Consider the following 246,189-nt stretch of genomic DNA (forward strand, 5'->3'; position numbering starts at 1 on the left):
CCTCATCCACGGCAGCAGAGCCCACCGTGCCCTGCTGCGCTTCCCCAGCCCACAGCCGCTCCGCGCGGCCCCGCACACACACCAACAGCCTGCAAAGGAGGACGGAGCCCACCCAGCGTCTCTAGCGAGGACGTTTCAGAGCCAGTTTCTGAGGTAAATCTACGTTTTTAAAAAAGTCACCAAGTTCTGTACACCTTTTAACAGATACTCCTACATAGAACGTGTATCCTCCAGTGACACCGCACGGCCGCGGTGCGGCGGGACAGGGCCGTGTCACCGCACACACGGCACCATCGCTGCCCGCAGGACCCCCAGCATGGAGCCTGCACGGAGCCTACATGGTGCCCGACTTGTCCGCCGCGCCGCTGGGGAACAGCTTCTCGGTGGGGGTGATGGCGGGGCTGCCCACCCCCGAGCTGCTGCTGCTGCTGGAGCGGTGCTGCACGGCGGGGCGTGCTGGCCGCATGGGCGGGGGCCGCAGCTGAGCCCCGGCCAGCCGGGCCGACAGCGCCGGTTTGAAGGTGGTCATCATCTCGGCCGTGGAGCTGCTGCTGCGCCGCATGGCGGCGTCGGGGTCCCGGATGAGGATGGTGTGCAGGGGGCTGGCGGGCTCCGAGTTGGCGGCGCCCAGAGGGGGGTTCTTCAGGAGCTCCAGCGTGTCCAGCACCACGTCGGGAGCCTGCTTGGCCGTGTTCTGCCGCTCCAGCTCCCGCAGCTCGTTCAGGGCCGTGCTCATGGTCTTCTCGATGTCCTGCCAACAGCACCGGCACGAGGTCAGCGCCGCGGCGTCGCGCCCACCCCCGGGTGCCCCGAGTGCTCGGGGGGTCCTCCCACCCAGGAGCCCCTCAGTGCCAAGTGAGAGCTTGGGGAGGAGACGAAGCCCACGGTCCGGCAGCACAGAGGCGGCTGCTGGCTCAGATGTCAGTGGGAGTCTGCTCACCAACTCTGAAAGGGGCAAAACCCACGGGACACTGTGACAGCAGCCCCGGTACCGGCACCCTGCCTTCTCCTCTCATGGACAGGCCAACAGGACACCTCTCCCCCACCCTCAAACCTCATCCCTGCAGCCTCCAGCAGGCACGTGGGCCCTGCACTGCCCTCGTGCTGGTCACGATGTGGCAGAAAGGCACAGTGATGTGCACGGTGTGAGCAGCACGAGGTGCTCAGGGCACTCCCTGCGGGGCGGGGTCCCACTGCCCCTATCTGCCCACCATCCCTGAAGGAACCTGGGGCTCACAGCAACCCTGGGTTCCCCCACAGAGCTCTGCCAGACAGGCAGAGTCCATGGAAAACGTAAATTTAAAGCAAATACAGAATACTTCTACAACTGGGCTGCTGAGCTTCATGCTCAGAAATAAAGAGGCCCTAATTTGGCTTCACTTCAATCAGCCTTAAATGAATTAAGGCCACTTTAACTCAGAGACCATCTGAGAAGTGATTCACAGCAATTGGATCAGCCGTTCCAGATGGAACTCCAGTTAACTCTCCTCGCTGCCCTCATGTAGACAAGCCCTTCTGTTTTCTCATGTATACAGAACACTCAGTAAGCCTCAGATCACGTTCAGCAGAAGGGAATTATCAAGTTAGCTCCAATTAATGATATTAAACTGTGCAGAAAATGAATGGAAATAATTCTCCCACAGCTCAGCCTTAGGACCTCCAAGTTCAGTGTGACTGACTTCACAGTGAACGCTTATTAACATCAGCTGAGTGAGAACCCTTTCCAGAGGTTTAAAAAAGAAAAAGTGAAGGAAAGGAAAGGGGGCAATTTGTGCTCCACCCCCAGCACTCCTCTGGAGGCATCCCCTGCACCCAAGATTGGTTCACAGCACACAGAAGCTGCTGATGGACAGAGAAGCTGGGCAGCGTGCTGCAGAGCAAGCGCACGAGGAGCGTGACCGCTGGAAAAGCAGACAGGACAGGAACAGTTCTCCCTTTGTGCCACTGTTGTTACCTATCCCCCCAAAGCAGGCAGTCCTGCACACGACCTCCCAAGCCCATACACGGTGCCTCCGTGTGTCAGCAGCTGCTGCTCTCCCACCGCTGTCACTCCTGCTCAGAAGTGGCACAAAGCACACAGCCTGCAAGTGCTGGCACAGCACACTGCCACACGGAGGCACAGGAACACTGCAGCCTGCTCCAGGGAAGTCCCACACTGCACCTTGTGAACGGGGTCGGGAGAGCTGGCCCACAGGCAGTGCTCACATTTATAACTAGCACCTGAAGCTGCGGCGATGCGGAGGCGATGTGTGGTGGGGGGGTCCTACTGTGCTCAGACTGACGTTCTGAGGCCCTGCACATAGCCACAAATAACACCTGAAATGCACTAAGCACCGACTGAATTCTGACTTACGGGTGCAGTGCCCAGTGAAGGTGATGCGCATCCTTCCCTGCGCCACATCAGTGGTGCACTGAACGCTTCTGCCCACTGCTGTGGAGCAGCAAGGTGTGTGGGGAGCAGCAGTACGTCCTGCTCCACCAACCAGCACGGCTCGGGGAGCTGGCAGCTGGCTGCTCGCCTCCATCTAAAGCACCACTCTGAAGTGCTGAGAGGAAAGGAGCTGCGCAGTGCTCAGCCCTGAGTTGTTTCACCTCTCGATCCGTGGGCGCCGGGAGCCGCTCCCCACCCTCTTACCTCAGCAAGTGCTTCTGCTTCTAGAGATTTCTGATCTCCAAGACTACTGTGCCTGGTGGATCCGCAGGTCGATCGCAGCGGGTGGCCGTCACACAAGGCCTTCCTGTCTGGGAAATTGATGCTCCCTGCACTGCCGAATGTCGCCATCCTGCGCTTTTCAGGGCTCTCAATCCTGCCTCTGCTTAGAGGAATTTTGTGGGGGCTGCTAGGGCAGGCGGCCGCTCGAGGAGGAGTGTCTATGCCAGGACCCAGCCCCCGGGGCGGGCTGTGGGTGTCCCCCCCGCTGCGACGGCGAGGGATAGCTGCGCCGTCAGACCTCAATCTCACTCTGCAAAGAACGCATCACAAGAGCGAGTCACCGCGCGTCTCATGCTGCAAAGCAATCCCTCAACTCTGAGAAGCCAGACCAAACCAGGCTCAACCCTTTCAGCTCCGGGAGAATAAAGCAAGAGGGCAGACAGACATTTTAGCCAGCGCCAAGAAAGGGACAGCATCGTATCATTTTAGCTGTTAAGATCCACACTGGCGATCCACGTGAACACCTTTTCCATGCTCACATTATTCCCTAGCACACAGCAGAGCATTCCCTTCTGCCCTGCACACTGACTCCCTGCACGTGACAGTGACCACCTCTGTGTCTGCAGGAAAAGGACAGCTCCCTACCGGCCCATGACTCCGCCGAAGCCGTAGTCCACAAGGTGATCCGTCGGGGACTGGATGTCATTCTTGGAGGAGGCCTTGTCATCCAGCAGCGGCCCGCTGCTCGCCTCGCTGTCCGCCTTCTGGCTCAGGCTGTCAGAGAAAGCGTCGTCCCTGGGAAATGAGACCCCATTCAGGCTGCCACTGTAATGGATCTGAGTGTGGTACTTCTAACAGGAGGACAGGCAGAGCGAGCAGTGTGCAACAGCAGCTACATGCACAGGGAAAGACCAACGCCACATCTGCATCAGGCCACCTTGAGTAGTCAGTGTCAGACGTGGTGTAAGCACACCAAGGACAGTATTTAGTGCTTGGCTATGTCTGCCTGAACAAGAGACAGCTTAAGCCAATACAGGGAGAGGCATACCAGAACAGATCCAGACTTAAAGTCGTTAAATCCGGGAAAACCTGATCTATTTAGGTTGCTAACAATGGGCCTCATGTAAGGTAGGTGATTCTGACATCCCAGGCCAACACACAGTGCCTTTACTCACATGTCTTGCACCACAATGTACTGGTGAGGTATGAGGCCATCCACTCCGTTGTGTCTCCCTTCCCACCAATCTTCTGATGCCCGATGGTACAGGAGGAGTGAGGCCCCTTTCTTGAAGGACAGCTCTCGTGGAGACCGCCCAACGTAGTCAAACTTTGCTATGGCTTCAATCTGCTCCACTTCTGCAAAGGAAGAGAAACAGAGACAGAGAAGCTCAGTATGACAAGTGTGAAGGCACAATAAACCCTAGGAAGAGGAAACCTCACCCGAGCAGCTCCCAGCCTGCTGCCCCAGCTTCCCAAGAGCATCTTACCCTGAGCACAAACCATCTTATTTTTAGACAGACCCATTCTTTCAGTTCTTTCAGCCTTCCTGGAACTTCTCACAGACTCAAACTACAGAAAGCTGCAGACCAGATGGGGAGCAGCTGAAATTTCCCTGTGTGCATATGGCATCTTCTCCTGCACTCGTATTTTCTTGCAGTAAAGTGAATTCCTCAGTCACAGAACGCCATTATCTTCCAGACCAGGATCTCACCAAGCTGTACTGGATACAACACCCACAGCCTCCCATTACCTTCTCTTCAATTCCTTCCCTCACCCTGCAGACAGCTTGCCCTGAATTTCTGATGAATAACAAATGTCCCTTCAGGGATCCCCACAGAAACAATTCTACCAGCTCTGAACTTATCTGCCTGCCCAAACTGAGGTGTAAGATCAGCAGTCATTGCTCTACCAGCTCTGGCCACTACTAGAGCAGCAAAGAGACAGCTAACGCAGCTCTACAGAGATACTGAATGTTCTAAACCCCAGGAGGACTGACAGGACTGGAAGACATGCAAAGCTGGACAAGGCAGATCAGCCCAGTTCCTTCAGACCTGCCATGTTCTCATTAGAGCACAGAAACCTCCTCTGCCCCACGTGCCCTGTCGCTAACCGTGGGCTCAGCACTGGGGTGTGACCTGCTGCTCTGCTCAGCAGCAACCTCTGCTCACAGCAGGAACCACTGAAGGACGTGGGAGATGCTGAACCCGAACCCTGCCCTCCCTCAGTGTGATGGCAGGCAGGCCACTCCCACGGACAGAAGGTCCCTAGCTGAAAATACAGCTGCACCAGTGTGAGCACCACAGTGCCTGGGCCTGCCACTGTGGGATCGATGGGGAGCTCTCTCTGGAGGAAACGTGGGGAGCAGGCATCAGAAGGGCTTTCTGAGCCTGATAAAATATTGAATTTCCCAGCAGGAGGGGGGCATGGGGAAGAAGGAACACGTAAATTCACAAAATAAAGCTGCTCTTCTCTACGCTTGCACCACAGTTAATCACCCAGAAACTCCAATCACAGATATTAATGTGACCACCCAGGCAAAAAATTGGCTGAAAGGCAGCTTGCTGTCCTTCATCTTCTCACATGGGCGACCACGGAGGCGCTTTGTGCTGCGTGTCCCAGCTGCGTGCTCCCCACTGCAGGCAACGCCAGCTTTGTCAGAGCAGGAGGCACAGGGGCAAGACTCCAGGACAGGAGCACCCTGCAGCACCCTGCCACGCAGCACAGTCTCTGTGGCAGTGCTGCCATGCGGTGACATTTGCTGCCTCTCGTCCAGCTCTGCCTGCACCCTGCTCCTGCATGGCCTTTGTGATCAATGTGAGCACTCTAAGAACAACCCTGTGTCCTTCCACGGAGTCACCCTGCAGTCCATGCACACCCTACAATGAAAACCTATTAGCAGAGTTAACACGCACTGCCAAGCACACAGAAACACCCCTGTGCCAAGCATCAGTCCAACCTGATTCAATCTGGGGCAAAGCCCACCATGCTTTCCTATACACACAGCCCTCCTAACACAGATCCAAGCTTCTGCAGCTCGCTGTGTGTGCTCACCATCATCACTGGTGTGTGGCTCCGTGCCGTTGTCATGGTCAACTTCATCAATGGTGCCTGGCTCACTGTGAGGGCTGTCACTGAAATAAATGCACGGTGCTTTAAGAGAACAAGATTCTGTATCCCAGTCACTGCAAAAATAAGTTGTTGGGGAGCCCCGGTGATATTCAGAGTTCTGATTTTCATTTTAAAATGAGTATCTCAGTCCCACGAAATCACAGCAACCCTCTGAACTGCTCTGAGTGCAGCAGACACTTGCACCACAAACGTTCAAGTGCAGAACCTCATGTCCCATTGCTCAAGCATGTTACTCACGTTTGACAAAACAAGAACAAGTGATAGCAAGTAGAATTTTCGATTTGTTCACAATGAGTTTTAGTGTTTTCTCCCCAGCTCTTGCATACCTTATTTATAATGTTTACCAGAAAAAAACAAACAGGCATGCTGCTTCTGCAGGGAGGCAATGCCATCCCAGCATGGTGCTCAGCTGCCCTGAATATTAATCTGAACTTCCTCTAAGCTCTCTTCACAACTTATCCTCTCAGGGGTCTGGATCCTCAGAGCCCCTATCTTACCCTCACACAAGCTAGAGTCAATTCTGCGTATTAGGAATCCAGCCAAAGCTCTGCATTTTGTCACAGCTTCACTCCTAATTTGTAGCACAAGACCAACCCAATGAGGGGATCTGTTTTTGCTGCACTGTGCAAGCAATGAAGTTCTGCCCCTGCTCCTTACCAGTACTCCTCCCCTCCAGTCATGCACTTCTCATAGACAGGTCCTTCCAGCTCTCTGTGGCTGGGGAAGATGCCCTCGTGGTTGATAATGATGGTTTTGATGACTTCATTGACATGGGCTTGGCAGGACACCGGATCCTGCCCATCTGGAATGTGCATCAGAGTGGGCCCAAAGCAGATGGCCAGGTTGTAGGGATCCATCATGTTCTCATCGCTGTACTGCGACAAGCTGCAAGCACACACGTTAGGGAGGTGTGGTACCCTCTGTCCCTGTTAGCTCAGAAAGAGATCCCACCAAAGCCCCCCAGCACCCAAAACCACGATCATCACTGAGCTGTGCATCTTCCCCGAACACACAGCCACGGCCAGGCTGAGGAAGAGGCAAAATAAAACTGTGACAATACCAAAAGAAACTCACACAAAAAAAAACAGAGAAGCCCTGAAATAAAGGCAGATAATGACCAGTTTAGGAAAGAAAGAGACTCACTGATTGAGGAAAGCAAACAGATATCTCATGACAATGATGACAGCCCGGGGCAGAGTGACGATGATCTGCTGAATCTGGTGCACCCTCTCGGTGGGATTCTCAGTTTCTGGAACACATGGAGAGGAAGTACACCTTGAAACCTCCTCAGGAGGAGAGCACAGAGCACTAGAGACATGATCCAGATCTAGCAGCCAACCATACAAGGAAAACAATAGCACAACTCCTGGTTCAATCCACTGGAGCAAGCAGAGGATCAGCACAACGCTCCTCCACAGGTCAGCTCCTGCGTAAGGCCAAGATTTAGTGTGAGCAGCAAACATTTCCATGGCTTCATTTTTATAATGCTCATTAATGCATTATTTACTTACTTACTCAACAGCTCCTCTGCTTCTCAAAAGCTTCAGCCAATTTGGCACTGGAAAACGGTGCACCATTCAGTGTTCCAGTGCTGATTTTCAGAGGTTTTTTATTAGCTTTGCTCTTTCATGGGTATAAATATTAGGTCCTCCTCAGCCCTTCTGCTTAACTTTCCCACTGATTTTAAAAGGGAATTTAATCTGAGTTGGCACTTTAAGATTCATTTCTGCCCTTTGGCAAAGAGCACCAAAGCCTGAGGGCAGGCAGGCCTTGATGGTGAACGCACAGCGGAGGGCTGCTTCCTCTGTGCTGCCTCTAACTCTGACATTTGCTAACCAGAATGAAATCCCCTCACGTGTGCTGGGGCTGCCACTCGTTCGGAAATTCTGAACCAATCTCAGCTTTAATTCAAACCCAGAAATCATTTATAAGATTTTGCTTCAGAGTTTGCTCCTCCTGAGGAACGCATTCATCCCGCTGTGCCGTACTGGTTCTTCACCCCTTCCATTTGTGTTTACTTAAGAAAACATTAAAAATAAAAATATCAAACAAACACTGGATAAAGCAATACAACAATAGATGTCTGTTCTGAAACCCAGAGGAACAAACGGCCTTGCAGTTCTTGCCTTTCTGCTGACCAAAGTGCTTCAACTGGCTGCAGGTCAGAGGATTAATGGAGGAACCATCAATCGCTCTGTAACAGGCATGGCCCAGAATGAACCTCTGCTAGCAAAGTGCCCTTCCTACCCAACTGCTTCTCATGCGTGTTTTTTAAGGGATGTCTCCGTGTAAATTCCCAGCTCCCCACAAAGCAAAAGGAGAACACAGCCCTTCCTCTGTCATCGCTCACCACGCGCTGGCAGGGGACCACACAGCTCCCAGGGGCAGAACCCAGGAAGAAAACTGATTATGTCTGCAATGAGAAGCTTCCAGAAGCTGAGCACACAGTGCAGACCGGCGCTACTGAGGGTTGGCTGCACAGCACCGGGCACACTCCCCACAGCTCTGCTCCTGCAGACCCTGGGGCAGCTGCAGTCTGCTCCGTGGCCACGAGCTCCCTGCCCGGGCCGTGGGCCTGCTGCAGAGATGGCTCCCATTGCTCACAGTGCTACAGGCACGTTGCACTGCTTCGCACATCAAATGTGAAAAGCAACAGCAAATTTGCTACAGCTACTCTATCAAACAACTGTTCCTGAGAAATAAGAACACATTCTTCCTCTGGAACAAGCCCATCCCTCGTCATTCCCCTCCAGGTATCATCTGTCCTTGACATTACTGAATCTCCAGCAGCTATGCACGTTGGCATTATGAGGCAGGAGGGAGCCCTGAGCAGTGGCAGCCAAGCAAGGGCACAGCCCTGTGCTCATCAGCCCCAGAGCACCCACAGGGAAACCACACAGCCCAGCACTGCTCTCATAAAACACAGCTGTCCTGCTGCCACACTGCACAGCACTTTTCCATCATCTCCAATGCGCTGAATTTATTTTGCCTCCACCTTTTACCCTAGGAGAGTAATTTCCTTGACTCGCCAATAAATGAATGCCAACACTACAAGGTACTGTGAGAAATACAGCCCAGCTGGGGGATCTGTTCCTTCGGTTGCACAGGAATGAGTTGGGCTGGGACAGAACAAGGGGTGACCAGGCTTCTCCCCTGAAACCAACCCCAATCATTGGTTCACATCATTCCATGATGAAGCAGCTCAGCTTCCACCTCTGCTCACATCCCAAAGCGGTTTGTTTTCCTTTGGGACAGGAAAAGCAAGCAGCAAATACCTTGAGAACACCTGACTGCATGAGCTTGAAACCAGCTTTGCTGACCTCATGGATCAGAGAAGTTTCCTGAGTAGCCACGAGGTACTGACCTCTGCTTTGTTTAGCAGCTAAAGCAGCAAACTCTGGGTCCCAGCAGCACAGCATGCAACAGCTCAAGAGCAGCTGTGATCCATGCAGACAGCCCATGCAGGAAGACACTGCTGCATCCAAGTGACCAAAGAGCCCTCATACAACAAGCAATGTGTACACAGCCCACTGGCCTGAGCCTGAAGTTGACTCCTTGGATTTTAGAGGAGCTGCAGCAAGATGTTACTGCCCTACTTTACCTCCAGTGCTGACACAGTGCATCCTCAATGCCTTTTCCTCACACCTATAGCCCTTCCTAAAACATTCTGCAAAGCACAGGTGTATGTGCCCTGTTTATTGCTCTCCTTGTCCCACCCTATTCTCCAAGACATGTCACGTGTACTTACTTATAGTAGATATCAAATCTTGAAACCTTTCCTTAGGAAAGAGGGGGTTTTCCAGACCTCGGAAATACAGCTTCAAGACTCCAGCCACTGAGTTAATGTCACGCTCGTTTTGATCATCAGCAAGGGGGTCTTCACCTGCACAGGGAAGAGTTTTACTTCCAGCATTACAGTCAGATTGGACTAACACAGCAAGGCCTTTCCCTTCACTTGGAAAAAACTCCCCCACAGTTCAGAAAGCCCTCCTGTGTGGAATGGTATCTGTGCATTTTCCCAGCTAGAGAAGAGCTTAATGATGTTCTCCATAACAGCATCACACTCAGGCACGCTACAGCTTTACCTATCAGGGTACATAGTTTACTGTTGATGTTTTAAAACTTTCCTGAAGATGAGGATGCTATTAATTAGTTCTACTGCACTATTTCCAGCCCAGTGCATTTTTTGCTTTAAAGCAACAGTGTGGAGAGCTGAGCAGATCAGAGCTATGGCAGGTGATAGCTTGAAAGGACAGGCTTGCCTGGAGCATGCAGTCAGCCATCCGGCACAGACCAAACAGTTCTGGATAGTAATGTCACTCTCATACTGTCCTGGCAGCTGATAAAAGCTCCTTGAAAATGGATTCTCAACAAATCATCTTGTGGCTTCTGCACTTAATGCCCTGACACCCCCAAGGCGCCACCAGTGACCCCAGGAGCACAGGCCAAGGGCAGCCCAGCCTGCCAACACACCTCGTTCAAAGGAATTCTTGATGTCGTTGACTTCTACCTGCGAGCCGGGAACTCGAAAAATGCCCTGCTGCTGAAGGCCTGCAAAGGAACCACACACGTGAGAGGATTCGCACTAACTGCCGTGCAGTGCTCTCTGGTGAGCAGAAACCAGCAGTCAACGCAGCAGAGAAAGGCCCCGCGAGCAAGGAGCCAGCCCACGGGAGCCAGCCCCGCTCCTACCCTCCACCAACGCCCTCACATCAAAGTGCTGGAAGAGCTGCTGCTGGCCCAGGGCCCAAGCACACAATATAGCGTGGATGAGTGCTAACAGGACCTAAATATTTGTCAGCCATCCAATGGTACATCACAGTAATGCCACTGTAATTATAACCTGAGGCCATACAGCAAAAGGGCCGAGGGCATCTCTGCTGTATTTCTCTGCTGGCTGCAAGTAAGTCATTACCTCTGCAGAAAGTTGTGCTGTCAGTACTGCAGAATTTACTTACCATACAAATTGATGTAACGAATGCAGCTTTCGACTACAAGCGGGATGGCCTGTCCTGAATCCTTCACGAAAGAAAGGAAAAGAGGCAGACATTTACTGGCTGACTGATAATAATGCACAGGAAATGCACTAAAGGCTGCAAAACAGATTAGAAAATCAGTGCCGTTGAGTTTAGTAAGAGGACAGGCAAGAAAAGGAGGTGCTACACGCATCAAGCCATCTAGCAGTGCTGAACACACTGTGCACTCCATTACTCACAAAAAGCTTTCACCCAAGTGTGTGACAAACACTTGCTCACTATCTGCTTGAAATAGTGGACTGATGCAACTGGATCACAGTTACTCCATTTCACAGGTGTAATGCTGAGCCAAAATAGATCTTGTGCTGTACCTGACTGATGAAATAAGCTTCCAGTAACAGAGCTTACAATATTTCCACCTAAAGAAAGAGCCGTTATCAGCAGATGCTAAAGAAAAAAATTAAAACAAGAAACCCCCCACTACAGCCTGTGAAAGGCACGCTGCCCACATCCGAGCCTACGGTGGGTTCTGGCTGCTCCTTCACAGCCACCCCTGGGGCAGGAGCTCAGGGGAACGTGAGCAGTGCCTGCTGCCATAAGGGGAGCTCGTGTTCCTTGGGGCTTTGCTTGGCTCTTTATTTCCACAGCACAGTTGCATCTCTGCTCAATGTACTCCGTCTCACAGACGGGCCTGCAGTAAATACCTGATTTCTTGTTCGCGCATTCCTCCTTCCTCTGAGAACACAAAAAAGCAGCAGAGCAGGAAAAAAAGAAAAGATTAAGCAAAGATGAGTTCAGTTAGAGGTAAGCATCTCTTTCGGAGGCCATGAACGCTCAAATGCAATGGCAGCTTAGTGAGGTCCGAGCCCAGCCCCGCAGCACCTGCCTGCCCTCCCAACCCACACCAGCACAGCCTGGTGGACAGAGCAGCCCCTGGCATCGCCCCATCCCACTGCAGCCAGCACTGCACAGCACTGCCCAGCGGGAAGGGCTCTGAGCAGCATTGTTTTTTACAAATCAGTCTAAATACAAAACCCCAGACAGCTGGGCAGCGGGCTGAGAGCTGCAGGCCAAGCCCCAGGCCCTGCACAAACATCGCCCCAATGCTCAGCTGCCAGCAGTCGTGCTGAGGTGCTCCAGTTGGGCTGCTTAGCATTTGCCTTTTCTTAAAGGGTCAGAATGGCACGTCTACCGCCCCAGTGCATGGCATTTCACCTCAAGGCCGCTGGTCCCTACAGCTGTGAGACACCTGGGAGCTTCTGAGTCTGTCTGCTCCTTCTGGCCTAGGGCAAGAACACTGAATATGGAGCGAAATGGAGAAAACGAGGGGCTGTGTCAAAATCATCAGTATATTCTGGGGAAATTCACCTTGAAAATCCTATTTGTTCCTCAGTGGATTCCCCACCTCAAATCCATTACACTGTCTGGGGAAAAAAGCAACGAGTACTTTCTTTGCACCCCACCACGCCTCACTCCACAGGGCCCAGCAGCTCCAAGCGGTGTGGGGCTGGGGGTGCTGTGGGGTGCCTCGTGCTGCCCCACTGCTCCTCGTGCCATGGCAGGGGCTCAGCACAGTGCTGCCCATGGGATGTCCTCCTGCCCCGAGCTGTGGTGCGGGCAGGATGGGCTGGGGTGGGAACCGGCACCGCGTGAACCGCTGGCCCCACAGCTGAGTGCGGGGTGTGGGGCAGGAAAGCAGTGGGCAGATAGGACAGGAAAGCTGCCATTACATTCACAACGTTCATCAGCTCTTACTGTCGGCCAGCGAGTACCTTAATGAATGTTTCCATATTGCCGTTAAAGAGTTTATGATTATAGACTGAGAGAGGCCTAGGTCTCCTCATTTTCTGTGGCTTAGGGGGAAGACATGGGGGCCTGGGAGAAAACGGAACAAAAGAAGTCAACAAAACACCAACATAAATGCAACGAACGGGTGAGATCTCAAAGGTTATGACTGAGAACAAGAACTAAACCCAACAGAAATCCCCGCGATGAGGACTCTGCCCACGGCCCCAAGCACTGTGGCTGTCCTCCTCTGGGTGCAGCCGCTCAGGCCGAGCCCATAGGGCTCACAGGGAGCTCGGCATTGCACGCTCAGCCCAGAGATGTGCCCACTGATGGAAGCTGGCGACCCCAGCACGGAGCCATGGGCAGCCTGGCTTTGGCTCGGCAGGCCCTGGGTGAGCTCAGGTGTGGCTGGAAGGTGCCTGAGTGCGGTGGAGCGACCTGCAGGCAGCACTGAGCTGCTCACCATCGGCTGCACTTAAATTCACACCAAAGTCAAGACCGTGGCCTCTATATCAGTAACACATTCAAATTGATAAGAGAAACATTTATCAGCAATAAGACGACCTGTCCATTATTTTCCATCCTCACGATGTCCTCATCCTTGCCTGTCAGGCACACACAGACACAGCCATGAAGCTGGCTGCTCCTTCATGCCACAACAAACAATTGTCCCAGTGACAAAGCAGTACGTACACCAGCGACCACAACCTAAATGGATGATGGGTTGGCAGCAATTTTCTTCGTGCAGAATTTCCTTCATTCAAGTAAGAAAACAACGAAGCTGTGAAGCACAGCTCAGCACAACTGTCTTCACACACAGCCCACGGACAATTCTCCCTCCCTCCGGTGCCAGCTATCGCAACCGCTGCCCGGTGTTTGCTCTACTAAGGAAAACATTTCAGACACTAAGTGAAGGATTTTTAACACCAGCCTCCTACTTCTACCACTTCAGCACTCTGCCAGACTGAAAAAGCACCAAGACCCACTGAAGTGTTCAGGTGATCCCTTGGTGTACCCCTAATAAACCACAGCCAGCTCCTGGAAACACCACAGAGGTCCTATTATTGAGAACACGCCCCGCTCTGCTCTGCAGCCCTCATCTGTCTGGGAAGGGCTCACAGGACCCCTGCCCAGGGGGCCTCAGCAGCCTGGGGAACAGATCCCGAGGGCTGCACTGCCCAGTGGGTGCAGGCTGGCTACAGACACGCATTTGCTTGGAACGCAGCCCTGGAAATACACAACTTCTACAGTGCTGTTGTGATCAGGGGACTGCTTCTGTTAACAGCATCTGCATTCTGGTTTCTCCTGATAACAACGGACATTAAGACTCACATCCAGAAGAGAGAAAAATGGCATAAACTCCCAAAGTGATTTTGGATGCATCTCCCACCCCAGCCTACACTAACAGAGCAGAAATGACCACCGCACAGAGGAGTGCCCGAGCCTCAGCCGAGCAGCCTCCTGCTGCTCACAGGGCTGCTTGCAGAGGTGCCATCTCCCCTGGCAGTGGGCAGTCCTCCTCCAGCTGCGTCTGCAGGAAGGTTGCTCTGCCTGAGCTCACAAGAAGGAGATTGTCTCTTGTTTGTTTTCCTTTGTGCAGTAAAAGGGAAGGCTGAAACAAAAGCAAACAGAAGCAGCAGGGAGCTGTGCCATCATCCCTCATGTAGGAGGCTGCTATTCATTCCTTTGATTGTTTTGGCCTGCATCATCACCAGTCCATGGGCACCCACTCCTGAGAAACTAAGCACTCGAGAGGAAACTTTCAGATTTGGCCTGGTTTCATCAGCCACTTCAGCAGAAAGCCCAACCTGCAGCTCCCGTAGGACCAGAGCTCAGCTCACAGCCAGCAGCAGGCACTGGAGATATTAGAGCCCTGCAGGGCAGCTCGGCTGGGTTCCTGGGAAAGGCAGCGACGGAGCAGGAGCAGCTCAGAACCCACTGCTCTGCAGGGGCCCTGAACAAAACAAGTGCTCCAGGGCACCCAGCACTGTGGTAGGCAAGGGCCAAGGGCAGCTCCAGGAACAAAACACTGCAGCAATACCTGAGGATGTCTGGATTTCTTAGCCTGTGTCCCTGCTCTCTTGCCCACCCTGGGCTCAAAAGTCTCCTCTTTGTCCTGACAGCACCTCGCACTGATGGTCCAGCATCGATGCCACTTGGCCTGGCACTGCACTGCAGCCCATCTCCGGCAGCAGAACAAGGCACCCTGCTCCCCTGCTCTCTGTCAGGCAGCCCTCCTTCCTGCCTGCCCAGGCAGCCCTGCCATTACCATCTGCTTCAGCATCTTGAACACGGAACATATGCAGCCTTTTTTGCTAGTATTGCAAATTGAATTGAGAACTGAAATAGGATTGTAAAAAGATGATGTAGGGAGAGGTCCTACACGTTCTGGGGAGATATCGGCAGGCTTTGCTGGCCCACGTCTCGCTGTTAGGAAAGCAGCACAATCAGAGCACGCCACCAGAGCTCTGCAGAGCTGCTTTATGGACTGGACACAGATCAAAGACTCCTTTCCTTCACATTCAGCTCTAGCACTATCTCCTGCTGTAGCTGGATGAAAGTGTGGGAATACAAACACTCTCCATGCTCCGAGGCAAAGTAACAAGAGACACAAGAGGCTTCTGGAAGATGCATCAAAGCCTTTAAACAAACAGGGATGGTAGGCAGCAGGTGGACATGCTCACGTTGTGCTGTCTGAACACAGCCCGAGCTCGGCTGTGCCTACATGGCACTGCAATGCACCGTGCTGACACAGCACTTCCAGGCACTTCTGAGCCAGTCAGCTAGCAATTGCACTGCAGCACGGCCAAGGCCTTGCTTATCATCACCCCAACCACTCCACTGGAGGCAGCGCAGCCAGGAAGCATGTCAGCAACGCGGGGAGCAGGGTCTGCCTGCCCTCCAGCCCCACCGAGCTGCACCAGAGGCAAAGAAAGCCACCCTCACCTTAGCCAGCACAAGCCAAAGACCCTTCCCAAATACAGGTGAAATAGAAGAAACTCCTCACCTGGTTGTTCCACATTCGGCTCTTTCACCTACGAAAGAAAATAAGTTCCCGTGAACTCTCCACATCACTAGATAATGACTTAAAGCACAGCTGCACAAGCACTCACACCGCCATTCTGGCTCTGTAAGCCCAGAGTTAATTGCTTGTGGCAAAGAGACTGTGCCTGAAAGCCCGGCAGGCTGCAGATGTCGAGCTGGTTGCTATGCAAAGCCCTTCCATACGAGGCACTGGAAGTCCAGGGCTCAGTCACAAGGGAGGGAAAGCATCTTCTATTCCCGCTGACATTAAAGGTTTATTTGCAATATGAAGTCCATCATGGAAAAAAATAACCAGATGCACTGCAGGTCCTCTCAATAAGTGCTCATTTACACTCGCTGGGTATTGGCCAAACTCAAATTGGAAAGGGGGAGGCTGATAAGGGCTAAAGCCCCTGGGGAGGCTGCTGAGATTACCCAACTGCCTCATAGAGGACCGCTAATAGCATCTGAATGCAGCGGTGTAATTCTGCTCCCTGACTCTTTTTACATGATAACAGCCCATCTAATCATCATCAAGCAGACTATTCTGGCTGTCACTATTCTCATTCCCTCTGAGTATTTTTAGTGCTTGGATTTCACATAAATGGCAGCATATTACCAGTGATAAGATCTGCTCATTTTTTAAAAGTGTTTGTCAACCCACTGAAAAAAACTAAACCCATTTCACACGGTTTGTGCCTCTCTCCGAAGACCAAGAAAGCTGATTTAGCCTTCCTTTTTCCTACAGCACAGAAAGGGAAGCATTTGGCTACACATGCCTCCTTCCTGCTCTCCCTTGGCACCTGCAGAAAGCAAGCTTGCAGCCAATTCCTCACTGAAAAAGCAAAGAATTCCACACAGGCGTTTTGCAAACCCAGATTCCTTCCTTAAGAGAATCAGCTCACGCTGAAACACAGCATTCCACATTTCTGGGCCAAATATTTGCCAAATGCCTGCACAGCAGGACAATCCCATGACCTGGAAGGAATTCAGTTTCCATGTGAAAACGCTCCACGGCTGCTTTTGCACAGCTCACAGAGAACTGCACTGCCTGACGCTACTCTTCCTCCCAATACAGCTGCAATAGTGCTTCTGTGTGGGACAGCAAGGCAGGCATCAAATCCCCACGAAGAGATAAATCACTTCTTGCCCCGACCCCAGGAGCCGTAGCCCTGGGGCTGCAAGCAGGCCTGTGCCTGCTGCTAACACCTGGGGCCTCCAGGAGGGGCTCAGACATCCCCATTTCCACCAGCCCCTGCTCCGTTCCCACAGCACCAATGCTGGAGCTCAGAGCTGGTGTCGGAGCTCTGCTGGCAGCACGTGCCTCCTCCCTGCGCCTAATCCCACCACTCACCTTCCCCAAGAGTCTGCTTCAGCAAGTCGTGCTTAGCCTGGAGCTTTGTGATAAGGTTACTGCCATTCAAATACTCTTTAAATTTCTGGAATTAAGAGCAGAACAAGGCAGGTTAGGACTCTTGGCAATTATCATCTGTAATTGATGTACACTGTTGCCCAGGGGGCTGCTGAGGGGACACAGAGGCTGTCAGGGCTGTAACAAACGAGGCAGTGGAGCATGGTCCAATAATCACTTCCCACTGCTCCAGCCACAGTCCTGAAGATCTTATTGTTAGCCTGGTCTCCTCGGTGCTGCACCCCCCACCTGGGAATGTCAGTGGCTCCAAAGAAAAAAGTTCAAAGCAAACTTTCTTTTGTCAGGCTTCTGAGAACAGCCTGGAAAATCAAAGAGGTTCTCCCTCCCCTGGTGGCACTCTGCCCCCACAGACACAAGTGATGCAGCAGAGCAGCACAGTGTGCTGGGCCATGAAAACCATGCAGCACTGCACTGCCAGGCTGCTGTGCACCCAGGAGAGCTCCAGAGCAAGTGATTCGATAGAGGAGGGGTGATGGAGACAGGCGTAGAGAATGAAAGACAAAAAAAATAGGGAAAAAACACAAGTTCTTGCAAAATTAAAGAAACAAGCACAGCTCAAAACAGTGTGCTGATTTCCACCTTCGTGCCCAAATAGGAGTAATAATATTGCTTGAGAAATCACACTCACGTATATACCACAAGACACTATTAACTGCAGCCTCCAACCACAGTGAAACGAGGGGCACTTCTGCTGAGCTAATGTCTGAGGAGAACCTTAAGACCAGCATGGATGTGCAGCACCTGACCCAGGCTGTGGCTGCCCAGCACACAGCAGAGCCCCAGCTAGCACAGCCTGCTGCAGTGCCTGCCTAAGATGCAAATGGCTGCTTGTCTCAGCCAGGCCCAGGGCACTTCAGCTGTGTAGACCAGAAAAGGAAGGCTCAGCTGAGGGTTCAAAACAGGAAAGGTCTCCAGAGGAGCCATCAGCTGGGCCTATCTGCTGCCCAGGGCTGGGCCGCTGCTGCTGACTTCTGTGAGCTTTGGGTCAGAACTGCTTGCTGCAGTGTTCTGTTAACAGTCACCGGATCATCCTCTATGCATCGCCGTGCTGCTGTGAAATGCGTTCCAATCCCAAACTATACAGAAAACAAACAGTGGAAGACTGAATTGGTTCTCACCAATGAGCACTTAAAACGCAACTCAGTCCTCACACTTAATGCTCTTTGTCCCGCACCACGTGCTATGAGACTCACTGTAAAATAGAACATCTCAGTCTCCTGCTGGTTGGCTCTCCTCTTGGCGATGTTTATTTTGCTCATGTAGGTCTCTGAAGCAGCTGATTTGACCGACTCAGTGGAGCGACTGTGCTGGAAGGCATCTGAAACATCAAAATCTTCCACTGTCAGCATGTCCTGCAAAGTCTGCATTGTGGCATCCAGAGTTTTTCGTACCTATCAGGCATAAAAGACAGCACGATTCTGAAGCAAACAGGGAAAAATGACATCTGGAGCCAAAACTGGCCCCCAGGCAGCTCATAAGCACCGTGCTTGCCCTGGCATGAGCTGCAGAGGGAGACCTCAGCACTGCTGCTGGAAGACCCCACACCTGAGCACATGAGACAACAGGCTGAGCAACCTGTGAGGCCGTTCACAAGGTACAGGACCAGCTCTTACCTCTTCGTTCTCTATCTTGAGGGTGGCCAGGCGGGACTGCAGCTGGTGGTACCGCATCAGCAGCTCGGTCTGCACAGGCTGCTGGGCACTGACCTGGCACACCTGGGCAGGAGCATGCCAGAGACAGGAGAGGGGTTCAGTGAGATGCACGCAGACCAGACACGTACATTAACACCAGAAAGATTCTCTCAGCGCCCACAAGCTCCTTGCAGCCTTCCCAGGCAGTGTGGCTCAGTTTCCAAGCAGCAGTGCTGTGGACCTGGGCTAGCACGAGGCTTCTACTTGGCATTTTAAAGCTGCACTCTGAAGCCTTCCAATTACAGCAGGTAAATCAAAGCCCCCGCCATCAAATCTGCTGGGCAGTTAGGCTGAGGATGAAACCACAGGCTTTGTAATTGGGAGAGGACTAAGAGTACACCGAAAGGAGGAGCGCTGCTAACAAGCCAAGTGTCTCATTAAAAAAGGAAACGTGAATAGCAGCATGCAAAGAGAGCAGAGGGGAAGAAATAACGTAAGGGCTAAGAGGGACCAGGCCTGGGCCAGGCCCCGAGGCGGCTCCGTGACTGCTGTACCTCATCCCCCATGTGGGGCTGGAACTCGAACTTCAGCGGGGGGCAGAAGACCTGGTTGCACATGTCCATGATGGTGTGCTTGTCGCTGCGCGCATCCAGGCTGTCCACAGCGTTCTCGATGATGTCCAGGCCCTCGTGGCGCGAGGTCTCCAGGTTGTACTCGGCAGACAGGTACGTGCGGAAGGTCCGTGCGAGGCTGGCATGGAACCCCAGGTCACAGCACTGCGGGACAGCAAGGCAGGGCCGCGTTAAGGACGGGCACCACCAGCACTGCCAGCGCTGTGCTGCCAGTGCACTGCAACACTGCGTGGGAAGGAGAGAAAGAAATAGGACTGAGGAAGAACAGGTACCAGGGGCACAAATAGCTGGGCTGTGCACCCCTGCGCCGCTGGCTGGGCACAGCACAAGAATTTAATGCCCTTGGTTTCCCTGGGAAAAGACAAGTGGTTCCCAGGCAGGAGAGAGCTAACATCACACAAAAGTACAGTTCCTCTGGCTGCTCAGCACCAGGGCAGGGCTGCACTGATGGCAAAACTCCTGCCCTGCAAAGCTCCCCAGGAAAAGCAGCCAGAGGGCCACGCTGAGTGCTGCCCAGGGCTCTCCTGATCCCCAGCACTTCCTGCCTCTGCACAAAGAAACCATTCCCCCAGTTACCCCAGCTGACAGGTGTGTGAGCACAAAGGGCCATCGCTAGGAAGCTCGTGACAGAGCTGCTCCTCACGCACAACCGATCACGCTCATCTTGGAGAAAATGACAAAACCCAGAGCTAACTGCCTAACGCACAGTATTTGGGCAGCAAAAGTCTGTTTGTAAACTCTCTTTTTGATGTAATTGAGTTTGGCATATTAAGTATAGCAACAGCTCAGGGATTTGCTGCTCTAACACCAAATCACAGCTGAGCAAGCAGCAGCTCCCATCTCAGCAGCTCTCCTCCCAGTCCCCAAAGGACCGCGGGCAGCTCCAGGCGTGGCCCTGCCGCAGGCACCCAGCACGTGGATGCCAGCAGTGGCTCTGCAGGGAGAGGAGGGGCACAGCAAGGCACAGCCAGAGGGCAGAACATCACACTGAGCTGTGCCAGCGGGGCTGCAAGGAGCCTGCAATCCAAAAATGAGGCACTCTATTTCTGGACATAAGAGGGCTGAAGCTCCTGACAGAGGGTGTGAAGTTAGATAAGCACGGCCTCATGCACTGTTAGGGGTTCTGTGACCACATGTCCCCTGGATGCCCCTTCTGACTCCTGGCACTGCTGCAGGGCATGCTGACACGCTGCCACCAGCACAGCCAGCGAGCAGCAGTCCCACACACACGGTCTGAAGCTTGCACACACCTGCACACAAGTGCAGTGACCTGCAGACACACTCCCCAGGGGTGGGAGGGCTGCAGCACACAGCGATGTCCGCTGGAGACACAGAGGGGAACGCTGTGCTGATGGGCACTGTGAGAGCGCTGCCACAGCAAGCAGGGCTGAGCCAGCACCTGCCAACCATGTGCATTACAGAGAAGCTTTTTGTCACACTAATTAAAGAACAAGTAGAAAGTCCTCATCAGAGCTGCAACCAAACTGCCCACAGCCCTGGCTCACACGCCAGGCTCCCCTCTACTGCTGGCAGCACGAAGCCATCTTGGTGGGGCAGAGGCCCCTCCTCCAACTCTGCAGTGCCCACAGGAATCACTTCTAACCAATGCAGAAAGCAACTCTGCGTCAGAACATCAGCACTGACAAACTCAAAGTGAAATGTGAAGACTCAGCTGGTGCCAGGAGCAGCTCCAGCCCACACGAGGGGACAGCCCTCAGCTCTCATCACGTCACGCTCCGGTCCGTGCTGGAACCAGCAGTGACAGCACAACACGACTGCTCCCACGTGCAGACCCACGGCACAGTCTGCCTGACCCCAGCCGGGGTAGGGCAGATCAGAAGGTCACAATCCATGATTTATCCAACCACTATCTAACTTCTGCATTTATTAGTTTATAACAGGGACAGTTGAAAACTGGTGCAGCAAACGACACTCAAAAAAATGGTTCTTTGGGGCATCGAAGCGGGGTGCAAGCTGAGTACAGCACCACAAGAGGAGGTAACGCACGATGCACGTGCAAAGCAACGCTTTGTGGGATCCTCCCTGCAAACACAGCTCGTGCTGCAGCTGCTGGCAGTGCCCAGCACCTCAGTGTGTGCCCAGCACTGCCAGCCCCGAGCACCACACCAGCACTGCGGGCACTGCTGCCTGCAGGGGGAAGCACGGGCGGTCACACCATTCCCAGACACACACCAAGAGCGAAGGGAAAAACAAAAAAGACTTCAAACTCGGGCTCCCAGCTCCAGAACAAATGGCATTTTCTCACCCTTCTCATCTCCCTTTGATGGACAATAAATGAGAAGCACAAATAACAACCCTTAGCACATCCGCAGCGCCTTTCATCTGAAGAGCTTAAAGCTCTTTGTCTATTAATTCATTAAGTCTCATACCACTCCTACAAGGGCTGGAAGTGTCACAGTGCTCAGGCAGAGAAGCAGCGAGACCTGGGAGACACACAGCCCTGCTCAGTGAGCTGAGAGGTGGCCACACACATCCTGCCCTGTCCCAGCACGGGGTGAGGAGGGGGTCCCTCCCTGCCCGCTCCCCCAGCACTCCGGTACCGGAGCTCTGCAGCAGCATCTCCTGCAGCAAGGCTGCAGCAGGGCCAGGCCTCACGGAGAGCCAACGCCTTCTGAAGCACTGACTCGTCTCCCTGTTTAAATGGTTAGAAGGTACTCAGCGTGTTCCAAAGCACGACACAACAGGTAACATGGCACTTGGCTGTGCCAGTGTACCAGCACCCACCTCACACCTGAAAGTACCTCTGACTTCCACAGCCAAGTCTGAAGCACGAGGCTGAGCCACGTCCGAGCAAGGCTCCCACCCGCAGCCCCGCAGGGCACAGCCCCACGCGCTCCCTTCCGAACCCCACTGTGTGATCACCTCTGTGGTCCCCAGAGGGGGGTTTCTTTCCAAAGGATTTCTGACCCGCATTTCATCCTGCCCCTTAATCTCCTTACTGCACTCCTCTCCTGTGTACACCTCCTTAGGGCCTTTGTGCATGCGTGCTGGTTTGGGTTTTTTCCAAGATGAACTCATTGGTAAATTAATCTTGTAAAGGACACAAGGACCTTGAGGCTATTCATTCACACTATGGGAAAAGCACAGAAAGCGTCGAGAAGGAATTCTTCTCTCCCAGGGAACATCCTGTTGCCTTTTTGTGCCGCACTAACAAGGTCCATCAGACAAAGACCGCTCAGAGCCCTCCAGCAGCAGAATTTATAGGCTGCACGACACTGCAAGCCATAAAACAATCCACAAGCAGGCTTCACCAACCCAGCAAGCCAACTTCAACGTCTGTGGTGTCTGCACGAGGAAATAATCGTTAACTAGGTGCAAACTTTGGGGAAAAAAATGCAGTTTGCTGTATTATTAAAGCGAAGACAGGCAGAATTTAAACTACAGAACCCAGCCAACACAGTCTCTTAATACTGCACTCTAAGAACAGCTTAGAAAAAAGCACTGTTATTGGAGAATCAATTTCTGGTGCTGTGAGCAAACAAGGAGCAACGGCAGCTATCATTAACCACCGCATACAGAAACAGGACACGAGTTTCCTAAACCAGGGTCCCAGTGTGGGAACAAAAGGTGTCAAACTCTGACAGTAACTGAGCCTGCATGCCTCCTTCCCCACCCCTACATCCACACAGCTCTGCTTTGAAAAGCATCACACAAACTTAATCCCTTTTCTCCCATTCACTCCCCCCTCTGCATGAGGCCCAGAACACAACAGCTCTGTCCAGATTCCCATCTGCTGCCACTGCCACCTCTGCAGGGCAGCCCTGCTGTGCCGCACCACGCTGCCCACAGGTCACTGCAGACAATGCTGCTCTGAGCTGGGGCCCAGGTGAGCCCTGCCCCCCCGCATCACCTCTGCCAGCTGCAGCCTCCCAGAGCACTGCAAAGCACTGCTGCACAGCACCAGTGCCTCCTTGGGCCTCAGTTCTCTGCCTGGTGCCAGTGAAAAGCTGTCCTTAAAAGCATATTTCTGCTCCCTTGGGTCCCACAGCAGGGCTGCTGCCTGGCTCTGCTGCCACAGCCACCAGCAGCTTTCCCAAACCGCTTCCCAAGCATCACTTGACCTCATTAAAAATAACACGGTCATCAGCATTTCATGGTGAACAAAACTTGTGGCGGTAATTCAACATTCCTAAGAATCCCCTTGCTTTACCCATCCATGTGTGTTTGTTTCAGATGCAGCTCCATCCACAGCTGCAGCAGCGTGCCAGAACCACGTCAGGGAGCTGACCCAGCCCAGGGACCGACGGCCACACCGTCCCCCGCTGACCCCGGGAATCCTTTGTGTGAGCACTTCCAATACCACACAGCCATTACACAGAGTGATCCAGAGGGGTGGACACAGCTTTATCCCCACTCTACGTGCACAGCCACAGAGATTAATTTGGTCACATGCTTAATGACAGAAATAACAGGTGCTTTAATGAAAACATGATTCTTCCGTGGGAAGAGGCAAACGAGGTACCTGAAGCCCAAGTCTAAGCTGATGTGTCTCCATGGTCCTCCTCCTCCTAAGAAGGACACAACAGGGCCACTGGGCACAGTGGGGACAGCCCCAGCACACGTTTCACCTGCCAGCACAGCCAGGCCCTGCGAGCTCTGCTCACCCTCCCATAGCAGCTGGGACCTCTTCTCTCACTGAGTGAGATGAGCAGAGGCTTTGTTCTAAGAGTCACTTCACAGTGATGCTGAGGGCATCAGGAATATCAGGGCTGTGTCCAATAGATGGCACAGAGCCCTTTGGGACCTGGGGAAAACCCCTTCTTCTGGAGCTTTCCGAAGCCTTCCGTGCCATGCTCTTGCAGAACATTTGTACAGAAGTCTGTTCAAATGAACTGTTCTCTTTTGGGGGATTTAAAATCAGGGCACCCACGTACAGCACACACATCCAGTATTTTGTTTCCAGTGGATATGTCATTAGGGAATTCAGTTGCACAGCGTCAAAGATGTTTTAGTTGAAGCTCCCTGAAGGGATTTCCTGGAGCGTGGAAGAAAAGCCATCTGCTGACTGCAGCAGAAGGGTCAGCACAAGGAAATAAAGTTGGAATGAATAACATGAACAGCCAGGACCAAACTGGAACTCATCACCTCTCCAGGAAATCAAAGGCTCAGAAAGTCCACAAAAATAAGATATTCCTTCTTAAAAAAAAAAACATAAGGAGGGAGAGAAGAGCGTGTGCGAGGAGAGGACAAACAGAAAGAGGAACCCTGGGATAAAGCAAGCAGTTACCACACCTCGCTGCCTGACTGTCCTCACCATGGAGCTCCTGAGCACTCTTAGGGTGGCTAAACTCATCTGCAGTAATAAGGAATAAGAAGGACATACTGAGAATATTTCACCATATCTTAATCTTGAAATCCTCAGTGGGTTTTTCATCAGACACTGGAAGAACACGTACACATCAGTTGGTTGGAAGGAGATAAACACTTCAAAGCAATCTTAAAATCACACATGCAGTTAACACGAGGCCGGAAGGCCAACGTGGTGCTCACAGCTCCATCAGTTACCACTCCCTGAAGCCCTGAGCAGGAAGGGACTGCAGAGCACAATCCATACTGCTGTGAAGACTCCCATCAAAGGAAGAGATGGAAAACTTCTCTGTTTAAAATCATTTGAAAGCAGCTCGTGGGAGTCACTGACACATACACGATTTCAATCCCTGTCATGTCTACAAAAGCTGCTCCTGGGAGCTGCTGCCCCGAGGCTGCAGGGAACAATTCTGCAAGTGCCTTTCCTTGCCAGGGGAACACTTCCATCTGCTTCACTGCCATCGCAGCTGAGGAGTGCTGAGCACCCACTCAAACCGATAGGAACAGCAGATGCACACAGCACAAAGAACAGGGTTCTGTTTTCAGCCACGAAGGAGAGGATACCTGTAATTTTTTATGAGAGTTTTATCTATTTCAAATGCAGAATAATGGATGGAGGAAACCTGAGGACCACCTGGCTTGCCCCAAGGCAAATTCTACTGCAAAGGTATTGGGCTTTGAGATGCTCCAGCTGCAACAAACCCTACGTGTGGGAGCCACAGAGGATGGGGCTGTCACTTAATAGTGAAAGAAGCATTATTTCTGCGTGGTTCCTAAGCCAAAGCCAACACAGAGTGACACCCAGACCACAGCCTGCTGTGATACCACACGAAAGATACACAGAGCTGGATCCCAGTCCAGGCTCCTCCACCCATGCACTCGTGACGGTATTGGTAATGCATGCTGGCTGACACCATGCAGTTAGAACCAGAACTCTTTTATTATCTGGAAAAAAAAGAAAGAAGTTTCTATATAAATTGATTACTTTGTTGTGTGATCGTGTGACCACCATAAAATTCAGAGGAGGCTGACAGAGACAGCTCCAGTTCTGCACATACACACCTACATCAGCTGGGAGGGAAGGCATATGCATGCATGCAACTGCAAAGGAAGAAAACACAGGGAAAAGAATTCAAGCTTACAGCACATTATCAGGCCTAAGGTATGCATATTTTAAAGTTCAAACAAATACTCCATTACTATCACACAGCACAAGTGCATTTAAGAACCAAACTGTGTCTAACACTGAGCTGCGCACTCAGTGCAGAACAGGCAGGATGCGTGCAGAGGAGGAAGCACTTACATCAATGAGGTCAGAGACATCGTGGATATAGTATTTACTGACAGCTGCGTTGGTGGCTGCCAGGTTCAGCAGGTAGTCATTCCTGGCTTTAGTACACTTCAGCTTGTTTTCAGAGTATTTGGCTTGTCTCTGAAAAAGCAGAACAGAGCATTAGAGCACATGCAGGATGTTCCTGCCACGGTTCCTCTTGCTGCAGCACCCCAGAGCCTGGGTGTGACACAAACATTAATAAAATTTGGTATCAGGTGTGAAAATAGGCATCCTTGTGAGGCTGCAGGGGATCCCATCTGAACAGCCCTGGTATGAAAAACCGGGGCACAATAAGCACACTCTGCTCAGGCATACCCAGAGCATCCCAAGCACAGCTGTTCCTCCTTTATCTGTGCATTCATGGAGATTTTGGCATCAATCATAATTGGAAGGCCAAATTTTCACCCCAGATATGCTGACATGCATCTGGACTTACTCCAGGCTTGAGCAGCTGTATCAAAGTGGAATCCAGCCCAGAGGCCCCAACTATACAACTCAGAACAGGACCCAGAATTCAAAGCTCTGCAATAGCAGATGCACTTGGATCTGGCAAGTTCACTCAGGAAGATCACTAGCCTGAAGGTTTAGCACAGAAGATTAACCCTTCCCAGAGGCCCACTGCAGGACAGTGCCCCAGTGCTGGGCTGACTCACATGCTTAAGAAGCTATTGCTGTTCTCAGAAATTAACAGGAGAAACAGTTCTAGAGATTCCAGCACCCAGGGAGAAGCCAAAGCTGGAGTGGTGTTAAATGCTTCGGCTAGCAAAGCCATCCGAGTGCTGCACCTTAAATCCCAGGCAGCCTGCACAGGAAAAACCCATTTATTTTATGTATCCAACCCATTTTTTTTCCCCGCCTCAAGGAACCCTGAGACAGCTACAGTTCACTGTCAACAGCAAAACACGAGTTGAGTTGCAGCTACGCTTCCTAATGCCTTACGGGGAGACAGGAGCAGCTGCACAGAAGTGAAATGGACCACAGCTAAGTTCCCACCACGCAGGGAGCCCCAGGCAGCCCGGCCCCTGCCCCACACACCCACCTTCTCCTTCATCTTCTCAATCTTCTTGACAGAGCTCCGCCTCTGCGGCCTCTCCTCGTGCCGCAGCAGGTTCACACTGACGTCCCCTGACTTGTTGAACTGCTTTTCCTCCTGCTTCTCTGCCTCCTTCAGCTTGCTCTCAGCGCTGATGCTTTCTGCATGATACATGTGGTAGGTCTTCATCACCTGAGGGAACAAGACTGAGTGAGCCTGCTGCCCCACAGCCAGGAGGCAGCAATGCACGAGGGGAGGACAGCAGCTGTGGGCAACGGGAAGCTCAGTCCTGACTGTGCCAAAGCTGTCTGAGCCCACCGTGGTGCTAAGGAACAAAAAGGTGGGAAGAAAAGACCCCAGATTAAGTCCTGCTTTGAAATTGCACGGAGCTGGCATTAGAACCACTACTCCCTGCTTCCTCAGTGCAGCAGGAGCAGACAGCCATGCCTCCAGCACACACCGCATTCATCTTCCTACAGACAGATGAGAAATGTCCTCCAGCTCTCTGCAGCTGGGATTGGGGTGTCCACAACAAGAGACTGCGAGGAGGGCACGATCAGCCTGATGCCACTCCAGACCCAACCCTCTCTTCCTGCAACCGTACTTGCTAAGCCAACCCATCAACGTAACAGAGCACAACCCTGCTCTATCACCCCAACGCAGACTGCAGCTGGAAGGTGGAGGAGCTGCAAGTTCAAGCAGAAATGGAGTTTGTCTCCTATCACCTCTGAATTCCCATCTCACTGCCACCATAAGCAGCCAGTGCCAGGTGGAGTGCAGCAACATCTCCACCTCTAAAGTGAACGTTGCCACCAGGGACTGGACACACAGCACTGATCTGCTGCCAGGAAAGCCCCTGCAGGCACAGCCTCCAGCATTTCCTTTCAGATACACGGGCCCAAAGGGCACAGTTGTGATCATTTTAATAGAGTTGGCAAGGGGAGTACATCTGCTCTTCTCCCTTTATGCCTTTAGTCACACTGTCCTCTTTTATCATTTCCCCTTGGGATCTGAAGCCTGAGCTCACACTGCCCTGACGAGGCAGAGGGCTGGCCAGCTTCCTGCTGAAAATCAGAGCTCCAGTGGAGTGTCCGGGCAGCAGCAGCACAGGGCTGGGACAGCCCGGGCAGAACTGCAACAGAAATCACACAGCTCCTGCAGCCATTCCAGTCTGTCTGACCATTCACACACACCCAGCTCTGCAGGTGGGAGCAAAGCAGTAGACAGGGTGGTATCTCTGTTCCCATGGAAACAAGTTTTGAAATGGATTCAAGAGGACTAAAATTATACTCCCTGTTTTCTTTGCTGTTCCCTTTCCTGCAGCTCAGCCCCCAGCACGCTTCTGTGACACAGCAGTGTCCCCCAGGGGATGCTCCTGTCCCAGGGCTGGGTTCTGAGTGCACTGCTCCACAGGCACCAAGGCCAGCCCAGCCCTTGTTATTCTTCGTCTGCTTTGCATCTGCCTTGCTGCTGCTGTAATTAATCTTAATTAGTCACTGTTGCTAATGCAGCTTGTGACATTCAACCATCAACAATGCAACCCAGCTCTCTTGCAGGCTTCTGACCCAACCTGGCTGTCCACCCACACTGCAGGCCTCACCAAAGCTGTCCTTCAACAACCAATGCAGAAACAAACCTGTGAAGACCCGTGCCAGAAATTCCAAGTGAGAGGGCTCCGAAGGCAGCACTGCACACAGGGCATGGTGGCTGAGGGGCTCACAGCATCACACCCACAACAACTCATTTACACTCAAATCTAATATATGGACAGCACCATCCACTGCCTGATGTAGACAAGGAAGCTCTTCACCACAAGACAGATGGAAATCTTCCCCTGCTGCATCAAACCCACAAGTGAAACGTTCCCAGTGGATGAAACAAGGCTGGAGCACAGCATGGCACACGGTGAGAGCCCCCAGAGGTGCCAGCAGTGCCCGACAGGCACTGTGCTCTGACACTCACACTGCTGTGCTCCTGCACTGCCAGGACCCTTGCTTACCGTGTACAGCTCGTTGGTGACTTTCAGGAGCTCTTCGTGCATCTGTAAGCCAATTTCTTTACTCTGAAAGACAAAAGGAATAAGAACTTAAACTGTCATGCTCACAGTAATGTGCATTTCTGAAAACAAAATACATTTTGGAGGGGAGAGTAAAACCACAGGACTTGCAAACATTCCACGCATACACCTCGCAATCCTCTCCTTCAAGAACACCTCCCAGGCCCACCTCAGTGCCACCCGAGCCCTGCAGGGCCAGCAGCAGCAAACCACCAGCACGTACACAGACCTGGGGCCTTGGCACCACCCAAAGGTACCACGAGAGGAGACAGAGGGAAATGGGGCCCACGTGAGTGCTCAGCCCCACGGAGGTGAGCTGAGCTGAGGGCCATGCCCAACTCACTGAGTGGAGCACACAGCAGCCCAAAGCAACAGCTCTGCAGGATAATGCAGCCTGCAAAGGGGCAAGCTGGCCAGGAAGTGGGAATTGTTCTCCTCCACCTTCATAAACTGCGTGGTGAGCCCAAGCACAGTGAAGCACGAAGCATCTGTTCCAGGCTCCCCAGCTCCTGCGTCCAAGAGAGCCCTGGTCATCTCCTGGAAATGCGTTCACACCCATTCCGCAGAGAACAAAACACAGCAACACATTCAGGCTGCTGCTATCTAGCTGCATTTTTCACATTGCTATCATGCCTGCAGGGTTTTCCTTTCCTTCTTTCATTTCTCAGCGTGGTGGGTGGACCTCAGCAGCACAGCTGGGTTTGGTAATGCCTTCCTTCATGCCTTGTGCCCCGGAGATCTGCCCACACTGCTCCTCTGCCCATCACAAAGCTTTTCTGCTCTCTGCTCTGCAGAGGATATTAAAAACCAGCGCATTTTATTTACAGATATTACTTGAAAAATTAAACAGCTTCACAGCATGAGAAATGCCCCAGAGGCCTTACAACACTGCACAAACCCTGTCTAACGTCCTTCCTGCTCCAGAAGCTGCAAAGACAGCGTCAATGGGGCTGCCAGCCCACAGCTGGGCTCTACTTTTTCCATCTCCAAACAGTAACACCAAAATGCAGATGGCCTCCTCTTCCAATCTGCCCACGACAGCAGAGCTCAGAAACAAGGGAAATCAAAACGCTGCTTTAATTCACTACAAATCCTTCACTAAACAGAATGCATAATTATAAACACAAACAGTACAGCGAATCCTCACGCTGCCTCCGAGCTGCTGCACTTCTACTTGAGCTCTGTGCTCATCTGTGCATCGCCCAACCTGAGTTCCCAAAGCGATCATGCAGAACATCACACACCATCCTGTTATCATCATGCAGTGGGCCAGGACGGAGCTGGAATTCCTGCAGCCCTCCGGGACCACCGTGTAGGTCTGAGCACACCCCTGCTCCACATGCAGGCTGCAGCAAGCAGGGAAGCAGGGCTGCTCGACGGCCAGAGGAGCACACTGCAGCACAACGCAGACCGACTGCCTGTTTTTCACCAAAACCTATAACTGAATGTGCTGCAGCCTCCTCCCAGAGCTGTGCCAGCACTACGCTCAGTGCCCTGTGTGATACAGACCCCGGTGGGCACGCTAGCTGCCTGCGTTCACATTCCTCAGCAGTAGCATCACCTGCCATTCCAGTCTGATTTGGCAGATTTATTACAGACACCTGCTGCCAGAGGGCCAACTCTGTGTTTCACAGTAAGAACTACCTGGGCTTCTCAGCCCCAGCGTGTCACGTTCTGCTGTCACCGCAGCTGTGACCCGGCCCCTCCGCTCTGCCCTCAGTGCCCACTGTCACTGCCTGCCCTGAGCCGGCCACGGCCTCCCTGTGTGGGACACGGCATTGTGAAATCACTGCACCACACTTACATAATAAAGTTTCCAGTTTCACAACCACAAGTTCAGCACGCTCAGGATGAAGCTCTCTGGGAGCTTAAAAGCCCACGGCCTCTTCCTCTCTCCACTCCCTGTGCTCGCAGAGCCACGGAGCCCACAGCCCCGGGTGGGCTCCAGTGATCCAGCAGCACATGCTGTGCAGCTGCACGGCTGCTGCTCTCTGCCTCCCCTCTAATTATACCCCAAATCTCTCAGTGGAATCTTCTTGGCTAGGAAGCATTAATTATGACTTGAAGATATGTTTAAACTAAGTATAGATCCCCTTCAAAACAGAAAACAAAGACAGCAAGTTGAAAAGAAAAAAGAAAGAAAAGCAGTGTCTTTCGGATTTCCTCAAATAACTCCATGCACTCTGCACATAAGGCAAAGCCATCCCACTGCCTTACTGCCTGAGGGGCAGCACGGAGCTCTCGTGAAAGCCAACTGGACAACCTACACACACAGTTTAACTCTACTTCATCACTAGTTAGAATTCAATGCAGAGCGAAGTAAAGGACGAGGGCAGCCTGCCTCCCACCCATCACTGCTATCTGGGATCCAGAATTCAGGCCCTCCACAGCCAGGTGTGACCACACGGCTCCAGCTCACACCACAGCACCATGCAGATGCTGATCAGCAGGAGGTGCTGAGTGCCAGACAGCAGCCAGGCAGCCCCAGAGCTAGCAGGTCACAGGGAGCACCTGGGACACGAGCTGCTCCAGCAGGGGTCTGCACAGCAACCTGTCGGAGCCCACACCTGCAGGAGGTGAGGGCAGGGGCACCCAGCACTTCCAGCTGCCCCTCCTGCAGGAATTACAGCCCTGGTCCCAAAGCTAATGGCACGGAGCTGGCTGCAACCTCTGCCCTTGCTTTCCTCTGTGGCCCAGGGGAAGCCCACACAGCCATCATTTTCAAAGCTAATTTTAGACACTTAAGTAGAGCACAAAGAAATGGCTCCGTTGCTGTTTGCATGAGTCTCATGGCCACACAGGGACCACGGGTGTGCACCACGTTTACAGAGCTACCTCTGTGCAGACAGTACCCAAGAGCCCCAGAGCCTGCTGATGGAGTCCAGGGCGAGCAGCACCAGCCCCACAGCACTGCTGTGAGAGAAGCAAAAGGAGTTTCCTCCCCGGCAGACAACAGTTCTTCATTAATCTCCGAGCTGGAGCCCACAGTGTGGGACACAATCAGTGTGTAATGACACCCCAGGCTGGGGAGCGCAGCAGCACAGTTCAGAGGATCAGCACTGCCTCAGCACCATGCCCCCACACCCCATGCTCCGCAGGGAGGAGGCTCACCTGCCTCCTCTGCACTGCTGCAGCACAGCACGTGCGCTGGGAGGGTGCAGAAACACAGCAGCATTCGGGTGCAGACACAGCACAGATCTGCAGGGGATGGACAATGTTTTTCCGCTCCGTTTCCAGCGATTGCTTTCTACAGTCTATGGCTCTGTAAGAGCTCTCAGGGAGGAGGAGCTTCAAATCCCAGCTGCAGAATATTCCGTGCTCCATCCCACCAAACCTCATCAAAGCCCTAAATGCCACCAGCACTGCTGTGAAAGCCAGCCCTCACTGATCCCTGCACGGCCCTCTGCAACGCAGCGCAGCCGCGCTCCCGAGGGCTGCGGGCTCTTCTCCCCTATTTCACAGGGCTCCACGACATTCAAAAGGAGCAGACAATGAGAGGAGGGGTTGCGTTTTTCCCTGCAAGGCTTCCTCTTCACTTTCAAAGTGAAAGAAGTCATTGCTCATGAAGCCAAGAGGAAGCAATCCAGCTGTGGAAGACATGCAAGGGACGCAGCAGCCCCGGGGCAGCACAGAGCAGAGCTGAGCGAGGCACAGAGCCCTGGGTGCACTGAGCAGTCCGGGGAGCTCAGCTCAGCACCACTGGCCAATTACCACAGCAGTGATCAATTGCTGCTCAATTATGCAATCCTCATACCCCAGATATTGTGGAGCTGCTGCTTTGCATCAATTGTTTACATTTACATAATGAAAGCGCAAAACACAAAACCTTCCAGTTCCTCCGTGTACCCGCAGCATGTCACAACCCATTAATAAGTTCTAGACAGCAGGAATTAAAAGTGACATCTCTGGAAAAAAATGCTACCCTGATTCACCATCAAAGAGCACTCAGCAGCAGAAGCAAGCAGCCGAACCACAGCTGTGGCTGCCTTTAACCCTTTGGAGCCGGCCTGCTTGTCCTGTGCCCACAGCACAGTGTCCCCAGCACCGCCTGATGAGCTTTACTCATACTCAATACTAAATGAGATAAAATACTGAAGGACACCTGCTCTGAGCAATTTAGCACCAGCTGCAAGGCTGGACTTGGTGTCTAACAGGCTTTCTATCAGGATGCTCCCATTCCCACAGCTTCTCCACCAAGCACTGCTGCAGAACGCAGCCCCACATTCCACTCTGGGCACAGTATGTAAGAGGTTAAAAAAAGTAACCTCGCAGGGAGGTCGGGATGAAATGATCTTTGAGGTCCCTTCCAATCTCAGCCGTTTTATAACCCCAAAAACATCAACTTGCCTATGCCCACAAAGGACTAACAACGACACAAAGCACAGCGGGAGGAAACAGGGGCAATCATTCCTATGCAATATAAGGAGATGAACGAAAAGCAAGCACTAAGAAACAATCCTGCTGAAGGGATGAAATACTTCATCATCTTGACCTGGTTGAAGACTGAGTTACTACAAGAAATGTACTCCCAACATCCATCCCCTCGCGTGAGTGCTGACTGAAGTTGTCCCGTGGTTCAGAGTGATGCACACCACCGCAGTGTCACGAAGGCAGAAGGAACGAGTATGGCTCAAAACTGAGTTCAGAGCAAAATGAAAATGGGAGAGAGGTTTTGACAGCTTAGAATTAACCAGGACTGGAAAAGAGATGACATCTCACATCAGAACAAGTCCAAACCTGCCCTGGTGGCTTAATTTCTAGGTCAGATCTATAAACCGAAGGAAATTAGTCATAAAAATATCACATTTAATTTGCTCTCCAGCTGGGCTAACATTTTGAGATAACCACAGACTTCAGAACTCTTCTCCTGCGTGGGGAGGTCCCACAGCACTCGCCCTGCTCCCTGAACTGCAGCTCTCCACCCACCCACTGAAAACAAGCTACAGAAATCAAGAACGCTGGGGCCGCGATGGAAGGCCCAGGCATGGTGGTGCAGGAGCCCCAGGCCACGACCACAGAGCCAGGCAGCACCAGCAGCTGCTGATGGGGACGGCTCCTTCACAAGTCATCTGACCACCTGAGGACTCAGGTTACCCACATGGCTCCCAAAACCATAACGTGACACAACAGATGCAATGTCATCTATGATAATGCGAAGGTGGTTAAACAGATGTAGTAATAACAGCACAAAGTCTTTCCTTTTCACCTCCTCCTTTCAGCAGACTTTATCAGCTTGCTGTTCATCCTTCTTCTAAATGATTACAAGCTCTACTAGAATCCTCCTTCCTCTGGCACTATTTTTAATCAGTCACTCATGCAGAAAACAAGTGCTTCTTCCTTACTCTTCAACAGCTTTTCCTCAAGAGCTTCAGCGAGAGCATTTTCCAAAGGCTGGAGGACACGGAAGGTACTGTGCCAACCTGCACTCACGATCACTGACCTGAACATGCTCTCACCAGGCTCCCAAGGCATGACTTCCCTCTTCAGAAAGCCACGCTCGCTCCCCTCGGTTGTACTTGGCTGTACATCTGTAATCCTGCTCTTTCCTGAAGTTTCAACCAACAAGTCTGCTTTTAAAGGCAGGTTGCTATTCTGCTCTGAAGCCCTCCAGGAGTCTTTAAACAAAAAAAGAAGTCATCACATTTTCCACCCTGTGTTACTCCAGCCAGCTTCGGCATTAGGTCACACATCTTGCTAGTCACTTCACAGCTCTGTATCTCATTTCTTTAACACTCCTGGACAAAGAGTGCTGGAAAGAAGTCCAAGCGACAGCCCCTTGCATTGCTCTGCTCTGGAGCACCCTCCAGCAGTTCAGCCAGCCGAGGATCCGCTGCTGGGGCTGTTTCCCCAGGCAGATCTCCACAGATCTCCATTCTGAGCACCTAGATGTAGCCACCCGGCCCTTGGCTGTTACCTCCTGCTCTTTTTGCACTGCAGTCACCTATTCTTCTTCACATCCCGTGGCCCATTTCTTCCTTGCCATTTTGGAGGCATTTTTATTAGCTTTATGTCGTTAGCAAGCTGCCTTGCAGGATTTTATGTGCCTGCCTTACCACAGTTACACTCTGATGCTTACAGTTCCAGCTCCTCTCTGGTTTTCTCACTGAGTGGTGACTTAGAAAGTTTCACTGCTTTCTCTGCTCTCTATCAATGCTCCCTACATCCACCCACACCAATATGGGGCAGAGGCCACAGCTCCCAGCACAGCAGCATTACCTTCTTGAAGAGCCTGATGACATCCTCGCTGATCTGCGACAGCCGCACGATGACGTTGTTGGTGAAGATGTCATTCAGGGTAGCGTGATCCCTGCTCTCCCGGCGGGTCTGCGTCAGGACCAGGTACCAGCAGTTCACGGGTGAAAGGAGGTGCTGATCCTTCCTATGGGGATTTGAAAGAAAGCAGAATGGCCCATGGAAGAAGGCAGGAAGGCGTGCAGCCTGCCAGCGGATGCTGTCAGCCCTTTAAAGCACCGTCCTGCACACGGCTTTCCCAAGCTCCATCTCTCAGACACAAAGGCTGCAAAGAACCACGGTGTTCATTAACACCCAGGAGGAGAGTGGGAATGTGCAGTCAGGCCCCTCCCCATCCCACCCCACACCCCGAGGCAGGCAGTGAGCAGAGGGCTGTGCCAGCCCCACGCACTGGCTGCTCACAGAGCCCCAGCAATAGGTGGGGGTCTGCTGGAGGCTGACACTGCAAACACAGCGGGGTGAGAGCAGACACCCCACGGTGCTCTGCAGGCCTGCTTCCCAGCTCAGGGAACAGTCAGCCATCACCTCAACTCCCCAGCTGAGGCTCAAATACCCATAATGAGATACGGAGGCAGGGCCAAACAAAACCCAATTTCATCTCTGGCAAAGTCAAGGAAGGGACCCACTCTTCCTTAGTCAAACAAGTGCTACAGAATTCACCCCAGCCATCTCCTGGCTCCTCCTGGGGCACTGCACTACCACCTCACCAAGCAGCACAGCCATGCAGAGCACAGCCCTGGATGGAGCTGAGGCCAGGAACAGTGAGCTGCTCCCCGGGAGGTACTGCAGGAACCCACGTGGCCCCTCCAGCCCCAAGCACAGCACAGTCCTGCTCAGTTCTATTAATGCAGCTCTCACTTCCACTGCAGAGCAGAACCCGTTTGCCACGCACTCTGTTACACCATATTTAGTCCACTAAACAGTGCTCAATAAAATGTTTTAAATCCAATGCTAACATGAGGTGTCTGTGCACAAAATCCATACACTGATGTGTGCTGAGCATTTACTGTGGTGCTCGTCCAACCCACGCAGTGCTGAGCAGGGGAGCTCTGCTAACATAACTCATTGAGAGCAAGTGGTTTTGAAGTGTTCATTTCAAGAACGCTGAAACGAAGCTGCACGGGTTTTCTGTGTATTATCTTTAGGATTAACAGCAAATAAAGTGAACCAACATTCTCAAACGTGACACAACTGAAATAGAGCTCTTCCCATTGTCCAGGCAAGGAGCTGCCAACTCGCTGCCAGCGCTCCGCCTGCGCTGCCTCCTCTGCTCAGCTCTGCCAGGGCTCTTTGCTCACAGCCAGCTTGGCTGCACGTCCAGAGCAGCACTGCAGAGCTGACCTTCCAAGGCCACAGTGCCATCACAAACCTCTGGGCCCAGGTGCCTGAGCACTGCAGTCACCTGCAGGCACAGCACAGCATTTCTCCTACACGTAGCAGAGCTGTGCCTCAGCTCCCTTGGCAGCACCAAGGCACATGAACCCTGCCCAGCCCTGCCACGCAGCCCACTCCACGCACGGTTGGGGAGCAGCAGGCAGCATGGAACAGCAAGGCCCTACGAGCAGAGCTCTGCAAGAGTCACCTGCAAAGCCTTGCTCACCAGAGAGACTGCGTAAACAGATTAAATGGGATTTACTAATATGGAATAAATAGGATTTAGTAATGTAACAGCAGAAATTGCTGTTCTTGCAGTTGAAACGGGAAAAAAATAATCACAGGAGGTTACAGAGATTGTGAAGAGTCAGGGATTAGCAAGGCTAAGTGCATCTGACAGGCAAAAATCTCCATACTCAAGGAAAGTGGCTGCATCCACATTGGCCAATGCACTGAGTGACACCTGGTTCATCTCAGCACTCTCTGCTGAATTCAGGGACACAGCTGTCAGAGATGAGAGCTCTGGGGGACAAAGGCCAGGAATGTCAGTGCTGCAGGGAAGCAGTGCTGTGGTGGCAGCACGTGGGGCCATGGCACAGCAGCACCGGTCCTGGGACCCCCAGCTCCACCCCCACTGGGCACACATCCTGCCTCAAGGGTTGGTGGGTTTAATTTCTCCTGTTCCATTCATGTTTGAGAGTGCACTTATTCTCAAGAGAGGCCACTGCTGCAAACCTGTGCGTCTTCACACATCCAAGGGCTTCGCAGTGTTCACCACGAGTTCCAGTTTCACACTATTCCAGATCCAGCTCATACTTCCCATTGCAAAACTTTGTTTTGACATATTTACATAGAAAACACATTTCATTTGTAAGAAGCGTAAATTACATTTCTGCAAGCTGCTTCCAAGCCTGAAAGCAGATCTGTCTGCAGTGTGGCACACACTGACCTCTCGATGACAGAATAATGCCCAGGTTACAGAAGGGGCCGCACTGCACGCAGCACCAAACAGGACCCAGAGCTCCCAGAGAACAGCACCTGCCTCCAACACCTTTTATTCCACTGCCCAAAGAAGCGTGTGGCACGCCCCAGTCCAGCACTTACTTGAACTGGTGCTCACGGGAGCCGCGGATCTTGGAGGAGAAGCGCTCGGCCAGCTTCTCCAGGCTGCGGGAGTACTCCAGCTCGATCTCGGCCTTCCTGCGGAAGAACTCCTGCAGGTCCTGCAGCAGCTGCAGCCGTGACTCCGACTGCTGCTCCAGGCATTTGAACTGCTCCACCAGCTGCGTGCGGATCTCTGCGGGCACACGGAGGGAGAACGGGGTGAGCAACAGCCGCACACGGGACCGCCCCACCGCCCCAGAGCAAGCCTGTCAGTGCAAAGGGGGACGAAGGAAACAGGATGAGAGCTGCAGAAATTCACATTAAAAACTTGTGCTTTGTCAAAATGAGCATCTGCGTAAGCACACAGCACCCGGCCTGCAGAGCTGCTCAGCTGCCACTCTCAAGGCTGATGATGTTCTCGCTTTATCCACACATGCCTACAGAAAGGACAAACAGTTTGCCCAGGAGTGGTGCCCCAGTGCCACAGAGCCCAGAACAGCACCAGCCTGAAGGGCTCAGAGCCCCACGGCCGCAGCACTGTGCTGTCCTGCCCAGCCCTCACTCCACGCCGCAGTCTGAACTGGTAATTTCAGAAACAGTAACCATGCAAGGCACCGAAGGAAATCAGAGACAAGTCAGACAGCTCTGAGCTCCCCCAATGAGCAGACATCTCACATGGAGGAGGTGCTGCTGTAGGAACCGTTGTTTTCCAGCATCTCCTCCTGTAACAAACACAGGGCCGGGCAGAGCCTGCCAGGTGAGCTCGGTGCTCTGAGCAAGGACACCCGCAGCAACCTCATCACTGCTTAACTGAACAGCAGCACGAGCGGGACCAGGGGCTGCAGGCTGCATGAAAGTCACCTAAAAGGACACAGCACCTTGGAAATAGTGAATGTGCTGGAAAGGCTGTACAGAGGCCACGCAGGCAGGGCAGCTCCACTCCTTCAGGTGCTGCTGCAGAGGGACCTCAGGGACAGCCACGTGCAGCCCCGGCCCCACAGCCCCAGCACATGGGGTAGGACAGGATACACACGGGGCAATGCCAGCTGGTGCACCGTGCTGCTGCCATGCACGAGCACCACTGGGCATGGAGCAGCTTGAATTAAGCCTCCTAAAGCCCCGGTACGCTCCCACAGGGCACAGCAGTGCAGCTCCCGACAAAACCCTGAAAGCCTTCACGCTCCCCGCTGACGAGAGCCTCCTTCCCACACAAGGTCAGTGCAAGTTTCACTACGTCCCATATGGATTTTGCATTCCCACTCCTGCTGCTGCCAACACAGGACTGCTTCGCAGCTCTCTGCTCCACTGAGCCCATTTGATAGAGGTTTTTTTAAAAACAGCTCTGATCTCCAGCTCTCAATTCACAGAGAATTACAGCCTGAGGCACTTTCTAGAACAGTTCTTAACAGACATGGCAACGCACAGAGACACGCAGAATACCAATAAAGCTGCTCCAATCTTTTCAGTTCTCTCTCTTGCTCCTTCTCCCCAGCCCTGATCCCTCCAGCCCATCTCCTCCTGACGCACACAGCTCGAGGCCGAGCAGTGCAGGGAGGGGACACCAACCTGCAGGAGCTGATGCTGCATTTTACATGGAAAAGGTTCACAGCAAAAAATAAAATTAAGGGCTGTGGTGTAATTAATGCAGGAAAGCAAAGCACAGCAGAAACTTGTACGGCCAGTCCCACTTCCACATGAGCTGCTCTGACTCGAAATACACAGAACCACAGTGCCAATTAACCCCCAGACGGGCTGTTGTGCAGCCAGTGTGGCAGAGCTCCCCGCTGGGCACTCAGCTTTCACCATTTGCTTTCCTCTCTGGTTTGTTTGGTCCTCCTTACACGAAGGTAGCTTTCAGTATGAGCGCTCCTGCTACTTACAACGCAGGACGAGAGGCAGAAAATTATTTCCTCGGCTCTGCTGAAATGCAGTGGCAGGGATATCGGAGAAAACAAAATTCCTTGGCGGACAAAGGCTCAGCAGCAGCTCTTGGATGAATGGCAGGACCCGCCGAGACACGGAGCAGCTGCACCCTGTGCTGCTGACATGGCTTGCTGACTGCTCCCCTGAACATGGGGCAGCTCAGGGCCCACACCCCACAGCACAGCCAGCCCCACACACGGGGGCTGCGGTCAGGGACCCACCAGCATGTCACTGAGGAGTGCAGCAAGGCACTGCCCCGGCCTTCTGCAGACTTCAGAGCAGCGTGGCCATGCTGATGCAGGCGTGTTGCCCAGCAGATCAGGGTGAACCTCATTCTTTCCTATCCTGGACCGCTCGTCTTCACCCCTTCCCCAGCAAGGACAGTACTGGCAGGACACACACAGCCGGAGCACAGCTACATGCTTTCAAATAGCAAACCTCTGACCACACAGATGATGCAGTACTTAACAAAGAACAAAACTCTTTGGGACTAACTGTGGCCAATTTGAGCCCTCGTTTCACCAGCAACATGCTTGAGTGGAGAGGTCAGGACGAACCCAGCTCGGTTCCAGCTCAGCATTAACGCGCTGCTGCTCAACCAGCTCCACCCGCACTTCACTGAGGTTTATTTTCCACACAGTTTCATCTCTCTAAAATCTAACAGTGAAACCTGAGATGATTGCCACCAGTACAATGCAGCCTTTACCAGCAGTATCTGTTCTCACTATTCCCTTAGTGCCGTGTCCTCACATAGTTGAGGGATATATATATTTACATGCATCCTCCTGGGCAGGAGGAACTCTGCATTTCAGACATCCACAAACATCATGCTGAAATTCCAGCCCCAGCTGAGTCTGTGGCAGAGCTCCCAGCGAGCTCAGTGCAGCAGACTTCATCCCTCAGCAGCACATAGCAGGACAGCAGCGTTCCACGAGCCTGCCCATCTCCCAGTAACCCCTGGCTCCAGTGCTCCCCACCTCAAAGCAACAAGAGCTGGGCTCCCAGCCCCAGGGACACACACCACAGCAGTGCTGGTTGGACCTGATGACCGTATGGGTCTCCTCCAAACTAAACGATGCTACCATCCAACAGAGAGTACGGTACGGGTCAGCAGTGTACAGCTGCTCTAGAAACTATGGTCCCGTGTGGAAGCGAGGCAATGTGACACAGAGCAGTGCACCCAGCGAGGCCTGCAGCGCTGGCAAAGGGCAGAACAGCAGATATTGCTGCTCTGGAGCCCAGGAGAGGGACACACATGGCCAGCAGAGCTCCCTGCCCTGAGACAGTGGGACAGCTCTGCCACATCTTCTCCGTTGTCTTACACACCTAGGAGACAACCAGGGCATCAAACAAGCAAAGAAACACCGAAAAGTGGTCAGCGTTGAAGGTACCTCTGAGGCCCAGCAACACTCACTGCCTTATGAACACAAAGAACAAAGGTGAAGCAAACTCAGAGCCCGGGAAGGGGCTGTGACACCTGCCCAGGAGAACCACACCTGCACTGACCCCATAGGGGACAGCCCCACAGCGCGGATCCTGGGCAAATGCTTCACCCCACTGAGCTGTGACAAGCACAAAAGCAAGCTTGGCAACAAAAGCTGTTGTTTTCCTCACAACCGTGATTAGCCTCAATAGTTTATTGCAAATATCAGATGGCAAGCTGGCTCAAAAGAGAGCACCCACCCACAGCACAGCTCGGTGCACAGAGCAGAGCGAGGCCCATCCTGGGAGCTCTGCTCGATGGCTGCCTGCTGGGCAGCACTGGGGGTAAATCGTGTTTATCATCAACTCCAACCAACCCTCAAGACCAAAACTTCCCGTGGGTAAAGGCTGTCCGATGAGAAATGTAAATGCTGTGTTGCAGTTATGTTAAATTTAACAGCAGGATTTCAGTCCACGAGTGCACAAGATGGGAAGGAGCAACCAGAGAGGAGCAGCCCAGCAGCCAGCCCAGGTGCACCCGAAGTGCCCTGCAGCATTGAGGACGGCCACCATCCTTCTGCCACAGACAAAACCAGCATTTTTTACACGCTATGGATTGCCTGAAAATCAGCAAAGGGAAGTTCTTTCAGCTGCATTTTGTGGTACAGTTTTAAAAGCTGAACCCCAGAGTAACAATGCTTTTCCCTAGTAAGAACAAATCTAATCATGTGGGGGAAAAAAAAACAACAGACAAATCCACGAGCAGAACTGGTCCCAAAGTGAACCGACTGCACATCTGAGCTTCCAAACCAGGCCCATAATGAGCTCCATGCACTGATGACTACACTGCTTTCTAAAGGACCTGGCAACACGTTCAGCATTACTGCAGAACAGAGGAGAAACAGCAGAATTCAGACATTTCATACCATTTCTCCCAGTAATGGAAGAAGCATCCTTGCTCCACTGACATCCCTGGGGACACTTCCAGCAGCAGGAGGATCGAAGGAGGGATGGCTGAGGGGAGCAGCTGCACCCCACACTCCCACAGCGCTGCTCAGCACCACAACCTGCACAGCAATGCAAGCTCCCATCTGCCACGACATCACCATCCTCCATTTCGGTCTCCACGTGCGATGCTTTCCTCCTTGCGTGGTCCACAGTTTGTTCTGGAGAACAACTTTCCTTCTTTCTTTACACGGATTGCCACGATGGCCAGAAACAATCCAGGATTTTGAAAGAAAATTCTGGCACAGAAAGACCATCTCCAAACCAGACTGGAAGGCAGCGAGCAGGAGACGGGGTTGTGAACGAGGTCTGCGAGCACTGCTGTGATGTGAGGCTACCACGAGAAACTCATCGCCTTCTGAGCACCCCAGAGCAGCAAGATAACACCTACTGCTGGCAACTGCACGGCCACCGCGAGGCGTTCCCATCACACCACTCAACATCACTGTTCGACTTACATACGGCTTCTCTGTATTTAAGCTACCCCTGGAGCCACTCCATTTCTCCATTCTTCCTTCAGTCCTTTTCCTTCCCAGGAGACAGCGGTGTACACACAGCTAAAGGAGTTCTGTGCTAAGAACCAGTATTCTGTGCACAGTGACTGCAGCTGCACACCGACAGCCCAAGAGCTGCCCTGAGCTCCTGTGAATCCCCCACAGTCCGACTTCTGGATTGGTGGCACGTGTCTCCACTTCTGTCTGGCCACCAGCAGCACAGAGATGTAAACCTCAATTACTCTCCCATGCATTTTGTTGTCTGGGCTACACTGCCCTGCACTGACTGCATCCATATTCTGAGAGCTATGTTTCATAGGACTAACGATGGAGCCAGACTGAGGAAGCACTTGCAATGCACAGCTCCTTTTGGTTTGTCTTGTTTGCAGACAAACCCCGAGCAGCCTGACAATGCCAGCAAAGGGGAGGGAGCTTCCAGGCACACCTGGCTATCCTCTGCCATCCTTCCCTGCCTACATCAGCATGCATACCCCTCGCACCACAGCGAGAAACCCCAGCCACGTGATTCAGCCCTGCCCACTCCACAAGAGGGTTTTATTCCAGCTGCAGTCAAACCCTCCAGGAAAAAAGTTCCAAAGTTTTTAAGTGTGTTGATGTAATAAAAACAACAGCACGTTAGCAGGACACAGACCTGTATGAACAAAATGAAATCAACAAAAAAGAAGATGAGGATAACACTTCCCAGACTAAGTTAGGCCAATCCCTTATCAACCAGAGCCAGAAGGAGAAGACAGAGCTGCAGGAATGCTTCGGACATTGGTTCAGGAAAACATCCCTCCCTCAGAAGAACCAGCAGTATAGGCAGGCAGAGGAGCAGGCAGAGTGCAGAAGTGCGAGGGGTGATCCCCAAGCTCAGTGCCCAGGCAGATGCTTCCAACCACAGCCCTGTGCTGCTGTGCCACTCAGCAGAACTGTCAGAAGGAAAAATATAACCACAAGAGACTTCAGCTTCCAGAGGGCACGAGTCACTCATTTCACTGGGCAGGGAAAGCCAGGGCTGCAGAGGTGGGTGCAGGAAGGAAAGGTGGGAGGCCAACCACCAGCTGCTCCACTCCGCGCTGTGTTCATCAGCACTGCAAGGAAGAAGAAAGAAATCCAGAGGGACTGGTTAAAGCAGGAAAAAGCAAGAGCCAAGCAGGCTGGTTGCTGCGTTCACTCAAGATGTGAGAAGGACCAAGGACAGATGACAAAGCAAACACTGCACCCATCCCCACGCTGCCCTGAGAGCACCCTGAGCACCACACCTGCACACCACTAAGGACATCCCCGGGAAATGCTGACTCAGCAGGTTCCAAACCCTGGCTCAGTGTTTGAAACGCTGACTCAGATGGTTTGAAACTCAAGACATGGGCATCATCTCCCAGGAAAAGATCAAACTGAACACCTGGAAGCGTCACTGCTGAGAACAGATGTATGCAGGGGGAGCCAGAGGCACCGTCAAAGCAGGACATCCTGAGCACTGCCTGAACTTCACCTGAAGCACAGAACCAGGAAGGCTGGGAAAGTCCTCCACAACCCCCACATCCCACCCCACTGCCCACGCCCCTCAGTGCCACATCTCTGCAGCTCTGGAACACCTCCAGAAATGGGGACCTCCTTTCCAGGAAAAGCATAATATGGGAACAGCATAAGAAAACTACACTGTGAACAATAAGACAACGCTGTCCTCATACCCAACCAGCTTGGAAACGGCAGAAGCATACAGATAAGGAGGGATTTCATCTTCCAGTGCCTTTCGGTGAGAGGAGACGACAGCACAGCCCTCTACTGACAGCTGCAAGCTCAGCTTCAGACCACGCGAGCAGCGACAGCAGCCAGGAAAAGATAGGGAGTGGAAAGACTGAGTTTCCACCTCGCAACACCAAACCAGGTCTGGGTTTTACGGAGGGCCCCAACTCTCAAAGCCTTCACCTCGGGAGCCCATTCCCCAGGCATCCCACAGCAGGGCTGGCAGCACACCCAGCCCCAGCACTCACACACCTCTGCCACTGAGAGCAGTGCCTCACCCATACGGCCTGGGGAGCTGGGCTGCACGGCCTCTGAATGTCCCATGCAGCCCCAACGATCCCAGGATCCTCTGTATCTGAGACCACCCTCACACATCCCATGCTGCAGACACAGCCCTTGGCACAGAGGTGCTGGGAAGTGATGGAAGCACAGCAATCACCGCAGAATAGCACGGTCCTAGAGTGCAGCATGTGGGGAACTGCTGAAATGCAACAGCTGTAGGCACAGAAATAAAGGCTAACCTCCAGAAGGCCTCAGGTGTCTCCAGAGAAATCCCCTCACCTCCACTGTCAACCCTGACGTGAGGGCTGGATCCTGGCTGCCCTGCCTTCCCACCAGGTGCTCCATCACTGCTTCAGGCCGTGACGGTGTGCCTGCTACAGCTGTGGTTAAAGAGGACTGATGGTTCTCCTTGATCCAAGTCGGCAGATCTCCTACATGAAGGAGACCCCTTTCAGAGTACGTGATCAGCTCAGACAGCAGCACTGTGCTCTGTAGCAGTTTAAAGAACAAGGAGGAAGTTTTGCTCATTCTACGTGTTGGTCTAGTTTTAATTCAACCCCAATCCAGGTGGAAAAAAACTCTGATATCGGACACCACTGTGCTGCAGAAGGTGGATGTGGGTGTTGAGGCAAAGAGCACACAATGGAGAAGCCAGCAGGTGCAGAGCAATGGTCTCCAGAGGGCTCCCAGGCAGGGTCTCACCCAAATGCTTCACAAATTCATGATGAATTCATCACCAGCTACAGACCTTGAGTGCGTTTCAGGCTGCAGACAGCCCAAGTGGAGGCTAATAACATGCAGCTTACGGGATGGTTGGATTGTGCAGCTGCCACCCACCACGCAGGGTAATAATCACCCTCACCGCTTCACTTTACGTGAGTCATCACATCCTCTGCTATCAAGTGATCACATTACTTCCTCCTCCAAAGAAAATCGGTGAGGCATATTGTCTCCTCACCCTCTTCCCCAGCACCCCAGGCTCCATTTATTAGTGGGCACAGGACCAGATGGTGATAGACAAACAATTCAAAGGAAGACACACATCCTGTTGCGGCACAAGAGCTCTTCCTCCTCCCAGACGATGCATCCTCAGATGCTGAGGAGGAGGGACCAGCTGAGGACAGACACACACCAGGGTGGGATGGTGCTGGCCCATGTCCTGCCACGTCCCAGCACCGGCTCACGGCTGTTCCTGTCCCTGCAGTGATAGTACAGCTGCACATTACACCCTCCCCTCATCACCACCACAGTGTTTCTTCTGTACTAATTTATTTCCTTACACTACAAGCCCAGGAGCTCCCGTATCGGTTATCTGCCACAGCTTTATTTCAGCCGCTGGCCTGCAGCAACACGAGCACAGAAATGCAGTGCTGCCTTCAGCTCCCACGCCCATAGGCAGCACTGAGCCCAGCCCCCTGCATGCGGCAGCGCTGCGGCTGCTTTTTATAAATTCCTCCTGAACCAGATTGCTAATTGCTCCTGATTTCTGCTCTTCTAAAATAAGCTCAGGCTGCAATCTGCATAGCTGCTGCCAAAGGACTCATGAGCCACCACCCACCCGGAGCCCGAGCTTCGGCCTCGTGCAGGAGGGCCCAGGCCCACGCAGCACCTGCCCCTGCACAGCCCTGAGCCCCCACGACACACCAGCTGTGTGAGGCCATGGGTTTTGTCTAGGGCAAGCAGCACTGAACGTGAAGGCTGAGAGGAACTGCCAGAACCCACATCCCTGTGTGCTGGAAACACTGCAGAACGGCACGAAGAGGCAGCACAGCACCAACCTCTGCCACTCACTGACGGCAGCTGTCTGTGGCGAGGAGCAGAGCAGTGATGGTGTGCACCAACCTGCAAAGTACAGCACAGTGCATCCCAGGGTGTCCCCAGCAGATCATCTTCAGCAGCAATAGCACATCAAAACCCTGCTCGCACAGCCCTGCCCAACAGCTCTGCTTTCTCACACCAGAACACAGCCCCCTTGTCAGATGGGGGAAGCACAACACAAAGGGAACCAGATGCTTCCACCATAAAGAAAAGCCTTACAATGAAGCAGAGGGAACAAAAAGCAAGCATCTCCTCCAGACAAGTTCTTAGAAACTCAAAGATCCATCACTGCACACACATGGGCTCTCCCACCAGTGCCCACCCCAGCACAGCTCTCCCAGGATGAACAATTAGCATTAAAACCACCACTGCTGCAATTTTGGCAAGCACAAAGAGGTCTGAAGCCATGTGGGCCGTGCAGACACATCCCAGCACACCCGCTGGCTCCGTGCTGTTCCCCAACACCCAGCCCTCCTGAACTTGCTGGCCTGCCACTGGGGTCACACTGAGCAAACAACATCCCCTGGAATTCAGAGCGGGCTTCTCCGACATCCATCCCTTACCCCATCTATTCCTCAGAAATAAAAGATTCCCAATTCCGTGTCATTTATTCAGATCAGACTTTCAGAAGGAAACAGTTCTGTAGGTGTCCCCACTCTTTGGGGCCGACCACGTCCTGGAAGAGGTGAGCACCACATGCTGCACCTCCCAAACACAGCACACACAGCCCTACTCAACACCTTCTGCTTTAAAGCTCTGTTCAGCAGGGGGCATGTTTAGCACCCTGAGCTCTCCCTCCACAGTGCTGGAAATAGAAAGGCGTCCGTGGTAATGGAGTGCTGGCCATGTGCTGACAGCTCTGTGTCCCCCCTGGGCTGCACAGCATCCAAACCACCCTAGGCACTGAAAGGACACGTGCACTTGGACCCCAAGGTATGGAGAAAAGCTCAGAATCTGCTTGTTTCTTTGCATCTGCACACCAATGCTTGCCAACTCATCTACAAATACAATTTAAGCTGGTCAGATTTCTGCTAGAGAGCTGTATTTTCCTCACAGCCTTACATTCTCTGCAGATTTTTGTTTTTTTTTAATGTAAAACGTTGTACCTGGATGGAAACACGCTCCGAGTGCTCCTCGCACCAAGCCCCAGTTTTCTGATCACATCCTGCCACTGGTGCTTGGAATAAACAGAAGGCAGAAAGCACAGCGTGGTGACTGCAGGAGCAGTGTCAGCCTGCACTGGAGCAGCTCCGGCAGCACAGCCACTGCTGGCACTGCACCCCAGCACCACCCTGCTCTCACCCTGGCAGGGCAGGGAAGATGCAGCGAGGCAATGTGCTGCTGGGAGCCCTCACCTGGCAGCCAGCACTGGACGAGGCTCCATCCACACTGCACGGCTCGTCCTGCTCCTGGACACAGACGTAGCCCTGCCAGCCCTTGTCTTTCTCTGGGAGTTACTCTCCCAGACCTCCGTGCACTGTCAGACCCCTCCTGCTGTTGGCAACCTTACACAGAACACACTGACCATGGCAACGAAGAGCAGACCTCAGCGACCATCCCTGCAGCCCAAGGAAGGCAAGGACCCACTGAAGCCTCAAGTTTCAGGTGCTCTGATAACAAAAACAACAGAGAAGTAAGCCTACCAGCTCAGTGACAGGCAAGCAACTTGTTACACAGCAGAATGACACACAGTGGGGATTTCGGCTATCTCCAGCTGCTGTAAGACACATTTTCCTTACTGAAGAGATACATAAGACAAAGAGCATAAACGTAGTTTTGGGATGGACCATGCATTTAAGTGCCAGCCTTTAGCACCGACCATCCGGCTGAGCTCCAGTACACAGTGGGAAGGGAAAGCAGCGCTGCTTTGACACGGCACGTCTTCTGTGCCATATTCTTACTCACTTTGATGTATTATCATTCTCTGCTCCTCTTGATTGCTTTTCAAAAGCGATCTAAATTAATGTGAACTGGTAAAGGGTAATTATCTCTATGAATAATTAGCGTATGCTAATAAATGCAAAATAGGAGAAAATGGCAAGTTTTACTGCCACTAACAGTTCATGACATCCTCTCCGCTAAAGGAGCATCACTGAACAGGGACACAGAAGCACAGAGGACAGTTGTGCCCTCATTGCATGCATGCAGAACTCCTGCAGCGACCACAGCCAGAAGTGTGGGGCCGTGATGCCCACACACCCGAGGATGTTGCTTACAACACACTGCAGTTGGGACTGTGTCCAAACTCCACTTGCTACCCCATCAGAGTCATGACACATATTCTGCCACCATGATAGGAAAGGCATTAGCCAATTATATGAAGTACTACAAATCCAGCCCATCATTATTTTAATTGTGTGCTCATTAGAAAACCAAAGCTACACAGAACCTTCACATCTGCACTGCCCTAGGATACCGCCTTGCTGGGGAGGATTACGAATACACTGCAGTGACTTGATTTTACAAGAAGCAAGACACAGAAGGACTCATGTCTATGAATTCTTATCAGACAGCACTAAGATGACAAGAGGCTGAACCAGGCTGGGGCTGTGCTCCCTGCAGCCACCATGTCCCCAGGGCCCACCTTGCTGCAGGCGAGGTCTCAGACACTGCCTGCAATGTCCACACCTATGAGGCTCACATTTTGAAGCCTGGAGACCCATCCTCATCTACAGCATTGCAAAGGTGTGAACCGCAGTGTGGATGTGAGCAGCACACTTCACACTGCCCATCGGGTGCTTCGGGCAGACAGCCAGCACGGCCACTGCTTCCCTCCCAAAGGACAGGACCGACCTCCAAAGGCACTCACACAGTTTCTCCAAAGCAGTTCTCTCCTTGTGCTTGCTGCTTCCCCGAGCTGCCCCTTCTCATCAGGCTCAGGCGTGCTCTGACAGCTGCTCATTCTCCATTATTCTGGAATTTCCAGCCACTGAGGCCAGGCCGCATCTCTCTGATTACCAACTCACCGTAGCACACAGAGCACGGCAGCCAATGCAATGGATGACACCGCCTCAACCAGGGTGATAAATGCGTGTGCCAATGAACTGAGGCATTCCCCATTTTCCATTTGTGCACCCCGGTGACGGATGAGTTGTGGAAGCAGAGCCCACCATCCATCACACCGAAACCTGCTCGCCAGGTCCAGCCAAACAATCCCACATTCCCCTCTCAGTCACAGAACAGTAACAGAGAACAAAAGAGATTTATAGCACCATTCTTCGCTAATCACAGCAACAACACCTTAAGCCACACAACCCTTCCATTTTCTGAGGGACGCCCGCTCTGTCCTGCGCTCCATCTGAACACAGAAGTGAGCTGGGATCCACCAGCGCCCTGGTTACCCACAGATGTCCTCATGAAACGAGGCCCACATGCTCCACAGCCACCACTGGGTGCTCTTCCAGCCTGAGCACGGACCCCAAGAAAATGGTTTTATATTTAGATATAAAACTGGGAGCAAAACTTAACCCCCAGTGTGAAGGGCTGCGTCCTGCCCCTCGCCCTGCAGCACCAGGCTGCCTGCAGCAGTCAGACACGGCCCTGTGTGGGGCTGCCCCACGCAGGCAGCACGAGCACACGCTGCACAGAACCACGGTCAGCTGCAGTCACAGCACCCAGCAGTGCTCCCCATCACTCAGGTGCACAGGTCTCATAATGGGGAGGAGCAGAAACCATGGTATGGCTGACCATGCAAAGCCACCCAGGCTCAGCCCTGCTCACATAAGCACAGGTTTTCAAAAGCAGACTTCTGCGTCCTGCATTTCTATTCACACCACCTTACAAACTCACACTCAGCCAGCCAGCAAGAGCAGATTTTTCAACATGAAAGGTAGAAGTCTCCCAGATAAATCACAAACCAAAACAGACCGAGTTTGTCACACTTACAGTATTCACAATGACTAACTCACCTGCAGCCGTCTTTTGAAACAACCGTGCCAGTTTTAACTCCTCCTCCCCCTTTCCCTGGCTGAAGCCCTCTGCGCATAGGGCCCCGGCAGAAGGAAGCGATGCTGCACTGAGCACACGCAGGCTGTGCCCTGCTGGGCTGCCAGCTGTGTCACAACACTGCTCATCCCATCAAAGCTGTAACTGAACATTGCTGGAGGTCTGAATCAGTTTGAGCTACATGCTGCGATGGGCTCTCAGCCCAAGTGCCCTGATGCCAGACACCCATTTCTCTCCATTTTCCTGCCCTTCCAGAGCTGATTTCCAGGACACAGGTCTGCAGCACCCAGACAGCGTGGCCGACACAGGCTGACAGCTCCTCACCACCAGGGATGCCAAGCACCCCGATAGATTCTCTTGGAAATTATTAATTTAGAAATTACTTCCCTCTACGCTACCCATGACGTGTGCTAACACACAGCGAACATCACACGGCCACGGGCGATGAGATGCCAGCACGGGAACCCCTCAGAGCTCAGCATGGCAACGAAGGCCTGACATTATCCTGGCAGTGACAGCAGACCGTCCACAGCCAGATGGATGTATTTGTAAATAAGACAGATCCATTTGTCAGGTCGTAATTGGTTTTAGAACAAGCAATTCCCACGACAACAAACAACAATTAAAGAGCGCAGAGCTCCCGCAACATGCAATCAGTGCACTTGCAGGAAGGACAAAAGCAGAGAGCAGAACTGCTGCCAACAGCAGGGGGACGGCTTCCTCGTGAGACAGCCCCGAGGATGCCGTCCTGGAGGGCAGGGAAGCCCAGCAGCACCGCCGGGGCAGCCCCAGCCCCACTGCCTCCCAGATGTGTGGGGCACCTCACCATGCAGCAGCGGGCACCGCAGCCAACACCAACAGCACCACGCCGGGGTGTGCAGGGCCCCAGCCCAGCTCAGCCACCCCTCACCCCTCACAGACCTCCAGCATCAGGCGGTCATTGCTATGCAGGGCTGCATCTCCCGCCCCATCCCGCAGGCACCATCACGACAGAAGTGCTTTCAGTTACGGTCTCACTTTCAGGGGTTTATGATACGCCATTTTCACTCGCAGTGTTTGTTCATTGCCCCCTCAGGGATTTCAGCAGGAGTAGGTCAAGAGCAGAGAAGCACTGCACAGAAACCAACGCTTTTAGAGCACGAATCCCTCAGAACAGCACCGTGCAGTGCACGCTACAAGAAACAAACGCTCTGCGAGGACCTGCCGTGCGACCGCGCTTTCCCAACTCACCTGATCCGTTTAAGTTAAGAACGGTTCAGCACTGCTACTTTATTTTCACTGTTTTCACCATCCCTCCTCAGGTTCCCCCTTTACTTCCCAAGCGCCCACACCTTGAGCAGAGATCCCAGCTTCTTTATTATAGCAGCAGAAGCACCATTCAGTTTAGTACTAAAAAAAGAAGGGGACCGCATGGAGCACCCCACGGGACTCCAGCCACGGCCAGAGGGAAATAAAGAACAGCTGGAGGAAGACCCAGCAAAGCATCCACACTCCAGCACTGCTACAGGGGTACTCACAGCTCACCCTGCCCCACCGCCTCTCAGAGCAGAGCTCTGCTGCTTCAGGGGGAAGCTGTAACGTAGCCAGCCCATTGTGTAATGCCACAGAAACTGTTCTCTGATCACTCTAGCAATCACAATCAGCCCCAAAGCGTGACACTCGACTGTGCTGACTTCAGCAGGATTAGCTGCACGGGATATGGGCTGCAGAAGTACCCAAGCCTTGTAAAAACATGCCCACCTCCAGGACAAAGCACTCAGTATGCACTCCTGAGAAATCAAAAGGCGTCCCAGTACTGCAGCCTACGCTCAGCAGAGCTGAACCCCAAAGCAGCAACACACATGGATCCCCAGAAAGATATCAGTGCTCTCATACACAGCAGTGTCACTGGAGCTTTTAACCGCTGCACCAACAGCCAGAGCTCTAGTGCTTACTCTTCTACAAGCTTTCCTGTAACGTCAGTGATTAAATTATTGAGCTATCACAGAGTAAAATGTGCACAAAGAAACAAAGCAGAAGGCAGGAACTCAGATGTACTGACATGGCTTTGTATTCAGCCTTCTTAATACTTCGCCTGACCATGCCAACAGCACAGGACATCAGCCCCGAGCCTCCCTCCATCCCCCCAGCTGGCTCAGCCTCCCACATGCTGACCAAACCAGGGGCCCACAGCCAAAACCCCTCCCCCAGAGAGCTGCATCCCCCTTCTGTCTGCCCTACTGTAAGGTAAATAATTCCCAGAGATGGTACTCAACAAATAGTATAGATGATGGCATATTTAAGTAGGTCTACATATATAGTACACAAAAAATACGCAAAAGAAAATGGCTCACCTTTGAGATGACAGAGGCTTACTGGGGACTCCACATGGGAGGGATCTCCAAGAAGAGATCCTTCCCTGGTGGTGGTCAGCCCTTAAATGGGGTTTGGGAGAGGTGCAGCCAGGCTCCACCCCTTCCAATCACACAGGTATTCACCTCCACCTGTGCCCCTGTGGCTGACTGGTGCTCAGCTCAGGTGGTCAATCAGTGGTTCAGGCCGTGATTCAGCAGTTCCCATACACCTACAGAGGCTGGGGTGCTGGGACAGACCCAGGAATCAGGGATATCCTAAGGAGCAACCTCCTCTCTTCTCTCAGCCATCCAACAGACACAAGTAATGTGTAGCAATGGTAAGTGCAGTGGGGAAGCTCAATAATTTTGTGTTAGAATGTAGGCAGTTCAATTCTCCAGACATGACAGCAATACTTTACAGAGCTGCTTTAAGCAGCAAGACGCATGATAGCAAGTGCGATCCCTTGCCAAATACATGACAGTTCCTCCCAAAGGCCTAGGCAAAAAAGACAAGTAAAACATTCTTCCACCCCTCCCTCCTTCAAGCAGTTCCCTAACTCCAGAGGAAAGAAGAGTGAGGACACAAATGTGCGTTCTGTTCTGAGGCTGCTGGACGCAGAGACGCGGTGCAATTTTCCCCAACTCTCATGTCCCAGACCCACAGCCTGCAGCACCACGCGTCCTCATGGGGAACCTCCCTGGGCATCAGCACGGCTTCAGAGTCAGGGAAAGACACTGGCGGAGCTAACACTGCTTGCTCGTTGGCAGCCATCAGCTATGGCAGCAGTACGTAGTGCAGCAGTACAGGAGGTGTGTGAGCCAGGCAGCCCCGCAGCCCCTTCACCAGCTCCAGCTCCTGGGTCCCTCTGAACACAGCACGAGGACTCTGCCACCACTGCCACACGGAGCTGCAACACCGCACCTCTCCACGTCTCCTTGGTTCTAAAGCAAAGGGCAGGATTCAGAATGAAAAGGATGATTTAACACAAAGGGTATGATTTAAAACAAAGAGGATGATTTAGAACCTCTCCCTCCCCGCCATGGATAGGATCCTAACAGCTGCCTCCTCGCTGATGAGTAATGACAGCACTGGGATAAATACTGCGGCCGTATATCCCCCAGCCTGGCACGTGAGGCTGCCGTGCTGCTGATGGTGCCATTTTTCACGGCAGCTCCATGCCAGAACCACTCCACAGCACCGTGGCACTCCGACAAACGCTGTCCCCATCGTGCCGAGCTGACCCCAGCCTGGGGAATAACATCACAGCCAACCAACCTCCCAGCAATTTCATGCTGATACACTGCTTCCTCTCCTAACACTGTGTTGCAACACGCTGCTTGGAGCTGCCCTCCGACACACTGCAGCTGCCTTCCAGAGGTGAGAAAAGGGACACCAAAATAAGTCATCTCGGGCCCATTTTCCAGAGAACAGCTCTCAGATCAGGCTCTGGGAGACGTTAACAGCTTGAAGTACCGCAGGCACAAAGCAGGAGCACTGGGAGAAGACTGGAAACCCTAAGGAGGTCACCAATGATAGGTATCAACTATTATTACCACCGTCAGCGCGTGGGCTAATGCTGTTTACTCATTTCTGTGTCCTCCCTTGCTGCTATGATACACACCAATAAAACATACAGAGGTGGGGCAAGCACAGCACAATGGCTGTTAGTAAGAAATATTCATTTCTTTAAAGAGGATGTTTTGCTGCCCACATAGCAAAAGCCTGCTGGGCTCACAGCAGCAGCCAGGCTGCAGAAAGGGCAGCTCCCTCGGGGCTGTGTCCACGCAGCAGCACGCGGTGCTCACTGAACCACGCACTCACTGACCACACCGTGGGACTACAAATGCCTCTGAAGGCGGTAAATGCATCTCAGAAGGTGACTGATGTGGCTGCCGCGGGTGGCAGACAGAAAAACAGCCATCGAGACAAAGGCAAATCCAGGCAACAAAAGATTTAAGAGCTGAAAGGGGCGGTTTTTTCCACCTCAAGTGGGTCAGCAGAACAGGAGAGCAAAACCACAGACACAGAACTGCGAAACTGTGAAGGCCAGGCTGACTGCTCAGACCATTAACTGCTCGGTCTACTCACTGCTGCACTCGGGAACCCTTACAAAGCCCAATTTGGGGCCACCAGTATGGGTTGCTGGAGGTTCCCACTGCAGGCTCGCTCCTGGCTCCACAGGCCTCCAGCTCAAGGCAGGGGCTCGAGGACGTAACACAGGCCTCCAAAGCAGAGCAAGGGCCAACAGAGGCCCCTCTGCTGCAGCACGCTGCCAAGCACAGCTGAATTTTGATTTCTCAATGCATTGGAAGAAGGTCACAGTGACAAAGTTCGAACTGAAACCCATCGTCAGTTCTGCTGCTGCACCGCTAGCACCACCACTGCCCACTAGGGCCCAAAGGACAGGAGAGCCCATATCTGCACTGGAGATTTCTTTCTCCGAAGGGACAGAGACGGTGCAGGAGCTGCCCGAGCCGTGCAGGGCAGGAAGCCCTCACCCAGCCAGCAAGGGGCTCGTGCAGCTGCACCTCCATGTCCCAGAGCAGCTTCCACAGGATCCCCTAGGCCACAGCCACGCTGCTGCACGCCATGCCTGCCCAGCACCACACGGCCACGCTGCTGCTGCAGCTCCCACCCCACACAGCACGGCCAGGAGCCGGGCGCTGCCGCCTGCAGAGTCACACGGTGCCATCACAGGACTCTGCTGAAGCACCCTGGGTGTCAGCATAGCAGAAGACATCTCTGATAGATCCAGCTGGTTTCCTTTAGAGGCTTTCCAGTTCATCTCCATTACAAATCACAGCCAGATTCCCCTCTGCTCTGCAATGTCCTTCCCGGCCCTGGAGAATGAGGGTCCCTCACACAGCCCTGCCAGCGTGACACCGTCAGTGAGGGGATGCTGGCAAGGGAGGCACTGACCAAGGGGCGAGCGCAGTGCTTGTTGTGAAGTCTAAGAGCAGGAACGAATGGGTTTCATTAGAGTCCCTCTGCTGCAGACGGCCCCACAAGCCCTCGGCAGATACCTACGGCAGCACCAAGAGAGGCACTTTGCTCTCTGGCACTGTGTTTTCTGAGCCCCAAGTCCAGACCCCTCCCCACAGCGGTACCCGAGCGAGCCACAGTCCCAGAGAATAATCTGGAATGGGAGTTTGCACAAAATTTTCTCAGCAAAGTGGAAAGAGATCATCGTGTGGGGAAAGGAGAACAGACATGAAAGGATGCAGCTGCTGCGATAGGAGAGGACACAATGGAGCTAACAAGCAATGATAAATTAACCTAAGCTGTGGTTCTCCAGTGAAAATGGGAAAAACACTTTGGTTCTCTTTGGCCTCAGGTCTGTAAGCCCTCTTTATATTTCTGAACACCAAATCAATCAAAACTGTTACTGTTCTCCCAGCTCACAGAGCAGCTATGAGTCCTCAGTGTGTACGAGCCCACCTCCACACCACCCTGCACCGGTTGAAGGTGATCATCCTGAGGACACCAGGGATGCTCCTCACCTGCCAGCCTCGGACAGAACGAGATGCCATGGGCCCACTGCAGCCTCCCTGCAGGCAGCCACACATCATACAGTGACCTGAATTTTGCTGGGATTAAAAAAAGCTTCAGGAAGCAATATGAAATTTAATAGCCAATCAACAGCATGCCCTATTTTCTGCAAGATTTACTACTCCGTACTACAGACAGTTCCGTCTACATTATTAAAACTGGTTAGTTTTGCTGCACTTAAAGCAACAAATCATGCAGTCAAGAGTAATGAGGAAGAAAACACATTTGTTTGTCATTCTGGCCAGACAGACCAATTAAAACTGCATATATGATCCACCGAACTCCGCATTCTGCAAGCAGCTTTAATGTGGCAGCTGTAAATACGAGGCCATATCTTTATTAGCATCTATTTCTAATGCAGCCTTTCCTGTCTGCACACTGAAGGCAGACACATGAGGACAGCTGCCTCCTAAGAGGTATCCTTCACATCTCCTTTCGGGAACTGCCGGTGGAGGCCAGCTCTGCCTGACAGCTGAGGAGAGATGCAGAGCAGCAGAAGGGAAAGCAAGGACCCTGAGCACAGAGCTGACAGGAGCCACGCAGGGCCACATCTGTCAGCAGCAAACACATTCAGGAGAGGTGAAACAGAGAGGTCTCCGTGCACAGACAGATGGCAAAGACTGCGGAGAGCTGGAAGGGCGGGCAGCCTGCAGCAGGGCACAGGTATCTGCTCCTACCATGAAGACCCAAGGCCGCAGGCACTGCACACACACACACACACACACACACACACACACACACACACACCCGTGCTATCAGAGCCCCACAGCCATGGCTGCACTCAGCTGCTGTGCTCCCAGCAGCCCGCACTGCCCCACGTGTGTGCACACACCCACAGCCATGGTCTCTTCAAAGCACATTCAGGAAGATACAATTCTCCAGAGAGGGAAAGGAGACACAGACACCGTGGCCGATAACTCACCCCTGTGCAGGAAGATTGTTGGTCAGTTAAGTCCTCCTCACGCCACGCACAGCTCCCACACCAATGGTGCACGCACCACGCAGCAGTGCCCCGTGCACAGGATCAGGGCTCAGCCCCACGCCCATCACACGCCGTCCCCCAGCCCCTACCTGCCGGTGTTCCCAGCACAGCGCTGCCAGCACAACTTTTCTGAAGTCAGCCTAAGCAACACATCGTTCCCTGCCGTCCTTCGCCACGCTGCTTTGTGACACTGCCATGTGCTGGCAGCCCCTGACCGTCGGTGACATGACACCCCAGAGGCAGCCCACTGCACGTCACCTCCGTCTGCATCCACAGCAGCACTGCCTGCTGCTCACGTGTGAGCAGGTGCCCTGGGAAGCAATGCAGCCTGAGCCGAGGGCGGAGGGCACGGGGAGGCAGTGCCTGCACTCCCACCACAGCCCACGAGGGTTTGGGTGACAACCAGATCCTGCACAGCAGCTGTGTGACACGATGGCACACGGCTCCCTTGGGTTTGCTGTATGCCAGCAACCATAGCTCCCGCTGGGCACAGCACACCCCACTGCCAGCACCGCAGCCCCACAGCCTGTCCTCTGCAGGCTGCAGTAACGCGGGGGCCCAGAGGTGCTTAGAACCCAAACTTCCGCCCAGTTACGTGGGTAAGGTTCCTCGGGGTTTATCCAAAGGGGACAGCTGAGCAAGGGGGAAGGCCGGGGGTGAGCTGTGAGCACCAGGACCCCAACACAGCCAAGGACAGGCGGCCACCCCCGGAGGGCACAGGGCTCCAGCTGCAGGCCTCAGCTGCTGGGAAACCAGAGTTAACTGCTGCTGAGATGCAGGAGCAGAGCAGATGTCCTTGGTCAGAAAATGGACATTTTTGGAGACGTAACTTTGCACAGAACAGTACCAAAAAATGATCAGAGCCCACCAGCAAACTCTGCCTGCACTACTGCTGCCCAGAAATCAGCCCAAGATGTGATCACCGTGCTGCAATAAACCATCCTTATACATAACCCCGGCATTAATGATCCAACATATGGAGCCCATGAGGCTACGACAGATGTCAGGCCAGGACTGATGGCGGCACATGAATATTCCAGTGACAAACACAAGAACAGAAACGCCGCAGACGCCCGCAGCAGAACTTCTCGGAGCAGAGCAGCCCCAGCACAGCTGCATCCCGGAGCATCCTGCCCGGCCCAGCACCCCAGCACCGCCCACAGCCACGGACACCGGATCCCCCCAGCAGAGCACCGCACCGCGGGCTGCGAGAATCCTCATCCGCATCGCAGCACGGCGCGATAACATCAGTGTGCCCGAACTACACACGAGCAGGAAGGCAACTGGCACCGAGCAGAGCGTGTTGTGACTGTTACATCACTCTTCAAAGCCAACTACAAAAGGCTGAAATGCGAGAAAATAAACAATGGCACCGAGTCAGCAGGCGGCCCCTGTCCCCCCCCCCCCCCCCCCCCCCCCGGCAGCGCCGTGCGGGGCACCCATCGCCCGCAGCTCAAGGTCCAACCACACTGACCTCCGCGGAAGGGAAGGAAGTGCGGCTCGCGTGGCCGCAGCTCCGTGTTCTGAAGGCGTACGTTGTGTTTCTAATTAACTCTGCCTTAAGCACAGACGTGCACATCACAAAATGGTGCCTGCGCAGGACCACCACCACGAGGCCAGCAGAGCAGCCCGGGGCAGGGCACAACTCGGGCTGCTGCGGGAAGGGACCGGCGACGGAGCGACGCATCGATGAATACAGGCTGAAGTCATGCACGAAACGATGGAGGGCAGTGAACGCCTTGCTACTGACACCAAATGCCCTATTTCCACCGCACAGAGGAGGCCCCCACGCTGCCTGCTCCCAGCTGCTCCCAGCTGCACGGCTGCAGGGTCCGTGATGCTTCAGAGGGTGCCGACCCCTCCACGACAAGCGCAGCTGTACAGGAACGAGCGCGGAGCCGATACTCGGTGCCCGTCGGTCCGTGCAGACGTTACCTCGGGTCGCGCTCTGCTCCGACCCCGCGACGCGCAGCGCTGCGCTTCGACGCCTTCGCTCCGCAGAGCCGCGTTTGCATAACGGCGGCGACGGCCGCAGGAACCGCTGCCTGCCGCCTTACATAAGAGCCGCAGGATGGGGCCCCGCCGGGCGGCACACGCACATCGACCGGAGCTTTTCTGAGAGCGACACGGAGGAACCCACGCGGAAACGAACCGCGGGACCCCGCGCGGCGCCGGGCACCTGCCGGGCTGCACAGGGAGCTCCGCCGCGCCCCGACGGACGCCCGCGACCGAGGGAGCGGCAGCGGCGCCAGCGGGGACGGCACGGCACGGCACGGCATAGCACGGCACGGCACGGCGCGGCCCCACGTCGCGGCACGGCTCTGCCCGGCGCTGCCCCGACCCCGCGCCGCTCACACAAAGGCGCCGCAGCGCAGCGCAGCGCTCACCCTTCACTTGCGCATCGTACTCCGCGATGATCTCTTTGTCCTTCCTGGCCTTGCCCTGCGAGGACATCTTTCGGAAGGGCGCGGGCGAGCGCTCCGCCGCGCCGCCTCAGCCCTCACCCGGCTGCGGGCCGCATTGGCGGGGCCGGGACACCGCGGGGCTCGGCTCGGCACGGCTCTGCTCGGCCCCGCCCCGCACCGAGGCGGACCGTGCCGCTCCCGCGCTCAGGTTGCGGGCGGGACGGCCGCGCCTTTCCCCGGCGGACGGACCGACCCACGGCCCCGGGGAGCGGCGAACGGGGCGGGGCGGGGCGGGGCCGCCGGGGGGGCGGGGCGGCGCGGGGCGGGCGCGGCGGCTGCGGCTGCTCGTCCCCGTCCCCGTCCCCGTAACGCCGGGCGCCCTGGGGGCCGTGGGCGCGGTGCTGGGAGCGGCCGGGCTCTCGGTGCCGCCCCTCCGAGCCGATGGCGTCGGGTACCGCGAGAGCAGCGGGAGCGGAGCGGGGCTGTGTCCGTACGACGCCGCGAGAGGAGCGGGGAACGCGGCGGAGGGGCGTGGGAGAGCTCCGCCGGCTGCGGTTACCCCGCTCGGCTCCCGCGTTGCCCTCTGCCTGGGGCAGCCGTTCGGAATTGCCCCAAACGCGGCGGGCGCCGTCGTTCAACGGAGCAAAGCGCATCTCCCGGCCCCACGAGCGCAGCCCCTCGAGGCGAGGCGGCTGTACGCGGCCGAGCCGAGCCGAGCAGCTCCCGGGGGTTCCGGAGCAGATGTCCGTGGCACAAGGACGCAGCAGTCCGCAGGTGGCTCACGCTGCTCCCCGCACTGCTCTCTGTGCCGCAGTGCCCGTGCTCCATAAGTCCTCCTGGTCCCAGCTGAGCTCGGAGCGCGGCTCTGCACAATGAATCCTTTTGTTGGTGTCTGTGCAGCCCAATGAATGCGAGGGGATTTGGTGATTCACAGTTATTCTGCCAGCTTGCAAAGAATAGACCAAGCCTGTTAAACAAATAATTTACCTAGCCTCAGCCTGCAACACAGAAGAGCATTCTCAGCTCCAGGCAGACATCAGAAGGGCTGAGGAGCAGCCAGAGGCAGCAGCAGTGCTGCAGAAGATGCACCCTGCGTGGTGCTGAGGGCAAGCAGCAAGGCACACAGCAGCATCACGTCCCCAGAGCCCCAGCAGGGCCAGAGGAGCTCAGCTGCAGCACAGGGGCCAAGCAAGCTGTGCTGGGACCTGGTGCACATGGAGACATGGGGCGCAGGGCTCGGGGGGGCAGCACATCTGCCCCCCATGGAAGCGTGGGGTTGGCAGAACCCCTCCAGTGAGAGCAGGGATGGTGACAAGAGCAGTGCCAGGCAGCAGCACTGCAGCTCCCTGTGCCGGGGGGGACGAGGAGCCTGGGGACACAGCACACACCCCAGCCCTCACAGAGCAGAAGCCTGCAGCGCTGCGAGCAGCATTGCAGCCCTCCCTGCAGGGGAATGCTGCAGGGCTGGGGCTCGGCTGGGAGCCCGGCTCAGGGTTTGCCTCCTGGAAAAAGGACACCCAGAGCTGTGCGCGGAGTGGGGCTGATGGGGATGCTGAGGAAAACCGGGAGGTGCAGAGGAACTCTCCTCTAGGAAATCTCAGAAGACTGCATTTGGGAAGGGAAACAAAGATCCGTGGTGTAAAACACTGCCACGTACTTTCCCAGCGCAGGGAAAGCTCCGGCACGCAGTAGTGACATGCCTTTGGAGTACTGAGACTGCAACTTGGAATTCTTTCTGCAGCAAAGGCTGCTATGACTGGGGCCTTGAAAAAAGACAAAACCCACACAGAGGAAAAGAGACCCACAGAACATTTTTAAGTGTTCGTTGCAGGGTGAGCTCTTTTCCCTGCAGCACTGGCAGCTCCAGCAGTGTGCGGCAGCACATCCAGCAGCACTGCGTCCCAGGGCAGCTCCGCTTCCTCACATCGGCCCCGTGGGGAGAGCTCTGAGGTTGGCATCTTGTAGTGAGCAACTTGTACCAAAACAATCTGCAATACGAAGGTGAAAGAAAAAACAAAGAGCAAACATGGAATTATGTAACAGTCGGTGTTTTCTGATATAGAGATACCACTAAAGATGAAGAAGCAGAAATATCTGAGGGAAAATCATCCGGTCACAGATTAATGATCTTTGCTAAGCAGCAGAGCCTAGGATCAGGGGATCTGTCCTTAAAGCAGCTTTCTAACAGGAAGGATCCCATTGTAATTCACTTTGTGACACCTTCAGCACGGTGCTTTTGCATGAAGAACGGCATGAGGTGGGATTTAATTGCTATAAAGACTTGAGGGTTGAAGGATAGAGAACCCAGCAGTAACTATGGCAACGTGGTCACTCCAGTACAGCTAATGCAGATTACTTCCAGGGCAGTAGCTCCGCGTGTGCTCAGGAAGCAGAGGTAATGCTTGCTTACAGCAGTTCCTGAATTGAGGAAAATTCTCGAGGTGAAGGCTGTGCTGCACTCTGTTCCCAGTGTCAGACCAGCAGTGCTTCGTGTCGCACCGTTTGTGCAGAGCCCATCGGCCATCAGCCCCTGGCACAGTGCTGCTGTGCTGGGGGGCGCGCAGGGCGTGGGCTGCTCGCCGGGCTCTGTGTGGCTGTGTGTGTGGACGCGTGGACACGTCCTGACCGAGGAGCTGGGTGCTTGGTTTTTGTCAATCTTGTGCACATTTTTCGGCCTGCAAAGTTCTGTTATCTTGTTGTGTTAACGAGTAAGAGGACCAGACCTCTCTCTGCGCCCTTTTTCTGTGTGTAGTGAAGTGCTGTGGCAGCTTGGCACTGGCATGGCAGTAGGGATGTATCCCTTCTCTGCACCCAAAATAACCCACACCAAAGAACAAAGCAGGCCGGCCAGAACTCAGGGAGGCTGCGAGGCTTTGAATGTTTTTCAGCCATTTGAGATGCTCAGACAAAAGAGGAAAGGAAAAAAAGAAGCAGCCAACTGATATCACTTCCATCTACGGCCTTTCTGACACCGTGGTTTTCTCAGCACAGATCTGCAGGCTGTCCCAGCAGCACTGCTCAGCACACACTGACGCCAGGGGAGGGGCAGAGGTGTGATGGAGCACCCAAATGTCCGCTGGAAACAAGCAGATTTTCACTGGGTCCCCTCAGCAAGCACGGCTTTTTGCCTCTCAATCAGCTTGCATAGGCAGGTGTCATTTGGGAGCCAATATATTCCTCTGCAGGTGAAGCCTCCCGGAAGTTTGCTTTCTCTGTTTTCCTTTGTGAAGGAAAGATATCGTGAGTAGGATATCTTCAAAAGTGTGAGTGCAGCATCTTCAAAAGCATTACCATTCAGAGAGGCAAAACAGAGCTCTTTAAGTAGAGCCCCTCTGTCTTTTCTGCTGTTAAGCCTTTGTAGTAACAGTAGAACTCAGTGCTAGGCCGACCAGTAGTGCAAATCACCGGGAAATGGAGAACAGTTGCTTGTGCCCAAAAGCAGAAGGCATGGTGATGCACAGCCCACAGCAGCTCTTCCTGCAGCTGTCACTCTCTGTAAGAGGCATTTGAGTCACAGTGTGGTGTGACATTGGCTATACAAGGCCAAAGTTGCCTTGCACGTTGCTCAAGCAGTTGTGAAAGGTCTCTTGCTAACAGTTTCCTGATAAAGATCTGTTACCTCTCATTTCCTCAGGGAGATGACAGAGGCTGTGCAGTCAGAGCTGCGCTTTCATTTCCCTGCTGCGCTCTGCAGATGCTGAGTGTGATGCACAGCTGAGTCCCAGGAAGGGCTGCACAGAGCAGCAGATCTGCTCCCCTAGCACCGCAGCACTCTGAGTAACCCAGTCCTCCCTCCCACCACACAATGCTCGGAGCTGTCCCAGCAGCACACCCGTGTCCCAGGCTCCTTGGGAAGGGCATGTCCACATCTACTATCAGTGTGTCTGAAATCTGCGTGGCTATCGCAGTGCTGCCCTAGGGCGGGCTGGGGGGCCTTTGGCTGTACTGTTTAACCCTACAAGCAAGTGCTTTTGCACAGCAGCTTTCAGGAGCAGACAGAACAGTCTGTTTCTAGTTCATTCCCTTGCTGTACTTCCTTAGGTTTCATCTCGTACTGAAAGCAGCGTGGCACAAAGCTGTGCCTGGGCTGGTTGCTCCTGCTGCTGCTGAGGCCACCAGAGCCATTGCACATCTGCAGAAGCTGCACCTCAGACAGCTGAGAACTGGGACCCCGGCAACGGCTGCTCCACCCAAGGCTACTTGGGTCATTGGCCACACTGCACTGCACCTTCATGCGGCGATTGTGCACGCGTAGAAGTGAGCCCAGAGGAGCAGAGTCAGTGCCCTTCTCATGCCCTGAAAGAAAACAGATCGCAGAGTGGGAAGAACAGAGCTGAAGAGCCACGTCCCTTTAAAAACACTTTTAACATTCATGAATTCATGAGCTCCGCTACAGTAATCCTGAATGCACCGTTTTGATCCGTGCCATCGGCGTGAGCTGAACTTGGACTAAAAGGAATGTGCCAGGAACTGCTTGCTTCTTAATAAAGAACATTAAGGCTTCGGGGGTTGTGGAGAAGAGCATGAGCTGTGGCTTAGAATACGAGATGTCCACATGTCAAAGGAAGAAAACCAGAAAACCTAGCAGTTATAATCGCCCACTGGATTTAAATGAATTAATTCAACGTAATTGATTTCTACAGGGAAGGAAGAAAAAGCAACACAGGAATCCTTGCCACAGGAAGGCATGATTTCTATCTGAAATCTAACACAATTAGTGGAGCAGGATTCAGTTACTGAAGGCAAAAAGAAGACAAATCGAGAGTGAATTGAGTTGCTGTAAGATTTAATATCTTGCTGTCATCTTTGTTCTTAGCACTGAGTTGCTGTAGCAACCGACCAAAAAAAGAACTTGCATGAGAGGAGGAGCTAGCTGCTCCCTTCACAGCACCTTCTCACCACCCCGGGGTGGTGTTTGTGAGCCATCGATCTCGTCTAGCAGCATCACGGCTACGGACACAAGGCCAGATCCTGCAGACATTGGGTCGCCGTGCGAGGAGCTGCTTTCAGCTGTGTTCGCCCGCAGGGCTGAGCCCGTCTGAGCGCCTGCACGATGCAGCTGCTCCTGCGTGCGCTTACGGACTGCTGCTGACTGCGTCCCGCGGACACGGGTCGGCTCCTTGCACCGCTGTCCTGGGTGATGTGGCACAGGGAAGCAGGGCACAGCAGTCTCTGGGCTCAGCCCACGAGGCAGAGCTTTCACAAACGTTTCGTACCTGCGTGCAGCTGAAGTGAGGAACCGCTCTAACGCGGCAGCGGCTGCTGGGCACGGCCTCGCTTTCTGACATCGGGGTCACCGCAATTAATGGCGTGATCGCCGTTTCTCCATCTGCAGTGCAGTTTGTCACTGCCTCTGGGCGCTTTGGGGTCCATAATGAGTAACCGCGGTCCTGCTGCAGCCCCGGGGCCGCGCGGTGCGGGCCGCGGTGCCCACGTTCCCGGCTGTGACCCTGCACGGCGCGTCCCTACCCCGGGCAGAGCGCAGTGCCGCGCAGCGCTGCGTTTCCCGTGCGGGATGCCTGGAGCATGGGCACGCACACACACACACACTCACACTCACACTCACACACACTCACACTCACACTCACACGCACTGCAGGGGCCGTTCCGTCGCCTCCCGCCCCCAGCACAGCGCGGGGCCCCGGACGGAGCCCTTTGTTCGCGCAGCTCCGGGGGGGGGGAGGAGAAGCCTGGGAACCTCTGCAGCTCCGCTGTGCGGCACAAACAAAGCGGCATTGTGCGCGGCTCAGCGCTGCGGGACGGGGCCGGGGCGTCCCCGCACTGCACGGCGCGGAGAGGCGCGGGGAGGGGGAGATGCGCGGGGTGCAGAGATGCGCGGGGTGCAGAGATGCGCGGGGCCCTCCGTTACACTGCCAGCAATTGATGGAGCGGAGCGGCCCGATGGAAAACGCGGCTTTCACGGCGAATCCCGGCCTATCCCGGCCTCTCGTTAGGGCCCGATAAAGGCAGCCGAGGGGGCCTTCTCCCGGTGAAGCCGCGGCTCCATTCGCAGCTCCGCTGTGAATTCCAGCACGTCGCTGTCATTTCCTGAAAGGGGAGTGGGAAGTTCGGGGTTTTTTGAGCGCCCCTTCTCGGCGGAGCGCGCCCGCGGAGGAAACCCTCCTCCACCGCACGGCCGAGGCTCCCCAAGTGTGCCAAAGGAGGGGAAGGAAAGCGGTCGGGGCTTTCGCCTTTGTTTTTTCCTCTGTCCGCAGAGGATCTTGCTTATCTGCTCGAGCTACATTTCACCTGGCAGAGGAGGCTCCCGTGACAGCGTTTGTGCTGCTTAGCACAATAAAAAGCATTCAAGGAGAGGCAAGCACAAGAAAGAGAAGTGCGGTGAAGAAAGAGATGAAAAGAGAAATGTCGGCATCATGGTGCTCATGAACACCACGAGCTGCCACCAGCACCACAAAGGAAACATGATTAACAGCAAAGGCCAGACAGCAGGAACCCCATCTCCTGATGAAAGGCTGATCCATCATCCCCAGACCAGGTCTGTGGGAGTCCTGGGAGGGCCCTCTGCCTCCCCCTGCTCCCCCTGAGCCGGCAGCTGCAGAGCAGCACTGGGGCACGGGGAGAGCTGAGGGAGGAGGTGTGGGCACCGTGCAGTACTGCCCCACTCAGAGCACAGGGTAAACCAGCAGGTCATCTTCCACTGGTGGAGGGCAATTCTAAGCAAACTGACATAGCATTGTATCAGGTGTGAGAAGAAGGAATGCTTGGTGTCCTTAACCAGGGCCTTCCCAAAGCTGACCAGCCTTGAAGGGAAGGTTACGAGGACCTCAGGGATGCTGTCAGCTAGGCGAGAAAACCCATGGCCCATGAATCCTTACTGAACTGCCTTCATTAGAATACTACAGTCACACCCATGGCTCAATCGCCCATGGCTCACCGACCAGCCACCGTGAGGAGAACAGATGGGAACGTGGTCAACTTGGAGCCCCTGTGCACAGGTCCTGTGCACAGCTCGGTGCGTGTGCTCGAGCTGCAGGAAATAAATACGCGGCGTCTGTGCGTGTGACCGCCGCCTTCCTGCACTGCAGGCACGGAGACGCGGCCTCCGGCGGCTGCGGGTCAGCGGCTGCCACGTTTGGAGGAAGGCCTTTGAGGGCAAATGTGTGTTCAGAGCCTGAACTTCTGCATCTGACAGAGGCAATCCAGGCCCTGTGGATCCCTGAGCGCAGCGTGGGCTGGCCGTGTCCTGCTCAGACCATCCAGCTGCTCTCCTGAGCGGTGCACACGTCTGTTTTAAAAGGTGACCCCGTGCACTGTGCTACAAAAATGTGACTTTCCTCCCATCCTCAAGAAGATGATTAATCTTAACCAGAAACTGTTAAAAAAATTCATTCATATCAGTTTCCTCAATTAAATCACTAACCAGGTATTATTAATTATAGTGTGTGCTCATAAATTCATTTGAAAGGGTAATAGACGCCATGGGGTATGTAAAGCCTATTTGTTAATTAGGTAAATCATCCACACAGCTTTTCTGGACTTCTGACTCTGTATCTGGGAACTCTGGCTTTTTCCTGGTTTATACAGCTTCGGTAGCATGAATTCCTTATCAGCTTGTATTTATAGCAAGGAACTTTACCAGCCCTGAGCTGCAAACCCTCCCTGCATTCTCAGCAGAGGAAGGCACCCCAGGAGCCCCAGGCCCTGCCCACACCGTGCCCTCCTGGGGGAGCAGGGGGTCCTGGAAATACTTGAATTGTGCCCCACAAAAGTGGTGCCCATGGGCACAATGCAATGCAACAACCGACAGCAGTGTAGAAGCAGCAGCAGCTCAGGAGTGACGTGCATTTCAAGTAGGCGACGGTCACAAAGCATTGCAACTGCTGTGACAGCTCCCACGGCTCTGAAGGACCTCCTCAGCCCCTCGCCCCTCCCTCAGAAGCAAGCTGGAGGCCTCCAGGCTGCAGGCTGCCCTGCACAGCACTGCCTGAGCTGCCCCACGGCCCTTCTGCAGCCTCCACGCAGCACCTCCTGCCCTCTCAGTTCCCATCTGGTCATCTTCCCATTCTCTGCTCACTTAAGTGTGTGTGTGGAACAGGGCATTTTGGCAGAGGGTTAGTCTGGGGTTTTCGTTCTCTCTTTTCCCCAGACAGACATGCAGATAGCCCAGAAATATTTGCAGAAAAAGGCCAAAAGCTGTATCTAGCATTAACAGTTTCTTTCTCTTCTACAAGACTGAGGGAAACGGCTCTGGGAGCAGCAGCTCCTTCTCAGTCGCCATCCCAACAATTACTTTATCTCACTTCTTTAGGCTCTGGCATCCTTCCCATGTCCTCTTTCATTCCTAGGTTCTTCTGAGCTGTTTCCCTGCCAGCTTTTGGCATCCAGCTCCTGGCATGCACTTAAGAGGAGGAAATTGAGCTGACACCAGCACCAGAGCCTGCTGCAGCCTAATAGAGAATATGCTGCATGAGCAAGACCTGGGCCAGAACAGAGGGAGCACTATTTCCTGAGCAAATCAGCAATGTCATTAGTTTCATAAGCGCTCTCGAGGCCTCCAGGAAGAACGCTGCAGCCATTCAGCTGCAAATTCTTCTACAGTGGTACTGAAACTCCACATCGACCATTCAAACTTCTGCCCTAACGTACACGGCGTTAAATAGCACTGACTCACAGCTGATTTTTTACACAGGTGCGGTTCAGGTTGGAGTTTAAGTTGCACTTTCTGCATGAGGAAAGAGGTGTTGCTCCCTATTCCCCATCTGGCACTGCACATCCAGTCCAGGTCGGCTCACAGAGTACCCAGGCTAGAAAGGAACTGGGCCACAGAAGCAGTGACAGCCCGCAGCAGCCACTGCCACAGTGTGCAGTGACCATGGCTGGGGGAGGCACAGGTTCCCCCCAGAGCTGTGCTGGGGCCACGCAGCAGCTCCATCCTCCAGGCTGCCAGCAGCTCACCAGCTGGGCAGCACTGCTTGGAGCCTCATCACTTCCTTCGGGGTTTTGAGTGGCCTAAGCCAGAATTTACATAGCAGGAACTCTGAGCTGTTAATAATAGAAAATGCAAGCTGAGAGCACAGCTACAGAGTCCTCGTGTCACTGTAGAAGCAGTGGTCGAGAAGGGGAATCCCAGCGCAGCAGATGTGTTCAGACTCATACCGTGTGCAGCCAGGCTGAGATAATTCACTGAAATAACTGGGGTGGGTTTGGACTTTTTGGTTTGCTTGCTTTCCTAAAAAAGCAAGAAAGATATCACAGCATGATTTTATTGAACAGTTTCTCCTGCTCTCCCTGTCTGTGAAGAGTGAAGGCAGTGAACGTTTCAGAAGGCTTCCAGGACTGCACCACGGCTAAACCTTGCTACGCGTGGTGAGCACTGGAGCGCTTTGGTTTAGAATTGTATTTTGTAGCTCTCTTTGTCCGAGTGAACTCAGCCCCTCCTGAAATCGGAGCCCCGACCCCACTCTCTATTCCTCCAGGACGGCAGAGGCTTGTTGCCCATTGAGCCATTCACATTCAATCGACCAAACAAAAGCCGTGCACGGCCGTATTTGCATTCTTCCCATCTGGTAATAGTCACCACGTTAGCTCAATCACTTCCCAGCTCCTATTTCTATCCCGCTCAGATGTAGAAGAGAAATTTTTCATAGTAGAACCATTTTTCACCCTTAGAAGTCCACATGGCTTTCTGCTCCCGTTTCACCTTAAAGAGGAGGAGGCACTAAAGCCGTTACCCATTTCTTATTCTCTTCCAATTGCCGTTCCATGTGCAGGAGACAAGTATTCTCTGCACAGAATTTCTTTATAAGGAACAGAGGAGCACACAGATGGCAGCATCACCTGAATCCTAATGCAGCCTCTGCTATTCTTCATGTACAAACACAATGAAAAATTTGTTTTTTTTTCACCCAGCAGCCTTGAAGCACAAAGGAGCATTGGCTCCATGTTAACACAGATGTGATGTCTTTTCATCACACGCTGTTCATACCTTGGTCACATTCTCTCCTTATATCTCAAGCATTCAGCTCTCTCACCATCAAGATGATTTGATTTCTGATTTGTACACGGCAGTGCTTCTGGATGTGAAAACAACTTTGTTAGCAAATGAACATAGCCCAGCAGACCAAAGAAAGTACTTACCTTATCCCACTAAAGTTTGGGTGAACTGGAATTGCCGGTGCACTGCTCGAGTTGTACATAGTTAACAGGCTTTAAAAAGTTTAAAGAGAAAGGCTCCCAGAAATGTCTGGAATGGCCTTTCATTATGTCAGTATTTGCCACTGTTCTGTCATAGAATCTCAGCAGAAAGATTTCCATTTAGGAACATAATTTACTTCTCCTATGCAGGAATTGTTTGGCGAAATGAGATGCAGCTGCAGTGCACACTCGTGTTACACACAGACAGATCATTCCCACCAGAATCCTCATCAAATCTGAGGAAGAAATGGGTGTAGATTCCCGGAGGAGGCAGCGGAGCACTGCTGCAGGCAGGGAGGATGAGGCCTTCCACTTCCACGCCACCATCACAGCCCTCAGTGCTGCAGGAGCACACGGTGTCCTGAGGGCACTGCGCTCTGCACTCCGTGAGTTTCTGTGCCACAGGAGGAGCAGCAGTGGGTGGGAGCAGCTGAGCACCGTGGCCAGGCAGCTCACATCGTTCTTTCACACACTGACAGTTTTACTGTCGGGCGATGACTTCAGAGAAGGACAGAGGTCACAGCACATACGTGGCACCACTTGGAGCACAGCAGTGTGCTTCTGTCGAAAAGAGGCTGAAACTGACTTTTCTCAGCCCAAATTCCACGAGCCAGCAGGACTGCTGAGCATCTCATACCCTCTGGAAATCGTGGTTGAAGATGGCAGCCATCGGAGCAATAGCTCACAGTCTCACTGTCCCCGCAGCAGGGAAATGAGCAGAACTTCTCAGATGTTACAGTATTAATGGTAAGAGTTCATCCTAGAGAATAATTAAAAGGACTTTATAAGGCAGCTTTTCTGAAGGAAAAAAAAGAGACCTTCCAGCTCCATTGGAGTCTCTTCTGGCCCCCAAGTGATATTTGGCAGGTTTGTTAATATGCACGCTGCAATCTACCTGCTAATAAATCAGCAGCTAGGGAAACAAAGCTTCACATGAAAGGCAGCAGTAAAACACAAATGCAAACGGTGCGGATGCTCATCAGCATTCAGGGCACTGCACAGCAGCCGTGTGCAGCCTCAGTAACCTTCTGCTCTCAGGAACTGATCGGACGTCTCAGGTGCTCACAGCAACTGCAGTGATGCTCAGTGAGGGTAATTGTGAGGCTCACATTACCTCCCTGTGAATTTCCCCTTGTTTTTTTTTTTTAAGAAGAGTCTCATTCTTGGTCAATTTCTCCCAGAAGTCATGCTTTTTAGGTCAGGCTCTTTTCACCTTCTGAACACTACAAGCGAGCACAGCCCTGCCAGAGCCCACAGGAGCAGGCAGGCTCCACCACTGCGTGCCCTCTGCAACGCAGTGCATCCCAACACAGTGCTGCACATTGGCATCTTGTGCCACTGCAGCTGCATTTTGTTGATCAAGAAGAGCATCCTGGTGTTCATCACTGCATACCAGAGTCCTCTATTGCAGCTCATGTTAAATCCCAGCCCTCTCCTCCAATGCACCTGGAGCCCCTTCAAGCCTAATAAAGCCTTTTCTCTACCATTATAACTGTTAATTAAAATACTGAACAGAGCTAGGAAGTCAGAAAGGCAGGACTGCAGGAGACCATGCAGCCGTGGTCAAGAGATGGTAAGGTAAAGGACAGAGAATACTGCAGAGTGCCCGGCCCCATTACATGGTGGAGGGGAAGGTGGCCCGTGGTTCCCAGCAGCACAAATACTGCACCAGAGCTGCAGGAGACCTTGGGGATCTGGCAGTGGACTGTAACAGTGTGGCTGTAAAGGTGTCAGTCAGCACTGTTGTTGTTAGAGGACAGCAGGACGAGGGAAACATCTCCGCATTCCCCTCTCCTCCCACTACTGCTACAATTAGAGCAGCTGACAATATTGTGCCTTCAAACTTTGCCTCGGACGAACTGAACAGACACCAGCTTCAGGAATGTACACAGCCTGCTGCACTGAACTCATCAAACAGCCCGAGGCTGCAACTTAACAGCACTAACTGGGACAGGCACATCTCCATTTCAGCTTCCCATTACTACGGTTCCCTCCAATTAAACTCCTGAAGTAGGAGAGATGAAGCACAAGGTTTGCTTCCTTCAATTATCCGTTGTCCCATGGCGATGGTCTCATCCTGCAGCCCTCCTCCTGCGTGTGGTCCCCCGATCAAGTTATTTAAAACATACGAATGCAGCCTATGTGGTTTGAAACACTGACTGAAGCCAAAACACACACAAAAGCCCTCGCCCGCAGGACGGACTTGAAAAGCCACTCCGAGGCGGCCCCGCAGGAGGCAGTGCTTCATCACACATGTGCCCCCCCACAGCACAGTGAATGCAGTGTGGGATGCAGCAGTGCCCATCCCCAGCCCGGACATGGGGTGCCACACTCATGGGGTGCACATCCAATGTGACACTTCACACTCCGTAGTCTCCTTAGGGCTGGGAGCGACCTGCACCAGGGGGCTGCACAAAGCTGGGCAGCATGCATTCTGCAGAGGTTTTTTCATGGTGCCATTCCCCACAGACCACAGGGCCGGAGCAGGGCCCACCAGCACCACGCTTTGTGCCACAATTCCAGCAGCTCTTGGGCCCGTACCAACAGAGCCCTCTCCTGTGGGAAGAATCAGCACATGGGCAGTGAGGGTGAACCCTGAGCCTGCAGCTGCGGCAGCAGGCAGCGAAACTCCTCGCAGGCAGGCAGGGGGCTCCAGTATGGATTGTATGCACACTGTGCCCAGTGACAGAAGGATCAGCCCACCCACCAGAACTGGGAGCTGCTTCTCTCGGCAGCCACCAATTGATGCTTTGCTGTTTCAATTAAAAATTCCTCAGGAGACAAACTTTCCTCATTAGTGAAAAACATCCCACAAATAAAGGCAAGCCCTGACAGCAAAGTCACTGCAGAACGTAACGATCTCCTCTGCTCACAGTACTGAAGCCCGGGTTTGTTTTGCAGTCATTTATGCAGAGGGATTTCCACTGCCTCGCTGCACGCAGGGCAGCTGTCACAGCCACGATCACATCTCAACAACAGAGGGGCTGAGCGCTGCGTAAGCATGCCTTGGGTTTTGAGAGGGCACATGGGTGACCCTGTTTACTCAAAGACCCCATTGCAGGGTGTCCCATCACAAGAAACAAACGTGCTTGTGTGTGCCACTCCTTCCCTAAGCCAGCTCTGCAGGCACTGTGAAAAGTCTGTTTCCTGGCTGTCGAAGCAGACTCCTGAGCAGGAAGCCGAGCTCCAGCCCGAGCAGCGAGCACTGCTGGGCACCATGGGCTCTGCAACCCACACAGGCAGCAGGGAGAGCATGCAGGGCTGAAGCACACAGCCCCACGGGCTGGTTTGCAGCTTACAGCACAGGCTGCCAGGTCACACATCGGTCAGACAGATGAGGTTAAAATGCTGCGAAGAATCTGAAATGACAAACTTCCTTTTGTTCTTGTGTGTGTGTGTGTCTACAGAGCTTTCTCTAAGTAACTGACTGCTGTCTGACAGGTGGGTGTCTGTAGGTTAAAGGGTACCTACAAAAGCCCCCAAACGTCATCTCATTTCTGTCTTAAATCCATGGGAACTTTCTGTGCAGCAGTAAGCAGAGCAGGACTAAGAACAGAACTGAAAAGCAAGAGTGACCTTGGAGAGGAAGCGGTAAAGCTATCACCCCAAATCCTCTGCAAGCCGTGCTTTCTCACAGGGGTTACAGAACACAGGGCCTGACAAGCTGCACTCACTGAAATGCTCCCGATGCTGCTCAAAAGCTTTCTATATTGGAAGATATACAAAGTGCTTGTTTTCTTCTCGCTGAGTATGTTTGAACACAGAGCCGGCTGCCAGGCAGCTTTGGTGCACTGCAAAGGAAGGGGAGCAGCAAAGAATGACAGAGATGACCAGTGCCCTTCAGCCAGCTTGTTTTAGAGGCACAGCACACATCACTGCGTGGACGTGTGTTAACAGCCACTGGGAGAAAAGGGGCAGCAGGGAGCTAGGAACAAGATTTAATTCTCTAATCTAAGACAGTCATCCAGTATACACCCAACAATAAAAGCAAAAAACGGATCCAGAGGTCAGCCAAACATGCTGCAAGGCCTTTTTATGGAGTCTTTGTGCTGCAGTGACAAAGGCCTTTTGCTTGAAGTTCCCCTCCCTGGAAGAAACGACCTTACCCTCCCCATGCTCCACTGATGGGGCTCCAGCACCCACCTCCCACAGACTCAGGGGGTGCAAGGATCCGGGGCAGCACTGTTCCAGGGAAGAGATAATGCTGCTCTGCCCTGCAGTGCTGTAAGGACACACTCGGCTGGAAAACATTCCTCGCCTGTGACTTGTCTGAACACAGTCTCACACTGCACTGTGTTGGAGGAAACAGGCTGCACAGATCCGTCCTGGGTCCAGGTGGGACAGCACAGCGCAGCGCAGCACAGCGGCAGTGGCAGCTGACAACTTCTGCTGCAATTATCTGCTCGTTTCCGGGAAGACGACAGCGCTGCCCCGAGTCCTGGCTGTAACTCAGTGCTCAGCGTCCGTTTACGTTTTCCTTTCCAATTTGCACTGTTACTACGGTCTCTTTTCAGCCTTAACGGCTGAACTGTTTCTTTCCGCTCCACGATCATTCACGTAATCACCCGAGTCGGCCCCGAGCTTTAATTCACGGAGTCCCCACCAAACACTGACACGAGTGAGCGGAGCCACGGGGTCCCATCCTGGGGCAGCCACGCGTCCCCCACGGCTTCGCCCGTTCGGGCGGATGGGACTCGAGGACGGCTGAGCCCCGACGTCACTGCGCGGGCACAGCACGCACTGCTGCGTGGGCACGGACCCCACGAGGTCCGCACGCGCTGCGCGTGGCCGCACCTCCAGGCCGCAGGGGGCGCTGCTGCGCGGCCCCGACCCGGAAGCGGAAGCTGGGAGGAGGAGGAAGAGGCGGCGCGTGCCGGCGGCGGGCCATGGCGGCCGAGCAGCCCGCGGCCGTTATCGGCGCCACCGTGCCCACCGGGTTCGAGGTGACGGCGGCCGCGGAGGTGCAGGAGAAGCTGGGCTCCGCGTCCCGGATCAGCAAGGACCGCGGGAAGATCTACTTCGAGGTGCCGGCCCGCAGCCTGCCCGAGGTGCGTGGACCGACCCCCCCCCCTTCCCTCTCTCCCCCCACTCCGGGCTGGGAACTGACGGGAACTGACGGGAACTGACGGGAACTGAGCACCGCTGCCCTCCCTTGCTTTAGGTCCATCGGCTGAGGTCTGTGGATAATCTGTTTGTTGTCGTTCAGGAGTTCAAAGACTATCAGTTTAAAGAAACCAAGGTGAGTTACCCGTTGTTTTCAATCTGCTTTGGGGTTTTGAGTGTTATTTAATTTTACTGCTTTGAGTGTTTTGTGAACCGAGCTTTTTAAAATGTTTGTAATGCTGTCCCAGTTGGCTGTTAAAGCTGAGGTGCAGTCATGTTGTGTGCCTCAGCTGTTGTGTTTGCAGCACTGGGGAGACCTAGAATGAGAGCAGCTGTGTCCTTGGAGGTCACGCTTGAATGTGGGACAATAACGTATTCCCTTGATCTCTTAATGTACTGTTAGCTGTGATAACCGATTTTATGCTGCAGGTCCTGTGAGGTAAAGTACAGCTCAGTCTTTGCCAGTTGTGGCAAAAATTACACAAAAAAACTGCCAGCTGTGATTAGATGTGCAGAAAGTTGAATGTGTGGAAGACTTATTTAAGCAGGTTAGAAAAAGGGGAGCTTTTAAAGGAAGGGAATGACTTCGAAGTACAGTTTCTTTCCTTTTTTAAAGGAAGATGCACTAAAGGATTTGGAAGATTTGGTTAAAAAACTGCCCTGGACTGATCCTTTGAAAATTTGGGAGCTGAACAACAGCTTAAAAAAGAAGAAGACAAAACGCAAAAAACATAATCTGCAGAGAACTGTGAGCAAAGAAAAGCTGAATGACAACGGAGGAGAGGAAAAAGATGGAAAGGATGCTGGTGGGGAGGAGGACTGCGCCCCAAACGTGGCAGGAGCAGAGCCTGCTATGGGGCAGAGCACAGAAGAGTCACAAGGAGAGGCCTTACAAAATGAGGAGGATGATAAGGAGCAGCCAGAGGCTAAAAGTGAACTGCACACCAGTTCTGGAGCTGGGACGGAGGCCGGTGATGATAAGAAAGATGAAGGAGATGCAAAGGTGTTGAAGTTTCGTGTTACGTGTAACAGAGCAGGAGACAAGCACAGTTTTACATCAAATGAGGCTGCGAGAGACTTCGGAGGAGCTGTGCAGGAGCACTTCCAGTGGAAAGCTGACATGACCAACTTCGATGTAGAGGTATTGTCCCATGGAAGTAATTCTGTTTTAAAAATTAATTCTTAGTTTTGATTCTCAGATCTTTAAGGAGATTTAACCTTTAGGAGATTATCCTGAAGCTGGAAGTCGGTAATGCTGAAATCATGGCTTCCTCAGAAGCAGTACTTCTGTGGCACGTTACGTGTACCCTCACACCCTGCTGCTTGCTGCTGCTTTGTTAGTCTGTAATCTCTTCTGTGTCCCTGTGTGGGCTCCTCTCATTCTCACGTTCCTCTTTGCTCTGCAAGCGCTCTCACTCAAAATAAGTGATCAGCATCACTAAATGCAGAGTGGCTGATTTGGTGCTCAGAAGTTATCTCCTCTCTCGGGTACGCTAAAAGGTTTTATGCTAAGTTTTACCCTCTCCTGTATTACTTGTTCATATGGGTACAGAGGACAAAAAGGGTTACATTAGTTGTCCACTGTTTGTTCCCTTTTGATAGAGAGAGCAGAGATTTGGAAAGGAGGTCCAGCAGATGTGGTCCATAAAGTTTTCATTTTGAAAGGCAATAAAATGAAGTGGTTTTCTTGCAAATTTCTTAAGGGCTGGTGCCCTTTCTTGTAATGATGTCTTGACCTTCCAAATTGCATAGGGGATCAGGCGTGGGGTTTTTCTTGCTGCTTTGCAAATGCTGCACTGTGACTTGCAGGACTTAGCCCCACTTCTCCTCAGCAAAGCTTTTTAAACACCATCACAACGTGAAAAAAACACGCAGTCTGACCTGTGTCCTTTGCTCTCATTAAAGACAGTGGATAGTGCTCTTGTATACGTATTTCCTGGTTTTGGTATAAATCACAGCTGCCAATTTAAACCTTTTCCAGGTGTACTGTGCGAAAGTCGTGTTACTGCTGAAATTTAGTTCAAGTTTTTCTTTAGGTTCTCCTGAATATTCACAATAATGAAGTAGTTGTGGGCATTGCCTTAACTGAGGAGAGTCTTCACAGAAGAAATATTACGCATTTTGGACCCACAACTCTTCGCTCAACTCTTGCTTATGGCATGCTTAGGTCAGTGCAAATGCATAACTTCATACCATTCTTAGTTAATGAGTAACTAATGGCCTTATCCCCCCCACTGCTTCCTTAAAAGCCGTTGTTGTTGGTCCTTATTAAAAGGGAAGAGCTGTAGCAACACCGGGTGTTTTCCAGCTTAGGAAGGTAGATACTTGCTGCAAACCAGTAGCCAGTCTTCAGAATAGTAGATGGCAACATCCTTGAAGGGATTTCACTGGACTGGCATGTGTAAACGCTAATTATTAAATGCAATTAACATTCAGGTGTTACGTGTAATTACTGTAATTCAGGTGTTACGTGCAATTAACATTCAGGTGTTAGAGAGGAAAAGGACCTGGGGGTGTTGGTTGATGCTCGGCTCAACATGAGCCGGCAGTGTGCCCAGGTGGCTAAGAAGGCCAACAGCATCCTGGCCTGTATTAGAAATAGTGTAGCCAGCAGGAGCAGGGAGGTGATCATCCCCCTGTACTCAGCTCTGGTACGGCCGCACCTCGAGTACTGTGTTCAGTTTTGGGCCCCTCACTACAAGAAGGACATTGAGGCCCTGGAGCGTGTTCAGAGAAGGGCAACAAAACTGGTGAGGGGCCTGGAGCACAAGTCTTATGAGGAGCGGCTGAGGGAGCTGGGATTGTTTAGTCTGGAGAAGAGGAGGCTCAGAGGAGACCTTATTGCACTCTACCACTTCCTGAAGGGGGGTTGTGGTGAGGAGGGGGTAGGCCTCTTCTCCCTGATAAGTAATGACAGGACAAGAGGGAATGGCCACAAGTTGCGCCAGGGAAGATTTAGATTAGACCTCAGGAAGCATTTCTTTTCTGAAAGAGTGGTCAGGCACTGGAATGGCCTGCCTAGGGAGGTGGGTGAGGCACCATCCCTAGCGCTGTTCAAGAAGCGTTTAGATGAGGTGCTAAAGGACTTAATTTAGTAGTTGGGTAGAGATAGTGATAGGAGGATGGTTGGACTAGATGATCTTATAGGTCCTTTCCAACCTTATGAACTTATGAACTTATGAACTTATGAACGTTAGAAGGGCACAGTCGGAGGGATTGAAACAGTTTAGTTTTCTGTCAGCACAAGCCATTGATATTCTTAAGGCTCTTCTCATTTCTTTTTCTGCTCTTCAGACTCTGTGATCTGCAGCCGACGGATATCATAGTTGATCCAATGTGTGGGACGGGTGCGATACCCATAGAGGTGATTCTTCCTTTTTTAATGTAGTAAATCTCGGGACAGTGTCTGCAGATGAATAGCGAGTAAGTTTTCATGGCAGTAACTGAACAGCCAACTACAGGAGCGCCTCGCCAACCTCTCAGCTGCTGTGAGCACGCTTTTACTAGATGGCTTTAAGTTTCCTTGCCAAAGCTATAACAGGAAGAAGCAAAGTCTGGAAGAATTTGGAGCTTTTAAGTTCCTAAGACCTGTAACATATCTGTTACAGAATTTTAAAATCACTGACATTGACTTCAAATTGGGTTGTCATTTTCTGGTGGGGTTTTCTGGTGGGTTTTGTTTCAGCAGTGTTAGCGATGTTCATGTTAATGTTACTCTTCATCAATATTTCCCCCCAGGGAGCAATGGAATGGCCTGGTTGCTACCACATTGCTGGGGATAACAACCCACAAGCTGTAAAGAGAGCAGCAAGCAATATCTGCTCCTTGCTAAAGAAAAATGAAAACAAGGAAAGGTGAGAACAGCACGAGTGATTTTATTTTCCCGTAGCGTTTCATAGCAATAAATCTTTGCATAGATTTTCTTGACCTTTTCCCATTTATTCTTTTGCTGCTGCTATAGAGTTGTTCAATTTAAAAATGTTTCCAGTAAAGCATGTCTGAGATGTCTTTGCTCTTGCAGCAGCTCTTCCTCAGGCGTGCCCTTAGACATCATTCAGTGGGACATTTGCAGTCTCCCTCTGCGGACGGGCTCCGTGGATGTCATTGTGTCAGACATGCCATTTGGGAAGAGGTGAGCTGCCACCAGCACAGGGCACTGCTGCGTGTGCTCGCGTGTCCCGGTGTGGGGTGGTTCTCTCTTGTAACCTGGCTGGGCCTAACTCTGTATTAAGAGGGAAGGTTGAAGGTTTATGTGGTGATAAATGAGCTGATCCGTGTTTGGAAAGAAAACCTGCAGTTGCTATTTTTCAACAGTCACAAAGGAGATCTTGATGTGTGTTATAGGATAGGGTCAAAGAAGAAGAACTGGGATCTCTACCCAGCCTGCCTCACGGAGATGGGGCGGATCTGCACACCAGGCACGGGTAGAGCTGTGCTGCTCACACAGGACAAGAAATGCTTCGTCAAGGTATGTTCTGAGTCAAACCTGAAGCAAATCAGACCTCTTTGAATAGGAAAACCTATTGGAGAAAGCTTTAAGCTGACTTCACTGTGGAAAGGTGATCTGTTTCTGAAGAGATAGGTAATAGTATTTTAATGTGGTTTTTAGACCTTATTTTCAGGTATGATTTGGGATAGTCAAGAAATCTAAGGTAAATTTTTCCTGATGATGTCACCCTGAAGGAGCCACCAGCACTGATCTGTGCTGTCTTCTGCCACAGGCCTTGTCGAGACTGGGACACATCTGGCGCAAAAGCCAAACCGTGTGGGTGAATGTGGGGGGACTTCACGCTGCCGTGTATCTCCTGAAACGCACCTGGGAAAGAGTGGAAGAGAAAAGGTCGTTCTGGTAATCACCCACGAGGAAGAAGGCAGCAGACTCCTCCAGAACTTCTAGCTGAGCAGTGTGGTAAAGGAGACAGCTGCGAGTGTGTCTCAGTTCCTAAGCAAAAAACAATACAAGAATTGCATAATGTGAGCACTGAACCAGGGACCAACCTGAGGACTCCCCCTGCTACCGTGGTTCTGAAACCTGACTTGAGTGATCTCTTCCCACCCTGCTGCCCAAGCTGAAAGTTGGCAGCGGTGTTAGTAATGCCTAAGACTTTTCTATTCCATCTGTTGTACTTCTCACTTAATGCTTGTTTCCTCTGCTTGTAGTAGAAAACACATCGAGGCATTTTGGAGGTAGCAGCTGATTTTTTTTCCCCCAAACTGTAGAAATTGTATCTTAAAATGACAGTCTTAGTGGTCCAGTTAGTCATCTTAGGGTTTACCTATCTTAGGTAGTACCTCTGTACTCTAGATTCTTTCCAAGCTGAAATATATAATATTGCCCACATGTAAATTAAGATCCTTAATGCTCTGGTAAGAAAAAGCAGGGCAGCGTGCTGATGCTGCTGTTTGCTTCCTCGGCTGTTAGCTCAGTGCCAGGTTAGTGCCTCCTCCTGTCTGGGGGTGCCCCGTGCTCGTAGTGACTGTTGGGAGCAGAGACTCCCAGCAGTGCTCTGCAGCTTTCACTGATGCTGGCACACAGGTGGCACTGCACTGAGGCGTGTTGGGTGAGTGGAGCTGCTGTCAGAGTGCTGCCTATTTACAAGAATACATTAGGTTCGTTAGGTTAATTGATGTTGGTTCCTCAGCTTCGTACTCTTTCCTTGCTCGCTGGGGGCTGCAGCCACGACCAGCAGGGTGCTCCCGCTCGCTGTGTTGGAGCGCACGCTGCCGCGCGTGGAGGTGTTACGGAGCAGTAAAGGCTGCGGTGTTTGCAAAGGAACGAAGCGTCGGTTGTGTTATTTCCCCGGGCCGCGGTGCTCGGTGTGCAGCCCAGCACCGCCTGCGTGCGCCGAGCGGCCCTGGGAGCGGAGCCCCGCTGATGGAAAGCGGCCCTGGGCCCGGAACGGCGCTCCGTTCAGGAGCGGGAGCGGCCCCGCGTGGCTGCGGGGCGGGGCGGGGCGGGGCGGCGCTCATAAGTTCATAAGGTTGGAAAGGACCTATAAGATCATCTAGTCCAACCATCCTCCTATCACTATCTCTACCCAACTACTAAATTAAGTCCTTTAGCACCTCATCTAAACGCTTCTTGAACAGCGCTAGGGATGGTGCCTCACCCACCTCCCTAGGCAGGCCATTCCAGTGCCTGACCACTCTTTCAGAAAAGAAATGCTTCCTGAGGTCTAATCTAAATCTTCCCTGGCGCAACTTGTGGCCAGTCCCTCTCGGCCATTCCCTCTCGCACCACTCGCGGTGGTGCGGCCGTCCCGCGGCGCTGCGGTTGGGGCGGGAGCCGACCCATTGTGAGCAGCGCGGGGTCGCTTCGCATCGGCGCCAACGGAGAACCGCCGCCCCCTCGCGAGCAGCCGCGCGCAGCGGCCCAGCGCCGGCGGCGCCCTGCGCATGCGTGACGCCCTGCCCGATTCCGGACGCGCACGCGCGTTGCCGCCGCCGCCGCGGGGCCGCCCGTGCGCGATGGCTCCGCCGGGGCCGGGTCCCGCCGCGCCGCGCCTGCGCTCCGCCAACACGCGCGAGCTCTCCGAGGTCGTGTTCAACAACCGCAGCCCGCGCGCCGTGCTGCCCATCTGGGTGGACTTCGAGGGCCGGCCGCGCTACTACCCCGTGCTGCGGCCGCGCACCGGGCGGATCATGCACAGCTACCGCGGTGAGCGGGGTGGGGGGGGGGAGGGGAGCGGGGGGAGCTAGGGGCCGCGCGATGAGGGCCGGGAGCTGAGCTCCGCTCCCCGCAGGGCACCTGTGGCTGTTCCGGGACGCGGGCACGCACGACGGGCTGCTCGTCAACCGGCAGGAGCTGTTCGTGGCCGCGCCCGACGTCAGCGAGGCCGACATCACGCTGCCAGGTGCGGGGCTGCGGGCTCGCGGTCCTCCTGCGGTCCGCCGCGATCTGTGTCTGTCGTAATTCCCTCGGGGTTAACTCGGCCGCGTTCTGAGCCGGGCCCCTCGGGTCCGTGCCCGCGCTCTGTGTGTCCCCACAGTGTTCACGCTGAAGGAGCGGTGCCTGCAGGTGGTGCGCAGCCTGGTCAGCCCCGGCGATTACCGGAAGCTGGACATCGTGCGCTCGCTCTACGAGGAGCTGGAGGACCGCCCCGACGTCAAGAAGGACCTGCAGCGGCTCTCCCTGGAGAGGAGCGACGTGCTGGAAACCCTCGAATAGACGGCACGCGCGTTCCAGGCCGCGTAGATAGCGGAGCACCGAGCTTAGGAGGGGCAGTTGCCATGAAGTGTGCCGAGCTCATGTCTGTGTGGGAGCTCTGGAGCTAACTGCTGTACCGTGGAACCTTTGCCGTGCTGGTAGCTCAGATGCCAAAGAGCAAACTGCTCCGGGAGGGCTCTGCTCCTGCCTTCATGCGTTGCTGGCAGTGCTCCTATTGCCCCGGCACGGATGGGGCTCAGGAGTTTGCTTTGGACATTTCAGAACATTCCATGGTAACACGAGCTTGGGTTTTCTGTCTGGAGGAAATGCGTGCAGCTCAACTTCCTCTTGTTAGAAAGAAAATTATGCCAAGAATTAACTGAATCCAGACTCTAAAATCAGTGGCAAAGCAGCACCAGGTTTGCTTGAATGATTTGGTTTTGGTGGAAATTTGCTCTCTCACGCTAAATTTAGTTCTGAATTACAAAGTGCAGAGCGTGCTCATGTGAGAGCTTCCACCATCACCTTCTGAGGGCCCGGCCCTAACCTCTGTGCTGGTGGAAAGACCGTAAGCTCTTGGTGTTAGCCTCGGCCTCTCCGTGTTCATAAGCCCTCCTGGTAGCAACTGTGGGGCTGACAAATTGCTGCACAGAACATGCCATGAATGCCTTATTTGTCCTTCGTGACAGAATTCCTGCCTGATTGATCTCTAGATGGTGGACTGTTGGCAGCTGTACGGACTGCATCTTGGTTTTGGGACCCCTTTCTGCTCTGCACCTCTGTGCCCACACCCTCAGCTCCCATAGTGCTGTACTGGGGAGTGTTCCCAGGTGCCCTGAGCCCCTTGTCCCAGGGAGCATGGGCTGCCGGTGCCCCCTGAGGCCCAGGAGCTCTCCCCAGCTGCAGGCCTGGCTGCCCTGCGCAGAGCTGAGCTTTTCAGCAGGCCAGCTGCACCGAGGGAAAGGTTCTTGGCCTGTGCGTTCCCTTCCCCATACCTCAGATACACAAACGCGTGTCTGTGTGTAGCTCAGCAGTGCCGTCAGACGCGGGCTGCCCCGCAGGCAGCGCGGTGCGGCTCTGCAGGGCAGCAGGTTGCTCGCAGGCCGTGCTGTGGTGCCAGGTTCTCCCCGTGACGCACTGTGCTAAGAGCTGTAGAACAGAACACTGACACGTTCCAAGCGTGCAGTGTGCCCGTGTGGTCTTGTATTTTCTTCAGCGTTTGTGAACGAACTGGTCCTTCTTTCTCTAAGTCTGTAAATCCCTGATAACTCTTTAACGATAACTTTGCTGTGGCTCTGAGTCTGCTTACACTCGTGTTCGTGAAATGCCGCTCGCGGGGATCCGTGGGATTGAGCTCCCAGTCGGGCTGACTGCCCCGCTCCTCGGGGCGGGGAGCGGTCACGTCCGCGGCACTGCGACGGGCGCGACTTCCGCGGCGAAACGCGCGGAGCTCCGCACGGGACCGCCCTCGGGGCGGGGATCCGCCGCCCCGCCCCGCCCCGCCCCGCCCGCCGGAAGCCGCTCCCCCGCGGCGGGAGGAGGAAGCGCGGAGGTCCCTCCCCCGGGCCCGCTCCGCTCCGCCGCAGCCGCCGCTCCGTGGGGCCGGGCCGCCGCGAGATGTCCGCGCCGCCGTCGCCGTACGTGCACAGCATGCCGGCCTGGGTGCTGGAGGACTTCTGCCAGAAGATGGACTGCCTCAGCGACAGCGACTGGATGCGCTTCGGTGAGCGCGGCTCCCCGGCTCCCCCCGCCCCCCCCCCGCGTCTCGGGGCCAGCCGCCGCCGCCCGGCGGTGTTACCGCGACCCCCCCCCCCCCCCCCGCGGCCGTCCCGGGGCAGTGATGGCTCCGTCCGCGGAAACTGAGCCGGTCCCCGCTGTTAAAACCGAATGGAAGGAACCAGTGAGTGTACGCAGGGCGCAGTGCTTTCGCTGCCGCCCTCCCCCGTTGTAACTCAGCCGTCCCATCTCCCGCAGCCTCCTACGTGATCACGGACCAGACCGAGCTGCGCAAGATCAAGTGCATGGAGAGGACGGGGATCAGCATCACCCGAGAGCTCATGTGGTGGTGGGGCGTCCGCATGGCCACCGTGCGGCAGCTGCTGGAGCTCCTGCAGGCGCTGCAGCTCTACCGGGCGGCTCAGGTCATCCTGGACTGTGAGTAGCGCCCTGCGGGAGCCCGGGCTGTGTGCCGCAGGCCCGGGCCACTCCGGTATGAGCTGTGTGCTGCAGAGCTCTTTGCTGGGAATCTCGTGCTTGGATCCCGAACTCTGCCAATCCTGATTGTCTGCTGGTGGTGGGAAGGGGAGGGCTGGCACGGGGCGGGAGCTGCTGCTGAGCGCGGCCCTCGCACCTCGTGCTGTCTTCCTGGGCGCTTCAGGAGCCGCTGGAGCGAGGGCAGCAGTGCTGTTGTGAAGGATGGCTCTGTGACGTGTCCGTGTTTCACCACCGGGCGTAGTTGTGCAGGTGTGAGGTTTTCATGTGCCCCTGTTCCCCCCTGGGATTTTGCCATCGTACATTCAGTGTCAGCAGGGTCAGGACCGAGTAACCTGTCGGTGCTTCTGCTTTCCTGCGCCGCGATGGCGTTCCCAGGAGGAGCACTTTGCCTGGTTCACTGCTCCCACCTCTGCCTGCTTCGCTGTGCTTCAGAGTTACCTCTCTGTGACAGCATTACGCTCTGATAATGCTGTGTTTAATTAAGGCAAAACATTGCCTTGTAGAAATCGCAGCTCTTTTAAATGTAACTTTCAGTGTTTCTCCATTGAAACCTACGTTTGAATGGCAGCCATCCATTTCCATGGGCCAGACGGTGCCTTGGCTCGGATCTGTCGGGGAGCATTCCCATCTGTGCTGGGCTGCCCTGACAAGCTGACAGCAGCCTACGTTCCCCTCTCTGTGTATTCCCCCCCAGAATCCTTCCTTGGGAACGAGGTGCTTGTGTGACTATTGCCTGTTCTCCGTAGACAGTTATTAGAAAGAAAAATTACAGATTTACGTGGCCCCAAGTGATTGCAGAAGTGTGATGCAGCTGCACGTGGGAAGCGTCCCGCTCCCAGGGGATGGGCAGTGTGTGGGGCACTGCCCGCGCGGGGGGGCAGCCCAGAGCAGCGTGTTATGCCATGAGCTGCTGGGCAGGGCGGGCACAGAGAGGTGTTTCTTGTGGAAACTCCCACCGCGTGTCACCGTTTGCCTGCTGCTGCAGGTCCTTATATAGCACAGATGGGTTTTTTGTGGGTTTCTGGTGTTAGTGTGACTTAGAAACGTCACTTCAGGATTGCAAAAGAAATCTTTGACGAGGGTATTCTGAGTTTCTGGTGATTAAAAAGGAATATTAAGCACGAGAGTGCCTCACATCCATCTCTGGAAGTGAAGCACCACCACCGTGGACCCAACGGGAGCGCTGCTCAGCACCACTGATGGGGGTGGGGCAGCGCAGCCGCTCCGGCCAGCCCTCTGCTGCTGTACCTGTTCTGTTCTGTGCTCATTGTGTGTCTCACACAGTCCATGCAGTTCCTGGGTGCTGCTGTGTACACTGCAGTCGGCCGCACCTTCTTTTGTCACCATTCCTGCCCAGCTCGGGCCCACCTTTGTTTGCAGCTGGCTCACTTCCCTGTGTTCCTTAACAGAGTTCCTGGATGTTTCTGTAATCCCACCCTGTGTGTTGTGGCTTGACCAGGGAAAAGCTGCGCTCACCTTCTGAGAAACAAAACCCATCCCTTTGTGTCTGGTTTCCTTTGTGACGGGAGGATCTGTGCAGTCAGAGCTTTGTGCGGGGCGGTGCGAGGAGCTCCAAGTGGGTTTGGTTTTCAGTTCTCTTGGCCCTTCACAGAACTGCTGTCCCAGCTCCTCACGGTGACCGTGTCACCGTCACTGATCAGTCCGACTGACAGAGCCAGGCAGGGCGCCCAGCTGAATGTTTTGCAGGCACATTTGCAGGAGAACTTTCTCTCCTCTCTCTCCCGACAGTTTCTTGCACTACCCTAGACCCGTTTCTGGATATATGTAAGAATGAACTTTTTCCTGTGTTAGTTCTTTAGTTTCAGTGCTGACTGGTGTGTCTGATGCACAGGAAGTTGCAAAATTCATGAAAAACCCTGAAAAATAGGTTGAAAGGGGGAAGTGACCCTAATTTTCGAGGCTTCTAGGTTCAAGTCCTGGCAGGGGAAGGTCGGTCATTGCGGAACAGAGGAAGGCTGCTTCAACCCTAGTGATTTCCAGAACCTGTGACATTTGTGATCTCACGGCGTTCTGGAGCTTCAGCGAAGGGACAGAGCTGACTTTTCTGTAGTGTCAGTTTGAGGACATCGTTTCCTTCAGAGCAGTGTTCACGTGTGACACTGAAGATCAGTGCCACAGACTCCAGACGCAGGTGTGTCTTCTATGGTCGGAGCCGCGGTGCCCTGCAGCTGCCGTTCCTCACCTTCTAAGCTGCAGCTGCACTGAAAGAGGGCTGTGAGGAGCACAGACAGCTAAGCACAGCTCCTGCTTCCTTCTTGTTTCACGTATCCCCAGAGCAGGACACAAACCATCGCCTGATTTCACATGCAGAGTGCTGTGGCTTTTACATAAGATGACAAGCTGATAAAACAGCATGACAAAGCAAAGCTTGTATTCGTACTTGTGCTTATTCTCTTTCATATCAAAACATGCATTTTTATTTTTACGTAAATGCTAAATATATTGCTGATAAAAGATGGCAGATAGAAACCAGAGTACAGAAATATAACCAGGAAAATGTGATTGGCAGGCAGTAGGAAGTTCTTGTGTCATCTCTAGCACACACTCAGCATTTCCAGGCTCCTCCCCTCCATTGAGGAGCGGAGCTCAGTCACTCCGTCCACACCGTGGGAGGTTTTGACAGCTCTGTGTTCCAGAGCCTCTTCACATCTTTTCGTTTTCAGTGTTCCTGTCCCAGCAGTAACCTAACCTCATTTTAATGTTTCCCTCTAAGATGTCTGAGCTTCTCAAGTCTGAATTTACATATCAATGCTACTGAAACAATTTAACAGTAACTATAAAGCATTTATAATGTTCATTCTAATGTATAATCCATTTCCCTGACAGGGATTGCTTTCTAATGACTGATTAGAGTCAGACTTCCTTCTGCACAGTGCTCTCCACCTCTCCTTTGGTCTCCTTTGCAGGGATATCACCCTCCAGCGTTACCCCCTCGGAAAAAGCAGAGCTGGTAGAACCACCTAAACAGGAGAACGTGTCTTTAACTCCCACAGAAAGCAAACACAAAGAGAGAGAACACGAGATAAGTCTGCTGCCACCACCAGAGCCTTCACAGCCAGGAACATCACCAGCACATAGTACGTAAAGTATCCCTGTAGCAAATAAATGGCCATGCAGACAAGAATGCTTTATGCTGACTTTCACTGGGGTGTAAATGAATGCACTCCTGTTCAGAATGCTCCCAATTGAATGTTTGCCTTTCACCTAGCACTGCTGTCTCCTGAGCTGTCAGTTCCTAGCTTGATCACACAGCCACCTGTCCTTCCTTTCTGCATCTCTCGTGGCTTGGATTCAGTTTGGTAGCTTAGTGGGTAGGGATGATGATAGGAGGATGGTTGGACTAGATGATCTTGTAGGTCCTTTTCAACTTAATGTATCTGTGAATTGGAGAGATGCTGTGGGATCTCAGGAGTACTTCTCCCAGGTGTATGTGAGCGTCCTGGCCCCATCTCATCCCCATGCTAACACTAGATCTGTGCGTACACCTCGTGTCCTCAGTTCTTCTCTCCATGCAACATAAATCCAGGCCAGAGGACAGCTGTGCCCACATCATGCAGGGCTCTGTCTGATGGAGGGAGCAGAGCTGCGGTGTGCTGAGGGGAGCAGCAGTGCTGGTGGAGGCTCGGGAAGCTCCGTGTCCCTGTGCTGGGGCTGGAGAGACGTTCACAGCCGTGTCAAAAATTGGGGCCGGGACATTTCCCATTCTGACAGCCTGTCCTGGTTCTGCGTGCTTCAGCATTTCATCAGGACATCCAAGATGCTTGTAATGAATCAGTGGCAGCAGTGTCACAACGAGGAGGTGTTTTATCAGTGCTGCTGATTCAATTTCAGATGCTGTTTCTGAAGGAACCTTGTATTCGCTTCCCTCTCCACCACCTCCCCCGAGTGACCTTTTGAAATCCTTACAGTCAAATCCTTCTGTCTCATCAAGTGTGAAGGTAAGTCCCTTTAGTTCTCGTTCATTATAGCAATGACAATTTGCTTTATGACATTCTGTATTTTTCAGTTAAAGTTTATTCTTCAACTTTCTGTTTAGGCTGAATGTAGCACTAATTACTTACATTTTGCTTCACTTTTTTGTTGCTTTTTTTGCCAGCGAAGGAGCAGTGAGGGATATGTTTAATAGTGCCACATAGCTCAGCATGGCTAACATGCCCACAAATAGCAATTAATTTTGAAGGAACTCCCAGTGTAGATGTTGCAGCAGACTCCACCATTTCCTGTGGGATCATAGGACAGAACAGCATGAACCCCTGACTAGCTGGAATGTTGTACTTTTTTAGTTTACATTTAAAATGTGGTTCCTGCTGAAACCTGGCTGATGTCACATTTAAGTGAGGTTGCCCAGAGCCGTATGTGGCTGAAAACTGAAAACCTCCAAGGGTGGAGATCTGCCATCCCTCTGAGTGCCGTGCCAAGGCTCAGCCATGTCACCGTGAGCTGCTTTGCTCATGCTCCTGTTATTCCTCCCTATAGCTCTCTTATCCAGATAGAACCACCCTGTACTTTCTGAGGGTTTACCTGGATCCACGTGTGTGCTCTGCTCCTATCCTAGCCCTGCATTGGCCTCTTCTTTTTGTTCTATTTTGTTTTTTCTAAAGAAGATTGCTTTAAGACCTTTAACTTGTCTGAGGTGATGTGGTTTGAGAGCCCACCAATGGGAGAAGGCTGCCTCAAAGAACGCAGCAGTTTCGGAGTTTCCTGAGAGGGAGTAAAAGTTTTGTTTTCTCAAGTCTGGAGTAAATTAAGGTTGTGAAAGCTGTGTGATTCTGCGTAGGCTACAAAGAATTGTCACAACAAGTGGCACTGGGACTTGTCTGACTGGAAACAACTGTTTTGCAACCACTTCAGAAGTAGCTGTGGAATTCTTAGGAGAAAATAAATGCATTATAGCATGAGAGACACTCCTTTCTGATCCAGTTCCCTGATAGATGCCCCAGGCATAGAGATTAATGGGTTTTGTGGTTTAAATTGGTGTCACTTCAAATCCATATAAGGATTTTTAAAGAAAACTGTAGTTTGGGAAAGGTGGAAATGCAGATTAGCTGTTTTCAGGTATCTTCTACTGTGAAGAATATTTCTATCAGCAAGACAAGTCAGCACAGGTGTCACAGAGGGAACCACACCAAGTGATTGCACAGTGCCTTTCACAATTTCTCTCAATGGTCACAGTGCTCATTTAGCTCACAAAGAAATATGCCTGAAAGAGATGGAGAAAGCATACAGATGTTTATGAGATTAACTTGTTTCTTCTCCCACTGTGTAGCCCTGCAGCTCTTCTACTCCTCAGCAGGAGACGATGACTGATCTCCCCAGTGGGAGTCTTTTGTGGACTCAGAAAGAAGTTACTAATGCCACAGATGGGTTCAGTGACAAGAGCAGGATTTGTGATGGTACTTTTGCAGATGTCTACAAAGGTCAGAGGCACAACATGGTGTATGTCGTCAAAAGACTGAAAGAGGCAAGTGCTCCATTAGTTTTTTTCTTTGCAGGAGGTATTTTATTAGAATCTCTCACACAGTTGTCATTTAGTATCCTGTGGGCAGAGAACAAGAACTGCTATATGAAAGGAGAAGAGAAACAGCGTAAGGAAACCTAGATGCAGCAAACCTGTGTGCGAGGGTGTACTCATCTGGTTCAGTTCTGTTTGTGGGACGGCTGGGGGCAGCTGCCTGTGTGGATAATAGGATCAGAGATGTCTTCACACCAGTTTTTGTTCTTGTTTTCAGTTGTCATCTGTGACACAAAGTGGTCATCAGTGAAAGCAGCCTGTTTGCTAAAGTTGTCATCTAGTGAAAGGCCGAACGGGTGCAGCACCTTCATAGTTACTGTTGAGAGTCTATTGCATGTTTTCTTTTTTTTTTTTTCCAGACAGAATGCACGAGCCCAAATTCCACCCAAAGATTTTTCCATACAGAAGTACAGATTTGCTTTCGGTGAGCGGTCGGCTTTCAGAGGCAGTCTGTATCCTGCATGCTCTGTGTTCCTGGGCTGTTCAGTCACACTGCTGTGTATCCTGCTCGGTGGGGGCCTGGGGAAATGCCATGCCTGCCTGCCAGAGATGTGCTGATCCCTGCAAAGCAGACGCAGCCCACTGTCTCTCTTGGAGATGGTGAAGGCATGGTGCTTTCTGAAGCTCTGTGTCCTTTCTGGCTGCTGGAAACCAGTTGTGCTATAGCCCTCTCTCTCCTCTGCTGCTGTCGTGCCCTTCTGCTAACCCACTCAGGGCCATTCTGTGCTGCTGGGTACAGAACAAAATGTCTTGAATGTAGGATTTATTCCAGCTTAAGAATGCATTTTCCTGTGTCACTCTCATTTTGTTTGTAAATCATTGTTGATCTGTGCCTGCAGGTGTTGTCATGTCAACATTTTGCAGCTTCTGGGTTTCACAGTAGAATCTGATTTGCACTGTCTGATATATCCATACCTGCCTAATGGATCACTACAGAACAAACTTCAGTGTCAAGTAAGGAAGTAACTCGAGTCCATTATTTATCTGTGATTACAAGTCACATTATTGCATGGAAAGCAATCAGATCTCTTGTGATTCTAAGAAACAAAGCAGAAGAACCCAGGAAAGTTGTCTGTGGGTATTAGGCCCTTTTTTAGCTTTTCTAAAGCAAAGCTGATCAGGTCAATAAAAAGCTTCTGCTTTGCAGCCTTCAGATTTTTGAAGTAATAACTAATCTGCAAAACATACCTATCTGTATCAGAATATTTAATTGGAATTGGGAATGTGAATCTCATCATTTCCATTCACCTTCTACAACATGTCAGAAGGGCATAAGAGAGAACAGTTCAAAATGTTCACACCTATTGGAAGAGCTTCTGCAGAGATGATACGACAGAAGGAGCAGAAAAGCAGTCCTTCAGAACCAGTCCTGTGCCTCTGTGCCAGCATGTAGTCAATGCTTTGCATAAGCACGATCTCTGCTGTCTGCTGGTCACAGTGTTGTCACGTAGCAGGGCATGCAGCACAGCGTGTGAGAGGAAGCTCCTTCCTGGGCCTGGAAATCACAAGCTTCTGCCTTGGACAAAACTTTTGATTTAGGTCAGCTGGTGTTTTGCATACAGTTGCAGTGGGACAAAAACGGTCTTTAGGATGAAAACATACTGCTGCTATATGGTTTTCATTGTTAAAAACATAAAATGACCTTTTTTCCCCCCATTTCCTCCTTACAGGATGATTCCACTCCACTGCCTTGGGAGACACGAATCAGCATTTCTATGGGACTCATCCGAGCTGTGGAGTATTTGCACAATTTTGGAATTCTTCATGGGAATATCAAGAGGTGAAGGGTTTGGCATGTCAGCACTTACCTGTTCCCTCATTAACTCCAGGATTTCTTCAACAGAAGCACCTGAAAGCTTTTATAGTGTTGATACCCATTTGTAATGTCGTTCTGCCATCTCTTGTGTAGGATCTTGACCTGATCACGTTAAATTTCTCTCTCTGTTATAAATGCTGGAAGTATATTCCTCAGAAGTCATTTTGGAGTGTTGAGTTCCCCTCTCCCTTTCTGCTGGTCTTTATGCTTTCATTGTTACACAGTGCTGTACCTTTCCCCTCAGACCTTGCGTTAACTTCAGAAACGTAAAATGTCACATCACATTAATTGCTTGAGCAGTGCTGTTTGTCTTTCACAGCTCAAACGTCCTGTTGGATGAGAACCTGACTCCCAAGCTTGGCCATTCAGGCCTGCGGCTGAATTCTGCTGAGAAGAAGTCGGAATGTACTATGATGAAAACCAAAGTCCTCCAAGCCTCTCTTACCTACCTGCCAGAGGACTTTATCAGGCATGGGCAGTTGACGGAAAAGGTGGACATGTTTGGCTGTGGTGTGGTGCGTTGCCTTTTTCCATCTCCTGCTGAGGTTTTTGAAGATTGTAGACAGGAAAACAGATGTATGAGTGTGTTCCCCGCAGAGTGGTTTGTTCCTGCAATTTCATTCACAATTGCTAACTGTATAACAAGCTGAGATTCTGTTTTTAATTGTCTTCATGCTCCAAATCTGCTTCAGTCTGTGGCAAAGTGATGTGAATCTTACGAACAACAGAATGGCAAAATTGCAGAAAATGTATTACGGTTGGTAGTTCGAGAAGAAACAGCAGAAAGTTTTCAGTTAGGTTCTACAAATGTGATCTGTCCATTGGGGATTTTAGCTGAAATAAGAGGTTAAAAGGTCACTTGTCCCAAATGCCTCCGTTAACAGGAAGTTACTCATTGTGGTGTCATTTCTTATGTAGGTTTTTCTGACTGTGTTCTTATTGAACTTAATTTGTTTTTTTTTAATTATCCGTAGTACCAAATATAAAATCTGGACCTGACTCTGGAAGTAGATCCAAACTGTCATAAGTGCTGCCCAAACTTGGCATCATTAAGCTGTGTGAAGTGTTTCAATAAGAATACAATTTAAATTGCCCTGGCAGTTCACTAGTTCGATATTCCTTTATGTACAGAAATTTAAAAATAGATTTTATTGTGAACAAAGTGTTTCATCTGTCAAATAAACTTCCTAGGTCCTGGCAGAGATACTGACAGGGATTAAGGCACTGGATGAAGGAAGGAGCCCTATTTATCTGGTAAGGAAAAGCAGAAGTAATGGGCAGTGACTCGAGTGAATGAGGTTGCTGTTGTGACGTGAACTCCCATTTTATAGAAATGTGGTTTGTTACTTGTGGTTTGCTTTACACATCCTAAAGAAGTGATTTTAAATACTATATCATACTTCCATTAACATCAATGTTTATTACCTTTAGATGTGAGTGGGGTATTTATTCCCACTTCACACAGCAGGCTCACGAGCACTGGCCTCGCTTGTGTTAGGAGATGCTGCAGCGTAACGGGTTTGAAGCATTCTTATTTTCAGACGTTGTGCAGAAATGCTGCTGCTGGCTTTTTATGTGCCAGGAAGATGTGTTAGGAGCCGGACTGAATGGGGAAGCTGGGTTGGCTGTAGCTGCAGTGGCTCGTTACCGTGTTGATCAGGCATTCAGTATTACGTTGGTGTCTGGAATGTGTATTTGACCGATTTGTCCAAGCTGGCATTAGAACCACACGAACTGCTTTCACAAGCAGCAGAACTGAATTCCATTAACTCCATCTTCATAAACACAGACTCCACCTATAATCCTTCTGTGCAATACACTCCTGATTTGCCACGTTGATAAAGCCTTTGAGGAAGATGGTTGTTTTCCAAACAGTTCATCAATGTCCAAATAGCTTCAGAAAACAAATGATCTCAGGTTTCTGATTTCTTTTAATAAATGTTTGAAAAACTTCTGTGCAGAAATGCTGCTATGCACAGTGGTGACTATTTTTCTTTCCTTTAGGTGGGTATAAGCATAGAGCAGCTGGGTTTGCTTTACTCAATTTGACATCAGAGACGTGCAAAGAAAATCACTGGCCATTTCTCTGCTGTGAAAACAACATTTCTGTCACTTGTACAAACGGAGATCACTTACAGTTCTTAGATCTGTAAGCCAGCCTTTATAACAACAAGTGCATGGGAAGATTCCTGTTCTCAGCAATTCAGATGGGATTAAACATCGGTGTTAATTTGGCCTTCACTAATGTACCTTTTTCCTTTGAACAGAAAGATTTGATTGCTGATGAAATCCAAATAGCAAAAGAAACCTCACGCTCCAAAGTCAAGAATTTGGAAAAGCTAGCTGCCAAGGAAATATGCTGTAAATACCTGGACAAGAAAGCAGGGCACTTGCTGGAAGAGGTTGCTGTTGATTTTGCCTCAGCCATCTGCCTTTGTCTGAGAAAGAAGAATTCTAACATAGCAGAGGTAATATTTTAACAATGTGACTGAGGATGTAGCCTTCGTGGCAGCAAGGTCTAAAGCTGCAACATTTGTGCCCCAACTTTTTTGGAGTGTTGATTAAAGAATATGTGTAAGAAGAGGCATAGAGATTATTTTGCATTCACATGTTTAATTGTTAAAAACAGGTGCTTGAAATTATGGAGACAGCTGACAATACATTGAGAGAGCATTACATCTCTGGAGGCAGCACTTCTGGGTTTTCCATGAATACTCCAGAAGAAACTGACGATGAGACAGCCAATGTCAGCGTGGATGTCCCTTCTGTGGGGCAGAATAAAGAGGACAGCACACAGCCCATAGTGCTGGCAAGCACTGCTCAGTGCACGCCTTCACTAGGAGCCGTGTCACCCCACACCTGCTGTGAACTCGTGTCAAGGGTGCCTTGTGAGTCAGACGAATCGACCAGTTTCATATGGAATCCTGAAGAAAAACCTGCACGTGAGCTACCCAGCAACAGCTGCAACAGTTCAGAAAAGATGGTGAGCTCTGACTGCAGGATAAAGGAGAAAACGAAAGCAAATGGACTCCAGGAAAGAAATGTATTATGCATCGGAAGTGATGACAACTTGGAAATGGCTTCTACTGCACAAAGCACATCGCAACCAAAAGATGCAGGCCTTGAGCCCTCGTGTTCATCCCCACGTAAGTCTGGGTAAATCTGAAGGGTGGGTGCAGTGTTGTGAGATCGTTGGGTGTTTTGGCAGAAGTGTCCGTGCTTCTGTTCTAACCCAGGTCGTTACAACAGTTCAAGCTCTTACTCCTTGCTTGTGATTTTACAGAATGTTCTCTGTTTTTTTTTTCTGTCAGTTTTTCTAAACCAGATTTTTAATTAAAAATTGCTGTCTGTGCCCTAGACACAGGTGCATTTTTTCTCAGTGTTTGGAATTTTTTGTTTTTCAGCATTAGCCAGAGAGGAATCTTGGAAAATAAAGATAAATGACCAAAAAAAGAAGCTAATGGAAAATATTTTGCTGTATGAAGAAGACAAATTAAGCAGTTCCGAACTTTTTGATTCTTAAACTGAATGGATTCATTATCTGTAACCAATTTATAAGAAGAAATAAGGACTGCCTCTTTGTTAGAAAGACGGTAAAAGTGTACCTCTCTGTGAGGATAAGTAGCACGTTTGGATCAGAAACCTTACCCTTCTCTGAAGAAAACAACAGCAATCACACTGAGAAGGAACAGGGAATATCTTTCCAAAAACAAGCTAAAGCACGGTGCAGCTCTGCATTATGAAAAGATTTAAGGTCCTTTTGTTGTGTATTTCAAAAAGTATCTACACATTGTGTCTTATTAAAAAATCAGAGTCCAAGAAGTTACACCGATCCACAATTGGTCAGCAGTGCCCTTTGTTGCCACTGCATTGTGTATGAGGAGGTACATCTTTGAAGAGACTGGAGAAGGTTTCAAGTTTTCAAATGATCTATTTCATAGACTCAGTCCGTGTACCCCAAAACACTCTGTTATCAGAGAAGGGAATTTTTATGCAAGTTCTCAGATGTATTCTATATGGCTAATCTCAATTTGAATTGCACTGAAAGTAGTTGTAAGTAAATAACTGAAGACATGCTGATCTGCTGTGTGGGCTGCTGTACGAGCTGTATGCATTATGTAATTAGAGTCTAAGCAAGGTTTGCTGCCAGCAGCTTTAGGACAGCATTTAGTACTAAATAGCTTATCTTTGAAAGTTCTTTTTTTTCCCTAAGTGTCCTTTAAGCATTATTAACATTATATATTTTGGATTTTAATTTAAAATACCTTGATTTAAAATTGATTTGTTGTATTTACTTGGGCAATGGGTAATACAGAGATGAGCTGGAAAGAGGGCGATGAAGGGAAAAATTCATACTTTTGAATTGGGAAAGATAATTCAGACACAGTTGTGTCTGGAATACCTCAAAGATCTTGTTCTCCTTTCATGACAGAGCCAGAAATAGGGAAGCTGTAAAAATAGTCACAAAGTCGATTGTTTTATTCTTTCTCTTGTTCCGTGTTCATCTTAAAACTATTCTGAGGTATGGAACCCTCGGCTGTTTATTCAGTGTAATGTAACATAGATAATATTCTGCATAGTCTTACAATACTGATGTTCTTACATCGGCTGTTCAATATAATATGTTTTAATCTCAACCTGACACATGTATACTTCATTAATAAACCTGAGAATAAGAAACTAAAAAGCCCTGTCGTGACATCCAGCTTGTTCGTGATTTATAGCCCAGGAAAACGGCTTACTGCGGCTCAATAAAGCAGAGGTCTGTGTCTGCAGGGGACCAGCCCAGCACCCCACGCCTGTCGTTGCCTGTAAGTGTGAGCGGAGCGGTGCTGAGGTAAGCTAACGCTTTTTCCCGCCCTGCCCGGAGCGGGCTCAGCCAATCGGTTCCCGGCAGCGGCCTGCCCGGAGGTCCCGCCCACGGGGCCGTCCCCTCAGAATGGGCCTCATCCCGCTCGCCCCGCGCTGCGTGGTTCGCCCCGCGGTGCTGTTTGCAGCGGCACGGGGCACTACAGAACGTTTTTGTCTGTGATGAACTTGTTCGTCTGCCTCCAAAGCAACGCGCTGTGCAAAGGCAGCTTGAACAGCTGTACAATCTGATGCTTGTTCTATTGCAGGCAGTAGCAGAGCGCGTCAGACCCGCTTCAGCCCCGTGGCGGTTGCTGGGCCGTGCCACCCTCTGCTGGTCGCTGCTGCGTTTGCAAGATCGAAAATACCACGCGCGTTTAAGTCACTGAGGAAAAGTTGGTGGGATTTTGCTGTCTTTTGGGAGCCACTGGTGCTGGCTGGGTGGGTTTCGTGGTGCTGCTCGCTTGGCTGGGCAGCACAGGGTGATGGCCTTGGCTCCGTGCTCATCCCGCGAACTAGGCCGTGTTTCCCTCCACAGTGAGATGAATCCCGTTCGGCTCCGCCGGACACAGCCGCTGACCGCAGCGCTGCCTTGCTGGGGACGAGCGGCCACGAGGTTCCTCTCGGCGCTGCTGGAAGCGTGCTGGCCGGCTGCTTGGTGGACGTGCTTGGCAAGTGTTAAATATTTCTCAGAAATAACGCTTAAGCAGTAGAATTACGGATTACTGATGTGACTTTGGTGCTCTGACTGCTCCCTTTCGTAACACTTCTGCAGATTACTCCCTTTTGTGAATCTTGTTTGACTTCTGGTGGTGTAATACAAGATGATGTTAGTGGTACCAAAGGAATCAGTTCCCCTGGGCGATAAATTCTGTGACAGTGTGTCTGAGAACTGACCCTTGTGGTTGTATTACCTTTATCACATTAGCCTCTTCCAAGGTAATTCATAAAACATCTTAAGGCATTCACCAGAAAATCTTCATGGACCCACAAATCTACGTGAGCATTCATGTTGGCATTTGGAGGTGTGTAATTGCTTATATACAGAAAAAGAATGTGTACCACAGTGGAGCATAGTGGTGTGTGCACTTGTAGCGCGGCAATTTACCTTGTTTTTCTGATACCTAGCACTCTGATTCCGAATCCGAGTAAGTTAACTGGAAAACTGATTTTATTTTAACTGGAAGAGATATTGGGTGGTTTCCTTGATAATACCCATGATAACAAATCCTTTGAGAATTAAGGAAATTTGGTAGCTGAAAGTTAATTCTGTGTGCATCTAGTTTGTACACTTCATGACACGAGCCATCTAGTTTGAGATGATAATAAAAAATGGTTGCAGTTTCAGCATAAGCTTTATTCAGTTACAGATGTCTGTAGAAGTGTAAGTTGAAATTTCCACCAGTTTCAGAAAAGATTAATACAGCTTTCAAATATATCTTAAAATAATCACAACAGATACTAAGGAAGGAAGTAAAGCCTATAGGTCAGCCTGTGATTCACACTGCCCTTTGAAGTTTTGCTTGGAGATTCCTCTTTTTCTTAGTGCAAACTACTCAAGTTCATGAACTCTTTCTTAGAGATGTTCGGTAATAGTTTCATTTTCCAGTAGAATGTAAATCAGGCTGTCTAGTGCTGTGATTGTCCTTTAGCTTGCTTCAGTTCTTTGTCTGAGTTTCTGAAAAGGCAAAAGATAGGTTATTTTGAAAATATTTTTTCTGGAAATCCTGTTTTGCAAATCTATCCAGAAGTGCCTCAAGCACCCAAGTGAGGAAAGAAGAGAAAGCTTTCACATAGTTACATTATTTTGAGGCATGCATGCATGCATAAAACTGTCTTATTTGTGTCATGGCTGTAGAAACAGCCCTTCAAAGGGAATTGAGAGCACAGAGAAGAGCCTGGGGCAGTTCTTGGGATCCAGAAAAGCGGGGTGAAGGAAGCCTGAGGTGTTGATTTATAGTTGGAATGTGTAATACAGTTTTGAAGCCTGACAAAACCCTTGCAAGGTTTGGAAAGGGCAGCTTAATATAGTTGAGTGCAAATAAAGAGAGAAGGGCTGTATAAGTAAAAAAACAAACCAAACAAAAACCAAAAACAACAGTTTGTGGTGGGAGTTAATACTCAGAATTTGTTAGTGAGTCATTTACAACTACCTTATGTACTCTTCTGGGATTCCTTGAAGTTAAACTAGCATTTTCTGAATATCAGATACCTCAGTTGTTCTGTCAGTGGCAGCTCGGTTACTTTGGCCCAGTCATTTCTGAAATGCTGATCTGATTGTTTCACATGACAAATGGGATGACAGCGTTTTGGGTATGTTTTTTTAAGTCTCTGCTTTTATGACTTGGTTGAAAATACCTTTATTATTCTCTTCAAGAATGTCCTGTAGCATCTTCTCCAGTGCTTGTCCATATTCCTGATACTCTCTTTCTGTTATCTTGACACCAATTTCAAAAGGAACATTAAACTATAAAAACGTTAAAGGAGTTTGACAGATGATTTTTGGACAAGGACACTAAAGGTTAATTTTGTTAGTAGGCATGACAATAAGCAAGAGGTAGAAAAATGTTATCAACTATTCATTTAACAGTGCTGAGACATGTAATGATCATCTGATAGACATAGTACATAGCCACTACAGACCAAACTGCATTATAAACTGGAGGAGAGGAAAGGAGAGGAAACTTGCATTATTATATGTTCGTTCTGAAATGTAAGTGCATCCTCAACAGGAGATCGCGATCTGCCTTATACAGATCATTTTGAACTACTTCATGCCATCAGTGCTGACAGTTCTCACATGTCCTTTTCTGCATGCCCTTCAAGTTAAATTGTTGTGACTTTCACTTGTACACCTCCTGTGGCAGAAATTGTGTTCCCACCCCATCAAAATCATTTCAACTTTTATGTGAGCAGGAGTGAAAAATACACACCTCGATATCAGCGCTATTACTGTCACCCTCTGTTCCATCTGTATCCGGAAAGCTTTCTGTGCCTCGAGGATGTAGTCTTGCAGTTGTTTTTCTTGTATCCTTTTGTTGCTAGAAAGCAAACAAAATAGCATCTGCATAAAATCCCATAATCAAAGTAGCCTGTAGCAGGGAAAATGTAATTAATGCAAACGCAGCAAATTAGTTAGAGCCATTGCAGGGTTCTGCTAGAGTTATGTGGATGTGTGGGTGTATAATAATTGAACTACTATTGTGCATTCACTTTATCAGGGGGTTGTTTAAGGGCTCTTTATGGAACAGCCACCTTCCAACTAAGTTTCAAAGTGTAAGTTAGCAACTTATTTCAATGGCTGCTTTGAATTTGTTTGTGGTCTTTTTGTTTGGAGGGTTGGTTTGTTTCTAAGATCAATAGTTATGTGTTCTCACACGAATGGTTTGTTACAGTAATTCTCTGGAATACCTCCTTCCTCTTCCAGAAACATTATCTTCAGAACCTCTGAACGTTGTAAAGAATCTTGGCTTTAAGGAATTATGGAGGGAGACAATTTTGGAAAGGCATTATTCTGAATTTTTACCTGTAGGTTTTTATATGCAGGGCTTAAAAAACTAGAGCCAGCCAGAGCAGTTTCTGTCCCGAGGATGCTGAGAAGGAGAATTCCTAGCAGAGTAACTCTGAGAAACATGATTGTCTTCGTTAGGCGGTGCTTCAAACTGAAAGCATAGGTTAAGAAATTCAACAGATTTTATAATCTCTGTATTTGATTGAATCCCAATCCAGTGAAAATATTCCTCTGGATTTCAGTGGCATGCAATTGTTTCTAAAAACAGAAATAGAAAGAAAACAGTTGTTGCATACAAAAAGGCAATACATCCTGTCAAGAGATTATTACGTACCGTGTTTTCTTCCACAGCTGAGATGCAGTAACTGGAGCAGACAGGTTAGCAGAGGGAAATTACAGAGGAAAACTGGCAAAAGCTTAGGAACACTCTGAAACTTTACCGGGCTGCTCCTGTCGCTTCATCAGACTGCTGCTTTCTGAAGCCCTTTATATAGGGAGTGGAATATTTGTTCTGCTCTATGATATTTCTGGAAATGCAGTTGGATGTATATTTACATTCCTTGGAAACTTGGTGTGCTTGTAAGGGAACAGAGTTGACAAAAACGTGAAAACCACACACATCTGTTGTCGCGTTCATTTCTGTGTATAATGAAATTGAGCAGGGACTGTGTTTCTTGTGTTATTTATGTCCTGTGGTTTTAGTAGCTGTACTGGGTATTCTTTGGAAAGTCCCAAGCCCTGTTACTGTTGTCTGGTGTAACAGAAAAGAAGCAGAACTGTACTGGCCTGTAGTGACAGCCATGTCTCTCGTGTTCGCTCTTAAGTGCACTTCTCCTGAGTCCTGTTCTATCAGATTTTGTTGTCCTTTGCTGAAGGACTGAAAACAAAGATGTTACCTAGAAACATCATTTCTGTTACTTTAAAAACAAATTATTGCATTTTGAAGATGTCAGTGAATACTTGTAGCAATGGCTGAGGTTCTAGAAAACATCCTGAGAGGAGAAACTGGGATTTTCTTCAAACTTGAGGAACAATAGCAATAAAGTGGGAACATACAGTAAAGGATGACAAATGTACGCTTTCTGTTGCTTGTATTCTAGCTAAACTGGAATGATGTGGTTGATCTGTGGGATTTATTCTACACTGCAGACCACAAACCTTCAGTGGTAGGATTGAGGAAGGCATGCAAAATGTGTGAGATGGGTAGATGAGAAGGAATTTAGTTCAATCCCATTTGCTGTTGGAGAAAATGTACCTTGGAGCAACCTCTGTAACTGTGCTCTGGCCCAAGAAGAGTCTCTTTAGCACATCTGCAGGTTTTGAAACTAGTTTTGTCTGGGGATACAGTTCCACGTTGTTCTCTTTTGCAGATTTATATCTGCAAAATATATTGAAGTTTCCTCTTTCCATGCCTCATGTTACTGCTTCCTAGCTATTATTTCAAATACTGTGCAGCCACACTGCAAATCAGATTTGTGGAATGATCCAACTATTCAATTAAAATGACTTCTGAAATGATTCCTGGTACCAGCTGACTTGGTGGCACTGAGAAAGCTGGTGACTGGTAGGGCAGCTGAGAACAAATGGAGGAAATGAGTGAACAAACAGCCCCTCTGCAACAAAGCTGGGTTAAGTTCTTGTAGAATTAGGTCTCCATTTGACTTCTGTCTGACAGCCTGCTGGCAGGGAACACTGAGTAGCACAAAGTGGGCAGTGATGAGCCACTAGAGAGCTTCTGGGTCCTAACAGAAGCCCTGTGCATTTTCATGGTGCACTGTGGATTCTGGCTCCAGAATCACACTTCCTGTGGTCTCAACACAGCGGGTGAAACTGGGCCTCCAGTTAAGTAGTGCTGAATTTTTAAGCTCTGAAATTCGTAACATTTAATGTGCCAAATCATGGAACCTAATGACCCCTCATGGAAACACACTTCTTATGTACTTGAAGTTAGTGCCTTTCTTCCTTAGAAAAAAGGATACTAGAAGTCAACAAAGAATCATGCTTTGAGTTTCAGCACAATTGATGTGGGTTGATTTGAAGACTATATCATCTCCACAGCTGTTAAAACCAATGTAAAGCCCTCTTAGAGTATCAGGTACTGTGTTATCACAGATTTAATAGCATGTAAAGTACTTTTTTCGTAGTAGAAATGAAAAATAAAAGAACATCCTGCATAATTACTGTGTAATCTCAACTGAAACTGTTTAAAAGCAATGTTAAGTTTTAGATGAGTTGATTTTTTTTTTTTTTTGTTAAGGTACAGTGCTTTTAAACAGGAACAGGAATATTGCATACATCTGTTGGTGTACACAGAAAGGTAATTTCTGTGTTGCTGCGAGAGAAACAAGGATGTTTGGTTAGTGTACCGAGCTACCAAAGTAAGGTTCAGTGTTCTACAGCAGGGGGGACCATCCTGACTAAGCCAAAATGGAGAGAAGGCATAGGATCTGCTATCTTGGACCAGGAAGGAGCGAAGCATAAGGAAAAAATGTGACTGGTAAATGTGCTCACTTTTGTGAAGAGTGCTGTAGATTTTAGCTGAAAGCATACTGAAAATTGGTTTGTCTGAGCCTCGAACACTTACCCGAACTGCAATGACACACAACTTCATTTTCTTAAAACCCGTTCCAGGAGAAGGTAGCTCTTGCTTTCATGGCTCTATTCAAACACCTGCTCTCATTTTCTTCTTTCTTATGCTTTCCTATCAGGCTGTGGCACACTAGGCGTTTGCTAGCTCTTCCAAAGCTACCTACCATACACCAGAGCTACACTGAGGCTTCTGCCAAGGTAGACTATAGAGACCCCCAGTGAGGCCCCTGTGAAAAATTACAGAACACAGCATACCAGGCTTTAACCAATAAGACTTTATTCTGTTTTTATCTAAACAAAAACCTGAGGTACAGCATAGAATTGTGGCTAAAAAAAAAAAAAAAGTCTTCAAGTTGTACTTTCATTTGTTGACATTGGTTAAATAAACAAGATTGAGATCACTGTAAAGCAAAATACATATGTGTTCTGCTACTCTTTTTCATCTTTGGGAATGCATGGAGACTTACACGTGTCCAAGAACATTACTTTCAGGGAAACCCAAGCACCATTTCCCTACTGCAAGAATGCTGTCTACTGCTAATTCCACCAGCCTACCCCATCACCTGAAATAGTTTTGGTCTTTGAGTGGCAGAGTATTTGCCCCTTACAGATGGGTTCACACATCAGCACTTTGCCTGCCTCCTCCTGTTCATGCTTGAAGTGTATCCAATTAAATCTGGTTCCTAAACCAGAAGACAGGGTACAATTTTTACAGTATCAGGGAGTAGCACAAGGCACAGTACTTTGCCCCTCTCTTTACCTTTAATTTAAGGGAATGTCAATTAAGGCTGATTATCAACACATTGTAGCCTCCCAGTATTGGTTAGGAGTGCTCAAAAAATTGGATAGTTATTTCCCATCCTCAAGTCCAGTTTGGATAAAACCAGTTCTCATCTGATTCAGTCAGGTATAGTGATCGCTCTGGCAGCTGGACTGTTCAGTCTCACATCACTGCTCGTTCTGCTGCCCTTCTGTAACGGCAGACACTCCTCCTTGGCCCTTGTTGACATCACTGATGCATGCCCACAGCCCATCTACTGATTCCTTCCACAGTGTGACCTCAAAAACAGAGCAGGAAAAAGTTTTAGCCTTAAACATGTTCGGTTTTTCATTTTCTACGTAATGATCACATTGCTAAGATGGTGATGGTCTACAAATACAGCAGTGTGTCAGAGTTGTTAAGCATTAAATTATTTACTGCTATTTGCTAAATCATTATTCAGCAATGAAGGAAATAAGAGTGAATACTGCTGGTAGTACCCCTCCAAAATAAAATTAAGCCTGCATTTCTAATCAGGACTAAGAATGCAATTCATGTAGTTGGCCAGAGGTTAGGGTCTTCCTCCCCTTTAGGTAAATTAAAAACAAACAAACAACAACAAAAAAAAACCACCCTCTTGTATCAGAGCAGGGCAGAGTTTAAGCAGTCTTAACTCAGAACAACAAAAGTGAAAATATGACATGCAAGAGCAAATGCTGAGGCTGCAGTACTCACTTTATTGTCTCCTCCAGACACTGCAAGTATGTTTGCAGTAATGGACCAGCTCACATGCCAGACAACATCATTGAACTTGTGCAGCAATTTTGGTGACCATGAATTTCCAGAGGCATCATCGCATGTCCAGATAAACACTCTGCCATCCTATGAACACAAGCAGACTGAGTTGGTTGGACCATGAATTGGTAACACAAAGACCAAGCTTGTCTGCACGTCCACTTATGACTGCACTTACACTGGTATGACTTCTGAATGTGTTCATATTCCTACCTGCTGAACTTAATGGTCTTTTTTCTTACTATAGCCAAAAGCAAGGTGTAAGTACAGCTCACTCCTAGTAAAGTCTCACCTGTGAACAGCTAGCAATGGTACTTGTTGGCAAGCCTATGGATGGAGCCCAGGCTACATCTCGAACCCAGTCACTGTGTGCCTCCAGCTTCTGCTCCTCTTTCCACTGACCATCTTCTTCTCTGAAAATACATTTATACAGTTGGAATGGTGAATTCCACTACTTTCCAATTGCTGTTCCGGAGACTTTTTAATCACTTTCAGCCTCCTGGTTTATCCAAACAACACAAAGCACAAGCGTTCCCTACTCTCCTCCAAAAAGCTGTATGGCTTAAGCTGACAAAATCCTTTCTAGGGAACAGAAGGCAACACAGGAGAAACACATTTGGTCTTCAGTTAGTGTACAGAGATCTGCTATTGTGCAAATAACAAATGTAATGAAAGACAATTAAAAATACCCTTTTCAAGATAAGATTAAGCACATCTAACATGAATTGCTATGAGAGTTTGTAAGTCACTTTGTTTTTATTTTTAAAGTATTTTTCTAAAAGTGAAATAGTTCAAAGATGAAAGCATAGAGATGCTAAAAGTAGAATTAAAGATGCTAATAGGGACATTCAGAGACTATGAAGAATGACATTTTATTAAAGTTCTTATGTCTGGTAAGAGAGCACTTACTTCCAGATCTTGACAAGGTTGTCACAACCACCAGATGCAAATCTCTTGATGTAGTTTGGTTTTTGACCAGATGGTTGTTCTATAAGGCTGCCTGGTACAACAGCAGGAGCCCAGCTAACTGCATTACATCCGATCTATATAAGGAAAATAAAGGTCATTTCTAAAAGCTGCAGAGGGAGCAAAGGACACCTATGCTGGATGGATAACTAGGTGGGTAAGAACTCCAGATATGGTCTATTGTTGGCTGGACATTTATTCAGAAAGTTCTGGGTAGCCAAGTAACTGCTGTCTGGGCAAATATTGTCTTGGAAATGCACACAGTGGAGACATTTAGAAAAATGAAGAGATGCAAGATGTATGCTGTTGCTAAGAATGAGGAATGCAGAACAAATCTGTGGGTCCACAGCTCTGTTCTCTTTTAACGAAAGCCACTGTCATTAACTGCTTAGATGCCTGTCAAGATTTGTTTAAGCAAAAAAGTCCCACAGTTGTGGGAAAAACTACAAGTCCTACAGTTTTTCTAGCTTCCAGTTGAATTTTACTCACAGCCAGATCATGGGTGTTCTTAACATCAAAGCTATTTCCCACTATGTAATTTCCAGCACTGTGTTTAACAGTCATACTCAGATGTATTATCACTGCTCTTTAACGGCTTTCACATCTTATTTTCTACTTCATTTTACTTACTATAAAATATACTTTTTTACTTTGGATTTATTTAAAACAAGTGACTTTTGGTTCTGGAAAATGACTCATTATTTAATTGCATTTCAGTATTTATCTAGCATAACCTCAGTGCTCATCCATAGCTCCAACTTACAGTATGTGCATTGCTGATCTTTTTGACTTCACACTGCCCATCACCAGTGTAGCTCAGTAAGGAAATAGCACCATCAGAACTCCCACAGGCCAATATCAGTCCATAGTCGTGTGGTGCCCAGCAGACAGAATTCACTGTGAGAGATGAGACGAGACTGGGTTACAACACAGTGCTAACTAAAACTGACTAGTACTAGTAAATGGTGACTGTATGGTAACTGCTGAGTCACAGCCTGAACCACTGATTGAGCACCTGAGGAACAGACCCAGAGAGCCCCGGGAGCACAGGTGGAGGTAATTCAGCTGAGGACTGGACCGTGTGCAGCCAGGCTGCACTCCTCTGAGACCCCACGTAAGGGCTGACTGCCACCAAGGAAGGATCTCTTGTTGGAGATCCCTCCTTCTGGAGTCTTTCCTGCGAGCCTGCATCCTCAGAGATGGGTGAGCACTTCATTTTCTTCTTTCTTTGTAACAACTTCTCATTCCATTGCTCCTGTTGCCATTACAGTAACTAAAAGTGAACAGCTTTCCAAGCTAAGAAAAGTCTTAACACTCCTGAATTTCAGTAGAGACAGACACATACCACAGTTTACTCAATGATGGAAAACCGCCTCTAGTTTTTAAACTATTTCAGAAAGAGACCACCAGAACAGCACTTTCAATGATAAAATCCTCTTGTCTATCCTGTGCAACAGTGAAGAGGTATCACTGATTCTAGAATGAAAGCTGACAAGCTGGCACAGCATTTAAAGTCTAGATTAGTAATAAAACAAAGTTATGCATCCATTAGATACTCTTTTTTAACTGTGGCTTAGTCTTAGGAATGTGGATCAAGAGTATATATTCCAGTGGATTCCTTTGAGAGTAAAAGATAATAGCAAACAGGAAAACACCACTTCTTTCTCAGGCAGCCAGCACCTCTTGGCATACTCAACACTTCAGAAACTTCTCAGCTTTGCTTGTAGGAGAACTGACCAACAAAAGTTTCAGTTGGAGAACAAAACACAGCATTCCGAGATTGTGCTTTTTTCTTTCCTCCTGCAGTGGATACATACAACACTATTTCAGGACGTCAGTGCCCCATGGCCTTGTTCATCCAATGCTGACTGACCTGTCAGACAGCTCCTGTGCAACACTGTACGCACCAAGGCGGCTGGTGACCCAGCAGTGTGTCACTCTACGTGTCCTCCCTGTGCAGGGCAGACTTATTGTCTCTCCGTTACCTTATCACAATCTGACAGAAGATTTCTTCCTTAACAATGATGGATTTATTCCAGTCTAAACCCCATTGTAGTCCCAGCTTCACTTCCCAGTTCCAGACACCACGCACCTGAGGAATCGTGCCCCGTGTACTCATAGGTCTTTTCCCAAGTGCCATTTTCTTCCTTCCAGATAATGACTTTCCTGTCATAGGAGCAGGAGGCGAGGATGTTTCCGTACATAGGATGAGCCCAAGCAACTTGCCACACAGGACCTTCATGCCTGCAAGAAACAACACTGGAAAAGCTGAGAGAAGTGCATTCTGGTCGTGGCTGTTTGAGCCACCACATCACAAAGCTGTGTTCTGTACGTCACTAACACAGTGATACAAAGTACAGGAATAAAGCCAACGTGGTATGAGTGTCAGACCACTGAAAACGATTCCAAACGCTCATCCTTGTATTCAAGAGTTTAGTTCTATATTAGAGGTGTGAAGTAGGCAATGAATCAGCCCAGCATTACTTCTAACTCGGTTCCCTCACTGGGACAACCAGCCACAGAAGAACCACGTGGGAGAATATCCCACGTCACCAAAAGGCAAGATGACAAAACACTGAACAGCATCCTTTAGACACTTTACCCTCTCAGGTCTGCAATGAGGATTTGCCCTCCGTTCCGAACATCAAAGATTTTCACAGATCTGTCTGAAGAGCAGGTCGCTAGCCGAGTGCCATAGTAATCCATCTGCGCGTCGTGCTGTAAGGCAACACAGAAGCTGCTGTTGGCCCATGCGAGTTCTGCTTTCCTAATACACATTACTACGTTTAGAAGTGGCTGCAGACAAATCACAGTCCCAACACAACAGGATAGGAAAGGCAGTTCTTAACCAATCCAGTCTCGTTCAGCTGCTCCAGAAACACACACACCAAGGAAAACAGCGTTGTCCACCAAAGTTCTGTGCCATTCAGTACACACTCATACTCTGTTCTGTACAAACAACCCTGGGCACAGAAACTGTGAGTAATAAACTCTTCCTCCTTTCCATTTTCCTGCTCACCACTGTGAAATAGCAGTACCAGAATCGTTGTCAGTATTCGGCCTTTCACGTCCCGCATTACCTTTCCGTACCGGTACACGCCTCGCGCCCTCTGGCCCGTGACAACGTACCGCACAGCAGTGTCTTACCGCCCGGCACAGCACCTCTACAGCGCTGAGCCGCGCTGCCCGAGGCTGAACGGCGGCAGCGCCCCGCACACTTACTATCATGTCCTCGTGAGAGGTGTCCACGGTGTTAATGACGGAAACCTGCAGAGGGAGAGGGCGGGGGTCAGGGATCAGCCCATCACCCGCCGGCGGCACACGGCGAGCGGAGCGCCCGTCCCAGCCCCGCAGGCCGCAGTGCCGGCGCCACCGCCTCCCTCCGCCGCCCCCCGCGCTACCCCGACAGACCTCCCCGCCCCGCGGAGCCGGGCCCGGCTCCGCCGTTCCCCCCGGGCCTACCATGGCTGCGGCTGCGGGCCGTGCAGCGGCGATCGGGCTCCGTGCGGCCGCGCGGCTCAGACGTGGCACGGCGGTCCGCCGCCCAAAGGGGCCCCGCCGCGGCGCCGCCCGCGCAGGAGGTTCCGCCCGCTCCCGGTTCCGCCCGGCGCCGCGCGCAGCCCGGGAGGCGGCAGCGCGCTGTCCCGCGGCGCTCCGCTCCGCTCCGCTCCGTTCCGTTCCGTTCCTCGCGGCGCGGCTCGCGTGGCCGGCGGCGATGGCGGACGATGGCGGCCGCCGCTCGGTGCGATGGTTCCGCGGCTGCCGCCGACCCGTCCCGCTCAGCGCGCCGCTCCGCCTGCAGGGGCCGCCCGAGGCCCGCCGCCGCCGCCCGCAACCGCCTGGGTCGGCGGGGCCCCCTCCCGGCGGCCGCCCCGGGCTCCGTCCCGCCGCCTCGGGGGCGGCCCCGCCGGGACCGCGCGGCCCCGCCGCCCGCCGCCATCTTCCCGCGGGCGCCCGGCGCCGTGCCGCCCCGCAGCCATGGCCGGCGCGTCGTACCACATCTCCAGCCTGCTGGAGAAGATGACGTCCACCGACAAGGACTTCAGGTGCGTGCGGCGCGGCTCGGTTCCCCCGGGCGGGCTGTCCCTGCCGCCCGGCGCCGGGCTGCGGCCGCGGGGTGCTCGGAGAGCCGCTCGGTGCGGGACCGGAGCGCCTCCGGAGCGGCGCGACAGGGGCTGCTCTGCTCGGCGTCGTAGAGAAAGGAGGGGATCTGTGTGGGCGCGGGACCGGAGCGTCGGTACCCGAGCTCCGCTACGGACGCGTTGAAGGTGCTCGGCCGGCACGTGGGCGGCTGTCACGGGAGGTACCGCCCGTACCCACGCGGGCATTGCCGCGCAGACCCCGCGGCGGTACTTCGTGAAGAGCTCCGTGACGGCGCGGCTGCGGTTTGCGACCGAGCAGACGGCGCGTACTGCGAGCGAGATGCCGCCGCGGCGGAGCCGTGCCCGTTACCCGCGTGCCCCCCGCCCCGTGCCCCCGCCCCGTGCCCCCCGCCCCGTGCCCCAGCCTGCGGTCGCTGTGCCGGAGCGCCGTGCCCGCGGCGGGCAGCAGGCCGGTGCCCATACTTGGTCATGCTCGCCCTGCGCGGGTGCGGCTCGGAGCCCCGCCGGCCCCGGCACGCCGCGTGCCCGCCCGCGCTGTGCTCTCATTTGGGGCTTCTGCCCGCTCGGCCGATGCCCCACGGAAGGTTTGCGCGTGGGTGACGGCCCCGTACCCCGGGGCAGCGTTTGTTCCGAAATGCCGAATTAAAGTCGGCTTACATCGGAGCCGGGTTTAAAATGGAGGTGTCACCCGGTAAACGACAGAGAGGAGCTTCTGCTTGGTTCCTTTCGGACGCCCATCCCCGTGCCGAGGGGCTCGTTAGAACAGACAAGATACGATAAGCGTGCGTCCGTTGCTCATTCCTGCTCCCAGGAGAGCAGATGGTTACAGAACTTCTCTGTGCGTTTGACAGTGTCCCATGTAGAAAACTACACGGGGCAACTGGCAGCTGAGACCTTGTTTTTCTCCTAAGCTGGAATGGTAAACAGTTTAGTTTTGCTTATGGGGGAGAAAAGTGCAATCAGAAATATCGTTTGTGCCAAATGCTGTCTGACGTTGTTAATGGAATGCGGATAAATGTAGTGGGGGAGTGGATGAGGAAGAAAGAGCAGAGGAGTCCCTAAAAAAGGGACACTGTAGAATCGGAAGGAGAATGTGGAACGCTCAGGGCTGGCAGTGCTTCAGAGCAGCAGGAACCGTCAGTGCCTTTCCTCTGGAATAGAGAAATGAGCGCCGAGAGGGAGCTGAGCAGGGAGGGAGGACAGCGCGTGGTAACAGCTGCGGGGACGGGTCAAGACCTAAAGAGAGCTGGGGAGCTTTCAAGGTAGAAAGGACCTTTTCATAAGGTTTAGAGGAACTTTTTCTAAGGTACAGAAGAAGTCTAAAGGTACAGTATGGAGTCGTGACTTTATTTTCCATTTTTGGGCTGGATAGGCCTTTTCTGCATGTGAGATCGTGCCATCGTTGCCAGATATGTCAGAAAGATCACAGCCAGGTGCATTCTCACACCCCACTCTTGATTTCCTAGGTCTGATAATTGGTGAAAAAATCACTTGTGATTTCTCTAGTGTCCTTAGCCGTGTTCATTTAGGCACTGGGAGAAGATGCACAATGGGTCCACAGTGCCAGTTTCAGTTTTAGCTTACCCCATCCCTCTCAAGTATTTTTAGAAGAGAATGTCTCTTATTTTCATAGACGTTAGCAAAAGCCTTTTCACCATCTGCCTCACTCAGTTTTATTCTTGACAGAAAGCACCAGTTTTCTGTACCATCTTTTTCATTCAGAGTGTAGTGGGTTGCAGGTTAGTCTTTGAAAATCTGTTTTTGTACAGGGGCTGATTGTCAAGAGAAGCAGGTGCCCTTGTGTCTCTCAGCCAGTCCACTTTGTTATGTTTCTTTCAGGTTTATGGCCACCAACGACCTGATGATGGAACTGCAAAAAGATTCTATAAAACTAGATGAAGACAGTGAGAAAAAAGTTGTGAAAATGCTTTTGAAATTGCTGGAAGACAAAAATGGGGAAGTACAGAACCTCGCTGTCAAGTGGTAAGAGCCGTGTCGCACAGTGGCACCTGCTCCTGCCTCTCGTGGGGGCTTTCCTTCACCTGCTGCTCACATGCATTTCTTTTCCCGTTGGGATGCAGGAAGGGTGAGCATACAGATGGCTTTGTATGAGCAGTAGGTGACTTCCTGAGTTTGTACCACATTGTAAAACAGCATGCCTAGGATTTTATTTCTTTAGAGAGAAGCTCAGTTTAAGATTTTGGGACATCAAGCTCCTCTCCTTTAGCAGGGTTTGAAATCCAGTGCTAAATTTCCAGTGGCCTTGTCATTGTTACAGGTGGTGCTAAGCTGATGACGTATAGCCCTTGTTGCAGTAACTAATCAGCTTGTAAATGGGTGCAAATAAAAATGCATTGTTGCAAACAGAGGCTGTCAAACACTTTATGCACGGTTTTGAATACAAACTCACAAGCAGGAAACATAGATTATTACTATTATTATTACCATTATTATAACTCTTAACAAAATAAAAAGTGCAGAGTGAAGGGATCAGTCCTCCTGTAGCAGTTCTGAGCCGTGGCTCACGTGGAGGCTTCCAGATGTGAGGCAGAGGGCAGTAGGTGGTTAACTGCATGTAAAAACCATTTGGCATTTGTTCTACGAGCTCAGTTTCTTAAGGCTGATTTTGTTTCGAAACATGACTTGGGAAAGCAGCCCTCTTCGTGTTCATCCTTAATTGTCTCTCCTTCTGCAGTCTGGGCCCTCTGGTTGGCAAAGTGAAGGAGTACCAGGTGGAAACCATCGTGGATACGCTGTGCACGAACATGTTATCGGACAAGGAACAGCTGCGGGACATCTCCAGCATTGGACTGAAAACGGTCATCTCTGAGTTGCCACCAGCTTCTACAGGTGAAATGTTTGTCCCCATCTGCCAGACTGAGGCAAAAGGGAACCACAGCCTGTGGGAAACAGAAAAATGGGTGGGTTGGAGCCTGAACGTTCTGAATTCCTTATTCAGCATCTGGAGGATGAGAAGTGAAGGAGGAAAGGTAGTTCAAGGTGAAGTACCACTACGGGTAAAGATGAGGTGACTTGGAGTCTCTTGAGCAGCTCACTCTGAGGATGCTTACATCTGAAACTGCATCTGAGTTCTTAGAGAAATCCACTTAGGTTTATGCAGTCCTAAGGCGTTCAGTGTGAGCTGAGGTTCTGCTGCTCAGGAGATGGGTGGCATTCGCAGAGATGTACGTTTCCTCTGCAGCCGTCTCGTGTATCCGATGTTCCTTGGTGGCGGGTTGCCCAGCAGTGCTGCCAGCTGTGTTGGAGGCCGGGAGGAGAGCAGGGATTAGTTTGCAAATTATTAAGTTCCATCGTGGAGCTGAGGAACTGTTTCTGCTAGCGTTGCTCTTTCTCCACAGAAACAACGATGTGTTGAATGGGAATATTTCCAAGTTAAAAACTGGGGAAAAAAAACTGTCAGAAAATTTTCCCCAGCTCTGCTCCGTGAGCTCTGTGGCAGGGGCTGCCCAGTCAGCGCTGCCATTTGGGTGGAAGACCGAGGTGAGCAGCTCTTTTGGCAGCATTGGCAAGGTGTACTCCAGTTGGAGGCACTTTGCTGCTGGCAGTGTCTGCCCTGCTTCAAACAAAAGCTGCTTGACTGCTGCTCTTTTCATCTCTTCCTGTGCTGAACTTTTATTTTTAATGTCGGATTGAATCGTTCTTATCGGCATGAAGGGGAGAATGAATCTCCCCTTTTTAATGGGAGAAATCTCTCTCTTCCAGGCTCTGCCATGACAGCAAATGTATGCAAAAAGATCACAGCGCAGCTGACAGGAGCTATTGGCAAGCAGGAAGATGTATCTGTGCAGCTGGAGGCTCTTGACATCCTGTCAGATATGTTGAGCAGGTACCAGAGGGTTTCCTTTGGCAGCTGGGTGCAGCGGGGCGCTGCACTGCGTGTTTGCTTTTGATTTCTGTATCTCCCTAATCTTACTGTGCAGGCTTAAAACTGAAGGATTTGGGTTGGCTGCCACTGGGGAGTATCTCAGCAGAGCAGATTCCTCAGCAGGAATGAGGGGCAACGTGCTGAGCCCCTCTGTGCTGGGCAGTAGCAGTAACAGTGGAGATGGATCCCACAGAGGCTCTGTTTAGAAAAGAAGTAAGGCAAGGGAGGGCGAAGCAGGGAAGTTTATTTTAGCCCTGTGATCTGATTGCACATGCTTTTTTTTTCCTGGCTGCCTCTTTCTCTTGTTACATAAGTCGGAGTGACAGTGTCATATGTCAGCTGTATGCAGGAAATTATTGACAAAGCCCCAGGTCATCTAGAAGGACACAATCAAAATCCAATTACTCCGTGCTGAAGACAGAAAAACTCTCCCTGTGTTGTACAGTACAGTGTTCAAAGCCAGGATGCCAAAACCACCCTTTTCCTCTCCTTCATAGCTGAAGAGTTTGTATGTTTTTTGCTGGCATGGGAGCTTTTCCTCTGACATGCTGACTTTCAAATTCTGTCTTGTTCTGTTGATTGCAGGCTGGGGGGAACGCTCTACTCTTTCCATTCTTCCATCCTGAACTGCCTCCTTCCTCAGCTAACAAGCCCCAGGTTGGCAGTACGTAAAAGAGCCATCATTGCTTTGGGTTACCTCGTCCTCACCTGCAGTGGGAACATCTTCTCAGAGCTCACAGAGCATCTTATTGCTCAGCTGAAGAAGAACGAGTCTACCTCAACAACCAGGACATACATTCAGTGTATTGCTGGCATCAGTAGGCAGGCTGGACACCGCATAGGTAGGGCAAGTGGCTTGAAACAATAGTGGAAACGTGCATGCATTCTTAAAGCAGCTCTTTTCCTGATGCGTTAGTGGGTTGTGCTCTGGGATTCCCTCTGTGGCCCTGATCTGGCATTGATCTACACATGGATGGGAAGAGACACCAAATGAACTCTGGCTGCTGTTCTGTAGTGCATTTCATCTCAAGATCTTCATCACTTCCCTGGTCTGACTTAACGCCTCTGTGAATGACCTCAATGGATTCGTCCCATGTTAAATAAGAGGAGAAATGTAGAGTAGCATATCTGAAATTTCTGCCGGAGTTGACGTTCAGCCCTAGAAGATTTCTAGGCTTGGCTTTACGATTGAAGTGCCAGGGTCATTACTGAAAACCCCTGCAGGGCTGCTTGTTGGTGGACTGCTGGCTCCATGCCTAAGGGATCCAAGTGGGGAATGCAGTGCCAGGCACATGGAGGAAGTTAAGGTGGCTGAGATTTTTTACCACTGCTTACTGTGTCTTTCCCAGGAGAACATCTGGAGAAGATAATTCCTCTGATTGTTCAGTACTGTAACGTGGATGATGATGAGTTGAAAGAGTACTGCTTTCAGGCATTTGAGTCTTTTGTGAGAAGGTGTGTGCCCTTGAACAACTGCACTGTTGTGGTGTAAATATCTCTGCTTACAGTGTCCAGGGTTGAGTATTTTCCCACACACGTTCCTGTTGGGGAGGATAGTTCACAGATAACATTTCTTCACATGCAGAGCTGAGCATGATTTATGAGCTATTTTACCTTAATGTGTAAGAGTGTATTTTCTGTATTGGTTTTGCAGAACTGTTTTTTTTTTCTTGTCTTTGGAGAACACCTTGAGAAGAGGGTTCCTGGTGGATGGAGGCAGTGGGAGGAGAGAAGGGGTCATACAGAGGTGCTGCTGAGCTGCAGCTTTCCTGATGTTTGGTCAGAAGTTTGGTGCTTGCCTTGGAGAAGCAGCCCTGCAGAGCTGCTGCATTTTTCTCCCACAGACAGTAGACTGAACCAGGTGGCCACAGCTGGTTTTTTGTGGTGTATTTTTTTTCCTCGTAGAAAGCATTGCATCCTCCCCAGGAGAATGTGGTACTGCTTCACGCAGAGTAAGAGAAAGAAAAGTTGTGATTTAACTCATATTAAAGAAATGCATAAATGGTCTGGGAAGTGTTTTGGGATCCTTCTAAGATGGATTATGTTAGTTGAATATTTAAAATTGCTTATTATTCATTTTATTAACTCTAACTTTTAGGATTTTTGTTTGTCATTATAGGTGCCCAAAAGAAATTGACCCTCACATCCCGAATGTGATGAGTCTGTGTTTGAAGTACATCACCTTTGACCCAAACTACAACTATGACAATGAGGAGGAAGAAGAGGAAGAGAAGATGGAAACTGAAAATGGGGAGGGTGAAGAGCAAGGTGCCTGCTTGTGAGGGTGGCCGTGCTCAGCAGAGCACTGGTTAACATTTCTCCCCTTCCTGCTCACTCACTCTCTGGGGGCTCACTCACTTTTCAGATCTGTCTCAAGACAGTCAGTTTTCTTGAAGTGGTTATTTTAATTTATCAATGATAATAACAGACACCTCAGATCTCTGCCTGTGTTAGGCAACAGGGAGATCACTGACTCTATTACTCTTGAGTCAGAGAGCTAGGTGGAGGAAGCATTGCCTTTCATGTCCCTGCTGACTCTTAGTAGTAGTCTCTTAGAGCAAGCAGCCAAGCTTGACACTTGGAAATCCTGAGGAGCAGCAGCTCTGGCATCTTGTCTGTTGGAAGCACTCCCTTGTGCTCTGAGAAGTGCCAGTGCTGCTTGCAGTTTGCCATGCAGACCTCATACTCTGGATCCAAGCAGCTGGTTTGATGTGCGCGGGTTGTGTTAGTCCAGGGGTTTCAGTCCAACTCAGCTTAAAATGTTGGAGCCACACCATTGTTTTTGCTATAGGGTAGCTATTTTTTTACTTCTTTGTAGCAGAAAAAGTCAAAGCTACAGTCATGAACCCTTGAAAGAGCCACCATTAGAAGCATCTGTCACCAGTGAAAGTGATCTGATACCCTCTAAAGAGGGATATTCTGTTTACTTTGTGTGTCTGTTTAGCTTGAGGTGCTGTCCAGCCTTGGTCAGAGAGCAGGTGTATGTTTGAAGCCTTTTAGCAATGGACAGCATTTCATAATGTCTCTATTTATAGCTGCATGAAGTGTGGCAGCTAAGAGCAAAAGTTGGGACAGGTTCCCTGAGAGGAGGGCATGTTTGTTTGCTTTCATAGTAATGGGGGTGAGATCTTGGCAGGCTTCCTGGAGAGTGTGTTTGTTGTTCTGTGAGTAACGTTGTAAATTGTGCTGTTTTGTGACATTCTGAGATTGCTAAGGCAAATATTTACATGTTTCTGCCTTTAAAATCTGAGGACCTCATTCTTTCTTGAAAACAAAAGCCTTTATGCCTGAGCTGACCTGGCTTCCCCAGTAGGTGGAGTAAAATTAAGGTTTGTTCTGTCAACTCTGACTTGAAACAGAAGAATCTGAACTCACATCAGCACAGGGCAGCCCTGGCTCACATTGCTGTCTCTAGTGACATGTAGGGATAGGCTGTTCTGGATGATTTCATGTTCCCAGATATGTGTGAGTTACTGGCACCTCTTTGTTTACTCAGCTGGAGGGGGCAACTGAGGCATCAGGTGATCCTCTCCTTCTGATTTGCTCCTGACATGCACCCTGTTTTCCCTTGTCTTCCTTTCAGAAAGTGATGATGAATACAGTGATGATGATGACATCAGTTGGAAAGTCCGCAGGGCTGCAGCAAAGTGCCTGGAGGCCATTGTCAGCAGCAGGCATGATCTCCTCCAGGACTTCTACAAAACCCTTTCTCCAGCTTTGATAAGCAGATTTAAGGAGAGAGAGGAGAATGTCAAAGCTGACATCTTCAGTGCTTACATCTCCTTGCTGAAGCAAACGCTGCCCATCCAGAGCTGGCTGCATGCTTCAGATGACTCTGGCAAAGATGATGTTTCCCTGACAATGCTTCAGAACCAGGTGTGTGATTAAAGCGATGAAGAGAAGTAGATAGTGTGCCACTGCTGAATGTGCCTCATAGTCGAGTTGAGAACTTGAGGCAGACCACCAGAGGGTCCCAGATCCCAAGGGTTAACAGCTCACCTTTTTTTTTTCCGTTCACCCTTTCTACCATTCCTGGGAGTGAGAGCTGAGCCAGTGCAAAAGCCCTCAGCTGTGTGCAGTTGTCCCTGGGTCAGCCTCTGACACGTTTTCAGACTGTGCAAGACACACTAGCCTTTGTCTAAAATAATGGTTTTGTTGCATTTCTTAAAGCTTCTGTGTTAGGAGATAACAGCAACATCAGAAAGGTTTGCTTAGGATTCTGTCTGTAGAATATGGAAGAATGAAGTCCACCCCAGCTCATCAGTTCGTGTACTTCTTTTCTTGCACTGCTCTGTAATCTCTTCCTGGTCTTATTCTCTAATGAGCGATTCCACTGTTTCTTGCTGACTCCTGTCAGTTTTCTTGCTGTCCTGTTAGTGCTTCTGGCTCAGCTGAACAAGCTGCTTTGTTAACGTAGCTCTGTGCCCTGGAAGCTGGGATGACTGATGTGTTCCTTTCTGGTTTGTTTTCCCACATTGCAGGTTCCCAGCATTGTCAAGGCCTTGCACAAGCAGCTCAAAGACAAGAGCATCAAGTCAAGACAGGGTTGTTTCAGCCTCCTGACAGAGCTGGCCAATGTTCTTCCTGGTTGCCTGGCAGATCACATCCCTGCACTGGTGCCTGGTAAAGCTTGTCCGCCGTCTGCGGGTTGACTCCGTTAGTTTATAGCACAACATGTCTGCTCCTGACCTGCATGTTCAAGTTCTATTCCTGCACGTTGTCTCTGTTCAGCTTCCAGGCATACATGTCGAGTTCTTTCCATGTTGATGTGCTAAGCCATTCCAAGATCAGTCCTTAGCTCTGTCTACCACTGTCAGCCAGGATGAGAATATCAGCTTCATTTCCACATCCCTGGAGGAGGCGTCTTTAGGAGGGCACGCTCCAGCTGCCTTTGAGATTAGCTGGAATTACATGCTGACCTGCTGAGATCAGTAGCAAGTGACATTTTCTTTTACAAAATGTAGTGCCATTAAAAATGTATTCGTGCTAACTGATAATTTTATGTGCTCCCTCACATTTCTCACAAAGCTTTCCTTGCCTGTAAATTCATGAAGTATCCCAGACTGCTGAAAGGCTCTTGTGGTTCTGAGGGGCTGCTTTGACTTTTGGAGTGACTGTGTAGTAAACGTATAAAAAGTGTCCTGTGCTTGTTCCTGTGCCCAACCCACGTTCCTCTTTCTTAAGAATCAGTGGGTTGCAAAAAGCTTGTGAGCAGAAAGCCAAGCACGACTTCAGGGATAACAAGCTGTATTGTGTTTCTGATTAAGTCAGAAAATGGACTTGGAAGTATGTGACATCTAGGAAGGAAATTGATCTATGAATGATCCACAGTTAAGTTGCTGGCAGTACTGACAGAAGTCATGAAAGAAGTCAGGAGACTTCCCACAGAAGAATAGAGGAAAAACTCAGAAAGGGACCTTACGTCTGCGTGGAGTGCCTGCTGACACTTGGTCTTCCCAGTCTTAACACTGTCATACTTATTTGCACTTGGATAACAGCCCCTCCTTATCTCAGCCCAGGATTACTTTTCTTCATAACTTCTAAAAGTTTCTGTAGCCATCTGAGCACAACTGCTGCAAAGAACAATTATGTGTGAATCACTACTTCCTTGGGAGCAGAAAGACTGCAAAGATAATAGTTCTTTGTAATAGTAAATATATTTTGAGTAGGGAGAGGAAAGAAAACAGATCCAGATCGTGCCCATTTTCTGAGGGTGGCTTTGGTGTTTTTTTTTCCCAATAAAAAGCAGTTGTTGAAATAAGGCAGCATTCATTCTGTCTCTTCTGCACAGGTATTGTTTTCTCCTTGGCCGATAAATCCAACTCCTCCAACATGAGAATTGATGCACTGTCTTTCCTTCATGTCCTTCTTTGCAACCACCAGCCAGAGGTGTTTCACCCTCATATCAAAAGCCTGTTACCTCCGGTCGTGGCCTGTATTGGAGACCCCTTCTACAAGATCACTTCAGAAGCTCTGCTGGTTGCTCAGCAGCTTGTGAAGGTTATCAGGCCTTTGGACAAACCTTGTGCTTTTGATGCCAAGCCGTACGTGAAGGACCTGTTCCCTGGTACTCTGAAACGATTGAAGGCAGCTGACATTGACCAGGAGGTAAAAGAGCGTGCTATCTCGTGTATGGGACAGATCATTTACAGTCTGGGAGACCATTTAAGCAGTGATCTGCAGCCAACCTTGAAGATTTTTCTGGAAAGACTCAAAAATGAAATCACCCGACTGACAACGGTTAAAGCGTTAACTCTCGTTGCCAGTTCTCCACTTAAAATAGACCTCAGACCTATTCTCAGGGAAGGTTTCCCCATTCTAGCTTCCTTCTTGAGAAAGAATCAGCGTGCCTTGAAGCTGAGCACTCTGGCTGCTCTGGATGTTCTGGTGAAGAACTACAGCGACAGCCTTCAGCCCGCCATGATAGAGTCTGTTCTCACAGAGCTCCCTGCTTTGATTAGTGAGAATGACATGCACGTTTCCCAGGTGGCGATCGCGTTCCTTACTACTTTAGCTAAGCTCTATCCGTCCTGCATCTCCAAGATCACTGGCTCAGTCCTTGCTGAAATCTTTCAGCTTGTCCACTCGCCTTTGCTTCAGGGAGGGGCACTGAGCGCTATCATAGACTTCTTCCAGGCTCTGGTTCTGACAAAGGCTGCCACCGTGGGCTACTCGGAGCTGATGAAGCAGCTGACGGCACCGGTTTACTCCTCAGGCTCATCCGGGGCATCAGCAGTGTTACACAAACAGGCGTATTATTCTGCTGCAAAGTGCGTGGCAGCCCTTTCCTCAGCCTGCCCCAAAGAAGCCCCTGGGACAGTGAACCAGTTTATCCAGGATGTGAAAAGCCCCAAATGCAGCTCTGCTGTCAAGGTGCTGGCCTTCCTTTCGCTGGCCGAGATGGGGCGCACCACGAACCTCACGAGTGCTCAGAAGGAGCTCAAAGCTGTCATCCTGGAAGCATTCACTTCCCCCAGTGAGGAGGTGAAATCCGCCGCCTCCTATGCACTGGGGAACATCAGTGTTGGGAACCTGAAGGAGTATCTTCCCTTCATGCTGAAAGAGATTGAAAGCCAGCCCAAGAGGCAGTACCTCCTGCTGCACTCCTTAAAAGAAGTCATCAGCTCTTCCCCAGCCGACGGCCTCAAGCCTTACGTGGAGGATATCTGGGCTCTGCTGTTTAAGCACTGCGAGTGCTCAGAAGAAGGGACGCGCAATGTGGTGGCTGAGTGCCTGGGGAAACTGACTCTGGTGAATCCTTCTGAGCTGCTGCCTCGGCTGCAGAAACAGCTGACATCAGGTAACGATCAGAAGAGCAGTGCTGGGACACAGTGCTGCTTTGGTTTGCTGGAAGGTCCTCTTGTAAACCACGGATGGGTACCACGGGGAGGAGGGGTGAGAAGGAGACAGGGGATCTCTGCGAGGGTTCAGAGGAGCACTGGATTGCATGGGGTGTTTGAGGTGGGTGGCAGCAGGGACTGAACGTTGTGCTGGGAAGAGGTTCAGACACAAATCCTCAGTTTTCTTTTCAATACATATCTGATGAAACAGAGCAGAATGTGCGAAGTTACAGTGATGACTTTGTCTCTTGGTCTGTCGCTGATTTCCTCTGTCCATCTTTGTCACAGGCTCTCCACATGCCCGGAGTACAGTGGTAACTGCAGTCAAATTCACAATTGCAGACCATCCTCAACCTATTGATGCTCTCCTGAAAGGCTGCATAGGTAAGCTGGTAAAAGTCGGGGGCTGAGCTGGGAGCAGGTGTCAGCTTCCATTAACAGCTCAGGGACTTTTCACACCCGTGTGAACCTCACTGAATGCAGTTATTTTCCTGCTGTATTTCTTCGCTTTTGGCATTCAGGAGGAGCACTGTCTCATGGGCCCTTGCTAAACATTGTGATACTCTGCTCTTGGGCATGTTCCACTGGTGGTAGAGATTTTTAGGGAGCATAAATTCCCTCTGCTTTCAAACTTATGATTCAGGTGTTCTGGAGACAGGATCTTGTGAAATGCAACCTAAATTAAAAACAAAATATACCTTATAGAGAGCCTCCATCTTGGGTCTGCTGTGTGAGGGTGGGCCTTCTGCTTCAGAGAAGTCTTACTTGAGCAGAGTAGATCTGAGCAAGAAAAAGAACCCCATCCTTGAATACTGAACCTTCTGATGTGACTTCAAGAGGAGATTGTGGTAGCTAGAATGTTGCTGTTTGTTTTTATGCCCAAATGTAGAACAGTTGTGATTCTTCCATTTACTGTATCCCGAATGAAAGCATCTCTCATGTCTGTTAAGACCATGCCTCTGGAGTTATTTTGCCATGGATGCGTCCAACCTACATAAAGAGTACACTGTAGTGTTCTCATGTCAGTTGCAGTTGCTTCTTGGTGGACTTGTAAAACACTGTCTGGTGTTCCTAACCCACAGGTAACTTCTTAAAAACTCTTCAGGACTCAGACCTGAATGTTCGACGTGTGGCTTTGGCCATGTTTAATTCTGCTGCTCACAACAAACCTTCTTTAATCCGGGACTTGCTAAATGCAGTTCTCCCCAGCTTATATAACGAAACGAAGGTCAGAAGGGACCTCATCCGAGAGGTATGTCAGTGGTTTGTCTTGAGTGTGGTACGGCAGCAACTCCGTGTGTGTGAAGCTGTTTGCTGTCTGCTGGTAGGTCACAGCTGTATTTTTTTCTTGTTTAAGGTAGAAATGGGGCCGTTCAAACACACAGTGGATGATGGCCTTGATGTGAGGAAAGCTGCCTTCGAATGCATGTACACGCTGCTGGAAAGCTGTCTCGACCGGCTGGATATCTATGAGTACCTGAACCACGTGGAGGATGGACTGAAGGATCACTATGATATTCAGGTGGGTAGATGCTTTGCCAAAACTGCTGCGTGTCAGAGAAGTAAGTGATGCTATTCAGCTCCCTGGGAGCCGAGGCACAAAAGGAGCTTTTTCAGCACAGGCCGTGTCTGCTACATTGGCAGCCTTTCATCTGAGCGTTTTGTAGGTGAAGTTTGATTGCAGTGTCCTTGAAAGCGCTACCCTACTGTTCCTGGTTTTGTAGGAAATCTAGCAAAGACTAAAATACCTGTGGGTCATCTCTTGCTTACGTGGCGAGCGACACTATACTGAAAATAAGTATTGTTGGTGTTCTCATAGCTTAGCAGGAAGCACTGTTTCCTTTTCACTCTGTTTAATTTACCACTGTTTAGAAGGGGTACAGCAGTGCCACGATTGCTGGGGTGAACACAGCCTTCCTCTCAAAAGCTGAGCACTCCACAGACACCTGAGAGCAGGATGCCTGGGACCCGAGTCCAGCTGGGCACCTGTTGGACATTGGCTGCTAGCAGCTGCATTGCTCACGATGACAGAACTCTCAGTAAAACCCCTTACAGAAGTGCAAAGAAAACCACGGTGGCACAGATGCTGTGTAAGCTGCACACTGCATGGCACCACCGATGTGATGAGAGCACGGCCTTCTGCAGACAGGAGCCGTGCTGGAGCCGGGGGACAGGAGGCAGTAGTGAGGCAGCACGTGCTATCTTTCCTTTGTCCAGATGCTGACTTTCATAATGCTGGCTCGCCTGTCCACGCTGTGTCCTAATGCAGTTCTGCAGAGGCTCGAGCGACTGATCGAACCGCTGCGGGCGACCTGCTCCACGAAGGTGAGGTCAGAGTGGGGTGCACTGGGGTGCATCCCCCCCCCCCTGTGCCCTTTGCCCTCTGCTACTGCTTCTGAGCAACCTGCTCCCCGAGTTCCCCTGATCTGATCTGCTGTGTTCAGAGTCATGCTGCATCACCTTTTCTTGATCCCGGCTGAAGGTTGTGCTTTGGATTCGCAGGTAAAAGCTGGTTCAGTGAAGCAGGAGTTTGAGAAGCAGGATGAATTGAAGCGATCAGCAATGAGAGCAGTAGCTGCACTCCTCACCATCCCTGAAGTAGAGAAGAGCCCAGCGATGGCTGAATTTTCTTCTCAAATCAGATCCAGTCCTGAAATGGCATCTCTTTTTGAAAGCATTCAGAAAGATACTGCTTCTCTGCCCACCACGGAATCGATGGACATGAGCTAAGGCTGTGCCCGGGTACCCCATCTCTGCCTCACCACAGGTGAGGTCACAGCTGAGCTGAATGTTGGTCTCTGGAGCAGCAGCTGACAAGTCCGTGTGTGCCAGCCGCAGAACAGCTTGTGGCTGCACTGTAACATCGAGGGAAGTGCCGCCCTGCACAGGGAGGTGAGTGGATGTGAACACTGAGTTTCAGCAAGCTGTTACAGGGTACACCGAGCAATCTGAACTAGCATGATGTCCTGAAAAATGGAAACCACTTCTGGAGTATTTCCCTACTGAAGTACAAAGAGAAATAGTTTAAACGTTTGGGTCTTTTTTAACCACTGCACATGCACTTTTTACTCCAGATTGCCTGAAGAATGTATTTGTATTGTGTCACTAAATAACATGGCTGAAATCTGTGTGTCCTTTAAGTAGTGATGTACACCGTAAGCATAGGACCTTTGTCCAAAGCAGGAAGACTTGCACAAGCTGCAGCTGCGTTGTTGTACTGGGACATCCCAGCCCCTCTGTGCAGGGCTGCATTCATTTGATGTGTGATGGTTGCTATTGCCAGTGCTGCAGCAGTACCTTTTTTTTCTAGTTTTTACTGCAAAATACCTCAGTAGGTGCTTTCCAAGAGACTGTGGGACTGTAGTACACTACAAATCATCTTCCCAGCTCTTCTCTGCATTTAACAGTGGCCTTGTCTTCCCCCTTGGAGGAGCTCAGTTTGTATTGAGTGACCACCAGCACAGCACTGATCTGCTCTGGATTCTGGTCACTCAATTACACAGCAGCAGTAGCACATACTTGGAGGGAAGCTCACACCAAGTGCTCCAGTGGCAAGGGTGAAGCTCAGTAGCCAGAGCTGCTGAAACAGTCCACAGTAGCTCTTCTGTCACCTGAAAACCTCTAAAGCAGATGTTTTGTTCAAATGCTGCTTTGCACAGGGGAAGAAGAGCCTTAAGAGAGCAAATGAGAGAACAAGGGCACCACGACACACTTCTTATAGCCATGGAGCTGTAGTAAGTTTTCATTGCTCATTTTTGACAAGAGTGGTTGATGTGAAAAATATTTATAGTGCAGTGCTAAAGAACATCCACCCTGTTTGAGTGGTAACAAAATAAAAATGTACCTATGAAGCCACATTCATTCCTGAATTCATTACTTATCACAGCAGCATTACACTGCTGACACTTCTAGGAGCCTACAGAACTGCTTGCACGTTTTCTTTGCCCCCATAAAGGTGTCAGTTCCCTCCCCTGCAGCATGCTCAGGAGGGGATGGCTCCAGTGCACCTGAAGCACAAGAACATGGAAGGAAGCAAATACCAGCTAATAGCAAGAGATGCACAAAGAGCACTGCTGCAAGCCCAGGGTCAGCACAAAGTGTGGGCGTGAGCAGAGTCACAGCACTGCCTGCCCAGCCCTCAGAACGGGCCACACACCAATCCACCCCTTCAGTCATGGACAGCACTGCTATTTTTGTTTTTATGCTTTATTACATACATCCCAGATGTAGCAGCAGCTTATTCATTTTCCTCACTGCGCAGTCTGGCGTTTGGATTGGTGATCTTGATGGCAAGCTGAGCTGCTCTCTCCACGATTACCTTCCGGTTCTTGGAAGACACATTGTGAGCGATCTCTGCACAGTATGACCTGCACGGAACAGACCATAGTTTGCCTCAACCCAGTGCGTGGCAGCAAAGCAGCAAGGGCCACTGTACTGCCAGCACAGCACGAGAGCTTTAACTGACCCCACAAACCACACACAGCTTTCACAGCCTCGAGCTCCCCGTACACCTCCCACCACCGCCGCCCTGAGCTGCCCCACGGCGCTGAGTACACAGGACAGCACCTGTATTCCCACAGCTGTGCACCTCCCACTGCGTCCTCCTGTCCCCAGTGCTATTATGGGATGGGCAGCACAGCAGCACAGAGCCACAGCACCGAGTGTGTAACTGCAGCAACGACGCAGGGCAAGGATGGGGAATGAAGCTGGGGACTTACTTGTTGCTCATCATGAGCACCTCCAGCTCTTTGACGTTGTGGACCAGAAACTTCCTGAAGCCCGTGGGCAGCATATGCTTTGTCTTCTTGTTGCTCCCATAACCAATGTTGGGCATCAGGATCTGCCCCTTGAACCTCCTGCGGACTCTGTTATCGATACCTCTCGGTTTCCGCCAGTTGCGCTGAAAAGATGTGGGAATTATTTGGTGTTCAGTTACAAAACTGCACCAGCGTGAGAATGCCCCCACCACGGTAAAGAGCTCAGCCAAAGCCAACCTCCCGAAGTCACTGTGCCACACTGCTGCAGCACTGCAAGCACCCCGCACCGCTGGCACCGACCCGACCCTCACAGAACCCTGCTGTAAGGAAGTTTCCGGAAGGTTTTACCTTGATCTTGACATAGCGATCAGACTGATGGCGGATGAACTTCTTGGTCCTCTTCTTAACGATCTTAGGCTTCACGAGAGGCCGGAGGGCAGGCATGGCGGCTGGGGGAAACGGAGCGGGGTGAGAGGGGCAGCAGGACGCGGCGGCGACGCGTCGCCCACCGCCGTGGGCTGTAGCAGGTTATCTTCCACCCCCCGACCACCGGCAGGGCCAGGGAGGGAATGGGTGTTCCCCTGCAGTGCCTCTCCCTCCCGTGTCCGAAGCTGGCAGAGCACCGTGAGCTCCCCAGATGCGATCCTGGGAGGCGGAACCCGTTCCCCCTCCCGCGCTCTCGGGCGCTCCGCTCCCGATCCTCCGTTCCCCCCCCGCCGAATTCAGGGCCCTCCCGGCTGAGCCCGCCCCGCCGCCGCCGCCAGGCTGTCAAGGCCCCGGCACGTCCCGCAGCCGGGACAGGCGGCGGGGCGGGGCGGGCGGCCCCGGATGGCGGCGGATGGCGGCGGATGGCACTCACCGCTCGGCGATGGCGCTGCGCTGCACGGCGCGCCGACAGAAGGAGGGGCCGCCCCGCGCGGGGGCTTATGGGACACCGGGCGGTACCGGCAGGTCCGCGCCGCGCGTGCGCGGAGAGAACGCCGGGAGCGGGCGCCTGCCCCTCACGGGGCCACACGGAGCCCCGAGCCGCAGCTCCGCGGGACGCGTCCGGGAGGCCGTGTCGAGAGAACCGAACGGTGCCTCCTCCGGGACCCGATCTGCGCGCTCACTATGAAGCTGACAGGACCTGCCCGGCGCCACTTCCGCCGGGAAGCCCAGGGCCGTCCGGCGCGCGGCTCCGGACGGAACCGCAGAGCGGAGAGCGCCCCCCGGCGGCGCGGCGCCCCCCGGCGGACCGCTGCGCACACCGCGCACACCGCCGCGCACACTGCGCACACCGCGCACCAGCCCGAAACGCGGCGCGTTCGGTGCAACGGGAGAAGGGATCCACGGGAACCGATGCTACGAAAAGTTTGATACGTTTATTAAAAACCCTTAAAGCACTTCAACATTTTATTGCAGCGACTGCCTGAGTTTGGCGTCACACCAACACATAAACGACACCCCGACGGCCGGCGCGGCCCCGACGCGGCACAGCCCCGCGCGCTCAGTCCACGCTCAGCTTCTCGTGGTTTTCCCAGAGCCACGTGTGGTACACGTTCAACTTGTGGTCCTGCGGCTGCACCTACAACACAACGGCAGCAATGGACGCGTAGTGGCGTGCCTCCTCCCGGCACCGCCCCCGGCCCCGGGGCTGCTCCCCCACTCCTCACACCCGCAGTGCTGCACTCCAAGCAGCAGCGCCCGCCCCGTGGGAGCTATGGCACGCAGCTCAGTCAGGCTCGACTGAAGGCAGCCTCGCAAAAGATGCACCCTGAGAATTCAACTAGTCAAAGCAAAACCAAAGAAATGCACTTTTTTCATAAAACCCACGTGAGCGTGTAGGTGACAGCAGCCCGAGGCGAGGCCGGGCAGCGCTGCCAGCACGGCCCCCTCTCGTGGCAGCAGCACACACCTCTCTCCATTCATTGATGCAGAAGATTCTGTAGGAGTCGTTCCCGTACTTGCCGATTCCGTGCAGCTCTATGGGGTACTTCCACTGCTTGTTCAGGTACTCGTCTGGAACACAGGCACAGCCCTCACTGTGCAGGCCCAGGTGTGAGCAAACAGGGTGCTGCCCCAGGCCTGCACGTGGCAGCGTTTTAAATAGAACCACTACAAATTAACACCACGAGTCACTCAGTTAAGATAACCCCACCAACAGCTTTGCACATGTAAAACCAGCATCTCCCAAAGCTGCAGGAAACCACCAGGGCTCACCCTGCAAAGATGTCACCAGGCACAGTTTGGAAAACAACACTAGTTTTCTTGCTAGAGCGATTCAGATCATTCCAGAAACACACCCATGAAAGCTGACCTGAAAACTTGATGATAGTTTTTGCTCTGAGCACATAGAGGCCGAGTGGTCTGAGCAGCTCCGACATTTCCTTCCAGTCTGCAGCTCTGGCTACTTCAGGAGAAGGGTACTTCCTCAGGAACTCCCAGAGCACAGGGATTGCCATTTTACCTGGTCAGGGAAACCATCGTGAGCTGTGCAGGTAGCTCTCCCCTTTGACTATGCATGGTTTTTGCCAAAGCAGAAGATACAAATTATTATTTTTACATCAACACAAGCATATGTATTTATTCCTTCATTAATGACATAAAAACTTGGCAGCTGTTTGATCCTATATCACCACCCAGCATTTACACAGCACAAAACTGCACTGCTCCATTTACCTGAAGTCTTATTGAGAAATATGGTCGCAATGAGGAGTTTCCACGGATCATGGAAAAGGGTCTCTTGGATCAAATTAAAAGGGGAGCGTGGAGGAGTCCATTTCCTGAAGGCCTTCCTCCTAGGTGGGCTGGGAGCTGTACACAAAGGCAACACGGGGAAAGGCAATGGTTAATAAAGGATGGAATTACCTATTTGGAGGAAAAAAAGATAAACACAAAGAACCTTTAAAGCAGGTTCATCTTTGTGGGTACAGTACGTGGCTGCAGCACTGAGAATTCGTGCACTTTCTTTTACAGAACTGCAAGGGACACTTTACACCGTAACCCCACAGTGAAGGCTCCTTGTACGTGCACCTGTGTACGTGTTCCCTGCACCATCACTTCACCTTGAGCCCTATTACTGCTCTCCCCTGTACAGTAGAAATGATATCCCTAAGGAGTATCTTACCTTCTTTACTGTATTTACTTGAAAAATACGGACTCGTTTTCCTCCTATCCACTTGAGTCCGTGGGACAGATTCTTCTGTAAAGAAATAATATCTCAGTATTAAGAGCCAAGGGCTTTCATGGACAGCTCAGGAGAACCCGTTACGATATTCCGCTGGAAACGCACCTATCGCTGCTGGTGCTTCAACTGCAGCGGAGCTCCTGCTGTCACAAGGCCGCAACGCAGCAGTGTCCGTTCGGGCGTCAGCTGAAGGGCCCCGGCTGCCCGGATCCCGCGGCTCTCCCTCTTCCCCCGTTCTCCGTCCGTCGGTTTTCTCCTGACCGCGCGCAGCGGACGCCGCCCCACATCCCGCCCGCCCGCGTCCGCCCGCAGCGCTCCGTCCCCTCCGCGGTTCCGCGGCCGCTCCGTTCCCGTCCGCTCCGCGCCGCGTCCCGGTGCGCAGAGCGCGGACGCGGGGTCCCGCCGTGCCCCGCTCGCCGTTTCTCCTCCCGCTGCGGGCGCTCTCTCGGGGCCTTTTCGCGGAGCTCCTCCCGGTTCCTCCATCTGCCGCCGCTTCGGCGCCGTTCGGGCGCTCCTCCGCTTTTATGCCGTTCAGCATCGGATCCCCACCACGCGCCGTCCCGCGCGGCCCCGCGGTGACCGGAGCGGCACCGCCGGCAGCTCCGCCCGCACGCCCGCGCTTCCCGCTACCGGGCGGGGTTCCCGCCGCCGTGCCGGGAGGCGGCAGCAGCTCCGCGCCACGCACGGTCTCGCGAGGCCCGGCCCGGCCCCGCCATGCGCGCTTTGACGCCACGGAAACCGGTCCGTCGCGCGGCGGCCCTGGTACCGGGCGCTTCCGGACGCCGCGGTCACGTGACGCGCCTCGCGGCCCCGCCGAAGGGCGCCCCCTGCCGCCGCGGCGGACCGGCGGTGCTCCGGGCGCATGCGCGTTGCCCGGGGAGACGGCGGCGCGGCCAACCCGGCGGCCGTGAGCGGCCCGGGCCCGGTATGCGGGCCGCGCTCACCTGGCGCGACAGGGCCGAGCACTGGTGAGCGCCGCGGGGCCGGCGGGGGGCGGCGGGGAGCGCCGGGACGGCACTGTGCGCGGGGCCGGGCTCGGGCGGCCCGCGGGGCGGGAGCTCGGCTGGCGGGGGAGGAGGGGGTCCCGGGAATCGGGTAATGCCGTAAACGACAGCAGTAGCAGCGGCAGCTTATCTCTTCGCCAGCATCTACGACCTCGCGTTCAAGCCGGACGGGACGCAGCTGATCATTGCCGCCGGGAATCGGCTCCTGGTACGGGCACGCTGCCCCCCGCAGCGCGGCTGGGGACGCGTTTCGGCGATCGGAAACCCTCTGCCGCCGCCCTCTGAGCGCACTCAGCGTCTTCCCTCACCTCGCCCAGCAGCCCAGAAACCTTCAGCCAAGCGTGGCACGATGCACGGCATTGCCAGCGCCGCGTGGTCAGCCTGCCGCGATGCCCGGCATGCGAACGCTGCTGTTCATGTAGCGCTGTGCACCGATTCAGTGACTGCGCGTTGTTCTAAGTTCCATGACAATCCCTGTGAAAGAGAGCAAGAAACTCCAATTTATGTCAGTGCTTTGAGCTGAGCCTCCAGTAGAGGCTGTCGGTGTCCGGGGCAGCCAACGCGTGCCCAGCTCCAGCAGGAGCAGCCCAGGAGCACGCTCCCCCGGGCAGTGGGAGGCAGTGCAGGGCTGGGGCATGCTGGCAGTGCAGGGCTGGTGGCAGGGTGCTGTGTGCTGTGTGTGCTGTTCTGAGCTGGGAGCACGTGGGCCTTCACACTGCTGGTGCTGGCAGAGTGCTGCATTTAATGATGGTCCTTTCCGATAGCTTATTATACATAAACCTTAATGCAGGGAAGGAAAGGGATGAGCTAGAACATGGAGGCCCAATGAGCTGTTTAGAAATTTCATGCACGTGTGTAATTTTCTAGTGCTTAGTCATCTTCTGTGCCAAGTGTTAGAAAAGTATTTATTGCTAAGGAAAACTGTTGCTCTTTAAAATGTCCTGTTCTGCATGGGTGGTGTTGCTTCCAAAAAAGCAAACAGAAAAGAAAATGTGTAGTATTGCTGACCTTCAGTAATTTCATGCCACAGTCCTCGTTGTGAATATACATTTCTCTGGTTATTTATCCAGGTGTATGATACTTCTGATGGAACCTTAATTCAACCATTGAAGGGCCATAAGGACACTGTGTACTGTGTGGCTTATGCTAAAGATGGTAAATATCACTTCTGTGGGACTTTCTTAGTCTACTTTGTAAAGTGTGTAGTATCTTCCATTCCTTATTGCAAACTGATAAAAAATGGTGTTGTTCTAGTAGTGGCATGTTGAATGTTGTGTGCATGTGATGGCGTTTTGTTTGTATGGTTGGGCTTTTTTTAATAGGGAATTTGGAAAAAGCCATTGAGGTTTCATGTAGCTGAGGTAGCACAGCCACAGCAGGGCACTTGCAGTGTTAGGCTCTTTTTGGCTTGTGCCTTGTCAAGTTCAAGAACATCTTACTCTCTCATTGGTTGAGTGTTGGGTGAGTATGGGATTCTTATGTGTGGGATTTAAATTGTATTTAATTCCTAGGCAAACGTTTTGCATCTGGCTCAGCTGATAAAAGTGTGATAATCTGGACTTCAAAGCTAGAGGGAATTCTGAAGTACACGTAAGTTATGCCATTCAATCCTGTCCATCTCCAGTACAAACCTTCATTATGCACTTCTGCTCTCAGAGAGTAAGAGTGAGAGATGTTAGAGCTGGAAGAAGGTTAACTAAGGTTAGAGAAAATGCCAGTTGATTAATAAGAGAGGGAAGAGGAGAATGGTTGAAGTATCTGAATGAGGCAGGAAAGCAATTAAAGGCATAAAAGAGAGTGAGAAGTCTAGATAAATCTGTGATGTATTTAGAGGGCTGGCAAAGAACTGGGGATATTCTGCAAGATGAAATGGATTGAAATAGAATAGAACTCAGATCTTGTGTAATAAATCAAAGTAATACAAATCTGAGTCTTAGACCAAACTGAAGGTCAGGTTTGGTATTTTTCCACACAGTATGTTTTCATATTTCTTTTGGCTTTGTTTTATGTCACGACTTTTCATTTACATCTTCAAATCCTGTTTCTGAATATGTTTGAACAGTTGTTGCTAGTTAGTATGCACCAGCCAGTCCGCTCGGTAGGAGAAGACACAAGCACACTTATTTTAGAGTTCAGATATAAGTGTTAATGGCATTTCACAAACCTCCATTTATGCACATTTAGCTCATTTTGGTGGAGCAGTGAGCCCTGCCATTTAGTGACAGTGTTTTTTAGAATTTATTATTGATTTAGTTTACAGTAATTGCAGATTAATTTGATGTAATATAAGCTGATCAAGTTATTTCTGCCATCTGGTGAGCCTTTCAGCTACTTTGCAGAAAGTCAGAAAGAGGCGTTTAAGAATGATTTATTGAAATGTGATTGTAACTTCATTCCAGGCATAATGACTCTATACAGTGTGTTTCATACAATCCCCTTACTCACCAGTTGGCATCCTGCTCCTCCAGTGACTTTGGTATGTCTTCTTCTCACTTTTCCATTGAGCCTGTGAGTTCTGTGCAAGTTTTACAGCTGAACTAACTGCAGATTTGTACAGCTTTTTTTATCTGGGGGGGGGTGAGATGTTGCCCAAAGTTACCTATGTATATCACTAAAAATGAGTTGAAGAGGACTATGTTGTGAGGTGTTCCAGAAAGAAATAAAAGCCCTACTGTGATTTTTCCAGAAGAGCCTTTCTCTGTGTTAGGTATATCTAGTTTTTCCCCTTTACTGTTTGTGTAGTATGTATTTAAGTGTCCTTCTAGCAGAGAGACTTTGTTCCCTCTGAAGTCTAAGCTGAGTTTCCTGACAATGCTGGTTTCTAATCTGAACACTGGTAAGTTTTCTTGTCACTGACTTCAGCTTTTTCTTTGTTTCAATCAAGGCTTGTGGTCGCCCGAACAGAAATCGGTCTCCAAACATAAAGCTAGCAGTAAGATAACTTGCTGTAGGTATGTTATCTTTAAGTTAGTTTCAATACAAACAGTTTAAAAAAGTATGCAGGCTTATGGGAAAAAAAGTTCAAGCAAAATAGCTGAACATCTGTGGAGACAGTGGACCTAGCAGGAGAGAGGCTCTCCTAAGCTGCTGTTCAGAAGCATCACATTTCATACAACTTTGCCATTCCCATCATTAAAATATTTAAGTATTATTAAGAATGCTCAGATAGAAATAAGACAAATGTTTATCAAAGATGATCTCTTCTTTCCTGTGTTGTCTTCTCAGAGAGCTGCTTTTCTTTCTCCTTGTTTTAGATAGCAAAGGGTTTTTGGTTTCTATTAGGTAATGTTTACAACAGTAAAATATGTAGTTCTTTAGTATTTACAATATATATCATTGTTTGGAAGGCATCGGAGGGGTGCTCTGGTCTTGTGGTCTTCCCTCTCCATCTGTTCGGCCATCTTGAGCAGTAGCAATGAAACGAAGTTAGAGGGAAGATGAGCATTCTCTTTTCATAGAGCAGTTCATCTTTCATGTTGTTGGCATTTGCAGAAGGTGTTATTACTCCTCTGGGAACCTGAAGTCAAGGGTACATTAATTTGTGTGAACTCATCCAGCTAACTGCAGTAGAGATGAGAAGAGAAAGCAGTTCTCCTGTGTCCCCCCCACGTGCAGTTTCAGTGTTCTGGATGTGGCTTTGGAAAGGCTGGTCTACTGCCAACACTCTCATTTCCAACAATGCATCTGCTAATTAGCACATGATACACACACCACAAGCAGACGATAGCTTTAATTTTTTGGTTGTTGTTTCCACATTTTTTTAATTTGTGTGTGTAATAAAAAGTTCTTGCTGCATTGCATGCTGTCACCATAAATGTGGATTTAGATTCGTAAACAAACTAAGGATTACTCGCTCCATTCCAGAACTCCCTTTAAAAAATGTATTTCCGTACACCATCCCTGTTTGCTTACTCTGTACCACTCTGCCTTCCTGCTGCTTGGTTTTAGCCTTTGGTTTACCCTTTGGTACGTGTGTTTTATCAGTTGGACAAACGATGGCCAGTACCTTGCCTTGGGGATGTTCAACGGGGTCATCAGCATACGGAATAAAAATGGCGACGAGAAAGTTAAAATCGAGCGCCCCGGGGCTGCTTCGTCTCCAATATGGTCCATCTGTTGGAATCCATCCAGGTAAACACCACCCCACCTTTTTGCATGCCGACTAGTCAGTCCTTGGTTTACTGGTAGCAGAAAGGATTGACTTGCATCCCTGCTGGAGCAGGTTCATTTCAGATACGTTGTCTTTTTGTGACTGCACTGGGGCTTGGCTTTGCCAGTATTTCTTTACATGAAAAAAATGGGAACAAATTCCACCTAGGTATCATAAAACATTTATTTTGCTTTTTTTGTTGCTGGATTTCAGTTTGTTTTCGGGGAGAGGAGGGTGGGCTGTTTGCACTTGTTGGGCTATATATACAAATTAAACAATTGCTATTGCAGTCAGTGGGAGAAATTTTGGAGTAGAGCAGATGAAGAGGAGGAATCAGATAACAGCCAGTTAGAGGAGATAACAGAGTTGAAATCCAAGCCTGACAGTGGGCAGGATAATGAGAAAGAGGTAGAAGACGATGAGGAGCAAGAGACTGTGCATTTCAACTTGTGAGTGAGACTATAATGGATAACATATATACATATGCACATAGATACATAAGCACACGTACATATACTTCTATGTATATAACAGAGAAGAGCAATTTACAAAAGAGACCAAAGGTAAAGAGTATTTATGCAGGGTGCAAAATTCAAAAGTTACCAATTCTGAATTAAGTGACTTTTATATTGTCTTAATTTATTCTGTTAGTACATGTTAATTATGACATTCTTTAAGTATGTGACAGCATGTTGCTTTTTCTCACAGAAACATTCATTGTGTCTTGAGCAAAGGGAAGGTGCTGACTGAGAAGTTTCTCAGTGTTTTTTTTCTGTTTTCTTCCTGTTCAGTTTATGATTAGGAGCATTATTGTCATCAGAAGGCTCAGATTACCATCTCCCTTCTTCCTAGACGAGGCTCTGTGAAGGAGGTGGCTGCTGTTTTCTTCCAGCTGATCCTGTCAGAGTTAACAAATTTGATACTGAACCCTTTCCTCCGCCTCACTGGAGCCATTTCATTTCCTGTCGTGTGCTCTGATAGTCACAGCCTGGTCTTGCTTAGCTGCGTTGGTTTTGTTGCCACAGTGGCTCTACATTCCTGCAGATAAGATCAGGATCTGGGCACCCATGCTTCATTTGTTTTAAGGACCACTGTACAGTGCAGCTTCACCGTGCCCAATGTGCACAGGCTGAGCACGAGGTGCTGCATCAAGCTTTACTGTGGTTCCTGAAAAGTTGACAGGTTTTTCTTTGGCGTGCTCAAGCTGTTTTCTTCAGTTTAAATGGCAAGGCATCTCTGCTGTGCTTTTATTCTGTGGAGGTTTTTAGGAGTAATTTGAAGTATGTTCTGCTATCACACTGCTTGATTCTACTGCCTTTAGAAATGTATGAATAAATTGCTGTGACCATGTAAATTTTTTGTTGTCAGAGATGAACGCAACGATACTTTGGCAGTGGCAGACTGGGGTCAGAGGCTTTCCTTTTATCAGCTTAGTGGCAAGCAGGTATGTTTTTGGAAAATGCATTCAAGAATGACAGGTATTTACAAGTCAGTTCTGTGTCTGTGACTGTACAGAGTATCTGTATGGTAATGCTTTATGGCTACATTAAATGTTTTCTGTTTTCCAGTGCTTTTTGTGGGTCAGTATTTTTTAACCAAATTTTCCTCCAGCTCTTGTTTCCCCTGTGACAACTCAGCTGCAGTCCTCTGGTTCTTGTACTACAGCCCTTGAAGCTTTGGTCGCTTTTGTGTTACAGCTGGCTGCTTCCTAGAGGACCTCTGTTTCTTTCAGCCAGTTGAGTTGGTTTTTGTTGTTGTTTGAGTGCTTGCACCCTGAGAGGACTGCTTTGGAAGTGGGAGGATTGATTTAGAGCTGCCTTTTGGAAGCTCAGTGCATCTAGGGCATTGAAAAGCTGTGTGTGGCTGGAGAGCTGAGGAGAACCAGGAAGATCCTTGTGTTGATTTTCATCCATTCTCGTGGCCTTAGAAAAGTATGAAATTATCCTTCTGTTAATATATGTATGTTTTCTCTTGTAGATTGGGAAGGACAGAATGCTCAGTTTTGACCCTTGCTGTGTTAGCTATTTTACCAAGGGAGAGTACCTTTTACTGGGAGGGTCGGATAAACAAGTTTCCCTCTTCACCAAGGATGGTGTCCGTCTTGGAACGATAGGAGAGCAAAGCAGCTGGGTGTGGACTTGCAAAGCTAAGCCAGACTCCAACTATGTGGTGAGTAGGTGCATTTTACTGGCACTTTCACAGACAGTTTGCTATAGAAGCTAAGACCATACATTTCAAACTCATTTGCCTAATCTATATATCCCTACTGAGACAGCAGAACTTAAGCAGTGTTTAATGAGCTCTAAAGCTGACACTAAAATTAAAACTTAAGGCTGCAAGAAGGTGGTAAATGAGTGTAAGGCCTGCTTTCAGATGGATTTTGATTGAAAAGGAAGAAAGGAATTTAAAAAGAAACAAAAACAACACAGCAAAATGAGCTAGTGACTTCCAGGTTGACGAAATCTAGTGCCATGATAGGAAGAAAGTTTTGAGTTCTGTTTCTGTTTGAGTTTCTACCATTATACTTTGTGGAGGATACCAACAGGGCAACAACTGTTACCATAAATACTGCACTCTGTGCTGATACACAAATGTTAAGAGACCCAGAGCCCATTTAACAGTAATGAAAAAAAGAAAGAAAACAAATGGTGTGCTTGGGAGGCGGAAGCACTGAAAAGAACCACAAGAGAACAAACCAAACCAAAGCATCCCACAGCATACACATAAGCTACGATAGCGTCAGTCCTCATTTTGCACTACAAAGTGGAACAGCACTTTTGCAGCTGCTGCAATATACATAACTGTAATTGCTTTCAGTCTATGCGTTGTGCAGGAGAAGGAATGTAATTCTCAAATGAATACTACACGCAAGTCTTACCTATGTGTACCTGTTCACTACAATGATTTCCTCCTTGTGTTCAGGCAGTGGGCTGCCAGGATGGAACAATATCCTTTTATCAGTTGATTTTCAGCACTGTTCATGGCCTTTATAAGGATCGCTATGCTTACAGAGACTGCATGACTGATGTCATTGTCCAGCACCTCATCACAGAACAAAAAGGTAACTTTGCTTTCAGGTCAGACCTGTGCTGTCATTCTGTTGTGGGCTTCTTCATTTGTTTGTTTGTTTGTTTTAACTGAATGTCCATTGGAATGCTTGGAATATTTGCTTCACATACTGAGCAGATTGTTGTCACTTAATGGGAAAATTGAAGATCCTGTTTGCAGGATGAGAGTGCAAACTTAGATCCTGGAGGATCAGCACTGACAAGCTTAATGAAAGATAGGGAGATTTGAAAGGACGTCGGGAGGGGGAGAGGCTTTTAAGATAAGGTTTTAATCTCTGCAACTGAGATTAAAAGAAAAAAAACTGTATGTCACATCTAGCAACTTTTTTCTTACTTGTGGCTTCCGTGGTTTGTACTGATTTTTGTGTCCCTGTACTCAGTGGCTTTTTATGGCAAGGAATCAGAAGCCTGTTCTGGAATGTGCTGTTGCAAAAATAAGGGAGGTTGATAAATTTTGACATAGGTAGAAGGTTACGTGGTTGCAGGAAAAACAAACGTATCCTAGCTGCAATCTGCTCTTAAATTTAGATGCTTCAGGAAGATTCAGTTCCCACTGAACAGTAGGTTTCTCTGACTTTTTTTAATTTGTTATTTTCCTGTCAGCCTACACAGTGTTTTATTTTTCCCTCTAGTTAGAATAAAAGGCAGAGAGCTTGTGAAGAAAATCGCCATCTACAAGAACAGATTAGCCATCCAAATGCCAGAGAAAATCTTGATTTATGAGCTGTACTCGGATGATTCCTCAGACATGTATTATCGTGTGAAGGAAAAGATAGTAAAGAAATTTGAATGCAACTTGCTGGTGGTATGCTCGAATCACATCATTTTATGCCAGGTATGTGCCTTGGAGTGGATTTGGGCTTGAAGATAGCTTTCCAAATAGCTGGGACAGAAAGTTGGTACCTTGGGGAAAAACTGATGAATTATACTACTGCACAGCACCATGTGTAGTGCTGCTGTAATGCAGTGCTGTCCTAAGTAATAGCTGCTCTGTGCCACAGGTGGCTCTGCTTTACTGAAAGTCTCTGGAGCACTGAAGCCCCAAGGGAAATGTTTGGGTGGGGAGAGCTGTGAAGAAAGATGGTTTGTTGGTCTTTTTTTTTGTTTTGTTTTGCTTTTTTTTATTTTCTAATTTTTTGTCATAGTACTGAAAAGCCTTTAAGAATTCATCCTGTAAAACTGAGTGACATTCTGACACTCGTGAAATCGGCACACGTGCTAGCATAGGTATTAATATAAAACAGTGGAGGCACAAAGGTTTCTTCTTTACCTCCATGCAGTATTTTGTATGTTATTGTGTGCAGGAGAAAAGATTGCAGTGCCTCTCATTCAGTGGTGTTAAAGAACGAGAATGGCTGATGGAATCTCTTATCCGTTACATTAAAGTCATTGGAGGACCTCCAGGAAGAGAAGGCCTCCTGGTTGGGCTGAAGAATGGGCAGGTAACACAAAACTCCTGGCACACGTCTTTGTGCTGCAAATAGATGCTGTTTCATTCTCTGGGGAGACCTTAGGAGCAGCATATCCTTTCACAACCTAAAATTTTATAGGGCAAAATCTCATTTGGGGTTTAAAACTGAATTATTTCTGTATTTCTCACTCTCTGGTTGTGAAATTCATACAAATCTGTTTGATTTTGAAGACCACATATTGCTGACAAAAATGGAAGTCTTAGTGAACTAAATGAATTTGTCTTTGGGAGGCGTGGTGTGTGTGTGTGTGTGTGTGTGCACTGAAAATTGCAGAGTGGAGCCCTTAAATGTTGATTCAGAGAATGGGACTGGAAAGGAATTTGTGATCCTTCATGTATCAGATATTGATATCCTGCAGTTGTATATTAATGTAATTGTTTGAGAGGGGCCTTACAAAACTCAGGACATGCAGAGTCTGTCGTTTGTATGGGCTCACAATCTAGAGTGTGTGGTAGAAACAGACCTCGAGTTTCAGTACCTTGAAGCATTCTTTCTAATTTTAATGCACCATTCTGTGGGAGAAAGAGCAGCCATTGCATGCTGTATGCAGCAGTAGCATTTATACACACTGTGATTTCTAGCTGGAGGAGTACAAACTTGGTCTGACTTTGGTTTCGAATATATCTAGATTCTGAAGATATTTGTTGATAATGTCTTTGCCATCGTCCTGCTGAAGCAGTCCACAGCTGTGCGCTGCCTGGATATGAGTGCATCTCGAAACAAGTTGGCAGTGGTTGATGAAAATGACACCTGCCTTGTGTATGATATTCATACCAAAGAGCTGTTGTTCCAGGTAAGATTTAGTCTGTCTCTGGACCAGGGTCAGACCCACAATGGCACAGACAGGAGGAGACTGAGAGCACAGAACGTACCAACAGTGTTGACACGGAGAAATTAATCTAACTTAATTAAACCATTCATCATATTTTGTAGAATGTATCTGTTTCTTATCAAAACTGGGCTTTGGAGTTGATAGCCGAGGAAGTAGAAGACAGGAGATGTGTAAGCAAAAGCTGAATGAAAGACAGCTGAACTTGTGACCTCTTTGGGTTAATTCAGAGCTGTCCTGCTTCTCTTTGCAGTGTTAATGTTACGGAGCATTTTGGCTTTAGTGCTGATATTAACATAAAGCCTAAACTTCTTTCTTTGCCATGTATTTCTAGGCTACAGTAGGTCAAATGTATAAGAGGAAGGATGCATATTTCTTAGGAAAGAATATGTGGTTGTGCCTGTTGTAATCATCCATCGTTTTGCTCATTAGGAACCCAATGCTAATAGCGTGGCTTGGAATACCCAGTGTGAGGATATGCTTTGCTTTTCTGGGGGGGGTTACCTCAATATCAAAGCTGGTAACTTCCCTGTCCATCAGCAAAAACTTCAAGGTTTTGTTGTGGGATACAATGGCTCCAAGATCTTCTGCCTTCATGTTTTTTCTATGTCAGCTGTTGAAGTTCCACAGGTAATCTTTTAATCTCATTAAGTGTTGCTTTACATTTCTTAAACATAAATGCTTAAGATGTGAAGAAGCTCTTCTGAAATTTTCCAGGATTCTACTACCAAAACAATCACCATTCTGAAGCTTCTTTATCACTATTTAAGCAGACCAAGAGACAAACAAGCAAGAAAAATGGAAAAAAAAACAAACAAACAAACCCCAGCTTCTGACTTATTTCTGCACAAAAATGTGGCAGGATTTGAAATTCAGAATTGAAGGTGGGGGGCTATGTGCTTTTGTTTAATTAACGGATGATACCTCTGTTGAACCCATATGTGTTCCTCAGAACTGTGCTGATCCCTTCTCTGTGATGTGCGTTGTCTGGCATGGTTGGTAGCTGCCAGATCTGCCAAGCCCAGTGCACTGTTTCAGTCTGTCTTTAGCGTGCTGCAAGGCTCTGATGCACCTCCACATCCTTGTGCAGTGTTGCTAAGACAGGTTACTCAAAACTATACTTTGGGTGAGAGTGAGTACAAAAAATACACGACTTTCAGACAGGATGATAAAGGTAGCAGAGGTCAATCTGCATGCTTTTTGTAGCTGCAAACCCAGAATTAAGCAAGCAGCAATGCTCTCTGCTCACTGAAGGGGGTTGAGCTGTAGCTGAGCCCTGTTCTGTGTTGGCCTGCACTGTTGGTTCCCCTCTGAACTGCTCTGAGCTGGAGCAGGTCGGTCACAGCGGGCGGTGTCTTTGGGCTTCAGAGTGCCACTCTTGTTAGAGCACCTTTGTTTGCCACTTCCTCGTGGCTCCTCTGCTGTTGTGTTGGAGTGCTTCCAGGGATGCTTTGTCCTGGGCTGCTGTTGCAGCCTTTGAGAACAAACTACCGCTGCCTTTGCTCTGACATCGTAGAGGGATTGTGCTTTATTTAAAAAGCACCTCATCATACATTGTATCTAGCATGTTCAGCACTCAGAGGATCAGAAGCATTCATTAACTGCTTTCTAATATGCTAGGAGCTACAGATTTCAAGATGGGTGAGTTTAGAATGTAATTAACCGAACCAGTCTGAAGATGCAATGCTAATTGCCCCGCAGTGTTGTTCTGTGTGCTGTACAAAAACATGTTTGTTCTCTGAGGAGCTTGTACTGCTTGCAAGTGGAATGTAATTTTTTCTCACTGTATCTAGAGAACTGCACTAGTGTTCCTCAGCATTATGCTTTCTAACACATGTTTTCTGATGGAAATCCTCAGTCTGCACCCATGTATCAGTATCTGGAACGGAAAATGTTTAAGGAAGCCTATCAGATTGCATGTCTGGGAGTAACTGATGCTGACTGGAGAGAACTGGCCATGGAAGCCTTGGAAGGGCTGGAGTTTGAAACGGCTAAAAAGGTGAAGCAGTAATGGTGGGGTAGTGAGTGGTGTCTCTGGGTTGCTCTCTTGCTTAGGTGTGTGTGAAAACCTCAGTCAGTGATGCACACAACAAGGTCTTGAGATGACATTTTAAAACTGAAATACAATTTATTTTTCTAGGTAAATGCCATGTTCTAAATCAGAATGTTTAATATGAGGGAAAGGTTTATTTCATCTGCTGAAAATGAGTAAGGAATTTGAGGGAAGTGGAACTGGGAGTTGTTCAGCGGTGCTGCTTGCCACCAGGTGGCAGCTAAGAATTTCTAAGCTGAATTTTCCCTTCCCCTTCCCTAGCACTGTAAGTCTGTATTCTTTGTTTCTCCCCTCACTAAGTGTTGAAGATAACCTTAGCTTAAATGTGTAGATTTCATGCTGATTGCATTACCTTTCTCTGAAGACATCAGTGATGGCATGTTGTCTTTTTTGTCACCTACCTGTAACACTTTAAGAGTGCCCTAGGTGGGCATATACTAAAGAGCACATTTTTCTCTGGCTTAAAATACTTTTCCCATTTTCTTTCAGCATCTTTTCTGAAATATGAGAGGGCAAACTGAGTTCAGTGTCATAAATATTGTATGAAAGACAAAACATTCTAAAAATAGGCAGGGAATGGCCTGTAATGATAGGCATCTTTTAATAATGTAATTTTTTTTAGGACATGAAATGCCTTATTTTTCTTTTTTCCAAAATGGAGGCAAGGAAACTGGCAATAATTTCACTTTCATAGATGATTTTATGCAAATAGATGGTCTTAAAAAGTAGTTTTCAGTGCCTCCTTGGAATTTTAAAGCGGTGCCCTCTTAGAATTAGAGCGGATTAATATGAACAAAAGCAGCTTCTTGACATTAAAGGCTCTCACAGTTTCTAGTCCGATCTGGTGTAAGCAGAATATTCCATGCCCTCTTAAGCACAAATTTGGTTAGGAGTCTAAACCACGTGGTCTAAAGAGTTAAATTTCTATTTTTTGATGCCTGACAAGAAGTGCTAAGCTGCTGTATCTCACACGTGACTTTGCCGCTTGGGACTTTGGGCTGCACATCACATTTATCTCCATTTGCAAAAGATATTACACCGTCTCACAGTATCATCTTCTGCTTTGCTTTCTTCTCCCTGGGCTGCTTCTAGACTGAATTTTCAGAACGGTGTAAAGACGGGAACCACGCGCAGTCTGCTTCAGCAGTGTGGTCAGTTAGCTGCCACACCTTGTAGCAGTCTCCTTAACTCTGTGCCATGCCTCACATTAAATGAGGAAAGCTGTAAAATAGCCAGAGTACCATTATGTGGTATCGTGAAAAGCATTTTGCTTTTCTCAGGGGACTGCCATGTGTGTACCTGCTGGTGCCCAGTGCTGCTGTTTGGTTTTGGTGATCAGCTGTTTGGGTTGGGCCCTTGTCTTAATTCTTATAACGCCTGAGGGGCCCCCATTGCAGTAAGAGCCCATCAGGTTACAGACTGCACCAACACAAAATGCAGCAGATTTCTGTTCTGCTTGTGTGAAGACATCTGATGTATGTGTTACCACGTTCTCTCGATTTCCTGGCTTTTCAAGTTAGTTAATTCCTTTTCTTCTCTTTATTTCTATAGGCATTTACCAGAATAAGAGACCTTAGATATTTAGAATTGATCAGCAGCATTGAGGTAAGAGAATATTAGGGGTATTGTAAGAAGATACACTGTGCTGTAAGGAGTACTCTCTGTTCTGGAGAGACATCTGTTCCCGTCAGTGCTTCTGACTGCTGGGTGTGTGTTCAGAGTGAGGAGTCTTGATGAGCAGGGAGCCTGAGTTGTGCTCACGTGGCTGAATCTGACTGCAGAGCGTGCTGATGTGGGGCAGAGCATGGTGGGAGAACTTACAGGCTTCCAGGAAAACTAGAAAAGCATTCAATATTCAATTAATAATTGGTAGAATGCTACTATGCTAATGGAGCTTAGTACAGAATACTTCATAAACATGAGTTAATTAAACTCTTCCTTACCCCCTGGAGGTAGGTAATTACTATTATCTCCTCCTTGCAGAGCCAGAAACAGGCCCAGAGAAATAAAATGACAAGCTCAAGGTCTCACGACAAGTCTGTGACAGCTGGGAATAGAATTTAGGATCCCTTAGTTCTGTGCTCTGCTCTAATCGGGACTCCTCATTCTTTTCCCACTTCTTGGTGGAGTTTCAGTAGACAATAGCAATCTGTCGTGAGCACGTTAAAGGACGTGCCATCACTTCTGGACCTTTTGCAAAGACCACTTGATAATACTTAGTTTGAAGATCTATGTCGGGATGGCATAAGGAGAGTTCTCACGCTAATTAGATTTTATACCTTCTCTGAAAGAATCCGTCCCTTGCCTTACGTTGTTGCAGAGCTGTCCTGGTTCTGTCAGAACACCAGCCCTCTGTTGACTGTGCTGAACTTCTCCTGGGGTCGAACATGGGACAAAGTTCTGTGTTAGGAATGACCCTGGCTACCTTTTCTTCCTTTTTTTTTGGAGAGTAGATAAGTTTGTGAGAGGATTCTCTCATGGGTAATAAAGTTCCTTTTCCACACACGCTTCTGCAGATCTGCATCCATTGAGGATACTGCAGAACTATAGTCTGTTTAATTAAGAGTCTCCGTGTAGACTCGGAAATGCTTCTTCTGAAGGGAGAGTTCTCCATCACTGCTTACTCTTGCTTGTGAGATACTGGATTCCCTTAGAAGCTTCTAAGGGTGTAACTGAGTACCAGTTCTGGTTACGTGGTGGTTTTCTCTTTGGAATGACATTTTTTTCTAAGGGATGACAGTAGGAAACTTAGGTGCCAGACCTCTGTATCTGGCAAGATTCTGTGAACTCAATCAAAAACGGTGTAGCAATTGCTCTGTTAATTGCTTTAACAAAGTTTTTAAAGGGAGTCAGTGGGTCAGTGTGAGCAGAAGCTGCGATGGCTGAGTCTCATTTGGCAGCAGAGAACTGATTTTGTAGAGACGTGCAATGCTTTGTCCTCTTCAGTGCAGTTTTCTTTGAATTTTGTTCACAGCTATATATTTTCATATAGAATAGACTACTAAGAATAATACCTTCGTACTAAGCAGGGCAGGAATGCATGTCTAAGATGGAGGGTAGAACAAACTCACGTGCACACAGAGCATTGCCCCCCTCCCTCTGCACACCATGGCTTTCAGTGTGATGCTGCTCTGTGCTGGTGCTCTGCTGTGACTGCTCCTCCTCAAACCATGAGCTCCTGCGTGTGCTGACGGTGTTGGTGACACTATTTCTGATTCAGTGGCACGTTAACGTCCTTTGTGAAGATGGTTTGTTGCTAGCAGATATTTTCATGTTTGTTTTCCCCCTACACACACATACTGGTAATTTACCCAAATCGTATGCCAGTGAGTTTCTGTATGTGAAAATAAGGAACCTATCAGGTGCCTTTTTTCTTTAATAACATAGCATAATGATGGTGTGTGTTCATCTTCCCATATGAAATCAAGAGCAGTGATTTTTCATCAGTTGGATTTGTATTGTGACATTTAATTTCACTCTTCCTAATTTTAATTAGAAGATTTAATCCTTTAATTATAAATTCACCAGAAATGTGGGAGAAGCATCGTTACCATATCCTGTTGCAGGTTTTAGTAACAGCTAAAATCTGAGCTTGAAATTCGACTCTAATGGCTGTTTCTCCCTGATCATCCAGAGTACGTTTGAGTATGCTCCCCCCCCTTCTTTTTTTAATCCTTTTTATTTTCTCAGGAGCGGAAGAAGCACGGAGAGAACCTCAATGAGTTGTTCCTAGCAGATGTTTATGCCTACCAGGGAAAGTTCCATGAGGCAGCAAAGCTGTACAAAAAGAGTGGGCATGAAAGCCTGGCTCTGGACATGTACTCTGATTTACGCATGTTTGACTATGCCAAGGTAATAGTTTGCAACTGAATGTTTATATGCAGAAATACTACCGTACTGCAAGTGTGTGGAAAGCATGATCCTGTAAAAGGGCAGGATGAAAAGCTGGCTCGGATTTTCAGCTTAATTGTCTGAAGTTCATTTGGTTCATTTGTGAGGAAAACAGATCTTTCATGTCTGCATGTGTTGGTAGCAGTTTTCTTCAGAGTCTGTTGCTGAGGTGGCAGGCTGTGTTTTGGGCAGCTTGTGGCTTTTCAGACCCTGCCAGGCATGGCTTTTTGATTGTGAATACAGTGTCATTCATCATCATTTTTCATTTTAAAAAACTCTATTTTCTGTCTCTTTCCCATCCTCTTATTGAGGACTCTCTTTTTTGTCTCCTGAAGTGGAAGTGAGTGCACCATGTGTTTAATTCACTTCGGCGTTGTAACAAAAATATTTTCCTTTCATATTTTGAATTTAAACAAGTGTTTGAGTTGTTCTATATTAATATATTTTCCACTGTACCTAATACATTAGCCTAGAATATTAGAGCATTGCTTCCAAAGATTCAGTCTGTCTTGGCGTTTTTCTGTTCTCATGAAGAAATAAATTGAATACTGCTTTAACATGTAATGTTTTTATATGGTGACAAAGTGCCATTTAGCTTCCAGGTCTTCTGCAGTGCTTTCTTGTGAGGATCCCTGAGGCTGCATGCAGTGCTCAGTGCTGTTTGTTGCTTGTTGGAGCCTTACTCTGCCCAGTACAGGACAAGGACTTCACCGTGACGTGTATATAATCTGTTCTAGCACAGATTCCATGAATAGTGCTGCAGGGATCTTTTGCTTCCAAGAGTTTAGTATGTAAATACTTCTGGATTTTGCTAATATAAGACTGACTTTCACTATTTTTAGCTAATGAGTCCTTGTTAGCTTCAGTGTTTTGACTCCTCTTAGAGTAATTCATGGATGACAATTTTCCCACAAATCTTCATAAGAATCTCTTAATTCTTGGCAGTAGTCATGTCTATGTTTAGTAGAGGTCTTGTATCTCCTGTTCTTGAGAGTAAATCCGTACAGTGGAAATTGAAGGTGGTAATTAGCATGTGAAGGAAGCTTCATGTGCAGAGAGTATACTGTACGTGGAAGAACATGGGAACCTCTCACGCTTGCCAGTTTTTTTTTTCCAAGGAAAGATAGATGTGTGTGGAGTGGAGGGAAGTGAGGGTCAGTGCTGCCAAAATTAAGTGAAGGAAACCCTGCAGCACTGTTTTGTTTCAGAAAGGCGTGTACCTGGATGGCTTGCAGAAATTGTGATTGTCCTACTCAAACAGGACCACCAGATAGATGCCTCCCTGCCTGATGTACTGGAAAGCTGCTGATTACCTCGGGGGCAGCTGTGCCATCCCTCTCTTGGCCTTTCCAGAATCATCCTTTTTTTTTTAACAAACTACGTAGGTGAGAAACTACCGTTGTTACCTACCAAACATTGGCCCCTGATGATCAACTGCCAAAGGCAGCACTGGTTTCTGTTGCTCTGTATGCACCACGTCTTTCCTTAGGAGGCATTATGATATTGATCAGAAAAAACTGTTATGTATTTTAGAATTTGAAATATAATGTAAAGTTTGCGACCAGAAAATAATGCAGACGTTTTTGTATTTTGCTATTTCAGGATTTTCTCCAATCTGGAGACCCCAAAGATACAAAGATGCTAATAAAAAAGCAAGCAGATTGGGCCAAGAATATCAATGAGCCAAAAGCAGCCGTGGAAATGTACCTGTCTGCAGGAGAGCACATGAAGGCCATAGAAATCAGTGGAGACCACGGCTGGGTCGATATGTGGGTTTTAGCTTCATCTCAGTATAACAGAATCTTGCAATACAGTGTAATTGAATTCTGCATAACTTTTCCGAAGGACAAAACCTGTTTGATATGCACCTTTGTTTATATCAAATAGAGTGTAAGCTGTATTTGAAGCACACCTGACATTTAAAATGTTCTTGAAGTGAGCGTGGGAGCATTACTACAGCAAAAAATACGAATGGGTTAATCTGCATTATGAGACTGTCTTCTGAAATATGCATGCCCTAAGGTTATCACAGCAGAGTTTGTGTTTGGTTTTTTTTCTGTTGTTTTAAACTGTGAGAGAGAACAAATTAGTGGGGCAGGGATGACAACCAGAGCACAGGATTCCAGGAAGTAAATTCTTGGTCAACTCTGGTCCTGGTCAAATTCTCCTTGATTTACAGCAGTTCCTGCTTTGTGTCTTCTGCTGAGTTGAAATAGAGGCTTGAGCAGGTGACTCAGCATTCCCTTGCCTAGTTTTCCCTGGGTGGCAAGTGGAGTAACATTCATTAAGGCTCTTTTTTTAGGTCAGGGTTAGGGAAGCACGTCCCATGCGACTTAGTCATGTGGATCTCCTGCTGCTCTCTGTCTCTTTGACTGAGCACACCCACCGAAGGCAGTTTGCTGCAGAGTTGGGATTGTAGGAACGGGTTTTGAGATTGTAAAAGGAAAAGACAATATTGAATGCTTGCTGACAGCTGTTTCAGCAGCGTGTTGCGTGGCACTACCACTATGGTATTAAGTAGTCACTGATTGAAAATGAGTTTGTTAGAATATTAAGCAAAAGGTAAAGTGGTGAGGCTGAACCTGAAACACCTGGCTTCTTTTACTGCATCTAGGTTAATAGAAATTGCTCGCAAACTGGATAAAGCTGAGCGTGAGCCTCTGTCAAAGTGTGCCTTCTATTTTAAGAAGCTCGATAACCCCGGCTATGCAGCAGAAACCTACGTGAAGGTCGGTGACCTGAAAGCATTGGTCTCTCTCCACGTGGAGACTCAGCACTGGGAAGAAGTAAGCACGCCTCTGGTTCCCGTGGTTAGAAGTGCTGCTGTGGGTTGGCTGTGGCTGCAGGAGGGGTAATGAGCATCTGCCTCCCCCACCCCTGCGCTGAAGGGAGAGGCAGGGAGCAGGAGGGCTTCTGAAGAGTGTGGTTCAGAGTGCAGTCAATTTTGTATGCTTCTTGTTGGCTGCTTTTCTGATAGTTCAGTGTGTGGTGATGTTTTGTTTGTTTGTTTTGCTTGCTTGGTTTTCTTTTTCTTTTTTTTCTTGTTCTTGCTTCAAGCTCCCTTTTTTGCTGTCCAGGAGTAGTTGTCCATTTCCTATGCAAATCCACAGAATGCTTCTCGACTATTAGAAGGAACGAATAGTAACTGTATTGAGGGAAATTCTGTTTTGAGCTGGAGTACTTTTCTGACTTGAACATGTGTGAGTGAGCATACCATAGGTGTCAGTCAGACCTGGTGAATACCTGTTCTGTTCAAGTGGACACCACTTTATGAACTGGAGTTATTGTTGGGTGAAGTTTTGCAGACTTATCTGGGATTTCCATGGAACACAAGCCTGTCAGTATCACATCCTTCAAAGTTGGGGTCACCATTCATTCTGTTCTCATTTCTTTGAATTAAGCTTTGATGGGTGTAGCTTCTTCAGGAAGGGTTTTCAAAGTGCTTCTAGAACTGTCAATCCACTTCCCCCCTAAATTATAGGGGTGCTTTGGAAAGCTGTAGGCTTGGTCCTTTACTGACCAGTTAGTGAGTGCTGGAAGCAAATCTAAACCAAATTTATAGCATTGCTCCAATCTCTTCAGAAGATATATTAGAATATATTTCCTCAATATACACACATTCAAGTCTCACTAGTTCATAAGCCACGCTGTTATCATGCATAGCTTTCCTTTTGTCATTGATTGGTTTTGTTTTAAAATACATTTGCTTCATACTGGAGAAAAGATGGATTACAGTCTTTATTCTGTGTATTTTTATTGTGAATTTACTTAGAGCTGAAGGACTGATTGTGTGAAATGTTCTAAACACTTTAACTGTTTAAACTACGTGGTATTCTAAAACTGACTTTATGTACCTCAGGCATTTGCTTTGAGTGAAAAGCATCCTGAATTCAAAGATGAGGTCTATGTCCCTTACGCTCGGTGGCTGGCAGAGAATGATAGATTTGAAGAAGCCCAAAAAGGTATGGCTTTCTGGCGGAGCACTGGGCACTCAGAATGTCCTCTGTACTTTTCCTATGCAGAATATGCTGTCTTTGCCCAGGAGAGTTTCCTGTCTGTGGGTTTGAAAACAAGTATGATAAATATCTTCATATCTGTCTTAAAAATAAAGTAGCTGGAGGTCTCTTTTTTTAACTGCAAAGTGTGACAGACCTATCAGAAATGGTGGCATCCAAATAGAGTCCCAGATCTTCAATCTCATTACACAATTGAGCATGGCATTTGGCTTAAGAGCTGAACTGTGTTTTGTTAATACTTTTATCCCAATAAGATTCAAAATGTAGCAGGTACCTTACAGAAGTGACAGTTTTTCCTTACGTACAGCTCGCTTTGTTCAAGTAACATTTTTATCTTTCTGTAAGAGTTTTCATGGATGCCATTAGGCTTATAAAATTACTTCAAGAGAACTGTCAATCTTCTGCCATGTGGACAGGCTTCCACATTTTGTCATAAGCTGTGCCAGGGATAAGGAGAGGTTGAAGCAAGCTCCATGTGGAGCCGGTGTGTTTTCAGTACTCACTTTACTCAGGTGCTGCTCCATGTGACCTTTGCATCTGCTCTTTCCAGAGCCAGCTGGGATCTAAGGAAGAGTGTAACTGCATTTGCTCACAAGGCCGAGCTAGTGCACGTGCCAGCCCTGAGCTGTGCCCATTCTGAACGAGGCTGTGTCTCAGCACTGAACCTTTGAGCAGCTCGGGTGGTTTGCACGTACAGATCTGTGAATATAAGTGTGCTGTTCCCAGCTTGTTCCACAAAGCTCCGTGCTGTTGTGTATTGGCTAATGCAAATTCTGCAGATTGGGTGAGCAAGAGATCACTGTGGGTATTTGAGAACATGTTTTTATTGGAGCTGTCTGAAGTCAGGAGGCAGTTGTGTTATCTTTATTGTACTTTATTTGATTCCTTTATTGCCCTGTAGGAAGACAGTGTTTGCCAAATGCATTTGTACCAAGTGAGAACTCAGAGTCTAGCTTTATACTGGCTTCTGAGGTTTGCTGAAACAGAAGCTGTTAATGAGTGCTAGAAAGATATAATAAATAGTATAATGTTTTAAAATATTCAGTGTTAGTGACTAGAACACTAATTTTAACTTGTTGTAGCTTTAAATGCAGGCATGATCTGCAGTGTTTAGAGATTGCAGTTGCTTGTATACAGATCTAATGATTGTTGTGCTTCTGCTCTTTTCTATATTAAAAAGGAATAAACAACAGAAGCACTGGAGGTGTACAAGATATAGCAACTCAAGAGCCCCCGAGACAGTGCAAAAGCCACAGAACACCTACAGCTGCATCTTGTGTTCCATTAGTGTTGCTGCTTTCAAGTAGAAAAATGCCAGTGCTTAATCCCTTTCATCCTGCTCTGAATAGATGATTTGATATTGGCTGAATAGACCGCTCTTAATTTAAAAACATTAATTTCAGCTAATTGATATAATCACACTGTAAAATCCTCTTTGTTTTGGCCTTCTTTGTAGCATTCCACAAGGCTGGGAGGCAGAGAGAAGCTGTGAGAGTGCTGGAGCAGCTAACGCACAATGCTGTGGTTGAAAGCCGATTTAACGATGCAGCCTATTATTATTGGATGCTCTCCATGCAGTGTTTGGATATAGCCCGAGGTAAGTAACTGAAGGCCTTACGTTTTTACCTTCTTGTGCACGTAGACGGGCAATTGCTGAATTGTGATAGCACTGCTGCAACTCCTTCACTGATTTTTTCTTTTATACTGTGCATAGTTTTGGCTTGTGCTATTTTTGTAGTCCCCTGGTTTTCCCATGCACTTATGTAAAACAGATGAGCAAAACAACAACATCGGCATGTGTAGGCCTTGTTTGAAATCTGACTGGAGTCAAAATAGTGTCTCCTGGGAGCCTGTATCCTCGTGTAGCTTCCCTCAACACACTGCAGATAGAGAAGTGATTGGAGGGTCCAAGTACGGGAACTGAGAGGTGGTTTTGGAGCATGAGATCTGCCTAGTACTTGAATGTGGGTAGGGGAGGTACTTAACAAATTGTTTCTGCCAACAAATACAAAACGGATTGTTCATGATCTGTCATCTTGTGTTCTGAGTGTATTTCTCTGGGAAAGAGGTAGAGCCAGGGCCTAGGAGAACTCATTTGGTAATGAATACAAAGGTGATAGTGCTGTCTTGCTCAGTGCTCTAGGTACTTTTCAGTCCACTGAGAGTGTTGATATGTTGCTTCTGAGGTATTGTATGGAGATGCAAATTGTTCCAATTTTTTAGTAGTGTGTTTAGTATCTGAGAAACGTTTCAAAATGCATTTTGTTTGTAAATTCTGAAGGCGTGAATGAGCTTTCCAGCAATGCACACCTGCTCTTTTCTCCCTTTTCCTGACCTGTAGCCTCTAGCCAAGCTAGAACCATTGCCACTTATGTTCCAGCATACTTTATTTGAAGCAGAAACTTGCTCCCAAAAATAGCAAGTCTGTATAACCTGTGTTTTGAATAGGTAAATGGGACACACTTGAACTGGTGTGTACTTCTTTTGAGACTATTGGAATACGTTGCTTTCTTCACACCGAGTCTCACAGGTTTACCTCAGGGGCTTACTCAAATGCCTTTCCCTCCCACAGAGAATGAAGAACAGAAGAATGAAATGTTGCAGAAGTTTCATCACTTCCAGCAATTGGCAGAAGTTTACCATGTCTATCACTATATTCAAAGATACACTGTAAGTTATTTACCTCAGAAGTTGTGTATGTATGATTCCTGAATGTTTTTCTTTCATAGATAAACAAGCATTTAATGACTTCACACAATTAAATAGAGTGTAAATTAGTGATACTGTATATTTCTTTGTACTGTAAAAGAACTGCTCTTGTCATAGTTCTTAAAAAGTGCAGTGCCATTTTAGCACGTGTGTTTGTCTCAGTGTGGCTGACTCTCCACCCCCTGTACTTGCTTTGCTGGCTGTACTGGTTTGGTTCCAGCACCCCGGATCTCCAGTCCTGTACAGACTGCAGTGGGTTCTTCCTTTAATCAGGGAAGGCAGGTTTGAACAGAAGACATCCTCATTTAGAGGTTCTCGCAGCGTGTTACCTCTTATCAGTGAGGGTATGTGTAAACTACTCCAAAAGACATGCAGTCTTGAGTGGGGAGCTCCTGCTGCTCCCAGCAATTCGAGTAATGTTCCTACCGCTGCTGGTGAAAATATCTTCTGTGGAGCATATGGGAACCCTCTGATCCATGCCTTTGCCCAAAAGAAGACTGTGCAACTGAGGCCTCTGCTAGTCAGGCTATTTCAGACCTCTCAGTGGTGTAGGCTGCACACTATTCCTGTCCTGCTTTTAAATACCCTGCTAAGGATCTATTTTAGCTGCATGGATCCCTCTCTGTCTTTTTCTGCACATGATAAGCATGAACTTCAGTGTTAAACATGTGAAATCTGCTTGGTATGTTCTGTCAGCATCTCCTCTTATTGCAACTGCATGAAAAAAGGACAATACTTGGGATGCCCAGTGTTGTATAGGGATATGAATTGTTGGTTTGCCAGCTTAAGAATGTCTCTATTTTTAATTCCACAGGAGGAGCCTTTCAGTTTCCACTTGCCTGAAACACTCTTCAATATTTCCAGGTTTCTGCTTCACAGCTTAACAAAGGAGACTCCCTTGGGGATCTCAAAAGTGTATCCTTCCAACACTGCACAGAATCCAGAGGCTGAGGTACATGAAAAGAGTAATTGATGTTGAGCCACAGTGCAGAGATCTACTTCAGGGTGTGTTCAGTTTCAGCTGTGGGTTATAGCTAATGGAAATTGACTTGTGCCCCTAAGGAAATAATCAGCACCTTCAAACCGTTGTTTTTAACTGCACTCACTACTTTTTTTATTTATTTTTTATAGTCTTGGAGACCTGTACAAATCAACTAACATGTAATTCTCAGCCACCAACCCAGTATGGTGTGTGACTTTGTCAGGGAGTATTAGTCATCTCAACAGGATGCTGGCTCTGAATCTTGACAGCGTTGTTGCAAGGATCCTGAGCTGACAGGAGCAGGGGGGGAAAGAACAGGCACGTTTGCTTCAGCTGAGGCTGTTAGAGCTGTGTGGTGTCTCAACATCTGCACAGCTTTGTGAGTGTGGGTTGCATCTTTTGGAAGTAGAATCATAGGATCCTTAGAGTTGGAAGGGACCTCTGAAGGCCTTCTAGTCCAACTCTATGATTTAGCTCAGTATTTCCCCTTGTTCTGTCTCCACTGACCCTACAAAAGAGTCTGTCCCCTTCTTTTCTCTAGCTTCCCTTTAGATATTGAAAGGCCACTATCAGGTCACCTCAGAACCTTCTCTTCTCCAGCTGAGCAGCCCCAGCTCCCTCAGCCTGTCCTCGCAGGAGAGGAGCATCATGTAAAAGGCCTGTGTGAATGCTGCAGAAGCACATCTGTCTGTAGAAGACAACAGAAAGGGTCACCAGCTGCCAGAGGGAAGGCAGTTTTGCTTCTGTTATGGCTCTGGGTAGGGTGTTTGCTTTCCTTTTAGTAACTTCCTCACTTACATATTCTTTCAAAATGTTCCTGACGTGCCTGCTCATGGCTGTGACTGGTAGCTTTCCGAACAGTTTTGTTACATGCTGAGGAAAGAGACAGCCCTTGGTCACTGGCACAGAGCATGTGCTATGTGCCTCTCAGTGACATCATATTTAGCAGGTGACAGTGCATTGGTGGTGTTCCAGGTTTTGTTGTTATTTTGTCTGGGCAGACTCCATTTGACCTAAAACAAACTTCTGTGTGGAGGTCGGAATATTTAACCACGCAGTATTAATGTAGGGTCAGTTCTTTCCTTCAATTATAATTGCCCCTGGACATTTTGATGGGCCTTTCACATTTGCTCGTTTAAATGGCATTATATGTGCATTTATTTTGTTAAGGGCAGTACCAGTGTGAAACATGCTTCTTCGATTAGAGGGAACATTGTATTTTTTCCTAAATACGAACTTTTATTCCTTAATTTAGTTTCAGTAATACATTATTTGCCCTGGCAAAACAGAGCAGAGCTCTGGGTGCATATAAACTGGCTCGTCACGCGTACGACAAGTTGCAGGGGCTGCAGATCCCAGCCAGGTTCCAGAGATCCGTGGAGCTGGGCAGCCTGACGATCCGATCCAAGCCGTTCCACGACAGCGAAGTGAGTTTCGTGCTAACCGTTACTGTACGAGCCTAATTCAAGGAGCTGAGCTGCCATACACACACAGTCTGAAACATATTATGCATAGGTCTGTGTTAGAATTACATTTCTGCTGGAAACAGTCCTTTCATTGTTATCCTTCAGGGCAGGCTTCCTTTTGTTCCCAAGAACAAACTAAAACCAGTTCTTTCTTTATGGGCAGCTTCTCTCCTCCCTCTCCTCTCTTTTATCTCCTTCCTCTCTGCCTATTAATTCTGTCAAGCCTTTTTCTGCATAGTTTTTGTGTCTTTCTGCAGCTGGAGGTCACTTTCATTTGTCCCAGCTCCTAGCACTCCTTCCCTCCTCCCCCTATCCCTCGGGTGACCTTCCTTCCTCAAGTCTTATTTTATCACCTTTTCTTCTTTAACTGGTCTGAATTTCTGCAGTGCTCCACAAAGCCGTGTCTCATGGAGTACTCACTAAAAATAAATTGTATTGTGCAAGTGAACGTGTACCTGGCCACCTGAAATAACAGAAATACAGTCTTAAGAATGGCCTGAAACAACCGTGCTCCTGAAAATAAGAGAGATGAATTGATTGAGAATTTGACCAAGCCTGTGAAGGAAAAAAAAAAATGCTTCAGTAACATCTTCAACTTCTTCACTGTGCACTTAATACAAAATTCTGCTCCTTACCACAAAGACAAGGGTAAATTTCACTGTGACAAAGACAGATATTTCTAATGTGAAAGCATTTTCAGATGTTAAAGAATGTGATTTCACAGCAGTATTTCTTCAGGTTAGGGACTGATGTCAGTGGTAGAAACCTGAGGAGCTCTTGTTTAGTTGAAACCACGAGTACTGACTGAGCAGACCTGTGTGCAATCACTGTGCTGTGTGTGTGTCTTTGCAGGAGCTTGTGCCCTTGTGCTATAGGTGCTCCACCAACAACCCTTTGCTAAATAACCTAGGGAATGTCTGCATTAACTGCAGGCAGCCTTTCGTCTTCTCCGCTTCTTCCTACGGTGCGTTGGAGTATCACAGTTTGTTGTGCTTTTCAAGTAGGTAAATGTTAAAGTGAACGGGGTCAGTTAGCACTTGGTTTGTTCTCCGTGCAGTGTTTGGGCAAACAAATCTGTCCTTTGAATGTTGTTGGATTGGACTGAGTGAGTGCTTCACGTCCCAGGGACTGCTGGATTTCACTGCACTGCAGCAGCAAAGCACTGCTTGGTTGTGGAAGCCTGAATGTGTGAAGTGTTCAGTGCTGATGCCATCCTTTGGGAGTGTGGGGCTGCTTTTGTTTTCGTTCATCATGAGAACATGTGGGAAAACTCCATTAGAGAAGGCAGAGGGTGTTAATCTTCATTCAAGAGCACAGTGCTCTGTAGGAGGCTGTTCTGCCATCGTGCACATCCGATGCTGTGTTTTTCTCACCCTTCAGAGGTTCTGCATCTCGTCGAGTTCTACTTGGAAGATGGTATCACAGATGAGGAAGCCGTATCTCTCATTGATCTCGAAGCTCCAAGACTGAATAAAGGAGGGACAAAATGGCAAGAGATGATTGGTGATGGTATCCTGCTGGTTAAAAACTGGTTCTCATCCCTTTCTTAGAAACAACAGTTGGGTTTTTTGGGTTTTTATTTCTGGGGGGAGGTGCTTTTTTGTGCTGTATGACAGAAAGCATATGTTGTTTCCTTTTTATGATAGTGTAACCAGAGTGGTCTTTTAACCTTATGTTTTTGTGAAGGTTGTTCATCACTAGAATGCTTCTGATCACATGAAATGGCTCTTTCAGCAGTGGAATGCCACACTGTACCTATTCTGCTATAACTGCTTTCTATGGAGAGTGGGCAGGACCTGAAGTGTGTTACTCCTTCCATTAACAGCTTGCTTCAGAGGCTGCTTTCTCCTTAACAAGGGAACCAGCATGGACTTGCTTCATAACCATCCATTTTGTAATGTTTCAGCATCCAGGGCCCCCAGTTGTTGTGGGGCTGTATAGCACTGGATGCAGAGCAGTACACAACAAAACACAGTCTCTAACTAAAATAACTTGAGATGTAATTTAAGGAGGTTGCTTCATTTGCTTTTTGCAATGTCAGAAGCAGACAGACAGGAAATAAGGCAGAGCTGATGTCATATTTGGTTATAGTCAATTTTGCTGCTCTACAGCAGTTGCAGTGATAAAATTCTGTAGTTACTGCAATCAGAGCGAGCCCTTCTCCAGCATGCTCCACAGCAGTCCGGGCACTGGAGCACTTTGAGAATACTTTGACCCTCTGGAGCAACAAGGATACAGTCCTGCTAGAATGATGATGTATTTATTCTGTGAGACAGCTGATCTTAGAGGACCTGTAGCTCTTCCTTAAGAAGTGTATCTAGATGCACAGAGCCTGAGGCTTAATGACAGCGCAGTTATTACGGAAGATGACGATCCCTTTACAGCAAAACTGAGCTTTGAGGTAAGAGCTGTGCCTGCGTCCTCAGACATTTATTTCTTGCTATCAGTAGGAATACAGAGGAAATATTCCATTAGTGCATACTGCTGTTCTGGTGTGAGTGTGTGATGTAGACTCCCAGAGGAGAGATACAAAGCAAGGGAGTAGGAGAGAGGGCCGGAACATGAGAGGGAAAGGGATTTATGAGCTGATAACTCCTATCTTTAAATAAATAAATAAAAACAAAATGTTTCCTCTGCTGGGAAATGCCCTGGGAAACAGGCACGTACAAAGATCTTAACGTAGATGTTCCTGGGATTTGGTTTTATCATTGTGTCTTCCCTGGCTCCTTCTGTGTCTGGGCAGAATAGCAGTCATTACCGTGAGGTTCTAATACATGCCTCTGGGCACAGGTGTTATTTGCAAGATGTCGTGTTAATGTGTAATAACAGAAAGCCATGGAGAACAAGTTAGAGGTGTGTCTGGATGCTGCTCTCACTGAAGCTGCTGCTAAACCAGGCAGTGAGGATGGGACCAGACTCAGGCCGGTTCTACTGAACCGTACTTCGCATTTCACAGGCTCTTACTAATCCCCAAAGGACTTTGCAGCTGGTAGCAGTAATTCCTTTTAAACCTTCTCTCCTGCAGCAGGGCGGGTCAGAATTTGTTCCTGTGGTTGTGAGCCGTGCTGTTCTGCAGTCCATGAGTCGGAGGGACGTCCTGGTTAAGCGCTGGCCCAGGCCGCTGCGCTGGCAGTACTACCGCTCCCTGCTGCCCGATGCCTCCATCACCATGTGCCCCTCCTGCTTTCAGGTAGCTCTCACTGAGGGGGTTAAAAAGCCCCAAAGCCCACAGCACCTGAGAAATCAGCTGAAAATTGAAATGATTGATAGCCATACTTTGAAGTACATTTAGTAATTTAATGAGACAGAGACAGAGGGCAGTGGAAAAGAAAGTGGCAGGGCACAGAGAAATGGCTGCGTTCCTAAAAGCTTGAGGTAGCTGAGTTTGGGAAGAAAGCTGAGAAGCTGTGCTGGCAGCTGGTCTAGCTGGGCATCACTACATAAACTGTTGGCTTTTGGTGCAGTCCCTCTGGTGATTCTTTCCCTCCCAGGAATGGCTTTCTGAAATACTGGAATTCAGTCTCATTTGGTTACATGCTCTCCAATTTTCATCTGTCCCTCTGCAAAAGTAATTGATTGGTTTGAGCATCTTCAGCTGCACTGGCAGTGGTCTGTGCAATATTTGCTGCTGTGTTCCGGGTCGTAGCTCTGGCAAGTAACTGAAAGAAGAAAGCCAATTCTTGTGTAATAGTAGCTTCAGAAGGTGTCAGAAACCCCCTTGATATTAGATTTTCTTTAAGCTGGTCAGAGGCTAACTTGTCCCTTAATCTGTTTCTAATTCATAGATGTTTCACACAGAAGATTATGAGCTTCTCGTACTGCAGCATAACTGCTGTCCATTCTGTAGAAGGAGAATAGATGAGTCAAACCAATGAAGAGAAGTGATCTTATACCTCGGCTGAGAGACTTCCCTATTGGCTTGGCAAGGCACTTGTATGTTCTTAGGTTTCCTAACAACCTATTTGTCATCTTATTCTATTTTGGACATGAATGGAACTGAGCTGAAGGAAATCCAAGGATTTTTTTTTTTTAATGGAGATGTCTATTTTGGTGAATGTCATCTATATTACCCATATAAACAGCTGAAGTGCCACAGATTTTTACAGGAATGTTACAGTCAAAATAACCCACTAATTGCTTTTACTCCAACTTGTGTTAGAACTTAAAATTTTGTCCTTAAAATGTACCTGTTATTGACAGCTTCAAATAAATGGGACTATTTTTCAATACTGTCTCGAAAATTCCTTTTTAACCTATGTAGAGCTTGTTAAAATCTGAAATAATGTGTTTAAAGCAGGTTCAAATCCAAAATAACCCATTTCATTTCATGTTAACCGAGATACCCAGATGTAAGTTATCTGTTTACTGACACGCTGCTGATTCTAGTAACAGCGTGTTTACCATCAGTGAAAGAAAAGCCACTGACCTAATGGGCTAAACTGAGTATATTTGCATCCTTAAAAGTATTATGTTGCTGGGCAGGAATACCACAGCAAGTCGTGGACTCGGAAGTGCTTTCCCACAGTTCCTCCTCTGTACCTAAGGACAGGACGGTTCTTGGTCTGCTGAGAAGAAAATGGTTAGTGGTGCAGCTCACTGTGTTCACGGAATCATGGGATAGCTCCCAGGAATACTGACATCCTTTCAGTTCTTGTGGTGCCACCCGAGTGTAGCTTTGTGGTGTGGGCACACGTGCCTGCCTGAGCTGGCACAGCCCCGTTGGCCGTCACGCTGTCTGGAAGAGGTGATGTGAGGAAGGAGCATTCCCAGTGATGCTTCACTCCAGGGCCGTGGGGAGCACAGTAAGGAGGTGGGAGGAGATGGACCTGCCTTCCAATTTTCTTTACTGCTGCCAAGTAAGTGGTTTGAGGGAATTTTAACAACCCAGCTGTTTAACCAAATGTGGTACTTCCATCCCAGGAGCAGCTAAGCCCTCATGCAGTTGTTTGCTCACTTCCCATCTGCCCTGACAGAAGAGGAGAGAATCAAAAGAGAAAGCAGAAAAGCTTGTGGGTCAAGGTAGTTGTGGATAAAGGTAGTTTCATAAGCAAAGCTATGTTTGCAAGCAAAGCGATGACAAACGTATTCATTGCTTCCCCATAGCGGGCAGATGTCCAGCCACTTCCTGGAAAGCTGGGCCCCAGCGTGAGTCACAGCTACGTGGGAAGAAGAGCACGATGCCATCGGGCCTGGAACGGCCCTGGGGTCAGCAGTGCTCCTCGTCCACCTCCGGCCCATTGCTGGGCAGCAAAGTGGGGAGCAGCACAAACCCCCAGCACTGCCAGCAGTGCTCAGCAGTACCTCAAGCACTGATGTTTCATCAAGACTGTTTTTAGCTGCACATCCAAAACGCAGCACCACGAGCTGCTCTGAAGGATGTTAACTCCATTCTGGCCAGTCCCAGTACACAGAAGTACTTCTGTGCAACTGAATCTCTTGAGGGCGTTCACTGAGATGTTCTGCAAGTCCTGGACGATTTGTGTGGGTAACAGCTGGGCTGGGGTTCGGTGGAGAAGTGATAGGTTTCTTGACTTGAATCCAGTTTAAATGGTGCCCTTGTCAGCTGAGCCTTGTTGCTATGACATCCTCTCTGCCACAAACCTCTCTTTGTTTTGATTGGGAAATTATATTTCACTTCACTGTATTAAACTGTTGGCTGAGATCGGCGGCTGCTGTGAAGCAGTGACCACGCGGGCGATAGCACAGTGCACACAGCAGTGCTGCCCGGCTCCCTCTGGAGAGCGCCGTGCTCTGTGCGGCCCCGCGAGCAGCACAGAGGGGCTGGGCAGTGCTGGGGGTCCCTGAGACAAAACTGCATTTCTGAGTCCCTCAACGGGCCCTGACCAAATTTGCTTCATTTACCACTTTAAAAACATTCTGTTCTAATTAGCACTTGTCTGCTTTCTGACTCATACATCACTGTTTGCAATGAAGACGTTGTGATTGACATTGATAAACAGTGCTGTGTGATATGTGAGCCAGAACGGAATGCAGCTCCGTCTCCCAGAAAAGAGCTGGCTTCACTGAGCTGGCAGGAACGGAAAATCTTACAAATGAATAGACCAGGTTTGTAATTACACAGACAAAACGGAGCAAATGAGGAAGCTTCATTTATTTATTTATTATCAATCTCTTTGTGAATACAGTCTAGGTTTGAAAAGAGTGCTGGGCTTCTCCAGGCAAAGCTGTTCTCCACACATCTGTAAGTCAGGAAGATGCGCCAGCTCCGGGATGCTTCACATCGTGAAGTGACTTCGTGATGCCAAGTCTCTGGATGTGCAGAGTTCCCTGAAGCTTTTGGTGGTTCACCACCTGCTCTCTTCCACTTGCCCTGCACCTCCACCGTGTCACCGCTCGCCTTTCCCACTGCTGGACTGCCGTGGTGACGCAGGTTAGGCTCTAAGCTCAGCACAGCAGCTGCTAACCTCAGCAGGGGCTTATTGCATCAGAGCTTTGCGTGGTGTATTTGTGTATTGGGGAGATAAACCTGTAATCTTGTGTGCCCAGGTACAGATATGAACAGCTGCATCTGCAAGTAGCTGGAGGCACTTCTCTGGCCTTGGCAACACGTGAAAAGTTAACTGGGAGGGACTCAGCAGAGACCCTATGTGGTAGGCTCCTCTTTGCTCCCCTCGCTGCATGTGCTGTCCCATTGTTTCTGAAAAGTTAAAGCCAGATAACATCTAACAGCTGCTGGCTGGCACAAAGAATGCTCCAAGTGACACTGGGCACATCAAGTAGGGAGACAGAGACACTGGGGACAAGGGAGGCTCCAACGACAGCTTCTCCTGCAGCTCTAGTGCCCATCTGTGTGGAATTCACCCTTTGCAAGGCTTCAGGGAGGCTGAAGATGTCTGTCACCAGAAAAAGAGCTCAAATGTTGACTTCAGCTCAGAACTTGTGCCTTGCCCATGACCCTTCTCCGATCAAGGCAGATTGGTATCTGCCCAAGATGGATGCACATGGTTACTTTTTAGGTGCTACCGTGGTTGCCATGATGCAAACCACATATAAAGCCAGGACCAGAGGAGGTGATACAACTGGAAACCTGCTAGCAGGATCAGTGCTTCACTGTATGTTCAAACCTTCCCAGACAAGTTTTGCAGCAGAAAACGCAGGTGGCTGAGAGCACATAGAAGAAGGGCAGTGGATGGCCGTGCTGACAAGCACACCTTTTCATCGGCCTACCCTGAGAATGGCAGCTGTGATGGGGATGAGCTGCTGTCACAGCCCTGCTGTGCTGCTGTAAGAGCAGCCCTGTTATGGAGGGACTGCACCATGCACATCCAGCCCAGCAGCATCTGCAGTGCCCAAACCCATGGCCAGGGGGTTCTGAATCACCAACTTCACTCCTGTTTGCTTTGGTGGAGCACAACCACAAGAAGGACCCCATGTGCTTTCTCTTTTTCTGGCATTCTCTGCCTGTGGACCCACTGGTAACATGTCCCGTTTCCCATATCCGTCTGTGGGTAAACTGAGGCATTTTGAACTGATGGGTGGTACAGCCTGTGCTGGGCTGGCGGGGCACTCCGAGGGTCCTGGGCAGCATGGGCTGTGGGCATCCATCCCAGCCACAGCGTGCAGAGTGCGATGGGCTCAGGCACCGCATGCCGGGGAGCCAGGCCGTGCAGGTGGGGCTGCCCTCCGGACTGGGCCCCCGCTGTATGACCATGAACCGCGGACTCCAACAATGACAGTGTGGGCCAGAAACAGGTGTCACCTTAATACCTACCCAGAAAAGCCAATTACCCCGGGGTGATTATGATTAATAACTCCCTAAGCCCTAATCGCGCTGACAGCGGCGCCTGCAGCTTACCCCTGGGGGCACTTTATAAGGGCTGCCCGACAGCGGCGGGCGCAGCCGCCTCTCCCCGGTGACGGCGCAGGTTGGGCGCTGGCGGGAGCCCGAGGGCAGAAGGATTCCCCCCACGCACAAAACCCAACACTGAGTGCAACTGAGAAGCACCTCCCGAAGCGCAGCCATGAACGGGACGGAAGGCCAAGACTTCTACGTGCCCATGTCCAACAAGACCGGGGTGGTGCGGAGCCCCTTCGAGTACCCCCAGTACTACCTGGCTGAGCCCTGGAAGTTCTCGGCGCTGGCTGCCTACATGTTCATGCTGATCCTGCTCGGCTTCCCCGTCAACTTCCTCACGCTGTACGTCACCATCCAGCACAAGAAACTCCGGACGCCTCTAAACTACATCCTCCTGAACCTGGCGGTCGCCGACCTCTTCATGGTCTTTGGGGGCTTCACGACCACCATGTACACCTCGATGAACGGGTACTTTGTCTTTGGAGTAACGGGGTGCTACATCGAAGGCTTCTTTGCTACGCTGGGTGGTGAGTCCTCCTCATTTTCAAAACTCTTCCGGCAGAAATTTCCTCAGATTTCAGGAGCGGGTGGGAGAGCGCACAGATGCTCTGGGAAGGAGAAGTGTGTGTCGGGCTGCTGCAGTGCTGCCGTGCTGCTGTGCTGTGTTGTTGCAGTGCTGCAGTGCTGTGTTGTTGCAGTGTCTGCAGCGCTTTGGGGTGGGAGGTGAAGGAAGTGGCAGAGGACAGCGTTGTTTTTAAGCCTTGTTTCGGCTCCCTCGGGTTCCATCTCCCGAGAACAGCAGCGTGGCAGTGAGCAGCCCTGCATGCCCTGCATGTCCTTCTGGTTCACTGTGTGACAGAGCAGCTCCGATGGCTGCGGGGCCACGCGGTCCCACAGAGCCACCCCTCCTGCAGCATCAGCCGGGGGGAGCAGGTGTGAAATAAGGGCCTCCTCTGCACAGCTCAGCTCTCAGCTGCACTCTGCACAGCTGCTGGTGGGGTCAGGCCCGCACACACAGAGACCCAGCAAGCTGCAGGGCCACGGGCATGTGGGTGTGGGGCCGTGCAGGAGGAGGGCAGGAGCAAAGGAGGATCTTTCCCCCCACTGGGGGTCTGGAGGCACTCCCCCCGCAATGGTGCTCATCCTCTGTTTCGTTCTGTTCCCGCACAGTGGGTGGAGGCTCGCTGCTGATGGGGTCTCCCCCATGCCGGGTCTGGCGTGCTTTCATCCTCCCACCACTCGAGGTCCCCTCATCTCCATCCCTCTCTCCCTGGTGCAGGTGAAATCGCTCTCTGGTCACTGGTCGTCCTGGCCGTGGAACGATACGTGGTGGTGTGTAAGCCCATGAGCAACTTCCGCTTCGGGGAGAACCACGCCATCATGGGGGTTGCGTTCTCCTGGATCATGGCCATGGCGTGCGCAGCCCCCCCGCTGTTCGGCTGGTCACGGTACGGGGGTCTGGGTGTGGGGTGTGGGGTGTGGGCAGCTCTGCCGGGCTCTGACCGCCGTGTGTGCTCGTAGGTACATCCCCGAGGGCATGCAGTGCTCGTGTGGGATCGACTACTACACCCTGAAGCCAGAGATCAACAACGAATCCTTTGTCATCTACATGTTCGTGGTCCACTTCATGATCCCACTGGCCGTCATCTTCTTCTGCTACGGGAACCTGGTCTGCACTGTGAAGGAGGTGGGTTCACACCCCCCCCAGGCCCTGTGCCCCACATGGGCTGAGCCCTCCCGGCTCCGTCACCGCCCCGCTCTGCCCGCAGGCTGCTGCCCAGCAGCAGGAGTCCGCCACCACCCAGAAGGCAGAGAAGGAAGTGACCCGCATGGTGATCATCATGGTCATTGCCTTCCTCATCTGCTGGGTTCCCTACGCCAGCGTCGCTTTCTACATCTTCACCAACCAGGGCTCGGACTTTGGGCCCATCTTCATGACCATCCCGGCATTCTTTGCCAAGAGCTCTGCCATCTACAATCCCGTGATCTACATCGTAATGAACAAACAGGTAACGGTCAGCTGAGTGCCTCTGCAGTGCTCCTCTTTGTATCAGCTCTGGGAGCTCCCACACCTCCAGTGCTGTGAGCCGCGAGGGGAGACCGCGGGTCCTGCATGCTGCAGTGCGGGGCAGCGGAGTGACGCTCACTCCTTCGCACTGTGCAGGTCTCGTTGATGCACACACCCGAGCCACGGGCACGCTGGCACAGCTGGGGCTGCCTCCCACAACCCCAAGTGCTGGGAGGGAGACCTCACGGCACAGTGCCATCACGCCGGGGGCCTCCAGCCAGCTCCCATTCCAGCACACAGGAGCTGTACCTGCACTTGCTGCTCCTGCTATGACGGTCCCTGTGCTGGACAGTGCCCGCAGCACTGCTGGGCTCACTTCTCACCACCCCGGGCTCTGGGCACAGCACGAAGGCAGCCCCCCACCGTCCCCCCGCCCTCACCGTGCCGCTTCCCCTCTCTTCCAGTTCCGTAACTGCATGATCACAACCCTCTGCTGCGGCAAGAACCCGCTGGGCGATGAGGACACATCTGCTGGAAAGACAGAGACCTCCTCCGTCTCCACCAGCCAGGTGTCCCCTGCGTAGACCCCACCACACCAACCTCGCCCACTGCCAGCGCCCGCCCGCCCCTGCACGGCCCTGTGGGGCGGGCTGCTCTCCCGACCATAGGAACCCTGGGAACAAGGCTGTGAAAATGTACACGTTTTGTAATTAAAATGCGAAAGCTTAGCTCCTCCTCCGCTGGCATAACTCCGTGCTTCTCTCTCTGTTGATTCACTGAGGGCTCACACCGTCGCACCACGCAGGCCCTGCAGCCCCGGGCACAGCGGAGCCATCGCCCCCTCCCCCACCCCAACCCGAGGCCTCGGTGGGGCAGAGCTGAGCCCCCTCCCGGCTCCGCTGCCGCAGACAGAGCCTGGCAGGCGCTGGGCACTGCCGTGCCGCGCTGGGGCGGGCTGAGCAGCGTGCCGTGCCCCAGCACCGCTGGGATGCCGGGTGGGTTTTGATGCACACACGTCTCTCCGTGCCGCAGAGGTGGCGGTGCAGATCCCACCCACGAGCAGTGGGCGCCGCGCGGTGCCGCTGCAGCTGGGCGTGCGTGGGAGCGGCTCGGCGCCCTCTCCCTCCGCTCAGCACCGCACCGTGCTCCCGGTATCAGACCCTGAGCAGTCCCACTCGGAGCCCCGGGACCCCCCCCCACCCGCAGCCCCTCCCGCGGCAGTGCCCGCAGACCCCCGCCCTCCCGCGCCCCCCGGCAGCGCCAGCCCACGCGGGGCTGTGCCCGGTGCTCGTGCTTTTGAGGACGGATTGGTGCATCGCTGAGCCTCCTCCGTGTTAGAGCAGGCAAGACATGGGAGCATATGGTGCAGACACCGGCATATGTTCCAGGCACTACAAGATGGCAAATTGCAATGGTAGCAGTGTTCATTTTTATTTTTAGCTCGGTTACACAAATAAGATGTTTTTCTTGCTGTTCAGTGTTATCAACATTTGAAACTATTTTTGTACATTATTATCCTCTCTGATTTCTAATCCTATGCAGCTTTGCAAGGTCTAATAAGGAACATACAGAACCCGCGCGAGTTAAATCTTTAATAAAGAGCAATTTGCAAGTACAATTCTCTCATTATTTTTTTTTTATCGATACTTCTGCATATTCAGTGAAATCTGAAGATCAGCGGGTCATGAATAATGCAGTGTTCGGGCTGATGTCTGACTCGGGTGCTTCGGCTCCGGAGGGAAGAGGAGGAAGGTCGGGCGACGTCGGGGCCGCGCTGAGCCCGGCCCTGTGTCACGCGTGGGGCCCGAGGCGCCGAGGCTCCCGGACGGGTTCCCGCCACGTGCCCGAGGCGACCACCGCGCTCATGCGCGACGTGGTAGGGCGCGGCAGTTCGCAGCTGCCCGCCGGCCCTCGTCGTTAGCGTGCGGAATCAGATAAATGAGCCGCAGGTGATGGGGGCTGCAAGCAGAGCTGCCGCGCCCCATGGAGCCCCGTGCAGGTCGGGGCCTTTGCTGGGACGGGCGCGGTGACGCCGTTGGGCTTTCGAGGGCTGCGGCCGTCGGGGCTGCGGCCCGCCCGGCTCACGCTGCCCGTTCCGTGTCCCCCGCAGCCACGGCCGCCGGCTCTGCCCGGCTCTCCAGCCTGCTCGCCCCGGGCCGGCGGGGCCGGCACCCCCCCACGCTGCACATGGTGCTCGAGGCTCTGCGGGCGCAGGACGGGAAGAAGGGCGCTTCGGTCGTGGCCATCAGGCGCTTCATCCTGGCCAGGTACCCCGCGGTGGACCCCGTGCGCCTCAAGTATCTGCTCAAGCGGGCGCTGGCGACCGGGCTGAGCCGCGGCTTCCTGGTGCGGCCCCGCAACTCCTCCGCCATGGGGGCCACGGGGCGCTTCAAGGTGAGCGGGGCGGGCGCTGCCCGGCGCTCCCACGCGCTGCCCGGCGCTCCCACGCGCTGCCCGGCGCTCCCACGCGCTGCCCTTCCCCCGCTCCCAGCTCGCCCCGACGAGGCCGTCGCAGAAGCAGGCGCCGGGACGGGAGGATCCCGAGGAGGGCCCGGCCCCGAAGTTGGGACGCGGAGCGGCTGCCCGGGCCGCTGCGGTGCTGCAGAGCGATGCAGGGAAAGGTAACGGGGGCGGGACGGGGCGCGCCCCCGCGACGTGCTGTGCCCGCGCTGATCTGCTGCTCCTCCGCAGGCGCTGCCAAGGAGAAGACGAAGGCGGTGAAGAAGCCAAAGGCAAAGCCTGCAGATGTGAGTGTGGCTGGGTGACGAGGTGCCCGAGCGGCGGGATGTGGCGCGGCGGCAGCCTGAAGCGCTCTCTCCCCTCCAGGCTCAGCCGGCGGTGCCGGTGAAGCCCAGGAGCGATGATGGAGTGAAGCCCCCCCGGGCTCCTGGCAAAGGGCGGTCGGGGCCCCCCGCAGCTCCTGCTGCCAAGGCTGCGGGAGGGGACAGCGGGGACCGCCCTGCAGGTGCTGGGGCGAAGAGACCCCGGAAGACCCCAGCAGACAAGAGCAAAGGGAAGGTACCCGAGGAGGCCCAGGAAGCTGCCTCGAAAAAGAAGGGAGGTAAAGGCAAGGCAAGGAAGCCCCGGGCAGCCCAGGGGGAGGAGGCTGGGGCGAAGAAGGCAGCCCCCAGCAGGAAGGTGTCATAGGGGCCTCAGGACTTTGGCAGCGCAGCACTGTCCCCAGCTGAGCCTGGGCTTTGGGGTATGAGGTGGTTTTAATTCCCAGGTGTTAACCTCTGTTCATTCACTACTAATAAAGGTTGTCTGATTCATGGAACAGCACAACTCCTGCCCTGCGTGCCCATTTCCTGAGGCCCATATCCTCCAGCCCAGGGTGAATCCGGAGCCTGACCTTGCCCCATGTAGGATGGGACGGTGTGCAGCCTCGTGGAGTGGTGGTGAGCTGCTGGCCTCTGGGAGTGGCCGGCCAGCAGTGCTGGGGTGGCCCTGAGGGGCTGCAGGCTGGTGGTGAGCCCCAGTGCTGGGTGATGCCCAGGCAGGGTGCTCTGAGCTGTGACTTGATATGGTGACATCCCCTGGGCCCTGGGAAGCTCAGGCTTGACCAGTCCCGCTAGAGTGGGGCTGTGACTCCTGCAGCCCTGGTGTGGGGTGTGCGTCTGGCCTCGTACCTTCCCAGCTGCTCTTGTGCTAAGGCCTGGCTGAGCTCAGATGACAGCAGTGCCAGGGCAGTGAGGATGGATGCATTCATGGTGCACAGCAGTGGCTGGAACTGTTTAAGCTCCATCCACATTAAAGAGTGAAGATAGTGGTGCTTTAGGGCTCAGAAAAGAGCTTGGGGTATCTGCAGCAGAGTGTAGGGATTGCTTCTGCTCTTGGTGTCTGTGCACAGTACCCACCCCAAGACCCCTCTTGCTTCTGCTGGCAGGGTATGAAAGCTTTCATATGATAGTTTCAAATGCCTAAATTTTTCCTGCTCTGTGCAGAACAGAGCCCTTGTGAAGGTCAGTCTGATAATACAAAGGTTGACAGTCCTCCTGGGTGAGAGAAAGTAAGTGGAAGTAAAACTCTCTTCCTAAAGAGGATTTAGCTAATCTTCAGCTGGCTTTGCCAATGTCCTCCAAGGCTTCTGGCCTTGCTGTGGGGCTTAAGCAAGAGCTGAGCAAACTAACTGCTTTTAAACTTCAGCCTTGGCCATTTTGATGCATCTTTAATGAATCTGAACTCGTGTTCCCCGGGGTCAGGGTGAGGGGTACTGCAGCAATAACCCAGCAGAGCTCAGCTGCACTTTCAGTGGTGGTCAAACTCACATGACAGCTTGCCAGCACAAAGTGTTCCAGAGCAGGGCAGGAGCTGCGTCCTGCTCACCAGGCACTGAATATAAAGCATAAGGCTACTCAAGAGGCCATATTAAGTGAGTGGGTTTAGCTTTACTAAGAATCGACTTTAATGCAGGAAAATCCCTATGGTGTCCATGAAGAGCAGCTTTACTGGGAGATGGTGAAAGTGAGAGGATTTCAGCAGTGCCGTGGTTATCAAGCCATGCAGGCTGGGAATGGTGTCACGCTGCTGAGGCCAGAAGCCTGGAGGGCTGTGGCAGTGCAGAGCAGGCACTGGGTTCCCTTTGCTGGGAGAAGGGACAGTTGGCTGCAAGACTGCTCCTGGCAGCACAAGGGTGTCCAGCCCCAGGGGTTGGCATGGTGATGCTGGTCCTGGTGTGTGTGGCTGCAGTTTGTTCAGGTCCTCATGTGGCTGTTCTACCTTCTGCATCAGTTCCTCTTCTGGTGGGACCTTCCTGCCGTGCTGGGCAGGAATGGTGAATTGCTGCAGCCTGGAGAGGGTGAGGAAACAAGATGGAAACAGTGCTCCTGTGCTAGAGGAGCACAGTAACTTGTGTGGTCTGTGAGAGGAAGGCATCTCAGGCAAGGGACAGCCTCAGTGTCAGGCATCCTCTGTGTGCTCCAGGAGCAGGAACTTTGCTGCACAGGGTTTCAGCACCTTGTTTTATTACAAAGATAGGTTTCTCCAAGAGTCTGCCACTTTCACTACACAGCAGGTAAGGGCACTATACCCACAACACGTGCCAAAGTTTAAAAACATGTTACAAAGGGCTCAGGGGTTCAAGGCAACACTACAAACCCTTAAGCTTCTGCTCTGTTAAAATTATCTCTTTAGAATGGTTGTAGGGTTTTTTTTTTTAATTAAATAAGAAAGCAACAGACCCCAGTATTGGCCCAGTCACATCTCCTGCAGACAAATCACACTCACACTGCCTCACCTGTGCCCTTCTCCTGTAATGACATGGGGCTGTTGCTCCATGGCCCTTTCCTCACCTCCAGCCAAGATCGACATTCCCTACAACCCAGCTCCTTCCCACTCTCACCTTCCCTGTGCTGGGCCTGTCTACATCAATGGCAACTATTCACAGTTTCTAAAGGAAAAAAATCAAGTGTTTGTTTTTTTTTTTTTTTTTTTTGCGTGTGAAATCACTTTCAAAATAAAATGTAGCCCAGCTACATTGTTAGTGTCTGTTCTGAAACCACATCCTCAGCAGAGACATTGAAACCTCTACAGTGTGTGTACTTCTTCTGTAGTTCTTCTTAAAAACAAAACCCCAAACAAATCCTGTTTTCTTTCCCTCCCGTCCTTACCCCCTTTTAACATACTGGATAAAGTCTATGATTTGTTTTAAAATAGATATCTATATACACATACACAACTCTGATGTTCTGACTTCAGACAGAAGCAGTGTTACGGAGGCGTGGGGCGCGACCACCTGCCCGCGGCAGTGAGTCCCCCAGCAGGGGGGTGGTGGACCAGGCTGTGTCCTTGCCAGCTGGAGGAGTAACGGGGGCTCACCTTGAGCCCTTCCCTGGACTGAGGTAGTCACTTCTAAATACATATTTGGCAGTTTGGAAATGTGGTGCCTACAGCTATAGCGAGGTTTAGCTTTCATGGGCAGGTTACCTTTGTCTGTATGGGAGTGCTGGCTTCAGACGTGTGGTCCAGGCTCTGAAGAGGGGCTGAGTGATGCTGGAGAAGACCAGAGCAGGCATGGCTGCCCTGGCTGCGGATCAGAAGCTGCCAGCAGAGAGGAGATGGGAATGGATACTAAGCTGGGATGGGCCCTGGCAGATGCTGCAGGACAGCAGGGGCGCTCCTGGGGCTCAGACAAGGTCTGTTTGTCTGTGCAGTGGGACTCTGCTTGCTGACATCACTATGCAGTGTGACACTCCCTACCTCTGCAGCCTGTGATATCTGACCTGCTCTGCTGGCTTGTGTGAGTGAGAGCATCTTGCTGCCATAGGGACGTGGATGGATTGCTTGCTTTTATGGGCTGACAAACTGAACATGTCACAAAACCACTCCTGTTGCTCTTGGGTGGTAACCATGGTGTGCTGGCTTCAATGCAAGCAAAGCAAGCTGCCTTAGGAACAGCGCTCTGTAGCACTGGCCTGCTTCAGGTGATGGTCAGAGTGATGCACTGGAGTGAGTGGGACAGAGGGAGGAAGGATGGTGCCTGGATGTTCTGCCCTGCATGTGGCTCAGTTCTGCTCTGTCAGAGGACTGTTCTGGTGATGTAAGCTCAAGTACGCAGCCAGCAGGGTGGGGAGAGTGGAGGGAGGGGCAGAGGTCCTTCCCTTACCCACTGGTGTCTGCTCGTCTGCTTGCGGGTGGAAGTGATGCCTGTGCCCAGCTGCCTGGAGCTGGGGATATCTGCCTACCCTACTGCACACTGCAGTTCACTGCACACAGGTTGGGGAACCAGGGGAAGGCAGAACAGTCTTTCCCACACCAACGTGTGATGCAGTCCCTCCAGCCAGCCAGCAGCTGTTACTGTCAGGGGATAAAGTGCTTTCAGCATTCCCCAGCTATATAAGAAGCGACTGCTTTAACTCACCCCCAGTTCCCTGGGTTGCCCAAATCGCAAATGAAGGAGTGGTTATGTTTGCACATACAATACAAAAAAATTAAAAGGCACAAAAATACACAGAATGCAGCAATAGTGAATAGCTGATTGTCCATGGTGTCAAAACGCCGATGTTGGAGGGATGCTGTGGAATGGAGAGAGCACTGCCATTGCTCTAATGGCCTATGCCATCTCTGCTTGTTACTCCCTGAGGCTGCCATTCTGTTATGGCTTCTGCAGCCTGGTCTTGTCCATGAGGAATGCAGACAGGGATGTGGTGAGCCAGCTGCTCAGGAACTAATTACTGAGAAGTGGTGAACCGAGTTCACCACAGGTGTCGTGTCTTCATTTCTGGCTTGCAACAGCAGTATGTTATGGGTGCCACAGTGCTGACCAGACAGTCTTCTAGCTGCACAAAGGGTGTCTTGTGGCTTCTTGATATGTGAGGGAGCTCTCTGGCTGCAGGCAAGGTCCACTGCTGCCACAAGGCTGGTTTGAGAAAGACCCTCGTGGACGTGGCCCAAGGTATCTCCATGGTCAAGGCAGGTTCCTGCAGCAGTGTACCCTAGGGGTCACTTCCCAGGCTGTGGTCAGCCTAGGCTTCACTGCAGCACTCGTAGATGTTGTCCTCCATGAGTGCAATCACTTGCTCAAACTTGTGCTGGAGCTGGGTGCGCTTTGTGGTGGGGTTGGAGTCCAGGGCGGCCACGATCTGCAGGAGAGGTGGGCACATGAGGGGTGGGCAGCATGGGGCCCCATCTGCCAGCTCTGTTCCCCCAGCTGCCCCAAAACTTCTCAATCCCAGCTGGAGCCAGGATGGAGAACCTAGTACGGACACAGCCCCACACCCTCGAGGCGCAGCAGGGTTTGGCTGACTCCCTGCAGGGAGAGAATGCAACAGAAAACCCTGCAGGGAAACTCCTAGCACAGAGCTGGCCCTGTGGGGCAGGGCACAGTGGGCTGGGTGCTGGGTCACAGCCAGGGCTGCACTGAGGGAAGCAGTGAGGGTAATACTGGGGACTGCATCCCTGCACTCTGCTTCCTGTGAGCATTGGAGGCTTGGAGCAGTCTGTGCATTGGCCAGCCCTGCTCCAATCTTGCCCAGCCATGCACTGCTACAAACAGCTGGGAAGAGCTGGCATTTGCTTCTATAAAGTTATCAACCAAAGGATGGGAGAGTAGAAGCACCTGTGTGCATGTATTACATACGTGCATGGGATTATGCAAAGAAAAATAATCCTTTTTCTGCAAGGCATCTAACTGCTTGGTTACAAACACCCCCTGCTATCCCCCCACAGGTAGCCCAAGGCTGAGCACAGCCACACTCGCCTACCTGGCAGCGATATCTCTTGGCGTATTTGTATATCTCAGCCATGGCGACGTTTGTGTTGAACTCATTCCGGTATTTCTTTAGAAAGACAGAACAAATAGGGGAGATAAGTTAACCTGACACAGCAAGCAAATTCAAGCCCAATTGCAGGCATTAGCAAGATTAAAAGAAGATTTAGTCTGGCTATTTTTATTCCCATTGAATTGATGCAGCTGGGCTTCGCCTTTTTCGTTTAAGGAAGCTGTATTTACTTACATCACAGATGGTCTGAGTCTTTATAAAGTCAGCCTTAAGTGACCACCGCTGAGAGCCCCGATCAGCCTTCGGTGCTCAGAGGCACCATGAAGGATGGGGCAGTGGCAGAGCTGTGTGGAGGAGCACCCAGGGAAAAGCAAGCTCCCCAGCCGAGGCTGAGCTGCCATGGGGAGATGACTGCGTTCTGAGGGAGCCGCGGTGCTCTGCTGGCAGGGCTGGGATCCGGAGCACAGCTGCCAGCTCCTGAGCTGGTACCAGGCTGGCAGGGAGCTCTGCCAGCTGCCGGCGGGCTGCCTGGGACTCGGGGCCAGCCCTGAAAGCTGGCGGCACGGGGGCCAGCTGGCCGGGGACCCGAGGGCCGGCACAGCCTCTTCCAAATTCCTGTCTCTTTGGCACTTCATTCTGCTTAAAACTCCCAGTGGTGCCAAAGCCTAGTTACTTTCAAGCGAATCGGTGGATGTTTACTGCAGCTCTGACAGTCACTAAAGATGCTTGGAATTAGGTCAGATGAATTTCGTGTCTGGAAGTTTGAGGCAAAATACCCTTCTTGTCTGCTCCCTCCAGTGCCTGTGGGAGCAGGAGCTGCCTGCAGCCCACCCACCCCCAGCAGTACCCCCGCGTCCCGCGGCCTCACCCGCGACTCCTCCGCCAGGTGAGCGTTCATCTCCTGCTCGCTGAGCGGCGGCATGTCGTGGATCTGCTTGTAGTATCGCTGCACGATCTTCCTGTACTCCGGGATCTCCTTGGCGTACAGCAGTTTGTTGGTCGGGGAGTCCTGCAGTGAGGGCAAGATACTGAAATCAGGCGCTGCGTTGTTTCTGATGGAAAGCCTCTTATCCTGTCCGTATGGCTGAAGCGTTGGCTGTCACACGGGGCCTTCAGCTCCAGCTGGGCTCGGGAAGCAGCTCTGGGCCTGGCTTTAAGCAGACAGGAGCGTGGCACAAACTGCTGAGGGCAGAGCACATCGGGTGCAGCACCCTCTGCACGCAGCCGTCCCCTGCCTGCCTTCCCGGCTTCCGTGCCACCAGTGGCGGTCACAGTGACGCGTTACAATTGCAGCAAGGGCAGGCTGAGCACCGTGCGTGGGTCAGGGGTGGTTTGCTGCAGGCAGTGCTCTGCAAGTGCGTGTAGCACCGCTGTGTTTGATAATCCACTTCTGCCCCGTGGCACCACGTGAGGGACGTGGAAATGAAGGACATTCCGAGCACATCACTGGTCTCTGGAGCAGCCAGCTTGATTTAAACCAAAGAACAAAGCTGAACTTTGTCAGTTGAAACGTTGCTCTTGGATGTTTAATGCAGCTTTGATTTATTTTGCATTGGCTAACTCAGCCTGTCTGACCTATATTGAGTGCATGGACAGTAATTAACTGAAAATGCTGTGAGTTTTCTTGATTAATGTCAGCTTGGACAAAGCAGTCTTAACCTCCCGGCCACACGAGCGGGTGGTACCAGCACAGGCATATAACCCCACTTGCACTCTTTGCTAACACAAGCATGAATGATTCTAACCTCCAGGCAGTGCTGTCCCGCTGACATCATTACCCTGGGAATGAACCTGGCTGACTCCAGCGCTGTAACCCAAAGGGAAAAGAGCCCCAGGTGCTGGGACAGGAGGGAAGGAAGATCAATGTGTCCCCTTGCCCTGACATGCTCCGTGGTGCTGGCAGGTGGAGTGGGGGAGGAAGGATCTGCAGACAAAACAAGCCCAGCAGGGTTCTAGCCATGGAGACTGCATCCCCTGCTGTACAAGCAGTAAATAAGGAAGCCAGGGGTAACTGCAAGCTGCTGTGGGAAGGCTGCAGGGGAAATGGGCACCAGGCCCCAAAGCAGCTTACTTTCAAACCCAATGACAAGGCATTGCAGGAATACAGCCAAGTTACAGAGCCTGCTTACAACGTTTTTTTTTTCCCCTTGGAAACAGCAGAAACCCATGCTGCGTTCTTTCTGGGTTACTTCTTACATTTGTGCCTGGTTTGTCCTCCCTGTGTTAGGAAGAGATGAGTGGTTTAGTAACTGCTCACACACGGTGGGTGTCGGAATGAATGTGCTCTCACAATTGCAGGATCAGAAGTGGCACTGCTGACATCCTGTATCCAGGGGAAGAGCCTGGACAACCCAATGGTCTACGGCATATACATGTAGGCTGATTTTCATGCTGAGGATTTATTCTCCCCTCATTACTCAACAGTTCCTTCACTTACGCTATTGTATTCCTGAGAAATGTTTCCATCTGCTGTCTGACTCCTGCTGACCCCTCTTCCCCTCACCGGCAGCTCAACAAGGACAGACTGAAGGTGTTTCGTAACACTCGCAAAAAATGTCCCAAACCCAAACAAACACAAATGGAGCACTCATTACATCTTCCTCCGAGCTAATCCCTCCCAGGAGGGGTTTCCTGGGGACGTGCTGAGCAGTCCCCCTCCCTCGCTGCTGGACCCCCTGCCAGCCCTGCACCGAGGGGTGATGACTGCATTTGCTATAAAGCTGATGGCGTCAGGGAGTTTCATATGGCAACACCACACCCAGCCAAGGTAGAGCAAAAGCAGCGAGGATGTGCCCGGTGCAGGAGGGAGAAGACAACTCATCCTCAGATACATTCAGACCTCAGCAGCACAGGACTGAGCACGTGGCTCTCAGCCCATTGCTGGGGCCAGGCCGCCCCTGACAGCCCCCTCCCACCCGCGCCACGCTGTACCTTGCCCAGCTGCAGGTCAGACAGGGAGCAGGCATCAATGAAGGCCTGGGCGATCACAGACAGACAGGCGTCGATGTGGTCGGTCTTGTCGATGTCGAAGACAAACTGGGGGTTCTTCAGGATGTTGACCCAAAACCTCAGGGGTAGGCTGTGGAGGAAACAGGGCAGGAACACACGCTGGGCGAATTTCCAAGGGAGGGAGGAAATGCAGAAAGATGATGATAGAATGTGAATAGAAGAGAGGGAAAAGGAGGAGCCAGGCTCTGTTCTTTAATCATCTCCTGGCAGCGCATGCTCCTCTGCCTAGCTCGAGGGCAAGCACCTGCCCAGGCTGCAGGTACAGCCCTACCCAGGTGAGCGTTTGCCCCTTTCCTCCAGCAGCTGTGCTGGGTGTGCTGCAGGAGACACGAGCACTTCTGCTGTGTGGGCTTTCCACTCCCTCACTTGTTTTGTAGTAACAGTGTCAGCTCCTTTTCCATTTTCCCTGACACTGGCCACCATCTGGTCTTGTTGGTAAGCCTGGCCCCATGAAATACATTTCATATATACTTTTTTCTGCTCTCTCATCATTTTCTTCTCCAGTTGCTTCAGGGCTCCTTTGGCCACAACACAGTTCAGTATACTGCTTGCCCTGACTGCTATCCCTCCTCAGCATGTGGGGAGTAAAATAGAGGTTTTTGCTCTACTGGCAATCAAGGTAATGAAGGCTAGGCAGCTTTGCAGTCCACACATCACGTCTGCACTGCTGCCAGCATCCCCTGCTGCCATGTACCCATGGCAGAATGCTGCCACAGCTCCAGCTGCTGGGGTGCTGAGCAGCACCATGCAGCCTCAGCCTGGTGTCAGAGATAAGTCGGGAGAAGGGTCCCCAGGGCTTGGAGAGCTGGAAAGGAAACGAGAAGGAACCAGGCGTGGATTTTAAAATCTGTGTGGTTTTTAAGACCTGATGTGATTTTGGAATCTATCTCAGATTCTTCAGTGCTTACAGCTTACATCTTTGCTGTCTCCTGTCATCCGTTCCCTCTTCTGTTTCTCCTTAATTATGTGTATTACCGTGCCCATTCCTTCCGCCCTTTATCTGCCTATGCCTGCTCTTCCAGCTCTGCACTCCCCAGAGCTCTGTGCTTGTAAGGAGCTTTCCATCCTACATTTGCCCTCCTGTTTTTCATGGCCCTCACTGGTTCTGCTTTTAGCAGCCTGGTGGTTAATCCAGGTCACCAAAGCTTTGCAGTTGCTGCTTCTTAGAGAAGAAAGGAAGGAAAGAAGAGGTCTTCTCTTCCAAACCTGTTGGTCTTCCAGATGTGCATGGTGTCAGGGTCTGTGATCCCTCTTTTCTCTGCTTGCTCCTCTAGGAAGTCAAAGAAATACTTCACGGCCACAGGCGGCTTGTCATCTCGGATGCTGAGAATGGCTTTGAACAAGTCATCCAGGAACTTCTGCAGCGTGCCCTGTGGGACGAACACACAGTGGGGGCTGCAGAAAGCAGCAGCACCTGAGCCCTGAAAACCCGTGAGAGGGGCTGTGACTGCTCACCAGGGAAGTACTTGGCCACCAGCTGGATAAGCCACGAGAGGAAGGGGATGCCGAAGCAAGGAGGGAAAGGTTTGTTTGTGCATAGTGATATAATTAGCTCGCATTTGGGTTTAATTTCTTTTGGCATTGAGATTTTCTTTCTTACTGCTGGGATCTCGCATCTGTGATTGTTCAGCACAGTAAATACAAAAAAGCCTGGAGACTGCTGGCCATCCTTGTGATCTCTGCTCCAGTGAAGCATCATGCTGGGACTAAAGATGGTCTGGGAGCCCAACTGCTGGAGCTGAGCACTCGCAGTGAGTGGGGAAGTCCAAATTTGAATTAAGGCTGCACAGACATTCCTCCTCCATCCCTCTCCCCAGCAGGATCACTCGGTGGGAGACAGGCTCAGGTCTGCGCACTGTGAGCCCTGAGGCAGTCAGCATCCTTTCATGTCTGGACATGTCAGTCCTGCACTCAGGGAGATGGCGTGGGGCTCTTGCAGCAGTGCTGCTCTCAGGGAGAGCGGGGAAGCAGAGGAACCAAGGAGCCAGAGGAGCCCAGCAGCCCCACTGGAGCTCCTGCAAACATTCAGGATAGACGGGTCCCAAAGCTCCTTGGAAGCGACTGGCCCTGCAGCAGTCCCGACTGAAATTGTTTTTTGAGCTACAGACCACAAGCAATAACCCCACTTGCTGTAAGTAGAAGTGCCCCCACCTCCTACCTTTGTAGACAGCAGCCTGGTCAGGTAGATCTCTGGCAGGACTTTCTTCCTATGGCTCTGTCTGTGGGACTTCTTATGCTCCACTGATTCATCGGTTGGGAGAACCTGGTCCAACACAAAACATATGTTCAGAATGCTCCTCCCTGGATGTGTCACACTGAATTCTCCTTTAACTACAGAATTTCAACTGCATATAGAATCCAATTAAAAACCAGTTACCGTGTTACAAATACAGCCTTATATGGCTTTAAGAAAGTAATTCATAATGGTCAGTTTTTCTGACATTTGTCTCTTTTGCTCTCTTCATTGTCTCTCTCAATCTAGACAAAGGAAACGAAACCATCAGCCTCCCTGGGTCAATCAGCCTGTTTGCCTTTCTGGCCCCTGTGAAGTGCTCCTGTGTGGCTGCAGTTTAGTTTCCCAGAAACAAAGCAGAAAGGCTTCCATGGAAAGCAGCTTTTCTTAGGCTTGGAAAAAATGCGAGAACAATCAGCCAATATTCCTACTCTGGCCTTTTTAAAAACAAAAATAAATATTCTGCTGGTCAGGTCAGTTAATTACCATCCTATAATGACCATTTAAGTACATCTTGGCATTGTTTCAGATATGCACATTTGGTTTCCTGTCCCCTCTCCCTCCTCACTCTGTCTAGATGTGTGCGTGCGTGCTGTGTGTTTGTACTCCATCCGAGCATGGAAAACTTAGCAGAGAAAAAAGCCTGAGCTATAAAATACCGTTGTTGTCCATAACACTTTATCTCATAACAGCTTTTAACAGCATTTAGCACTTCGCCGATTTGGAGCGGCACACAAGCAGGAACTAATAAATCTCTGCGGCCCTGGGAAGGGGCAGAATGCCAACAGCTCCTGCGAGGTGACTCCTCCGAGGCTGTGGGACGCTCCTGGCAGCCCTGCTCCACGCTCACATCACAGTGCTGAACTCTGGCTGCTGACGGCTGGATCAGGCCACAGCAATCACTGTGCTGTCTTGGTAATTTTTTATTACGTCCCACAGTGCTAAAGCTTTTCTACAGATAACCTTTCTGCTCCAATTAGGGCCTCTGTGAAGAGAACTAATGACTGCTGATCCAGCCTGTTCATCACATCTGATGCTTATGCCCACGGAGATGATTTAAGACAGTATCAGCGGGGCTGAAAAGATTTTCTTTTCTTTTAACACAAACAGTAAAAAAGATGGGAGCCCAGAGACTTCCCTTCAGGTGAAAAGAAACATCACCACACACTCCCCACTGGCCACCTTCGCTCCCACAGTATTCAGGCTACCAACATCTGGGGGTCATGTCCTGCCACCAAGGTGAGCACAGGCCTGGGGGCTGTCTGCCCCACCTCCCGCCCCAGCCCTGCTGGGTCTCAGCTAGCTCAAATCACAACACCTCTGCTATCGCTGCAGCACGGCCCTGGCTGCAGGGCAGCTTCTCTGAGCTGCAACCCCAGAATCAAAGAATGGATTGGTTGCAAGCCTCCCCAGCCCCACCTTTGCTGCGGGCTGGCTGCCCCCACCAGCTCAGGCTGCCCACTGCCCCATCCATGACCTCGGGCACCTCAGGGGATGGGGCATCCATGGCTCTGGACATCCTGTGCCAAAGCAGCGGCAGCATCCCCTCACTCTGTTAATGGGCAGTCTTTGTAAGAGCAAGTGTTGACACACACAGACAATAACCAGACTAAGGTAAGCACCCGGTTGCCCCGTGCTGCTGCCAGGAGCAGCGTGTGGCCAGGAAATGTCCCAGCAGCCACATGGTGCCACACAGCGATGCCCACGGCCACGTGGAGAGCAGGATACTCACTAAGTGGAAGTACTTCTCTGAGTCCAAATCCTTCACTGTGAAGAACAAGAGGGATACAACAGCTCAGTTAGAACACTCCACCCACGAGGACACGTTTGCTACCCCCAAGAAGCAATGGTGCCCAGCTGAGGTTTCTGCTCCCAGTGACCTCAGCACGGATCACATTGCACTGCACCACGCTGCAGGGCCTGAGGCACGTGGCTGCCAGTTCTCAGCATCACCTCAGAGCCACCCTTGAAACATGCAGGTGCTGCTGCCAAATGGAAAGGGCCTTACCTCTGCTCAGTGTGCCATCCTTCTTGTCCGACAGGCTCATGGCCAAGGATGCTCCTTCGGGGATCTGCAGAGGGAAGCGTGGCCATTGGTGAGTGCCTGGCAGCTCCCAGCCCTGGGGATCTGGTGCCAAACACGGGCACCCTGCCACCACCCTGCCCCTGCTTCCCAGCGTGGGAACTGGCAGCAGCATGCTGCCCTACTGGGAAACGCTTTTAAAGTGCAAATACAAGACAGCGGTGCCCTCAAATCCAATGGGAATTGGGCAAATATATGTACCCAAGATAAAGTTTTGGCATGTCCACAGCAGGTAACTTGAAGAAGAAAGAGAACTGAGCTGTGCGGGCGCTGCTTGGCCTTTCCCAGCAGGGAGCAGGAGCCCGCAGGGCAGGGGCTGCTCTTTGTGCTGTGCCTGGCTCCCAGCACTGCTGCTACACAAATAACAGCGCTCATCAGCACGCAGCTTTGATTTTCCATGCGCTGTTGCAGACTAGTGATGAGGATTATGCTTCCAGGCATACCAGGGAACGGGGAAGCCAAATAAACTTTCTGGTTTCATTTAGTTTTAAAAGGAAAACTGGTCAAGAGAACAATTTGCTCCGCCACATTGCCCCACGTTTTTGGCCTCCACTCCTCAGTGGCATCCCCAGCCCCCCTCCGAGGGCAGCAGCAGCTCCAGCAACAGCAGGGCATGGCCCAAGAGCTCGGCCGTACCCATCAGCTGAGCTGAGGCCCCTTGAAATAGGATCTTTTTTTTTTTTCCTGTTCTTTCTGTTGTCAGTAATAACTTGTTTTGCATGAAGAGTGTTTAATTAGTTTCAGTGTGTTGCAATATTAACAAGCTTCTCGCCAGGGCAGATGTCTATTCCCCGGAAGCTCTCGCAGAGCTATGGCAACCTTCCTGCTTGGCCCCAATAATCCTGTTTTTTGGGGGGGAAGTGCTGCTCTCCCCTGGGGCCAGGCAGGCTCTGAGGAAGCACAGCTTCTCTGCAGCACACCCGCAGATTTACCTTGTAATGTGCCAACGTGTTGAGCTTCTTCCTGCCGTCCTCCACCACCGAGGTGTCGTCAAGGTCCCGCAGGATGTAGCTGTCGGTGCTGGTGGCAAACCACTCTGTGTGGGGAGGGCAGAGGTGAGCGGGCAGCTGGGACCTGCTCCTGGGAGCACCCCACAGCCGCAGCACTGTGGGGCTTCACATGGGGTCACCGAAGGTTGGTGGTGGCTCCTGAGGGGCAGAGCCCGTGAGGACAGGGGGACACAGCCCAGGCACTGGGGAGAGGAGCGGGGCTCAGCCCAGCAGTCCCTGCAGGAGGATACCTCTGGCAGTTAGCCACAGCCCCGCACGGCATGCAGGCACGAGGCCAGAGTGGTTTCCTCCTCACAGCACTGGGCTTGAATCCTTCTTAAATTCTACAATAAGGAGTTGGCCACAGGGTAGATAAGTGACACAACCAAACCCACGGCCAGACAGGCTTCCATGGGCTCGTTTATAACTGCTTGTGAAGCCATTAATGAGCCACGTGCAGGCCCAAGAGAGTTTTAGAGGATACATCCACTCCTGGGATTAACAATAGGCTTCAAAGAGTGGAAATCCAAGCACCCTTCTGCTCAGCTCAGGCTTTTCTAAAGCTGCTTGCTAGTGACACAGCTCCCTGCTGCCAGTCCCATCACTTATTCCCGAAGACCACCCTGAGGAGAAATGTCTCCAGCCTGCCCTCTCACCAGTGCTCCCCTACCCGGCACCCTTCAAGAGATGCCAGGGGCTGCTGTGCAACATCAGCTCCCTCATCTGGAGGTGCAGCCTGCCCAGCACACCCTACCGAGGTCAACGTCTTCCACCCTCGGCCACTGGGAGTAGGGGACATTCTTGCAGAAGGCCTCCAGGATCTTCTCCTTCACTTGGCTGAGCGTGTCTGTGTCCATGGCCCTGACGCTCAGGGAGTCCATCCCACAGCCTTGGAAGGAGACGTTGAGGTTCTGTGGGCAGAGGCCATGTTAGAGGTGAGCGGGGCTCCCACAGATGCGCAGAGCTCTGGGGCTGAAGTCAGGCTGAACAAAGACTGTCATCTACTGCTAACAGAAGTGCTGATTTATGGCCCCTGGCAACTGAAAGACTCAATTTATGGATAGAGCCAAGAGGACATGGAGCAATGCTGCACCCTGCTCTCCCACTGCCCTGCTAATGGGCCTGAGCCCTGATGTGCAGGGACCACCTCCGAGGCAGGAAGGAGGTCAGCCCCCACTGCCACCACATGCTCAGCTCTGACCGGTCACTGATGGGGCTGCCTGACACTACAGGCTGAGCTCTCTGTTGTAAACAAGCTCTGAGCACACTAAAGAGTGAGTCTGGTGTCGTGTGGGCATTCCCAGAGCAGGGGACTGGCAGTGAGTTAACACCAGCCCTGCAGATGGCCGCCTTCCTCCAGTGCTCGGCTCATCATTTTGCTTCTCTTCCCACAAAGTAGGGAGCAGCCACAGTGCTCCTGCTCAGACACACGGAGTTACCATTCCTGCCGGGAAATCCAATACTCGGTGCCCTGCTGCTAACCTCCCTTTTCTATGCTGTAAATTTACAGGTCAGTCAGTAACAGGAATCGGAGAGGATGTGGAGCAGGAACCTGCTTTGTGTTACAGTGATGCACATCTGGGGCAAGCCATGGACTTCAGCAGAACTGCTGAAGATCTATGCAGTAATTGGAAGCAGGGTTTGACCCAGGCTCTGGAGAGGCATCTACCGAATTCTCTATCCAACACTGAAGGGAAAAAGCCCTGCACATAACACAGCTCTGCCTAAGCCCTGCAAGAGGTAATCTGCAGACTGCTTTGCAGCACCGTTCTGAGACGCCCTGCCTGCAGCCTGCCATGTGAGGCTGGGGCAGCACCTTCACACTGGAAGCACAGATGTTGATTTGCTTTTCCTTTCTGAATAGGGCAGAACAAATCTCCCTGCCTCCCTCCACCTCTAACTGGAGCCACATTGGTGACCACAAAGCCCAGCCATGCAGATCAGCAGTCACTGTGAGTCATATTCTGCAGCGAACAGGCACTAACTCTCACTGAGGCATGAGCCCCCTCCAGACCACCCGACCTCGGGTACTCACCCTTGGCTTCGCTTCGATGTTCTCCCGCAGGAGCCACTCCTCATTGAGGGTGTACCTGGCCTTCCCTGTGATGGCATCGATGGAGCCTTTGTTGATCTGCTGCTTGATGGCACAGATCAGCAGGAAGAACGGCTCTCCGACTGTCTCCTGGGGAAAGGGAGAGAAGCCCATGTCAGCATCAGACATGCCAGTGCATCCAGGACAGGCTCTGCACAGAAACCCAGGTCTAGAGGGACTCGTGGGTGCCAGCTTCCTCATAAAGGTGCTGGCCAAAGTCCTCTTTGCACTGCCTGGTTTGCCATTGAGATCTGTGGCAGCGAGGCCACTGTGTAGCCTGCAGCTCTGGGAAGCAGCACTCTATTTCTCATACCACAGCAGAGCCCTGGTCGCAGCAAAAGAGAAAGATCAGAGTCAGCCATGCTGTTCCCATGCAACAGCGAGCAAACATGGCAGCTAGCTCATTACATTTGTCAAACTTCATCTTATAGGAGAGCTGTGAACTGTGACAGTGCTGCAGCTAGAACAAGGATGCTGACAGGGACCAGCGATCTGTGGCGTGGTTCAACGACATGGTGCAATGCCACGTTTCTGATCCACTTACGTCTGCTATGCCAATGTGCAAATAAAACACAAGTTATTTTCTTAAAAAACATTTCGGTGCTGGAGTACATCCCATTCTCCCTAACGCGTGCAGTTTCCTTCACATGAGGCAAATGCAAATGACTGCACATTCCTGTACTTTCCGACCATCGCACCCCTGCGCAGGCATCTGAAATCCTGCTCCAGACAACAGATATCGGATGGTTTGGGTATTTCTTAGCTAGGAGCTGCTAAATCCCGTTCAATCTGCTTCTTAATTAAGACTCGGTGATTCTTTTATTCTAATTGCCTTATAATTGCTGAAGCAATTAGCTTGATGTCGATTTTGATTCGGCTGCCTTCAGCGTTCGGGCCGCAGCAGGGCTGTGGGTGGGCACGCACCATCTGTGCCACGGTGCACACGCTTTCTTTTCCCAAGGCAGGGCTCTCGTGAACGTGGGGCAGCTCCCTGGGTCTCCTGCTGGGATGGAAGGACATCCTGCAGTGCTCCCCCGGTGCACCACCGCAGCGCACGGGCTCTGCAGTGCGGGAGGAAGGCACAGAAACACGTGAAGGAGCTGAGGACTGTGAGCAAAATGCAGGAAGTAACAGAGGTCAGCATGTGAGGGAAGGGTGGGATGGTGAGCCAGCAGGCGGGGGTGATGCCGACACAGACATGGCCAGGTCTCACTGCCTGCTTCCACCACTTGTGCGAACGGGAGTGCTGCCATGCCAGCCCAATGCAAGGGGTGCTGACACACTGCCCGTGACATGGTACTCAGACATGCAGGGGGACCACCCTGAGATTCAGAGCCAGCTCTGGAGCCTGCCCTGTCCTGCTGGGGAAACTGCTTCGGACACAGTGGGAAGGGAGGAGGCTGAGGACCACGACACAGTGCCAAATGAGTCCCACAGCTACAGGGGCTCCTCACTGCCTGGAGCCAGCAGTGCCCCCTGGGTCACGCTGAGCACATGGCATTGTCCTGCGAATGCACTCAGAGCAGAGGGGCAGCACAGTGTGTGCTCAGACCCTGTGTGGTGTGTGAATGAACCAGCTCTGTCCTCAGGATGTGCCGCATAGGAACCAAATGGCAGCTCAGCCTGCGAGATGCTATTTCTGTTTGCCTTCTTGGCTTTCAGACCCAGGAACTGTGGGACGCTATGGAAATCCACAGAAGCGCTGATCAGACTGCGAGTTTCAAAGAGAGGAAAGAAGGACGGTCAGGCAGGGGCTGCAGATAACACAGCAGGCCTGGAAACCTCGAGCATTGTTCAGAAAATGCTTCTGGAAACAAACCAGCAGTGTCTCCGGAGCTGGCTACTTGGGAGAAAGGAACTTCAACCAGAGGAGAGCAGCACTGATTCAGGACAAAAATGATTTAAAAAAACAAACTCTATCTGGGGCCTTCTTTTTTCCCTCCTATTGTGAATGTATTTTAATGAGGCTTCATTTTCATTTCTGACTGAACCATTACCGGCTCTTAAAGCTATCGGGGTGCTGCAATAGGGCCGCAGTGATGGAGCACACTGCTCTGCTGGCACTGCTTGGGCTGTTTCGTGCACGGGGAGCATGGGAGGCAAAGGTTTTATGCACTGGGGAAGAAGGTTCAGAGCACAGACTGGATTCAGTGTCGCTGCTCCATTAACGAGGCCAACAAGCCATCAGAGATGTCCTCTGGGAACACTCTACAGTCATTTGAAGTCCTGGTGAGGCTGGCGTGAGGGAAACACAGAAAGCAGCTGCTTCTCGCAGGTGCCAGCTAATTTGGGGATGATAATCTATTTGTGTAATGTGACGAATATTGTCCCAGCTCCATCCTCCGCACAAAACGTCGGGAAGCGTGGGCCCAGATGTGAGCACTGTGTCCCAGGGCATCAGCTTTAATCCAGCCACCAACCCCCACCCCAAGGGGCTGGGAAGCACTTCTCAGCATTTTCCATGGACGTGGTACCAGAAAGCACAGACACAGACCACTCCATTGGTGAAGCTCACAGTTTTGCAGAAACCAAGGTGTGCATCCATCGTGCAAATGCTGCACGTTTTCAAGCCTTCTCTGATTCCAATCCCGAGGAGCAAGTCTCCTGCTGCCTTCAATGACAGCTCCTGCATGCTGTCACCTTTCAGAGGGGCAAACCCTCTGCTTTCAGGTGTCCTCCACATGTGCAGCTGTGAGCGGCTGTGGCCACCTCTTCTTCCCAGCTGAAGACAGCTCCTCCAAATCATTTTTGCACAAAACACAAGCGGACAGACTGCTAGTCACAGCATTAATATGAAACAAATGTTTTGAGCATGTAGCGTTGACTTACAAGGGAAAATACAAGCCCTTGGAATTTTTCCACTGAACAATGGCAGGGACCTTTGCAGCAGCTGTTTCAAATAGATGTTGTGATTAATGGAGATCATTCAGGAATGAGAACCAGACCCATCGTCACACGTCTGACAACACAGTGCTGCAGGCAGGCAGGACTCTTTTTAACCAAGGAATGCCTCTCTGAAGGCAACAGCTTTACCCAGAGGGACACAAGGCACATGGGAGGTGCCTGACTGTCACTAATACTTAAGTCGCCCTGAGTTAGAAGCAGTCCATGGGCAGAGAGTGCTTCAGTGGCCCCAGGCTTGGCTTTTGCAGTGGGGAAGGCACCAGTTCTGCTCTGACTGCTGAGAGCCCTCCGTCCCTGTGCACAGCACCCATGTGGAGCCTAATCCTGAAGGGACAGACAGAGCTTCTTCCTCTCCATGTCAGCAGGCAGCAGCCTCTCCTCCAATGGGGTCCCCCACCTCCACCACAAGCATATGATGTGCAAGGCTCTTGGAAATAAATCTTCACTGCTCTTTGTTCATGCCAGCACAGCATGGAAATGCACGTCAGCCTGGGCACTGGAAAAAGGCTCTGCACCGAGGGCAGTGGGTATGGAACAGGCTCCCCAGGGCAGCCCTGTGCTACCAGGGCTCAGGGAGCAATTGGACACCACTCTCAGACATCGGGTTTGTTTGGTGCCGTGCAGAGGCAGGAGCTGGACTTGATCCCTGCAGGCTCCTCCTAACTCAGGAACTTCTGCCACTCTATGGTTCTAGCTTGGCTGGGCCCCTATTTCAGCATCTCTCTGGCCACGCCACTCTGATGCCCACACGGCTAGCACCAGCCCTGCTCCTGGCCCCAGCTCTGCACTGGGACTGCCATGGCCACAGGAGGGCTGGTGCAGGCGTTTGGGAGCTGATAATTAGCTCTGCATCAGGCCCATGTCCTCAGCCTGTGTGATAAGAATTAAACTTTCTTTCCTTTTTTTTTTTTTCCCTGAGAAAGCCTTCTTGTACAATGGCCATTTTTAGCATCACCGGAGCAGGATAAGATAACTCATACAAGGGCTCTGCTCTCCAAGAGAAGAGATCAGCACTTTTCCCCCCCAGTGGTTAAGCTACAGCCACAAAACTGAAAGATTAAAAAAAGAAAATAATCACAAATTCACTCTTTTTCTCTGACAGGCTGGAAAGCCATGCTCTGTTGGCACAGGCAACCCTACTTGTTCCTGTGACTTTTCTTTCATTATAGTTCATAATTATGTGAACTAGAATGAAAGACTAAGAACTACAAAGCCATAAGCTTTAGAACAAAAAGTGATCTTCAGCTGGGATCAGAAGACATTATGATATGTATGAAGACAATGCAGTATTACTTCTGTGACTACAGCAAACACTTTGAAAAAGCGATTTTTCTAAAGGCCTTCTTCAGGCTTTCCCCTGTGGGTATAATGGGGTGTCCTCCAATTAGCTGCTGTGGAATCAATTATGTTATTGCTCAACTCTTCTGAGAAATTCCAACCAGAGCTGGCAAGCATTGGAGATAAAGCACTGAACAGATGGAGACGCTCTGAGATGCCAAATATATTCCTTTTAGTTATGTAGGAAGACAGTCGGGCTTCTGGACATCCTCCTCTCTTGCTAAGACCACCTGGGCAGTGTGGCACTGCAAAGACATGCCCAGCACAAGAAGCCCCAGCACAGATGAGCACGGACAGCACAGCAGCCTTCCTGCCCCACGCCACGATCCCCTCCGGTGGGGTGCTGTGCTCAAGCAAAATGCTGAACTAGCTGGCAACCATCAGTATGGCTATCCAAGCTGGTCAGAGAAAACAACAAATAGCTGGAACTGTTCTGCAAACCTCAAGCTATTGTGGTTGTTTTCCAACTCCCCCGTGGCTCTCTTCTCAACCATGGTAACAGATGCTAGTTAGTGCCCTGGCCTTACAAAAAGCAGGCCACAATAGGAAGCCTGCTGTAAAGACTGATCCCATCAAGTCACCAGAAGCAGCCAAATTTCCAGCTGCCTTTTTACACTCGAACTTTCAATCTGTTGGAGTTTGTCAGCCATTAGTGACAAGGTAACTGGCACAACTGGCAAATATTTAGGTCCAGCTGACTCAATGTCCCTCGTTACTCCTGCATGCAATGCACCTACAATACATTCATCTGGTTCACTTACCCTGAGATAGCTGTACATGCAGATGGACATCCAGTTGGTGAGCATCTTCTCTACCACAGATTCAGTTCTCCTAAGCATCAGCTTGGGGTTTTTGGAAGCTGAAGCATCTATTAGATCCACCAGGAGGTCCTTCATGATGCTGGTGTAGTATTCCAGTTTACCATGCAGTGCAATAGTAAGCAGGGAGGCCAGGTTACACCTGAAAAAAATAACTGCGTATGAATTAAGCACTGAGGCAACAACACTAAACTGTTAACTAGCATAAAAAACACGAAGGCAGTATTTGTGACAGTTTCTGCAGGCTCTCTCAATGGTGCTAAACTCCACAAGCTCTTTCTGTGCTGCTGGACCTCAGGTCAACTCACACACTCTTACTAGTAAACCATATGCATTCAGGAATATAAACACTGCAAGAACACATCATACGTTGCACCTTTTTGTGCTTTGCAAGAAAATGGAGGCCTTTGGCTGCCCATTTCTAAAAGAAAACTAGGAGGCCAGTTGTAACCCTCAGCTGCAATGCATGGCTCAAGATAGCAGCTGGATTACTTAGAGCATAGAGTTTAGGAACAAATCAGTCTTGTCCATCTGCCAGGTCTCTGGTTGAAATTTAGCATAGATGATCAGTGCCTGAAAACCACAGGCCTATGGAAAACATCCATGTAGGACAAGAGACACACTCAGCTGCCTCTCAGCAGCCTCATAGGACCACGCAGAGCCACGGAGCCTCCCTTCAGAGCAGAGACTGTGAGGCAGCAGTCCCACTGCTAAGCTTCCTGTGGGGCACATGGACCTCCTCTCAGATGAGCTGGCTGCCAGTGTGGCTTTGCAGTCTGCTGGAGCTCATACCTGTCCCTAACAGCAAAGTCCTTCTGTTGTTCAAGAGCATGGACAAAAACGATGAGAAAGTGCTTGTTGTTGAGCAAGGTAGAGAACAGTGAGATTCCTTCTTCCATATTGGGTCTGCAGCTTTCAGGGATCTAGAGAATAAAATTAGAAAGCAGAATGAGAAAAACACTGCTTCTTTTCCCCCCACCACAACTTCTATCCTACCTGGCTTCAAGGATGTCCCTGCTAAGCACAGAGCACTGTGCTGAGACCTCCATGCTCTCTCTGCTTGGCACTAGCCAGACTGCTTTCCTGGTGAAGGCACAAATGTAATCTAGGCTGCATCAGAGGCAGCACAGCCACCAGGCCACTGCCCCTCTCTATTCAGCACTTGTGAGACCAACTGGAGTAATGTGCCCAGTCCTGGGCTCCCCACTGCCAAGTGCATGCTGACAAACCAGAGCAAGTACAGCAGAGGGTGCCAAACAATTGTTGTGTAGGAGAGGCAGAGAGAGATGGTGCTTATTCAGCCTTGAGAAGAGGATAACTTCTTGCAGTCTTCAACTGCACTGTGTCAGGGTAGAGAAGACAGCGCTAGGCTCAGTCTGTGATAGCATAAGAGGCAAGGGACCCCAGCTGGAGCCTGGGACACTAATTAAATATAAGGAAAGAAGTTTCCACCTTTATGGTCATCAGGTAGTGGAAAAAGAGCCCTGAGGGTCTGTGGGATTTCCATCCTTGAAGATATCTCAACATTCAGGTGGACATGGCCCTCAGCATCCTGATCTAGTTGGAGCTGCTGTAAGCAGATCTCCTTTCAACCTCAATGACTTGCTGATTCTTCACTTCCTGACTTCTGTTCATCCAAAAGCCAGCTCTGGGACAACAACGGCTTACAGTGAGTCCTCACTTGTAATTAATCTCATTTATGAAGAACTGTGTACGGAACTGAAGGTGACATACACTGTGGCACGCCTAGGAAGAAAGCTCACAGTGGAGCTGGGGAGGGGCTCAGGACACAGCTTCTTCACGTGAGAGCAGAATCTCACAGATCTCTCTTCTCCAACCAGTAAACGCTGATCCAACACTGGTATGTGTTAATTGTTTTCAGTAATCAAGCATTCCCCACATGCCACAAGAAAATGCATGGCACTGTCAACACATGCGAGTATGGTTAGCAACCACTGAAGAACATTTGTTTTGTCAGTGGGTTACTCACTTTCCATTCCCCCACCAGAAGCGGATGGGTTTCCTGGACCTGGGAGCCCACCTGGGAGCTGAGCTGCTGGGAGGGCAGAACGTAGCACTCCTCATAGAGCGAGGAACACTGCAACACAACCAAACACAGCCATCAGCACAGGGACACAGACCACCTCGTGTGCCACACACCACAAGGGAGCGAGACAGAGAAACGCCTTCAGAACTGAAGACCGCCCATTACAAAGAAACACACTGAATGGTTTATGAAGCCTTTACACACTTTCCAAGAGTGTCTTGAATGAGCAAACACAAGAATAAGGGGAGGCAGATGTCTGAGCCAGACACGAGGCTGTTAGAGTGGGGAGACTGCAAATAGACCGATTTGACAGCTAGAAAACCCCAGAAGAGAAAGCATTATGGAAGAGTAAGTCAAAATAGAGAAGTACTGGGTGTCTTAACGTATGTAACTTCTGAAACAGATGGGAAAAATGCTTAAATCTCTAACATTCATACAGCAGCCTGAATCTTAAAGAGTCTAGTGTGCAGATATATAGAGAATGGGTAACTTCAAAACCTGAGCAGTAACTTGTAATGAAACACTCTGCAATTATAAATCATCCTCTCGCTCCTCACCACCAAAATGCAACAGCCTCAGGGGTGAAATACGGCCACGATTAGCAGCACGCAGCAACATGGCAGAGCAGCTGGTGGAACAAATCACAGCACCAGCACATCTGTGCTGCCCTGGAGGAGGGCTCTGGGCAGACAGACCCAGACCGCATGCTCGAGGGGCACCGTGCTGCGGGCACTGTACGCCCAGCCACTGCGGGAGGGGTGACAAAGGGAGAGACAGAGACATATAATGAGCTCTGAGAAGTGGCAGTGCAGCTGAAAATCTTTGGTGGAACGCTGTGTGGAACACAAAGCCACCTTCCACTGAGCACTGATGGGAGATGCCCTGCAGCATTATCTTTCTCCCAGCAGACAGCCGGTTGCAGCGGAAGCCTTTGGGGAGGAGTGCCTTCAGCATGATCTCCTCATATGAGAGAGACAGCTTTCAGAGGAGGATGTCCAGCAGCACCATGCTGGTGAGCTAACATGGCTCCCAGAGCTGTGCCTCATCTGCCTTCCAGCTCTGCCAGGCTGCAGCCACACCAAGCATCCTAACCTTGCTCCACAGCCCGGGAGCTGTGACTCCAATGTTGATGATAATTAAGGCTGAAATATATGACATCTAAATATATAACAGAGGAATGATTTTGTTACACTGCAATAACCCTTTGGCAGAGGGAAAGCAGAGCCCCGATCTGGTTAGGAAGGAATTGCAGTGATTGGGTGCAGAATGGCCTTACTTTGGGGAAGAACGTCCGGGTCACGAAGTGCTTGTACTCCAGGAACGGGATCCCTTGGCTTCGATTCAGCTCCTTGGTCAGGTCTGTCATGTCTGTCTGCAGTTCTGCAAAACCTTAGGCAAAAAGACCCACAGATGCTAAGAGCTCTGATAATCTACCAGCTGAGGCAGGCTGGTACTGAAACATGCTGCATGTCTCCTTTGTCTTCTCAAGCCTTCTCCTGTAAGTGGGCTGAAGGAGGGCTTCCTGGCAGAGCAGTCTTTCAGGGCTTACCTGTCAGCACTACACATCATATTTTGCAGCACATACAGAGAGAAAACCTCCCCCACCTCCAGGACACCAGCCCTGGGGCCTGGTTCTGCAGGCAGACTTCTGCACCTGCAGCACAATGATGTACTTAGCAGACAGCAAACGCAGACACTTGGCTTGCTTCTCCCACTGCTCCAGCAGGAGCGTGCTGCAATTTTTGTTGCCCATTAAAGATTAGTGTGACCTTCAGGTGGCTCTCCACATGGCCAAGGGCCATTAACCCTGAGACTTGGACATCAGTGGCACCAAAGCTAAGTGTCACGTACATATCCCAGTGAAGGAAAACGGCAACGACAGAAAGCTTTCTGTAAGTAATTCTACAGATTTCTACAAAGGAGAAGGTGAACAGCTTCAACTCTACTATTCTGCCATCTCCCTCCCAGTCTGGGCTCCTCTGCACTGCCCTGTGTCAGTGACTTACCTTTGCGGATTTCCTCTCGGATCTGTGACTCCATCTCCTCCATCTGGAGCAGGGTTTTCTGCCAATAGCGCTCTGCTCTGCGGCTCTTTGTGCAAAACACAAAGAGAGCTGGGGGAGAGGAAGGGAATGAGCTTTTGGACAAGGACAGCAGGAGCAGCTGAAGCAGGACCAGAGTGGTCCTCTGTTAACAGAGTGCAGAAAGCTAACTTCAGCATCAGCTTAACACCTACAACAAAACTGGCACTGATTGGGCAGCTGGCTACTATAAGTATAAATAAGTAAAAGCAGCTGGAATGTAATGACCATGCGTTGATTGTCATCTTCAGTTTATGTCTGGGCTGTCTACATTTAGATAAAGTGTTACAATAGCGAATCCTGGCTGATAATGATTACAGATTTTAAGAGATTTACTACCTGTACTACAGTGTTCGTGTTTGACATTCTTCCCATGCCTCCAGAAACGTGCTTCTAATGACTGGTGATACATTTAAGAAACAGCACGTTTTACAACCCTTATTAAAAATAAATTAAATACCTATTAGAAACACCTCGTTTGTTGTGAAACCATGAGTTTCTTCCCATACAGTTATTCTAAGCATGCAACAAAAAGATGCCAGCCAGAGGATACAGGTGTGCTGCACAGCTTCCAGTGTGCTTAGCAGATTGTTGTGCCTGCTCCAGCGCTGCAGCCCAGGCACTCTGGCAGGCATCTGCTGCTGGCTGTGACTGCTGGGTCAGACAGACCTCTGCAGCAGGACAGCCATGCCTGTGAGAGGCTACTTAATACTATTAAGAAGCATTTGGGGGAAAAAGGGCGATGTTATTTATAAACATCACAGCCTCAAATCCACAGATAAACCATGAATTCAGTCAACAAAAGTCTCCACACTGTGGGAAGCTTCAGTCTGGGGTGCTGGTGTGGTTCCTCACGAAGAATGGCTACCTGCTGCCTTCGGATCACAGCTGCAGGTTTCCTGACATGTGAGTGAGCCATGGCACCCCTCCATGTGCAATAAGAAAAACCTTGACACAGCTTGAAAACCCACTGCCCTGTTCCCTTACCTACAACAGAGAGGACCAGCAGAATGCTGCAGATCACAATGGAGACAATGATGGCAGTCTCTCCTCCACCAAGGTGCAGCATTGCAATTGTGTAGTTGAACTTTCCAACTTGGATCTGCAGAGGGAGAAATGAGAACCGAGCAGCATTAGGTCAGGGGCTCAGAGGTGGAGCGAGGAGGGACAGGAGGGACATGGGCAGTGCTGGACAGACCTCACCACGGCTCAGCCCAGCAGGCTTCCTGGGGAGCCCAGCCTGTGCCTCTCACAGCCAGCCCGTGGGGCTCTGTGCGTGTCAGAGCAGCCCAGCTCCCTGCCTGCCAGCCCTGGTGGGAAGCCAGGCTGCCCATGCCACCTGCAGCACTGTGCCCATCACAGCACTGTCAGTGCCACCACAGTTCCTGGGGGTGGCCCTGTCCTGGAGAGAAGGCGGTAACACAAGCACTGCTGTACCACTGCAACCAGGAAACCACTTCCACTATCACCCAACCTTGTGCCTCACTTCCACTATCACCCAACCTTGTGCCTCACTTCCACTATCACCCAACCTTGCGCCTCGGAACAGCCTCAGTCACAGCCACGCTCTCCTTTCTCCACAGGCAGAATGCTCCTGCTTGGGAAAACAGGGGAGAAGAAACTCAAAAGTTTTTGAAATGCAAATAGAGTAAGGGAATAAAATTGAATAACAATTACAATTTAGGATTCTGTTAAAGCAGAGGACAGCAGAGGAGTGCTGGCTCTGCTCTGCCCGTGGCACTGAGCACCAACCAGACAAGCTCAGGGCTCGGTCTCCTGTTGCCATAAGGGAAGGGGCCAGGGGCAGCTGGCAAGTCTACTCAGCACAGCTTAAAAAAGGTCCTCCATGCCTCTGGGATGAAAGGGTTCAGCAGCACCATCTGATAAGGAAAACTCATGACACTGCAGTCTTTCACTTCTGGAAATGAGTTTCACTTCCCTACAGGAATAGGAAGTGAGAGAAACTTGAGCAAAAAGTGGAAACGAGGAGAAGAGATGGAAGGATCTTAGGATTACAACTGTGTCATGGAGCAGCTCCAGGAAAGGTGCACGCTGTGGGGCACTGCAGCACGGCTGGGCCCAGGTGCTGTCACTGACTCACATCTGCCAGAGCATCAGTCCCACATCCACCACCACCTTTGTGTCTAAATAGTGTGGTCATGGATAAAAGTGGACTTGAAGCCCCCAGCAGCCTTCTCTCATTTATTTCAACAGTCAATTCAGTATAATTTTGGTAAGTGGAATTAATGAGGCTGTGGCTTAGTGCAGAGTCCAGTGGGGATGGCCAGAGCCAGGCAGCACCAGGAAACCAGGACCCATGGCCCCAAGCCCCGGCCTGCCCTACACAGCCCCCACATTCCTCCTCTGCTCTGCTGTGTGGCCCCAGCCAGCTCCCATCCCCTTGGCCTGTGAGCACGGCCACACTGCAGGCACCATCAGGTTCCCAACCAGGACACAGACCAGCAGAGGGCTGCTGAATCCTGCTGCTATCACTGCAGAGCTCCAGCAGCACTTAACAGAATCCTGGCAGTCACAGCAGGCGTATCAGCTCACCAGAAGAATTTGTATCAGCCAGCGAGCCAGTGGGACTTTCACAGGTCCTGATAAACCTCAGTGGTGCAGAACAGCAGGGGACACTGTGCGAGTCTGGACCTGTGCTGCCAAAGCTATTAGAAGTGAGTTATAAAGGCAGCTGTGAGCAACAAAAAGCCAGCAATGGTAACTCCAGCCACACATGAAGGTTTGGTCAGGGCACACAGAGATGAACACAGGCTGGCTGTTCAGCTGCCAGCACACTCAGTAGCTACGCAGTACTGCAGTGCTGGGTATCGTTCCCCTGCTTCCTGAAGACTTACTAGGACTTCCTCTAAATGGCTTACATCAAACCCAAACTAGCAAACTTGAAAATTCCCTTTTATTCCCAAAGGAATTTCCCTGTTTCTCAGTTCTCATTAAAAAACAAAATTGCCCTATTTAAAATTTCCATTCAGACGACTTTGGAAATTCTCCTACTTCTGCAATTCCACGTTTTCAGTTTGCAGCTGAATTTCACACCGAACAAACCACAGCCGGTTCACTGGGAGCCCTCCAGCACAGCAGTGGCACGAGGCTGCGTTTGGTCTCAGGGCACTGTGACCCTGGGAACAAACCCAAGGCTCCCCAGGCCTGAGTACCCTCCATGTCCAGCAGCTTGCTGCACTGCAGTGAGGTTCGGGTCTTATCTCCTCGTGTAGCTCTTCTGCTGGCCATAAGAGACCAGATGATGGACAACTGTGTGGAAATCCCCCAAATCATTTCACAAGGGCCAGAAAGAAAATCACCGCAGGTGTCAAAACACATCACCTGCCTGGGACTTCACAGCACCTCACAAGAGCTGACAAAATCTCTGCTCACAAATTGCAGCTCAGCTCGGCCGCGTGGCAGAGCCCCAGCACCCGCGATGCCGGGCAGCCTCAGCACTGCCCCTGGCACAGGAAGCCCTGGGACACTGCAGGCACTGCCCGCTGCCCATCCCTCTGCCCACACAGCTTTCCTGCAGGCTGCTGTCAGTGGGCTCGGGCAGCCACACTGGCACAGCCCTGCGTGTGCACACAGCTCCCGGCACGCGGTTTGCAGCACAGAGCCAGGCTGCCCAGCCAGCGGCCGCTGGGCACTCACCGTCACAGGCAGCTGTCTTTCCGAGGTGCTCAGCGACTCATTGACGGAGCAGTGAATGACTTTGTCCGAAACAATCTGGATCTCACAGGAGATGAGGCCAATTTTCACCTGGTACTCGCTGCTCTCCAGGCCCAGGTTGTCAGGCTCTTTCTAAAGACAAAAATAAAACCAGGATGTCGGTCTCCTGAGCGGCAGCTGGAGTGGCAGTGGCCTTTTCTGCTTTATTTTCCATATTCCCTGCTGGTTTTTCAGACCTGAAGGCGCTCTCCCTCTCCAAGAACATTCTTCCAGCACTCCACACGAAAGCCAGAATTGGACCATTCCCATTTTTCCTCTTTCCCATTCCTCACTCAGCATGGGACAGGGGATGAACAAGCCCCTCGTGGAATCTGGGAAGCTCTGCTTTTGATCTGCCCTGGCTCAGTGCCACAGATAAGGATCTGAACGCCCACCTGCAAGGGGGAAGGATGTACAGCAGAGGAGGCAGTGAGGGGATGTGGCTGCGGGGTCTGAGGCGGGGGGAGCACGTTGCAGCAGTAAGGATATCCTGCAACCAACAACGGCCTTTCAATTAGTGCTGCACATTGTCTAAGCCCCTCTGAACTGCCATACCCCAACTTCCTCGTTAACTGAACCAAACTCAGCAGCCAAAAGTGAAGAATGTACGACTTGTTTCTGCAGGAATGAATATCTATTGTCAGGACCTTCTGGAGTATGGGCCTGACTTATGCCAGTGCACTGTTGTTTTTTTCCATGCATCCAGCATTTTATTTTGCTCCTTGCTATGACATCCCTGAAATGCAGCTCTCTGTGCTCATGCCTTAGTGGGCACTGCCAGGATCGACTGGCTGCAGCTCCTGGAGAGCAGCAGGCAGAGGCAGCAGGACATGTGAGTTGCCTGAGCATGACTTCTGCTGCTCCCATCCTCACCCACCTCCTTTCTCTCCACTGCATCTGCAGACAGATGCTGCACTGCTCCTTAGGACCGAGGAGCTTCCCAGCTGAAGCAGGCAGCACCCCAATGGAGCAGAGCTGTAAATACGGCTCTCTTACGTGTATAACCAGCGTCAAGGGCTCGCCGGGATGGTGCTTGATCCACTTCTCCTTCTTGGCTGTGAAGAACTGGGGGTCAGCGTAGTACTCCAGGCTGAACTTGCTGATGTGCAGGGCCTCCTCCGGGTACATGTCCTCATCCAGAGCTGGGCGATCATCTGTGTAGAGGCGGCCATTGAGGTAGAAATCAACAGGAGCGGGCTTGCTCCCAGCAGTGATGTTGGAGGCAGCTGGAGAAGGGCAGGTGATCATGGTGTCACTGTGAACCTTACAGATCTGGAAGCAGGAGAGCACGAGCGTCAGAAAAGGCATCTGAGTGCTCTCATCCAGAATCCCCGCTGCCCATTATCAGGTGACATCCAAGGGGGCACCCACCGTTTGCTCCCTGCCGATGGCACGGACCACCATGGAGACGTTCTGGACCAGCTCAAAGCCTCTTCCTTCCAGGGTGATGATCCTGCCCCCGCTTTGAAGAGATGGGAAGAAAAAGAGAATGATTGCAGAAAAGGTGCCCTTGACAACGTGAAGTGTCAAGGTGCAACAGCTGGGTCTCACCTCCTGTCATTTTCCCAGGGATTTTTCCCAGTTGTCTGAGCAAAAGCCAAAGACCTTCTCTTACTTGCCACAACCATCCACTCTGCTACTGAGAAGCAAGGGAAGGGAGGAGGAGCAGCTGCCCTGGTGGAAAGGGGCGGCCTCTTCCAGCAGCAGCAGACTGTTCCCTGCTCCCAGTGCCCAGAGGAGCAGGCTCCCTCTGCATGCTCAGGGTACAGAGCACACTGCCCAGGCCACCAGTGTCTCAAAAGGCTCACCAGACCACTCAAAGCTGGGACAAGTGGATATTCCCTTTCCCTGCCCCATGGAGAACTCCTCCTAGGGAGTGAAGAGACTCCTTGTGAGGCTGACATGGATCCTGCATCTCCATCACTTCAGATTTAGATCAAAACTTGAAAATTGTTTTCTGTTTCAGCTCTGCTGCCCGTGGAATGTGAAATCTGGGCCTCAATGTGCAGCCAATTAGTGACAGTAACAAAAGGACCCCGATGCTCACAAGACTGCTAGGCAAAAAAAAGGGCTGGAGAACGTGCAACAACTCTTCTGCTCTGGACAGCAGAAGACACCCCCTGAATTTACTTTCCTCTTCCTCCATACCATGCCCAAAGTTTGGGCTACCTGTCAGGGAACAGTCAGGATTCATAAACCCTATTATCTCAAAAGCACAATATGTTCAATGAGTTTGGGTCCAAGGCCCTAAGAAATCTTTCCCAGTGCTGTAGGTACAACACTGTAAATCCAAGTCTCTATCTAAGTGCCTGTCACGCTTGCAAACTAGTTCACAACTTCTGTTCTGCTGTAAACTTTGCTTACACCGATCATTTCAGCAGTGCTCCAACATAAATCAGAGCCAGCTGAATCTTTACACAGCTTAGTGACCCTTCATGGCCAACACCCCACCAGTGCCAAAGCAGTCAGAATATACCAGTGACCAAGCAGTCTGAGGAGAGGCTGCTGTCTCTCAGTGGTCTGAAATGTGGAGACTGATGTGTATATTGAGAAAGCAGACGAAGGTGATGGAGAAATACCCTGGTGCTTTCCCTTGTGACTATGGGCAGTGACATTCTTTCACTGTCTCTGTGTTTAGATACTGCTCTTGCCACTCAGCATAGTTCACAAGCTGGCTGGGAGCTGAGGCTGGCTGAGTCACTGCTGTGCCTTGTTATTAGCTTTCCCACAGCCTGCATCTTTGGCTCAGTGTTTGGGAATGCCGAGGCACAGCTCCGCTCCAAGGGGAGCAGAGTGTCAGAGCTGCGTGCCCTGAGCATGCTGCTGTCACTGCTGCCCTGGGGGCACTGGCAATGGTTTCTCAGATACCTTGGTCAGCCAGGTTTGCCAGGCTCTGCAGCTCAGGAAGGCGGGATTCCATCAGAGGAACAGGAGCCGGAGAGCCCCATGAACAGATGTGAAATTAAAAGCAACACGCCTTAAAAATGAAATACAGTGGCCTTGGGGAACACCGAATACTGAAATAAATCACAGCCTATTCTCCAAAAGTTTAGTTGACAAGGAAAATCTTTGGTTCTCACAGATCCCTCCATCTGAAACTGACGCACATACCAGGTGCCGACAGTAGTACAAGCACCACAGCTGACCTTTTCCCATGTCCAGCATGCACTGAAATGAACTGCAGCCAGTCCTAGTGTGTGAGACCTCTTCTGCTCCAGAGCTAGGTTGCCCTGCATCACCCATGCAGAGCTTTGCAATGCCTCTTCTGTATGTGCCTGAAAGGCAATGGGCCAGACCCAGCAGAAAGCCCTCCCTCCCTGCTGGATCCTCTGCACCCAGCCTGGGGCCAACCCTCTCCTTTGCAGGCAGATGCAGACACCACGAGACTGCTCTGAAATGGAAGTCATGATGCTGCAGGAGCACACTGCAGAGCCCAGATAACATATGCTACCTCCTGGTTGTGTTTTGATACTGCTGGGGCTCTGGGTGTGCGATGTGCCTGGGAGCTGCTCTGTGCTGGGATGGCTCAGAGCAGAGCTCACGCTGCCTGCAATGGGCTACGCCAGGATATTCCAATTAGTTCTGTGATGAGGGTGCAACGTTCACATTTGCATTCTGCGAAATTTCAACATAAGCCACAAAAGGAAGGACAAATTCTGTCAGACTCCGCTGTATCTCACCTAATTTGGCTCTTTTTGGGGTTGATGTCTGTTATCATCGGGTTCTTCTCGTACTTGAACGTGATGTTGTAGCTGGCACAAGACCTGTTCTCAAACTGGACGCAGACTCGCACGGCCGTGGTGAGCTCGGCAGACGGCATGGTGCAGGTGATGCTGCTGTCACTGCGGCTGCACAGGGAGAGGCAGGGTGAGCTGCAAAGAGCCAGGGGCAGCAGAGGGGGGGCGGGCACCAGAGGCCTGAGCTCCCCGAAAAAGACACAGGCAAGAAGGGGTTTCAGGTCACACACCTACTAACTACGTTACCCACATACACAATTCCAGTCGTACACTCCCAGCTGCCAGACTAATTTCCCATATAATCAACTGAAAAGGGGCAGGCTCCCACTTCTCCCCAGTGACAGTAACCAGTGGGCTGCAGCAGCTACAGGGCGTTGGCTGGGCAGGGATCCTACGCTAGCAGCAGCATGCAGTGCCCCCACCCAAAAACCATCTCTTCCTGACCTACTGGGGATGATACCATCTTTCCAGCACCTCAGTTCCTGCCACTAGTTTGGCATCAGGCAGACCCGTTCCCACCTGAGGTCTGTGCACTGCTTGGAGCTGTTGACGAGGACACGGAGCTCAGAGCCCACATCCAGCCAGCTGCCTCTGATGGTCACTCTGGTCCCTCCAGCCTTCGGGCCGTTCTGGGGAGCTATGGAGCGCACCACAGGAAGCTAGAAACAGAGGAGATATTCCTCAGTAGTCTTCTAGAATGGTAAATTGGACACTCCAGAGTGCACATGGGAAATGCTGCAGTAAACTTAAGCATCAAGCATAGCCAGGCTCTCAAACAGCCACACAGTAAAAGCTTTGGCTGGCTTGGTTTCAGAACAAGGAGAGACGCATAAGCACTGAGGAGTGAGACTGTATGAAACCTCTGCGTTTCAACAGTCCCAAGGTTCCCAGCAAAAGTGACATGAGCCCAAGCTGGAGCCCTGGATGCCACCACTCTCTTGAGAATTCAAATGCAGGGTCCAGAGCTGGAAGGCAACTCATGATCCATCAGGAAAGGAAATTGCAACTCCCACCATTTCTGCCCTTCAGATCCATCTGCTCCCCAGTGCCAAGCCAGTGTTAAAGCCCTGTTGGACGATGGCCTTGAGATCTGTGAAAACAGCCACCTGATTTGAGATAATTGAATATCAAATCCGCGCTTAAGGAAGCTTCAAATTGCAGTCTCTTGAGGCTACAGAAACTAAAGGGAAGTAACTTTGCCTCTCGCCATTTTCAGCAGAAATTACCATGTTTGTTATCTGCATTTGCAGCCCCTGGAAATCTCCCTGAGACTCGTGAGCCTGAGGCTCTGATGACTAATGCAGTGCTGAGCCTGCACGTCACAGCACTGCCCCAGGAGAGTCAGCTGGGCAACCTTCCTTCTGGGGCTTGGATAGGACACCGAGGGCACAGCAAGTAATTACTTCAAGAGCCTTGCATAAACGACTTGGTAATCCCCTGTCAAACGCTCCCAGCCCCCGGAGGCACCAGACCTCAGCGCTGGAGTGCTGCAGCCTGCACAGCACTGCAGCTGCGGGGAGAAATCGCCCAGAGGCGGCTGCAGCACATGTGGGTGAGCTGCTCTGCCCCGCGGATCTCCTTCCCTGTCAATCTCAGCCGCACAAACATGATTATTAATAGCTATCCTTGCCCTTGTCCTACACTCACACTGCTTCCATCCCTCTCCAGTCGTTTCCTCTGTTGTTCCTGATCATTACCCATTTCCATGAGATTCATTTTGTTAATCTGTATTTCTCTGAGTGTCTGTAGGCAGCCGCCTCCTGCCCTTGGCCCCAAACCTACGCATTCAAGTGTGTGGCTACAAAACAGAGAGGATTATGCCTGTTCCCCAAAGCCCTCCAGTTCTTTTCCTCAGCAACAGCCAGTGGCTGCTGCTCCCGGTATGTTGCCAGCACTGATTGCTTCCAACACAACCTTTGCAAATTCAGTTCATTGGGACAATTCAGATTAACCAGAGCCCACTAGAATGCCCTGGAAAACTCTGGAACGCATTTCTCCCTCCTCCTCATCAGTTACAGCCAAGCTCTGTCTCCCCTGGATATGTCCAACAATGACTTTGAAGGGCACAGCATCAATACCAATACCAAACAGTATGTGGCATCTTACAAAGGACCAGTGCTTCTTCAGAAAGGCAGTTCTAGCAGTCCTTCAGCCTTTTGTAGGTAAACTGATATTAGTGTTCATGCTCAGATCTTACTGACATCAGCTTTGTGTGATGCAGCCTAGACACACACAGAGCAGGGCATCATGTCAGCTGTTCTCCAAGCTTCGTCATCTGTTGTCCAAACTTTGCTGAGAAAAAGGCTGACCATGCTGAGGCACACAGACACAGGACAGCTTCCTGCTGCACCACGTTGCAGAGGACACCTCCTGTCCCCGCTCCCCAGGAGCAGCAGCCTTCACCATCAGCCTGCCGGGATCCAGCACAGACTGGGCTCGAGTTCACAGCCTGCCTGTTGCTTTTCTTGCTTTATTTGGTGCTTTTACAGGTGTTTCCTGAGAGTTTTTCCTTGCACACTAAGAAGCCCTTCAGGCCCTTCTCTCTTTGTCAACAAAACAATTGGTGCAGCAGCAGGTGATGGGAGGCCTTTGCTAGAGGCAGCACACACATCCTGATGACTCAGGCCCCAGAAATCCCAAACCCCGAGTCACTAATGGGAGTACCCCATTTGTACCACACTGCACGATCTCCTAGATGTTCTGGATATGAACAGGAATTTCTGGAAACTGTGGGAAAGGGTCCCACAGCAATCACCCTCCAGGAACCAGCACTGAGCCAGCTGGCAGTGCCTTCCTGTCCCCAGTGTCCTCCCTGATGGCTGCTGCCAGCCACGGCTGTCTGTGCCACCAGAACACCAAACACACCACCAGTTACAAACATGAGGGATGGTGTTCCATGATCCTGTACTATAATTCCTTACAAGAGCTATCAGAAATCAAACGTCATTTCCTGGGGTTCTGGTCTTCCTTTGAGCCACTAGACTGCAGTATAGTCTGTTCTTCTCCAGCAAAAACAACATCATAAGCACAGACTCCAAGTAAGTAGCATGTCCTTGGCACCCATCCCATTGTGTTTGCCCTGGATGCATGGGGCTACTCATGAATAGCGTCTAGCCAGAGATGAGGGTTCCTATTAGGAAGAGAAGAGCTGCATGGATTTATTTCAGGTTTATAGAGATGAAAGTCATCTCTGTGCAATGGCACAGTACAAATCTATAAAGGGCTTTTCTTTTCATAATGACACGGGGTTAGCTCCAGTCTAATCCCTACACAGGATTCTCATGTGAAAACTAAGACAATCTCTGCAGCAAAAAACATCAGTTCTAAGCAGTGTGAATTCATGGTACCTAGCTTACATAGCAAGAGACTTTGCAATTCGTATAAAATCTCACAGGTCACAACAGCCCTTTTGCAAAAGAAGAGGAAGAAAAATGAACTCCTTTTACGTAGCAGGAGAAACAGAGATAGAAGTAGGGCAAGTGAGGAACCATCTCAAGAGCTGAGAATGGAAACCAGATCTCTTGATGCGCATTGTGCATTGACACCTTGGCTGCAGCCCTGCTTCTCGCTCTCAAGCCTGGGTGTGCTGATGTCGTTCAGGTAACTATAGGTAAGAAAACACTGTCTGTTCTTCGCAATCTCTGACAAGTTTTGCCATAGACTCTTCCTTAAGGCAGCTGGGGGCTTGGAGGATCAAAGCTTGTCTTAAGGGGTACAAGGAACATGCCAAAGAAGAGCCTCCAGGAGGCAGTTACTCACCACATAGGAGTACCGCTCGCGAGACCTCCCTTCCCGGCTGACGTTAACGGTTACCACATCAGCAAACACCTCCTGAGCCGCCCCGGTCTGGCACACGATCCTGCAGGCCAGAAGGTTTGTGCAGCACTGGGCAGAGCTGCGGCTCCTCCTGCAGCGCTGGGCACTGCTCCCAGCCCGGCCATCCCATGCCCCAGCCATCCCTGAGGCCAAACCACCCATCACACCCATCCCACCTCGCCCCTCCCTGCCACTCACGTCTCAGAGACGACGTATCTGCGGGGCAGCGGCACGCAGGGCACGCTCCCTATCCTGACGGCCCCGCGGATGTCACTGAAGCGGCGGCCCAGGTTCCTCCCTCGGATGGTCAGCAGAGTGCCCCCCTCCAGCGGCCCACGCAGCGGCTCGATCTGCAGCACCAAGGGAGAGGTTGGAGGAGCACCCCCCGCAGCTCCTCGCTTCGGTCCCTGAGCTGTCCCCATGTCCGCATCCACGTTCCCATGGTCTGGGTGCAGAGGGCCAACCCTGCGGCTCCTGCAGTGCCACCGCCACACTGCTCATGCTGCAGCTTTGCAAACGAGCGTCACACTGCTGGGCAGCTTTGGTACTGGGGCTTGGCCACGGCTTAATGCAGCTGCAGATGCATCTAGGATGGAAGACCATCCCTCCTCTCCAAGTGGAGGTGGGATAGAGATAAACCCAGAGACATGGAAATCGAGGGGAGGGGTCAAGTGCGCTGCGAAGAGAGAGTGCTGCCAGTGTGTTTTTATGCGCAGCTGGGTCTTTCACAACAAGAAGAAGAGAAAAAGGGACATCTGGCCAGCATCCCCACAGCTAGTGACACAGAACTCGTGCAATGACTCGAGAAAGCTGCTCCCCATCCATCTCCTGTCACCACTGGCTTTTACCTGGCACTTGCTGACCTCACGCTGTGATGAAGAGGAAACAACCAGTATGATCTCATCATCAGATGGGTTAGATAAATCTCTCCAGTTCTGAAAGGTCTTTTCCCTTTCTCTTTTCCCTTTGCAAATGCAATGGCAAATGGCAGCACTGCAATTGTAAACTGCCTGGTGACAACAACCAGAACCGGAGGGCATTTGGTGAGGCCACGTCCCCGGGCTCTGCCAGCACACCCCAGCAACAACCACACGTGGCAGCTCCTTCCCCACCCAGGGCCCACCATCACCCACCACTGGGCTTGGTGCCCTCCCTCGCCCACCTCAATGCTCCATGCCTGCAGGAGGGCTCTGCCAGGACTTGTCTGTTCACTTGTGTGACTCCAGAGGATTTGGATTTACCATCTACTAAGGAAATAGTAACAGAGTCCCAGGACGCTTTGCAACCTCAACTTTGCAACCTCAGCTGTGGTTTCCTTCCATTATTTTCGGGCATGGTGCTGATAATGCTTGATGTGCACTAAGGAAGGAGTGGCTCACAGAGAGCAGCCCTCTCCCACGGTGACCAGAAGGAAGAGGTAGGCGGGGGAGGGGGGGTCCCTGCAGTCCCCCTCCACACAGCGTGGGTGTTGAGCAGGTATCACAATGCCTCCCAAGAACAGAAACATTACTGCGGTGCCCACATTAGCTGTTTTCCCTCTCGAGCCTCCTCTCCCTTCCTAGTGACCTTGTTTTAAGATTTGCTCCATTTAGTTTTTTTTCTACTCATCGGGAACAAATGTTTTCGACTCATACCATCTCTTTAAGCAGAACCCCTGATCCAAATACCTCCCCAAACATTAATTCAACTGTAATTTAAATAAAACTTGTTTCAAAATGCACAATGCCAAAGGCCTCTCCATCACTGTTAATCTCAGCAGAACTGCAGAGCACATGTGTCTGGAGATAGGGCTCACGTACCTCTTTCAGCTGTGCTCCATTAACTGCTATTTCTGATAAGAATCCTTGAGCTGGTCCTCCAAGTCCTTCTTGCTTTGCCCACCCCAGGACCCCCAGTACATTTTGACTGTGTTGCTGTTGTTTTTCCCATCGTGAAGAAGATTGAACCTCGTCACTATCAAGATGCTTTTGGAATGCATTTTTCTACTTTCGGGTGACTCAACAGCATAAAAGCTCAGTGAGTAATGCAGCACTGGCCTCGACCCTGCCTTGTGTCAGGGCTACAGCACAGCCCCCATCCAGGGGCAGTGCAGCCAGCACCTGCCCTGCCTCACACACCCTCCACGCTGCCTTTGAGTCTCACCTTCTTAATCTCTGGAGCTGGGCACACATCGGAGGCCTGGGGGGACTCGGTGCTCAGCCTGCAGCTGGAGCTGCTCTCGCTCCAGACGCATCGGTGTCCCAGGTCCTCCCTGCCCAGGCACTGGGAGCAGTCAGCGCTTCCTGTCGCGCAGTTGTACACCTCCACTAGACCACAAGAGACAATGGGAAACGTGAGCTTCTGGGCCTGAGGATTTCATAGATTTAGGCAGTAACAAAAGCCCCCGTGGCTATATGAACCCAACTAACAGCTGAAATCCAGCACAGCAGCAGAAGTGCCTGCATACACAGCAAAGACGAGGTGGAGTTTGGCTGCAATCCTGAAGATTTCCCAGAAGGATCGGGTGCTTGTTATCACTGCAATATAATTTAGCACTTTCTTTTCCTTTCCTCCTCCCTTTGAAAAATAAACAACACTCTTAACTCAGAACCTTTTGTCAATTTGCACTACAAGATCCAGTTCTCTACATCCACACGGGAAGCTGCTTGGCAAGGCTGGCTCCATCCCGTTAGCACAGCAATCACGCCGCTTCCACACTCAGGGGCACTCTTACAATGCTTTGTACAATGTTTACATTCCCTTTCCTTTCCACCCGGTGATCACCGACTCTCTTTATCAACTTCTCCCTTCAGATCTGCTCAGCTCAGCTTCCAAATTGTTTTCCTACAAGACTTTCACCTCTTCATTGACCAGTGCCATAGGTTATGTTTCCTTTCCAGCCCAAACCCTTCTGCCACTGGAGTGTGGGTATCCGCTGAGATAAACAGCCAGAGACATTCAGGAAACGTTGCTTTCACACCCTTTTCCCCAGAGGAGAGTTTGCAGAAGAATATAAAATAAAGCAGCACTCATCTGTTACACTTAGGCTCACAGGAGGATCTCAAAGTGCTTCATAAACAACTAATGAGCCTCAGCCCTCACTGGTTTCTCTGCTTATCCAAGCGAAGCACCACTGAACTGCCATTCTCCACAAAACACTGAGCTTAACTCACCTTGGTTTGTGCCTACCAGCGAGTTACACTGGTTGGCCTTCCACCCAGCAGCAGCCAGCTGGCATTCCTTCAGCGAGCCGCCAAAGCACGGTTTACAACAAAGGCTAATAAATATTAGGAAACACCAGAAAACAACAGTAACTCCATTAAATTCACTATAAAAGAAACACTTCTATTGGCCAAGCAGGTCTTCATCTCTGCTTGCACGTGTTCAGCTGCATCAATCTGCTCAAGGTGAGAAGCAGCCAGGAAACTACAGCAGTCCCACAGGACTCAGAATAGCCTGGCAAATTCAAACTGATGTCAGTATAGGCCACAGAAACCGAACCCTTCTCCTGCAGGAGGAGATGTGGATTCCGCTCTCTGTGCTGCCTTCCTGCTCCCAGCAACGTGCCTGGAGTTAATAATCCTCTGTTGCAAATCAAAATGATCTTAGCTCAAATCTCCTTCTCTGTATCAAATCTCTTACCCATCTATATCTCAAAAACCAAGAAACAAACAACCCCCCCCTCCAAAAAAAACAAAACAAAAAAAAACCTTTCTCTTCTTCCTGCAAGGAGACCATGGCTCATGCTCATGTGGACATTTCAAAAGTTTTGCAAGATACAACTCCTTTGTACACTGGGATTTGCTACGAAGAAAGTTTTTTATCCAGGGTCACCGACTGATGGTGCTAGTTAATGTCTCTTGACACACTACAGCCACCCTCAAAAGATAACCTCATATTTGAGGACCTAGTTTACCTTTGCATCTAGTACAGATCAGTCCCTTGTACTAGAACTGCTAACAGCAAGAGGGGGAAGGTCCCAGAGATGCTGCGTGCAGCAATAGCACACATGTGGGTGTAGCAGCTCTCTGCCCAGGCAGGGAGTGCAGGCTGCTGCGCAAGCTCTGGTGCTGCTGCCTGGGCTGGGTTCGTCCTGTCTGAATGCCTTGCTTTGGGTGGATTTCTCATCTGACTTTTGCCTTCCAGTTTGCTGATATAGCAAGGGCTTTTTTAGGAACCCAAGCATTCTTCCCAGAGACAGAGCACGGAACGGGTGAAAGGCGTTTACACATTTTATTCTTTCTCAGCACAGGAGAAGGAAAAAGGCTCAATTTTTATAGCATGCTGAGCTTTGATGCCACAGCCCTGGGCAAGCACATGACAGGGCCCTTCCCCAACCCTTATCTGCTCAGGACACATTCCTCTGCTGACCTGGGGCTCCCCCCGGTCCTCCCACAGCTGAGCCCCCACGCACTCCATCCCAGGCACTGTGGGAGGCCAGCAACACACTCAAGGACAGTGGTTTTGAGTTTGCCTGGCTGTAAAAGTGAGTGTGCATCTGTACACAGAAGCCTGGGTAACTGTGCTTTCTGCATGTGCTGGAGAGAAAGAGAAGGACTATGCCCACCTGAGCCATGATATCTCTCCTGAACCCAGAAACTTTGCTAGGATTTTAGGATCATTCAACACTGCCCAGATGAGAGCAGAACAAAAATATTTTCAACTCAAACCTGTCATCATCTCCGGACTGTCGATAAATCTGTCTGGTCTGTCCTTCAGCTGAAGGTTTATTGGGAAGAGATGGCTTTTTTCTGCTGTGTGGAGCTGCAGGAAAACACCAATGAACAAAAGCTAAGGACATTCAGTAAAACACAAGGTTACATGCACACATTACACTGACTAACACTGCCTGGTGCTCCTCTGAGCACTGCTTCTCAGTACACGATGGTCTCATTGGCAGCAGAAGGAAAGAAGGGGAAGGGTATTTTCTCTTTCAATTGTTTTGCTCAGGTCTCAACAAAAGGCAAACAAGCACAGCACACACAGTGGTGAGAGCTGAGCTCTGCTCTGATGACATTTTTAGTAGAAGCAGACAGGACAATTCAAGGCCTGGACAGACTGCATGTGTTCAGTGCTGGGCCACAACACAGGGTTTGCAGGTGATGAAGGGGAAGTGCTCCTCTCCAGCCTCTGAGTATTCCCACTGGCAGGAGCCCAAACATTTGCTGCATTTCAGAAAAGCACTTTGTCCTGCAGAAACTGCACACCACTCTTTGGTGAGTGCCTGAGCATTTTCTCAGACCAAATCCTATTTCAGAAGTAAAGCACCAGAATTAGTAACACTGGAAGGTGACCAGAATTTTGTCTCTGTTACTGAACTTTTCCATTTAACAAGATGAACCAGGCAGCTCCTTCCCAAAGCCCCAGCAGCGCAGGGCTGAGCCAGCAGCACGCAGTGAGCCCCTGCTTGGGGCACTAACCCGCTTCGTGCTTCTTCAGCTGGCAGTGGAGGGCAGGAGGAGGTGAGAAGGTCTCAACAGCCCTATGGAGGGGTCCAGGAGAGATCTCCCAGCTCTGGCCCTGCGCTGCAGCACCGGGGGCTCGCGGCTGCGCCCGGACTCACCAGCACGTGGGCACATTCCACGGCAGAGGAGTTCACCCGGCGGGCTTCAAATGTCCTCTCCGTCCCAAAGTGGCACTCCAGGGCTGTCTCCTGGGGAAGGGAAGACAAAGGCTGAAGGACCACAACAAGCGTGTTCTGCCACCATCGATGGATGCAACACGTGTTGTGACTTCCTTAGCTTCTGCCACAAGTGCCTGGGTTGCACAGGGATCACAGAAATTATAGTCCAACACTACCAGCAGGGATGTGCTCTGCTCCTGGCTTATCCCACTCTGTTGGTGTGGTGGCAGAGCTGCCTGGCTCCTGTGTGCCCTGTATGCTGCTGTGAGCACGCTGGCATGGGTCAGCCCTGTCGCAGCCCAGAGCCATGGCCATGCACTGCCACAGCCTTGGACCATCGCTCAGAGCTGTTGCACACTGTGGGCCAATGCATCCCCTGCAGCTGCCCCTGCACCAGCCTGGACACTGACAAGGACCTGGGCTCAAAGCCACCTTTCTTCTGCTCTCAGCAGCTGCACCAAGTAGATCTCTAATTCAAATGAGGATCTAGCTGGGGGGATATTCAAAGAGAGATTTTCAGTGCTGCTTTACTGATAACATGAGGGATGATATCCTCGAGTTACTGCTGTGTCCCATCCACCAGGTTGAACTCCTATCTCCAAGCAGGCTGCTGCTCTGCTGCTACAGAGGTCTAACTGCTCTTAAAAATGGACAGATCTGATAACAGAGATGAAAGAAATCAGCAGCCTCCTGGCAGGGAGAGGAAGGGGAACCTCTGTGCAGCAAACCCGGCCCACTCCCAGCAGGAAGGGATCTCGATGGTGCCCCAGGACGGCCCCGCAGATGGTGGCGAGAGGAAGCGGAGCCCCAGCAGCTGCCCCTGGGGATGGAGGAGTCAGCCCCTTTCCTGCTGACTTCATTTCCTATCAGGTTACATGTGGTATGGCTTCCTCTCCAGCCACCTCCAGCATCCACAGAGGAAGAAGGATTTCTTGCCCTTTTTTGCTGATTGCAGAGGAGCACATCCGTGCTCACAAAAGCCGGACCTCACGCAGGAAGCGGCAGTGAGGGCTGGGACAGGGGAGCTCATTGGGTCAGGGAGCTCCTCCCATCCCTCCAAAGCCTTTCTCAAAGGGTTTCTTCTCGAGGAAGATGAGTCCCCCGGCTGCCTGGCATGTGGCACCCTCCATTTGCGTGCTGCAAATCAGCCCCGGGGGCTCTACTGAAGACTTGACCCGAAATGACAGAGCACTCTTCTACAAATACCAGAGCGCAGTCACATGTTTTCCCAGTGCCCAGCTTTCCTAGCCCAAATTCCTCTGAATCCTCGTGGTATGAACATCTCAGAAAGCAGCACAGGATGTCCACTCCCACTTTTTGCCCTACTACAATTTGCATGCCAGAAAACTTTACAGAAAGGACTTCTTCACACAAAAAAATGGCTCTGCGGTGACCGCCAGATGAAAACGCATTCGCACACCCTGAGGCAGCACCCAGCCTGCACTCAGACGCCCTGCAGTCGATCCCACCCCAGCTCAATCACCCGGTTGGCTCATCTCAGCCCTCCCATTCCCTCTAGAATCTCATCTACCTCAGAGAGCACTGCATTGGCCAGTGTGATCGTGATGTCTCGTGACACTCCCGTGGGCATCGGGTCCACCGGGGCTGGCACAATCTGTGGGCAGTCACTTTTCTTCTGTCACAGACAAAGGAAAAAAAAAAAGAGAGGTTAGAGGGTACATTCTGAGCATCTGCAGGGACAAGTCAGAAGGAAATGTCAAAGCACCTAAAATTAGTTCCGCTAAACCTTTAAAGTCAGATGATACTGCCCTCCATCAGAAGAGGGGATTGTCCCTCTCTACTCTGCCCTCATGAGGCTCCATCTGGAGTATTGCATCCAGGTCTGGGGCCCCTGGTACAGGAAGGATGTGGAGCTGCTGGAGAGGGTCCAGAGGAGGACCACAGAGATGACCAGAGGGCTGGAGCACCTCTCATATGAAGACAGGCTGAGGGAGCTGGGCTTGTTCAGCCTGAAGAAAAGAAGGACAGGAGGAGATCTCACTGCAGCCTTCCATATTTAAAAGGGGATTACAAAAAGGAGGGGAATCAAGTTTCTACTGGTAGATAGTGATAGGATAAGTGTGAAGGGTTTTAAACTCAAGGAGGGAAGGTTTAGACTGGATGTCAGGAGGAAGTCACGGAGTGGTGAGGTGCTGGAACAGGCTGACCAGAGAGGTTGTGGAGGCCCCATTCCTGGGGGTGTTCAAGACCAGGCTGGATGGGGCCCTGGACAACCTGGTCTAGTACCAGATCTGGAGGTTGGTGGCCCTGGCTGTGGCAGGGGGGGGGGTTGGGACTTGATGATCCTTAGGGTCCCTCGCAACCCAAGCCATTCTATCATCCTATGACACAGCAACTCATGAAAGTGAAATAGCAAAAAGGCACAGTGACTGGCAGCACCGTGTGGAGCCTTGCTCCCTGGGCCACCAGCTCCACATCCAGCCTGCCAGCCCTGCCAGTCCAAACTGCAGGTCAGCTACAGCCAGGGGTTGGAGCTCCTGGGCTTTCCATCCTTCTGCACTGGGACCGATGCACTCCTTGCCAAAGCAAAACTCCGCACGCTCTTCACTGCTGCCAGTCCAGGCAGCTCACTCATTGCACACACCCAAGTGGCAGGAGCTGGTGCTGGAGTGACACTGTAGTGCAGCCCACGAAGGCAGCTCTGTGGGCATGACCCTCCTGGAGTATGGGAGCTGTTTCATCTGCTGCCTCACATTTCTGCAACCCCTGCAGGGATTTCCCTTTCTGCAGTCTCCCTCCTGCATGCTGTTATTTCAAGTGTGGTGGCTTGTGTGCATGCACATGCAGAGGAATGGGTATAATGGGGCTGCAGGGGACTTCGGGAAGGGGACTGCAGCAGGAGGACAGCAATGAAAGGCCTAAATGAAGCTGAAAACTGATTTTAAAAGGTCATTTGTCCCTCACTTTTGTTCTCACTTGAAATTGATGGCTCAGATATCGAAGCTGACTCAGAATTAAAATCTGTATGACAAGCCCATCCTGTTCTCTCACAAGATGTAAATCACACTGCAAAACTACAGCAAAAATGAAGCTAGCTTCTCCACTGCCCCAGGGTACATCCAGATTAATGTCTTTGACAGTGGAGCCATTGGGGTAAAAGACAACAAAATATTTGGGCCATTATGCAGAATAATTTTCAGCAGGCAAGATTTCCTGCTTGCCTGCACTGGGCCTGCTGCTGACCATGCTGCTGCTCCTGCTCTGTGCCAAGGGGCACACACAGAGCAGGGCTGCCCGCCCTCCCCACATCGGGTGGGAGAGAGCAGGGAGCTGTGCAAGCACCGTGTGCTGCGGGGAGCACGCCTCGCCTCTTAGCAGGGCACTCGTCTTCATCAGGCACACTTGGTGCTGCCTGAACAAGGAGACTAAATGACAGAGATGCACGTGCTAGGAGAAGTAAAACAACAGAGCAAGGCAGCGGAAAGAGATTTCAGTCCCAAGCTTCTTTGAGCTGAACCAAAAGAGTTAAAATGAAAGCAGCAGGGCTACCACTGGAAATTCATGCTAGCGTTAGTGTCTATTGCCTGGTGCGTCTTTGCATGTCACAGCAGCTGGCATGGCTTGCTAGATAAATACACTTCATAGGGCTGATTAACTCGCTGCCTTGCAGTCCTTTCTCCTGCTGTTCATCAGAAGGTAGAAACAGAGCCTTCCAGCTGAGTATATTGTACATGTCTGGAGCAGGGTGAAGGGTCTGAGTGTTTAAGATGCCGTGGATGAAGCCAGTGTGATGCTGGCTTCCCAGCAGACCTGTTTGCAGGTGCAACAACGCCAGCAATGGTTTATTTACTGACAGCTCAGACTGCAGCATGAGGAGCCACGTTTCCAGGGCTACAGAGCACCTTTCCCTACAGGCTGCTCCCTGGGAGAGCACCCAGGAAGGCCACAGACAGAACGGGACCATGCCCAAATCAGAGCAGTCACTGGCCAGACTGCAGCTTGCTGCTCAGCACCCATCCAGACAGCAAGACACCAGGTATGTCATGGAACAGAACATTTGCTAAGCGAAGGGTGCTTTCCTAAACTGCTCATTATAAACAGCCAAGGCATTCACAAGAAAGCACAATCCATTCAGAAACAATTCACAAAGCAGAAGAAATACGTCCTGCATTCCCAGGAACAATCCACCAGCTGTGACCCAGCAGTGGCAGGAAACATTCCGTATTGTTCTGCTATCAGACAGGACTGCATGGGGTAGCCAGGCGCTGTACACATCCACCCGTCCTGCTCGGGCTCACGGAGCACCCCACTGGGTCTGGGGGGGCTGAACAACCAGTGCAGAGAGCGCAGGGAGCTTCGGAGGAGCTGAGATGGGGCTCAGCACACCACTGCCAAAAGATCTGATTTACAGTACGAAAGCTTGACTTGTGTCTATGGCAGATTGATCAGTAAAAAGCCAATTTTATGTAAATTAACTTCAATTTAAATTTCAGAAGCAGGAACACGTAGAGGCGGTGGGTTAGCAAAAGCTTTAATTTGGAAAGGGGTGATTTTCTCCTTCAGGTGGGTACCGCCAGTGATGCTCTATCAAATGACTGACATACCACAACAGCCAAGTCAAAGCTAACCAAACTGCTTACGTTCATTTCAGTGCTCAGATCCGGGAGGAGGAGGAAGATGACAGCAACAGTGGGGTAGCGTGGGAAGATCTCACAAAACAGCAACATCTGCTGGGACTTACCCTCATCTGCAGTGCATCCTCACACCACGAGCGGTTGGAGACACACATGTACCTGGAGGGGCACCAGTAGCACTTCCACTTGGTTGAGAGGCAGCTGGTGCACCTGCAGTGCCAAAGGGGAGGAGTGAAAAGCAGATCTGGAGATGCTCAGCAGAGCTGAGCCTGAGTCACACAGTAAATCTTCGCAGATTGTGTTCAATCTTTAATGTGCCCAGGAAAAACCCTCCCACCACATGCAATGGCATTTTCTCTCCTTCCACCTGAGCAGGCTGGGGACACGCACGGAGCCACCTGCCCCAGTGTGCTGTGAGGGAGGCTGGCTTGGCTGCCCAAGGGTTAACAGAACATCTCATACAGAAATATTATTCTTGTTTAAAAAAGCCAGCGCATCCAGATGGCTCGAGATGCCGCTAGGACCCTCCTTTGTAAGTCCCTGGCAGCACAGCAGCCACCTTCCTGCCAAATCCTGCCCAGGCCCCCAGTGTCGGGCTGGCAGGGGCTGCACTCGCCCAATTAACCGTGGGCTGGAGGCCTTCACCAGCCAGCCACGCACTTCTGCCCTCAAATTGCCGCATTTTGTCCCCGATTCCCCAGTGCACTCAGGAGATGCAGGCACCAGAGCTGCCGCATCCTGCCCGCGCCAGACACCGCTCATCCCAGCCCGGCCCCGGGCAGCAGCGCCGCACGCAAACATGGATCACTCACGCTCTCTTTGGGTAAATGTTTCCAGTTCTTTTGCAATCATAGATGGTGAAATTGGCCCGGATAATATTTTTGCTGTTGACCCGAAGAGCTGTTTCGACAGTCACATGGTCTGAGAGAATCAAGCCAAAGAACACTGGGTTGCAAGAGCCTCGCTCCTTTGAGCTCGCTCTCAGAAGACAAGACAGGCCCTTGGGAAAACAACAGCTAAATCTGATTTGTTTTCTCTGGGGCTTCCTCTAAGCTGCATTTTAGAGCTGCATTCATCTTGTGCCCTCTGACTTCAAACCCTTCCCTCTTAAATCAACACTTTTTGCAGCACCCTTGCCAAAAGAACATTGCAAATTTCAGCAGAAAACTCCAGTGCGTTGTGCGAGGGTTAAGGAGGGAGTTAATCGTTGTCCTTGCTTACAGTAGGTGCTAAATGATATCATAAAAAAAAAAAGTGGTAATTAAAACATGTCAGTTAACACGTTTTAAACCCCCATTCACTTTCCCCATGACAACAAACCTGGAGAAAAAGTGGAGATCCCATTTTAGGCTACATCGTGCTGCTATGCTGCATTCCCCCCCACACAAAAATCGCTGTTGCTTTTTTTTTCCCCCACAATTTTGCCATATAAGCAGAGGGAAAGCAACAATGCCTCTTTCAGAATATGTACAATAAATCAGTGCACTGGATTCCAGAAATTCATCTGGACATTGCCATAACTAACAATACAAAACAGTTAATAATCTCCCATTCTTTGGATAGCTAGGGAGAAAAACAACGCAGCTTTATCAACTTGCTTATGAAAGTAGGATTTTCAAAAGGACTTGCTATTTCTTCTCCTACTGAAGTCAGTCATCTTCAATAGGGCATTCACTCTAAGCCTGAACGATAAAAGTTTAACACTCAAGTCTGGAGGGAAGCACCAAACTTCCCAGCGGGGCTGTGAAGCAGGGGGCTGTGCCCGGAGCTCGGGTGCAGTGCTGGGCTGCCCTGGGCCACAGCTCCGTGTGCCCACCACGCTGCCCAGGGTGGGTGTGGCTGTGGCTGTTGGATTTTGGCTGCATCTGAAAAGATGTTGCATAATGGGATTAGAGTTTCTACATAGTTTGCTCTTGGGGAATCCCTGAAGGGCACAGTAGGTTTCAAATGGAGCTTAGGCAAAAGCAATTAAAGCATCAACATTGGTAGCAATACCTCTTCCATAGGGCTAAGCCTTTTTTGTTTGAGTAATTCTTGACTCTCAAGCAGAAATTTTAACCAGATAAACATCAATGCAATAAGCATGGGAATTAACTTTTAAATCTCACTGTTTAGAACAAAAATTGGCAGATTTGAAGTGCTGTCAGTTCGTGCTAAGATGGTGGAACGTCCACGCTTTAAAGTCATATGCCCTACGAAACAGAAACAGCTTGGGTCTTTTTTTCTCCATATGCATTATCTGCACATAGAACCAGGGAAAACAGGGCTATGAAGAACTATTTCCATAGCAGTGGCAAGAATGAGAGCTTATTTCCCTTCACATACCTTGGTCCTCTGGAAATGCAGGGTACTTCTGGCGTGGAAGTAAACTACAGTAAATAAATTGGTTCGTATAATCTCCGGCAACTCTGGCTACTGTGTGGATATTATTTCCATAATCGCATGAGATGTTTGTTCCATTTAGGTTTGGGATAGTCCCATTTATTTGTATTATCAGGACCTGCCATTCGGAAAAAAAAAACCCCTCAGTTATTCGCTTAGAAAATCATATTTAGTGTTTGTCAGTGTTTCACAAGGCTTTCATACACTACAACTCCACAAGCGCAGAAGAGCTGTGTGCCCTCATTTTGTGCACTGTGAACTCCAAACACACTCAGCCCCTGCACACCACTCCGTGGGATGCTGCTTTAACAGCAAACCTACCGGGTTCTCTTTGTCAATATTAATCTCAGGCTCCAAAATGGTCATGGAAGGGCACTGCTGCACTCCTTCGCTTGCACTCGCCCAGAAATTGGCTTCTGTGAAGTTCATGCACTCATGCTGCAGGGAACACCTGCAGCACATGGGAACAATTGGTGCTCGATTATTTTCCAAACAGTCCATAACCACATTGACACCCTGCGATCAAGAGCTTGAAAAAACCCCATGTCTGCACCTTTCTCCAACCATGCACTTAAGGACAAAGCTCTGCTGCCACATTTGAGCTCCTGGTGCCATGAAAAGAGCCACATCAGCACTGCTGGGTTTCAGGGAAAGCGAGGGCAGGCCATGCTCAGTTGAGAACAGGGAAGGAAAGGTGAAATTCTGTCTGACTTCAGTCTGTAAATGTCCTGCCTACATTTGTAAATTTCCATTTGAGCATTGTCTCCTACTCAACAATTCCAAGGCTTACAGACATTCTCCAGCAGCACACTGGGGCGGGCAGTCCCACTGCTGGGTGCCTCCAAGATGTTCCTTGTGCCAGCAGCTACCTGCAGCACAGCAATGCCACTGCTGTTACATCTCATAGGAGGGCATGCGATGCTTTTTAAAAGCATTAATTTTGTGAGAACTGAACAAAGACTGGTGGAAATACAAAGCCACCGACAATGCCTGTATGTGGCCTCAAAGGCCAAAGCCATTGCCATCCATGTCAGGACACAACAGGTCCTACCTGGTCTCCATCGTGCACCACCCGCAGTACGCATCAGCTGCAGCCAGGCACTCCGCACACGTCGAATACTGCTCGCAGGCAGCCACCTTCACTCGTGTCATCTGCACAACAACAGCATGGTTGCACCTAATTGTTTCATGCCACAGAAAGGCTGCATCTGGCTGTGGTGTGGCCTGTAGCAAGGTACAGAGCCCAGTGCTGCTGCACCCACCAGAGGCAGCGTGACTGGATCAGCCTGGAGCCACGGCTGTGCGGAGCTGGGCTGCTCCTCCCCAGCCAGCATCTTCAGCATCAGTGTGTGATGGGAAAGTGACTGGCAGTGACATGACACCTCTCCACTGCCTCACAGTAGATGGCTGGGACTGGTTTCACAGTTTCTTGGCTTTAAAAAGCTTCTCCTCAGGCTTGCAGAGAGCTTCTTTCTTTACACAGCCAAATGTTACTTGGTTATTTACAAACTGACCAGAAAGCAACACCATTTTGAGAACCTTAGTTTCTAAAGAGATCACAGTACTGCTGCAGGCTTGCTTTGCAGGCACACTTGAAGGGAAAGCGTGCACCAGTTTCTGCTTTTTTCCTTCAATTTCTGAACATTTGGGAGAAAAAAACTAGTTTAGTAATTCAGAGGACAGCACAACAGGAGTGCCCTGGCTGAGCTCTGCTCCCCGAGAGCCTCCCAGGTACCAGTGGCACATTAACATGTCTGGTTTGTTGGGAAAGGAATGAGCAAACAAGAGCAGCCCAGGTGCTGCTCTCAGAGCTTTATCTGGCCAGGAATAAGGTCCTCAGCACAGCCCGAGAGCTGAGAGAAGAAAGTCAGAAATATCAGCTGGAGAGGCATCCTGGGAGTGTTCTGTGAAATGATAATGACCAATCTGCAGGGAATTAGGGCTTAGAAATACAAATGCAACATACAACGTTTGTGGTTGTGCATCTGTTTCGACAGATTAAAATGTAATTCAGGACAAACCACCAGAGCCCAGAGTGCTCAGCTCTCATCTTCCTCCCCTGCTCACTTGAGGGAGACAAGCCCGTCTGTTCCTACCTGCTGCAGCCCACAGAGCCCCATCCCCGCTCCGCCCGTGGCTGCGCAGGAGCTGCCCCTGCAGAGCCCTCCTGGCAGGCAGCCTTTCTGCTGGGGCTCCCCAAAGCCTCCTCACAGACCGCATGCCATAATTCTCAGTTTTCTATAAAGCAGCAGCCTCGGCTTATCTCCACACTCCCACAAGTGGGATCAGTTTAGATATCTTTCACTCTTCCTTTCATCTCACCACTACAAAGACAGGAAAGCCAATGTGAATAACAGGAATATTCCCTGCCCCAGACAGCAGCGAATCACCACAAGGCAGGGCAAAGGCTTGTGTGTGTTCGAACTCACACTGCTGCAGAAATACGGCCAGCAAACTGTAATGCACGGCTTGCTGCCCAGCTGGAAGGCACACAGACCCAGCCCACACCTCACCACTGCATCTGGACACAGCAGCTGGGAAAGTGCCACGGCCCATTGCCCACCACCCACATCCCAGTGAGCTGGTCCCAGCATCACCACACTGCTCAGGGTGGAGGTGTGGAGGAAATGAGGACTGCTGCAAGCAGCATGGCAGGCATGGGCACAGCAGTAGGAAGGGCAGAGGGGTGCTACGAAAGCAGCTGAAGCACCCAGCTTCTGCTCTGCCCACTGGCGTTTGCAGCACATCATAATGCTCCTTCCTGCTCTCAGCTCAGTGCTCAAGGCGAGGTCAGACTGCTCAATGGGCAGTGAATGCAGAGCTCACCTGATAGGATGTCATCAGATAGAGGTAGGTGGAATCAGAGGGGTCGAACTGCATGATGGGGTGGACAGGTTCTCCATAAGCCACTGAGATGGATCTCCTGCTGACAACCCTCATGGCACTGTCCAGGTTAATCTGTAGTGAGAATAAGACACTCACTGAGACCATTTCTCAAACACTGTGCAGAGAAGATTATTTTTCCTCAGTAATAAACAAGAATCAAGAGGGTATCTAAAGGCATTCATTTGGTATCTTCAGGTGCTGCAGAGCTTTAAACCCTTTACAACTTGCAGACATAGAGCTTTATGGCAAAGCCAGCTCCGTGGCACAGGGAAGCCACTCCACCAGGAGAAATGCCTCATGCTTTACACACCTCCCACCTCTCTGAAGCAATGACCACCTGCAATACTTGGAGCCTCTGGGCCCACAGCACTGCCTGGCTACATGGCCACGAGGCCGTTCCCATGTCAGCACCACGAGTGCTGCTCACACTGCACCCTGATGGAAGAGGCATCAGCCTTCAGCCCTCACTGCACACATACGTGCATTTTTGTTACAAAGAACACTTCACTTCTAAGGCTTAATGAAAAACAGCAGAAATCAGCAATGTGGACATGTAATGTGGCATTCCCTGCCCCCGCTTATCTGAAAATAAGTGTGTCATTTATGGCCAGAAGCTTTTATCCCTGCTGACTCCAGGGGACCGCAGCAGCTGCAGCAGCAGAGCTGAACCCACCTTGCCTCACTAACCACCCGCGAGCCACCGGCAGTGATGGAAAAGGCTGCACAGTGTCAGCCTGCCTTTCAGATCCCAGAATGTCTTGGCATTTGACTTGAGAACTCAGCAAATTAAATGTGGCATTGCTGAGAGGAAATAACAATAGGGCTACACAATTTTGCATGACAGTCACTTTTCAGCTTAAAACTGAAAGGGAGTGAGGAAAATTCCTACTTCCTTGCTAAGGAGGCAATAACAGTAGGGACCAAGCATTCCAGTTCTCTCTAAAATCTGGATTAATTAATTAACATAGGATTAATTAATTCTTGCACTAGAGCTCCACTGACACGTCCTGGTCAGATAGCTAGCACAGGCTGAACGCACAGAGCTTCCCATGTGAGCAGCCATGGAAAAAGAAGGGAGCTACCACTGTCTCCAACAAAACCTGGCTATCCAGAGCTGAACAATTTGCCTGTGACAATCCACAGCATGCAGGAACCAAGTCCTGGTGCCCACCTCAGCTCTATGCCATCCTTTCCCTCCTTGCCAAGCTCTCCTCCAGTGCACACAGCTCCCAGGTGCTGCCCCAGGTCCCTCCATCCGAGTGCAGTTATCCCACTCTCATTCTGCCGGGACCCTCCCATGCACCACATGGAGCTGCTGCTCCTTTAATGACTTTGCTGGCCATGGCACAGATAATGGCCCCGTGAGGTGCCCGCCTGCAGACTATCTGATTAATTCCCCATTCCCTGGCAGCCATAATTGCTGCTGGCAGGAGCTGGCCAAGCACTATTTCTGCCCCTTTGCTGTCTTTTCTCAGGCAGCAAATCTAAGTGATAACTCACGCAAAGTATCTTGTATCCCGTGCCAAATAACAAGGACCCCGAAGGTAAAAGGGCTTCTGGTTATGCAGCTGTGTTGCAGAATTAGATTAGAGCTATCTGAGCAAATTATCCCAGCAAAGGGGAGCCAGGAGCCTCTCCCTAATGGAGGCTTGGTAGATAAGGCTTCTTGCTCTGCAATGGCACTGGAAGGAGAGCTGTCAGCACTGCGTGAATGCGCTGTGTTGCGTGTGGCACACGCTCCCCCAGCCCAGCACCTGAAGGTGTGCCTGTTCCAACTGCCCCTTCAGGCAGCAGTCAGAGCAGCCACGGCCCTCTGATCCCTTCCACACTTCTGCCATGAAGCGAGGGAAGAGACGGGATCTGCTTTTCTCCCCAGGCATTCTGATCCTGTATTCCACATAAACCACGGCTCGCTCCAGGCTGACACACAGCAGTTATCTGTCAGCCATGCTTCTCCAAGGCTTTCCCCCTCCTCCTCTATGGACTTTTGATGCTGAGAACACACCAAACTGTTGTGTCTGGCTGGAATCAAACCTTCTTTTGGCAAATGTCAAGCCCTGAAGTTACTGAAACCCCAGCTTGCCTCCAGGCTGCAGGCGCAGCACTGCCTTTGGAACGTGGTGTAAAATCAGCTCCTTGGCTCCGCCAGGCACAGGGGTCCGCACCTCCACTGCCTGCCATTCCCCTGCCCACCCGGAGCCCTCCAAGGCCCTCAGCTCACAGGGAAAGTATATTAGAAAAGCCGTTAATAATTAAATGCTGCACAATAACATTTCAGCACAGGTCTCATCAAGTACATCCTGCTCGAGCGGCAGCCTTGAACAGTAATTAACAGCCACCAGTCACCAGGCAGCGCAGTCACTGCACAGAGCACAGCAGCATCCAATTACCTCTTTACTGCCAAGTGAAAGCAGGTGCTAAGAGAAACCCACTAACACACACTTCCCATGCTGGGCCAGCCAGGCCGACAGCAGCCGCCCTATGCCCCCACCCCCCGTCCCCACTCCCACACTTGCCTTCAGGAGTCCTCCGCTGGCAGTGCCCAGGAACGCCACGGTGTAGTTGTTGACGCTGGCGACCGCCACAGCAGTGAGGCCATTGTAGGTGAAGACGGGGGTGGCAGTGATGGGGTTCACGATGGCCAGCGGGTGCTGCAGGTGCGCTGCTCCACAGTCCAGCTGCTCCGGCTGCAGCTGCAGGGACACGCACACATCAGTGGTGCAGCACAGCAGCTCCTGCCCACCAGGACCCAGCAGGGACACACCACCAGGCCCACAGAAAGAGCCTTGCCAGGAGACACAGGGCGACACGGGTCTGCAGCCGCTCACAGGACACTCGTTCTCTGCCTCTGGCTGCTCTTGTCAGCTGGTTGCGTTACACTGGCTGAACCAAGCGTCTCGTGGGGCCAGGAGCTGCAGTCCTGGCAGGGAGCCCTCCCGTGGAGCTGGGTGCCTGGCACTGCCGGGGGATCCACCGCGTCGGTACCAGAGCCCTGCACCCACGCCAGGTGTGAAAGAGCGACGGCAGAGGACAAATGTAAGGAGTCCTCATCTATGAACGCAGTCTGTGAGTGGATGTTTGTCATCCACAGCACACAGCCGACCTGACGACCCTGTGCTAAATTAATTAGCGCCACTGCTGCATGACAGCAGCATTTACCAACCAGACCAACGCTCCATATTTCTCCTTCCCCGTCAAGATGCACCCAAGATTTACAGCTGCTCTCACCCTGAGTCCTCTGAGATTTTCCTTATAATTTCTGCTCAGACGACGTGAATGGACTCAGCAGCGCCCGACACCGCAGCAGTGCGGCTGCCGACCACCTCTACCTGCTGTCACCCCCACAGCAGCTGTGAAGGAGCACTGTGAGGACAGCCGGCGCCGCTCAGTGACGGGCACCGTGAGGACCATTACCACATCAGCTGCACCATCGTTTCGGGCTCGTCTCGAAAGCAGCAATTGAGCTGTCACCCTCGCAGGCGCTGGCACACAGCTACGGGCCCACAAGTGTGGGTACGTGCAGGCTGCTGCCAGCGAGAGGCACGCGCAGCACCGGGCAGCGCCGATGGAGCTCTGTGCCCACGCAGCTCGGCCTGCAGCCCGGAGCCACACGTTTTGTGTCCTACTGAAATCAGCCACACTGGATGTCCCACTCAGAACAGCAACCAGGAGTGTCACTGGGGCAGAACAAATGCAGGGATAGCAGACTGCGTGCTTCTATCAGGCAGAAGCTGACGAGCGGTGTGTTTGGCACATCCCTTCCTTCCTGGGCTGCACACACCAGTCCTGTACCATGATTCCTGTGACACAACGTGCTGCCTGCAGCTCTCCCCTCGCAGCCCCCAGCCCCGGACTGGCTCCCGGCTGCGGGTCTGGGAACACAGTGCACACTGAGCCCTGCAGGGATGGGTGCACCCGGAGCTGCTGCCTGGAGCAAATGGGAGCGAGACGAAAGGATCAAGTGGCGGACGCAAGCGACCGCTAAATGTGTTTTGCAGTTTTATGGCATTTCATTCCATTAAAAAATAAAACTGCAGCCCAAATTCTCCAGTGTATACATTTCTCTCTGTAACTGGGCAACACGATTTCTTTCTGCTCTGCACAGAGTATGGCAAGCCATTCATTTTTCTGATTTAATGGTCTGTCTCACTCACAGCCAAACTTTTAGAAAGGCACTTGGTTTCACTAATTTATCTTGGGGACACGTTCCCAGCTCCTCTTTGCTACTCATTACCAACGCCTGCGAGCCGAGGCTCTGCGGGCTCCTTCTGCTGGGTGCGGGGCCGTACGGCCACAGCTGCCTCGTGGGGCACAGCGGGACCAGGCTGCATGCAGACGGCTGAAGCCAATGGAAGCTCCTTATCTGTCACCTCCACCTGTTTATAAATCACGTTTACAGACCCAATATAAATGCAACGCGTTTCTTGTGGTAAACAGGATGTAACTATTGTAAAGCAGGCCAAGCATTATTTTGGTCTCAGACATCCTTCCTCTGAAACACCTTTCTGCTGATGACATCAGCTCTTCTGAAGGACAGGAGGAGACAGATGGTGTTTCCCTCACTTGGGCTCCCGGGTGGGGTGACACAATATGCCGCTTCTGTCTGTAAACTGCAGCACCAAGGAGATATTTTGGCTCCGTCATTTTAGGGTAAACAGGATATGACCAAGTCACATCCCCACACAGGCACCAGACAATCACACTACTTAATCACTGCAGCTTGGGAAATTTCACTTAGAAGTTGTGCTGGAAAGGATTCTTAATACAGAAAGGGTGAAATTTTGCTCCATCTTAAACCAACCTGACCTACCCTGCAGCAGGGAAAGCAGGAAGAGAAGTTTTCTACCCAAGCCAGTACCTTTCTGTCAGCCGCAATTACAAATAACCCCAGAAGTATTTACTGTGTTTCCACTATTTTTCTGCTGCACACTGCAGACGCCTTCAGTAACTCACAGAAGTACCAGGGGAGGTAAGACTCAGCTCCTTCTGTACCCAATCCATTCGGCCATGTCACTCTCGTGCCTTGCAGGAGCCACCTGGGCACGAGCTGCTGCCAGTGCTCAAGCCACCGCCAAGCAGGGCAACCTCAGAATTCCTACAACACTGCAAAACTGCTGCAAATTGATGCAAACCAAGGAGCAACATCTCAGATGAGGGTTCTCAGATTAACCCAACTGTGACCAGAAAGCCCGAACAGTGAAGAGATAAAAGATCTCCAAACACATCAGAGCTCGGGCTCTTGGCTGTGTTTGTGGTGCACATTCAGCCCTTTATCCCAGGCCCAAACCAGTGCCAACCCAGGGAGCCATGTAGCAGACCTGCCATTAGCAGGCCCCATCCCCGTGCTGCACCCCAGAGGCAGGCTCACAGGATGCTGGGTTCGGAAGGAAGTCTGCTGGAAACAGAAGGAGGAAGAGGAGTGGTGAGGCAGCGCTCAGGAAATGTATGAAACGCACTGATTTCTGTATCCTGTCTTTGTGACCTTAAAAATAGTTCTTAAGCAAAGATGGAGTTCATTTCTGAATCAAAACCAGAAAAAAAGCCCTGCAGCTTCTGCTTGCAGCACAAAACTCTTCCTCACTGCAGCGCAGAGCTGCTGAATGCTTCGCAGTGCGGCAACAGCAGGAAAGAGCCCACCCCTTGGAGCATCGTAACAGAGTGGATTAAAGTGCTGGCTCCCAACATGCCTGGAGTCCTGGGAAAATGACACAGCCAGCATCCGATAATCCGCTCCAAACTTGTTGATTTGTGGGACTTAGAACCGTCTTTATAGGCTCAAAATTTGGCAGTTGCTTCCACACAACTGACATTTTCAGGCCATTACATTTGGTGATAAAAGGGCTCTAGCCTTATCTCCTGTCTTCCTCCACATAAACCACTGGGCTCCTATGAACACGTAGATATGACTCAGGGAAAACTCTGACTGCAGAGAGAACACAAAAAACAATTTGGATATGTCCAAAGAGAACAGCAGTGCACGGATTCAAAGCTGAATGGGGAGGGAAGCTAACAACCAATGTGGAGATACTGCATGGACAGTATGTGCCACAACAAACAGGCAGCATGAGCGGTGTCCATGCACTGCAAGGACAGAAAGCACAAGTGCTGGTCTGCGTCCGGCAGCACAGGGCTCAGCCAGAGCCCCTCCCCAGGCACAGCTATTCACTGCAGAGCCCTCTCAGCACTGCCAGCAGTTTGTACACACAATCATGTGTTTATCTGCCAGAGTGTTGCAACCAGAGCTGTCAAAAACAGGCTTGTAGGATGCCTGGAGGAAAATGTCATCCTCTGAAGAGGACTCCACTGTTCAGGCACTTGAAACATAAGCGGTCTCTAATTGTGATGCTGCCGCAAAGCAGCCATCATCAGCTCCTGTGACTTCCCACCACGGTCTTAGGCAGTAAGGCCCATCACAGAGTCACAGAATCGTAGGGGTTGGAAGGCACTCTTGACCAGTGGAGGCACGTGGGCCAAGAATCACCCATAAAATTGATCTTACTGCAATTACAGGAATCATACGCGCTGAGCAATCAGCATCCCCACGGCACCCTAGATGTCCTTAAAAAAGGCTTAAAATGAAATTTGCACCTGATCTTGCTGCTTATACAGGCTGCAAGTCTTGTGAGCAAGGAAGCTTCATCTGCAGTGCTGCCCGCCCCACTGTGCCACCCCCGGCACAGCACCACTGCGGGCAGCTAACATCTGCCCAGGAGCTGTCTCCAAGGGTCTGCAGTGTGCAAGAGGCCACGTGCAGCTCTTGGAACACCTCTGCTGAGCCCTGTGCCTGTCTGTGCCCTGGGATCAGCAGCAAGGCACTGGGACAGCCCTCAAGGCACTGCCGTGGGGCTCCAGCCCCCAGCACCAGCCCTGCTTGGTGATGGCTTTGCCCCACGTTTGGCAGGAAACATCCCTCGTGCTGTTGTGTCCCCACAGCGTGTGGGTAACATCCAGCTCCACCAGTTCTGCTCAGAGCTGGAAGCAGGAGCTTCCAGCCATGAGTTGGGAAAGTTAACGGCTTGTTGAATTGCAGTAATTGCTTATGAAAAGCTATCAACAGATTCCCTCTGTCAAACCCCCATGAATCACCATTCCCTTGACAAACGAGCATTCACTGTACCAAAGCCAGCGGCAGCCAGCAGAATAGATGCAGGATTTGTTGCACAGACATAAATGACTGTATCAGTTCCCCAGTTCCTGCCCTCTGCAGCAGACAAACGTCACCCCCATGCCAAACAGTGTCCCTTTGGCTCCTGCGTGGCTCCTGATGCCTAGCAGTTTTTTAGCCTCTTCTTTTATTTTACAGGAAAGCTTTCATTTTCCTCATTCTCCCCTCTCCTTGCTCCTGATTCCTTTCTGCCAGCTCCTGACATCCGCAGTGTCACTTGGAGAGTTCACCTGATGGAAACAACCGCCGAGTTCAGAGTAGTGTCCCCCAGCTTAAGGAAGCAGAGCAAACAATGAGTGAAGCCAGGTGAGCACAGGGACAATCGTCACAGGAAAGGTGGGCTGCAACAAGCACCATGGACAAGCCATTCTCCTGGGACTTATCATCTCTTTACATCTGCTCTGCAGCTGCACAAGAATCAGTCAGGGTTTGTTTGCCCCATGTTTTGTGGGGAACATTGCTCGTGCTGTTGTGTCCTCGCAGCACATGGACAAGCAGAAGCAAGTGGTGCCAGTGTCACCAGTGCTGCCTCTTCACTGGTTTCAAGAGGAGGGAGGTCTGACCCTAACATCCCACTGCTGGCACAGGAGGCCATATGCCCCCAGCAGCCCACCATGACCAGCTCCCCACAGTGCTCACCACACACCCACCCCAGGACAGCCCCATAGTCCCACACACTGCAAGAAGCAGAGAAACACAGGCTGCAAATTGCACCTCCTTGGTGCCACCAGAAAAACCAGTAAGGCTTATAGCTCTGGCCCTCACCCTGCATTAAGTACAATGCTTCAGATTAAACAACCAAATCCCCACAGAAGGGGCAGGCACTGGGATTAACGAACCACAGGCTCCAGAGGGGCTGTCACGGCCAGAGCAGCGGTGCCAGAGCAGACAGAGGTCGTGTGGCCGTCAGAATCCCCCCTGGGAGTGCTGCTCCTCTGCTCTGTTCTGCAGGGACATGGAGGAGAAACCATCACCTACTGCCTCCTCTGTAGGGCGTCTGGCTGTGGAGCCTGGCTGGAGGTCCTTGATCAGCTACTGGGAATAAGACATCTGCTTCATTTAGACTGTGTGTTACGAGCTGCTCTTTCCTTGGGAGAGGATCCCTTCCATCGCTCGAGCTGTATTTCTCATTTATGCTTGGTTTTGGCTACAGGAACCTATTTCAAAATACCTGAGCTCCTTTCCACAGGAAGGAGTCTGGGGTGAGCAGTCTGGCCGCTGGATTGTCAGAGGTTACTTTTCCTTATAGCTGCTGCTCACACTCAGCACTTCACATCTACAGTGCTCTGTGCAGCTGTGCTGAAAAAAGCATCCATTAGGGTAACAACTTTCTACCTAACACCATCGGTCCTCTGCACGCATCAGTTCAAATCTATTTCAGTCAGCAACAGTTATAGTAAATGTTTTGCTGTATTCTAATTAGTTCTGCCAAATCAATTAAGCACTGAGATAGTAAGCAGAACTCCACTCTTCTTTTACACATCCTCAATGAAACCTGGGCACTTCCCCACACTCAGCGCTGCCCCCACTCAGGAAAACCACGCTGTAAGGGATGTGTGCTGCTCACAGGAATGCATTTACACTCCTGCACACGAGGCAGAGACCTCTGCCTGCATTTTTGGGACTAAGGAAATCCAAGTAACAAGTTGGATGAATGGTTATGGAAAGTGAGAAAGGATTAAGGTCTGAACACGCATCTCCGGACCCACAGCTGCAGAGGCAGCATTGGTTTAACCCTAAAGGCCTTCTCCATGCACCTCTCCAAGAGCACTGTGCTTCTTTATTTGCCAGGATTGCATATCCCCATCTTCTTTGCAAGGCCTGTTTTATGGTGAGGTTATTCGCAATTAGGAGAATGATTCCAAAATCTGCCCTATTGGACTCAGCTATGGAGCACCTCTCATATTTGGTCAAGGCACAGGAAGGTTTCTCTTTCTCACCAGTTCTACATTTTTTTTTCTGCTGTCTTCTCGATCTGCATAAACTGACCCTCCCAAAACTATTTGGGAAGATCCACCGCGTTTTTCAGCTCACTGTGGTACCAAATCTCAGCGCGTGACACTACAGCTCGGAGATGCCAGGGACTGGCAGCACAGTGCCAACCTCTCCAGAAGGCACGAAGCCCTTCCTGAGCCCTCATCCCAGCACTGCTCCACCACCACCACCTTCTGCCACGGAGCCCCAGGACCCCATGCAGCAGCACATAGCAACAGTGCCTCTGCACTGCTTCCAGCCCAACTCTGGTCCGTGAGAAATACCAAAGGATGACAGGTACAACATCTCAGATAGATATTTTATGCTGTATTAAAAGGCCCTCACCCCCCACGTTTCCTTTCTTTACTGAGTGCTCTCTCTCACTGTGCTACAAACTTTCTGCAGGTCCTTGCTAAAGCGATAGCTCTGCACACAGATGTTTTCTAGCACACACTGTGTTTCAGCAGCTCGCAGTCACTGGGATATCCACCAGAGATGGCTCCTGTCCTCTGGCAGCTCACAGCCCGTTAAATGCTGGCGGTGGCCAGCAAATATCAGGATGAAACCCTGAGGGCTGAGGGGGTTTCCCTCCAGAAGTGAGGAATATGATACAGAATAATATGTTAAACAGACATGAAACAGAATGAGGAACACGAATCCTAAATGCCCTTCAAATAGCAGAGAGGCACGTTCATGCAGAACCCAGACTTTGAGGCAACGTTGCTTCTGGGTTAGAACTGAAATACCAATGCTCCAGTGCCACTAAGAACACATAAGCTGTTGGCACCTTGTGAGAGCAGTGACCCACAGCTGGGGCAGCACAAATCCAGTAGCAGCCAAGCCCCATGAAGCTGCTGCCTGAGGTCATGCTGCGATGGGAGGCAAAGAGGGACAACACAGTTCCAGCCCCCAGCACAGGTCTGTACCTGAGCCTGCATGTGCTCCCACGTGGACAGCCCTGTTGGTGCTCAGTAGGCCACAAGGCACAGCCACCACAGCTTTGGGACTGGGCGGCTGCACCAGCACAGCACAGCTGCATGGGTTCTTCCCAGCTTGGTTCGATGCAGACACTCTTGGCACACAGCATCCAGCAGAGCTGCTGCCCAGGTGTGTGACCCAGCGCTGCTCCTCCACTCAGAAATAAACTCTGATGCTCTCACCAAAGCAGGAGATTGCTGCTGACAGTCTGCCACCTCCTCCACTTGCTACGAGATGTTACATTCCCACTTGAGAGGAAAACAAGGACTGCAACCTTTTCTTTACCAATGCAGCAATAAAAATAAAAGCAAACCCCTCCATGAAGCGCCTGAGCCAGGTCACCCCCTGGCACATCCTTGTCCTGCAGACAGCAGCTGGGAGCTCTAATGCCGCCCATCACCTCAGTGCTGTGACCGTGTGCCAAGGGCTGGACGTGCTGTGGTGGCAGCACCTCCGTGGGCAGCACCTTCTGCCAACAGCAGCGACCCATTCTGCTGCAGGAGCTCCTCCTTATTCCTAATGCACAAATTAAGTGCAAATTTCCAGTTTCCTGTCTGTGGGTAATCCTCCAGATTTCTGTGAGTAGATGGAAGGTTAGATCACATTTATTTTCATGTTTGAAATTACTAAATTAGTATAAACCAGCACTCCAACGTGGCTCAGCTGCTACAAAACCCAGTCCCACGGAGATGCTGCCGTGTTTGGATGTTGTGGATGCTTTGTCATATTCCCACGTGGATATGAGCTTTTTCTTTGGGAACGTTTCTGTACTGGTTGCAGACCGCTCTCCCCTGCCCGAGCACACAGGCACTGGGTGTTTGCACAGCCTGCCAAGGAGCTGGTTTTATTTAACCACCCCTTACAACAAAGCTCACTGGTGGTATCTCATCAGCACACCACAGAACGCTGTGCTCTATGAGCACACAGGATCTGACACAAAGCCACAGAGTCAGAAACTCGAGAATTAGTGCTGAAACACATTGTTATCCCATGCCACCATGCCCGAGTCCTTCAGCACAGAAAACAAACTGCATTTTCAGCCTTTTTGGAGTTGCAGAGTCCAAAACATTTCCTGGGAGAGATGCAGATCCCTGGGTAGCACATCTAACCCCAGTGAGCACCACTCTGCCTCCTCTCGCTGCCCCTCAGGGGTTCAGGGGGTGTGGGGCATGGCAGCCCAGGCCGACCCACAGGTCGCACTCAGCAGTACTGCGGGGATGTGCACAGGCACTGATGAGTGTCTGTGCTCCTCCTCCCTTCCGAGGCTGCGGCGGAGCGAGCCGGGCTCCTGACCGTGGCAGCAGCCATGCCTTCACACAGGGGTTCCTTGTAGCCACGTGTCAGAGCGGCCCACTATCTGATAAAACTTCATCACAGAAAGCTATTTCTGTTGTGGGAAAGCAATCCCAGAACTCACCCACTCACGGTGGGAACACAACCAAACCAAACTGTTCCTCCTTCCCCGGAGCTGCTGCTGCCATTCAGACTTTTCTGTGGTGTTCCCCGAGAGCCACCAGCCGCCCCGGACCGAGGCCGCACTGCTCCGCACCCATCCCAGCCCAACCACCGCACGGAGCCCCGCAGTGCCGCCGGACCCAGCTGCACCAGGCAGGGTGCTGCAGGAGAGCAGCATTCAATTAGACAGAACTGCACACAGGGGGGCAATGATTTTCCTTTCACACAGCATTACGCCTAACAGCCGTGCTCCTAGTTGTATCAACTGGCTACTTCAGCCTATTCAGAATTAATCAGGACATCATTCGATCTTTGTTTTTTTCCCAGAAGGAGCTTAAAACCCAACCACCCAGACTGCAGGAAGAGCTAATGATCCACAACTCCGATAGCACCGCAGCACCTATCGGTAATGCACAAAGGAAAACTTGGGAACCCACTGATGGGCAGAAAAGCAGAGCTGGCAGCGGGGAGGCAGCTCCAAGCAGCTCTGCACCACTGAACCACTGTGTGTTGGAGCATCTTCCTGCTGCGTCCCCGGGGCTGGAACACACCGTGTATCACAGTATCTCCTTGTCTTCAAAGTGGAAATTGGTGTTAAGATTTTTGCAACACAAACGCAACACTATAACTCTTGATACCGCCACTCGAGGACTTGGAAACAAAAACAGCTTGGTAATCTGCTGACAATTCTAATGAGTAAGAAGGAAAAGGCAAAACAAAGGAAAGGCAGCTTCTCTGAGCCCAGTAGAAAGGCCTTGGTCAGCGCTTTTAGAGGAATATGCTTCAAATGAGTGGAAAGCGTAGAAATATTTGCCATGAATAAATATTAATAGTATGCTTCATTTATACCCTGCACCACTTCAAAGGATCTCAAAGTAGCTTTACAAATGTAATCTTTCATTCCACGTTAGGATTCTGAGTAAGAGTAACAAATACAGGAGTGTGCCTCCAACCAGGAGACCAGGGCATGTGGTGCCATACTGCTCAGGGACAGCAATGCCACACCAGCTCCAATGAGGGGCAGAGCCCAGCTTCCCTGCCCGCCAGCCCCACTGCTGTCTCCATGTAAGCAGGACTAGAGGCTCAGCACTTCCCAGCACGCTCCTACAACCTGCACACACCTGACAGCCCCTCCCAGAACAGACCTGCCAGCACACTGCCTCCATGGGAGGCACTGCCACATCCCCCAGGCCACCTTCAGCACACAGAGCTCAGTGGGAAGCAGCCGGGAGTGTGCCTCGGGGACATGCATGGGACAGATCCAGAGATGGAGAGAATCCCCATTTCATTGCTGAATCTCTTGGGAATGGGCTGTTTGAGTACCTCACTTGGTATTATAAATGTCCAAGAATTGTTTTCCTTACTAACCAAAAGTCAGAAAAATGTTTTTTCCTGACTGTGCAGGAGCACAGAGGGAGCTCTGGGGAACTGAGTGTCTCTGCCACCGAGGTTCAATTAAAACTGAGCCACCACCTCCGCAGTTCCCACCTCCTCTCAGCCCATCTGATGGAGCCGCTGCAGCTGAGCTTCAGTCATGGCCAGCAAGGCCCACGAATGCCTCCTGCTCTGTGAATGGGATTCCTGACTGCCCGTGGCTCCTTGGAGGGCTGTGACCACACCGGCACTTGGAGACCGGGCTCCCACTGCTGAATGAACTGAGTCTCTGCGGTACGGAGGCAGGACAGCTACCAGACTGCCTGGCTGTCAGGGAGATGGTAGTCTGCCACCAGGGAAAAACTATTCAACTTTGCCAAAGCAGGTCCATGAACCAGTGCATTAAGACTACATATTTTAACACAGCGTGGAGATGCCACACAAACACTTCGGTTACCATGGGAAACCTTTCTCTTTGCCACCAGCATTGCTCTGAGAAGCCTCAGCCCAAATACTCGATCTTGCTTTTGAAATCAAACAGATGTTTTTACGATCTTTGATGGAGCTGAGTTATGCATCCTTCCCAGAAGGCGGGAAAAATGCAGTGTTAAAACAGCTCTTTTTTTCTCTCTCATTTTTTTTCCCCAAAGCATTATACGTCCTCAGCGAAAGGGAAAACAGACGTCTTCATCTGCCCTGAACGTTTTCGTTCACTCGGCAACAAATTGCGACAACAGCGAACTTTTACCCCAAACGCAGCGCGCACCGCCCCGTGGGAAAGGAGCGGCCGCCGCCGGCGGTGCCCCGCGAAGCGCATCCCAAACCGCTCAGCGCCGGGAGCGCGCAGCGCCGGGAACGCGCAGAGCCGGGAGTCACCGCGGGTCCGCCCGCCGGGACGAGGACCGTGGGAATCACAGCCTCCCCCGGCGCGGCGCTCAGGGCCGCGCCGCGCGCACTCTCTCCTCTCGAGCGCACACTCGGCTACGGCAGCAAGGAGCCCGCCCGGCTCGGACGCAGCCCCCGAGGCGCCCGGCAGCGGCGGGACCCGACGGGGCGGGGGGGGGGGCCGCCGCCCCCCAGTTGCAGGCGGCCGGGAACAGCGCGGCACAGCGCGCCCCGCAGCCCCGCCCGTCCCGACCCGACCCGACCCGCAGTCCGCCCGTCCGCGCCCCAGGTGCCGGCGCAGCCCCACCTGGATGTTCCTCTTCTCGCAGGCGGGCCCGGTGCCCTGCACCACGCTGTCCAGCACCGTCACCATGCCCGCGGTCGGGCTCACGAAACACGAGTTGCGCGCGGCGCGGATCGTCTCCTCGATCTCGGCGAAGCGAAAGACGCAGAGCGCGGAGTGCGGCCGTCCGCCGCCCGCCCCGGCGCGCTCGAAGACGCCGAAGAGCAGCTCCTCCTCGGCGGGGCCCCCCCACGCCGCCCGCGCCGGGAACACGGACACGAGGCGGGTGAAAGCGTCGGCGGCGCCGCCGCAGCGCAGCCCCAGCTGGATGTAGGACTCGGTCAGCTTCTTGGGCTCGCCGCTGCCGTTGAGCGTGGCTTCGGCCGCGTCGCCCAGGCAGATGCGGGCCAGCAGGCTGTGCGAGGGGCTCTCCTTGTCGGCCGCGTTGGCCTCGCTGTTGAGCGCCAGGTAGGCGTAGGGACGGCGGGCGCGCTGCAGGAAGGCGCGGACGAAGCTGAGCTTGTGGCGCGCCTTGGCGCCCTGCTTGATCTTGAAGATGTTGTCGTCGGAGGGGTTGATGTCGAAGGTGAAGAGCTTGGCCAGGTCGCCGCGCGCGTTGAGGGCGCGGATGGCGATCTCCGGCGTGTTCTCGAAGCGGTGGTCCTCCAGGCTGCTGTTGCGGGGGAAGAAGGGGCTGCCGAAGCCCGTGTAGGTGGCGGCCACCAGCAGGCGCGCGCCCGCCCCGCCGCCGCCGCCCCGGCGCAGCAGCAGCCCCACGGTGGAGGCGTTGGGGTGGTTGGCGGCCACGTTCAGCATGCTGGGGAACACGGCCAGCGGGTCGCTGCCGCCCGGCGGGAAGCGCACGGCCACGGCCGAGATGTTGGCCATGCTCCGGAGCTGGCAGAGGCCCTGGTAGATGGAGCCGCAGACGACGAGCACGCCCTGCTCGGGATCGGGCTGCAGGATCTTGTTGTAGTTGTTGGTGAGCACCTTGGGGTGCTCGCAGGAAGCCTGCGGCAGCTGCGGCGCGTGGCACAGAGGGCTGTCCAGCACCGGCCCCACCGCCGCCTCCGCCTGCAGCGCCAGCTCGCCCCCCGACAGCTGGAAAAGACGGTTGACCGCCGCCAGGTACACGCGGGAGCCGGGGCCGTCCAGCGCGAAGTTGTTGGTGGGGGTGGGCGAGAGGAACTTGCGCTGCACCTCCATGCCGGCGGCGCGGCCGGGCAGCGGCAGCAGGAGCAGCAGCGGGAGCAGAGCGAGGGGCTGCGGCTCAGCGCTCGCCGCCGGATCCATCCCCGTCCCCGCGCCCATCCCGCCGCGCCGCACACTGCATGAGCCCGCGGCGAGCGGCGGGAGGGGCCGGGCCGCTTCCTGCGGGGGCAGCGCGCACACCCGCCCGCCGCCGAGCGACGCCCGCGGGAAGTGGCGGCCGCGGTGGTGCGCGGCGGGGCGCGCTCACGGCCGCGCCTCCCTCCGCCCGCCCCCGTCTCCGCCCTCCCTGGCGTTCCTCACTTCTTTCTTATTTGGGGTTTGTCATGTGAACGTGATGAAGTTGGCGATGTTTTCCCCGCGCCGGGCAGGGGCGCCAACGCGGTGGCCCTTCGCCTCGGGAGCGGCTCTTCTCCGCCCTGCCCGCCTTCTCCCGTCCGTTTTCGCGCAGGATGGGCGATGGGCGCAGCCCTTTTCCCAACGGCGGATCGAGCGGGAGAGAATTCCGCCCTTCCCTCCTCTTCTTCCCCCCCCCAGCCCGGCGGTCGCGGTGCCCGAGCCCGGGGTGGGCGTTGCGCGGAGCGGACGAGCGGAGCCGAGGACGCCCGGGGCTCCGCGCCTCTACGCAGCGCGGCCGCAGGGCCGGCGGCTGTCGGGCCCGTCCCATCCGGGCTGCGTTGGGGGCAGGGGAGCCCTGGGGGTAAACGGGGTCCCGGCACGCCGCCACTGCCCCGGTTCGGTCCGGTCCGGTCGTGCCGGCAGCCGCCGGGGAGCGACGCCCCACCCCCGGAGGAAGCTTTGCCCGCACGTTCCCAAACGCGAGAGATCGAAATAGGACCGTGCATCTCCTCTGCCCTCCATCGGGCTCTTTTTTAACTGTGGGAAGAAAAAGGGATAAAGAAGCGTTAATATTCCCCAGTTCCACCCACTGAAAACCCACAGTTGGGAAAACGGTTCCGAGATAGCGCAGCCTGTGACCTACCCTCCCTTATCACCGTGGGAACGCTCTGCTTGGGCGGCTGAAGGTGTAAAGCTGCACCTCCGCTCTTCTTGCCTCGCCCGGGGCACGCGAAGATGCTCGGAGCCGGGGGAGAGAGGGAGGGCTCTGCAGAGAGCCCCCGGGGCGGGAGGGCCTGGGGCCGTGGCAGACGCCCGCCCGAGGTGCTCGTCTCCTTGTAGGTGGGAAACGAGCGGAGCCCCGCACGGAGGGGGGGCACAGGTGAGCCGCCGTACCCTGACGTGGGCCGTGGCACTCCGCGGGCGCTGGGAGCGGAACCAGCAGCGGGTCCGGGGGCAGCAATAGCTGCCGGTACGTGTCCTCGTCCGACCGCAGCGCCTGACGAGAGATGAGCGAAGGAGCGCCGAGGGGAAGGCTGTGGTTTTGCTTTCTCTGTACAGCGACAGCTGTACCGCTGCCCCGGCACAGGGAACCCTGCAGCAGGGGCACCTCGCTGCCCGCGAGCATCCGGCAGCGTTCACCGCAGGGCTGGGCGACCAACTCCGTTTGGCCGTGGCTGCCGGCGAGCGCTGGAGCTCCGTCCTGCCCCACCTCACGGCGCTTATTTCCATTTATACAAAACACGTTAGCAAAGCTGATGGGGATTCTGCACTACTTCTGTTCCGGAGAGGAAAATCCTCTGTTGTTGTCTAATCTCATTTCTACACCTGCCAATTTCCCTCACCCCCTTCCTGTCCTCACCCTCATCAGGGCACTGATTAATACTCAGCTGCCTCAGCCACGCCACGTCCACCGAAAATGTGTATTAAATTAAATGCTGTGTTTTCACCCTATCTAACTCATTGTCTCTGCTGATCATGTCATTAATTAGTAGAGTTATTAGCTAGTTGTGAATGTGGGGCTCCCAGCTGTTTGGTCTTCTTGAAACCACAAGTTAGCAATATTTAAATGTGATCGTGTCTTTAATTGCATAGAAATAAACCCCCGTGATCCCAAACCCTTAATCTGCCTATTTTAGGATTCCTTATGGCTGCTTATCCCGATAGCAGAGCATCTTCCATGAGAAATCAGCCTTTTAAAGCACATCAAATTAGGTTCCAGATTACAGTCGCTTTAAATATATACATATGTAGGCCAAAGAGCATGGAGAAACGTGTGACTTGCCCAAGGTATCCAGCCCTGCCTTTGTCAGAGAGAAATCCCCTGAGAGCCCTGGTGCCCATTTCCTATGCTGAGCCGTTATCTACACTGATACAATTAAAGCCCAAATATTTGTGGTATTGAAGGATTGTTTGACAAAGATTTATTTGCTGTTAGGAAACAATCCTCTGTTAAGATGCTTTGAAATGAGTACTTTCCAGAAATGATTTTCCACCCTATTATCTGGGCTGTTTGAGTATTTCAGGGTAATACTCCTAACGGAGCAGGAAAGGGCTTGAATCTCATGCAGAGTTCTCACCATTATTTTTTTGTTGTTGTTCAGGAAGCAAAAAAAAAAAAAGGGGGTCACAATTGAACCTCTGCCTCCTGCAATAGACCATCACGGCCCCAGATCCCCTCCTGTGGACCCCGTGCAGGTCCAGAGATAACGGCTTTCAGCCATCTCTGTGGGGGAGAGGGGCCACGTGCGTCAGAACTCAAAACCACTTTAATTATTAATAAATATATTTACACAAGAACAGTTTCCCTTTAGGGGAAACACGAGGTACTCATGCAATTACTCAGGTTATATTGACTCAACGCTGACAAAAATGGGATCTGAGCACTTTAACACAGGGAGCGTGAATACCCTGTGTATTCAGTGGGGTTTTCCTGCAGGGTAACTGCCCATGTAACTCCCCCACCTGGAGGAGAGCTGCACATGGCGAGCGGGCTCAGATACAGCAGCTGGGAGCTGAGCCCAAGATGGGCATGCAGGGACTGCTCGTGTCAGGACGTGTGCTGCTCTGGGCCAAGCAGTCTCAGTTCCACTGAGCTCCCTCCTCTGAATGGGGCTTTGGTTCATTTTCAGAATGACAGCAGGGCAGATTCACCAGCATCCAGCACACACAGGTTTTGAGTCCCTTTTGGTCACTTGCTTTGTGCAATGTGCTGGAAAGCACAGCAATAATAGCAGAGTGGCACAGTCCTAGACTGCAGCAAATGAGGACAAGGCCAAATGCAGCAGCCATGGATGCAGAAACAAAGAAAAATCTGCTTACCTCTGGAAAGCCTCAGATTTGCAGGGATCTCCAGTGAGATACCCTTACCTCCACTGCCAACCCTTAAATGAGGGCTGGGAAGGGGTGGATCCAGGCTCCACCCATTCTGGTGCGTGCACCTAAGCTCCCCTGGCTGGCCCTGCCTTCCCACCAGGTGCTCAATCACTGGTTCAGGCTGAGTATTTCTGCTAGACTGTGCTGCTCAAATACTTAATGATGGAAAATGGCGATTGGGTAGCTGTGCTGGGTCACAGCAGGGATGCAGCGCCCGCACTCCTTTCACCCCAGAGGCTGCAGGAGGAGCTAAGGTGAGGCTGGAGGCTGTGGGTAAGACAGAGCTGCCCTGCTGTCATGTACATAGGGAACTGAAGGGGGATCAGAGATACACTTAGACATAGAACTCACTGCGTGCCCTAGAACAGCCCTAACTACCATGCCTGGTGCTCACCAGCCCTGCCTGCCTTGCCAGCCCGATGTTAGTGCCTGCTGGTGTTGAGCTGGAAGCAGCAGCAGAGTGCTCGGACACACCTCAGGGCACTCAGAAATGACGAAGTGTGGAAACAAACTGGCAACCCTCAGTGTGTTCTTGGATGAGTGTGGACTGAGCCCCCATTTCATTGTTACTGATCTATATTGCAGCTCATGGAAAAGGAGGTGAGGCTGTTGTTACTCTTACTACTACTGATTTGGCACACGGAGATTCTGCTAGGTGCTTAACAGAAGGATTAAGGCAAGGTCTTTTCCCAAACATCCTTTCAGCTCGAGCAGTGGTGAGGGCTGAGGCTCCACTGCAGACGGCTGCAGCAGGAATGGCACTCGTGCGCTCTGCTGCCACTGTGCCACCACCGCCAGCCCAAGTGAGGGATTTATGGGATGTGCTGTGCCTTCTGAGTAGATTCATGCTTTCTTCCTCAACCCTCTTTGTTTTCAAAGATGAACCTTTCCCAGAGTAATATAGAGCCGAGTACGTAACGCAGCCATAACCTTGGCGGCGGCACGCCGCGGCTGGCGCGCATCGCGAGGGATTTGCCTCCGGGGAGCGGTGCCCAGAGGTTGGAGCACGAGGAGGTCCCTCCCGGGTGAGTGATGGATTCGGCGCTGGTGAAAGTTCACACTCACGTAATGACAGGATCCTCCAGACAAAGAGGTTTATCGCAGGGCAATAGGAACATGCACTTTCTGCAGCCTGTGCTGGGAATTGGCACTCGCGCTGGGGGTGGGATGGAGTTCTGGTTGTACGGGTGGGCTGTCCGTCAGGATGCACAGGTCCCAGGCTCCTTCCTCCTGCTCCACGTGTGTCCTGCTGCTTGCCTTTAGTAATTTCTTCGAAGGCTCAGACCTGGCTCGGCACCCACCGGGGCTGGAGATATGGCCGGGGGCCCAAACGCACCTCCAGCTGTGCCCTGCGAGTTTCCCTGCGGCCGGCCGTGGTGACGCCCCTCCGGCCTCAGCCTCGCCCCCTGCCCGCCTCCCGTCACTGCCGGCCGCTGCCGTCGGAGCCCGGGGCACGGCGCTGCTCGGCTCAGAGCGGCCGCGGGCAGCCCGGTGCTGGCAGCCCTCGGGCTCTCACGGAGCCGCAGCAGTGCCGGACCTCGACGGGCCGCCTGCCCGGCCCAGCCCAGCCCAGCCCGGCCCGGCCCGGCCGCTTCTGACCGAGTTCCAGCAGCGTGGGATGCAGCGCTCGGCTCCCAGCAGAGGAAGCGAGCGCAACGTTAAAGCGGAGCATCCCGCGTGGGATTCGCGGTGCGGGCTGTGCTGATGGCTCCGAACAAAGCACGGCAGTGCTGCAAGCAAGCGGGCCTCGTTTGCTCGTGGGGCCGGCGTGTGGAGCCCGGCTCCGACCGAGCGGAGAGACCCTGCGGCAGAGCCAGCCCTGCTCGCTTTGCTCCTGCCAGTGCCCGCAGGAAGCTTTTCCCCGTGAAGTCAGGAGGATCGTGCCGCTCTCCAAAATGTGCTAGCTTTCCAGTGAGTGGTTGCTCAGTACGTGCTCAGGCAAACAGGGCACCGCTACCCGTTAACGAAAACAAAAGGGAAGGGAGGAAGGCTCACAGCACAACAATTGCTTTCAATTAGAGGAAATATCTATTGCCAAAATATGTCAGTGGGATTTGACAGACTGCATTTCTAACTGTGTGCTACTAAAGGGCTGGCTGCACTAAAATGCAGCTTAAACTTAATAGGGATTTAAATCCTTCCCCTCTTTCCCACATCAGGCTGTAAATTCATTATTGCAGTCTGCACTCCCCTTTGTTAACTCAAAGAAATCTGACTTACCTCAGTAGCTACAGAGCTGTTCTCTCCCACGTTTGCAGACCTCATTCAGGATTTAGTGTTGATGCTCATAATGTGCTTTTAAATGAAAGGACTGAAATGTGTTTAACTGTGCAGATATTTTCTTTGCTCACCTCAGCACGAACCCAGGCATTTTGATTAAAATCTCACCTTGCTTTAAAGGGCGTACCACGTCACTGAGCTCTGAGTCCGCTCCCTTTGGCATGCCTGGCTCCTGGCACCTCTGCTCTCTGCAGGGAGCAGACCCCAGACAGCCCCAGGCACGTCCTGGCCCTGCAGCCCTGCCAGCAGCACAGCTGTACCCCAGTGGCACGGTGCAGCTGCAGCCAGCCCTGCACTGAGCCCAGCACAGCCACCACTGCTCTAAGCACTGCCCAGCAGCTGCTGCAGGACCCAGGGCCCACAATCCACACGCTCTGTGAGGTCAGCTCCAGCTTCCAACCATAAGCTGTTGTAGCTGTGGGTTAGGACCCTCAGCCCCTGCCCCGGGCACAGTCCCTTAGCTCCTGCACCCAGCTGTAACTCTGGGCACGGCTCTGCTAGCCTGACCCTCAGCCCCCTCTCATCAGCCAGCCCCAGCTGGGAGCCCTGTCCAGGTCACCCCGCACTCCTCTCACCGTGGTCTGGTGCTGGAATACAGGCACAGGGTATCTTATTAGCAAACACAGTCACAGATCACTCATCCTCTGCTTTTTACTAGGGAACCTGAAGCACTTTCATAGCTACATCTTGCAGAGGCCTACTCTCTGCAACTCTGAGATAAACCTGTGGCATGTGAAGGCCAACAGTGCGTGTTCTGCATTGACACTAATAGCTGTCTGTCATCGTAGTGTCACCAGTGGGGTATCATCTGGTATTGTATATTTTTGGACATAATATAAACAGTGTGGTCTCATTCTTGAAATTTCCCTGGTGGCTCCAGTGGTCTCAGGGGTTTCCACATTTCTTACGTGCACTCAACACATCCATTAACCTTAACGATAAGCCAAAATGTGAAAGTCTCACACATACGTAATATACACATTTATACCTAAAAAAAAAAAGACAGATTCAAGTACACATTTAAAGTGTCAGTAAGTCCTATGTTGGACCAGTTGTAGCATTTCGGATTTTGCAGCAGAAAAGCTTGAAGACAGACTGCTCTCAGGCAGTTCAGGCTGCAGAGAGGCAGCGTACAGTACGCATGCCCATGTGCACAGAAATGTATTTGCACGTGAACTCAATACAAAAATCAATCTTGTAAAATATGCAAAGTTTGAAAACAGCACACCAATAGGAACATCCACACAACTCTAAAATAGTGAAAACAGCTTTGTCTTTGGCTTACTGGGGGTAGCCTGGCAGAACAGGCACCCTACTGCTTCACCCCCCAGCCCTGAACCTGCACAGCAGGAGTGGTACAGAAATTGGACAACCTGCTGGCACAGCTGGGAGAGGGCAAAGAGAGGCAAACAGCCTAAATAATTAAAATCACCTTTCCAAACTCTCTCTTCTTTAAAATGTAAACACCATGCAGATAGAAACTGAAGTACTTCTGTCACCTGAACATCAGCTACTCCATCTTTCTAGATAAGCAGTGATCTCCCTGCTATTTTCACATCCACATATCCCATCATACACAAGCACGTTTCAGGGGCTGTGGTTGCCACAGGGGACACCCCTTTCTCAGCACCTTCTACTCCCAGGAGAGCAGAATGAATCACACAAACACTGCCATCCAACATGAGCTTAGTGCAAGCAATGCAGTTGCTTACCCTGGAGCACAGAGCAGTGGCTTCATTGCCTTGCAGCCTGCCTAGTGCTGGGGGGTCACCAAAATGGCAACAACCCTTAACTCCATGGAGTTCACCTGAAGGCATCACCCTTGTTATTGTTAAAGCTCATCATTACTAAGGAGCTGCAGGTGCTGGCTCTGTGCTGGAGGTGGCAGCCCTGGGTCTTTGTGCCATGGGTCTTTGCTCTCCAGGACTGACACAAAACCATTTTTCCGATGTCATCAGGCCAAGTTTGGGCTCTGGCAGCTTCTGCACCCCCCTGCAGCACTGCAGCACAGTCAGCTGTTAGCATCAACAGGGCAGGATGTGGTCTTGTGCTTCTCCTGGCTCCTCAGCCAGCAGCTGGCAGAGTGGGTTGGGGCAGGAGAGCACGTGCCTTGCTGGGGCACTTGCCAGGAAATATGGGGCTTTCCCCTCCTGCCAACCAGCCTCCTCCAGGCCAGGCAGCTGAACATCCAAACTTGCTCCCACCTTGGGAGCCAGTGGCACACAAGAGTTAGTGATAGCTTTGGGCTGGTTCCAGAGCTGTGTGAGCAGCACCCACCCACTGCAGCTGCCATGTGTTAGGCTCCCATCTGTAGCCTGCAGAGGGGTTCAGAATGAAGCAAGGCACCAAGGTCTCGATAACCTGAAATCCAACCTCATAATCTCCTTATCTCCCTCTCAGTTCTCTCTGTCCTCGTGGAGAATGGCTTGTCACAGAGGGCAGACTCCTTTAACCCACTTAATAGTACTTTTCACCTTCGAGGTCTTCTTGTGCACTGGGTTTATCTTTTGATCAATGTTGTTCTTCGAAGCTATGTCTATTTAAGCCTGTTGGTTTTTTTTTTAAGCAAAACTTGCTTCTGGTTTCAATCAAAGCTGTCAATCAGTTGCCCCCCTCACCTCAGCCTTGTCAAGCAACATCTGGCCTCCTCTGCACAGCTTTCAAGGAAGGAGTCTGGGGGCCAGACCTAAAGGCTCCTGACTGAAGAATGATTCTGGGATGGAACAAAGTTTTCTGACAGTTTTAAGGGAAGTGTTTGTGGCTGTAGGTGCAAATATCTTTTTTTGTTTGTAGAGAAAGCTGACCTTGGTAGTTTACTTTTTTGCAAGAACTTGTGTTGCAAGCAGGTGTTCCACTTGGGCTCTGTTTCATGTGTTGGCCTTACAGGTACAGGGTGCAAGTGGAACAAACCCTGCAGACCCTGGGGAGAATCAAAGCAGGGGAGAGGCTGCGGTGGGAGAGAGGAAAAGTGTAACTTGAAGCAGGGGACGCACTGCTGGCAGCACCTATCGCATCCACCACTGCCATGTTCCTTCTCCTGTTCCTCCTTGGTGTTTCATTGTCTCTCATGGGTTAGTAAGTAATAGTGCACTTGCTTAGGGAGTTTCTGCTTGCCACTTACTAGGGTTATCTGAGTGGAGGTCAGTGTATGTGTGTGTGGAATAAAACTCATAACCCACTGTGCTGCTGAGCACACTGTTTGCTTGCCTCTGCTCCTGAGACATCCTGTCTCTCGGATCCAAACGCACCCTAAAACAGCCCCCAACCTCACCTACCCCACAGGCGGTCCCAGTGATTCCATCGTGCCATACTAAGCTGCTCAATAGCTGGGATGACAGGGTGCCCCACAGCAAACAGGATTTTTCTTTGTGGTCATGCTCAGGACTGCAGAAAGGAAGTGCATGTCGTTCCCAGCAGACCCAGCATTCATAGGGCCTTCAGTCAAACAACCCATCTCTGGCACTAATTCTGATCAGCAAAATTGAACCCACGCATGCAGGGCCCTGCCACACTGTTCTGCTGCTCTCATGAGATCTGCAGTGTAAGTGCAGAGGCACGGGCGGCAGGGCCCAGCTGGTGGCTGCTCGGATGCAGAAGGTTGAACAAATACTAGTGGTTAAACTAGTCATCAACCCACCCGATGGAATATCCAACAGAACCTGTGCCTTCCTCCCGGCTGATGCAAATGAGAGTTGATTGTAAACATCTCACGCCTAAATTATACCTTAGAGAATCCAAGTAACACAGTTGGCCTTGTCTGAATTACTTCAATGAAAACAAGGCGGAAAAATGGCTGCAGTTGTCTGGCTCCCTCCACTTGCAGGCTGTCGCCTTGCTTGGGACTTCTGCAGCTGGACATTCATACCAGGTCTGGAATGCAAATGCACTTCTTGCCTCCAGGTTAGCACTGTTAGCAAACCTGTTTTCTTTCCTTCTCTCGACTCTGGAGAGCTGGGGGAGGAGGAAAGGCAGGAGTGTGTGTGGGGCTGTGCTCCGGGGGAGCACTGTGTCCCAGCTCCCAGGCAATTGCTGAGCACCAAACGCTTCTGTTCCTGTGCCGGGGTCTCACACATAACCAGCTGCAGATCAAACAGCTCTGATCCCACACAACAGATGCGGAAAGAGAGCAGTGCCATTTCTCTCCTATGCCACTGCACTCATTGCATGAAGCTTCGCATCTGTTTCACACTGAGACTGAATCCCAACAACCGGCTGCCGTTCCCATTCCCAAACCAAAGAAGCCAATGCGTCATGCTGGGAGAGTCCAGCTCCCCACCCTGCTCACCTGCTCAGCACGCATACAGTTGAGAGAAGGGGAGGAAGAAGTATCCCAGGAAGCAATTGCAGAACAAAGAGGTTTAGGGAGTGCCCTTGAGCTGGGGAAGCTGTCCCACCATGGTTTGGGTTAACGCTGTGCCCAAGCAGGATTCAGGGGAAGGGCTGCCGTGGGATGCAGCCCCGGCACGCCCTGGGGTGCTCCACTCCTGTGCAGTCTGAGCACCCCCAGACAGAGGACTGCGGTGCTCTGCAGCCAACACACGTGCACAGACGCAGCGTGAGCCTCTGCATTTCTGCTGCCAACAGGTGGGCTCTGCTCTGCACCAGGTCCGTGCAGGAGGAGCAGTGATGCAAAAGCATCAGACGCCTTCACGGCAGCACATGGCCACATATGTTGTTTACCAGAATTGCAGCATGGCTGCTGTGGGGAGCTGCTTGTTGCAAGGGCAGATCTGTGACGTGCAGGAAAGAGCTGATGGGTTGGACTGGCTTCTCAGGACCAGGAGAGGATGCTTTGAGAGCACAGTAAGCAGCCCCAGCGCTGGCCCATGTCAGCACCACAGAACGGCCAGCTGGCTTCTGCATCCCTGAAAGGGATCACGGTGAGACAGTGTCAGAAAAAGGCGTTATTGTTGCACCTTTTCACTCTTTGCTCCTCTCTTGGGAAACAGAGCCTTCTTTGCAAGATATCTAGCAATGTGACTGTATTTAAGCAAAACAGTTACATTTGTTAGGGATAATGGAGAGCTTAAAGACTGACGTATGATCAAATATGTTCCTGATCTGAGACAACAATGAATGGGGTAATCCATCTGAGCAGTGCAGAGCAGGACCTCTTCCACTCAGAAACAAATCCTCATCTCTTTATCTCTTCTTTTTTTTCCTTTCCCTTTGCTGTGCATTCATTGACTGAAGAACTCTCACCAGCTGTAACATTTATCTGCACACTCAAATCAACCTTGTAAAAGTCTCCTTACCCACAGCAAGTAATTCTTCTGGTGGGTGAGTAATTTGTCTCCATGGAGGGGTTGATGTTTGGTTTGTGTTTTCGCTGCCTGGGATAATGTGCAGTGGGAGTCTGGCTTTGCATAATTGTATACTTCAACTGAGTGCCAAGGGAACTCGCTCAGGGGTGGGTAGTTTCATTTTCATTGTTCTTAATGACAACCAAATAAATAAATATAAAACCAAGCAAAATCAAACAGAGTTTTCAAGATCATCCTGATAAAGGATGCAGGAGATGGCATGATGCCTGGGCTGGGAAATTTCCATGGCATTTTTTCAGGTGCTCCCTACAATGCGTTCCATTAAGCACCCCTAGAGCTCCTGTATTTGTGTGATTATCAGGAGTCTGCGTTTTGTTGGGTGGTGCTGTTCTCACCCTTCTCCTCCATCTTCTTCCTCCTTCAGCTCCCCTCATCTCATGGCTCCTTAAGCTGCAGCAGCCCCGCTTTTTGTTACAGAACACAAGAAATAGCATCCCTCATTTTCACACTTCTGAGAAGAGACAAAAGAGACCTTTTGGCAAAATGTCAGGCTGTGTGACCGATAACACCCCCAATCATTTCAGACTAAGACTTGTGGACATGTTAGGCTCAGATGTGAATACAGAACACGTGCACTTTATGTTGGCCACTTCACTCCATTCTATTACATTAGAACTAGTCATTAGCTGGCGGAGGGGAAGAAACATTTCCATCAGGAACCAGGGCGGGGGGATTGGATCTGACATCCCCACTCCTGCCTCCCCAACCCTCCAGCACTTTCCCTCGAGAGATATTGGTGTGAAACCAGCCCACATGACAAGTGGAAGTGATTCAGAACCCAGCTGTAGGCTTTGTTGACAAGCCCCATCTCAAAGCGGTGGCGCAGATTTTCTGCATCCAGCATGCACCAGGAAGGAGCCTGGGGAGCAGCACAGGCGGTGCTCTCGGAAGAGCTCTGACACGACTTGGCTGAATTCATCGGGAGCACGTGAGGGCCAAACGGCTGTCACTTGACAGCAGCGAACAATGTATTTTAAAAGGGATATTTTCTACACTAAATTAGATTTCAAAGACATCACCATGCATCTTCAGCCTTATCTTTTCATCTGGCTCTCCTATCAGTCTTTAAACACACAAACGGGGATTATACAGATAAGCCCACAGCATAGTTCATTCTGGCAGCTGCTTATCAATCACAGTTAATTAATGTTGTGGCACTATAAATGAGACAGCTCAGCAGCACTTCTCTTTTCACCACCATCACATCATAAGAGTCTCAGTGACCGTTTTGCATGCGATTCCTCAGTGCTTCAGTGGGTGCAGGTACCCATGCACCTCACCCCGCTTTCCTCACCCCACACACTGCTGTTGCCCTTCTTCAGGAGGGATGGGCTTCGTCACAGTTTGCATTCATTGGTTACAGACACAGAGCACTCTATTTACAAGCTTACAGTTCAAAGCCCCCGGACAGCAGCCACCCAGCACCCACCCACAGGCAGGGATGTGTTCCTGATGAGCCCCCCCCTGCAGGGTCTGACCCACCCCTCAGCCCTCACAGCCAGTGCTTCACAGCCATGACAGCTCGCAGGGCTGGGAGTGCTCCCTCAGCTCTACTGGCTGCAGATCTCCGGGAAGTGATGGAGAGCCATCTCCCAGCACAGACCCACCGGGAGGAGGGCATCCCAGCAGGCGCCAAGCACTGCAGAGAAGCTGCAGCAGACTGGGCCCTTCGGATCTGAGCTCTGCCCAGCACTGTTA

General features: G+C 51.0%; 13 protein-coding genes and 1 non-coding gene across 20 annotated transcripts; 7 read left to right on the forward strand and 7 right to left on the reverse strand.

The window, feature by feature from the left end:
* Window positions 1-317: 317 nt before the first annotated feature.
* Window positions 318-59,825, reverse strand: SRGAP3 (SLIT-ROBO Rho GTPase activating protein 3). Of its 4 annotated transcripts, none has more exons than XM_065749895.1 (22): window positions 59,636-59,825; window positions 37,746-37,938; window positions 35,232-35,394; window positions 28,959-29,021; window positions 26,966-27,151; window positions 25,897-26,025; window positions 19,188-19,409; window positions 18,616-18,717; window positions 18,196-18,393; window positions 16,925-17,009; window positions 15,554-15,581; window positions 11,463-11,493; window positions 10,741-10,801; window positions 10,256-10,333; window positions 9,531-9,665; window positions 6,926-7,031; window positions 6,440-6,667; window positions 5,705-5,784; window positions 3,829-4,009; window positions 3,299-3,448; window positions 2,636-2,963; window positions 318-751 (listed from the first exon to the last, which is right to left on the reverse strand). In XM_065749895.1, exons 1-22 carry the CDS (start codon window positions 59,700-59,702, stop codon window positions 335-337), a joined length of 3,231 nt encoding a protein of 1,076 aa, XP_065605967.1. In that variant the 5' UTR covers window positions 59,703-59,825; the 3' UTR covers window positions 318-334. The 4 variants fall into 4 exon arrangements, with proteins under 4 accessions (XP_065605967.1, XP_065605963.1, XP_065605964.1 ...); XM_065749891.1 differs by lacking the exon at window positions 11,463-11,493 and adding an exon at window positions 12,531-12,633; XM_065749892.1 differs by lacking the exons at window positions 2,636-2,963; window positions 11,463-11,493 and adding an exon at window positions 12,531-12,633 and having other exon boundaries at window positions 632-751.
* Window positions 59,826-74,679: 14,854 nt separating this feature from the next.
* THUMPD3 (THUMP domain containing 3) lies at window positions 74,680-80,004 on the forward strand. 2 transcript variants are annotated; one of them, XM_065749328.1, is made up of 9 exons: window positions 74,680-74,856; window positions 74,970-75,047; window positions 75,528-76,052; window positions 76,948-77,078; window positions 78,206-78,275; window positions 78,650-78,765; window positions 78,933-79,043; window positions 79,256-79,379; window positions 79,633-80,004. In XM_065749328.1, exons 1-9 carry the CDS (start codon window positions 74,695-74,697, stop codon window positions 79,762-79,764), a joined length of 1,449 nt encoding a protein of 482 aa, XP_065605400.1. In that variant the 5' UTR covers window positions 74,680-74,694; the 3' UTR covers window positions 79,765-80,004. The 2 variants fall into 2 exon arrangements, with proteins under 2 accessions (XP_065605400.1, XP_065605401.1); XM_065749329.1 differs by having other exon boundaries at window positions 78,936-79,043.
* A 1,303-nt stretch (window positions 80,005-81,307) lies between these two features.
* Window positions 81,308-82,150, forward strand: VHL (von Hippel-Lindau tumor suppressor). Its single transcript, XM_065749367.1, has 3 exons — window positions 81,308-81,569; window positions 81,655-81,765; window positions 81,901-82,150. Exons 1-3 carry the CDS (start codon window positions 81,308-81,310, stop codon window positions 82,077-82,079), a joined length of 552 nt encoding a protein of 183 aa, XP_065605439.1. The 3' UTR covers window positions 82,080-82,150.
* Window positions 82,151-83,670: 1,520 nt separating this feature from the next.
* IRAK2 (interleukin 1 receptor associated kinase 2) lies at window positions 83,671-95,443 on the forward strand. Its single transcript, XM_065749933.1, has 13 exons — window positions 83,671-83,781; window positions 84,033-84,212; window positions 87,200-87,370; window positions 88,125-88,231; window positions 89,560-89,758; window positions 90,169-90,229; window positions 90,645-90,759; window positions 91,476-91,585; window positions 91,941-92,136; window positions 92,813-92,875; window positions 93,889-94,089; window positions 94,251-94,767; window positions 95,026-95,443. Exons 1-13 carry the CDS (start codon window positions 83,676-83,678, stop codon window positions 95,142-95,144), a joined length of 2,145 nt encoding a protein of 714 aa, XP_065606005.1. The 5' UTR covers window positions 83,671-83,675; the 3' UTR covers window positions 95,145-95,443.
* A 2,641-nt stretch (window positions 95,444-98,084) lies between these two features.
* On the reverse strand, window positions 98,085-100,103 carry GHRL (ghrelin and obestatin prepropeptide). The gene is made up of 4 exons (XM_065749355.1): window positions 99,996-100,103; window positions 99,403-99,510; window positions 98,828-98,936; window positions 98,085-98,147 (listed from the first exon to the last, which is right to left on the reverse strand). Exons 1-4 carry the CDS (start codon window positions 100,101-100,103, stop codon window positions 98,128-98,130), a joined length of 345 nt encoding a protein of 114 aa, XP_065605427.1. The 3' UTR covers window positions 98,085-98,127.
* A 3,375-nt stretch (window positions 100,104-103,478) lies between these two features.
* SEC13 (SEC13 homolog, nuclear pore and COPII coat complex component) lies at window positions 103,479-109,109 on the reverse strand. 2 transcript variants are annotated; one of them, XM_065749460.1, is made up of 9 exons: window positions 109,087-109,109; window positions 108,313-108,357; window positions 107,693-107,808; window positions 107,183-107,334; window positions 105,854-105,987; window positions 105,034-105,167; window positions 104,417-104,537; window positions 104,065-104,211; window positions 103,479-103,628 (listed from the first exon to the last, which is right to left on the reverse strand). In XM_065749460.1, exons 2-9 carry the CDS (start codon window positions 108,316-108,318, stop codon window positions 103,518-103,520), a joined length of 921 nt encoding a protein of 306 aa, XP_065605532.1. In that variant the 5' UTR covers window positions 108,319-108,357; window positions 109,087-109,109; the 3' UTR covers window positions 103,479-103,517. The 2 variants fall into 2 exon arrangements, with proteins under 2 accessions (XP_065605532.1, XP_065605531.1); XM_065749459.1 differs by lacking the exon at window positions 109,087-109,109 and adding an exon at window positions 108,553-108,617.
* Window positions 109,032-123,163, forward strand: LOC136057008 (cullin-associated NEDD8-dissociated protein 1-like). Its single transcript, XM_065749455.1, has 15 exons — window positions 109,032-109,136; window positions 111,033-111,176; window positions 111,889-112,043; window positions 112,917-113,040; window positions 113,665-113,921; window positions 114,429-114,534; window positions 115,199-115,347; window positions 116,663-116,955; window positions 117,561-117,702; window positions 118,871-120,379; window positions 120,708-120,803; window positions 121,502-121,671; window positions 121,777-121,941; window positions 122,637-122,744; window positions 122,922-123,163. Exons 1-15 carry the CDS (start codon window positions 109,069-109,071, stop codon window positions 123,147-123,149), a joined length of 3,714 nt encoding a protein of 1,237 aa, XP_065605527.1. The 5' UTR covers window positions 109,032-109,068; the 3' UTR covers window positions 123,150-123,163.
* Window positions 123,164-124,609: 1,446 nt separating this feature from the next.
* On the reverse strand, window positions 124,610-126,092 carry RPL32 (ribosomal protein L32). Its single transcript, XM_065749837.1, has 4 exons — window positions 126,036-126,092; window positions 125,525-125,625; window positions 125,138-125,319; window positions 124,610-124,786 (listed from the first exon to the last, which is right to left on the reverse strand). The coding sequence occupies exons 2-4, from the start codon at window positions 125,618-125,620 to the stop codon at window positions 124,657-124,659; spliced, it is 408 nt and encodes a 135-aa protein (XP_065605909.1). The 5' UTR covers window positions 125,621-125,625; window positions 126,036-126,092; the 3' UTR covers window positions 124,610-124,656.
* Window positions 125,693-125,831, reverse strand: LOC136057265 (small nucleolar RNA SNORA7). Its single transcript, XR_010623011.1, has one exon. It is a non-coding gene; the product is annotated as a small nucleolar RNA SNORA7 (small nucleolar RNA).
* A 570-nt stretch (window positions 126,093-126,662) lies between the features above and the next one.
* Window positions 126,663-128,880, reverse strand: MBD4 (methyl-CpG binding domain 4, DNA glycosylase). The gene is made up of 6 exons (XM_065749708.1): window positions 128,448-128,880; window positions 128,283-128,357; window positions 127,835-127,969; window positions 127,473-127,622; window positions 127,071-127,174; window positions 126,663-126,740 (listed from the first exon to the last, which is right to left on the reverse strand). The coding sequence occupies exons 1-6, from the start codon at window positions 128,878-128,880 to the stop codon at window positions 126,663-126,665; spliced, it is 975 nt and encodes a 324-aa protein (XP_065605780.1).
* A 371-nt stretch (window positions 128,881-129,251) lies between these two features.
* IFT122 (intraflagellar transport 122) lies at window positions 129,252-158,202 on the forward strand. Of its 2 annotated transcripts, XM_065749458.1 has the most exons (30): window positions 129,252-129,310; window positions 129,488-129,554; window positions 130,417-130,501; window positions 130,858-130,936; window positions 131,746-131,822; window positions 132,231-132,297; window positions 133,331-133,477; window positions 133,787-133,945; window positions 134,865-134,940; window positions 135,474-135,665; window positions 136,419-136,557; window positions 137,197-137,399; window positions 137,869-138,006; window positions 138,665-138,829; window positions 139,298-139,495; window positions 140,724-140,864; window positions 142,470-142,523; window positions 144,609-144,770; window positions 146,412-146,578; window positions 147,424-147,595; window positions 148,669-148,771; window positions 150,282-150,422; window positions 151,398-151,495; window positions 152,349-152,449; window positions 153,778-153,943; window positions 154,835-154,946; window positions 155,363-155,491; window positions 156,304-156,383; window positions 157,008-157,172; window positions 157,768-158,202. In XM_065749458.1, exons 1-30 carry the CDS (start codon window positions 129,270-129,272, stop codon window positions 157,855-157,857), a joined length of 3,714 nt encoding a protein of 1,237 aa, XP_065605530.1. In that variant the 5' UTR covers window positions 129,252-129,269; the 3' UTR covers window positions 157,858-158,202. The 2 variants fall into 2 exon arrangements, with proteins under 2 accessions (XP_065605530.1, XP_065605528.1); XM_065749456.1 differs by lacking the exon at window positions 133,787-133,945.
* A 3,468-nt stretch (window positions 158,203-161,670) lies between these two features.
* RHO (rhodopsin) lies at window positions 161,671-164,648 on the forward strand. Its single transcript, XM_065749338.1, has 5 exons — window positions 161,671-162,325; window positions 163,078-163,246; window positions 163,320-163,485; window positions 163,568-163,807; window positions 164,271-164,648. The coding sequence occupies exons 1-5, from the start codon at window positions 161,965-161,967 to the stop codon at window positions 164,388-164,390; spliced, it is 1,056 nt and encodes a 351-aa protein (XP_065605410.1). The 5' UTR covers window positions 161,671-161,964; the 3' UTR covers window positions 164,391-164,648.
* Window positions 164,649-165,789: 1,141 nt separating this feature from the next.
* Window positions 165,790-167,034, forward strand: LOC136056930 (histone H1.8). The gene is made up of 5 exons (XM_065749339.1): window positions 165,790-165,805; window positions 165,917-166,200; window positions 166,298-166,427; window positions 166,498-166,553; window positions 166,633-167,034. The coding sequence occupies exons 1-5, from the start codon at window positions 165,790-165,792 to the stop codon at window positions 166,951-166,953; spliced, it is 807 nt and encodes a 268-aa protein (XP_065605411.1). The 3' UTR covers window positions 166,954-167,034.
* A 3,306-nt stretch (window positions 167,035-170,340) lies between these two features.
* Window positions 170,341-233,791, reverse strand: PLXND1 (plexin D1). The gene is made up of 36 exons (XM_065749300.1): window positions 232,490-233,791; window positions 220,868-221,044; window positions 218,292-218,423; window positions 216,517-216,617; window positions 215,787-215,916; window positions 215,409-215,583; window positions 213,896-214,004; window positions 213,191-213,293; window positions 210,020-210,124; window positions 208,429-208,518; window positions 207,536-207,629; window positions 205,029-205,192; window positions 203,085-203,236; window positions 202,830-202,929; window positions 199,590-199,729; window positions 199,014-199,181; window positions 196,705-196,795; window positions 196,330-196,605; window positions 195,277-195,426; window positions 192,607-192,721; window positions 191,545-191,652; window positions 190,815-190,927; window positions 189,482-189,589; window positions 188,284-188,414; window positions 187,435-187,633; window positions 182,375-182,521; window positions 181,094-181,250; window positions 180,283-180,386; window positions 179,276-179,339; window positions 179,000-179,034; window positions 177,193-177,297; window positions 176,241-176,404; window positions 174,957-175,104; window positions 172,894-173,034; window positions 172,008-172,082; window positions 170,341-171,386 (listed from the first exon to the last, which is right to left on the reverse strand). The coding sequence occupies exons 1-36, from the start codon at window positions 233,774-233,776 to the stop codon at window positions 171,270-171,272; spliced, it is 5,775 nt and encodes a 1,924-aa protein (XP_065605372.1). The 5' UTR covers window positions 233,777-233,791; the 3' UTR covers window positions 170,341-171,269.
* Window positions 233,792-246,189: the final 12,398 nt, after the last annotated feature.

This window comes from Cyrtonyx montezumae, unplaced genomic scaffold, assembly GCF_038088225.1.
Source record: "Cyrtonyx montezumae isolate F1298 unplaced genomic scaffold, pur_monq_1.0 scaffold_6, whole genome shotgun sequence".
NCBI lineage: Eukaryota > Metazoa > Chordata > Aves > Galliformes > Odontophoridae > Cyrtonyx > Cyrtonyx montezumae.

What these genes read in the sequence shown, in the direction of transcription:
- SRGAP3 (XM_065749891.1), bottom strand. Translation starts at nt 59,702, where the DNA reads ATGTCCTCGCAGGGCAAGGCCAGGAAGGACAAAGAGATCATCGCGGAG. An exon ending in TTGAGAAGATGAAGGAGAAG is followed by an intron (nt 26,026 to 26,965) that starts GTGGGTGTGTGG and finishes CTGCTTTTTCAG; the next exon opens with AGACAAGCCAAATACTCTGA. An exon ending in CTGAGATGTTCTATTTTACA is followed by an intron (nt 17,010 to 18,195) that starts GTGAGTCTCATA and finishes TCTTAATTCCAG; the next exon opens with AAATTTAAAGAGTATTTGAA.
- THUMPD3 (XM_065749328.1), top strand. Translation starts at nt 74,695, where the DNA reads ATGGCGGCCGAGCAGCCCGCGGCCGTTATCGGCGCCACCGTGCCCACC. An exon ending in ATCAGTTTAAAGAAACCAAG is followed by an intron (nt 75,048 to 75,527) that starts GTGAGTTACCCG and finishes CCTTTTTTAAAG; the next exon opens with GAAGATGCACTAAAGGATTT. An exon ending in CTTGCTTATGGCATGCTTAG is followed by an intron (nt 77,079 to 78,205) that starts GTCAGTGCAAAT and finishes TCTGCTCTTCAG; the next exon opens with ACTCTGTGATCTGCAGCCGA.
- VHL (XM_065749367.1), top strand. Translation starts at nt 81,308, where the DNA reads ATGCGTGACGCCCTGCCCGATTCCGGACGCGCACGCGCGTTGCCGCCG. An exon ending in GATCATGCACAGCTACCGCG is followed by an intron (nt 81,570 to 81,654) that starts GTGAGCGGGGTG and finishes CGCTCCCCGCAG; the next exon opens with GGCACCTGTGGCTGTTCCGG. An exon ending in GGCCGACATCACGCTGCCAG is followed by an intron (nt 81,766 to 81,900) that starts GTGCGGGGCTGC and finishes GTGTCCCCACAG; the next exon opens with TGTTCACGCTGAAGGAGCGG.
- IRAK2 (XM_065749933.1), top strand. Translation starts at nt 83,676, where the DNA reads ATGTCCGCGCCGCCGTCGCCGTACGTGCACAGCATGCCGGCCTGGGTG. An exon ending in GAAGTACAGATTTGCTTTCG is followed by an intron (nt 90,230 to 90,644) that starts GTGAGCGGTCGG and finishes CTGTGCCTGCAG; the next exon opens with GTGTTGTCATGTCAACATTT. An exon ending in AGAATTCTAACATAGCAGAG is followed by an intron (nt 94,090 to 94,250) that starts GTAATATTTTAA and finishes TGTTAAAAACAG; the next exon opens with GTGCTTGAAATTATGGAGAC.
- GHRL (XM_065749355.1), bottom strand. Translation starts at nt 100,103, where the DNA reads ATGTTTCTCAGAGTTACTCTGCTAGGAATTCTCCTTCTCAGCATCCTC. An exon ending in CTGCATATAAAAACCTACAG is followed by an intron (nt 99,511 to 99,995) that starts GTAAAAATTCAG and finishes TTTGCTTTCTAG; the next exon opens with CAACAAAAGGATACAAGAAA. An exon ending in GTAATAGCGCTGATATCGAG is followed by an intron (nt 98,937 to 99,402) that starts GTGTGTATTTTT and finishes ACGTTTTTATAG; the next exon opens with TTTAATGTTCCTTTTGAAAT.
- SEC13 (XM_065749459.1), bottom strand. An exon ending in CACGGGGCACGATTCCTCAG is followed by an intron (nt 105,988 to 107,182) that starts GTGCGTGGTGTC and finishes CATCTCTCACAG; the next exon opens with TGAATTCTGTCTGCTGGGCA. An exon ending in AGATCAGCAATGCACATACT is followed by an intron (nt 105,168 to 105,853) that starts GTAAGTTGGAGC and finishes TTCCTTATATAG; the next exon opens with ATCGGATGTAATGCAGTTAG.
- LOC136057008 (XM_065749455.1), top strand. Translation starts at nt 109,069, where the DNA reads ATGGCCGGCGCGTCGTACCACATCTCCAGCCTGCTGGAGAAGATGACG. An exon ending in CAGAACCTCGCTGTCAAGTG is followed by an intron (nt 111,177 to 111,888) that starts GTAAGAGCCGTG and finishes CTCCTTCTGCAG; the next exon opens with TCTGGGCCCTCTGGTTGGCA. An exon ending in TGGGGAGGGTGAAGAGCAAG is followed by an intron (nt 115,348 to 116,662) that starts GTGCCTGCTTGT and finishes TCTTCCTTTCAG; the next exon opens with AAAGTGATGATGAATACAGT.
- RPL32 (XM_065749837.1), bottom strand. Translation starts at nt 125,620, where the DNA reads ATGCCTGCCCTCCGGCCTCTCGTGAAGCCTAAGATCGTTAAGAAGAGG. An exon ending in ATCGCTATGTCAAGATCAAG is followed by an intron (nt 125,320 to 125,524) that starts GTAAAACCTTCC and finishes ACATCTTTTCAG; the next exon opens with CGCAACTGGCGGAAACCGAG. An exon ending in GTGCTCATGATGAGCAACAA is followed by an intron (nt 124,787 to 125,137) that starts GTAAGTCCCCAG and finishes TGTTCCGTGCAG; the next exon opens with GTCATACTGTGCAGAGATCG.
- MBD4 (XM_065749708.1), bottom strand. Translation starts at nt 128,880, where the DNA reads ATGCTGAACGGCATAAAAGCGGAGGAGCGCCCGAACGGCGCCGAAGCG. An exon ending in ATTTCTCAATAAGACTTCAG is followed by an intron (nt 127,623 to 127,834) that starts GTAAATGGAGCA and finishes TTCCCTGACCAG; the next exon opens with GTAAAATGGCAATCCCTGTG. An exon ending in GCATCAATGAATGGAGAGAG is followed by an intron (nt 126,741 to 127,070) that starts GTGTGTGCTGCT and finishes GTTGTGTTGTAG; the next exon opens with GTGCAGCCGCAGGACCACAA.
- IFT122 (XM_065749458.1), top strand. Translation starts at nt 129,270, where the DNA reads ATGCGGGCCGCGCTCACCTGGCGCGACAGGGCCGAGCACTG. An exon ending in CTGCTCCTCCAGTGACTTTG is followed by an intron (nt 131,823 to 132,230) that starts GTATGTCTTCTT and finishes GTTTCAATCAAG; the next exon opens with GCTTGTGGTCGCCCGAACAG. An exon ending in CCCTTGGGGATCTCAAAAGT is followed by an intron (nt 152,450 to 153,777) that starts GTATCCTTCCAA and finishes ATTTAGTTTCAG; the next exon opens with TAATACATTATTTGCCCTGG.
- RHO (XM_065749338.1), top strand. Translation starts at nt 161,965, where the DNA reads ATGAACGGGACGGAAGGCCAAGACTTCTACGTGCCCATGTCCAACAAG. An exon ending in CTTCTTTGCTACGCTGGGTG is followed by an intron (nt 162,326 to 163,077) that starts GTGAGTCCTCCT and finishes TCCCTGGTGCAG; the next exon opens with GTGAAATCGCTCTCTGGTCA. An exon ending in TGGTCTGCACTGTGAAGGAG is followed by an intron (nt 163,486 to 163,567) that starts GTGGGTTCACAC and finishes CTCTGCCCGCAG; the next exon opens with GCTGCTGCCCAGCAGCAGGA.
- LOC136056930 (XM_065749339.1), top strand. An exon ending in GGGCCACGGGGCGCTTCAAG is followed by an intron (nt 166,201 to 166,297) that starts GTGAGCGGGGCG and finishes CCCCGCTCCCAG; the next exon opens with CTCGCCCCGACGAGGCCGTC. An exon ending in CAAAGGCAAAGCCTGCAGAT is followed by an intron (nt 166,554 to 166,632) that starts GTGAGTGTGGCT and finishes TCTCCCCTCCAG; the next exon opens with GCTCAGCCGGCGGTGCCGGT.
- PLXND1 (XM_065749300.1), bottom strand. Translation starts at nt 233,776, where the DNA reads ATGGGCGCGGGGACGGGGATGGATCCGGCGGCGAGCGCTGAGCCGCAG. An exon ending in ATATTGACAAAGAGAACCCG is followed by an intron (nt 215,584 to 215,786) that starts GTAGGTTTGCTG and finishes TCCGAATGGCAG; the next exon opens with GTCCTGATAATACAAATAAA. An exon ending in CAGCTCCAGAGATTAAGAAG is followed by an intron (nt 203,237 to 205,028) that starts GTGAGACTCAAA and finishes TTGGTGCTGCAG; the next exon opens with ATCGAGCCGCTGCGTGGGCC.